The sequence below is a fragment of the Maylandia zebra genome, linkage group LG14 (assembly GCF_041146795.1).
Source record: "Maylandia zebra isolate NMK-2024a linkage group LG14, Mzebra_GT3a, whole genome shotgun sequence".
Classification (NCBI taxonomy): domain Eukaryota; kingdom Metazoa; phylum Chordata; class Actinopteri; order Cichliformes; family Cichlidae; genus Maylandia; species Maylandia zebra.
The window spans coordinates 11,630,677-11,919,034 of NC_135180.1; the positions used below are offsets into that span (position 1 = coordinate 11,630,677).

Consider the following 288,358-nt stretch of genomic DNA (forward strand, 5'->3'; position numbering starts at 1 on the left):
TTGTGTGCACATGTGTCATTTGCCCTGAGAACAAATTCCCTGCAACCACAATTATGACAGCAAGGTAACTGAGAAAGCTGAAGACAGAATCACAGAAGGCAAAAGATGAGGAAACACGGGGGAAAAAACCCTTAAAACAGACCCTTCAGAGACAGGTTACACAACAGGCAAAGGTGTTGAGAAAGTGAGTGTGCAGCAGCAAACAAAATTAGGATTAGAGGAGAGGATGATTCTACTTCAGGGACTTAGTGTAAAGATAAAGACAATGGGACTGAAGACACTCCTCCTTGTAATTAGGGTGCTGATCTCCAAGAGAGATTGGATGACAGATCAGTGTGTGTGTGTGTATGTGTGTGTATGTGTGTGTGTGTGTGTGTGTGTGTGTGTGTGTGTGTGTGTGTGTGTGTGTGTGTGTGTTTGTGCACAATAGGTTATGTGTGTGTGGTAGATTGTATGGATACTAAAGGGACAAAATGATGACACAATATAGATGATTTCTGCGTTCAATGTGAATTTTTACGTTATTACAAGTTTATGTTCTGTCTCATTCATTTAGATTTAAAAACACGTTTTTAAGTTGAGTTGATTACATGTACGTTTCCATGTCATTTTGTTACACAATTACAATGTTAAATGTTACATTTATTGGAATCTAGTCAAATGAAACTTACTTGATTAGTGTACATTCAGTTTTAACCAAGTATCTAAGTATCTAAGACCCCCAAGAATCTTTTTTCTTTCAATCTTTTGTTTCTTCTTTTTTGAGTGTGCATTGTATAGCTACACATTTTCTTCCACCATAAAGCCCCACACCCTCCTCTAGTGCAAGAGAGCCCATCTATCGCACCTCCATCCCTAATCCCAGTTCCTTTAAAAAAACAAACAACTAATGTCATGATACTTTTAAACCAACAGGGGGGGATATGACCCTATTAAAAACAGCGGACATACATAGTTGATCAAGAATTGCTCTTATAAAATAAAATTAAAACCTTTTTAATTTATTATTTATGTATTAATTTATTACAATGACAATTTTTAAATTAGAATTAAATTAGAGTGTGTATGTATATATATATACATATATACATACATGTATATGCAAGACCTATTAGCAAGAGCAGGAGTCATAATGCATTCTTAAAAGTCAGATGAAAAAAATCTTTAATCATAAGCAACAGCATTTTATTAAAAACATTTAATGAACCTGGTCTTTGGGCTTTTGACATTTTGATGGAGCTTAGAGATCTTTTAGAGTCTGCCAATGCATCATTAAAGGAGGCCCAGACTGCTCACTTTGCAAACATAAGCTCCTTTTCAGAAAGAAATCCAAAGATTTTATGTGATGGTATTAATAATAATAAAACAACTCGCCCTTTCTCTCTGCCATGTCTAATAAGTTGTTTTTTGGGTTTTTTTGTTTTTGTTTTTTTTGATAAGATAATGACTTGGCGCATGTGACATTCCAGTAGACCTCCATCTCACCTCCATCTCTTATTGTTCTGGATTACTTTCAACTGATCAGCTTTCAAGATTTGAGAGTGATGATCACTAGAACAAAGAAATCCTTCAGCACATCTGGATGTAATACCAGTCTTTATTACTACAGTTCTTGCCAGCTATTAGCCCTGCACTGTTAATTCTTCACTGTCTACGGACATGTCCATATATCAAAGTTGCTTTTTTTCGACACATCTGGATAGAGTTGTGTGCTTAGAACTTGCTGCTGCATTTAAATATATATAAATACTTTAAAACTCAGTCTGTGTTTTGAAAAAGACAATCCACAGAAACTGCTCTTATGATGGTTTCATATGGGGGATCTTTCTGATAGCCTGTACTGAAACCTAGCTGGCCCTACTGGGTGGTGTTCCACAAGACTCTGTTTTGAGGCCCCTTTTGTTGCTTTCTAATGTATACTTACACCTCTATCTGATGTATTAGATAGGGGACATCCTAGGCTTTCCATTGATATCTCAAGTGTTTTAGCTCCAGAGAAGAAGAAAATCACAAAAAAGGTTCAATGGCAAGATTCTTTTTCCTCGGTTCTCTGGAGGATATCCAACTTATATGACATTGTTCTTTCAAATAATGTGATTTAATTTATCAAGGACTGATCATTACCTCAGATGATGACAAATAAATTAGTGCCTCTCTCTTTCAGCCACAATGTATTTTTGTTGCAAAGCACGTTGCTATCTTTGTCTTGAAAGGTGCCATATAAATGAAACATTTATTTACATTATACATCTCTCCAGTTTTGTTTTGTTTTTTCTGCCTTTTAAAGCCACCTATAGACATACCTACTTACACAGGTGTTTAGTTAGCACCAGGTCTGCTTTTATTCAATGCACTTTCATGAATTTCCCCTCCTCTTTTTGGTAATTTGTCAAATTTGTATGTTTTTTTCTTCTTAACTTTTTTTAAATTACTTTTAATTCCAGTGTTCCTTTATTTCCACTTTTCTCTGCTGTGGATTTTTGTGACAAACATGGTCCCTTTGTTGGATATATAAATAAATATTATTTCTTCAGCACATATAACAGTGGATAATAATTTTGAGAGTCTAAACTTTTTGATGGGGCTCTCTTTAGGAAACGTTCTTTTGTGAGAGAAAACATGTTACTACCACTCATTCCCAAGAAATGCATCTTGGTTATTTTTGTGCAATTATCCTGACACAATGACAAACATCTCTCTGACTCCCCTCCCACACTGGTACGTAGGAAACCAGTGCCAAACAATAGCTGCTCTTACCCCAGTCACATACTGACAAGTATTCATTCACCGTTCCAAATCACTGAATTTAGGTGTTCCAGTCTCTTCCATGGTCACGGGTCCAGCATGGTACTGTGATAGGAGCTACCTGTGCAACAAGTCCAGTTATAAAAAATCCTAACTACTAAATATTCCACAGTCAGTTGTGAGAGGAAGTGATTGGGATCAACAGCAACTCATCCACAAAGTGGGAGTCCACGGAAAATCACAGAGCGAGATCAGCAGATGCTGAGGCGCATGTTAGCCTTCTTGTTCATCATTGGTGTCTGACCTCACAAATATGCTTCTGGAAGAATGGAAAAAATCCCATAAACACATTCCCTATGTTAAGAATGTCTCTTAAGTTTATATCTGTGTAAAGCCAGACAAGCAAATACCTTTGGCAATATTTATTTATTTATTGCCAAGATATAATAATGTGGATATACAACCCATCGTTCATGCCAAGAAACAAGTGGATCATGTGTCTTTAAAACAAATGCATCATTCGGGTATGTTCTGACCTCTTCTGTGCCATCAGCAATTTCACCGTGGGTATGATGGCTTACACCAACTTGCCTGTCAAAAAGTTCACACAAACTTTAGTGATTGTTAACTCTCCTGCTTATGCTGCTGCTCATGACTCTAAAGCTTCCTGTGAGTCTGCAGTGTCATTAGTTTTTTTTTCTACACTCTCTGTCAGTCAAACCTTGAAGCAGCAGGTAAGCCTTCTGGGGTGAAACTCACCAAGACCTCAATTAGCCATGGTCGCATGAAGTGGGTGTTTTGAACCACACTTCTGAGCAGTGCTCTGGAACATCTGCATTTTGTAAGCTCAAAGCGTCAGTATCAAGCCTGCAATCCCTTACCAACCTTCCAGTGATTTCCTAGTGTTTGTTGCAGTCCTCATGTGTTGATTTCCTTGTGTATGATAGGACAGTTTCAAGTTCTTTGGACTCTGATCCTATGGATTTCTTCCATATACTTCTCCATGCAGAATAGCAGTGCAGGAGGAACACCTGATGTCCGTTGTAATACATGTAATGCATGCTAAAAATGTGAGTTTTCTTGTATAAGCTGGACAACTTTTATTTATATAGAGTCAATTCCCTGCTGCAGCCACCTCAGAGGCACTCAACATTAGGTAAAATGTTTTCCCATTCTGTTTAAGGCTATTTTGCATAATGGATGCATTTCAGAGAGTCTATTAAGCATCGCTTCCCCTGCTCGGTCTCTGTCTCCCTCATCTCCTAATCTATAATGAGAAGACAGATCAAGGACCTCTCGGTGTATCTTGGCAACAATTATATGAACTAAGCACACAGGAAAAGTGAGAAATGGAGAAAAGAGAGACAGATAGAGAAAGTGTGTCAGAGAGAGAGAGAGAGAGAGAAAGTGAAAGAGGGCCCACTGTGTGGAGATAAGATGGTATTCTCCATTCGTGCAAAATGAGTTCATTAGAGGAGGGACAGACGGTCATTGCAGGGAATCAAGGTGTCTGTGTGATAAAGGGTGGGAGCGACAGATTGGAGGGAAAAAAAGAGTTTCATTTCCTGTTCTTCAGAGGCACCGACGGTATCGGAGAATCAGCGGAGAGGCTGCGTAAAAGAAGAAAAAACCGGAGAGACAGGGAGAGGACCGACCGAGTGTGTTAGAGAGGTAAATGCCAGGATTATTTGTCAGGGAAAAGAAGAGTCACCCTCTGAAAAAAAGATGACTGAGGGGAGAGTTGAAAGATATGTCAAATTCAGCTACTCTGTAAGAAGTGGAAAGCCACTGCGACTAAGCGTTAGGTTGCAAATCAAATCCTGTGAGGGAGTTCTCAAAGTGACAGCAGCCCAGACACAGAGCACTGGCCCAGGCTCGCTCGGCCCAAATTCATATAAGAAAGAGAAAAACAGGAAGATACGAGTGCTGGGAAAGAGATGAAATGAGCTGGAGGTCTTGATAGACACCTGATAGTGAGGGAGGCTGGCAGACAGGCAGCTCAGCAGATGCTGAGATGACAGGTACAGCGGGGTATGCTGGCTGTGCTGCGCTGTTTAATATAGATCTGCAGCGATAAGGTGAGACAAAGAACACAGGATGTGTCCATCAGCCGGGGCGGAGGGAGCTCAGAGGAAATTGCCACAATAAAGTGCACACCATCGCACATACAGGAGGAAAGCCTGGCGCGCAGCTTTTAGCATGTGGACCCACTACCAGGGAGGTGCAATTTTTTTTATTTTCTTTTTAAGTCAATTTTAAAGTTCATTTCAAGCTTGTCAGATGGAGCAGCTGATGTATGGAAAATGAGAAAAACTGCTTACCAAAATAATTTAAAAACATTTATTTTCCATAGTATCAATACCAACGCTGATGCTGGTATCGGATCAATACTAGCTTCATAGGATCGATCGATTGTTTCCATCCTCTAAGTTCAGTATGAAGTCCACTGAACTGTGTTGAAGAAATTATTCTTTAGGAAGGAAAAAACAGCATCAAACACGAACATTTACATCCCAGCTCTGAAAAATAACACTTTCAAAATACATGAAATGGTGTTTTGTTACATTTAGCAACAGGAATTGAAGTTCTTGTAGAGCACATATGCACATTAGCTTTAATTTGTATTCGCCAAAAGAACAAAAGAATAATGGTAAAGTGCAAACTTGACCAGGGCAGAAAAAAACACATTTGTTGCGAACACAACTTTGGCTCTTTGCAAGCACCTGGGCAGACAGGATGCTAATGCTAAGCTAACAAGCGCCCAGAGTGAATGCCGACCCCAGCCCGACAGCCAGACCGTGAACTTCAACATGTAACAAATGGAGTCAGGCTGCAGCCTCCATTTCTACTTGTTCATGTTTCTAAGGTAGGAACTGTAACCTCCGGTTCATGTTGTTAAACAGTAATTTTGAGACAATGTGTTCCAAGTCATTTTATGGAGAAATGCAAAATTAATGGAAAGAGCAGCGTCATGAATTACTTTTTTCTGGGAGTAATTCAGTAATTTAGTGCATTACCTTTAAGAAAAGTGTTCTGTGTAATAACCACCCCGGCACTGATCACAACAAAGAGGGGAAATACCTCCACAAATATTTGACCGCACATTAATATGCAAAAATGTCTTTGATATGCTGCTGTGGTGGCCAATGAGGACCCAATGAAAACTGATAATTGATAATTGGAAGTGAGAATCAGAATCACTAAATTCTTATCAGTCCATATCCGTTCAGTTTACAAATTAATGATCATTCATCTGATAAATCAGGAGACTCCGCTCCCTCCTATACAAGCTGCATTTATACTTTAAAAGCATTGGTATTGGCCTTGTATTTTACTTGAAGTTTACCAAAATTTTCAGAATCAAACAGAACTATTATACATTTATAGAACTGCTCATCTGATGCATATTCACAGCTCAGATGGGTGAGCTTCAGATCAACATCTCAGCATTGCAGGAATCATACGCACGCGTGTCTCCTCATATTCTATTGTTCATGTCAGTGTGTGTCTCTCTGTGAACACAAGACTGTTAGCTAATGCTGCTGATAGCAGATTTCAGTTACAGGATTAATCAGTGATGACAAGAAACTATTACCTTCTGTGTAATTGTACACACAGATGCACACAGTTTGATAGACAAACTCGGAATATCCTGACAGGTTGGGACAGCCCACGGCAACAGATGACTTGCAGAGGGCTTTGATGCTTATACCTTTAAGACTACATATCATTTTTCACAAAATATTACTACACTGTATCTGAGCTGTTACCCGAACAGACTGTCATCAGAGAGCGACACACAGAGGAATCTCATAAGATAATCAAATCTTTTATTTTTCTCAGCCTAGAGCACTTACATGTATTTTAGCACAGATACCCAAACTCTTCCAAGGAGTGGAGCCCCCTGCAAAGTCACCCCAATTATACACCAACAAAGACTGAAAAGTATGACTTTCTTGGAAGGCTTACCAGGAGAAGATATATCTGATATTCCCGTCTTGGTGTGGTTCCTGCATCATCTTAAAACACAAAACTCTCTTGTAGTACAAATGGTCAGAAGTTCAACTGTTTTCTTTATTAAGTTATACAATATAATAAATATATTATCAAGTTGGGCTTGCTGTTAACCCAATTTAATTTACTCATGATCGTTAATAGCATTAGCTGGCTTCTAGGCTAGTGCTAACTGAATGCTCAGACAACATCATTGGTCAGTTGCAAAGCTGATCTTGTGTTGGTGTTGTTTCTATATCAACATTGTTATAATGATATAGAAACAACATCAACACAGGGATATCAGGAGAAAGGCTTTTGTCTCTAAAAAGAAAGTGGCAGCATGGCCTAGGTTTTGAACAAACCACAAGATTTCTGGAACAATGTCCTCCTCTGTGGGTTCTCTGGGCTTATTTTTAAATTTGTGGTTGTTATTTGGTTTAATGTTAATTGGTCCAAGTGTTTCCTTTAGTTCCTGTGAGATTTCCAGCCTTGGACACAATTTCTTTGTGAAGTTACTCCCTTTGCTCTCCCTCCTGTGTCAAGTTGCTATTTTTATGTTAGATATTTCTATTTTAGTTGCCTCTGTTAAACTTAGCTGAGCATGTGCCGCTTGTGCTTTGTCTATCATTTTGTTCCCCGTCTCCTTACCTTGATTAAGTTCAGATGTGTTTTGTGGTCCTGGTGTTTCCAGTTTCTCAGATTGCCTCGTGTGGTATATCTACAGCCTTAGTCTTCCTTCAGTCTTTGTCAGAGTGTCTGTTAATATCTTCTTCTGTTGTGTTATGCTTCTGCCGATAAGTCTGATTTCTTTAGTTTGATTTATGTTCTGGAGTTTGAATTGTTTTTTTGAGCATGAGTTCTTAACTGTCACGGTCCCCGTGTCTCTCTGGTTGGCCCACGCTGGCTACAGGTTTTGTTGTTGTTAGTTTTAGTTTTTTTGTCTCTCCTCCTCCTCTCTGCCTGGGTGGAGCTCATTACGGGCTCTCACTCTTGGCCCACGCACCCCTGTGGATGGTGTCCACCTGCGGCTGATCTGGCTGATTTCCCCAGCTGCTATTTAAGGCAGTGGCACAGAGCAGCTCACCGCTGGAACGTCGAACCACCTGAGTTCGTGCTCGCGGCATATTCAAAGAAGAATCGCTTACACGTGTTTTATGTTGTGGAACTAACCTTGACCTTCTGTCTGTAGATTCTGGACCGAATCACCGGACCTGTCCAAGTGGGGCAGTGTGTGGAGTGTTGGAGCGAGTGCGGCTGAAGAGGAGTGCGTGTGTGCGGAGGAGCGGTGGCGGTGACTGAGTGGAAGAGGAAGCGTGTGTGTGGATTCCCCCCCCCCCCCCTTCTCTCCCTGGAGCCCTGGACCCCCTCCCAACTCACTGTACATATATTTTGCACTAAGGTGATCCCTATTGTAAATAAATCCCCTTTTTGTTTCCTTGAAAGAACTGTCTGCGCGTGGGTCCGTTCAGTAGCCATGACATTAACCTTATCTGTTCGCCCTTGACTGTCCCCTGGGTGACAGGACAAAAGTGGTGGTGGTATCTGGCACATACAGTGCTCAGCATAAATGAGTACACCCCAGTTATAGTCTTAGGAGAAAAGCTACACCTAAAACTACAAAATTCGAATTAACAGGCATTTAACCACAGGTGAGTCTCATGATTCATTGATGTGACTGAAGTGATGAGACAAAGATCACTGTTTTTGGAACTAATGGTTTTAAAACTGTATGGCATCATAAAGGTGAGGATTTTAAAGGGTATTTTAAAGCATGGTGCCTACAGTGAAACATGGTGGTGGCAGTGTCCTTATGTGGGGTTGCATGAGTGCTGCTGGCATTGGGAAGCTGCATTTCATCGATGGTATCATGAACTCAACAATGTGCTGCTCTATTCTGCAGAAGAAGATGCTGCCATCACTCTGTGCACTTGGTCATTGTGCACTTTTCCAACACGACAATGATCCAAAACACACATCTAAAGCTACTGTTGCATTTCTGAGGAAGAACAGGGTGAAGGTGATTGAATGGCCAAGTATGTCTCCTGATCTGACCTGTGGAGAATTCTGAAGCGAAAAATTGAGCATCACTCGCCATCCAGCATCCAGGCTCTAAAAGAGGTTATTCTGGAAGAATGGAAAAAGATAGATGTTGCAATATGTCACAACTTGTTCATTCCATGCCTAGAAGATTTGGTGCTGTCCTTAAAAAAACAAAACGGTGGTCATACAAAATACTAGATGTAGTAAAACTGAAGATTTTGTGATCTAAGTTATATTATTAACCTTAATTTCATGTTATGGAGTTAAACAAGTGTTCAATAAAACTCAGCCTTGTGAAATTTTTGGAAATTGTTTGTTTGTTTATTGAGCTACTGATTAAATTCATACTTTTTGAAGGGGGTGTACTCATTTATGCTGGGTACTGTATACAAAAATTTTAGAGACAAATGTGAAACCATCTGATCCCAAACTATCAAGGTGTTGCAAAGGCACAAAGTCCAGACATGAACCTTATTGAAATGGTGTGGCAGGATCTAAAGAGAACTGGGTACAAACAAATGCCTGCAAACCTCAATCAGCCGACGAAACACTATGAAGAAGACCGGACCAAATTTCCTCCGCAGAGATGAAGTTATACAGATAAAAATTTAAGTTATTGGGACGAAAGATCATTACACACTCTGCACTTCCTGATTGCTTGAATCCATCAAATTGTGAACAAGAATGAACAAACACAAAAACTTACAGATAACAAGATGACAGAGTTCATTGTTTAATTCCATATATCTTTATTATCTGTTATTTCCCATATATTTATTTGTATATATATATTTATATATATATATATATCTTTATTCTATACAGTTGTAGTCTCAATAGTCTTTTATTGACATACAAGGATCGCAGATAAGCTTGAGAGGTACGAGAGAGCGAGGCAAGAGGGAGTTTAATTTCTTCATAAGATGTTTGGCATTTAACAAGACAACAGGAGCACGTCACAGACACCCACCCACACGCACACACACATTTGTAGCACAGGACACATACACACCACTGCATGCACACATAAAGGGGCTGAACACCTCTAACCCGTACAACATACTACCTGAGGTGTACACACACACGTGCGCACACACATACACACGCGCACACATTCGCACGTCAACGGGAGAATGAGGAGGAGACAGGCATTCACAGGATTACATTAATACCAGACTGACTAGTAAATACACATGTACATGTACAGTACTCGCCATATTTTTAACTCCTGCTCCTACATACACACAGATACTCTCTGGAGCATGCATGCACGCACACACACACAGGCACACAGATTTTTTGGTAGAAAGTAAATGGCAGTAACGCTGACTTTCAGACTGTGATACTGGTGATGGTATTAGCTCTGATTCATATTTGGCTTCTCTTACTGACAGTTGCGCAGTATGACGGCAGAGCGCAGAGCGTGAGTGTAATTAAACAAAGACCATCGGCACTGAGTCTGGTAATGTGTGGTGAAAGATGCAACGACAGTACTGCTACATTGTAAAATAAACTTGTGTTATATTGCAGTTACAAGAATGAATACAAGTGGTTACTTTCCACTGGTTATTATAACAGTCTCTCTTTTACATGACCACACACAGTCACAAACGTACACATCCATACCACTACCAGACAGTGTTTCACAGTGTAGGAACCTCATTGCAGATCTGTCCTTCCGCCAAGATGCCACCAAATAAACACAGGCTGACAGTTAACACAACAAAACCACGACAATATTGAAACGGCTTTAGAAACAAGAACAGAACAGATATCATATATTTGGCTTCAGTAACAGATGTAAAAGATACCTGAATTTTGCTACATATTAGAATGCATAACTTAACAGCATTAAATAAAAATAAAACCATTAACAGTCAGAGCAGAGTGGACTGTAATGTATTTATCTGGCCTTCGCTGACTGAGTTCATTGTACAGTATCTCCTGTTTGGGTTCATGTTTTACTGTCTACATCAAAGAAATTGTGTCATACTTATCACTTATTATATAAAATTACTGTTAGAGCTGGGTGACCTGAAGAAAAACCTGGTCACTGAGTGACTCTGGTGACCCCTTTTAGGTGGGACAGAAATGAGAAGGTGACCACAGAGATTCTGCAAAACTGAGAAGAAAAAACAAAAAACCGCACAAGGATCCGATCTGAACCAAGCTAGACATATCAACTAACGCCTGGCTTCATCTAACTCCGTTCAAATTTCTACATCTTGGTTGGAACGAGTGTAGGAGATGCACGAAAAGAGGCAAAGACGGTGAAAGGTAGCCCCCTTGTCCTGTAGTTTTGCAGTATGTCCAGAAGAGGGCACTCCAGGTAGGTAGAGTTGCACCTTTCTTTTGGTCAGGGTTTGGTCAGACTGCATTTGTGACAATAAAATCTCTGTGGCTGTCCCCACTGGGCACTGGAGTGATGCTTTTTAACAGACGCTGTGGATAAAGAGTAAAAAAGAGACAGAGAAGAAAAAAGACATATATGACATAGTGACATATAGAGTAAACAGAGCAGTTTTAGTAGTGACAATGGTATCATTATTAGTTACCCTGCCAAAAAAAACATCAAGAAGTATCTATTGGTAAAATATACACTGCTTGAATTAAGATCTTAAAAAGAGCATATTTGTCATATTGTTTTGTTCTGAAACAATGTAGAAGAACACAAAACACCTTCGATTACTGATAAAACACAGCCACCTGTTTTGTCACGTTTCACTTACACGCTCGCCATCTCCGTTCACATGTACACAAAAACATGACTTGTGATTGTCGATCTGTGTCGGTGTCATTGTGCGCTCTGGCAGCAGAGTCAATACAGGGCGACAGGCACAGAAGGTCTGTCTAGCGGCCTCTTTGATGTCCTCCTCCCTTCTGTCAACCCCTCACACAGGGTTTAACAAGATTTTAATATCAGTGATGCCGATAACGATGCAGACTTTTGCATTCGCTCTGCATTCACAATGCATAATGTGCATTACAAGGTGTTATGCAAAACACCTGGTATGTGTCTGGTGAACACAATTTGATGACTGATTTGTTTTTTGATGCTGCAGCGCTGCTGACGGACGGCGTCCGGTCACCTTTCAGTTACAGCAACGTGACAGGCTACACATCCGCTGCAGGGTGTGTGTGTGCGCGCGTGTTTGGTCGCCTATTCTATTTGCTTTTTTTCTTGCTAATCTCTGGCCCGGGCCTCCACCTTGTTCCTTTGATCTCCAGTCATGTGTTCACAGGAGAGAGTAAAACCTGGCAGCGCATGGAAAAGAAAAGGGCCAGAAGCAATCCTTTGTTGTTCCAGAAATATCAGTTGGTCAGGAGAGGAGACGGGATAGATGGAGAAAAACAGAGTTAGGAGAGAATTCAGAAATTCTGCACCTGTTTGAATGTGCCCTTAGCATTGAGCAGGTAGTAGACCATGTAGGCGGGCACACAGATGAATGACGACACCCCGATGCAGTAGCCCAGGACAGTGGTCCATGGTGGGTATTGGTACTCAAACAACCTGACCTCTGGAGGGAAGGCCAAGAAGCTGATGATGATGAACTGAGAAAGGGAACAAATCAGAGATCAGACATAATAAAAGAATGAAATATAAAAGGTAAATCTGACCACCGGGCATGTCAGCTAAAAAGCAAATGACAGCTGCTAAAACTATTTTACCTGCAAGGGCTTACTCTTCAAACTGCTAATTCCAGCAACTAATACAACTTAGTGTAAGTGTGCAAATGCTGTGCATGACACTGACCAGCAGAAAGCAGGGGCAGATGGCCACCCAGCAGACCCTCCAGAAACAACCCGGGTAAAAACCAAGCATGACCTGCACGTCATTACAGAAACGGTTGGTGCCTGCAGAACGCACACAGACACACGAAACACCTCAGAGCCAAATATCAACAGCGAACATTTGTCTCATTTCTTCTATATGAACTGACAAGGCAGCTGTGCCACAAATGACGCTCCGAACTATACTTTACACTGTATTTTTATCACTTATTCACACTGCGATTCTCATTAAAGTCACAAATTTCCACCATCGCCACAAAAATCACCACTCACCGTAGAACCAGGACACCGCAATGACTTCCAGCAGCACCACAGTGATGACTGCAGGGCCCGTAGCGTACTCCTCAAACAGCTTCACTACGTACGCTCCTCCCTGAGACACGACACGGACGAACAGGAGGAGAGTTATTTCGGAAACATTTTCTATGAATGACTTATGCAACTTGTGAAACAGTGTTCGTCTGCCAAGCCTAAGACAATGAGTGTTTAATTGAGCAGAAATCTGTGGTGGTCACTGTCTTACTTTAATGAGGGCTGGAGATACATGGATTACTGAGGCTGCTCTAATCTGATTTTCAGCAGATTGGTAACTGCGACACAATACGCTGCATAAAAACAGAGCAGCAAAATTCAAGCTTATTTTACCAGTGTGAGCAAGTTTTTATAATCTTATGATATATACTGAGTGAATTTGGGAAATTATGGAGACTGAATAATGAAATCTTTTGTTGGTAACTTGCATTCTCTTTTGACAGTAATGTGATTATTCCCAAATATACTTACATATGTAAGTGTAGAGAGAGCTCCAAGGTAACACACACACACGAGGCCAAAGACGAACCACTCTCGTCTCTTAACCAGCAAATGAGGGAACTCATCTAGCATAGCTGTGATTACTCCTTCCAAGCCTGCAAACTGGGGTCAAAAAGAAAAACATCAAGATGAGGAAAATAAGGTCAGGTGTGTTTATTTGACCATGTTTTCAATACCTTTGTAAAGCACATTCTGACGGGTTTTATCTTAAAAAGCACTATATAAATAAACTTACTTACTAAGATGGGGCAGAAGGAAAAGAAAGTTAGGGCAGCTATATGTCATGTATGTGAAAATTTCACATCTGTGTTATGTGCTGTTTGTCTCATCTTGCAAATGCTGCAAAGATACACAGCTTTGCTTCTGGACTTGGTGTTGAACTGCTCCAACTCGAGGTCATGTACACCGACATATTTTGCAGTAATATCCTCAGTCATAAAATCAAACAGCATAGCATCCCCGTTGAAGGTTCTACAGTGATTATCAGCTCGTGATAAGAGCTTACGGATCTCTCCACCTGGCTGCCTCCGAGCAGATAAACAAAGGTTTATGGAGACGAGACCATCACACAATAGTGATATGAAACTCCTATCACTTTGTTTTCACTGAATGTTATTCAAAATTGAACACAGAGGACAAATAATGCCCAGTGCGTTGAAGGAGAAATGAGCACAACTGTGAAATCACAGTCAAAGAAAAAGAGGCATTCCCTTTTATAAGAAGACAAATATGAAACATCCCCAAGAACTGGGAGTTAGGCAACAAGTGAATATTTTAGATTAAATAGTAAATGGCCTGTATTTGTATAGCGCTTTAATAGTCCCTAAAGACCTCAAAGCGCTTTACACAACCAGTCATCCACCCATCCAATCACACACTGGTGATGGTAAGCTACATTGTAGCCACAGCCACCCTGGGGCGCACTGACAGAGGCAGAGCTGCCGGACACTGGCGCCACCGGGCCCTCTGACCACCATGAGTAAGCAAACGGGTGAAGTGTCTTGCCCAAGAACACAATGACCGAGACTGTCCAAGCCGGGGCTCGAACCGGCAACTTTCCGATTATAAGGTGACCTCCCAACTCTTGAGCCACGATCGCCCCTAAATGCGAGGAGCAAACCTTAAAGAATGTTGACTGACTTTAATACTAAAATGAGTCATCGGAAAACTAACCGTGCTATCCAGACCCAACATGATGATCATGAGGAAGAAGATGATGGCAAAGAAGGTGGCAGCAGGCATGTTTGCTATGGCTTCTGCATAAATGATGAACAACAGACTGGGACCTAGAGAAAAAAAGTGAGACCTGGTATTTATATGCCATCCAAACTTCCACCAACAAACATCGGAGATTCAGTCGTTTATTCTGAATAAATTTCCAACAACTTCAGTTTGGAGAAAGAACTTCTTGCAGTGTGTTGGTGCGGGGCCCGACCTGCATCCTTTGCCACAGCGTCCACATTCTGTTGCCTCATCTCAGCCATGTAGCCCAGCACAGTAAAGATGACAAAGCCAGACAGAAAGCTCGTCAGACAGTTAACCGAGCTGGTGACCAACGCATCTCTGATAGAGGAAACAAGTGTTTAGCAGAAAGATGACAAAGTTAAAGCGCCTACGCAAAGGATTTAACCTTCTGGTAATTTCATCAATAAAGATATGTCAATATTCATGGTGACATATGTTAAATAAAGGATTTGAGAGATGAAACATTTCTGCTGAACTTCAGTAAACACAGAGTAGCATTTTGACATTAAGCAAACAGACGTCACTGATTTATGAACTCATTAACAAAAGTTTTTACTTGTAGCAGTTGTTGTGAAACGGGTTGTAGCTGGCAAAGGCAAGGAGCACGCCAAATCCTGGACCCAGAGAGAAGAAGATCTGAGCTGCTGCATCAATCCAGACCTTTGAGAGAGTGAGAGGTAAAGTGATGACAAATAATGATGGGAGTGAAGGACACGCGTTTAGAAATGATTGAGGAATAAGAGAAAGAGGGCAGGATCTGAGCTCGCTACATATGTTGATGATGGACCTTGTCACACTGAACCAAAAGGACTCACAGTAGTGGAAAGCAGCTTCTCCCAGTCAGGTTTGAGATAGAAGACGACACCCCTCCAGGCCCCGGGCAGGGTGGCCCCACGGATGAGCAAGATCAGGAGGACCAAATAGGGAAAGGTAGCAGTCACCCAAACTACCTAATACAGAAAGCAAAGAACCTTTTTTACTCTAATTTTAATAAACCTTTATATGCTTAAAAAAGTGTTTCTGTGGTCCACTCTGCGTTCACTGACTATGTTACTGTACAATAGATAGCATTAGACAGCATTAGACACACTGCTGACAGCAGCGGACGAGTGAGCTACAGCTGACAGCAGCTAGCGGGCCACCTGCTGCTGCCCAGGATCCCCGGGGTTTGACTCGCTAGATCGCTAGTGACCGCTGGTTGCCGCTAGGGCCTGCACCTTCAGGCAATATTCAGTGTCCTGTCGATCGGATCTGATGCTATGCTCTTTGGGCAGCTGTCACCCTTCCTGGCCATTGCAGGGGCTTTGCACCTGGCCCTGTTTTGCCCTAGAATGAAGTCCTGGAGGACATGCTAGCAGCAAACTAAACCGCTTAGACTCATGACTAGTGGTTATAGGCTGTGTGACATCTGCACTGGAGATGATTATTATCTGGTTTTCAACCTAACCCTGGGCTTCTGGCTGTATGTGAAACACCAGCAGATTAGACACCAGCATAGAGTGCTTCCTAAGATGGATATGTTCAGAATCTGGGCCCCTTCAACTGGTGCTGATATAATGTTGTTTCTGTGACTTGGCTATCCAAAGCTATACTGGATAAAGACGTAGCAGTTGACCGTTCCAGAAAAGGCACCTAAGCAATTAAAATCTTGACCTTAACTATTAATCTGTTCTATCACTCCATGATAGTTGTTGGCTGCTATCGGCTTCCATCTGCTTACCCCAGCACGTAACCTTCTCTGGTTCAACTTTTATCTGAATTGAATTTAAATGAAATCATTCTGGTAGGTGATTTTAATTGGGGCTGGCTTTCTTCTGTTTCTGTTTATTTTAAGGCACACTGCTTGTTTTTAAGTCTAATTCCATTTATTCAAAGCCCCATGCACCTTAATTCCAAATCCCCAGATAAATCTTCTCTTATAGACCCTTTATTTATACAATGTGCCACAGAAGTTTTCCACATTGGCAGTTTTTGCCAAGGACCTGAGTGATCACTGCATAGTTGGTGCTGGGAGAAACACCAAAAGCAAGCTTTTCTTCACGATTTATTCAGTTTTAACTGGGGTCGTATTACAATGACTGACATTGGAAATTTAGCTTGGAAATATTTCCAAGAGAGTTTTATCTATTTTGTGGACAAACATGCCCCTTTTGCCAGGTCAGGCCCTGGTTCAATTCGGAACTGGCTGGCCTCCTACATGAGAGAAAGCAGGCCTGGGCAGCTGCGAGAAAATCCGGATCCGATGATGATTGGCTATGTTTTTGTCAGCTGCGTAATCAGTTTACTGCCTCCATCAGGAAGCGTACTTTCTGACTTTAACCACTGACAGTATAAACGACCCTAGGAGGTTTTGGCAAACTATAAAGTCTCTCCCTGCCAGCTCTCATTCCTCAGAGCTACCTCTTCACTTAATTATTGACTTCATTCCTGTGTCAGACAAAACTGAAATGCTCAATTTTTTAAACAAACACTTTGTTGCTTCTTGTTCTTTGTTTAGCACAGTATCTGATGGTAAACCTCCTGCATACAACTTTGCTAGCAGATCGGTTACTAACACTCTTTTCTTTACACCTTTCATGGTAGAAAAGGTATGTAAGGCTTTGAAGAGCCGCGGCACAAAAAATTGGCCGGTCCTGACAGTCTTTGTCCCTTCTTCTTGCGCGTGGCAGCAAATATCATAGCTGAGCCAAGAACTACTGTGCAGCTCTTTTTATTGATCTATCAAAGGCTTTCGACACTGTTGACCATGGTATTTTAGGTCAGAGATTACTGGAAATAAGCCTTTCAGTCCGAGCATTTGACTGGTTCTCCAATTATCTTTTGGACCGTAAGCAGTGTGTGCAGCTCAATCTTCCAGTTTTTTTAAATGTCACTAATGGAGTGCCGCAGGGTTCTGTCCGGGAGCCTATATTATTTACTATTTATGTCAACCGTGTTGCACAGAATCTAGATGCATCTGTTCGTTTTTATGCAGATGATACAATTATTTATCGCTGTGCTCGTACCATTGACATGGTTTTCAAACAATTACATCTAGCTTTTGATAGTATTCAGTCTCAGCTGGGTCAGCTCAGACTTAGTCATGTTGTTCTCAAACAGAAAGAGGGTGCCGGCAGTACTTCATTCTCTATCTGCTCAAGCCATTTCTATTGAAACTGTGGCCTCATACAAATACCTAGCTAGTGTGATTGATGAAAATCTTTTCTTCAAGCCACACATTGACCATTTATTAAAGAAACTGAGGTTCTTTTTCAGAAACAGATCATGTTTCTCTTTCATGGCAAGGAAAAGGCTTGTTGCTGCCACTTTTTTACCCTTCCTGGATTATGGTGGCATAATTTATATGAATGCCTCTGCTCACTCTTCATCTTTTGGATTCTGTCTATCATGGAGCACTAAGATTTATGACTGATTGTAAACCTTTAAAACACCACTGTACTGGTCCTCATTGGTCTTACACAAGGATGTTCATTGGTATCATTTTATCTATGAATCTATTTCTAGTTTACTGCCCCATCAGAGTACATGTTACGTAAACAGTTTAGACTGGGGTCTCCGGACATCACATTCACCGTTCCATCAGTTCGTACAGAGCTTGCGAAGAAGGCATTCTCCTTTTCTGTCCCGTCTTCATGCAATACATTGCAGAAGGATTTGAAGTTCTCTCAATTGATTTCACTTTCAGATTTCAAACTTGTTTTTAATATGACTGTGCACATTAGACATATTTAGCTTCTTTTTTAAAATATTATTGTTGCAATTTTAACATGTTTGTCTGGAGCAGGTCTCTCTTGTAAATGAGACACTGGGTCTTAATGGGACTACCTGTATAAGTAAAGGTTAAATAAAAAATAAAAATGTAGGATTTACAGTATAAATCTATTTCTACCAGTCTGTTTTACTCCTTTATCTGAACATAAGGGCACGAACTTTATGTCTAAAAATGGTCTTATATTGCCTTAGCTAGGTTCTGATATTCATTCCTTTCTAATCAACTTTTCCACACTCGATGATGAATATAATGAGGGTAAAGAGAGGACAGGATAACTGCTGTTTTTTTTCCTCTGTCCATATGTCTCCATCTATCAATCCATCCATCTGCTCTAACTGACACCCCCCATCAGCCATGCAGGCACCCCTTCAGCTACCTTTCCAGACGTCTTGACTCCTTTCCAGATGCTGAAGTAAACAATGGTGAAGATGAAGAGCAGACATAAAGCCAGTTGCCAGCTGATAGAGCCCAACTCGTGCAGACCTGGGGAGAGATGGACCTGCAACACCTGCCGGCTGGAAGGAGAAAACAAGAAAGGGCGTTTGTGTTGAAAGTTGAGGTTGAATGAAATGCAAAGAGGAGAGACAAGGAAGACATTTTATGCAGATGAATCGACACGAGAGGACAGGAGCTAAAAAGTAACTGAGTAGAGGTGAAGAAGTGTAGGAAGTGGAAGAGGAGGAGAGCAAGCAGGAAGGGAAGGGCATATTATGCAGAAGTAATGGATAAAAGACAAAAACAATATGGGATTGGAGACAAGGGAATGTTGGAACATTAAGGAAAGCAGAGGAAAAGGAAAGAGCACGGAAAGAAGGAAATGTGATATGAGCGGACCAGCGAGAAAAGAAAGAAAACCATCAGTACGTAAGACAAGACTATTACTATTCAAAAGGGTTTAGACAAACTTTATCGCAACTTTCTTAAAAGCTAAAAAAAGAAGAAGTCAGAAACAAACTGTAAGGTCAGTGTGTGGGCACAGGTTAAGCACCAGGAGCTCAAATGAAAAAACTGAGACATGAATTGTGCTAAAAAAACAGGAAATTCTGGCGCCAGACTGAGTTGTGGAATCTGTTACTTTTAAACCTGCGTTAGGAAAAGTCAACTCTGCGTCAACCCTGAATCTGTCTCAGCAGTCGGACGCTGTGCTGATAAGACTGAGCCCGTTGACTGCACAGACCCAGAACAGTCAAGAATAACAGGGACATTGTTTTTCAAAAGACCCTGACTTAATCGCTGCAAAAACAGCACATTAAAACCTGGTTAACTCTTGGAGGACTTATATTTTATTACTGGCTAATACCAAGCATTACTTTTCTCTGATACTTTATATTTTTCCATAATCCAGTACTTAAAAAACTCTCTCACCTGCTCCTAAAGGAGCGGTTCATACTTCTGTATTACTTATGCACTCATAAAGAATCTCCAATCAGTCATTCGTACTCCGAAATACTAATGAAGTCTCCCTGCACTGTTTTCACCACCAGTAAGGGAAGTGGGTTTTTAGGGGATGATGGTGGGGAATCTGTCCCACACACCAGAACCAACCCTGGAATTGAAGTCATCCTCCCTTTCTTCACCTGACGTCTCCCTCCTGCGTAGAGCTCCCCCTATGCCACTACATCTGACTTACATGCACTTACGTATAGAACTCCTCGGCAGGGGACGTAGAGGTGTTGGACCAGGACACGTTGTGGTCTGAGGACATGTAGCGGTTACAGTTGGCTGTATTCCAGGGGTTGGTGCAGGTGGACCAAGGCAAAGTGGGCCGGAAAGATGACAGTAGGTAGTACAAGGCCCAGGCCATGATGGTGTTGTAGTAGAAGGCTACGTAGAGGGCTATGATACAGATGGCAAAGCCTATCCCTGGGTGAGTTGAAGCAAATAAATACATAAGTAACACCAGATCACTCACTGCTTACATCACTCACAGACATCAGTGGGTTATTTTTTCAAGCTAATTCAGGTTCCCTTTGGGTGAGTGTGTGACATTTCCAAACAACGACAGTTTACATACTATCAAATTTCTGAGCATCTGGCATTTGGCATTAAAATGTGACAATTTCCATAACAGAGAGTCAGAACATCTCACTAGAGGTACAGGAAACTAGGGATGCTCTTCAAGGGTGGGGGGGCAGGGAGGTTAAATGAGCTGTCTCTTGGACTTGGATGATTTGAAACTCCTTCTTCGTCTTTTTTTTTTTGTTTTCCTACCTCTAACTTTTCTGTCCCTCTAAAGTTATCTTCTTCCACGTTTCGTCCAAGCTGTTGCTTTTGACTTTCTCCCTATAATCGGTTCTCTCTCTGTACACCCCTCGCTGTTACCTTTGAAGATGGGACAGATGTGTTTCCAGATGGAGATGCAGCCACTGCGATGAAACTGACCGAGCGCTAGCTCCATGTAAAACAGAGGCACCCCTCCGAACACTGCCATCAACAGGTAGGGCAGCAAAAAGGCACCTGGACAGAGACGTTGGAGAAATTTGGGAGGGAGAATAAATGCGTGACAATGAACACATGTTGTGGGAAAACAGTAAGAAGCCAACTACACTCAAGAGAAACTGAGCTCTTTCACACACCATTTAAGAACACTGTAAAAATCCTAACAGGTGCCAAAGCTTATTATTTATATAGCTCAATCTATTCAAAAACAACACTGCTGTATTTATTATGCTTTCTGGAGTTATTTTTGCTAAAATCCTATCATAAAGGATCTCGACGTTGATGTTGGCTTTGTTCTAAAATATGAAAGTAATAAAATTAAAGGCCTAACACAGATGAGCAGAAGAACATCAGGACGGCAACCAGATCTCCGACTCTTCGGCTTTTGCGGGGTGTTTGATAACACATCGCTCTTTCCTTCTTGCTATCTGATTGTAAACTTATTTCCATGTGCACGTGTTGCATTTGTGTGTGTGGACGGGACGGTGCTTGTGCCTCTTTGTGACATGAAAGCAAAGATAAGGGCTGATTGAGCAGCTGCCTGCGAGACAGGTTATTAAGCAAGGAGAAAGACACTGAAAAAAAACACAATTAATACTGTTGCCTCTATCAAGTGTGTCCCGAGTCTTCATCTCTGCCTCGCTCTGTGAGGCACACACACTCACACACAGAACACAGGAAATTGCAAAGGCTTTATTATTGCAAATTCAATAAAAAGAGGTTGTGTTTGCCGCCAGGATCGGCTAGAGAAAGAGCAGGGCAGACACAAGCGTGGACTTTGTGAAGACATACCTTTTTGTACCTCCGATTGCGCAAGAAATAAGCTACATCAAAGCATTTATCCATACACAACTTTGTTAATTGGGGCACTCCTTGTAAGCTATTAAAGCATTTATTGGGAAGTACCACAAATCATCCTAATCTAACTCAGTCTTTAATAACGGCAAAGCTCGAGAGCAGTCGACCGACTTCAGCTGTCACATATAAAACACATAATGTGAATTACAGAATACACAGCAGTGAGTATGAAAGAGCCTTTTCTTCTGTCTAATCCTTCAAATCCTGTTTGCTTTAGCTTGGGATCTGACGTGTCATCTCTCTCTCCATTCCACCACACTTTATGTCTCATTCTTCCCCCTTCGACACGTTTCTCCCCTCCAAACATGTTTTGCTTCCTCACCTCCTCCGTTTTGGTAGCAGATGTATGGGAAGCGCCAGACATTTCCCAGGTCCACGGCGTAGCCAATCACAGACAGAAGGAAGTCCATCTTCTTGCTCCAGGTTTCTCTGGGCCTGTCCAAGCTTGTTTGCTGGACCATCAGAGTCCTTAGGCCTCCCAGAGGTGCTGAGGATCCAGTACCGCCTCCGGGTCCTGAGGCTGTACCCGCAGCGCAAGCTGCAGTTCCTGGGCTCTCCCTGGGGCTCTGAGGGGTGGATGTTGTGAAGCCATTGGACACCTGCTGGCCAGAGCCAGATGTCATGCTCTTGGGACCTCTGTCTGCAAGCCCATCAGCAAGCATAAGTCTGCCATTTTCACGCTGTGTCCCATCATCTTCTCCCCCCATGTCCTCTCTCTCCTTGTCCCTCTCTCCCTCATTCTCCCCTTTGTCCATTGTCAGCATGCTCGTCATCATAATATCTTTTGTCTCCATTGGATTGTGTTGATATTCGTGTTGGCAAGGTAGTTAGGGGTGGAGAGAGGTTCTCAGTGACAATGAAGGGAATGTGGTGCTGCTCTCTGATATGGTGCCCATTAGTGGAAAAGAAGCATTAGGAGAGGGGTGTAGTGAGAGTTTGGGACAAGACTGGGGAAGACTGTCCTTCTCATGCAGGTAAAGGAGATAAGGAACGGGAAATGAAAGCTAAAAGAAGAGAAAGGGGCCAGATTGAGGGGGTGTGTATGTGGGGAGAGGACTGAAATGTGTAAGGGTCTGTTGAGCAAGAGGGAATAAGAGCGGGCTGCAGGACAGACAGAGGAGGGTATACGAGAGGAGAGAGATGTGTTTGAACAGGATGTGGCTAGCAGAAAAGTTACAAGAATCTTGGATCTATTCCACAAACAGCTCGTCCTCTGAGGCCCACAGTGATGGTGCAAACTGCAACACACAGAGGGGAAACACACGGGTAAATCACAGGATAAGAGCTGATCTTTTTTTAATTACTTTGCAGTAAACCTAAATAAAAACAGAGCAGTCCTCAGGGCAGTTTGCTTTTTCTGGATGAGACAATAAAAATGAAAATGGCTGTAAAAAAAAACAAACCCCAAAACAAAACAGGACAGAGTCTTTTTTTACATGATAATGAATAAGAGGATAAATCCTAGGAACAGAGGAAACTGAGGGGTTTCTGCTGCGACATGTCGATTCACTTACCGGAGCCTTCTACTTCTGTTTCTCATTTTACGCTATCAGTTGCATAACGTGTTTTGATGCTTATCTGACCAAAGTAAACTGGGAAGAAATTAGAGAATCTAAATACCAGTGCCAGCAGCACATTTGAAGGCAGGAAATGCACACAAAAAAAGGGGGAAGAAAAAAAAGAAAAACAAAAGAGCATCTGTGGACATGCGCTAGAAAAGATGCTCTCTAATTTTCATAGCAACAACAAACACTGGGCAAAGCTCAACAGGTTGTTCTTTGGTTGCTGTGGCGCTGAAATATGTTTAGCAGTTTTACAAGAAAATAAAGGTTAAGCTGAAAAACAAGACTTGCGCAGCATGAGAACCAACTTTTTATCTTTTTTCGAATGCAAATTCTATTTTTTTTAATTTACTCATGCAAAACAGAACTCGGGCAAATAAAACTAAACATGTAATTCAATCTCAAGGTGCAAACAGTTCTATGAATTCATCATAAACCACATCATAAAGCTCACATTTCCTAAAGCTGTTTTTTTTGTTCTTTTTTTTGTTTTGCAATAGAAATTAAATTCCGATTCGAATAATCCAAGATGCTTTCACATGAGCGATGGGTCAAACTATGACATCTGTTCAAAAGTGGATTCGTTTGTTTATAGTGTTAGCCCAATTAGTAATGAACTGTAAAATGTGGGAAGACACAATTTACATGGAATGCCATTACCTTAATGAACAACGAGTGTCCAGCAGTTGTACACGGCACGACATTCATTCCTCACCGACATCTGACTACCACACAACAAAGGACGCCGTCAACTACATGGACTCGAGCACAAAAAGAAACAATGGATCGCTTCCTCTCCACTCAAACTTTTTTCTTCTCCTCTTGCAAACCACACTTTTAATTTCTAGCGAAAAAGCCCCAAATTTTTTCATCACAATAACTTCCATGTGAATCCTCACCAGTGTTAAAGAAGTACTGCGTGTTGCTCAATTTAAAAAAACGTGATGGAAAATCTGTTTTTGACCTACCATGACATCAAAGACGTGAGAATAAAATGAGACAAAAAAAATAAAAAATTCTCCTCAGCTACACTTACCTCATAAAGACAACAAAATGTATCAGCTGTCACACAATCTCACAATAAGTGAAGGAAAACAATGGGAAAGGTCTCAATATAATGCTATTGTCTGGACTCTATGTGCAGACAAACTTCATCACCAGGGAATCCCCCCCCCCCCCAAAAAAAAAACAAATAATAATGAAAAATACATGAAGACCCATTGTTAAAGACAAATCAACACTACAGACTGATACAGTGGTGCAAACTTTAAATTCACTGATCTCAACAGGAAATTATTTAATCTCTTGCCGTCATTTTTAATAAAGAAAGAGACGGTAAGATGACAACATCAAGATTTCAGCAACGATAGACTGAAAGAATACGAGATGTGAGAAAAATACTAATGAGACATTATAAAACAACCCAAATTAAAACCAAAAACACTCTCTGCAGCAATCTTACTAACTTTTGAAGTAAAAGCACTACAAATCAAACCAAAAATCTAAAGTTGTAGGTTGTACTCAACCCGCATGCATACGTTACCTTTAGAGACAACAGAAGAGGTCAAGAAGAACATGTGGCGCTTGAATCGTATGTGAAGAGCAGCAGCAAGAACTTCTACCCAAAACTTAAAGAATCCCGTGGAATGGCAAAAACTTGCTAGAGAAACAGCGTGCCCTAGCACATCAGGACACCGCGTTTGCCCATTGAGCTCTCAAACCTCTCTCATTTTTCTCTCTCTCTTTCTCTCTCCCTCCCTTGTTGTCCCTCTCTCTCACTCACTCCACAACCAACCACACTTCCACACACACACACACACACACACTTCCACACATGCCTGGTTCAGAGAAGCACAGCCGTGCAGATGTATGCACAGATGGATACATGGATGCATGCAATCAGACAGAAGATAATAAAGAATCATTAGGCGAGCACAGACCTGCACATCACAGTATCAAGTTTTTGCTTTGATACACTGATAGTACAAACAGAAATGATGAACTGGAGCACAGATCCAACATGGTATGGTCATGGCAGAACTGTCATTAAAGCACAAACACAGCCACACTGTGCAGACAGGGGAAGTCCTACCCTCGAGTAGTTCTTCTGGCATTGTGGGGCTCTGTGTCAGGGTACGTCTTACTTGCAAACACACAAACACACACACACACACACACACACACACACACACACACACCACCACCACCAACATACTACACTGGTAAAGCACTGCTGTGCTGCAGTGCTTTTACTCCCCCTCTTTCCACTTTTACTTTTAGATTTTGTCAATCTAAAATGTCTTCTAGTTTTTTACTAAAGTTTCTAATGTGCACCTGCTCTGCAGAAATGCAGTCTTTGCTGCTCTGACCCCGGTTGCATACATACAGGTTTTCCAACCAATTTGACTGCACAGTTGATCTCATATACATTTTACAAGATACTGTCTTTCCGTCGAATGCTATATTTGATTCATTCACAAGCTGACTTCTGTGTGTTTAAAGTGCATTAGCAATCTTTGGAATTAAAAGCTTCACTTAAACACTGCTTGCTGCTCCGAGTCTCTGAGCAGCTGAATCATCTTGCTTACTGTACTTGGTGCAAGGCTGTGGTAGTCCAACTGTGTTCTCTGTACCTATACTCCCCCAGGTTGTTGCTGCAACTTAAGCATTTTTGTTTACTTGAGCAACAGTTCAAAAGTATTAAATACTCTCATTAAAGCTGCTTTACATATCAAGTTAGGTTGTGAGAAACAGAAACTAGCAGACCCCATAACAACCGGTGTTCAGTAACACATCTTATATATAAAATAAAAAAATATTGGCTCTGCAATACTGTTATGTCAACATGTAAGTGCATTTCCAGCCTGCCTGGGTGGTGTGTGGGTGGACGGGGGCACATAAATCTGAGGGCTTATAAGATGATTAAGTAAAGAATAAAAAAAACAAAGTTATGTTATCGTCAGAAATAATGAATATTTTAGTTTGTTGTTTCTCTGTTATTTGAATGAAACCATCTGAGAACTTATTTATCTTTAACAAATTTTTAAATATGCTTTTATTTTTGATATTAAATAAAATAAAAGTTGGGATTGTAAGAAATGCATTAAAAGTCCCATCTTGGTTAAACATTACCACCACTGTCATGTTCACACGCAGTGCAGACAGACACAAGCACAAGCATGCACAAACACTTTCTCACGCACACCCATGCTGTATAAACCATATCTGCACTCACACAGCTGAGGTTGAGCAATATGTGTTATTTAAGTGTTAAATAAATAATTATATGATAAAGCAAAGTCTCCACTCCTGGTGAACCATATGTAAGTTAATAAGTAGGTTTTGTTTTTTGATTTTTTCCCCAAGAATCCCAAAGAGGGTCTCAGAGTATCTCTTACTCTAAAACAACTCAAAGCTTTTGGGCTCTGTGCCAGCTTCTAACAGCCTATAGTCTGGACCTTAGACGACAGGAATGTTTGAGTAAAAATAATGTGCAGTATGCTTTGGCAACTCTCAGGGGGTTTCCTGAATAATTTTGGACTCTAGACTGTAGAACACAGTCAACACTATTAGCCAACCTTCCAGCTTTTAATCTGAACGGAACATACCTGACAGAAATGAACAATCAGATTGGACCCAACAGCCAGTTTTTCTGACTAACTTAATTTATTAGAAATGAATAGCTAGGTAAAGACAAAATTACCTTTGACTATATTTTTGCACTGTGGACTAGTGCCACTATCTGGCTCACATCAGGTTGGGCTGGAGCCCATCCCAGCTATCATAGGACAAAAGGCAGAAAGCAGCCCGGACAGGTCACCAGTCTATCACAGACAGACAACCATCCACATATGGCCAATTCAGAGTCACCAATCAACCTAATGTGCATGTCTTTGGACTGTGAAGAGAACCCACACAGCAACAGGCAGATAAAGCAGGCAGGAGATTTGAACTTAGGACCAATGTGCTACTCACCGATTTGTGAGAAGCCAATACCCTGCTGTATATCAACCTAGCTTAAATATTGATGTATATTATCCATCTGTCAGTTATAGTGCATATTTTAAGCATTATCTCTTCGTAGTATATTTGGCACAATAAAAGATCTTCCAAAATAATCTAAGTTGAGAGACACGGGTTAAAATAAATATTATATTTAGGACAGTTATTCGTAACATTTGTCTTGCATCAACCCAGAAACCCACTGAACACGTGGTGTCACAGTTTTGCAGATTTGACATGAAGGCAAATAAAACACAATCTGATAGCTGTACATAATGAAAATAACATAGCACAGCTCAGTATTAATATGCATAACAAAGCCTGTTACTTCCTGACAGAAGATGTTGCAGTAATAAAGGGTAAAAGTAGACGATAGCACAGAAAGAAAGGGGGGAAATTATACTTTCGATTTGGTGTTTACTTAACCAAAAAGAATAGTTTAAGTTTGTAAAAATAAAAAAGATAAGACAAAAAGATGAGAAAGAAAATGTCAGAGAAACTTATTATTTGGGCTTTGAAGAAATTTGCTTTTTCAACATTATTTTTCCATTGAATAAGAGACAAAAACACTAAAAAATAATTCATGAATCTTAATGAAGTCCTTTTGTTTGTACCGTTTTATGTTTTTTTTAAGCTCTGTGAGAGTAGCCATAGTTTCTCATAGGTTCCTGACATCACACCAACTTCAGTCCTGGCTAACTGAAAAATAAACAGTGCAGGCAGGAAAAAACCTTCAGTGCTGCACAAACAATTTAACTAGAATGTGGGACCTTTTGTAATCATACTCCCAGGAGAAAAACAGGTTTTTTATTTTCCAGATTGATGTGCGACCTGATAAGCAGATGTGCAAACACAAATTAAGTGGCTTTCCTTCCTTTAAGGTTTCAGTGTTTATAGGGGTGACTGGGCTTTGCTTTCATTTTTGTTGTACTTCTTCTTCTTATTACAAAACAAAGAAACCAGTTTAATTCACAACCCCCTGGCTTGATTTGTCTGCTTTTTGGCTGCATCAACACATTTTCTATCCTGGTCTGAACCTCTGACCTCCTCTGTGTTTGAGTTTAATTTGGAAATCGCAATCCAAGTCATCCAATAAAGTAACAAGTGGTAATCTAGGAGCCGAGAGATTACGCGTTAAGCAGAATACGTCAGACACAAGCACAAAGAACACTGGTACAGCGAGTGAGAAATTTGGATTTAGCCCTTCAGTGACACCTCTTCAAATATAAAAACGGACAGAACTGCAGCTTTTTCAACAGCAGACACATTTTCATAAGAAAATCATAACCTTATTATTGTGCTCTCTCTTGAAATCACAGAGCGATTATACATATATGTGCTTTTAACTTAATACTCCTAACCCTCCTCATAAGCTCTAATACAAGTTTCAAAACACAGAAATGTAGTCGGACTGCTCAACCTAAATTTTGGCCAATAACAGTCCATCTACATACTTGTTGCTGTGCTACGATGAAAACGAAGTGCTTGCTGACAATACGATCAGGTCAAGACATCAACTATACTTTTAGTCAGCTGTGCCAAAAGCATCAATTAATACAGCAATTTAATGACATTGATACGTCAGTGGAAACAATGTCTTACAGTGACACACAGAGGCTTTCAAATGCTATGACCCATGTCTAAACTTTAAATGTGTAAGGGTTTTTTGTGTGTTTTAAAGAACTGTGTTTAAAGAAAATAATATAAAGGTGAAAAGTACAAAAGCGGCCCTTGGAATGGTGCATCACAGCCTGTAGTCACAATGCCACAGGTTAAATTCCAGCTGGGACACAGGTTACAAACTCTGTCACTTCCTCACACTTTCCTAACTGAGTCTTCAGTGTGATTTAGTTTCACAAATGAAGTAAGATAATAAATAATAATATCATGTTTATAAGACAAAGATAAATGTTGCCACTAGGAAACAAAGGCTCTATTGACTACTAGACGACCAACACTTCCTGCCAAATAAACACTTTGCCAGCACAGCTTAGGAGCTTGACCTCTTACTTCGACCTCAAGTGGTGACATAAGCTCCCCTTGGTTAAGCGGCACAGCCATTAAAACAAAAGGCAGTCCTACAGGTGTCCAAGGACAGATTACCAGCTAGGTAATAACAGCAAATTCTGCTACAAGCATTATGAAGTTATACTATTAAAATAAACACGAAAATACAGTCTGAAACAGTCTGGGGCATAAATGCTAGCAATGGAACTAAAAGAGACAAAAAATATATTCTCATTATTTTCTGGTTTATGATGGTGAAATATATATATTTGTACAATGGGTTAAATAAATGAAGTTCAGTTCATAATAAGACTCTCCTTAGAAATGTCCTGGTGACATTGAACACAGCATCTTTGAGATGTTGCAGATATTTTCCAGGAAGGCTGAAAAAAAACGACCGCCTCATTATTTATTTGATTAGCGATTATTAGGCTAAAGGCTATCCACCCTAGATATTCTTTACTGCTATGAAAGGATGTTGAAACCCAGCAATCTGCAAGCAGCACTTATTCCTATTTCCCTTGAAACCACAACAGTGAGATTCAACTAAAACTTGGCAGAGTTATAATCTGTGGGCAGTTGATGTTTGTGTTAATTATTTGGGGATTTTCTCAAAACTGAGCAGCTTAATGTCCTCGAGGGAGCAGCGAGAGCTGACCTGTTGAACAACGCCACGCATTACCATCGGAGAGGTTACAGCCACATCATTCTTTATTCTGTATTACAAAACACCTGCCACGAAGATTGAGAGCATAAAATAGAGAAGAATGCAAGAGGTGCTAAAAATCATCGAGAAGCTTTGATTTGGCGTGCATCGCACTTTTCGTTGAAATATGAACCCATTACTGATAATTACTTCCATATTCATTACTCCAAAAACTGAAAGTTTGTCACAAATCTGGCAGCTTCGAAAAGTACAAATCCACATAAAAGAGATTAATAACAGAGATGAGGATGAACCCTTGATATCAGAGGCCCCAAAAGGAAATTAAACTACTCCCATCCAACGCTTACATAAAAATACAAAAAACACCTCATCTCCTAAATCCCTCCTGGTGTTGCTGAACAGTTACACACATGCACCAGGCCTATGTAAAGATCTCACACACTCGCTGGATATGAATTTACAGCTGAGGACTGATTGCAGTAAATCGCATATGATGAACCTGCTGGTGAGGAGTCCAGGCAGAGTAGTCTTACCTTGATATTGTTAGCAGGACAGCGCGCGTTGCCCGTGGAGCATCCGGTCATCTGGACCCCCAAGACGTCGCCGCCGACCAACGCCGTCTAAACCCAATCACACAAATCACACATGCCTGGGCTTACAGCGGGCCGCGTTCTGCTCCGCCTGGATTTAAGACACAAACACTCGAGCATGCAAATGTCCGCTCACACCCAAACACACACGCTGAGATTTAGAAAAGGATACTTGACCCTAATCCAGCACTCCTTGGTGCATATTTATAAGGGTCAAAGAGGAATGAGAGAGGAGCACGTGTACATTAATTATGCTGCATATGTAAAAAGAAAAAAAAAGCAACATGATGAAACACCAACATTATGAAGTGAGTGTGAGAGAGAGATTTTTTTAATGTCCCAGGCTGTCTGTGCCCTGGTCTAACTAACCCATTTATGGCCACCTGCAACCTATCCTGCCAAATGGACCAGTGCCAGGTACAGTAGTACAGTCAGTCTACATGGCCTTTATTGTGTGTGACAGACATGAAATGAAAGAGATAAAAGGAGGCATCCTGAGCAGAGAGGGAAAACAGTCACAGACATGTTGATATTAAATTATAATCACTGTGTCCTCGTTCCTTCTGCCTCACCAACTCTCACACACACAAACTCTCCTTCTTGTTAAAGGCCGGTGTTGAACGTCATTCCAATCAGCATCAGCTGAAGTTCTAGGTTAATCCTCACGGCATGCAAACCACACACAGGCGTGCAAACACACACACTGTTGAAGAAATGCGAGGCAGTAATGAGACCGGTTGTGCGATGACCATTCCTGTATGGTTCAGCGATGGGCTAATTCTTCCTGTCAGACACAAACGGCTGTATGTGGAAACTATCATAAGACTAATTTTGATGTCAGGACTTTTAAGCCTGGCTGCACAGGTTCATAAGTTCACAGGCTTGCTTTGTAACACACCGTACGAGAAGAAAACTTTCGAGAGAGGCAAAAGGTTGCAAAAGAGGAAAGCACTGACATCAAATGGCCATTAACCTCAACAGCGCAAAAACAGAAAGTTAAAAAAAATCCTTAGATTACTTGTTTAGAGGTAGGCTCTTAGCTCATGTCTTTACAAAGAAACCTAGAAGACACTGTAGAAAATGTAGAGCAAACAAAAAGAGAAATGTCCTGACATGAACTACAGCTTTTAGGATAAAAGCAGCTCCTCACTTCACACAAACTCGCTGGTTTATTTAATTCATTCCATTTATCATATACTGTTTATGGTAAATTGACTGGTACTAATATAGTTAAAGCTTTTCTGCTTAACCATTTAAGTACATGTCTTATAGTACTTACTGGTACGTCTGAAGGACTGGTTTTATGTACATACCAGTCCATTTAACACTAATAGTAAGTGGAATACACCACTCTGTATTGAAAGTACTCGGGCAGGTCCATTTACCATTAATAGTAAATATTCTGATGCTTATATAAAAAGAGTTTTTCTACAAAAACTATACAAATACCAGTCTTATAGTACTTGTATGCACTCTGACTGCCATTACACACTGGGGTGTTTTCCTGGAGTCATTGTCAGACCCTACACTGGTGCAAAGGACTAGCCTGCCATTTTTTCACTTTGATTTTCAGGGTGTCTTTGAATTCAGCTCTCTGTAGGGCGATAATTTTCATTTCCAATAAATGATGAGACATGCTCTCATGCCTAAAACATTACCCAGTTGATATCAGTATAGATAACCAGCATGATTTCTTTCCCACATTCAGACTCTATGTGTTCCTTTCACTTTTTTGAGCAGTGTGTCTAAGTAATCGTGCATTTACTGTTAAAGGTAAATGGACTGGTACTTAGAGTTGGAGCGTTTCTTCTCTGAGCATTCAAAGGATGTTGTAGCCTATCACGCACTCTCATACCAGCATTTTTTCTCTATATCTAAGCGCTTGAGCAAACATATCCGATGCTGCTTCTGGGCTTCACTATTTTGCCCAAGGATACTTCAACACGCTGGAGTAGGGAATAGATCCACCACTGAGACACACAGGTGTGTTACTTATCAACAAGCTATGACGTCAGAGATATCTACAGTGCGTTTCCTGCTAATAAAATCCACCCAACTCGACAACAGTAACACTTTCGCTGTAATACATGAAAGGAGGAAATAACTAACACTGAGTTCAAAAGTTGAAAGCAATGGCCAAGTTTGCAAACGAACCCTCTTGTGACCCCTCTGAAATACTCAGCTGGTTTATGTGTCGCAACAATAAACAACAGTTTTAGCGCTTAATTTACTGCGGTCATTTGACTAGTTCACACAAGAACAATAACAGCTAGCTCGTTAGCATAGGTGTGACAATATAAGCTATAAGATAATAAAAAAAAATCCGCCTTTGGATGATAACCCACTATTATAAACGCAAAGTCTACATTGAAAATTACACAAACCTTAATTTGTCTTCATAAAACTGTTGTGCTGAGTGTTGAAATCTTTTACTATCAATATCTCCCATCAAAAGCTACAGTACTCTTCTCCAGGAGATAAAACAAGTTACCTGTTGAACCTTGAAGCCTGCTGATTCGTGATAGGCTGTTTGATGTCCCGACGCCCAGATTAACCAATGAAAAATGCTTCACTTTAAAACAAAATAAAAAAAAAAAAAAACACTTTGATACAAGGGGGTCTATTTACTGTCACACTTAACCACTTCTTCTTTCTCACGAAAAATCAGTTCTGCATTCAAATACCTCTGCATAGGGTACTGCAATAATGTAATGTAGGCCCGCTGCATGTATAAATGTGTCGTAGGCCAGAAAATGTCATTGGAAATGTAATCCAGACACTGACTGATAGAAAATAATGATTTCTAATGCCAGTTCTGTCTTCCCAGCTTCAGTTCTGTGAAACACAGAGACGAATCGCTATAATAATAATTACTCTGCCCTCCCCTCGTGAACATATTTTGAAACCAGGAGATTTACCAGCTAAGATTTACACACCTCTCTAAATTAAACCCAGATAAAATGCCATTCCTCTGAGGGGTGATTTCTAGGGAAAAATGTGCTGGGCCATTCGCTGACTGTTATAAACAGGCAGCGGTTAAATCCTACATGATATATCTAGCTCCTGTAGTGTACAGATTTCAAAAACTACTCAGATGTTGCCATAATTCACATCTGACTTAATGGTGGTGTGTGTGTGTGTGTGTGTGTGTGTGTGTGTGTGTGTGTGTGTGTGTGTGTGTGTGTGTGTGTGTGTGTGTGTGTGTGTGTGTGTTGGGTGGGGGTCAAGTCAACCTGCAGGCATCTGGCAGAAATGACTGAGACAGATGGAAGAAAACTGAGGGGGGTAAGTAGAAGTGAAATAGTTATAAAGAAATATAATCTGCAGGTGAAGGCCAGAAAAATGGAGTGCCAGACACAGGACAGGGCGGGGGGCAAGGGGTGGGTGGAATAAAACTATTAGAAGTGAAAATAAATTAAAGAAATGTAAACTGATCGGTGGGAGGATGTAGGAGTAACAGTTCACGCTTAACCTTTGTGTGAATATTTCAAGGATTGTTATTCTTCTGCTCATTTGTCTCCAGTGAGCAGTGCAGTGTGACAGGGAAAAATGCAGAAGTGGCAACAGCTAGAGTTATTGACCCTGCAGCAAAAATAAAAGGCTTCATCCGAACCAGACATGCATCACAGTAAATACACTCATGTACCAGTTACGCACCTTCAGTCAGTCTGTGTTCTCCATCCCAGCAGTTTTTCCTTGGACCCGTTGTTCAAACAGTTTGGTTTATCAGTGATCTAGATTAGGAAATCCTACATTGTGCAATCTAAGACTAGCTAATGCGTCTTACTTATCTGCAGTTTGGGGGTTTTTTCATCCTGGATGAAATCACCCTGATCCAGATGCAAACTTTTCACAATTACCACATCCCAATTACCAGTTTTCTAAATAAGACATTATCGCCCAGTGTCTGAGAACTGCAGATATAGAGTAATATCCAGCATGCCTCTGCATTGGAACTTCAAGAACTAAATACAAGTAAATATACATTCTGGATCATAGAAAGTGTTTGGTATCTTATAAAAAACAAGAAAAACATGTTAAATGTTATTTTGAAGCTCTGATTTTAGGAGCCCGATATTCAGTAAGGTTTGGATTGCTATAGATCTTCCCTTCTCCTCACAAAGTGTATAAAGGCTGCAAAAAGCAAAACAAGATAGCAGGAACAAATCCACCATTTTTTAAAGGATAAACTACACTGGTGAATTGGATATATATGTATAAACAAATAAGGAGGTTTGGCCATAAAGGGTAGATTTTATGAGAGCAGGTACAGATGGTTCAGCACAAAGTGCAAATCAACTATCAGCCTCAAGAAGAAAAAGGGCACAACAGGCATTGCAACAAAAGGAAACAAACCTGCAGAAAAGCTGTGGAACAGCACTGTTTTGACACATGGAACTAAGCTCAACCAGCACCAGCTTGGCGGAGAGGAAAAAAAAAGGAAAAGAAAGGAGGCGGCTAAAGATCAGCAAAAGTGCTTTTTGTGCAAAACAAAAAAAGGACAAAATCCCCAACAAAAAAAAAAACCCCAAACTGCAGACAGCTAGTGATGTGCGATACTGCAAATCTTCCTATCATTCAGCTGGCAAGTAAACACAGGGCCAGACACAGACGCTATTAACTTATAAAAGCAGGTTATTTGGGAGAGGACGGCGTTTCATGATTTATGAGATGACTAATCATCAATGTAGCTATTGTGCACCTTTTAATGACTCCTGGATAACTGGGATTTTTATTTTCCACTATAATTAGTTAACACAACAAAATGCAGCTTTCAAATTTAATTGCATTTTTGAACTGGGTTTTTTGGAGACCTGGAACGTAAATGCACCTCTAAAGCACTTTGTGTTGACTTTGTTTAAATGTGCTGTAGGCTATAAATAAAATAGACGTGACAGTCAATACAAAACATTTCAGACATTTTTCACAGTGCATGTTTGGAGGTACGTTTCTTCATTCCTACAATTAATTTATTTAACACAAATCAGTGGGCTACATCTTGAACTTAGAAACAAAGCATGGTTCCTATTGTCTGTCCTGCTTGTATTGTCGTCAATACCAATACTGGTGTTGACGTTGATCTACCCACCTCTACAGATGGCTGCAGCAAAGCCCTGGTGAAGCATGGCAAAGGAGGACACCTGCTCTTTTGGTATGTCCGTGGGTTTTTCTTCCGGCAAAGGATTTTCCAAGTGTTACAAATTAACATTTTTGGTTATCAGTTAATTCTCTGTCCCTTAAAAAAAAAAAAAAAAAAAAAAAAAAATAGGAATTTCACATCGAGTTGGCTGTACTTCTCAAAGGGTTAATACAACATTTTTGTTCAGTCTCTCAAACTTCAACTGCATCTGAAAACTGCGTCGCTGTCCAAAAAAAATCTGGACTGCTGTTTGCTATTCAGGGGCTGGTTTACACTGTGCTGATTGCAGGGACGGGAGGTTATGATATGATTGCGTTACTAGTGTGTTACTTCCAGCACTTAACTATGAACTGCTGTTTTGTCCTGGTGAAACACATGCACACAAAAATGGAATACATAAACTTCAATTAAAAACATTCAAACAACTTAACGGCCATGTACAATATTTGTCAGCAGCTAATCAACTAATTAAGTCCAGAGCTGAGATTGCAGATACATGCAGTGTGTAAGCAACAGAATAAACCTCCAGCAGTCTGAGAAAGAAAGAAAAAATAGACAAAAGACAAAGGCAGTCTGGTAAAAAAGAAAACAAAATCTTTATTATTTTTTCTAGAAGTACAGGCCGTTTTAGAAGGAGGTGTTGGGGAAATGTTGGAGAGGTAAAAGCAGCTGAGGAATAGGGCGGAGTCAAATTGACCAGAGGGTGGGGCTAAAACCTAGATTTCTCTAGCTATGCCAGGGATCCCATCGGGTCCCAGGCAGGAAGTACGATGGGATCCTGTTGCATCACTTCCAGGACATCATCGGTCAGGAACCTCTTGTCTACCACCACCTCGTAAACATACTCAGAGAACCAGTCATCCGTCATTATCAGGTAACCTACAGAGACAGAGGGAGACAAGAAGACATCAGGTCAGCTGCTTGGATTCTCCTTGTGATTCAAGTACTCAGCAGAAGACTGACTCTTTTCAATAAATTACCAAAACAAGGAACAAATGTCCGTCAGGTTCTGGTCAAGAATTAGATCAATATAATAGGTAAAGTTAAACCCTAGACCTAAACAATTTTCACATAGAAAAAGGCTTTAACTGTTTAAAATGGCAAAATTGTCTGTGAAACCAGACAACGAGAGTCACAGCACCCAAACTTCAGGTTTGAAATTCACTAGAAGGTTTGCATATTTTGTGGTAGAAACAGGTGTCTGAAAAGCAACAAACAAACAAACAAACAAACAAACAAACAAACAAACAAAAACCCACACACAATGTATTTTAGAAAACCAAAGTATCTCAACACAAGCATGAAAACACATCTCAGGACTGATTTTGATCACTGGCATGAATCCCGTCTAGGTTTTTAAATACAGAAGTGAGGCCTATCGATTTTGGTCATCGTTATTAAGATGCTATGCAATTCTTTAGAATCAGTTTTCTTTGAAATCTAGATTTTTATGCTTTAAAAAACAAAGATGTACAACTGCTTCCCATTATTGTCTATCGTCTCTTATACATTTGATGATGAGATCATTTCCACAGTTAAATTAACAATTTTGCCGTCCAGAATCTTCAGTCCTTCTGAGTCCAGTCCCATGTTGAAACATTTATCTTTCAGTATATCGATTTAATAGAAAATGAAGAATTCGGCCAAAACACAAACAATGAAAAATGTTTTTTTTCATAAAGGAATATCATAAAAATAATAGGCCAACTCGTGCGTGGTAGAATGTTCCTTCAGCTCTTGTGTTTAGCACCAAAGGCGCCGGCTGAACACATCAGAAAGCTTTACAATGGCACGTTCATCCAGCTCCCAACATCTGTCAATAGCAGCAGCAGCTACACCCAGACCGAGCTGGATAAGAAGCCTACTCTCTCATTGAAATGGAAAACTTGCATGATAATGGAAATTGTTTAGCAGAACTCAGGAAATGAGGCCAGTTAGCATTATTTATCAACATCTCTTGTGCCAATATCACAATCTGATATAGACTTTAAAAAGATTTTTATGAATATGGGAACACACCAAATGTTTTAGTATAAAGTAGCTGCTGTAAAATTCTTCAAATACTAGCTTTTTCGGGGGTCCACTTATTTCCAAATAATTCTCACAGGTAGACAGCACTACACAGACTCATACAAAGCTTATTTTATTAATCTAGCGATAATGCGGTTATGCTTCTTTCATTGCAAGGGGAGGAGTAGAGAGGAAGAAGAATTCAACAGAATGGTCCAGCACACTTTGTTGATGCATGCATGTTTGAAATCCTGCTAAGTGCTCTTTAGTTTTAAACTATTGTTCAACAGGCAAAAGAGCTTTTTGCAGACACGAAGGACCCCCGCCCGTTATAGTTCACACTATCCCACCCTTCAGTACGGCATGCATTCTGCACTTTAGCTATCAGCTCTGCATGCACACCCTGATAAAACCAAACAATGTCTGCTTCCCTCTCCCTGTGTCCCTGTGTGCAGCCGTACAAGGTCAACATGAATGAGTTCAGATTCCTGTGAGTTTACCTTGAGCTTACACTGAAAGGATGCTGGAATAACCTGATCACTTTCTGGATGAGAATCTAGCCCCATACTGAAACGATTAATTAAAATCAAAGATGTCTGTGTGCGTCTTCCGCATAAATAAAAGAGGCTAGAAGCTCGGTGAAACCAGAGCAGCTCAGACCTAGCGCTGAACTGGCCCATATGGGAAGCTGGATTAGAACTGGAAACACTGAACTCAAAGTTCATTTACTTTTCTTCCCCCCCCCTTCCTCATACCACCTTTTTGCTCCAGCTCTTCCTTTTTTCCTTCCCCCCCACCCTTTCTCGTGTGTTCGGAATTGAGCATCCCTCCAACTGTCAAGTTGACTTATCAAAGACGTCAGGGTAACCGCAAGAACGTGCACAGTTCAAAACAATGTATCGGGGTGGCGTGTGTGCTGTGTATCCGTGTTCTTCCAAGTACGCAAATCTCACATGGCATACTGCCTGGTTCTCACTGCAGTAACCATGTGTGTATTGATGTGAGCTTCCTGGAACCTGCGTGTTGGGTGGCATAGTGTGTGTGTGAATGTTGGGTGTTATTTGTTTTTTGGGATAGGCTGAGTGTCCTGTCTCAGACCAGATGGGTATAGTGTAAGCGAGCCACCTATTCAGCTATTCTGAAGTACGCAATCTGGCCCAGAGGATCTGTGATTTTAATCCATATTGCAAAAGAGAAAAGGTGATGTGACAATGATTTAGACATTTGAAAATAGCCATTTTTATCCCATTTTGCAAAATCTAACTACTGAAATAAACTGCAAAATGCCTAAAAGCATGACTAACACTATATAAACCGTGTATTCGCTTTCATTTCATGGTTTATTTTTTAAAAACCAAACAAAACAGCTAGCCGTTTTCCTTATCAGCATGACTAATGCTGCATTTTGTCCTGCTAGCTGCCACATTTTTGAACATTTACAACTTTTTAACCTGACACAGTGGGTAAACACTTGTTACTTATTAGATTAATAATCATGTGAACGTCTGTCAATGACATTTACAACACTTAAAATAGCTGCTGTAGAAAAACCTACTTGAGGGTCACAAATGTACAGCCTTCTACACTCGACTTTCTGACCATCACGAGTTCACCACCTGAGTAATCACACTGCAGCTGTACCCATATTACTTGTAGCCATACAAGCCACGACGGCACAGCCTGCAATGACCGACCATTCAGAACTGTCATTTCTTCCAATGCATATTTCTATGGGTCGACTCAAAAGAGAGAAACTTTGGTGGTGAAATTGCAGAGCAGTGCACGAGTATAAATGTGTGCAGTGGAGTCAGCCACTTGTGTAGACTCAACAAGGTCATTTCAGCTTCTGTAGGTTTGCAGCATAAATTAATGATCAAGTGGAAAAGAATAAATGGATCAATGGATATTAAAATTATATTTATTTGTTTATTTATTTAAACACTTGGGCTCTTTCATAGTGTAAAAAGCAGTTTTATAAATTTAAAATGTTAGTTTCCTTTACAGGACGAAAGAGCAGATAACCGTTTGGGTGAAAATAACAAATCTACAGAATCCTTAAACCCATATTAAACTCTCAGCGATTGAGACAAAATATTACTCTTAAACGGTGTAAAAAGTTCGAGTTGTAAAGTGAGCAGAGTCATAACAACGTCTGTTTGAAGGATTAAAGATGGAGGAAACGGAAAGTTAAAACTCTCCTGAGAGATCCTTTTATGGTTAGAAGAAATATTAAAAGACTAAAGGGAGACATCAAGTCTTATAAATCTTACGAGCACTTTCTTTCTTGGCTTCCTTCTTTTGTTCACTATTCTTTAATTTCTTCAGTTCTTTGTCATTTTCCCCAAATTGCCTCCACATCTACTTCCCTTCTTTTCTCCCCTCAGCTTTTGTCAAACAAACATAGCCTCCAGATTACCCAGTGAACTCCACTTCTCAGACTTTTCTTTTCACAAGAAAAACTTTATTAATTTGGCTGTGGAGGGGCTGGGGGCCCTGGCCTCCCCTCATCTGCTGGTGTTTATGGAATAAGATATGCATGAAAAACACTTCATTTGACTGAGGGGTTTTCACATGTTTTCTCAACAGTCACTAAGGTTTGTGGGTTCAAGCAAATATTGAGAGTAAGTGTGCGTCTCGTTATGTGTACATCTTGTACTGTATGTCTGTGTGTGTGTGTCATGAGACGATCCACCACTGACCTTAAATACTCTCCCATCATTTGGAGTGGAAGCCTAAGCTCAGTAACAGGGCGGTAAGGCAGAGAAGATCAGAGGAAGATTAGGAAAATAAATAAATAAAATAGTGGGCATAGCAACAGTCATCTGGGGCAGTGGTGTGGAGGACCTGGTGTGTTGGGAGGGCTGTTGCATAAAGGAAGCCAAACCTACTTAATGACAGACACCCTACAGTTTTCCATGACTGACTCAGGTTATCAAAATTAAATCTAATATGTGGTTTAAAAATAAAACAAAAAACAACTAGACCACTAAAAAATAAACCGTGGTTCAAAAGTTGAAATTCTTTGTACGCTTCTGGTGTGTTAGAGAATCAAAAGGTCTCCATGTCAACAGCTGAGGACCAAAACACACTTTGAAACATTTCAGACCTTAGAGAGACGCATAGAAGCTATTTTTAACGTTTACCTTTAGCTCTAATAACTTTATAAAGCACATTAAAATGTGCTTTATAATCACATGTGCTGGTATGGATATTTCATCCCATTTCCAATTGGATGCCTAACTGCTGGGCCTGTATTCAGCACTGTTGCCTCACAGCAAGAAAGTCCTGAGTTCAATTCCACCACTAGGCCAGCGTCTTTCTGTGTGGAGTTTGCATGTTCTCCCCATGTTTTGCATGGGCACTCTGGCTTCCTCACACAGTGCAAAGACATGCAGTTAGTGGCGTTATGTTAACTGGTAACTAAATTGGCCCACGGAGACTTTCTAACGCATTTTAGTCATGTGCTAGTGTGGATGCGGGCCGTTTTCAAATCTGTCCGGGCTACTGTGGACGTAGTCTGTGTCTATCTGGTATCCCTGCAACAGACTGGCAACCTGTCCAGGGTGTACCCTGCCTCTCACCCTACGACAGCTGGGATAGGTCACAGCCCCCCTAAGACTAATGGACATTAGTTATACATGGCACTGTATATTAAAATGCATTAAAATTATGCTGGTGTTTGGAGATTTATGTAAAAAAAAAAATTATCTGACCAACAAAGGGCCTGACATTCCTGACTCGAGTCCAAAGAGAAAGATTAAACTGTTGCCTGTGAGCTGTGTTGCTTTATCTAACATTCCTTATTTCCTCTGCTATAACCTGCCCTGCAGAAGTGCAGATATTTGCACACAATTATGAGACAGAAGCCAATAGCAGAAATTCCTTTTTTGAATAAGCATGCATAATCTGTGTCAAACTTAAGATCTGTAAATTTCATAACTCTTATTATTTTTATTTTTTTTAAATAAAGGCCCCCTGCGTTTCTGTTGTGGTGAAGAGGAACATAACCAATTACAAGTTCAAGACCCTGTTTTTAATTTAAGGAACACAAACAGGAAGATGACAGTTTAATCACCCGACCAGAGGCTGACATCTGACAATCAGCGTCACATCAAAGAAATCAGGCTTCTGCTCTGCAGCAAGAGGGTTTCGTGTTACCTTTGTTGCCACGGTCGTCACCCCAGGAGTTTTCCACCCTCCACTTTTCATAGCCTTCTTTTCCATCCTGAGAGACAGAAGGAGAACAAGAGACAATGGGAGATAACAGTGAGACAAGAGGAAAGAAAGTGTCCTGACAGCTGGGGTTACTTAAAAAGGGGGGAATTGACAGCACTACAAAAAAAACTGCAGCGGATTAAAGCAGCGTAAACACACGGCAAGACTTTCATACAATAAACCTTGGGAAATTCTGAGTGTGTGTGTTCTCGCTGGACAGTTTGTATAAGTACTGCATGTACACACGAGTGTACCAAACAGTCACATACCTGTACTGCATGATTGTGTGAGTGTACCTTGTCTGTGACAGCGGTGAGAATCATTGCATGGGTCATGAGAGAGTCGCCATATATCAGTCTCTCTGCCTTTGAAAGGTTCTTCACTGAAACCCCAAACACAAGCTCATGGTTGAACCTGTATGAAATGCACAAAATCATGTGATAACTCCAGCTCCTCTACACACTTATGACAAGAAATGGTTTACTGCATTTGTGATTTGTCATGTTTTAACAATAATAAAATCTGTTTCTGACAGGAACAGTGGGAAGAGATGTAATGACCATAAAAAGCCACAAAACACGCTGCCTTCATAAGCTGGGATTTTGCAGCTAAAAAGGCAGCCCGCTGTTTCATTTCCACTTTGAGCATGTCTGTCTAGAAATGAGGCCACATTAAGCCTCAGCCTCATTCCAGTTATAATTTACTGTTACAAGAAGAGATCTGTGTGAAAGATGAGCTTCAGTGGAGATGAAACCAGACATTCGGCACCATGCTGGTTTGGTTCAGCGGGCAAATTTAAGCCTGGCGCCAGGAACTCAGACACAGATGCTGCTGCTGCTGCACCTGAAGGGCAAAGATGGGCACTTTTCCTGCGTGGGGAGACGGACACCTCAAAAAGGCAGATGTTGTCTGGTCCAGTCAAATGAAGATGTGGCACAGATAAAAATAGTTCCCTTTGTTGTTAAGGCTTTTTAAAGATACCTTTACCACAGTCAAGTGAGCAAAACAGATTTTCCCGCTGTTCCTCTAATCCTTAAGTGTAAGAGAAGGGAGAAAAATCCAGTTTCTTTGTTTGGTATGCCAAACGTTTATCTTAAGATAAATCCCTACTTCAACACTTGTTGGAGATTTGTTCATATACTGTACACTGGACATCCTTCAGTTATACTCACACATTCATGTCATTAATGCCCAGCTTGCTGTGGAAATGTTTCCCAACGTCACAACCGAACCACACAGCCTAAGATGGGTGGAAAGAAAAAAAAAACCAAAACAATAATCACAGTTGTGCACACATCTGTGCCTGGAGTTGTGCCCACTTGTGCCAACGTACCTCTCCATCCTTTATGGACTCAGCTGCAGCTTTTTTCAGTAGCTGGATGGGCTGGTTGTTGTACAGAGTGCTGCGACCACCAACCATGTTACCCAAGAACTCGACACTGTACAGCTTTCCATAAGGATTCTGGGGTCGAGGGTCATTTACAAGGCAGACCTGGGGATAGAGGAAATAACCACACAAGATCAGAGTTTCTACAGCTACACAAAGACCACAGAAATCTACAGGCTCTCCATCTGTGGTGTCCAAGGGGGTCACTTACTTTGTCCTGAATGTTGTATAGGGGTTTCACATGCTTCCTGTAGAACTCCTGAGGAGTGAGCGGTCCCATGCGATTGAAGTTCTTATCCTTGTCCCTGTACTCCCAACAGATGGTCTCAGGAGGGCTGCCTAGACAAACACTGGCCACTCGGAAAACCTGCACAGCACAAAGACAGTTTAGATAAAGGTTTGGCTTTAAAGTCTATTTAGCATTTGTAGACAGTTTAAAGCAAACATGGCACATTTCAGCAAACTCTACATTTTAATAAGGCAAGCAGAGATTCCTACCAATTCACCTCAACTACAGAGACGGAGGGAGCCACCGCTTTCACTTGAGCCTGTATATTCAATATTCCTAATTTGCAAACATCTGTTGTCCATCCCTGCATACCCTTGATGAGTACCAAGACCTCTTCCAATTATCCCTGCATTTTCCCACTGCTGCGCTTCCATTCTTTTCCATTTGCAGCACACACACCCCTTTGCCCTTCCGCCATGTGCGTCTTCCTTCAGTGCAGAAGTTCAGAGTGAGTTCTTGTGGGCTAAATCAGGTTGTTTGGACTGGGCCGTCTGTCAATCTGGCCCTCCTAACCCCTGATATAGCTATCGCTGGAATTTCCCCCTTAAGCTTTTCAATACTCCCATCCTCTGTTCTTTTCCCAAGACTGAGCACATACTTTTCCTATGAAATATGATTAATACGGGACTGAGAAATTAATCATTGTATCGAGACCATTATTCGCCGCAGATAAAAAGAGGGCCACTAGACAGTGACACATTGCCTTGGCAATGTATCGCTTCAGTGTGTGTGTGTTAAAGGACTAAAGGAAACCTAGCTCCTGTGGCAGCGATTTCCTGACCTTTACACACATTTTAAATATCCCATTATATAAAGTAGAATGTAGGAGCCCCACTCCAGAAATGGTCACATAGTGGAAAAAAGGCATAAATTCAGGCCAGTCTTAAACAAACAAACCAATCCCCTCTTTGTTACAGAAATGTGTAAAGTCACAAAAATACAGACGCACACAAAAATACACACTTGCGCTGAGTCAACAAAAGCATCTGCTTAAGCTCCCCACACCTCCGAACTACCCAATTCAGCCACTTTATTTAGACTGCTCTGTGGGCAGGAGGACACACCAGGGTGTCCATCCACTCGCTAGGTCTTAAAAAACACCCGTCGGGCTCTACTCCCTTTTCCTCCGGTTCCTGCATTTAATCTCTCCTGACAAATTGAAACATTTCCACTTGCTTTACAGTTTTCTTCTTTCTGATGCCCTGACACATACAGCAAGTGTCGCCCTTAACACCAGCCTTGTACATTCTCATCGGACCTGGCAATGTAAGTAAAGCGACTGTGAGGAGAGGAGACCTTAGTCAAGAGAATAAACAGCGACAATGACATGAGAACAGGATCAATATAGAAACACCTGCTGCCTCAGTGACTGACATGCATGAGTGATGGGGAAAGAGGGACAGGTGGGGGGGATACAGAATAGCAAGTTTGCAAAATATTGGGCTCTCTCTTTCACATCTCAATGTAATGTGTCTGATTTGATAATGTCAGAGTAGGTTTGAAATTAATTTCCACAACTCCAAGTTGCAAGCTTTTTCTAATTTGACTCTCAGAAACCACTTCAGTGAGTTAAACTGTCTAAAGATTTGTAAATTCCTATTTTGAGACAGTTTACAATGATCCGAGCCAAAGCCCCTCGATTCTTTCCTAAACCCAACATGCGTTGTTCATAAAAATCTGCAGGGCTCCATCCGTGTTTAGATTCTAACTTCAACAGCCATATCATTCATATCTTAATATTCTAAACATCTGAACTGTTAACAGGTTTCAGGAACCAGCTGTTGTAAGTGATTATGATGGAGTTTGTCAACATGCGGCTTTCTTTTCAGCTCAGTCTGTAGCGGAAGACCCACCTCAGGTCTGTCTCCATTCTGTGACATAGTGAGTTTGCATGTCTTGGTACAAACAATGAGCCGAATGCACGCTATTGGGGCTAACCCTGGCTAATGCTTGATAGCATCTGCGCTCCAGTGTTGAAGACACTGGCCCGAGTTGGCTCGAATTAGTAAAACGTACACAAAAGCTGAAAGAAGTGATTAAAAAGCAATTTACACATTTAATATCATTGCAGTTTAAGAATAATTCACAAAAGTTGGTACAAAAACCACAAAAAATTAATTTAGCCGTCAATACTTCCACATTTGTAACATGCTATAGCAACAGATTTAACTTGCAATCCTTGTTTCTGCTTTAAAAACAAACTGAGCGGTTTCTGTCATATCAGGCCTGCTTTCAGAACAAAATGAATGAGTGTGCATCAGAAATTAGTGAGAGTGATCAGCTTTACTGGTGCTAATCCGTATCCCTATTCTAATGGTCATTGAATAGAAACCATGTCTTTATGGATATACATTTACATCCAAGTGTCAAATCTCTTCGTTAACAATACAGAGGAGGGCGTCAAAAGTCATCTTTATGGAGTAAAGGGTTAAAACATACATTTGATGGTTGAAAATGTTCTTGGATTGGCACAATTTGCCGAATTGAGGAAAACCATGCACCTCGTTGTTACTCTGACATAAATTTATAACCATTGTCTAGAAGCTGGACTTGTGAGTGTAAGCAAATGACACCATGCAAACAGTTTGGATAAAAATGAGTGAGGTTTTGATTAAACTTCCATGTTTTGTAAACATGCAACACATGTGGGCATTGTTAAATTCCTGCAATTGTGCATGAAAAAAAAAATTCAAGAAATGTGGGTGGACAACTCTAAAGTGGCTATTCTGAGGCTGCAACGACTGCAGCCGGTAACAAAGACATATGTAGGAACCCACCCACATCGAACAACAAATCAACTGAGCCAACAGCCTGCAGCGCAGGGTGTGTGAGCTGTGGTAAGAGGGTTCCTCTGCGAGTTGATGGCGGTCTCGTAAATTAGACTTGTCTTAAGAATCTCTCTCTGTATTCAGAGCCAAGAGCAGAGCCGCACATGGTGTTTCTGATTCCATGACGCAATGGAGCATGGAAAGGGTACGGTGGTGGCGTGAGGAATACCATCTGTGTATGTTTCATGTGTGTGAAGTGCTGCATGTGCATGTATAGTTTCCAGTGATTGTGCCTTTGTACTGTCTACTTGTCCACACAAGTGACAGAAGAGAAACCCCGATGCACATCTGAGAGAGCATGAAAGAAGAAGGCTGCCTCAACAACGCATGTATGGACACAGGAATCCTAGCAGCAATAATGACAAACTGTCAGCGCACAGTGGTGATTTGAACGCCGTTTCTGCAGGTGCATTATGAAGTGGGTTAAGGCTCTTTTGCCAAGGTTCTTAAATAAATGTTATGTGGTTTGAGTCAATGTGCCTGAGCAGTGTTAACACGCACACACAAGACTTGATTCTTCACACGCAAAGAGATTCATTCAAATCAAGCACACCCCAGGTACAGTAAGTGGAAGCAGAAGCAGCGACCCAGGGTTTCTGTCACGGGACTGTGTGTGGGGCTTGGTGATGAAGACCAGGGCACAAGCGCAGCTGCCACGTTTGGCGGGTGGACAGCATCACTTCCACATGCACCCAAGTAGGACTGGCACTTTAATCCTGAGAAACATGTGTGCACACATGGATGTAAATCCACATGAACATGCAGCAGTAACACTGTGTTTTCAGACAGAAGTCTGGAGGTACACAGGGTTCTTGTGTCCACAAACACTGTTTTGGTTCTAAACGAGATGAAATAAACAGTGAATTTTTAATCTTAAACACAGGTTTCTTAAAGCCTGCCTGTCCTGCATGAACTTGGGCTCACTATTGGCTTGGATGGTGGTATTGTGAACTGGCTGCAAAGCCTCTGGTAAAATGTCTGTCATTGAAGGTTTGACATCTTGATCCTAATTTACAGAGTTACTATTTAGGAATGTTGTTAAAGCTACAGCAACATGGGGATGAGGCCAATCCCAGCTGTCACGAGGCAGAGGCAGGGTAGACCCTTGACAGGGTGCCAATCTGTCCCAGGGCTAATGGTGAATGGACTGTAGGACAAGCCAGAGTACTCTGAGAGAACCCATGGACAACATGCCCTCATACCTACATACAGAAAGGCCTCAGCCAGGTGGCGGATACGAACCCAGGACCTTCTTTCTGCGAGTGCTAACCCATGTGCTGACCCAATGACGTTAAAAGTTATTAGTTGACTAATCGTTTAAACATAATCAATGAACTGGACACGTGGATGGATGGATAGATATAAGAATCATTATACAATTTCGTCTGATAAGCAATAAATAAAAAGACACCTCAACACTTCAAGTAAACCATCCAAACAAATGTCTGTTATGATGGTGAAAGCAAAACTCATTACTAATCTCAGCAAACCATGGAGAAGACTTATGATCAAATACAGAAACTATGGTATAACCCCATTCACAGAATAAAAGTTTAAAGAAATTTAACATTTATTCCCTTATTGCATTTGCTGGGAGCATCCCATTATGAACTGCGATCAGAATAATTTGGTTCCATTTTGTAAAAAATAAATAAAAAGAAATGAGTGCGGTGCCTCACAAAACAAAACACTTCCAGGTGTACATACAAACATGCTGACAAACCTCTGTCCTCCCACCCGGTCCTCCATCTTTACTCTTGCACAGCATGTGTTGGTGGATGTACATGTCTTTGTGTTGATGGCTGGGCATCCACCGAGCGACTGTTTAAACAAGCAAACAGCCAGCAGCACAAAACGACCTAACAGCTGACAACAAAAGCTGCTTAACCGGACCCAATTGTCTCAACGGAAGCTTGACTGATTGATCGATTGACCCACCCACATACACAAGAGCCGTGAATAAAGCTTCACACCTACATAGTGCAACTTGCCCAGTGTTCAGAAAGCACACACGCAAGCACACTGTGTACCACATGTAGTCCCCCTTAAACACGTGTTATGCTCATGACGTGTTGCATGTGTTTGTTTACATGTGCCTGCACACCTTTTATTGTATTGTCTCTTTGAGGTAAACCAGCATCACTGTCCAGCATTAGACGTCGGACTGTTCCATAAACAAGATCACTATCAGCAACTTTGTCACATGAGAGGTAGTGTGCAGGTGAATGGACACAAACACAAAATGTAGGTCAAAACACTGTCTGCACATTAGAGAGAAAAAAAAAAGAAAAAAAAAGGCCCAAGATGCATTTACTGCCTTTACAAAAAGTCAAACGTGAATGAGCACTGTAAGAAAAACAAAAGTCATCATGCATCGGCAGACAAATGCCAACATTTGTCTGGTTCTATTTAAAGGAAACCTTTCCTTAATCATTTATAAACAAGATGTTGTCAGTGTTATGAGCCTGGAGCCAACAGAAATGCATTTGTTTTTGTTTACTTTTTTTAAACATACAGCAGCGGTCCCCAACCTTTTTGGCGCCACGGACCGGTTTATGCCCGACAATATTTTCACGAACCGGCCTTTAAAGTGTCGCGGATAAATACAACAAAATAAAATTAGTAAAATTAGAAGATTTATTCATAACACACGTGAAAAGACCCAGGAAAACCGAGTTAACGATAAAAACGATAACAAAATAACGCTGAAAACCGATTAAAAACCATACATTTCACACCTGAGCCTCAACTCTCGCGGCCCGGTACCAAACGACTCACGGACCGGTACCGGTCCGAGGCCCGGGGGTTGGGGACCGCTGACAGAGTATTGTGTTCTCCCTTTACCTTGTCTGCAAATGCATGTCTCTGCAACGTGCACTGATGTTTAACTATAGCGCTGGGATATTATAAATGCATTTCTATAAAACCAATTATTTATCATTGGAATTTAAAAATCTCAAATTCTCTTATTGGACTTGGGAAATTTTGATACCTACATACTAGATGTCACAAACTGGAACTATTGCTTTGTAATAAATTAAAAGTTGCTGACAACTTCATATAGAAATTGAACACATCACCAGGTAATGTTTAATCTAACAATAATTGTTCATAGACACACTGAATACATATAGCCTGCTCTGAGCATCTCAGTTATGTATTATTTGACAGCTCCCTCTTCTGGTAAAAGTGGAACAATGTTACAAGAGCTGCACATTTTCCATTCGCTTTCGACACTTCTGTGTCTCTGCAGGTCTTACTTCCCGTTTCTAAAACTACAACAGAACTACCAACTTCTGCTCTCTTTTACACCCTTCTGCTTTTATTTCCACTGCTGCAGCCATCAAATCTGTCCACCTGTCACAACTCTGATCAACTAAAGATGAGAACCCCCTCAAACCCATGTCTTTAAATCTGCTGATGAATGAAGCTTGATCAATTAATAAGAAGAAATAACACTGAGTGAAAAGAAAAAATTAGAGCTGTAGACTGGAACCGGAGCTTACACACAACTCGTCAGTAAAATGTACCTGAGAACTCACAATGGCTTTTCACACACTCTTCTATTGGTTAACCATTTGTATTTTTTATTTTTACCTGAAAAATTATTTTTGGAGGTATTGGGGTAGCTGAGAGGGTATATGACGCTGCCACCTAGCAAAGAGCCTGGGCATTCAGCCAGGTGAACTCAGCCCTTAGAGTTCCTGAATTTTTGGGAAGTAGCACACTTTGAGGAACGAAGGAACTTCTGAATAAACGTGGGACCTCTAGAGCAGTTGCCTGGCTCTAGAGGTCCCACGTTTATTCAGAAGTTCCTTCGTTCAAGCACAAACTGTGATCCTATAAAAGTTTGCAGTGCTCTGAGAAAAACACAAGCAAACAAAGAAACTGCACATGCGATTTCAGTCTCACCTCCTCTATCATGCTGTCCATAGCTTCAGACAGTTCGCCTTTACTGGCATCGCTGGCCACCATGTTCCTCAGTCTTAGGCAGTATTCTCTCAGCTGCAACACATCATGAGGTAAACAGTCAGGATGGGCTCATTGGCATTATGAGACTTCTAGCTGGACACATATGTGAGCTCCGTTTGCTTTGAACTGAAGGAAGTGTGCAAAAGTACCTTATGATTGAGGATGTCATTCATTCTGCGTGAGGCCTCTGAGCTGTGTGACTCTGGGAAGCATTTCTTTGGAATGACGCCATACTTCTCTGTAGACAGCACAACATTAAAAAACTTAATTAAATAATAAAAATAATATTATTTTTAAGACAATAACAGGCCAGAGATTTTAAATCCAATGAAGCTCACTTTCCAGTATGAAATTAACTGGGGATCACTATTCTAGTTAATTTTATATATTAAAATTAATATATTATTTTTAACCTATTCAATGTTAAGTTCATTGAACAGGTTATTCAATGAACTTAACATGAACCACTGTGCAATGATAAGAACTAACCAATGAGATTGACCAGCATGTCCCACTGCCCTCCATCATTTGTTGGATTGGAGAGAAGAAACTGGACCAGGCGTCCATCCACTGGCTCCTTCCTCTGTGCCGTCTCCACACAGGCTTGAAGGAAGTAATAACAACGCTCGATCTGAGAGATAACAACAAAAACAGAGACTGTCAAAGTAGACAGTCGACCACATGAGACTTGAAACAAAACCAAAGAAGAAGAAAAAAAAAAGGTACCAGAGAGGCATCGTTCAGCTATCATTAGACTTATTACATATTTAAAGAGCTACTGTCATCAACTGTAATTTGTTAAAATTAGTTTTCATTTAAGACTTTATTGAAATTAGTTAAAAATCTAATGCAATAGCTGATAACTTAAGGAGAGTTTTACTGTTTCTTTGTTTACTACTAATACCACAGTAGCTGAAGCTCCCATATCTGGCACCTGCCACAAAGAAGGGGTGTGTTTATGATGGGCCTGCTAAAAATACACACAGTTTAAAAGAGAGCGATGACGGCATTTAAAAAAAAAAAAAAATCAACAAGGAGTCACCGTGACGTTGGTCCGGGTGGAGCACTGACAACAACGCACAAAAGGGGGTTTTAGGTGGGACAATGACTGTATAGTAGAAAAGGTGCAGCATAATAACACCACACCAGTGGCACATGCATGCACACGCAGTGTCCCAACTCCAAAACAACAAAAACCATCCATTTACCAGAATGTTACATCACCGAAATGTACCAAAATAATAATAATAGTAAAGGAGTGAAAAAGCCCACAACCATAACCAATATGTGGTGTTACTGTGTGTCTTACCTTGTCCCAGAAAAATAGATAGGACTGACTAAACTCAAACTCTTCTATGTTAAACTTTTTCATGAAGGGCAGTCGCATGACGTTGAGGCACGAGAAGATCCAACATCTCCCTAGTGATTAAGAGAAAACAGATTTAGAAATATGCAGGTTAGTAAAGGCTTAATGCGCAAACAGCAATATAAAGCCATCCTTGTGCGCTTGTGATGATAACAAGTATCACAAAAACCCTGAAAGACTAGGATCGCTTGTTTAATTAGATCCCTTCCCTTCAATGAATAACAGGGCTGTAGTGGACCAGGATTTCTGCAGCTGAGACCGATTGGGTGGTTCATTAATTAATAATTGGGTGGAAATTTAAGGTTTTCAATTTGCTGAATGCTGAAATTAAAGGGCAGCAATGGCTGTCAACAGGGGCTGATACACGGCTTCATCCGTTTCTAAACAGCAGCCTTCTCTTTTAATGTGGCTTTAATTTCTTTCTTATTTAATCTATTTTTGAGGCAAGACTAACTTTGGTAGCCCACACCATCCCCACCAACACATGAGTCATTCCAGCTGGATCTCTCATGAAGGCTGTGAGGTGCTGAAATCCACATAGTAGAACAAGCCAACCCAAAGATGTGTCAGCTGACCCACCAGAGGTTAATGCCAAACTGTGCAAGTGAAACATGCTAAAAAGGGGAAAATAAACTTGTTATTTCAGTGAGAAAAATATGTAAACACAATGCAAATTTTACATTTCATGCAAAAACTATAAATTATGACAGAAGCTCTGAAAGAGGGAGTGTGGCGTACTTTACATACATGCAGAGAAACCACAGCAATGATTAATATACAGTATATATTCCACATTACACACTCCCTCTGACAATATAAGGAAATAAAAAGTAATGCTGCTTCCAGTCCAGCTAAACGACAGGTCAAACCCTCTTCTTTCATCTGCCCCCTTTAGAGGTTGCCATAGAAAATCTGTTTTTTATCTGAGTAAATATCACAGATAATTGTGTCACAATACACCGATACCGTAAAGAATCAGCTGTAATGTTTTGACTATTACAGAATCACTGTGTAATCATAGCATTATTATTATCATCGGCTACGTATTACTGTCATATCTTGAGTTAAGACTGTGATTCCCACTCCTGGCAATAATTAATCAAATATCCAGCCATGTCTATTCATCGTTTGTCATGTACAACTGCAATCAAATTATATGTTAGGAAAAATAAAGTGTTATTTGCTTCAGAAATGACATCACTAACCGGTGTGCGCCAACTGTCAACGGTTTGAACTGTAAAATGTTGCTGTGAGGACAAATATACATTACTAAATTCAGTGTGTTAAGCAGTAGGGCTGGGCCATATTATACCGTTCACGGTAATACCGGTATAATGTTAGACAATAATAGGAAAATGAAATATCGCGATAGAATATAAGTAAAACGCGCATGCGCAGTGCCTTTGTTTTCATACGCACATGGCCGATTGTTGAGTGAAACAGATGAACCAGAATTGGTTTGTAAAAATGGTGCAACTTCAGTGATGTGGAACTGGTTTGGTGTTTGTCCGTCAGATACACGACAAAGCACTTTTTTTTTGCAGAACATGCAAGCGGCCGTCGTTATTGTCGTATTTGTCGGACTAAGATGCTCTTAAATCTGGGAGTAATCTGGGTCCTAAACCCCCCTCTTCAGGTCAAACGAACGCTGCACTGAGAGTTAAAAACTGTCTAAATTCTTTCATCTTTAATAAAACGATCAGCATTGCTGCTTTACCAGGTGTAACTATGAAGTTTAACTTCCAGGCATCCATGAAAACAAAATGTATTACATTTAACGGAGTTAGAAGTTAGCAGCAAGCTAGCGGAAGTTAGCTCGCTAGTTTCGCTAGTTACCTAAGCATGATATAGCATGTTCTGACTGAGAGATTTCTGAAAAAAATCAAACGTACAGCTCTGCTATCACTTCCAACATAAATGAAGACAGGAAACTAAACAGCAGTGACGTTTGTAGGGTTACTGAAGTTGGGCTAGCTGGTATATAATGATGTGCTACGTGATCGCTAGCGACACAGCTATGTTAGCATAACATAAACAGTGAAGCTGGAGGACGAACACTAACACTTTTCCACTTATAAAAGTTAACGTGAAGGTTCCTCATGGTTAGAGACAAATGCAATCGCATGGCAGGATGCTGTAAACGGACCAAACTTCAGTCAGGAGAACAACTGAGATAATCCATCCACAATACGAGGTTAGTCATTAATATACTGCAACAACATGGGAACAGAGCAGCTGCCAGAGAATTCAACATTAATGAATCAATGGTACAGAAGTGGAGGAAGCAAGAAGAATGAGTTTAATAAAGTTTGATTTATCTGACTGCTTTGTTTCGCTTAATGTGCCTTATAATCAATCCCGTCCGAAAAATGCGTACTGCACACTGCAGTTTAATGTTGCAAAGCACCTCTTTTTAACTTCAGTGGATATTATACATGGTTATGCTCAGTATATGTCAGCCCATTTCTACTGGAAATGCCTTTTGGTTAAACTTTCAGCAAGGAATTTGCATTTGCACTGTTAAATTTTTATAAAGCTTTAATGTACATAAAAACCAGCTTCTTGTTTAAGTGAAAATAAATGGAAGGTTGTCTTTTTGCGCTAGTAATGTTGTGGAGTTGTATTTTGTCTCGCATCAATTATATCGTCAGTTATATCGTTATTGCAAATTTTCAAATATATATCGTGATAAATATTTTTGGCCATATCGCCCTGCTCTATTAAGCAGCTGTTTGGGTTGACTGACAGGTACAGAATAATACACCCAAATGCAAATGTAGAAATGATCCACGTCGTTCTTGATATTAAAAATAAACACATAAAACAAACTGTTTTAAGTTACTGCTAAATATTTTGCACATAGAAGTTTATTTATCACCATCAAACAAGGTGTAAACATTTTGAGCATCTATGACTGGCGGCGGATTCAAAGATGACAATGAAAACTAAAAATGGGAATGATTTCTAAATGAAACAGACAATAAGTGGCACCCCGACACATAAAGAAGAGCATAAAGCATCAGGCGGCCCCTGGCTGATCATTGACTAGTTTTGGATAAATGGCACATGGGTGGCACAGGGGTGCCGTAGTTAGCACCTCATAACTCCCGCCATTTTTTGCTATGAGGACGGGGTTCTTCAGCAAACACTCTAAAGCTTTCCAGGCTAATGAGTTCCTTAATGATATAAATCAAAACTGATTTCTGAACAACCCTAATTTCAAAAATCACTTTTGGCATCGACCTGGCACTGTGAAGGGCACGTGGCTGGAAACTTGAATCCTTTTGGGCGATGGCCAGTCCCCCCTGAAACATGGCATTTCAGGAACACCTTACCCAAGCCATTCAGCCCTGCTAATACAAACACTTTAAACATGCATCTTGTGCAGAGTACATGTGTATGCAACTGTATTACATCATGTCCTACCTGAGTTTTTCTGGTTGGTGATGGGCTTGCCCTCTGTGGGGATAGAGTGCTGGAAGATGTGCACAGTATCCTGTACAGTCTGCCGGTGAAGACAAACCTCCAACGGGTCGATGCAGGTTGACACATTCTGGGCCAGCAGATAACGCGGCTCAGACCGCATCCGCTTAACAAAGGTTGCTACCTTCTCTTGACTCAAACCTTTAGGAACAAGAAGTGGGAAACAGGGAGTGTGATGGGGAAGAGGAAAAAAATAGGAAGGGATGGAGAGGGAGGACAACTAAAGTTAGCACATTATAGAAAAGCTAATATGGCTAGACATTCAGACAGATTGTCTGCATCCAAAAGTGGAATTTCCTACCGCTCCAATTCCCATGACTCAACTGTGCGGTTTAAACATGCACACTTCCCACTTAAGAGCTATCTTTTGAGTACTCATGCACTCAGATGTCAGAAAGATGCCTCTAATACCAGATCGATAGTCATAAACTAAGACCATATGCTTTATTGAACATAACCGCCTGGTGCTTCACTTCTTTTTTCCACAGTCCACACAGAGGTTACATTGAAATCTATAAAAGGTACCCTATACGATTAAGATTAGCCCTCTGATAAAGAATAAAGAATATTCTGGGTACATGGAGAGGCAGTACCAGCAAAAGAGGACTAAAATGAAGAAAGCTTTGTAGTAGCACTACTACAAGTTGCCCCAGGGAGCTGAGGGCTGGTCAGAGCTGGCTGCTGGGATCACTCATCTGGCTCCATCTGTGAGAGGAATGCACTGGAAAGCCCGTCCAGTCCCACTGGATGTGGGTAAGAAGGGGTGTGCGTGTGCACACATACAGAATCAAACTGGCACTAGTGTGTGTGTGTGTTTTATTCCGTCAAATAACAGCATAGAGCAATTAAACATTGAGAGGGACATTGCCTAGTCATGCATGCTGCCTCGAGTTCAAATCTCTTGCTCAGCTGCATTCTGTTATTTTCCATCAACACAAAGCTCAAATGCACTGACCATTGCAGATTAGGACAGTGTCAAATCTCATTAGCTGCTGCGTTATCAAAAAAAGAAAAATGGGAGAAAAAAAAAATGTAGAAGCCAGCCTAAGGCAAAGAGTATTCTGGGAGTGCGGCCTCAGTCATGTGTCAGCGCAACACGGTTTTCCTTAAGCCACAACAGCTAAAAGTTATGACACTGATCAGTATGGATAGATGAGAAGGACATGTGTCAAAGGGTCAGCATGTAATAGTAAAAGCCAGCATCTTATTTAAATAGATATCTGATAGGAGTGTGTGCACCTGTGTGTGAAGAAACGGGAAAGACTCAGCCCAAACAAAGTTAGTTGGCCAGGCTTTTAGCCAACAACTGAGTGCATGAATGGTGAGGACAGAGATCAGGGTGGCTTTCTATGGAAAGGGGCCAAGCACAGGCAGCCAGGGTGACTTGCAAATTTACACACCAGTGCTCTTACAGCTGGCTTTACATTAGCCAAGCACTTTATTATCACTGCTCCATAGAGCTGGAATACAGACTTTTAAAAAAAGGAAACAGGCTTAGGAGGTGGTCATTGTTGCTGTCAGCTTCACAATAAAAAAAAAAAGACAATATTGAAATTCTTAATGTTTTTAATTTGTTTAATTTCAACGTATTTTTTATTGTTAAATGTTGCTGTGTAAATCAGGGCAGCTGGCTAACACAGACCTTAGGTTCAAGTTCAAAAGTCAACCTTTGCCCATGAGCATAAAAAGAGTTGTAAAACAAAGTAGGGAGTATTCCTCGGCTGATTGGGGTGGTTATTGAGATCTACTGAAAAATAAATGAAACTATTCTCTTTTCTGGTAAAAAGCAGGGTTCCCCAAACAGAACTCTCACTTCCATGAATGGCCACGACTTTAAAGAGTCACTGTGGCATTTCCAAGACGAGCTAGCTACTCTCTGGCTAATAAATCCCGTTCCTGGAAAGAGTTCCTAACGCCTGAGCAGAGGAGCAAGATTAATGTATTTAAGATTGTGATGTTGGCACCGTGCTGACAACCCCATAACCCGTCGGGGGGTGAACTGTCAACCTAGCTCACAGAGGGATGGACGGCATAAAGTCGTGCTAGCAGGCTGGCATGCTAACGCAGTGAATGCTAACGGGTTAGCTCGGTCAGCTGTCATTCTCCTGCAACCAAATGCAAGCTCCACTCATCCAGGCAGCCACAAACACTGAGAGGGGACACAGTGACATTCAACCTACCAGTTTCCATGTTGCCGAGAAGCTTGAGGAGCGTCAACTGTTGTCCAGGAAAGTCGCCGGCTCTTTGTTTATCTCACCGACAGTCTGTCAGTGTGACCACGGGGTGCGCTCGTTTATGGACTCCTGGCTAAGTCTTTGACGTGGCGGCTGGGCGGGGTTTGAAAACTGCAGACAACATTAGCTCATGAAGACGATTCACATACTTTATAAGGGCACAGTCCCTTTCCCTGCTCACATTTACATCTCTACTGCACGCATTTTACTCTTTATTTATTCAAGAATATAAAATCTAACTTAGTTTAGTGTAGTTCTACTCAAAATTTAGCTTAAAATTAAAAAGCTGTTATCTGTAACAAAGTAAGGTAATAAAACAAATATTTTTACACTGTTTTCCTAATTAGTCAACATTTCCTGCTAGTAGCTTACAAAGGAGTAATTGTTCAGTGTGAACACTTTTTGCCCATGTATGCAAATCATGTTACAGAGAAAGGGACAACATTAGATATACTCAACTTTAGCCAGCATTTTCAGCCTCTGTGGGTTTCTCAGCTAAATCGCATGAATAATAACCTCAGCTATAAATGCAGGCAAAATTAAACTAAAGTAATAACGCTCACTACTGGCGTCTGTAGTTTTTTTTTTTTTTTTTTAGTTTCTTTCCAAAAGGAAGCATCCTTCTCACTTCCTCTGTATTTCCTGCACAGCACTGCGGAAGATAAACAAGCGCTCCCAAAAGTTAAAACTGAAAGATTTACCGCATACGAAACGTCCGGTTTTCAAAATAAGATCACGTGCAGCACTTTTTTAGCGACACAAGCGTCACATAGGACTTAGCAGGAAATGGGGACTGTATGTGCTTTAATCGCTTACATGCGAGTATATTCCCTTCAAAGGTAACCAAAGCGTTTACTTTGAAGATTTGTTGTACGCTGAGAATGGGCTTGCAGTTGTACTCCGAGTGGAAAATCCCTACCTGCGCGTTAATAGTACAACAGAAACGTAATCGTAAAAAACTTTCCCCAGGCTATTTTCTGAAATAAAGAGAACACAAGCACTTTCGCCATAGTAACAGCGGTAAACTATGCAGCCAATGCAAGTGGGTCGTTCCTAATATTTGGTGCCACCTGTGAAGCCCACCCGTGACAGAATATAGTGTATTTGTGGAAAAGTTATTTCTGCAAGCTTGTCTTACACTATTAACCCCTTTCTATCATATACATCAATTATACGCTACCCAAACCGTTAATTTCTGTAAAATATTCAGTGTTTTCTTTTTTAATTATTTATTTCTAGTAGGAGTAGTGCTTGTTTGGCTTCTGAAGTGGGAGATGCCAAAGTTTGAAAACCACCGAGCTAGTGAGCTATTCAGCTTCAGCTGTCAGAGATCTGTAAACTCCAAATAACCACATAATCAGCCATCTATGCCTTAATCAAGGTCTCTGGACTAAAATGTTAATCAAGACCTGCACAGAAATGAGAAGGAGAAGGATTTGCTGGTTTCTGTTCTCTTTTGTCTCTTCATGTTATAGTTCTCTGAAGCCAGCCCCTTTCCTGCAGGAAATTTTATATTCCTGTTCATGAGATCACTGCTTCCCGTATTTCAGTTTTGCGTGTGTGTGCTTGTGCCTGCATGTGTGGGTAAGTGTTCACTTCCTTCATCTCTGACCGGATTGGAACAACAGCAGGAGAAAGGAAATACAACATAATTACTGAGTAAAAGAAAGTGAAATACCGTGAGCCCACTCTGATTTCCAGAAAGTGTGGCAGCATTTAAGAATCAGCCGTAAAATGTAAGCACAAACTCTCTTAGGGGAAGTGATGAACGGCAGACAAAAACACCGTTAAACACATCTTTACAGTCAGACATGTATACCTATCTCCTCGGTGTCATCAGCTTCGTCTATGTCTTCCATTCTGGTAAGTGATCTCCTTTTGAAACTCTGACCAAAGTTCTCATTACATAAAAGAAAGTCTCTCTTCTTGCCTTAAGTTTTGTTTTTTTTGTTGTTTTTTTCTGGGGGGGGGGGGGGGGGGGGGGTTGTTTTGTTAAAGCACTCGTGTGAACTCTCCATCTTCAGTATTCTATAATAAGATGCCATTTGCCATGTGTTTGCCTTAAAAGCTGTGGTAATCACGGTCATGCCAAAGCGCACTGCGTGCGTCTAGTTCTTTGACATGTTTGTTAAGCTCCGTGCCTTTTAAATGTGGCCGCCATATGCGTATTTTATTCTGAATGACGTGTGTTTCACTGCATATGGAAATTAGCAGATGTACCAAGTTAAACAAAAACATGTGCGTGTGTGTTTATGTTCGCTGATTATTAATGTGTTTTAGTGGTTATAATCTAACCAGATTGGGACAAAGGAGCACCAAACTGCACGAGTTTCCTTGGCTACACATTCATGTTCCGCTACAGTGACTTAAATCTAAATTCCTTCTTTTAGGTCTCTGTGCTGAAGAATGCCAGCTTAGTATTTTGGCAAAACGCGAGATGTATTATGTGCCAGAAGGGGGCATCTTGTCATTGTCCTGTGTAGTTCAGCACTGTGGAAACAACTGGACCGGTGCCTGGATGTGGGAAAATTCAACATATGATGTTAGGAAGCCTGTGAAGGAAAGCGAGAGACACCATTTGACCAACAAGACAATTTCAGCCAGTCAGACAAAGCTATTCTTAAACATCCAGAGTGTCAACCAGTCGGATGAAGGTTCCTATGGATGCATGGTTGTTTGGGATATAGGTATAAATGAAAATGGACATCACACGCACGTGAACATTACTGCAGGTACAGAGAATGACATATAATGAAGTGCATCACAGTGCATCTGCATTTTGGCCAGCAGGTCTTACTGCTTGTCATGTATCCTCCTCATCATATAGCTCTCGTCACAGGTCCCTCTCCAAGGAAACTCCTGCACAGGGTTTTGATCTGTGCTTGTGCATTACTCTGCCTTCCCATCATCCTGGAATTGGCTCGCTGTCTGAGCTCAGAGGTCAAACCACAGCCACTTCCCAGGGCAGAGGTCATATATGAAGTTCCATATGCAGCCCAACAAACCATCTCGGCTCCACAACCTCCACCTCGATGCCCGGTACCACAGAAATGCAAAACACCCCCTCCCAAAGGTATATCCTGTGTGTTTCCTTTTGTTAACCTGTTATGAGGCAATACTCAGAACGGCAATTTTTACCATGCTGTCTTTTCTTCTTTTTTTTGTTTTTTGCAGTTCCACCTAAAGTCAAGAGGAAGCCAGAAGTAAGTGAACGTACTGTTTCAATACAGTCCCTGAACATTGGGAACTCACTGACAGGCTTGCATCTCCTAAACTGTGCCCCCCCCCCCTTACTTTTCACAATGCTACAGGTGATGTATGCAGTGATTTCAGAAGGTGCACTGAAGCAGCAGGGAGCCACGAGACAGCCTGCCCATTCTGCAACTGTCTACTCATCCCTGAGATTTGACAACCACTAATGGAGTTATGCATTATTTTTATGAATTAAATCATAAAGTTATATCCTTTCATATATATGTCTTTACGAAACACTGAACGTGGTAGCTGCCACTTCTCGTGTTTTTTTGTTTTTGTTTTGATGCAAACTGCATCTTTGATACAAGCTTGATACTCTGCATTTCGTGAAGTCTTTAAAGTGACAGTTTACCACAGAATCAAACACAAGTTTTTCCCTCTGGCCCATATTTGCTATTTTTCCATCTAGACTTTTTTGTGGGGGGAGGGTGTGAGGTGCTAGTTACAGATGAATCTCCCTGTACTGAGCAGTTTCATGTAGGAACTACTCTTCCTGCCAAATTACAACCGCCAGCCACATCACCTGACCGAAACAAGCCAGCAGCTAGCTAGTAACACAGGACAGGAGGAGAGAGGGAAACGCCTGTGCTTATTATCTCCTACCATACTGTCATACTGAGCAGGAGCCTCTCACCACAGATGCAGCTTCCTTCTAAAAAACCAAAACACATGTATAGTCCTGTAAGGTTTTCTCGGGACTCTGTGCAGTCCTATGAAAAACTAAGACCTTTGCTGCTTCCATAGGAATTAAAAGAGTAAGTAGCAGCCAGGTGCAGTTGATCAAATGCATCTGATAAACTGATGACCAGGTGTGAACGCCTCGATGAGAGCCGAGGTTTGGGCAGTTTGGAGATCTGGAGCATTCAGGTGTGTGTGAACACTTTGCCAAGGAGGGAAGACATCAGCAATGTTCTTAAAGAAGCAATTGCTGCTGCCGGGAAGATCTACATAACAGAATCAGCGGGTTGGGTTAGATGTGGATAAAAATGAACAAAAACAGATGAGCATGGCTTTTTTGGATGTTTTAAGACAAGAAAACGTATTCTCTCTAAAAAGAACATAGCAGCACGACTTAGGTTTATGAAATTGCATCTGAATAAATCTGAGGACTTCTGGAACAATGTTCTTTGGACAGATGAGACCAAAGTGCAGCTGTTTGGCTGTAATGTACCGCACCATGTTTAGGAAAGACCAAACACAGCATATCAGCACAAACACCTCATACTAGCTCAAGCACGGTGGTGGAGGGGTGATGTTTTTGGCTTGTTTTGCAGATACAGGACCTGGGAACCTTGGAGTCAGTAAGTCAACTCTCCTGAATACCAAAATATTGTAGAGTCAAATGTGAGGACATCAATATGACAGCTAAAGTTGTGCTGCACCTGGGTCATGCAGCAGGACAATAATTCCAAGCAAAGCAGCAAATCTACAACAGAACAGCTGAGAAAGAGAAAAATTGATGTGTTGCAACGACCTGGTCAAAGTCCAGACCTCAACCCGACTGATATGCTGCGACGGGATCTTAAGAGAGCTGTGCATAAACAAACCTCAATGAACTGAAGAAACATTGTAAAGAAGAGTGGGCCACAATTCATCCAAAAGGATGTAAGAGACTAAAAACAGCTGCTAAAGTTTATTTTGGAAGCTATTTAATAACAGTGTGGACTTACTTTTCCACAGGACTGTATGGAACTACTTTAGGTAGGAACCAGAAAAAGAGCCACTTTAAAAAAGGATCACTTTCATGTAATGTTACATATATTAAGGAGATACTGCATCGCCCAGCTGTACCACCCTGAGGCGCTACAGTAAGCAGACTCTGCTCTGTGAGACGATTTCACAGATCTTCTGGTTTGTATTGTTAAAAATGTGACCACATTAACTGCTGTCAGAATAATGTGATGGCGCTGCAGTTTCAACAAAATGTGAAACAAACTTCCCTCACATGTTCAAATATATTACACATTAAAGTATAGACAAGAAAAGCACCCGTGTGGAGAGATTGCATTAAAAAACACAAAACAACAGAAAACCTGAAACAACACAAATATGACACAAAATACAACATTTTATTTTAGAATAAATTCTCAATGGCACATTACATAACCAAATATACATATACATGTTTAGACATCTTTTAACTTAATACATTTCCTTTAATCATTTCACCATTAATTAGCGTACTCTGCAGTAACAATTTTTACATGACATCGATGCAAAAAAAGTTTAATAACTTAAGCGTATTAACAAAGGAAAGGCTGCAGGGCTTTTTTTTTTTAGGCGACACCTGCTACAAACTATATGACATCTGAACTTCCCCAGAGGATTTCTATCCCTGCTTCCCTTACTCGAGGTAATCACCGACCGAGGGCAGCGTGTGTTTGGCAACACGCCTGCCTCTAGTCTTGATAAATTAGAAAGGTACTACTCAAGTTAGAACAGCTTCCTGGCAAGTTAAAAGGTGACCTACATGTAAATCACAGAGGGCGTTTGTAATTTGGGTGAAACTAGCTATTAAACCTTTTACACTCTTAGGCCAGCCTAAACTACAGGAACTGTTCCCTACACAGTAAGATTACACCGACATTAACACACACCAGCTTGATTGTTTTTGGTCACACTGGAAGCGAATGTGTGTGTTTTTATGCTTCTTTTCCAGGCTAATGTCAGTTGAAGATTAGACCCGTGGTCCTTCTGTGCCTGCGAGCACCAACTTTGCAGTTTTTACTTATATTTTTGCAACAGCTAAGTCCTTTTTTTAAAGGCTCATAGTTTACATTCAAAGTGTTTTTTGTAACTTCATAGGTGGTTCGTTATAACCTGAACTTCATATTTTTCAAGTCATCCTCATCAGCTCACATCCTGGGAAAAACCCTGGAGATGTCCTAAAGAGCTGCCGTACGTACACGCCGATACACCGAGCTAGCGAGTTTCAATGGGAGGTATCAGAAGGTGAAATGTTTTCACTGAGTGCAACATCTATTTTGAGCAAATGTGGGTGTAGCTCGGCTACCCACAACTGTGCTGTAACCAGATCCCCGTCCTCTCACATAGTGAGACGCACAGAGACGAGACGGAGGCTGAGAAAGAACGTGTCAGCGGCGAAAAGGGCTTTTTCTATGTGTGTGATAGATTGTAAGGCGCAGCTTTGGCTAAAAGAAGCTTGTGGCAAAATGTGTTGGCAGTGCCCCTCCCCACCCCGCCCCCCACCCTGCTCTTGAGTTCAAGTCTATGAAGTTGCCCCTACGGATACAGAAATGCTGTCCTAGGAGGAGACACGTCACGTTTATAGTGCAGTAGACACAATGCAGCAGCTAGCGGGATTGCAAAAAGCCTCGGCGAAATCAAAACTTGTTCTCTGAAAAAAGCATTTACATTATGCAAAGAACAAGCTCAGAGAGCACAGTGGAGAAGACTCCAAGCCGCGGCGCCTCCGAGGTCTTGCTACTGCGAGTCTTCTGTGCGCAGTTTTCGTCTGTTCAAGGGCGAAGGCAAATACATCCTGATGGCTAATGATTTCGTTTTTTCTTCCTCCACTGGGCACTCAACAGTCAGTGAGATAAAGGTTAACAGTTCGGCCATAAACTCGTATCACAATTCTTCTAGGAGGTCATCGTGTTTCTCTCTATCAAACAAGACGCTTGAGGAAAAAAAGCCGAGCTCGGCTTGAACTCACAGTATCACAGCCACGCCAAAGACCCTCATGAAAGGTGGATGAGCAACGGTGCAGCGAGCATCGACTAATCTGTAGCTAAAGACTGGTTAGAAACAAAAGCCAAAATGTCAGCTGCTTCTCCTCCCTATATACTCACAGTAGTTTCAGTTAGATTCTAGTGTGCGGGGGACTCGGTAACCTTCTCAGGTTATCCTTGGCATTGGGAAGTAGTTCTACAGTGATTTTGTGGTTGTTGTTGTGACTTTTTTATTTTGTTGTCGTTGTTTTATTTTTTTGCAGCTCTGTCAGCAGGCGCTGTCCCTTCATTGTGCAAGGTTGGGGTTTTTCCGTTCCACTCAAAGCTACTCAGACTGAAAGAGAAAAGAGGGAACAAAAAAAAACAAAAGAGGAGAGAGCGTTCAGCACACGTCTTTCAGTCCGGGTTTATTACCCAACATCAGCTTGAGTGTTTCAGTCACATTACAGAGTTCCAGAGATAATGAGATGTCTATAAGATAGACAAAGTGTTAAAAAACAGACAGACACACACACACCAGGGGACTTTTTGGCATCGCTGCCAGCGTTCTGCCATAATTATCTTAATTTCAATGTCGAACTTTCTCTCTTTAAAAGTTTTATGGAGCTTCTGTCTCAAAAAGTTGGAAATATCCTACTGAAAAACCTTAACAAGGCAGTGTTCAAGTATCAGACTTACAGTCGTGGATGAGTGGCTCATTTTGTCAAAGCGGAACTTCAAGTTTGACCTCGGTGAAGTCTTAGTTTTTCCATCTGTGGAAGGAAAAAAAGGGAGGAGACGGAAAGGAAACAAAGGAAATGCTCATTAGAAAATGAACTCATCCACCTCTGGCGTATCATTCTGTTCAAACTGGACTAAAAGCTAGTCCACAAATGCGTCGTGAATTTAGGCTTACCTGTTGGACTGCGGCACATGATGACAGGGGTGCAGGACCCTTGGCTTTCTATGTTGAGTGCGGGGCTGAAGGCAGAGGAAGAAGCTATGGGTGGATGGCTGGCCTGAGGGAAGGAGAGAAAGCGGGAGGACGAAAGTTAAATATGGACACAGACGTACGGGGGTGGGGGGCTAAAAGAGGTTCTCTGAAACGAGGGAGCAGAATTTTGCTGAAGTTGAATTTAACTTGGCCCTCAGCAAAGTGGGAAACATTGCAAGGAGTTGGGTAGAGCTGGCTTGGAGGGAGAAATGATCATAAAATGGGTTAGATTAAAATAGGTGATGTAGTGTCTTAAGTTTATTTCTAACTCAATATTTTGATTCCCGCATTCTACTAGAGTCAATCTGCATTCTTCATAGTTAAAAATAGTTTTGCTAGCTAACACAGACAACAATTCACACCTTCAGTCAGTTTAGAATCATCAACCTAACCCCAGTAGCTACACGCTTTTGGGTGGAGTAGTTGGAGAGAACCCACACAGACGCAAGAAAAACACAAACTGAGGTGAGCACGACTCTCGCAGACATCATAAACACACCAAAGCAGAAAAAAATGCTTTAGAGAGACAGTGCATAGGTTAACATGGTAAATGGACTTGTTCTTATATAGCGCTTTTCTATTCTATCTGAGCACTCAGAGCGCTTTCAAAGTAGATTAGCATAATAGCTCTCCTAGAAGTTTTTTAGGGGTAAAGGTTTTGAAATATATATATATCTATATCTATATATATATCTATATCTATATATATCTATATCTATATATATTAGAGATGGCACGATACCACTTTTTTATGTCCGATACCGATACCGATATCATAAATTTGGATATCTGCCGATACCGATATGAATCCGATATAGTGTTTTTTAATCAACAAAACTGTTTTTTAAATATCTTGCTGCATTTTGTATAAGTTCATACTCAAGTTTAAAACAACAACTACACTAAAGCTATTCTTGTCATGGTCCGCGGCCCGGCGTCCGGGGTGCTGCTGGGATGTCCACGCCCACGAGCGTGGCTGCTAACCCCACACCTGCATCCCATCCCAGGCGATCACCAGGTGGACTATTTAATCCTGCCCTACCTGCTGCTCCACGCCAGTCCGTAGTTGCCTCTCAGCGGTAACGTACGCCTGCGGAAAAGAACTCGTATGACAAACTCTCCATCGGACCTAACACTGTTTTTTTCCCTGTGTACCCAGATCACAACTCGGCGTGTTTTTGTTTTCGAGCCACCTGCCTGTCCACCTGTCCACCTGTCCGCCTGAGATTTGGTTCACATTCAGCTTCGCCGTCTCGACCCCTTTTGGAGCTCCACCCCCCTCTGGTTCACTCGGCCCGGCTATCACCGTGAGACGCACACTCCACCTTCCCTCGTATGCTGCCTTTTTTCCGCACCCCAGTAATCTGTCTCTCTTTTTGTTTTACAGCCTCTCACAGCCCCGCTCTCGGCGTTCCCTGTGCGGTCCCTCGGTTTCTTCTGGTTTCATACGTTGTTTTTCTGGCTACCCTCACGGGACACCTTTAGTTGCAATAAAAATTACTTTCTTTATTCGCTCCTACCCTAGTGTGTGTGTTCTGCTACTGGGTCCTGCCTGCGCTCGGAACTTCGGTTCATGACAATTCTGTTATACCTGTATCCAAAAAAAATATTTCATAGTTCAGCAATACTGATCAATCTAATAAACTTAAACCTACACCATCCTCCCTATTCTGGTATTTTAAAGAGTACTTAGCATATATATTAAGCAACCTAACTAATAGGGTTCCAACTCCCAGCAACAACAAAAATAAATAAATAAATAAAAAATAGGGAACCACCCCTCACGCTCCACCTCATGATGCTTAATCGACGTAATCAACCTTAATTTGATGCAGTGTGGAAAAAAAAATGCACAGAAATCAATTATTTTTCAAGAAATATTAAATAGATTCAACATCTTTCTTCAACAAAATTGCAGACTGCACAGATGGTACCTTCACAAAGGAAAAAGTACTATAGCTTACTAGGGTATATATATATATATATATATATATTAGACTTAATAGTTACTATATACAGTAATGGACTTCTATTCATTTTGCATCAAATTAAAACTTTGGCTGTCAGATAATTATTTATTAAAAGCTAGACATTTTAAATGAGAATAAGAAAGAAAAGTATGTCTTTGTGCCCCCTTTTCCCTGTTCATGCCCTATCGGCCCCCCTGGCTAAACTTTGCTAGATCCGCCCCTGCACAGTTACCAGCCGTCAGCTACGTAGAAAAAGATCCTCGAGTAGAAAGTAATATTAAATAAATTCTAACAACAGCTTATAGAGCTTAAACGTGCTGCTGTTGTTCAGCCGCTGGTTTCCTCTTTCTGGTGCAAAGTGGGCCAAAAGCAAACAAGAGAGACGTACTCCCGACAGAAAAGCCGATCAGCTGATCGTTAAGCAGTTTCATGATTGAAGTAGCAGCAAGAAGAGGCAGTCGTTTGTTAAGCTTAACACAGGAATGCTTTACAAACATTCAGAGATGGACTTACACACTTGCTTTACTTCTCTCGGGGATAACTTTGTCGGAGATGAAATGCCGGGTTGCTAGCGAAGCTCCACATGCTATCCAGACCACTGACAGGTCCCGCATGCCACAGCCGCTCTATCACGTGATGCATACTGCTCCGACGTGCTAACGTTCTGAGGCGAGTTACGGCGTGTTGCAAGTTTTGTGAGGTGCTTTCGTGATATTTAATGGATCGGATTACATTTTTTATTTTTCTCCGATATCCGATCCAGTAATTTAGGTCAGTATCGGACCGATACCGATACGTAATATCGGATCGGTCCACCTCTAATATATATATCTATATATATATATATACACTCAACAAAAATATAAACGCAACACCTTTGTTACTGCTCCCATTCCCCATGGGATGGACGTAGAGACCTAAAATTCATTCCAGATACACAATATAACCATCCCTCCCAAACAGTGGTCACAAATCAGTCCAAATGTGTGGTAGTGGGCACATCTGCCATATTGAGATAATCCATCCCACCTCACAGGTGTGCCACATCAGGATGCTGATCTGACATCATGAGTAGTGCACAGGTGTACCTCAGACTGCCCACAACAAAAGGCCACCCTGGAATGTGCAGTTTTTTGCGCTATTGGGGGTCTGGGGACCCAGAACCGGTCAGTATCTGGTGTGACCACCATTTGCCTCATGCAGTGCAACACATCGTCGCATGGAGTCTATCAGATTGTCAATTGTGGCCTGTGGAATGTTGGTCCACTCCACTTCAATGGCTGTGCGAGGTTGTTGGATATTCGTGGGAACTGGTACACGCTGTCGTATACGCCGGTCAAGCACATCCCGAACATGCTCAATGGGTGACATGTCCGGTGAGTATGCTGGCCATGCAAGAACTGGGACATTCTCAGCTGCCATCTGCCCTGAACAATGTGAACCATGATTCATCCGTGAAGCGCACACCTCTCCAACGTGCCAGACGCCATCGAATGTGAGCATTTGCCCACACAAGTCTGTTACGGCGACGAGCTGGAGTCAGGTCAAGACCCCGATGAGGACGACGAGCATGCAGTTGAGCGTCCCTGAGACGGTTTCTGACAGTTTGTGCAGAAATTGTTTGGTTGTGCAAACCAATTGTTCCAGCAGCTGTCTGGGTGGCTGGTCTCAGACGATCTTGGAGGTGAACCTGCTGGATGTGGAGGTCCTGGGCTGGTGTGGTTACACGAGGTCTGCGGTTGTGAGGCCGGTTGGATGTGCTGCCATATTCTCTGAAACGCCTGTGGAGACGGCTTATGGTTGAGAAATGAACATTCAATGCACAGGCGACAGATCTGGTTGACATTCCTGCTGTCAGCATGCCAATTGCACGCTCCCTCAATGCATGTGGCATCTGTGGCATTTTGCTGTGAGACAAAACTGCACATTCCAGGGTGGCCTTTTGTTGTGGGCAGTCTGAGGTACACCTGTGCACTACTCATGATGTCAGATCAGCATCCTGATGTGGCACACCTGTGAGGTGGGATGGATTATCTCAATATAGCAGATGTGCCCACTACCACACATTTGGACTGATTTGTGACCACTGTTTGGGAGGGATGATTATATTGTGTATCTGGAATGAATTTTAGGTCTCTATGTCCATCCCATGGGGAATGGGAGCAGTAACAAAGGTGTTGCGTTTATATTTTTGTTGAGTGTATATGTATGTGTGCGTGTGTGTGTGTGCTAGCTAGCTAGTATGCTAGCTAACGAGCTAAATGTAGCATAAAGACTCTACAAATGCTAATTCACATAGTTCCAAAGGTTGTAAAAACTAATGGACTTAAAAAAGTAAAATAACAAAAAAACAAGAACTGAGCCCTACAAACTTTACAAATAGTTTTAATCTGCTGCTTCAAGTCTCTCTATTAGCTAATAAAGACTGCGTTTTTCTTCCCATCCAGCCTATCAGATTCTCCCTTGTGATGCCCGCTGGTGTACTTTACTGCTGCATCAGGCACTTAACGATTACTTTAACAGTTTTCTCTGGCATTTAAGCCGTGTCTCTATCTCTCTCTGAGAGTTTCTACTGCGTAGGGATCATCTGTGCAAGCTGATCTCCTGCCAAACACTGAGGAACAATCTCACAGCGTTTCTCAGGTAACATAAAATAACACCTTGAAGCGGTTTTATCTGATACAAGGCGATCAAGTAGAGCTGCAATCATCATAATTGACATGCGCTTACTACGAAGCAGTTCTTAGTAATTATAGACTATTTCATCCACGACACTGACACCACCAACAACTTCAAACCTTTGGTTCTGACTCCGTACAGATACGACAGAATATTAGGGCCACATTAAGAAAAAAAAAAAGTCAAAATTTCGAGATTAAACTTGAAATACTATTTTGAGATGATGTCGTAGGCTGCTATTCTTCCTCTGCCTTGTGTAGATGACTTAGCAAAACAACTTGATCAGCTGTCTTATTGTGTCTTGTGCTTCAACATGCATCCTCTTTGCTGCACGAGGGTGTAACCATCTGTATGTTTGTATTTGTCCATTGCCACCTAATGCATCTTGCACAAATCCGACCAACTCTTCCAAGTTTGTGCGATTTTTCCTTCAGACCAGATGCAGCTTTCTGCACCATCTCTTCAATGTTCTTATACTTTAAAAATGTAACTCTCAACAGCACAACACATTTTCTTTCGTTCGTTCGTTTCAAATGAATGAATAAAAGTTTGGGCTCACCATCTCCAGTTCTTCCAGAGCTTCTGTTTCTCCCGCGGTGCTGCTGAAGCTGCTGGTGCTGGAAGAAGAACGAGAAATGTTCTGCCTGCCGCCGCCGCACTCCTTCAGCTTGACAAATGGCCTGTTGAGGAGAACACAGAGGCGCAACCATGAGTAAAATTTGTACTGACGTGAAAAAGCAAACATTAAGCAGTAATGTTAAAGTATTAAAGTATTCTTTAGATAAAATCAGCTTGGGTCTCACCTTTCTTTGTTGGGACAGATCTCAGGTGAGCTCGGATTGGATGACGTCTCTGATTTCACGTCCTGGGACAGCAGGCAGCTCTCTGCAAACTTTTGGTCGCTGCATACAAAAAGCAAATCCGTAAGTCAAAAGGTAGCTGTTTAAAAAGACTGTAACTTCTGAATGCAGGGACCTTTAACCTACCCACGCGTGTGTTTGTCTGAAGAAGTTTCTGTGCTGGAGTGGAGACGGGGGAAGAGACCCGAGCGCCGTTTCACAGGGCTCTTCAGGGGAGACTTGGCTGACAGTACAGGAGGCTGCGGATAACAGAATAAAGAATTTGGCTTCTCTTAGTATTGCAGCACTTTAAAAATGTTCCCCAAAAATCCTCCAACATTAAATATGGATGAGTAAATGAACAAGAACCAAAGCTTTTAGCTCAAGTCACATCTTGCTGAAGTGAACTCACAGTGAAGGTGCTCTTTGTGCATTCGCTGGTGCTCTGCGGCAGACCTCCACCACTGAGGCTGGCTGGAACACCACCTCCTACACCGGGGCTTCTGTGACGGTGAGACCCTACCATAGTCTCCATGGAGTGGCTTCTGACCCGCATGGCTCTCTGGAGAAGCAGGAGAAAAGAGAGATGAGCTCATGATGAGGGAGAGGAGGAGGTTAAGGAGTAGAAGCAAGTAATGGAAATTGTGTGAAATAATGAAGTTGGGGGGAGGCAGTGTCAAGAAGGTGACCACAAGGGGGCGCAGTTGTCCAAGAAGAAGAGAAAGTGAGTTAGAGAAGAAAGAGTACTGTAACTGTGTTACACTCATTATTTATATCATTGGTTCATTGATGTAAAAGGAGTTTATGATAACTTCCGGTCGGTAACATTCAAATCAAATGTCGATACTTTTCCCACCTTTGCTATCTGCCTCAGCTATGACCAGCTCAAATTCACACACACACAAACAACATCATATGAGATCGTCTTTATTTATCATCATATAATTCCCCCACGTGCATTTACAGTGACACAGAAAGGTAATACACAGCAACCGCCACGACAGCAACAATAAGAGCGCCCCCTGGGACCGACTGCACAAACTGCAAAGCCGCCGTCCACAACGCCTGCGAAGAGCGATAGAATCAAATGATTACATTGGTTACACATTTTCGTGGCGACAAACAGAGACACACATTCAAGACGGTCCTTTTAAAGACACTCCAGCCTTCAGTGAGCACGTGCAATGGCGGTGTGATGGGCTAGAGAGATTTAGGTGGCTGGTGAGAGGAAGCAGAGGAGAAATTCATAAAGAGAAAGGCACAGTCTCATACAGATTTAGCGCCGCAGCGTTTTGCATGTTCACATGCTCACACTGAATACACACACACACACACACGCACACACACTGTGAGTATAAGGTCAAAATTCTCGAGCACTGAGAAATCCAGGAGCGTCTGTGATAACAATGGTTTAACGCCTCAAGTCATCTTGCAGACCTGTGACATTTCGCTGACCTACAGCGAGCAAACCTGGCACTCTTGTGCTGTAATGACGGTGATTAAATAAATGTCACAGAGCTGAGAAAGGATTGAACGATGTACTTTTTGTCTAGGCTCATGTTCACCTTGAAGGACTCCAGCAGGCCTCCGTGTCCCCCGTTCTCAAGCTTGTCCTCCTCTCCAACCTGGCCCAGACCAAGCGCGCTTTGACTCTGTCTGTGCAGCTCGTCGTGGAGATTGTCCAGCAGCGCGGCTCGTGTTCGCCCCTGAAATCGGTTCACACACACACACACACACACACACACACACACACACACACACACACACACACACAAGCAGGAACGCATCGGGAAAATGATTAGGGATGAATCGGCAGAGCGGAACGAAGGCATGCTGCGGTGTTTTGGTGTAGCTGTGCGCGCGTGTGTCACCTCCAGTTTGGCGAATTTGTCAGATTTGTAGCAGGCGTTTTCAGCATTGATCAGCTTTGTCAGCAGGAAGTCTCGAAACTCTGGGCCCTAGAGAGCGACAGAGGCGAGGAGGGAAGTTGATGAGCAACAAGGAATGGGGAGGGTGACAATGAGGAAAGGAAAAGGTGACCTTAACGATATACAGACAACAGTGCCTCAGCTCATTGTGCTGTGGTGATCATGAGCGTAAATGATTTAAAAATCCCATCTGCCTCAAATTCCCCCTTTTCATCCTCTTATTCTGCAGTGAGCAGCTTTATTATCGACTGAATGCTGAAACCAGTGTCTCTAATTTTTTTCTGCATTGGACTTTTGCTTTTGTGACAGAATCCTGAAATAAATCTTTCATCCTTCACTAAGCAATAACTTTGTAGAGATACTGAATACCTGTGACTGTATTTTCTTATTATATTACCTTTGGACATTTTCTCCATGAACAGGAAGTCTACAGCTTCTTACCTACTTTAAGATTGGCATCAATCTCCTAACCAACTCTCTGCTGGAAATCTAAAAAGTGTATTTTCACATGCTGCAGATACCTTTTACTGAAAGGCAATCCGTGCTGCAGGTCAGCGTATCATTTCCTGCCAAAAGCACTACTCTTCTTCTTCATATTGAGTGACTGGCTGCCAGCGAAGGATATCAGTTCATTTCAGTGAACTTTAGCTTTTCGTCAGCACAAGTCATTGGAGTCAAGGTCAAAAAGTTGACTCTGCCTGGTGTGTTTTTGGTAATGTTTGCGTGTGTGTGTGTTATTCTGTCTGTAAACAGCTCAAAAGGTTTTCAAGGAACTCTGATAAAAACTGGGGGTGTAGAGACCTTGAAGTCCACCAAGGTCTACAATGATTTATTGACCAAAAAATGACAAAAAGCCTTAAAACTATTTTTTGTGTGTCCTGCAATGATATAGAAAGTACCGTTTGACCTCTTCTTTATGGTCAAATAAGGTCAAACATTCATAAAATGACTTTTACCTTTAAAACTGTGCTTATATTTGCAAAATACATCCTTTGTTTGTATTAGCAACATTTGGTAAATGATTCTAGTATATGGGGAATTCTAAATATCATTTTTTAAATATAATGTGGCCACATTTGACCTCTGACCTCACATTTCCCTTTGTCTCAAGTGAAAACAAATGACATGCTTAGTTAGAAATATACTGTAGTATAATATTATATATAATATAATAAGCTCTAATTCATTATGACAAGTTATTTGCAAATCGTACCTATTATCCATTATCTACTGCCCTGTGACCCTTATCTGATTTTTACTGCACTCAAACCTCTTAAAAAACAAAGAAAACAAAGTCAATATATAGAAAATATAATATTATTCCCTTAAAAGTAAATACTGCCCAGACAGCGAGCTGCCTTGGTGGCGCTTCTTTTCATACTGAGATCACATCTGCCACTCACCTTCTTGAAGATGGCTGGGTTTGGAAGGGGAGGTCCAAATGAAGGTACATCTTCCCTCGCCGTAACAGACACCTGTCAGCATAAAACAAGTAACAGCCACATGTTACTGTGGCCACCGGCCCACTACAGCACACACGGAAGGAGAGGAAGTATTTTCCTGTTTGTACCTTGTATGTCGTGTGCTCTGTGCAGGGGTTCTCTGCCTGCACCAGGACGTAGGCGTGCAGGAAGTTGGAGGCGATCATGTCCGGAACAAACGGTGTGGGCTCTTCTTGGAAGACTGCGGCGACAATGTCGTTTCCTATGTGCCTTTTTCTTTGGAGCTGAGGAGGAAATAATTACCTCGGGTCACCAGTTTTTGCTATGTGTTTATTTTTGAACACTTTCAAAATAAGAGCTCGGGATATGGCTTCTAGTTCTACACTGCATGAGCCCCTGAATTCAAGAAGGGGTCATATGGTTCTCGGGAGGATTTTAGAGACTTCACATCAAACCCTCAGCGATGGCTTATATAAGAGCAATTTAGTTTTTTATTAGGATGGCAAAGCTCATTGTCACCGAGCACTTTAAGACTACAATGAAGGTTTAAAAAGAAAAGATCTTAACACAAGATTTAATAACTGCCAGTGCAAGGCCCATCAGCCTTATCTCAGTGCTGGATTAGAATGAGAGGAGCGTGCTACATTGATAGCAAGTCCATAAAGTCTTCATGAAAATTCTCCTCTGAAACAGAGGGGAGATTTTATTGTTTAGAGTTCATTAAAATAATACATTTGCATGATAGAAAGGCCAGAAAGGTCAGTGGTTTAACACTGTGTGCAGATTTTGGTTGTGCATCTGCTATTTTCACACCTCGTCCACCAAGTGCCAGACAAGATTTGACATGTGTCTTAGAATACATGCAGTTATGTGTGTACCCAAGTCATGCCCCCACTGTAATTTAGTGCGGATGCTGCTGTCAGAGTCTGAAGAACACTGAAGGTCACTCGTTGATGAAGCTGTTCATCTTTGGCTACTCATATTTTTTCCCTTCTACTTCCTGTACACTGAAAACTTTAGAATAGAACATGTTTGCAGAAAAATGAGATTCAGCACAAAACTGAGAGCTCACTGCAGACACTAAAAGCAAAAGTCTCTGTAGCATTTAAGCTATTATATGGTATATACTATACTGGGGTGACGATTTGCTAATAAGTGATTTAATGCACGCCTACAGCATTTTAGGCCACCTAGTCGCTCTTTTACTCCTTTTATGAATGGATTTTAAAAGTTTTGTAACTGATCCGCCTTTATTTTTTTCTTTGTTTTTTCATAAGAAGCCAAAGAACATTTTATTTAGTTTTTGAAACCAGCTGAAAGATATAGATGACACAAGAAAGGTCAACTTTGTTCAAGTATTAACTTCAGATCAGCACCAGATGATCCTTTAACCCTAACCACGATTGAATCCTAACCCCCAACCCAACGATGGCTCGAAACGCTCCCTTTGTTGGATTTTTTCCTGAGTGGACATCCGCAGGTTCTTTTCTGTGTCGCAGGACTAAAACATAATAACTATGTGATTGATCACTTGCAATAGTAAACCTGGATCAACATTAATCATATGATGATCCAGGAACAACACCAACACCTGAATATCAGATACACCATCAGCACCAGAGGCATAAAAGCAAGAATGTGCTCCTTTTAAAGTCCTCTTTAATAGCTGTGAGATGATCTAGTGCATTTAACTCAACCATTCTTCCAACAAGGGATCAAATCTGAATTCAGTGCCTTTGAATAAAAGCAATTTAATATTGATATTTCTGGGCTCAAGTGCCCCATTTGGCAGCTAAATCCACACATGCATTCAGTATAACAATAATAAAGGCAGAATTAAGCCGTGGTACCTGCTGAACATCACCCTCGGTGAAGGGAAGCTTAGTTGACACGTGGAACATAATCTCCCTCTGTCTGAAGACGGTGTAGACAGATTCAGACCCCGTCTGTCCATGGGACACGTCCAGCCCACCACGGAACCTGTCACAGGATCAGAGCGCTCATGTTCTCTGTGCAGCCTCCAGCCTTCACTTACAAGGTTCTGTTTCATGCATTTTACACATCCCGTCATCACATTTTAAGCCTAACTGGCTCCAGTGTCATTCAAATGTGATGTGTCAGCTACAATTTATAGTCTCCTTATGTAAAAGCAACAAGTGTAACCCTATAGGAGAAAGCTTGCGGCACCCCCCACCCCCCTACCTTACAATAAACAAAGCTCTGATTACCTGTCCATGTGGCACTTTCTTTGCACAAATCTGTTGCACTAAGCAGTTTACCCACGTTGCATGCTGAGTCCGAAACAGCAGGACAAATTGCTCCAAGGTTACAGTAATTAAAGCTCGCCATGTTCTTCACTGTAATAAGCCCAAGGTTCCTTCTTTTAGACTCACTCGTTTCTTTGCATTTAAATTTGACTGAATCCTTTCTTCCTGCCACTTTCTCTCACATTATTCTACAAGTTTTATGCCAGTGAACTGCATTTTACTACCCTCACCCTTTAAAATCTTGCAGTTCAACCGTGTCTCCTAAGATACTGAGAAACTCCTTGAAAGCTGGCGTCTCCTCATTGTTTCCAAATAGCTCCTCTTCTGATGTCTGAGGAGGAAAACACATACGTGCACATAAAGTGAAGGACAGACAAGAGAAAGATAGATGAGATAAAAGGGTACATGTAAAGTAAGCGGAAGCTAATTAAAATAGCTCACCTGTCCAAACTTCTGGTAGATGACTCCGAATTTGAACGTGTTGTTCACCTCATGTTCATCGTAAGCCACTATTAACTGGGATCCCTGTACGTAAACAAAACAGAGGAAAAGTCGTACTTTCTTCCTATGATTATAAGTTGTACACTTTTAAAAAAAGAAGTGTTTTCCTTCTCTATAACACGTCTCCAGGGCCGGTTTTATTGGGTCCATGTTATGTAAGGCTGTCATGCAACAAACTGTATAGCAGCCCCCAGCGAGGGCAGTGATCCTGTTGCTGTCTCTTGCATACGGAGACACAGATGGTTTTTTTCCTTCCCTGAGGCACAGGCTGAAAGCATGCTCCATCACACTCCTCCATCAGGCTCACAGGAGGAGGAGGAGGAGGAGGAGGAACAGATCCATCAAATTCATTTTAGAGAGTTGCGGTATCATCAATCGTTTCTTGACTAATATGCTTACTGCGCAGGGCAGATGTTAGAGAGGCAGGAAGTAGGGGGTAAAATGTGACAAGAAGGACGTGTTTTTGTGGATAAAATTTTAGGAGGTTGAAAAGTTAATGAAATCCAATGTGTAGGGACAGGCAGGTGATGCTGGCAAAAAATAATTAAAGCTCAAATGTCTACAAAAGCCACGGGCTTTAAATAAAAGCCATCAAATATTTATAGATATGAAAATTCATGAAAAGTTATTTATGAACGTTGGTGTAAAGTTGTGGCAGCTATAATTAAATGTCTTTTCAGCTATACTGCCCCCCTTTGTGTCTCAGGAGACGTAAGGGACTGGTAAAGCTACCTCGTTTCAGCTTGAATGAATATTTGCCTTGGACGGAGGAGCTCAGGTCACACTGGGTGTGATGATGGTTGCAGTGCAGGAACTGAGGATGAACTCACCCGTGGGTACAGGACGGGGTTGAACTTCAGCCCTGTGGCATCATCACAAAAGACCTAACAGATGAAAAAACATAGAGAAGAAGGATTACTGTAAAGGAGCACTAATCCAATGTACCAGAAAATGTCTTAGAGACAATAATAATCAGTCACATGTCAGAGAGCAAAAAGAAATATAACAGGAAGGGAACAATTCCACTTCAACATTTTTTCCTGTTACCTTGACTTCTTTAATGCAATTTTTGTCCAGTTATTACTTGTGAGAAGTGCTATTCTGAAATAATACATGTGATTACGAAAGTCTTTCCTTCTCCCTCACGCTCAGGTGTTCACCATACCTCCCTGAATATGTGCCATTATGTTTTGATGTTGCTATATGTGCATGGAGACTGTCTGCCTTTAAACCTGGTGTACCTGTGAGCTCTATCTTACCTTGGCAATCTGTGGTACGCTGGGCAGCTGGTTGATCCCTGCTAAAGAGATCCTATCGTGAACTGTTTTGGTCCTCGACCTGCAAGAAGAATATAAATTGGTCATCCACATAGAGAAGGGATGTCAAACATAAGGCCCGTGGACTAAAATCGGGCTGGCAAAGACTCTGATCCGGCCCATTGGATGGCTTTGGAAAATGTATTGGAGGGCATACATTTTGGACTTTTAACTGTGTTTTCATAAGTTTTCCTACTGATTAAGAACTCATCTATGGCATTTCATAGGACACTAAAGTAATTTTGTGATAGATTAAAAAAAACCAAACAATTAACATGTCAATTTTTTACAGTGGTCCCACAGTTAAAAAAAATGCAAAATGTGAATGAACAAAAACTTTATTTTATAATTACAGTACAGTCTGGGCAGGGAGCTGCGTAACTTTTTCTCTTATTTTACACAATTGTTTGTTGCACTTTAAACCCAATGGGGATTAAATGGGCAGTTAAAGTTCTTACACTGACAGAAATGGGAATTTTACTGGCCCCGCCCACTCAAAATGGGCTGAATGTAAAAGGACTTATAGGACCGTTCAAGAATTTGTTCCATCAAAGAGATTTCTAGTTAACTCCTAGTGTCCATGTAGTTCACTGTCCCGGTGAAATTTAAGGAAGAATATGAGGAAATGTGAACTAATCATTTTAACCAATTTCGAATTGAAAAAAAAAATAAAGTCACTGGGCTCATTGACTCTAAATGTAGCAGTGCTGCTCATAACACTAGCATTATCACAGTCATCTGTCATAGAGAAGATTAGCAATCACCTGGCTACAGTTCTCTGTGCAACACCCACAATGGCTACGTAACAACAAAGCATTATGCTATTTGTTTTGCTCGCCCGTTAATCAAAATGTCACCAACTGTGATAATAGCAAAAAACATTCATCACAGAGCAACAAAATCATATGAAATTTGGCAAACATGGAGTGCACAGAGCTGCAATAAAACAGAATGGAGGCCTGGGTTATTAGTGTGTTTTAGCCATGCCAACAGTGTTTGTGTTTCTTTGGGGTTTTAGGTTTGTCGAATAATTAATTGGAGCTTGACTGTGGTTCAGACAGAAATGTCACAAAAATGTAGCGCAAATGTTTGAGAATGGCATTTGGGTCGTGTGGATGGATTGATTTTTGCCACAACATTTGTTTTAGAAGAATCTGAATGAACTGGCACTAGGCCAGGACAGGTTTTCATTCATCCTCCTTTCGCTCTTATTATCACGCTATGGCAAGTATTTTTGGTTTAGCCCATCACTAACAGGAACATGAAGGAAAACCACATCAGACTTTAAATCCTGAACTTATAATATGTGAAGTGAAGCTACTGTTGCTGCCTTTGCCTGATTGTACCTGAGCATGATGCGCAGGAACTCCTGTCCCTCAGCCTCTTCGTGTTTCAGGGACATGATGAGGTTGCCTATGCTGCTGCCGGTGCAATAGTAGTTCATGTGCTCCTGGGTGTATGGATACAGAGAAGGAGGTAAGCGAGGGAGAAAGGTGCAGTTTAGACTTTAAAGACTCGCACTGCTTGGTACAAACTGACATGACTGCACTAACCTTGCCCAGGAAGTGTTTGCGGTAGGCACGGGCTGTGCTGTTGCACTCCAGACGGTAGCTGTGCCCCCCACCGGGGCTCATGCCCTCTCCTCCGTCTTCCTCCTCACAGAAACTAGATTCTGAGGAAGATGGAGTTCCTGCCGGTGCCTCCACATCTTCAATCCAATAACCCCCGAACTGGGGCAGGATTACCTGGGGGTATGGACCACCTTTCTCTAGGACCTTGCGTGTAACATAAACCAACATAAAACATAACCAACTAAAAAAGTGTGTGCTTTTCATGTTTTGCCAAAGGTTGCAAATGTTTTGCATTATGGCTGAGTGAAAGATGAGCTAGAAATGACTCACATCTTCTATCCGTGGGTAGGGGATATAGTCATCCTGTAAAAGAAAAGAGGACAGACATACATACACATATGCACACACCATCAGTAACACTTTTAACTTGTATGAACTTCACTGACTTTTGCGACGGTGAAACAGATCCAAGCACATCCACAAACACAGGTGCGAAAGGGGAGCGCAGCTCACGATACTAAATAAACGTCGGGGCGATGATGCAACGCAAAATGCAAAGTCATCAGCAAACATCAGCGAGGGAGTGTGTTTGATTCAGTGGCCCCTGAGATTTTAGAGCTGTGTGCCTTTGGCACTGCTAGCCCAGCTCCAGTGTGACCTCTAAAATACTGCTGAGGCCTGTCTGCATTGTTGGTGGTGCAGGGCTCCGGGCAGCCAGTCATTTATATTCTGTGGCAGCAGGAGCCAGCAACTCTGGCAGGCCGGAGAGGATCAATTGACAGCTGGAGTTCATTCAACTTATAATCAATCTGATCAGGGGGTTATGGATTTTTGCACTTTGAAAGCCCTGAGAAAAGTCTGAAAAACATTCACGGGGTGTTGAGAATTCCTTCGCGGCGAGGAGTCCGACCACAGAGCAAAGCAGTGCAGCAATGAAGCACAGCATGCAGAATAAATGGTGACACACACAGACACACTAATGAGACCCACAGAGAAGATATCAACAAGTGTGTATCGAGTCACACCTTCCATTTTTTGGTCTCTTCAGCTTTAGGGACCTTATTAAAGTCCAATCGCAGCATAAGAGTGGAAAAGCACAAGAGGTCAAAAAAGAATTTAAAAAAATACAAGTTCAGTTTATTTGTGCAATGTTCCAAAAGGGTGCAGAAACATTCTTGTTTTCAGACTTCAGACTGTCTCATCTGCTGACAGGTGAAAACAGAGTGAGTCATACGTGCTAATATACTCTCTTGCAAACACAAACACACACACATGCACGAGCGCACACAGGTAATGCAGTCACTTAGTCATCCCCTCTCTGAATCCAGCTTCCACACACTAAGTGTTCCTTTCTTCACTTGTTATTATCATTTGTTGGAACACAGAAACGCTGAGGCGCAGGCCGAAGCCTTTTTTTTCATAGTATGCAGCGCAGTGCAAATATATGCAGCTACGAAAAGCCAATCTAGTACACACAGTAAATTGGCCAATTATGCTACAGGCCCAGTGGAACAGCTCATCTACATGACTGAGAATAAGAGTGAGGAAATAAATGCATGTGTGCAGATTCACAGCTCTTAGCATACACACCACCACCACGCCACCGCCATCGCTTATACTGCCACCAATCATACCAAGAGTCAGGCAGAATTCATTTGAAGAGTGCAAATGCAACCCCGACACACACACACATACAAGTGTTTGCACACACTTCTAAGTCTAATCTGTAGTGGTTTATGTCTGTCTGAGTGCATACTGATGGAGCAGCTGTTGCAGTCAGCAGGGAGTCAGTGTCAACAGTACGACACTGATCAGAAAGAGTCTTCAGAGGCTTCGATTTTTGGTCATACAGAAAAGCCAAAGGCAGAGGAAGCAGAGAGAGGGGTGAAAATTGGTGAAGCTGACAAAAGAACAGGAAAGGAGGGAGTGGACTGGAGATGGGGAGCAAAAAAAAAGAAAAAAGTGACCTTCATCATCAGGAACACACTTTGAAAGCCTGATTCCAAACGTTCAGAGCCCAGACGAGAAGGTCAATGCAAGCTGTGCTTCAGCAAAGACCGACGAGCTGCCAGTTTCACTCTGCATACGTGTGTGACTCTTTGATCATCAGGCTGCTTAGGGGGTCGTCATCCTCTAGTTACACTTTCTAAATAACTCCAGTGATGTCCTCAATCAGGTTCTCCCTCACGCTGACTTACCATCTCACACCTTGTCTCCTCTTAGCTATTTCTGTTTACTTCTATTCTAAACACAGATGCTATTTTACATTGTTTTTGACTCAGTCTCTTACACGATGCTGTGTTTCTCTAACTGTAAATAGACCACACGGCAGTCTTACTTGCTGTTACTGATACTGTAAAGAATATTTTCAACAGTGGATCAATTCGTATGTGGTACAGTGAATAATACTCACTGCAATAATCAGAAAAGGCTGCGCACATGAGACTGACCTAAAATGAACTACAGAGGCCGACAAGTCAGTCAATGCTCATTGAGTTTTTGAGCGCCAGTAGAGTCCCACAGTGTGGGGGAATATCATATTTCAGGCTTTGGATGCAAAGAATTGTTTGTTTTGGTCTTTTTAAAGGATTTGTTGACAATAGAAGGAAAAAAATAAACACAAATCATCAGCAGTCTCAAAGAAAGTTTAAAAGAAACAAATGGAAATGTTATAATTTTGTTGGAGGGAGCTTTTCTGGTATTTAATATGGTGCATTCAGGGGTCACTGGATAAAACTGGCATTCCTTAACTTTCAGCTGCAGGTCAGTTCACACCTCTTGGATCCTGAGCGAAGAAAGTCTAATGACTTAAAAGTATGGGGCTTTCTATTTTTAACCTATTAACGGTTCCCAGTATGACCACCTAATAATTCACGTCTTGGACATCTAATAATAAACCCGCATGAGCAATTATCTCTGTCTGAATCTTCCTATGGTCATATGCTCCCTTTTTAGTATGTTTTCTTTCCTACCTTACTTCTCTTCCTCCTCACCCTTTTTAACCCCCCTCGCCCAACCCCATCTGTCGTCAGACAACTCAAAGCCTGCACCCTTAGGGCCCTGTGGAGGGCACAAAGTGGTCGAACACACAGAGAGAGACAGCCTTTGTTCAGAACAAAAATAAAATCAATGTATTCCACACAGAGAAGGAGAAAATAGTCATGCCAGTCCAGATCTTTGTGTGGATGTTCACTGCCGCCTGCATGCCTATTATCCAATCTAAGACACACGCAGCGCCGACTTTCAGTGATTAAATCATCAGCGTGAGCCCTATTCAAGTATATGTTAAAGCTGATTTTGGTCAAAGAAAAACAAGGTGATAGGAGGAACCTTTTTATGGCAAAAAAAACCTCTCTACTATAGCTCAGTAGTGCTGGCTGAAGATAGGGAAAGAATGGAGGAAATAGAGATACTGAAATAAGGAAATGATAGAGGGACAGCAGCAGAGAAGGAAATGGCATTCAGAGGAATGAAAATTTCGTCATACCTGCATCTTTTCCAGCATGTCGAAGAACTCTGCAGACTGGAACAGAGACAGAAATAGATTACAAAGTATCTAAAACAAGCTGAAAGAGAGTTAAACTCTGACTGTCAGAGGGCGACAAGCTACTGACACCATTTAGCCGGCAGCAGTTCAATCATCGCCCTTTGGCTGGCTTCAATTTACACCTCACACAAGTGTTTTGACACTCAATGCTCAACCTAAACGTCTGCATTTAAAGCCCTCACACTGATAACATTCATCTGCAAGAGTAGATTGTGCCGCTCCCTCCCCTCCACGGGATCAGCTCTGCAGCGTCACAGAGGGCTGGGTCAGTCTTTCACACCCACACGCGCTCACACACTGATAAAAAACCACTTCCTCAAGGAGCAACACATACTACATAACACACAAACCAGCTTCCTTAAGTGCATTCACACACACACACACACACACACACACACACACACACACACACACACACACACACACACACACCGCCCTGTTCCCACGGGGTCTCCGCCTTGCCACATTAACAAGCTGCAAGGGTGATAATGGCCTTATGCTCAGATTTTGACACATATATAGCATGCAAAGCAATGCATGGACAGTTTTAGGTAACAAGTGTGTGTGAGCGCATCAGCGCTTTGACTCACATCACAGGAGATACTGATCTCTGACCCCAAATTAACCTTGCCATTAAAAAAAACTGGTTTAAACACAGACAGAAGTTGAGCGCCTCTCATCATCAACTCTATAACTGCAGTGTTGTGCTTCCTTTTTAAACTGCTTCTGCAAAAACAAACAAAGTCGTGTAATGCCTACTTTAATTATATTTGACAGCTAGAGTCATGCTGGCACATGTGAAGGAGTTTTTGCTACATTGAGCAGTGCCCAGGGCAGCTAAAAAGACACGCTGTAGCAGATCACCTTTGCAGCGTCCCAATGGGCTCTTGGGAGTGCAGACAGCATGTTGAGCCTCCAATGGTGTCCAGACAAGTCCAAAGACAAGGAAGCCATATCTGCCTTTCTGTTCCACTGTCAGTCTAAAACATATCTCTACATGCCTACTTCCCTTTTCTCACCGTTGCTCTCTAATCTCAGTGTGTCATTCTCCTAATCTGTCCCCTATACTCTCTTATTACTCAGTCATTTCCTCTTTTCTTTTATTAGCCTTTTTCTCTCTTAGTTTTTCTTGCCTTTTCTCTCCTGCTCGCACTCGTTCACTCTTTCTGTGTTAGCCCGGTGACATCTGGATATCTTATTTCCCATGGCAACCTGTGGAGGCTTCCACGATCAGCCTGTCAGTCTGCCTGACTGACTCAATGACTGGCAGACTCACTGGTAGCTAGAATTCACACATACTCACGCTAATCATGAACACAACCACCCAGACACTGACAGAAATGATGACAAAGCACAAAAAAAGTAAACAGGAACTGAACTTGCTCACATTCTTCTTCTGCTTTCTCTCATAAATATATTTTTATTCTTTTCCAAATATCAGAACATTACATCTGCAGCATTTGCATGGCATTTCTATTTGAATAGTCATTAATTAGATGCACAGCCTTTTTGGGTGAAGGGATGGACCGAAACTAAAAGCCCTGACCTCTCAGCTATCAGGTGTACATGAAATCCAACCGTTGAGAGTTGAGAACGCGTTGTTAACCCCCTCCCCAAAAAAACCCCTCTCAGCATTGCTCGGCTTTGTCACACTTGTGGCCCAATGGCACGCAGCTGAACTGACACGCATGTGTAAATGTGATATTTTAGCTCTCTGGTTGCAAAATGTTGCACACGTGGGTGTAAAGCAGCTATTAAGAAGGCACAAAACTGTAGAAAGTTTAAGAGGGTGCAGAGGATGCCGCTACCTCACTCATAACACTAAGTGCCTCTGCGGTTGTTTCTCCTGCAGTGACTTGAGGACCTGAAGTTTGACTCGATGTGACATACGCCTATTTCTGAAGTCACAATATAAACAAATATTAGCTGCAAGACGAGGTAACTGATTAACTTAGCGGCAATAACAGTAAAGTTTGAACACATGTCTGATAGCTTCAGTTAAAGTTCACTTGCTTTGATTTTGAAATGATAAGTTGGTATGAGTAGAAACTTACTAACCTACATTCATTCATCATAAACTTGCGCGCCAAGTTGAAAAAACTCCCCATTACACATCAAACTGCTGGGACTTGCATGGTAACCAGTGCAGACTTACCTTGAGAAGGGCAACCAAAACATTTGAGTCTTTAAGTGTCCCTGCCTTCCTCTTATTCTTACCCTTCCTTCTACATTTTAGAAGAGCTCTTCCCTCTCCCACACATTTATAATGTCTGTTTTGCCTTCAAACATGGCCACTAAAGCTTAAACAGGAAAATCAAGTAAGGCAGCAAACTGAATTGTTTGTCAAAGCAAAACAGGTCATGCCCTTGTTTATGTGTCTGACACACACACACACACACACACACACACACACACACACACACACACACACACGCTTAGCCTTACCCTAAACCTAACAATAACACAATTGTAAATCTGACACTAAAACCTTATTTTGAGCCTCAAAAATGCCTTAAAACTTGTATGGACAGGCATTTTGTCCTTATAAGACTGTTGGTCCTCACAAGTATAGTGACATGCCAATTTTCTGTCCTCTCAAAGATGCCTAAACAAGTACATACACACACACACACTGTAAGTCATCCAAGGTATTGCCAAGTTTGGTGTTGCTCTCTTTGAAGACTGTTGACTATCAGCATCCATACACATTATTAATGTCAAAAAGGAAGTACCTGAATAAAGTATTGTACAAATACAAACATTAGATCACCTGTAAGGAAGAAATTCCAGGCACAAACTATACAGTCTCTGTTTTAGCATACACTCCCTAAGCCAGTCTACTGCTGTACAATGGTGTGGATAAATTAGAGTTAAACCACCAAATACATAACTACTTAGTATGCTAACTTATAAATTGATCATGGGCCACTTTGTTAGGTATACCTGTTCAACTTCTTGTTCAGAGCATTCTCATTCCCGACGCGTAACATGCCGACGATTTGTCACAGGCGTCCCAGGGGCGAAAGGTAACCTGCCGTGTCCCTATGATATGCGCCTGATTGTGGATGGAATCCAATAGAATGACGCTCCCGGCGGTAACACACGCTCCAGCAGTGTATTCCAGTCCTAACCCTAACCTTTACCACAACCTTAATCGTGTTAGATAGTGTTTTGCAAAGCAATTCATGAGGAGAAACTAAATAAATGTACATGTGTAGATTCAGTCCAAATGGTTCTCATGATTCCTCCTGTTTCCGAATGCGTAACATAGGAATGTGTTGGGTGGCCGAAAGCGTAACTTCCCGGCTATTTGTCACATAGGGTAATATGTTACGCTTTGGGAGTGAGAACGTTTTGTCTTGTTATAGCAAATATCTAATCGGCCAACGAGATGGCAGCAACCACATGCACTTAGGCATGTATTTGTGGTCAAAATGGCCTGCTTAAGTTCAAACTGAGCATCAGACGGAGAAAGAAAGGTAATGGTTGTTGGTGCCAGACAGGCTGATCTGGGTATTTCAGAAAATGCTGATCTGCTGGGATTTTCCCACACAACCATCTCTGGGGTTTACAGAGAATGGTATGAAAAAAGAGAAAATGCCAAGTGAGCTGTGGTTCTCTGGATGAAAATGCCTCGTTAACGTCAGAGTTCAGAGCAGAATGGGTCCGACTGCTTTCAGCTGATAGGAAAGCAAGAAAAACTCAGATAACCACTTGTTCCTTGGCATACTCTGGTCTCCTTAGCTCCAGCATGGTTTGAACACAACAGCCTGTCTGAGCATTGTTGCTGACCACAGTGTGCCCATGTTTTGATGGCTGCTCCAAGCAGGATAAGAGAACATGTCACAAAACTAAAACAAGGAGTTCACTGTTCTCAAACGACCTAGACAGTCACCGAATCTCAATCCACCAGAGCAGCTTTGGGATGTGGTTTAATGGGAGATTCACTTCACGGATGTGCAGCACACCGTTGAATCTGTGCCTCCACGGTTTAAGGGAGTTCAGAAGTCAAAAAAAATGGCAAGGTTTACCTAATGAAGTGGCTGGTGTGCATGTATGTCAGAATAATATTATATTTACAGATGATCAAGAAGGGGTTATTTGTTTATAACATTCAGCATTTTGGATCTGAATTTCAAAATACTCACATCACACACGTTATATAAGCTTGTGAGTGGCTTTTGACTGTAAAGCAGCAGAAATGGAAATACTCAACAAACCAGAAGTACCTCCGATTTGCACTTAAACGCATCACTTGAGCAAACACAGTTTTCCCGCCGCTGCTGCCTTAACACGTTTGCTCGTGAGCTGTCCTCTGACGCCTATAACCTTAAACGCTTTTCCTAACCATGTAAAGAGCTTCTTACGAGAGCACCTATCTAACAATTAAAAAACAAAAATGGATAAAAGCAGGATTAGCGCCGACACGGTGCTGACAAAACGGATTTTATCAACATGTGCTTTGCGATCTGAGAAAGGAGACAAATGTTTCTACACAAAAGGCACGGATTTGCCGTAAACTGCAATTATAAAAAATTATATGTTTCATACGTTCACTGCCAGTGTGACTGATGATGAGTATCTCGCCATTAGGCCACTCTAGCTCATAGCAAAATTGGAGGCTGCTGTTTGATAATTACAAGAAATCAGCCACACATCAAGAAGGTAATTGATGCCTTCTGTCTTGAGTTATATTTCTTCCATAATTTCTCTCACATATGATTCCTCTGAGAGCATAATTCAGTTCAATCATTCCTCTCTCACCGTGGACAAACTCCCATTCAGAGGACTCAGTAATGATGGCTTGCTTTGAGGTTGCTATCCTGACCAGGAGCCATCAGCTACTTCCTCACCATGCTAATCTCCCTCCATACAGAATGTATTCTTTCTTTTTGTCATGCTGAAGGAAAAAGAAAGAAAGATCTTCAGCTTTAGTGTGAGAGTAGTGCAGAGAGAGTGTCTGACAACATCATACCTCACACCACATGAGTCAGTGTAACAGCACCTGAGGAAGATGATCATCTACAAGATCTGTAGTTTAGCTACGTTCTCATATTTTTGTTTTTCACTTTGGTTCCCACTGTGGTCCCAATGGGGTCCCACTGTAGTAGACCATGATTCAATTTACATCACAATTCATTTTTAACAACAAAACGTTTTATCTGCAAAAGGAAGCTCAAAACAATGACAAGCATGGAAGAAAAGTGAGATCAGGTCCTCGAAAACCGCTTCGTGCTGTCATATACGGAAATTTCCAAGTGCCAGTCAAAGTAACAGGAGCCAAGGTAAAGTGCACACTCAAATGAATAGACATTTCCTTTTACTGGATGTCTTGTAGAACGCATCCTTCACTTTCCTGTAAAATTTCGAGACAAAATATAAAGCCAAGATTTAGCGGCACAGATGAGCATTCATTGTATCTCAGGCTCTTATTCCGCTTGCCTCCAGACGTAATCCCTTTTTTTAATGGCAAGCAGACATTGGAAAAAGAAGGATTACAGTACTCCACGCCTGGAGGAACCGTCACAGCAAAATGGGCATGCGACTGAGTTCACACAATGACATCAGCATGTTTGTGTTCTCTGAGAGCAATAATAGATATAATATATAATAATAGATATAAATAATGAACCTGATTTGAATCTTTAAAAAATTATAGGTTTTAATTTGTGGCATAGATAGCAGATGTTGTAAAAGCATAATAGCCTGTATTCGCCTGACATTTAGCCAGGACAACGGTAGGAAAACTGCTATTTTCATCTGCAATAATTTGCAAGAGAGAGCCAGAATCAGCTGAGCCATGAGCTGATGGGGACTGGCACTGAGATCAGCTGATTTGCCGGGATTGTAGCTTCGCTTGGCTTTGGCCTGCCCGAACTAACACCGTGCTTTATTTACATCCACAAATATGTTCTCTTGAACTTTTGTGACAGTGGTGTTTGTCACTGTCTCTGAATTGCATGCTTGTTAAAGGGATTTCACACTGAGGACAATCGCAGTCAGCTGATTTAACACATGTAGACAAATATCATATCCCACCATTAGCAAACATGCGTAGGTGTGTCTAGCTGCTCATACCTTCATGCTGGGCGGTGCAGTGCGGGGTGGTGATGGGGGACATTCTCCCAAAGGGACGTTGGAGATGTTCAGCAGCTCCTGTTTCCTGGAGAGAAGAAGAAAAAACGAAGAATAAATACTAAATCTTTTTTGTTTTTCTGGAACACATTTAAAGGTGTTTCTGCTGTTTAAACACCGTCCACCATGATATAATAGTAGTAATAAACAATTTTCAAGCTAAACTGTTTGAAATACGCAATATTTCAAAGTTCTCTGTCACACAGAACCTGAAAAAAAAAGTCATCTGGGGCTGGAAGACTACGTGATGATTCATGTGTTTCTGTGTATCACACGAGCACACATTAATGATCCCAGACGTTCAAGACTGAGCTGTCACTGATGGACAGCTGGAGGATTAGCAGCAGCTTCAGTCGTGACGGTTTGAGATGAACATCTCTCATGTTGAATTTAAGATCAAGATCAAGTTGGTGGTGTAGCGGTGAGCATAGCCGCTTTCCACACAGTTCGATTTCTACCTCTATTTCCTCTGGAGAGAGATTAGAGTCCAAAAAAGACAATGGAACACAATAAATGCATATGTCTAGCTTTTTTTTTTAACGTGAAATGACTATGCCCCCTCCCTTTTGTTCGTTAGATGGAGCTATCGTAGCTCCTCCATCCTTTCATGCAGCAGTGTCAAGTGGTCATGTAATGGAGAAATAGTCCTACTCCTTTCTTTTCTGTAGTTAAACCAGCAGTGCACCTTGATGTTGGCAGATGACACACATTTTTTTATGAGGCTCACATTACAAAAAAAAAGAAAAGATGCAAAATCACAGCCACATCTCCATTAGCCATATTTTGGGACACACCCAGACATAGCCCTACTTGTTCTTCAGGACACATGAAAAGCCCAATTCTTTCCACAGGCACGGTGATCACACAACGCAGCGCTGTGTTCACCCTGCGTATGTAGTATGTTAGCTTACAGTCAGCAGATGATGTGTGAATGTCAGTCGTAAGGAAATACAGACTGGAGGAGTTTATAAGGACTTAAAAAAAAAAAACCACCCATCATTTTCTTAGACATTGTTCATTGTTCTCTCTCTTTGTTCTCTTTACCCTAGAGCAGGGAAGGACACTGTTGCCTTTTTCCCCCACTGACCTGTGAAAAGGAAAAGCTTGTCCAAACTAAGGTCTCTGTGTAAACCCCTGCTGTGTGTCTCTACAGCACAGTGGCACCTATCTTTCTGTCCCTTACATTTACACCTGTGCGCAGGGATGGAGGGAATTTGTGTCCGCAAGAAAAGCAGGGAAAGATGTGAAGCTGTTGTCCTTGCAGCCTGGGCTGTGTCTTTGAGGCAATAAAACTGTGATTGCATCACATCAGATAGCTACCGCCCAGGAAGGGAGAGGACACATTGGGACAGCAGAAAGAAGGAAGCAAAGAAATAAATTAGGAAGGTCATAGAGAATATCTGTGCGTGGGACAACGTGTGAATAGAAAGTTTGGATGAAAATGTGGCGTGTCATACTCTAGGAAGGCGCTATTAAAATCAGCCTCTATGAAAACAGAATAACACACAGTTGTTCAGCAGACTCCTTAGAGGAGAGCTCCACCCTATAAGCTAGACCTAATACCAGCAATAGAGGTGTGAAGGTCAGAGTTTGTGAATGAAAGTCTGGATAATACATTAAAATTACATCTCACCACATAATAGCTTGCTTGTTATTTTTAGGAACGTTGGCTTCCTGACAAATCATCAAAGTGAGGGTCAGCCTGCGACCACAAAGTGCCCATCAAGGAGGTATCATTTAGTAATTTCCTCCAGTGGTAGATATGTATCGTGTTGTTATGACAACACCTCCTATCTGCACTCACTGCGAACGGGTGAACCTTGTCTTTGATCTCCCTTTCTGTTTAAGTTCATTAGAGCCAATTAAAGTTAATTAAATTAAGGTGGATTATGTATGTTAACACTAGTGGCTCAGAGAAGGAAATATGAGAAGGAATCGTGTGTGCATGGAGGCAGGGGGAGAGGAGGCGGCACTGGACGCGTCAGTGATGACTTTATATTGTAAAGAGGTGAGTGAAGAAGACACACTCAGTGCATCATGGGAAGTGCCAGGAGCCTATGCCTAGTGTAACTAAAGGAGGATTCATGGTCACTCGATCCAGCCCTAACAATATGCTCTATCAAAAAGGAAAGGTTTAGGCCTAATCTTAAAAGTAGAGAGGTTGTCTGTCTCCTTCAACTGGGAGCTGGTTCTTGATCAGTGCACTGCCCTCTAGTGGTCATTTTTTGCGGCTCCTATAAAACTATATTTAGATATGTTAAAGAGTTTCGGAGATATGAGTTCACTTCTTGCCTGAGAAAGTGAATGCGTTAATAAAATGATAAGGCTAGGTATGAGAATTCCCCTTCCTAGCCTAATATGCCAGATGATACGTACAATTTAAAACTGATATTTGGAGTCTTTGAACTTGACTTGATTCAACAAATATAAAAGTTTAACATTTGGTCCAAGAGACAGATATAAAGCCTGGTGAAAAGAACTGAGGTCCTCATAGTCCCCAGTCAATGTGGCTTTTTATACAGTTCTGTGGGCTGCCACAGACTCCAGTGGCACTGGAAGAAATTACAAAATGATAAAAATGGAGATATATAAGAAAAGGAAGCATTATGCATTGGCACCAGTTATCAGCTGTCAAGTCTGCTCCGGAGCCTCTGACTTTGTCATGAGGGAGACAGTAAAACTGAAACTTTTATTTAACATGTAATCTTGTAATCTTTATCAAGCAATGGATGGAAATCTGAAAGAAGAATCTTTGAGATTTCTAGTTATTCCTTCAGAAACTAGGGCACTTTTTAAAGGCCCTGGTAGGTTTTGGAAATATTGCTGTGTATTCAACTTTGTGACTCAGATGCAAAGATGAACACAAGATGAGAATTCTGGGAATAGGCACTTTTTTAATTAACAAGAACTGTGGTCAAAGAAAAACTAAATACCTGAATAATTGTCTGGTAAGAAAAAGAAAGAGTAAAAACTACAGTGTGGTTAAAAAAACAAAATGCGGGCCTGTTAGGTAGCTCACAAGGCTTTGCAAGCAGTATTGCTTAGAATGTGAATTTTCTTTGCATAGGTTTGCATGTGCAGCTGTGCTTCTTCCTCGCACCGTCTAAAATATACATGTTGGATTAACTGGCGGTTCTAAATCGGCAGCGGGACAGTGTGTGGTCTCTTTGTGTTAGCCTTGTGAAAGACCGCTGACCTGCTTTGGTGTATCTCACCTTTCACCCTGTATCAGCTAGGACAGGTTCCTGCCTATCACTTGGATAAACGTTTAAGGAAAGGGAAACAACATTATCAAGTAAGCACACAGGCTGTTATAGGTGAGATCACAGGGTCAAATTGCATTCATTCCTCTGGCTCTGAGCTAGCATGGATAATGTGCAGCATTCATTTCTGAGTGAGCAAATGGGCAGTGACTGCCACACTGTTAGATTCTTTTAATACTGCTGGGGAGGAACAGCTGTGTGGGTCTGTGAGGTCTGGGTACTCTTCCAAGAACTGGATAGTCACATGTGAAATAGCCATTCATCTATCCACAACAATAAAGTGGTTGTTTAAACTGCAAAACAAAAAAAAGGTGATTGTTGGATAAATTAGGTGCACTGTAACTTAACTCGGCCCTCTGTCACCTGGAGCTAAGATTAAGAGGTTGTAAACTCGCAAAGAAAAATAGGACATGCTGTGCTCTACATTTACATCAAAACTAGTACAAGCTGTACCATTCTTGTACAGCAGTGCGTGCCTATAATCCTTCTTGGATTTAGCTGGTGCTAATTATGGCTAATTCAACAGTAATTACATCTACACAGTCATCATGTTTATCTAATGACGATGTCAGTGACGCGTGCATGTGCGTGTGTGTGTGTGCATGTGTGTGTGTTTGTGACAGAGGCTGAATGAAAGGCCCATAAAAGAAAAAAGGCTTTAATACATCTCCGTTATTGATTAAACCCTCGAGATTAGATTTGGAAAGCGGGTCAACGGGAGAGCTATCCAGGACACAAAAGAGTGTTTGGGGAACAAAAAAAAGGGGGGACAACATCTTTACATGACTGACTGATCCTAGTAAGGAGATAAGGAAATGAAAAGAGGAAATCAGGACGATGGAGAGAGCTGAGATGATAAAAATAAAGAACAGCGGACAGACACAGAAGGACCGGGAAGAGGGTGAAGTGCAGGTCTCTGGTATGGAGCCCTCTCCCAAGGGCTCATGAATCTGTACTGTTTCCAGTTGGTCTTAATATTTGTTAGGAAACCTGATAAGGAGCCTGATCTTCGTGCTGATTGGACAATTACATGACTGATGGTTCGTGTAATGGGGTTAATACAACTGTAATTGGACACAAAAAAGGAAGAAAGATGGTTGATTATAGAGGGGGGGGGGGCAGGGTACACAAGAATCCATCTACCATGTATATTGGAGTAGGCCTGTAATAAGGAATTACACCACACAGCACAATCTGCTGCAATGTCACATATTAGACCTGGCAGCTCCAGCCCTGATCAGTACTTATGTTGGCTGATATTGACAGGTGACATACAGACAACGTGATTCCTTTTGACTCATATACTCTGTAGTTAAGTAAGGAAGTCATGAATGGATCCTAAAGAAGCCATGATGGTATTTTATGAATGGAGCCTAGAATTTAGATTTGCAAACAAGCTAAGTGTAGCCTTGAAAAAGGGTGCATGTATGGATGAAAACTCTTACGTTTTCCATTGTGTGTTTAATCTAGTTTCCCATATTAGCTGTCCCAAAAGTCTACTCCACATATAGATTTAAGAAATGGATGCACGGCTTAGTCAGCTGTTTGCCATGAAGACTTCAGGCATCCCAGATATGCACGGATATGTGTAGAGGTCAGGAGAGAAGTAATTATGAGGCAACTGCAGCCCAAGTCACCGGCTGCTTCCTGCGGGAACATCATGCCTCGCCCTCTCTGTCTTACTGCGACATGAATAGATACAAATTTGGCAGCCGGCAGGAGATTAGACCGTCCAGCCAGACAACCTGAAACACTCTCATTATCAATAAGAGGGGGAGACAGATAGCGAGAGGGGGGTGAAAGGAGGGGAGGAGGGAGCGGCATGTCTTGTATCCCAAAAAAAGAAACGCTGCTGCATTTCTAAATCAACAGATAAATTTGTTCAAAAATAATGGCTCCTTCATCTACAGAGTTGGTGCACTGGAGGGAGCAGCGGAAGTAAATAACCTTTTCATTTAGCCGTTCTGCTGATAGAGTACAAGAAAGTAAATGGATTCGGTGTTCGCGTGTGCCTCTATGTGTATGTGTGACACTCTCCAGACCCTGTTTTAAGAGCAAACACACACCTGAAGATGCACTCTGTCATTATCACCCTCACAACTTGTTTTTGTGACAGACTGGAACTCTCACCCAACGGCACTAAAATATTCAAACACACAAGCTGGAAGCTCTCTGGCTCTAAAGGAAAGACAGTTTGCTGTAAAAGTAGAGACAGTTGCCTTTGCATTTCATAGACTAAACCATAGTGACAGTTTACATACACCAGCCAATTTATTGGGTACACCTTGCTGGTATAGGGTTGGATCTGTTTGGCCTTCATAGGTGCCTTAACTCTTCATAGTGCTGGAAAGATTCTTTTGAGATCCATCCTTTATGCAAATCTCCCAGTCAACCACATCCCAAAGGTGATCTATTGAACTGAGATCTGGTGGCTCTGCGGGTTATTTTAGTAAAGAGAACTCATTGTAATGTTCAAGAAACCAGTTTGACATGATTTCAGCTTTGTGACATTGTGCATCATACTGTTGGAAGCAGCCATCAGATGATGGGTACACTGTGGTTATAAAAAGATGATCTGGTATGGTCATCAACAATACCCAGATAGGCTGTGGAATTTAAACAATGTTCAGTTAGTACTAACAGGTCCAAAGTGTGTCAGGTAAATATCCCTCACACAATCAGATCCACCACCAGCCTGAACCGGTCGTACAAAGAAGGATGGATCCATGCTTTCATGTTGTATATGCCAAATTCTGGCCCTACCATCTGAACATCCCAGCAGAAATTATGAGTCATTAGACCAAGCAATGTTTTATTATTATTCTCCAACTTTAATGTGTCTGTGCAAATTGTAGCCTTAGTTTTCTGTTCTTGGGTGACAGGAGTGGCACCGGGTGTGGCCTTCTGCAGCTGTAGGTTTGATACGTTGTACATTCAAAAAAGCTCTTCTGCGTACACTGGGTGTAACCATTATTTGAGTACAGTCAACAGTCTAGCCATTGTCCTCTGACCTCTGATATCAGCAAGGCACTTTCATTGCCCACTGGATATTTTCTCCTTTTAGATCATTTTGTGTAAACGATAGAGATGGTTTATGTGGATAGGGCATAAATTGTGATTCATCAAACCAGGTAACCCTTTTCTAATCTGCTGTTCTCCAACTTTCTTGAGCTCTTAGTGTAATTGTAGCCTCAGTTTTCTGCTCGTAGGTGACAGGAATGGCATCGCCATGGTCTTGTAAAGAGTAGCTATTTGATTTACTGTTGCCTTTGTATCAGTTTGAAGCAGACTATTTCTCTCTGAATATGTCTACAATGCACTGTGTTTCTGTCAAGTTATTTGTCAGTTGCAGGTCTTTTGCCCACAACCGAGATGACAGACCTTGCCGACCGTACATACATTAATGTGCAGTTGAACAGGTTTATCTAACAAAGTGGTTGGTAACTATAATATACAACTTTTTTAAGCAAATATTTTGTTGTAGTTTTCACACATTAAAGAACAGGGTATATATGAAGTGGATGATAGAGAAAAAATGTCAACCTTGAAGTGAAATTAATCTGTAAGAGCTTTCAGCCATCTTCCATTTATACCACCTATGCTTTCAGAGATACTCTTTCAAAGCTTTTATCAAGCTATGGTCTTCATTCTCCAAGACTCTCCTTGGCTTCTGCTCATCTTTCTCCTTTTTAACTTGACTCTTTGGTTCTCTCTCCTAATTATTTCTGCATTTAACCCAAGCATCAGATTAAACACATGCCAGTGAAGGTCTTGCCCTCTCGAAGGCTGCTGACTCTCACCCTGGGAAATTATGATCGTCCTGTCAAGGAAAATTGTGTTTAATATGCCGCCATAAGTCTGCTACCCTGGAAAAAAAAAACAACCAAAACGTCTTCTGACTGACTGTAACTGTGCCATTTAATATGCTGAAGCCAGAGGTAGTGACGAGAACTCTGACTTCTAAGATAAAAGATGTGCAATAAACCAGTGTGTCAGACACACAAGCACGCTTTGTTGCTCGACACAGAATTAACCATCTTAACACCAAAAGAAAACACTACACGCCAGTAAAAAGGTTACATATTGTAGCTTTAGCCTCTGAAATGTCAGTGTTGTTCTCTGGCTCACTGCACCAGTGCTGCCAGGAAACCGTTAGACATTTATGTGTATTTACCTCCCAGCAGCAGAGTGACACTGATAAAGGCCACGGGCTGAAACGCGTTTGCTTCTTTTTCTTCGGCCGTGCTTCGTGCAGTTAATTACACTTTGTTTGGATATCCCAGCAATGCTCATAGTCACCGGTCTGTGAGGTGATGACGTATTTTGTGAGTTCATTAGCCTGTGGCCATTCGATCCAGCAAACACCTGAATATCAGCACAATTTCAGTAAGAATATGTAATGCAAACTCCCTCGCTGAATGAAATGTCATTCCACATGGGTTCAGAGAAGGTGTCCTGTCAGTGCTCTTTGTAATTGCTTTTATTTTTGCAGCACTGGTACATCCCCTGGTGTTATCTAACGATGCATCCCTAGAAAGATTCACCTGTCTGTCTTTTATTCTTTTTAATTTTTGTCATTTTAATTACACTTCTGTCACATACATGTATCAGTGCATTCATCTGAGGCACAGGAAGTGCATTAATGAGACTTCTTTCTTTTTATTATTCAGATGATCTGCATGAGGTTTGTTATCAAAACTTTTGATTTAAGGAAGCAAGAGTTTTTTTAAAATTAATATTATGATTATTTGTTCTCTTGCACAGCACTGCATTGCAGTGAAAAACACAGGTACCTGGTATCAATCGCTATCAATGTCATATCAATCGAAATGCCTCAAATCCTGCCTTATCCTATTTATTTTGTGATGTGGGGAGGCACTTCCTCTTTATCATTGCCCAATCTCACCCAGTGTCACTGACTTGAGTAAAAAAAAACCTGAGTTAAGCATCTGTCGGATGACATTGAATATGTCTCTTCTCCGCTAACTCCACCACGTCAGAGTAGTTGATAACCACACCAGAGAAGAAAGGTCCTGGAGAAAAATGGAAAGATATGAAGACAGAGAGGCAGAGACGCAGAATGAATGAATACCAGACAGATCGCTGAAAGAGAGAAGGCCAAAGAGCGAGGTATGGAGAGCGAGAATAAATGAATCTGCAGACTAAAAATAGCTCTCTCAATCCCCTGTGCAGAGCTGGGTAAATAGGGCTGTCTTGGGTGGGTCCCTGGGTACTTGTTAGAGACAATAGCGTCTCATCCATTACACTCAAAGACAAGGTTGTCTGTCATACACACACAGTATATGTTCACACAATTTGTTCAAGCAATATGAAGCATATTGCTTTTTTCATTCACCCCAAAAAATCTCACACTAATGTATAATAATGGCAAAGTTTAGGTATACCTCCTTAGAGCTAATTAGTCTTTGTGTAGTGTCATTAGTTGAGCACAATGGTCCTAAACATTATTTTTAACAAAAATCAGCTTGTTGAATGCAACCCCTCCCAAAAAAACAGAAAGCCACTCAGCTGGTATTCACAAAGAAGAGTTAAACGCTGTTTAAAAAGGGGATTAATTTGCGGATAGCGAAGAAAAACACTGCGAGAAGGACGAATGGAAACACGAGTGAGTCAGTGAATAAAAGCGGAAATGTTAAACAGCGGGAGGAGGAGAGTTTGACAGCGAGCAGAGGGAAGGAGCTGCGGCAGAAGGAAAAACTTTGTAAGGTTGTCAAGAAAAGCAGCATGAGAGACTGTAGTTTTAAACAGTAACTGCACTTAATCTCTTAATGAGGATTTCTTTCTGTTAGCAAAAATGTTTAAAATCTCCCACTGGCTACGCTGAACACCTATAAGAAGTCTCAGATTTTCTTTTCTGCAAAGTCATAATAAAGAAAAAAGAAAACAAAGAAATCTCACTGAACATTTTAAATGCATGATATCATTCGAACAACTTTAGCTAGGAAAATAAGGTTTCTCATTATAGGAGCAAAACTGAACATTTAAACAAACTGCATGGCCATTTGTTTTCATTTACTTTTACAAAACCCTATGAGCAGAACTGCAAGGAATGAATTTTAATGGTTCCAGTAGGTCTCACTGGAAGGAGAACCTTACATTAGTTTACAATACAAAGGACCTTGAGGTGACTGTGGTTATTTGGGGCTATATAAATGAAATGGAATTAAATTGAAAAATGGAATTGAGCTAAACACCTGGAGCTAGAAACCTGGAGCAAATGAATATTTTAAAGCCTAACTAAATTTGCAGAACATATACTTTAAACCTGTGTAACAAGAGTCTTTTGTGTATGTGCACAGAATAAAATGAAGTAATGTTAGGTTGAAAAAGACAGAAAATATAAGGTCAGATTGTTAGCCCTAATTTCCTTGTTCTTCAGTGCACTAAAAGAGCAAATGTTTCCATTAATTCTAAGGGGCTTTTACTTTTGTTTCAAGTCTATTTTCATAGAACAATAAATTCATCAAGTTGTAGAAAAAAAGACGGTTAATACTGAGAGTTAGCTTGACTAGTTAGCTACCCTCACCATCTGTTACACGTGTTAGGACCCTACTGGACCACATTTTGGCTTTAGAACTGTGCTACGTTTTCATGACACAGATTCAACAAGCTGCTGGAAACATTCCTCACAGAGTGGGATCCATACTGATATGACAGCATCAGGCAGTTATTGCAGATTTTATGGCTGCAAATACATTATGTAAATCTCAGGTTCCTACACAACCAATGGTGCTCCACTGGATTAAGATCTGGCGACAGTGTAGGCCAGGGGTGCCCAATCCCGGTCCTCGAGAGCTACCGTCCTGCAGCTTTTAGATGCATCCTTGTTCCCACACACCCGAATCAAATGAATGGCTTGTTATCAGCCCTTTGCCAAACATGATGGCATGCTGAAGAGGTAATCAAACCATTTGATTCAGCTGTGTTGGAGTAGGGATGCATCTAAAAGCTGCAGGATAGTAGCTCTTGAGGACTGGGATTGGGCAGCCCTGGTGTAGGCAATCACAACATGCAGGCACCTGAATGTTGTGATTGCCAAATTCTGACCTTACTGTCCAAATCTTGCAGCATAAATTTGCAATTATCAGACCAGGTAATATTTTTCAAATTTGCTTTCGTCCAACTTTGTTGAGCTCCTACAGTAACTGTAACCTCAATTTCCTGTTCTTAGCTGACAGGAGTCCCATCCACTGTGGTCTTCTGCTGCTGTAGCTCGTCTGCTTCGAGGTTCAGCATGTTATTATGCAGAGATTCAGAAAAGATGCTCTTCTGCATACCTTAGTTGTAATGAGTGGTTATCTCAATTGCTGTTTCCCCCCTATGAGTATGGAGCGGGCCATTCTCCTCTGAGTTGCTGCCCCGTGATTGGCTGATCAGGTATGGGTTTATCTAGAAAAGTAGTCAGGGAGTGTAAGGGCTAATAGTAGCTGCCATGTAGAAATTTCAGTGAGCAAAATTGGTAACTGTCTAAATGGGCTACCTGCTCTTGTGTATCCTTCTCTGAAAATGTTTTTGTTTTTTCAAAAACTACATTTTTTGTTTTTTTAAGGGAGTAATCCTACTTTATTATTGTATACTTTATAAGTGTTGCACAAAAAGAGGAAGCTTGCCAGGTGGAGCAACAGGAAATACAGGAGTTTTGGAAACATTTAATGTGACCTTTAGGTGTAAAAAATCCTTCTGCGTCATCTGGTTTTTGAGATGTCTTGTGTAGGGGTATCTCTAATTTTCTTCTTCTGGCTTACTGGTTTGCAAACTGGGTTTTCACTGGGAAACCAGGAAGGTTTTTCATGATGTTTGTAATCTGTTACCAACTGATAGCATGATTTATTTTGCTCTATCATAAAAATCTTCAACCACCACATGGCCCTGCAGGACACAGCTAGACTTGATGAGACAATACAGGATGCTTGTTAAACAGCAACATAGCCATTTTAAAGTGTATCATGCTCTTCAAAGAGACACAGCTCTTAAGTTAGTTTTTGCTGTCCATATCAAGGACCCTCAAACAGAAGGATCCCGGCCACTCAGCAGTGTTTGATGAGATTTTCTCTTAAGGGACAACCAGTGTTGAGATACTTCAAATCAAATTAAACCTTCTGAGTCCAAAGGGAAATACAAGGGTTTAATACACCGAAACAAGTCGTACATCTGGGATAATCACAGAAAACTGCAAGACCATAACAAATTATTAAAAACAGTGGCGATGGCAACAGAAGCAACGGCAATAAAACCATTTTAAAACACAAATCTGGCACATGTGAAACCTCCTAGACTTAGAGGTCAGGAGGTAAATGTATATGAAAATGTTTAAAATGTTCGTGCTCATCCTGAAAATGACACCCCTACCCCCTCCCAGCTTCTCTTGAGAATGAATCTGAAGGAAAGACTTTCATGGTTAATTTATGGACCTACTTGTTCTAAGTGTCCTTGACTGACCCTACCTACTGCCTTTTATTATGCTAAAAAACAGTCTGGTCTTGGCTGTCCCTGTAAAGAAGTACACGTCAAACCGTTGAAGGATAAAAGAATGAAGGGTTGCTGTTTGAGAAACCTTGGTGATCTTAAAACAATTCCTTCCAACACCAAGGCCTAAGTATAGTGACTGTTTCAGCTGCTTCGCAGAAGACAGCTGAGTGGAATCAGTACTCGTGTCCTTACTTTCTGCAAGATTGGACAGAATGTAGAACTTGTTGCGCCACGACACAAAATCCTCCTCCACAGGCCGGCAATCTTATTCCACCCAGTCCTTGTGGGCTGACTAATAACCGACTCATCAGCACATTTTGTTGTGTGTCTGTCCTCATCATTCCTGTGACAGTTGTTATTATAAATAATATATGTAAGGTGAGAAAAACCTTGTGAGGATCTGTAAAGAGACTGGATTTTTGAGGGAGAGTGATTCCAGCCACTCTGATATGCTGGCTGAATCAACAGTTTAAACTAGAAGGAATCTGAGATGCAGATGAAGGTTTATGAGGAATGATAAGACTAGAGTAATGATTGACTAGGCTTTTATTGTTGAATTTCTCTCAGTTGTTTAAGACCCTGTGCAGATTAGATGGTTATCCATACCTGTTGTTTAAGGAGCTTACCAGCCTGACATTTTGACATGAGAACGATCCAACTGGGGCTGAATTGTCATTTTTAATAATTGTGTTGGAATCAATGTGCATGTATTACCCTTTTCGTAGACAAAGGAGTAGCCTGACATTTTGAGAAGTATGCGTATTTGCTTTCTTGTTTAGAATCAGATGAAAATATTAATAGTACAATATAACTTTGTGCAGAAGACTAAACAGGAAACTGCAGCTTTTTGGCATAACTTTCCAAGGGAGGTGGAAACAAACAGGAAACCACGAGCTTGGCATCAAAATCTACCAAAAGCAACATTAATTCTCACATATTAAAAACTGTATATTACTAATGTACATAAAATCAAAGGCAACCCTCTAACTTCTCTGGATTTTAAGGGAAAGGATCAGTTGACAAAGAGCGAGCGAGTGAATTCGACAAAGTCGAAAGCTGACGGCAGCTCGCGGCCCTTGCTGTCGAGGTAGGGCTTCATGTGTGACAGACAGTAGTCTGCCTGCTCTTTAGTCAGGTTCTGGTAGAGCTCCTCTTTAGTGACGTAGGGTTTGTTTTCACCGCTGAGGGCTCGGAAGGCGCTCTCGATCACCTCACTAGACTTGACGTTCTCAGCGAATTCACAGCAAATTCAAAAGTGTTAAATGTTTTGGTGTTAGCAGACTTCACGCAAAAGTAGAGTTAATTTTACTCAAAGTAGAGTCAGACTATTTTAATGTAACTCTGAAAATAATATTAGTTAAAATCAAGTGTTAAAAATTAGTGTTTCGATATCAACTCTGGAGGTGTTACAATGGAAATGTTAACTCTTGACCCCCTAAAGGGGTTATGACACTTATAGTGTAAATTCACAGGCTCCGCCCCCAGCATCACAGGTTCCAACCAAAGCTGAAGCAAAGCCATTTCAGAGCATGTTGCTCTCCAGAGTTGTTTGCCACACTTGGTAAGTCATTTTTTTCTGAGATTGTTTTAGTCATTATTATTAGCTTTTTACTTCTGTGGCTCCTTTGAGTTGAGACAAAAGTGTGTAAGGCATTAGCCACGTTGCTCGGAGATAGCATCTGTTTTAGCTCGCTGGAATTTATTGTTTGCGGGCAAATACTATAGCCTTAAAAAAAAGCTTGCATATGAATATTCAGTCCAATTTTTTGCTAACTCAAATACACCTAAAACAATTTTTAGTCTGTGAACTGTTGGCATAAAATTATGGCGCTACATGAAGCCTGAAAACTATCTAGCAAACGGCAGTAGCAGATGTGCTGACTGGGTTCTAGGCTAACATTTAAATCCCTTCAGAGTTTTGAGCATATGATTTAGGTAAAAATTAAAAAGACAGGTTTTAAATTTATTTCGGCATTAACTGTTGTCTGTGTTCTTCAGTTGTTTAAGAGAGCACCATTTTAACAAACGTGTTCTGGGTAGAATATTGTGTTTAAATATGGGCAATGGATTCGTATCTAGGATTGTATTTTGGGAAAATACTTTACACAAGTTAGGCTCAAAATTATTCTTTTTTTTACAGTGTTGCAATTGTTTACCAGACTATTTGTGCAATTAATTACTGCATAACTCATTTAATTTTTGAATTTCCACCTGCTTGCAGAGGTGGAATATGGGGGAGTGCAGAAGTATGTTAAAGTTAAACAAAGTGATGAATGGAGGACGTGCATATTGTATTGCCGTTATTTGCTTTGACCAGCTTACCTACGTCAGACCCTTTGATAAACAATATTCTAATGAAAGCGAGAGCATGTACATTGTTCCATATTGTTACATGTTTTAGAAAATGTTTTGAAATTGTGGTGCACAGTTCAAAAATAAATGTTTTTCAGAAAAACATTGCCTCTTTTTAATAAATGTTTGTTTCCCAAGGAATTTCTAAAAGTTCAGAAAAGTAAAAATTACAATTTTTAGAATGATTAGAAAATAACTCATATATAGTTAAAATAAAATACTCTATCAGAGTTGATATATAAACTCTTAACACTTAGTGTTAATAAGTGTTACATTGTCAGCTTTAGACAGATTTAGTATTTAACACTAAATCAGAGTTAACACTCCAAAAAGAGTTAAATTAACACGCTCTGGTGTGGACCCATGTAGACACTTTAATAGTGTTGAAATCAAATCTGACAGTGTTAATTTGCTGTTACTGTTAGTGTAGTACAGTATGTCAAAATCAATGATACCTGTACACTATATAAACAACACATTACACATTACTCCTATAGGAACTGCTTGGCCATGCAAATCCATACATGAAGCTCCTGGTACACAGTTCTTCTGCTGATGTTAATGCCAGAGAAAGTTTGGAGCTCTGCAGTTAGTCAATCAGCAGAGCGTTGCAGACTTTTAGGCACTCGGTGAACCTGCAGTGTAACTTTACATGTTCTGGCATTTCATGACAGAGTTGCTGTTGTTCCCAGACGTCACCTTTGTAATAATACTAAGAGTATTATTAGATATGTATGTAAGCATATTTAAGTATATTTCTGAAAACCACTTTTAATCACTTCCAGTTGATTGTGGAATATGTAGAGTAGGAGGAAAGACATTTCATGAAAATACTTATTTGTAAAAGCAGGCCACATAGCTAAGAGTGTGATTTTACACACCTGTGGCAGTGGGACTACAAACGCTTGAATTGAAAGATTAAGAGGTGTGGCCCAATACATTTGACCATACATGAAGATTTTTCCCACAGTAATAATGATTTTACAGGTAACAACTTTTAAGAGACTTGCTTTAATTTACTTACAGATGAAAATAAAACAGATTTGCCAGATAAAGTGCTAATAAAGAAGCACAAATGACAGGAAGATGCTAAGGTTACTGTGATGAGTCAGGCTAACCTTGTAAACTGAAATATGCAAGAGAATTTTTAACATCCTTGAAAGATTTGAATAGTAGATGCAAAATAAAGTTTTCCTTTGCACCTTTAGAAAACCCCAAGAGAAAAATATCTGCAGGAAAGACATACTTGTAGTTATAGACAGTAGTAATTATTGATTATCAGTGAATAAGTTATACACAGTGAACCTCTGCATGCATTTTTAATCATCAGAAAAAGCATTTTGAGTAAATATATCAACATATAGACAGGCACAGTGTATATATTTTCAATTGTGTTAGAGGGGGCAACACAGTTTGAACAGGAAGCCGCATACTGTGATTATGGATTAGGCCTAAATAAGCACTCTACCATCACGCATGATGCTGTTGCTCATACTAACACAGACACACAGACACATACGAACAGACTGGAGCACTGGGGAAATTTCACCAGAACTGCACATCAGTTTGTATTATAAGTGTTTTCAATAGCTTGAATGATGCATATGAGGGTTCACTGGGACGGACAGTGCGTACACAAACATGTACACACAAATACAAAGCAGGTGTGCAGCTAGAGATAAATGAGCTGTAAAGGACATTAATGTATCGCCAGTAAAATAAATATTCAAATACAAGCAGCAGAACTCGTGCTGTTCAGCTTAATGGGGACCAAGTACAGAGAATGACTCTATAAGAGCAGAAATAAAGAAATGCTTTGGAGACAGGCATAGAGCACAAGCTCTTTTCATATGTGTTGTATTAATGAAAATTAGAAAACTGGATCAAATATATATATGTACTTTTAATTCTTTGCTGAAGAGTGAAGCAGTGTAAATGTAAAAAATCCCCAATAAGTTACTCTTTTCCAGCAGCCTAAGCAATCTCACCTATTATTATGTAGTTAGAAATGTTCAGCTCTAATAACAGTAATCAGTCACCTTTTTTATATTTTCACTTTTCCTTGTATTAATAGTTAGAACATCCTTGCTTTAAGGCCACTGAAATTACAATGGCTCAAGTACAGCTGAGAGAAATAGTAGTATGAGAAGTCTGAATGGATGCAATCATGCACGTAATAACCAACACTTGGAATAAGACACCTTAAAAATTGTTGGCAATTGTGCCTAGATCATTATGTGACACAGTCACAGTAATGGAAGTACTAGCAGTGGGACTGTGTTGTGGCTTGCGGCTATTTCCACTGTCCAGATATGGTTTTACTGTTTTCATTTGGCTAAAGGGCAAAAGAAAAACCCAACACAGAATCAAAATCATAAATCATTTTGGAAGCACATGAGAAATGTGCAAAAACAAATGAAAACAAAAGTGTATTTGTGCGCTTGCCTGTGTATATCTGTGTAACAGTGCAGGCAATCATTACTCCAGGCATGGCTGGACTGATCAATGAAAGATCCCTTGGGGCAAAAATATAACTGTTGGAGTCATTGTGTATAGGAACCCCACCACTTATCATATCATTATTAGATAATAGTCTAGATAACATTACAATTTCTGTGTCCAGGATTTCTGAGGCCAGATTTGCATTTTTGCTAATCCAGTCTTGCTGCTCAGAGTTAATTTTATACTTAATGTTAAACTAAATTACAGTGAGTGAGAGAGAGCGGGAGAGAGAGGTCACATAAACTTTTGAAGCATTTGCAGAGTACAGTCTATTTTAATACAGCCTATTTTGGGCCAGACCATTACAACAAAATAGCAAAGTGCATCTTGTGCTGCATATCTGATCTTTACACACACACACACACACACACACACACACACACACACACACACACACACACACACACACACACACACACCTTGCACCAAGACAATATTGAACAGGCGAACTCCAATCTCCAGCCATCTCTTCAGATTCCAGTTAAACTGCGGGAGCACGGCTGCTGATGTTAGCTCCCCTCTGCCGGGGTGGGGGCGGTCTCGACCCAGACAACCTCAAACACTTTCTGTTAGCAGGTGGAACATTCTCAGGGGTCTTATTGACTGCACTCAACCGAGGTAGTGTTAGCAGTAAGATGATCAGTCTTCAACACAGCATGTGGGGAAACCCCCTCCACACACATGGGGATGCTTTTGGATGGGCGTTTTTTTAAGGAAGCAGGGTTTCAAAAGCCTTTCTTAAAGGAAAGCATGAAATTGTGGTGCAGCTTACCTACTGAACTCCTCAGCCTGTCAGCCTAAAAATGTGTGCCTATGCTGCCCCCATGCTAAAGCATTGAGACAGATATATAACAGACATCAACAAGTGCCCACTAATGCTTGTGTGTGTACAGCAGTAACTCCTAAGGTCTGGATATAGAGAGTCTTTCTATAGCCAGACCTCAACCTCCTTTTGTCCATGTTCCTCTCCCTTTGCAGGGAAGCTTTTATTCTCGGAGCCCCTCTTGAAAAGCACTCCAAGCACACCTCCGTTCACCTAAACTCCTCACAACCTTTCTCTCTCCTTCCCGTCATTCAAACTGACCCAGATACAAGCGTGAGCACAGTCAACAAGACGCTAAAAACACACTCACACACAAGGACACACTTGACAAAATGAACCTATAATAAAACTGCACTCAACCATACAGAGCTCAAAGTGCCCTGTGGCTCTGGAATAACAAAGACATTACAGACTTAATAAAGTTTTCCCACACAAACCCAGCTTGACACTGCACTGCGGACTGCCCGCCTGTCCACAGAATTACCTACCCAGCACGCCACCCTTGCTTAATGTACAAACTTCACCCACCCTTCGCTTTCCTCTCTCTCCCGCTCCTTCTCCTTGACTTTGCGAGACTTGTGAAGAAGTCCGATGAGGATCACGGCGGCCCGGATGCCAGCTTTTTTGTTGTGAAGCCGTCCTCCGGTCTGAGACATGCCGGACGTTTCTGGTGGTGCCAGCAGGGGTTCGGGTGATAGCTGGTCCAAGGTCAGGCTGCCTTCAGGCTTCCTGGCGTGCAGGACCTGCTTGGTGGTGGCTTTGCGGGGATCCAGTTTGATCAATGGATGCGACAGCCTCTTCTGTATGATGTCCGGCTTGCGGACAGAAGGTGAGTCTCCAAAATGAGAACCTGTTTGAATTCTGGCCTCTGTCTCTGCAGTGAGACCTTCTGCTGGGAGTCTGGACCAGTAATCCCAAAGTTAAAGAATCTGGCAGCCTGTCAAGTCTGATGAAACCTCAGCTGTTCTTCTTCAGCAAATGTTTTTTTGTAATCCCAAAGGTCCAGAGTGGCACTGCCGGACTCCAGCTCAAGGTGAACTCCTATCTGCATTCCCTGCTCCTGCAGTGAATCTGTACATCACAGCTCCATAGCAGACTGTGGTCGCTGGTGATAGGATGAAGACTTGCAGGCTCACGGACACGCTCACTGTAGCACCGCATCTCCCCGTCTGCCTACTTCTACCTTCCCACCTCTCCCTTCTTTCTCTAACGTGCTCTTCTTCTTCTCCTTCTCTGTCTGCTGCTCCTCTGCTCCCTCCTTCCTGTCATCCAGGCCCCACCTTCCACAATCTGATAGGCTGGGAAACACAAGGTACCGCCTTCTCTCCTTTTCCTCCTCCTCCTCCACTGTATTCCTCTCTCTATCGCTCCCTGTCCTTGTTTCTACCTTGTTAATAATTTTATATCAATCTTCCTGACCTTGTCCTATTTTGTGCTTGATTTTATGATTTCCTTTCTAGACACAGGCATGTACTCCCACAGCCACCCACCCACCCCTGAGTACACACTCAGTCACTAACTCTTTGTCTCAGTGTGAAATCTCAATTCAAACAGCCTTATCATCCTATTGCCTGCTGTGCTGTTGCCAAGGGCATCCAAATTGAAATGTAGTCTCAAGAAAATGAAGGGGAGATTCATTGAGACCTCATGAAAGAAAAAAAGGGCAATTTTAAGAAATTCTACATGCTTTTTCCCCCTTGCACTCATGTGGAAATACATAACACATATTTTTCACACTGCATTTCTTGTTCTTTGCCTCCAGTTAAGCTTTTCTGCTATCTATTTTCTCCAATACACCTCTTGGAGAACTAAAAAACTGCACGCTCGCCTGCCATCCTTCCAGTGAACACTTACTCCGCTGTTCTCCCCGGCTTTAGCCAGAGCCAGTTCCCTCTCAGTTGTCTCACTTCAGTAAACACCACCAAATCAGTCATCTTCCCAGAATATATCGATCCAAAATGTTCCCTTTCCATCTTTGGCCACCTGTTCTTCTTCCTCTATGAACTAACCAGCTGACTGACAGCGAGTGAGTGAATGTTTGAGTAGCTGCATCACTTTCAGTAGCTTATTAATTCCTTTTCAAAAGGACGTTTTTACCTGTTTTACTTCCTTGAACTTTGCCGGTTAATCGCTCTCCCTTTAGTTCCATCATTCATGACTGTGTTTAGACACAAATCTAAAAGCAGAGACGTGAAAGCAGGAGTATTTTAAGTTGAAGTGAAACAACAAATATAAGGAAATAATGAGGTAATTACGTTTTCTGTTTTCATTCCTCAAAACAAATACTGTGGGCTTAATGGCACAGTCACGTGTTCACACAGCAGCGTAGATAAAACTTTGTAGACAGACAAGGACGTAGGCACACAAGCCGCAGCCTGATGCAGCAGAAAAACAATTCATACTGCACATCTGCTGCAGCATGTCTGGGTCAGAGCGGCGATAATATTAAAAAGATGAATGTTGTTGTGTAGCTGAAATAGACTGTCCCAGGCTCCTCTTACACAAAGGCAATTAGAGAAATGCAAGAAACAAAGAAGAAAAAAGCAAAGAGGTTTGAGCAGATAAGATGCTTCAGTAATTGTTTGACATCAGCCAGGGAATAGCAGCAATAAACACGGCAGTTAAACTGAAGCCCTCCCCTCAGCCCCTTTTCTCTTCATACATTGCTTTTCCTGTGTGTGTGTGTGTTTGTGAGAGGGAGATCAGTGCCATAGCAACCAGACAGCTGCCAGAGGACCTGCCCGAGGACCCCTGAGGCCGCAGCCTCCCCACCCCTTCACACCCATCCGAGGAAAGACCGGGTAGATTTGATTTGATTTGAGTTAAGGTCATTTCAGAAATTTGCTGCCAAAAACCGTAGTTCAGCGCTTTTGATTGACACAATCTGCGATCATGACTCCAATGCACAAAGACACCTGAGGATTTTCCCAGCTCCCATGTGGTGCCGCACAAACAAGCCCACACCTCAACCGGACTGTCAAACATCCCCGAGAGACACACTGTTAAAAACACATGCGGTACATGCGCACATACATGTAGGCGCTCGGCCTTTTCCCTATTGTGCGTCATCAAGAAGAGGAAATGAGACACCTGTATCTATTCACTTACAAACACACACACCCGCTATCGCACCCTTTCAGCCCCATTTTCTTCCTTTTGTCGAGCACACACGCCCTCATCCACAGGTGCGACATTGTTCCCGAGCCATACGCTGAGGTATAACTGCCATTCTCTGAGCGTGAGGGTGGATAGTTTGTGTTTTAACTCTGTGTTTCCAGCAGCAACTCATTATGACGTTAATTGTTTTTGATTTTCCTTTTACTATTCCGAATGGTATGTGTTTCTTGCAAGGCAATAACCACGATCATCACAGTTTGGAAAATAATTTTGTTGAGTATCTTTTTTTGTTTGTTTGTTTTGTTTTGTTTAAAGAGGCAACCAGCCGTTGCTGAAAGCCAATAGCTACTGTACAACTTCCTGAATGGCCATTTGAGACTTGCATTAAAATCAAGTGCCTCCCCACTAGCTCCAATGCTAGAATGCTCCTTTTTACAGCAGAGATAAAGATGGTTACACCCTTTTTAAAAATGTATATATAAATATATATACGTAAACGTGACTTAAAACTTGCACTCTATCTGAATGCCACCAGGTGGCGATAGCTATGGCGGCAAAAAGAGTTGCCGTTCAAAAGAAGTCTTGATCTTGATCTCTCTCACACATACCTTATTACAGTGGTTCCCTAACTTTTTTTGCTAGGCCCCCCTTTGTTTCGCCCCCCACCACCTAAACAGCCCCCCAGTTTATTTCACACCTCAATCATTTAGTAAACAATTAAGCAGATACAAGTACATTGCAATAAATTACAGGTAGTAATAAAATACACTACTAACTCTTTTACGCTACGTGCACACCTACATGGGTATTTTTGAAAACGCAGCTGTTTCTATGCGTTTGGGCCTTTTGTCCACATGTAAACGGAGTTTTGAATCACCGGAAACTCCTTTTTTGCATTTACGTGTGGACAAAGAATACAGAGTTCATCAAAGGTTTGTGCCTTTTTTATGTCACACTGTGCGCCACGTTATTGTTTACATGAGATGAATTGCAGAATGGCAGATAGAGACAAAATACTGTTAATCTGACTATCTTCAGGTTTTACATGCTTACATACACGGACGCAGCTACTGTCCCTCCATTTACAAAGGCAGAGGCGTCACGGTGTGATTATTTTACGTGTAGTTGTTTTTTTCATGTAATAATATTCAACATTGCTGTCAATACATTTAAAAAAAAATGCTTCTCTGTACAAAATGGGTTCAAAGACATAAACAACTGTGGGATACTGTTTGTCCGTGATTTGAACCGAGTGAACAAATTGTGGCAGGATCAGCCTGATATTATTTGCATCCCACTGTGGGCGACCATGGAACAGGGGGTTGGGAAGCGCATCTGTAACGGGAAGGTCACCGGTTCGATCCCCGGCCTCTCTGTCCTGGTCGTTGTGTCCTTGGGCAAGACACTTTACCCTACCGCCTACTGGTGTTGGCCAGAGGGGCCGATGGCGCAATATGGCAACCTCGCTTCTGTCAGTCCGCCCCAGAGCAGCTGTGGCTACAACTGTAGCTTGCCTCCACCAGTGTGTGAATGAATAGTGGAATTATATTTAAAATAGTGGAAGCACTTTGGGTGCCTTGAAAAGCGCTATATAAATCTAATCCATTATTATTACTGTAACTTTACTGTATAAAGAGCTAACGTCTCCAAAATGTTCAAAATCAAGAATGTGGGATACTGTTTGTCAGTGACTTGGAGAGCCCAGCACGTGCTCTTGATGCAGGGAAAACCAATTATGCAGGGGAGACCTACCTTGGCACTTGTGCAGGTGAAGTCAAAGGGAAGATGCTTCACCATATTTTCTAGTATTTGGCTTGGAAGGAAGTTGGTTTGGAAACATATTTGGCAATGCTTCATCTCCTGCTTTGCGTTTGTGTGGCAGCCCTGTCAATAACCTGGCCATTATGCTAGCAGCGTTCTTTTTTTTCTTTTCATACCGCGCCCCCCCCCCTGCAATGGCTTTGCACCCCCCCTATGGGGCGGGCCCCACACTTTGGGAACCTCTGCCTTATGGCTTCATGGACTCAGTCACTGACTGTGAGTCACACTGAATAAAAAAAAATATTAAGTCTGTTTTGTAAATCGTTGTCATACCATGTTCAAAAACAGAGGATTATCTGTGGCACAATGTTGTCAATCATAAGTCATTAGCCAATGAGTATGCGGTTTCAGTCAGACCCGCCCCTCCATTCCACATTCAGTTCTTGGCAAACGAGATGGGAGAAATGCTCTTCTTGTCACAGTAGCCTATCTTTTATACTTACATTATCTGTATACACTGACAGTATATACAGTTTACATATCTTTCATGGGCAGTTCATTCAGTTAACCGTTTCTGTATCAAACCTAATGTGTTTTGCTCCTTCTCCCCACAATAAATGAAATTCTTATTCCCTTTTAGGGGCACAAGAAAATTGTCATAAAATCAACAAATTTTAATTTTGGATGTAAAACAGAAACCTTGTTGGGGCTCTGCAATGAAACAACATGATGGTTTTGAAACAGCACAAGAAAATCAATGTAAACATCTACATGTAAAGTTACAAACCCTTGCTCTGGGTGTTTGCTTACTACACACCCAGAAACTTGCACACATGCTTGCGTGCGTCTCTTAATGGTGCCAGGCAGCCTTTCCTGTCACTTCACAGCTCCTCAAGTGTCCCACAGACAAACAGATGCCAGTCCAGCAACGTCATCTCACTTTGCTGCTCATTCTATTGCAGGACACACACACATACAAACACACACTCAACTCTAAAATGCCTTTTGTAATAAACAAAACTATACCGTGGCAGCTCGTCTAATAGGCTGCACCCACAAGGCCAAACACACACGTACACACACTTAAAACAAAATGCTTGACCCAACTAGAAGGTTACTGCAGAAAATGACCTTCACAGCTGCTGAGTAACTAGTTTATCCACACACACCAACACACACACACACACACACACACACACACACACACACACACACACACACACACACACACACACACACACACACACACACACACACACAGATGTTGTTTTCTCCCTCTACTTTCCTTTTCAGTTAAATCCCCTGTTCCAACACGCTCTGTTCCACACCATATTGGTATATCACTTTTTGCTGTCCATATCATGCATGTCATGCATGAAATAGTATCTTGGCAGATTCATCTCCACCATGTAGTGACTCCTGCCTGTCTGGGCCAGGCAGAGGTGTCTGCTGTTTATGAAGAAACGCCGGAGCTGAAATGGAAATGCCAAACGTGCCATAAATAAGAGCTTAACTCTAGGATGTCTGTCACGTTGTCATATAAGTGAAATGAGTAAATCCAGAGAAACGCCGTGACTCACTATCTTTAAGGTCATCCACAACCTCATGTAGAGAAAATATGGAGAATTTATTTGATGGGATTTTAAAAAAAGATGCCAGCTCTGATTATGCTGCGTATTTCAGAGATAAGCGGATAGATCCAGGTTCTGCAACGACTGTCAAACCCTTTCACAAAACAAAGCAGGGTGTTGAGCATTTATATATAGTAGTTAAGGCTTTTTAAGCTGCTTTGATTGCTATTGAATGTGTCTTTGTATTGCCAAGCATCACCATAATTCCCACAAAAGCCGAGAGCTGAGGCATGTTTTCACTTCTGTCCGTTTCCCAATCAAACTTTTGTGAAACTTGGCGGAAAGGCAAAGCGCGGAGACAAAATAAAGGGTTGGCCTTGCTGAAAGGAACTCTTCTTTTAATGTGGTGGTGTCGTTTTACTGACGCTCAGATTCGCTGTAATGAAATTAAACAAAGATTTTTTTCAGTCTGAGCCCGTGCCTGCTTGGGTTTCTTCCATGTGCCCTGGTTTCTTTCCACAGCCCAAAGACAGGTTAATTGGTGACTCTCTATATATACACATACTAATGACCTGTCCAAAATGTGTTCCCTGCTTTCTGACCTGTGTCAGCTGGGACTGGCTCCAGCCCCCTATTAGGGTAAGTGGGCACAGCTAATGGATGCATCTGCTCTGCATGTATTGTCTGGTTTCATTTATCAACTGCTTGATCTAATTTTTCTGTCCTACAATTTCCTCTTTTTTTTAATTTTTAAATTTTATTTTAGTGCCCCCAAATTTTCACTGAGTCCGTTTTCATGCAGGAGGTGCTGGTGGTCTGAAGCCTGCTCCCCCCATTTTTGTCACTGTTTAGGGGACTTCTCGCCTTAGCAACAGCACCGCTTCTCTTCCTGTAGCTCTCATCTCTTCAGTATCTATCACACTATCACTCTCTCTCTCACTTTCCCTCTTGTTGGTGTTATTTTCCATTAACCCTTTTTTTTCTTCCTTTTTTTCCTTCCACACAAATCCCTCTTTCCCCTCCCCCTTCCCTCACTCCCATTTCTTTTACTGAACTATCCTGCACAGTAAACTTTAATCGATTATAATATTACAGTTACCAACTCTAATAAAGAAATATTTGGAGAATTCAAGAATTGAAATCTATTTAAACCTTTAAACTGATAACACTGCACACATACGCACACACACACGCACACACACACACTTCTTAAAAAGCACATTCAATTTTACAGTAAATAATTAAAATGTGGTCATTGAAGCAGGATAAATGATCACTGGTGATGTTCACTTTAGATAATCAGTAATCTGTAACCGATTTCCTGCATCATCTCAGAATCTAAGCCTCTCATTCATGGCTTTTAGTCACTGCCATTTAGTCTCACTTCATATCACACCTTCCTTTTATCTCCTCTCTGCGTGTGTGCGCTCCCTCATGATAATGCTTTCCACAATTCAGTATTTGGACCAAAGATTTTTTTTTTTATATCAAAGAACTAGAGTGCACTATTATTATGGTGACATATGCCGATGGAAACAGAACTGTGCACACAAGTTACGGACATGACATAACATTTGAATACAAATAGATGAACACAAATCTTAAAGCGGGCTTTTTTCTTATTAGACGACAGGACAGCATCAGCAAAATATTTTGTTTGTTCATTCCCCCCTGGAGAAATTGTACTGAGGGCAGCATAAGGGTAAACTGTTGCCTCACAGCAAGAAGAAGTGAAGATCTGAAAGCACTGGGCAGCTGGGGCCCTCTCTGTGTGCAGTTTTCATATTTTTCCTTTGCTTGAATGGGTTCCATCCAGCATGCATTTTAGCTTAATTGCTGACTTTAAACTGGCTTTAGGTGTGAATTTGAGTGTGATTGGTTGTTTCTCTGTTTTAGCCCTGCAATAGACTGGCAACAGGTTCAGGGTGTAGCCCATCTCTGACTCAGTGACATCTAGGGTATGCTCCAGAGAGGTCTAATGCACTACAACTTAAGAAAATACCAGCAACAAAAAAACTGCAAAAGCACACAAAACACAAGCAAAATGAAAAAGAAAAAACACAACAACCCCCAATTAAAATAATCAGAGGATTCTTCAATGTTGTGAGAGAGAAAAAGATGCTAGGTAATGTGTGCTTTGTTGTGTGCTCTTGGAAGCTTTTTCTAATTGCAGTGTATTTGAACGCCCATTGTACTCCAGCTGCCCGTGCACCTTATTGAATAATAAATTAATAAAAAGGATGGAGGACAAAATCATTCCACTTAGCTTCGCTGCGTGAAACATGGCTGAATCCCTGGTGTCATTTCACTGGTGACAACTGTTAACATTGTATCAAGATTATTACAAGAGAGGAATTAAATTAATTTATATTTGTTCTTTTAAATAACAAAAACTAATATTGTTAGTACACGGCTGTGAACAGACATCCACAGTGATGTCTTCTCCACAGACCAGCATTACAGAGCCTGTTTTTTTTAAGTTGTTTATGATTTAAAACATCTACTTCTGTTCCACGTGCAACTTAATGCATTGGACTGTTACAAGTTCACTTTCTGGCCACAATGTCAGCCCTTCAACAAACTCAAGAATGCCATCACTCAATGTAAAAGCAGGTACGTCAGTAGGATAAAGTATTTGACCCAGACATATGAGTTTGAAGCACAAGTTTGAAGCACCACTGATGTGTGTGAGGTTTTTTTTTTCATCTTTTCATTATTTTTAGCAAAAAACTTAAAAATATGACTTTAATGAATAATGAGAAAGTAGAAAACAATACATTATCTTGTGAGAAAGTGTAATGAGGGCATTTGAGATGTAACAGTTTTCAACTATGGCTAGACATGGAGAAAAGACCACCAGCTGGTGGTTATTTAACATCAAAATGCTTATTGGGACTCAATATTCTTTTCGTTCTTGTCTTCCAAACACCACCTGCTTTCACTCTATACCAACCAACAGTGCCCGACCCCACTGTTGGTCTGGCGAAGAGAAGCTAAAATAGTTTTAAAGGGACTGAAACAACACCCAGTATACAATAAATAGGGGTGGGTATTGATAAGATTTTCACAATTCCGATTCCATTTTCGATTCTGTTTAACGATTCGATTCTTTATTGATTCCCTTCTTGATTCTTTTAAAAAAAAGGAGAACACTAAGGTCGATTAGCTTAGAACTTTGTTTTATATCTTCTCTTTGAACAAGATAGAAATTTAGGAGTAACATGGCCTTACAAACCCAACAGTGAGATCTTAAGAGATCCAGCCTACGGCTCTTCAATGGGGTGTCACAGGGTCCCCAGGGAAAAAAAATTGTAAATGTAAAATAATAAAATAAATATTCTTCTGTAGCAATAACAAAGTATAACATAAATTATTCAGTAGCAATTACACAAGAATATCCAGTAATGTCCCTGCCTACATTTAAACACATTCACTTACCGAAAATTGGGGGCATCTGCTGTGGCAAATGGGTGCAAGCCTTTGACCACAAACTTAGTCACTGCTCGGTGACATTCGTCTATCCTGGCCTGAAAGGAGGCGCTACCGGTAGACTGCAGCGAGAACTGCCAGCATCTGAGCCAGCCAGACTCTGTCTCTCTCTCTCATCATGGTCACCTAAATGCACAGTAATGGCAGGTTTTGTAATAAGGCAGATCGCGCTAACATAATATGCACTGTTAGTTGATTATTTACCTGCCGCATTAACGGGAGAAGACGTGCAAACGTTACCGCTGCTGCTGGGTTGAGATTCACGAGTCCGGAGCGGAATTAAAAACACGACATTCATTTAAGGTTATCACGTGTTTTGTGAGCAAATGCTTTTGCATATTCGTAGTGTTTCCTCCCTTAAATGAAATATCTACTTTGCAAGTATTGCAAGTTGCCCTGTTGTCATCCGTTCTCGTAAAGTATAATCAAACTTTTGAGCGTCTGAGCCACCATGTTTCCTACCAGGTAAATGACGCTCCGCAACGGAATGTTTGCAAAAATGGCAAACAATTCCAAGAAATTGAAACACTGGGAACCGGTTCTCAACAAGAACCGGTTTTCGATACCCATCCCTAACAATAAATGAAGATTATTTTTAGCTGACCTCAATAGGTCCACTTGATTTGTGAAGGTGTTTCCAATAAACGTGCTCACAAAACAGTCAACTGATTTATAGAATTAGATTCCTCATTCTGTTCTGCTCACATATCATTTCTCACTGACACCGGGGTGCTTGCCGTCAGGTCATTGTCATCCTCTTGTATTTACTAAACAGCTAAAATTAGAAGCTCTAGTGTGGACTCTCAGTGTGAACTCACTGGAATGAAATTCTTAGTATTGCGATATCCTGACATTCAAACTGTCAACAAATCTCTTTAAATGACAAAATCTAACAATGACTAAATCTTAGTAACAAAAGTGCCCATTCAGTCAAGCCTATTTTTATCCCATTCTTCAGCTCCATTGTTGTCATAATCCGTTACACATGAATGAAGCACACCACAGCTATGTTCCATTATTATGATAAACACACACACTGTGCTGCTGCTGTAAAGATTTACTAAAGCTTAAATATGCATTAGTACTGCACTAAACATAGTCCTTAATGAAAACACTTTTTATTCTATTTGATTAAAGTTTACTGAAAAGAACACCATGCATAACTGCTCATGACCTGTGCAGTCGGTTTGCAATCGAGTGGTCATGAATGTGCAACACCCTCACCCTTGCTTGGCTAACAATATCTCAGGATGCATGAGACGAGCCTTCTTGTTTGCAATATTCCCCAATTATTTTAATGTATCTAATAAAATAGCAATATTTGGTGTCCTCCCATATGGAAAAGATATATAAATCTTATAAAGTTTGTATCTGTCTTGTGTGAAACTTGTATGAAAAGCATACAAGAGTGAAAACAGATATAAGATCCCTTGAAAAATTATATAAATGAAACTTATATGTTTTGGATACTAATTAAAACAATATATGAAAGTGACCACTTTCATGAGTAAATCATATAAGCCTTATATGATTCACTATATGAAGTAGGCCAAATCTGATGCAAGTGTTTTATACGTTTTTTCTATTTCTTTTCCATATGGGCTTGTATGGATAAAATATTGCCACACAAAATGTTGAGAAACTTAAATCTGGGGAGCCTTCAAGCCACAGAACAGGGAAAAAAAAAGGAGACAGCAAGCTGACAGAGACGTTGTGTTTCTCTCAGCACGCTTGCCTTGCTCTGTCCGGTTAATTTGCTCCTTTTGTCTTGGGTTTCTGTTAATAAAATCTAAGTGTCTCTGGGTGGCTTTCGTATTTGTCTGGCAGCTGTAGCCTCTCATGCAAACTACCCATTTCCTCTGCAGGCAACATAAAATGAATCATCAACTGCTGATAAAGGATTTTCCCAGACCAGTTTGACAGCTGTTTCTAAACGTGAAAGCTTCATGAATCACTGTTGTGTCATATCAGCTACACAGCAGCGAAATAAACCACAGAACGTGTTGGATTATTACTTTAAGATAAGTTTACTACAGCCTGCTGTCTGTACTTCGCAGACAACGGAGCAGAGATGAGTTATTACTTCACACAGGGAGGGAAAATGCTGTTATCAAACACATAAATTAACAGTGTCACGCACAGACACAGACAGACGCAACCAAACGTGCACCCGCATACAGTGCTATACATGGCGTTAAGCAATGCAGAAAGCTCGAGTGGTTAATGCGACTTAAACTGGCAAATGGAAAGACAAAGGAAAACAAGTGTCTTTTATAATGGGACACAAAACAGAAAATGTATGAAAGAGGCAATAAACTCCAACTCGGTGCTGGTGTTTACGACACTACAAGAAGAAATGAGAATTTTAACTAGACTATTATAAGTGAACTGAGCACTTATCATGTTTTCAAACTTTGTAATATGTATATATAACAGAAAATTATATATGCAGGTTAATGAAATAGGCTGTATAAGATGGGCGTGGTCCTCTGTGCCGCCACTGCCGATCACGAACACACTTTTTCCCTTTTTTATTAGGGCCCAAATAACACAGGGGTTTCAGACCGTCTTCGTTTATGTTCTGTCCAACCCTGATCAGATCAGTTGGTTGTTGTGTTCGTGGAGTTTTCATACGCCAGCAGTGACGCATCGCCCGTCACTTTGATTTATTCTTTGTTTCTCTCAGTAATGAAGAGTTATTTGTCCTAACATCTGGATAGCTCTTCAGCAGACCTTTGGTGCCCAGGTGCATACACGCACTCTGCATTTCAAGTGCTGTTCAAAGTGCACTTAACGCATGCATTAAAAGCTGTTTGGATGAAACAGTAGAACACAAGCCGACTGACGGGAGCACGCATGGCAGCATGATGACTGTATCGCTCCACAAGCACATCATCATGTCACACAACCACACTGTACAGTCGCTACTGTGATTACCCTGCCCCTAGCTGACTCAGGCATGTGCAACTCTTACACGCTGCTATCACTGTACATGCCATTATCGGCTTAACACTCACCAAGAGTTCCAGCACGCACAATCTGTTTATGTTACTAAATCTATAACTGCTAATGTCAACTGATGATTTTTTTATTTTTGCGTTTTTGTTTTTGTTTTTAATTCCCAATTTAAGTTCAGATATTTAGAATGAATTATAGGGGCTTGGAAGCTTCACCAGAAGAATTTAAAAATTAACTTATCAAAAAAGTTAAAATGCTGCAAGTTCTATTCAGAGAGGAAGTGATTTGATTATCGCTTTGTGAAGATCTCAAGGAAAAGCTTTGACTCCCACGCCTTTTAAGCAGTCTCCTTGCCTTTGAATCTCTTCAAAGACAAGAACTTCTGTTGTTCACAAAGGTGTTTTACATCCCACACAGATGTCTGCGCAGCAGTGGAAGGTGATAGACTGGAACCAAAATATGATGTTCATAAAAAGCCAGGGCCAAGTTTTATCCTTGTAGGTCTATTTCACCTTCTCTGCCCACAATTAACAGTATTTATGCCTTCTTCTCTTCCAGTCTTCTCTTCCTTTGCTCTGTTGTCTCGTTTCTTCACGTCTCAGTGGGCTATATTAATACTCTGGCACAATTTCAGGGCGCACAGTATGAACCTGCTGACAGCTTCAACTGAATGAACCACAGTCTGCTCCCTAAAATACCATTACTAAGGGTTATCATTCTGTTTTGTCTTTTTTTTTTTCCTTTGACCTCCACGCTTAGAAATGATGTGCCCCAGTGACGCATAAACCTCTTCATAGAGCCTGCCTCATTTTTGTGAGGCAGGCTCTATGCCTCTATGCCATCTCTCATGCACAACAATGCATGAGAGATGGTGGAGAGCCAGCACGTGTGTGCTTCTTTGTGTGTGTGTGTGCACGTGTATTTGCAACTAGCCCACAGAGCTGGGGGCCTTGCTGAGTTGACCAAATAAGACACCATGTGTTTGTCACGGGGCGACAGATGGAGAAGGAGGAGAAAAGAGGGAGAGAGAAGGTGGAGATAGAAAGTCTACTGTATGATGGTCAGCGCGTGCAAACACACACACACACACACACACACACACACACACACACACACACACACACACACACAAACCTCTAAAAACGGCAGAGAGAATATGAGATCATTGCTGTTAGCTGTTTTTACACTGTACAAGTTGTTGCTTTATATGTCTGTACCAGACCGAGGCCAGTCAAACACCCATAGCCGCAAAATGATGCAAATATCTAATTATATTGCTTTAAAAAATGTAAAACCTTGGAGCATTACATTTTATGCTTCAATCAAGTGCTTTGCATCCTGTCTAACTGTGGAAGAACTGCATTTTATCCCAACTGGAGTTGGTGTAGCCATCTCGCGTTTTAGGTGAGTGATCAGGGAGGCAATGTGCAAGAAATAACTATGTCTTTCTGTGTTTAAATGTTGCTTTTATTTGTAGCCTGTTATGAACCTTTTACTGTGGAAAGGCCATTATCATATAATGTCTGGCCTGTAATATTTTGACTCATCACTGCAGAAAGAAGTTCAAAGGGAAATGCATGAAGACTAGTTTACCAATGGTTTGAAATTCAGCATTGGTGATTGATACCCAAGTCACTATTTTATTAAAGCCCAACTGATCTTTAACACCAATGGGAATATTTGGTGAAGTAAAAACATGTTACGCCAATGTACTGTAAACATACAAAATCGGCCCGCTAAACATTCAGATCTGACTCACTGGACATTTTCGGAGCAAGCAAAAGAGGACATAAATTTGAGACTTTTAACTTTAGTTTGATAGGTTTTACACCTTTTCCTACTGATAAAGATCTCTCCCATGGCAAATCATACAACACTAAAGTAAAATAAGTACTAGATAAACAAATAAATAGCAGAAAGTTCCTGTTTTTTTACCATCTACTTTAAAAATGAAGTGTATGAGTTTTACAGTGGGTTCACAGTAAAAAAGAACTTTTTTTATCATGTGGAAAAGCTAGATCTACTGTTGAAATGGCAATTTTTCCTTATATTAAAATATATCAGGGATTAATGTGTAGTTAAACTTCTTTACACTCACCGGCAGAGGAGATTCACTGCTCCAGACCACTTAAGACCATAATCAGCTGTATGTGACTAATGATACGTTTGACATCGCTGGACTAAACAGAGGCAGATTCCTTAACATTTGCTGTATGAAAGCCAATTATTTACCTGGTTACATTTTTTGGTGTGTTAAATATGTGTGTCGTCAGCAGTTGGACACTATGCAACATCATGACATAGTTGAAGGGTGATTTTTTGTAATGTAATTTAATGGCAGTTATAAATTACAATAACTGTAGATTGGCAAATGGCTAATATGAGCTGATAATGGAATGCAAATAATGTTAATTACACATATATATATAACATTTCAGAGAAAGAAAGAATTTTCCGATCAGCAATCAACATGTAAATCTTTGGATTACGAGATTGCTGAGCAGAAGGTTATATACAATATTCCTACAGTATACACTGTTCCCATAATGTTCCCATGCTGATATCATTAGTGTTGTTACAATCTGTAATAGTACAGTACAGTACAGCAGTACCACAAAAGTGTACATAATAAATTGCTGTAGGCTCTATTTTAAAGTGTCTGCAAACAAAGCACAATGCAAAGGTCTTACTTGTGGCATATTCTGCTAAAACAAAACAACACTCATTAACCGTAAGGTGTTTAAAGCAATAACTGTCGAAGCTTTCATCAAGTAACTGGAAAACATTACAGTTGCCCTATTTCAGTGGGAAATAGACTGAAGCAAAGGCAATTTGCAAGAAATTGTTGTGTTATTGCTTTAATTTAGGCTTGACTGCTCTCAGTGTACTGACTTGTTAGTTTTGCTGAATTCGAATGGGATGACTCAATCGTGTTTTGGTCCCATCCTGATTGTAATTTCATCTCAAACTGAACATTAATATGTGCAGCAGACATGTCGACAAGACTGGTGACACACAGATATCCAGCACTGTTGTAAAGAGTGTTTCTACATTGCTGATAATGACAGGATTGTTTGCACTGCGCAACTTTGTCAGAGGGTGATTGTCGACACACACAAACAGCGGTATACTTCCCCTGGCACCTACCTGTGGGAAATAAGGGTAATAAACTAAAGAGGAAATAGCGATAAAGCTGTCTTTGAGTGTGCGTATGTGTGTGTGCATGAGCGCGTGCATGTGTGTCTTGTGTGAAAAAGTAGCAGCAGAACCTGTGAATAGTTCTGTGCGATTCAGAGCAGAATAAAGAAGAGAAGACATTTTCAAGGTCCCCCTACACACACACACACACAAACACACTTAGACACATATACAATCATTCATACTGCAGGACAACAGCCCAGACAGCTATTTCAAACTGCCCTCTTGTCCCCACAGCGTCCAAAGTGGCGGCTGATGGATGATCCATCATGAGGACTATTGGTCTGGTCTGCAGATAGGCTGTGACACGGATAACCTAGCCAGAGCATGGACAGCATCATGGCTGGATTCTGTCAGCACCAGGCAGGAGAGGAGAATTTATACGGGATGAAGCAGCAAACCTGGGCTCCACTCTCGATTACTGTCATCCCCAAAGTGAAGGTGATCATACAGAGACAAGAAAAATGTCACTGTTACACTCCGAGCAGAGCAGAATCCAAACCTGGCACATTATGTAATGGATAAAAGTGAAGAAGCATACTGAGGATTGAGGGTTATCCAGAAAAAAAGATCATGGCAGTAACGTCCGCTTTCAATTAAAATTTATGCTGGGATATTTATGTTAGGTTAATTGGTCATTCTAAATTGCCCATAGGTGTGAATGTGAGTGCAAATGGCTGTCTGTCTCTATGTGTTAGCCTTGCGATAGACTGGCAACATGTCCAGGGTGTAGCCCACCTCTCGCCCTATGGTAGCTGGGATAGGCTCCAGCCCCCCTCCCACATAGCGAGCAGGTCTGGCCCGGATCAAGCTGGCACTGCTGGCTGACTTCTGGCATGATAAGACATATGCCATCCAGATATGGGCCAAGCCTGGCATAGATGGCACTGTCTATGTGATGGCATGCCATATCTGGCTCGATGGTAGTTTGATATATTTGACCCAGGTCCACAGAAAACAGGTCTGGCCCAGATCCGGCATCAAGCTGGCCCTTCTGACTGACCAGTGTCATGGCAGGGTGTATGGGCCAGGTCTGGCAATGATGGCATCATTTATGTTCATATTTTCCTATTTTAGTTAGAAGACCCAAATGCCATGTTGCAATACTATACTGCTATGGTAGCCAATGTTTCAAATACAGGTTTGACAGGTTTGTGAGTGTACACTTTATCCTAAACCTAGTGATGGTTTACTCATCTTTGCCAGCGGGTGGCTGTAGCTCAGGAGGTGGAGCAGGTCACCTACTGATCGGAAGGTTAGTGGTTCGATCCCTGGCTCCTCCAGTCTGCATGTCAAGAGTGTGAATGTGTATGAATGTAGTTAGGGAGCACTCAGTTTAGAGAAAGTGTGAATGCGGCATGTTGTATAGAGCACTCTGAGTAATCTGGAAGAGTAGTAAAGTGTTATTTAAGAATCAGTCCATTCACTGTCTGAACAGAGTTTCGCCATGTTATTTTTGCACTATTATGTTTCGGCACATGTTGTTATTACATGGCTTGACTAAGGTACCCATTAGGCTGACGTCTGGGGTCAGAGCTGAAACTGTTCTGGGCCAACACAGGGCCAGCAGTGTGTCTACAACTGGCCTATGGCTGCACACAACTTACACATGGCCCACATACTGCAAAAAATGACGGCCCTTTGGTGGCCAGATCAAGTTTGCCAGAGGTAATCCACACATGGGCCAGCACAGGACCACCAGTGTGTCTGGGCCACCAAAGGGCCATCATTCTTTGCGGTATGTGGGTCATGTGTAAGCACATTGTGTGGGCCAGATCTGGGCCATACCAATTTTGCTATGTGGGCTGTGACTCTAACAAGGATAAGTGGAAGAGGATGGATGGATGGGATATTTTTAATTTTAATTTTTTGGAGTGAATGCCTCCTAACAAATAGATTTAAGAAGTACTTGCTGCCTAGTAATGGATTTTCAAAGTTACAGAGATTATTTAGGACTCAAGTCAAGTTTTTAAGGACACCAAGAAAAACTGGAAAAGCTTTTGTTTGAGGGGAAATTTTAAAAAAAGAAGAAGAAAAAACAATTTCATGCCAAATTGACCCTGGACCTCAGACTTTATCATGCAGTCACACATCTCTTCATGGAAAATCACTGATTCGACATAAGTGAATCAGTAACAGCTGTGTAGAGAAACACCACCCTGCATCTGCACAGTCTTATAAAAATTTGGAGGTTAGGGAGGATGGAGAGGATGTGATTGCATCTATCCTCCTATCTATTCATTTTCTAAACCACTTATCCATTTTAGGGTCACGGGTGCTAGAGCCAAAGAGCGTGCATCAAGAGAGACAGGCAGAGAACACCCCGCACAGGGCCGAGGGGACGACTCTCTCCAGATTATTAGAAATTGTCAGCACCTCATGCCAGTTGTGGATTACAACTTGTTTGGCCAGGACAAAGTGCATGCCTACATGTCCTCCCTACTCCAGCTGTAACATACTGGAGTATGTTATAGCCGCCAGGCTGCTTCTGCTTCTGTTTCTCGCTCCAAAAAATGACAAAAGACTCATTCAAATCATCACTGAGACACAGATGCTGCAGACAAAACCTAGAGAAACAAATACAAAATAAACTGTGGCAGGAAGAGTAAAAGAAAATCCAACACTGAGAAGAATGCGTGAAAAAAGGCCTAAAAACACATGAGGAAACAAGATTGAGGAAGGAAATCAAAGACAGACTGCAAACAAGAAGATAAATGAGCAGAGGGCAGAGAGAAAAAGCAAGTGAGAGAACAGAGTCGGAGGAGAGAAATAGGATGAGTGATGCAGGGCCGTGCTGAATAAGAGATATATCTGTCCCTTTGTGAGCGCTGATTACAGTGTCAAATCACAGACAGTCCTTTGTTAATCACCAAGCACACTGGCCTTGACTAGCTCTCTGCTCCGTGCTGTCATTTCACCGAAACAGAAATGTCATCAGACAATTATTTTCACACACTCTGGGCTATTTGAAGCTTGATTGTTTATCTCTGCTTGCGATGTGTCTGTAATTTGGCTTCGGGTGATGTTTTCTTCTCTCTTGCATATGCATAAACTACTTGCATTTTTGAAACGTAATCGCTGGGATGACAGCAAATGGATTTCTGATAGGTGTGAAAACATAGGTGGGCAAATGCAAGAATTTCGAAGATGCTGCATCATGTGACACAACAGCAAAAAACGAGCATCTTTAGTTTAATTACGCCCTCTCTTTCCTCTGTTCATCTCCTCTATAAAGCACTGCTCAGTCGAGGTTTGTGGAACTCTTTTATCCCTTTGTTTCTCTCCATGTCCCCTGGGACCATAATGTCATGCGTAACATCAGAGAGGTAAATCAATTTCCTGCTTTCTCAGTTTGCTTGGTTGAATGGGATTTCGGCTGACAGCTGGTTGCCCCACGCGAAATACACAGAAATACACATGCATGCGTTTAGATATGCACCTTGGGAAATAGACATTGAAGGGGCACGAGAGGAAGAACTCATCAAGGAAGAAAAGTGAGAGAGAAACAAATGCAGTCACAAACAATGTGTAATACAGTTTGTCACTGTATTCTGCACTTGCACTATATGTGAAACCCGCAGTGCAGATCTTGTCTGTCTTTCCCCTTCTAGCAGTAAGAGTAATTGCACCAACGCAGGAGATGATAACGCATAATGTATCCCTCTAAAAGGAAAAAGCCACACCAAAGGTAATCTGTTTGTTCCCACCTTCCATTTTATGACTGTCATCTTTCTTCTGAACACAGGCTTTCCTTTTATTATCTGAAGCTTCAGAAACTTTTGTTCGCTCTTCCTCTGTTATAATCTCACTGTCTGTAACCTATGCTCCTTCTCCCTCACTATGAGGGTGCAGATTGTGTATAAAAGATGGACAAACCCACTGTGGTGCCACCAGCACCACTCAGCATCTTACAGTACTGAAGAGTGAACTTAAACAATCAGGCAACACCCTACGGGCAGCACTTGGCAACTGTGGGAAGGAAGAACTCCCTTTTAACAGGAAGAACCGTCTAGCAAAACCAGCCTGAGAGAAATATAAACTGAAACACAAACTATGGCAAAAGGCTTATAAATGCAATGACAATAAAAAGGGGTGAAATAGAGACAAATTGCATCATGGGACATCTCCCAACTATAGCAGGATCACTAAGAGATGCCTGATCCAGGCCTAACTGTAAGTGTTATCAAAAAGGAAAGCTTTAAGCCCAATGAAAGCATGTATTTCAAACACCGGCTGCCTCACACACACATGCTAATTAGTGCTAAGTAACATACTAATAAGATACCAGAAATTCTATCATCAAAACAGCAGCACAGACTTCTTTGATAGCCTTTAATATAATTAACTGCATAGGAACCATATAATTCCAATATAATTGCTCCAAAGGCGCCAAGACCACAAACACCTTTGAGAGATCGAGGTCAGTGACTCCAATTAGCTGAGATGAAGCCCGACAAGCTGCTGCCGGCTATAGCCGTCTGTGTCGCCATCAGCCTGTCAGTTAAAGTGGTCACCATTTATCATCCATTATTGAAGCCTTTTTACAATAAACATTTAGTGAGTGCATAAGTTATTGGACAAAGACACAAATTTTGCATCTGTACAACAACACTTTGCGGATTTTAACTCAAGCAATCGAGTTGAAGACTTTCAGCATTAATTCAAAGGGTTTTACAGAATTTTCTGTTAACTGTTTGGAAATTACAGCCATTTTTATACACGATCCCCATTTTTCGAGGCTTTTTTTTTTTCATTTTCTCTACAAAAACATATTTAGGCATATTGGTGCACTGGTGCAGGGGTTAGAACGGCTGCTCACAGCCAAAAGATACTTGGTCCAAAACTACTGATATGATTGTCTGGCTCTCTGTGCTAGCCATATGAGAGACTGGCAACCTGTCCAAGGTGTATCCCACCTTTTACCTTATGATAGCTATTATAACTGGGATAAACTCCACAATGTTCCTGAAGTGGCAAGGCAGAAGAAAAATAATGATTCTGTGCGTGTTTATTGCACTGATTCTAGCTTTTCCATCCTGAAAAGAACTGCTTTATACCTCACTATTAATAGCATTTGTCAATAGAGGCATAGTCTACTGACATTTTGCTGCAGCTACAACAGCTACAAGAATCTATTATTTCAAAAATAGGATTATTATTATTACCATGTGAGAATAGAAAACGGGATCGATATAGCACAGTAACAAAAGAGGGTAAGACTTGATAAACCGTTTTAATGGTTTCACCATCTGCTTGCTTTAAATGTTTTCTCCCAGTCATGTTGCACAAATAGCTGTCACTTGGTGCACGTGATGTGATTTTGTAGTGACCTGAGGTAAATTGCAAAGATCTATCAACACAAGCCATTACCTAACAATGTGTGGGCCGAACAAGCAAGGCTAAGCTGAGGGTATCAGCAGGTTGCTCATATGGAGATGAATTATTCCTTTGAAAGACAATTGCATTTGAGCTCGGCTCTGACAGGGTCGTGTTCCCTGCCTCTGATGTATGTACAAAATGGACACGGTTGGAGGGAAGTTGGGTGTGCTCGTTTTTTATGCGTCTGCATATAAAACGTAGAGCTGAATAAAAGCCAGTGGCTTGGTGAAGGGCATTTGAAAGGAGAACATAACCTCCCCTATTTGGTGCTAAAAACCTGAGCTCCCAGAGGAAACCCGCAGAAGGAAAGAGAGAATATGCAAACCTCACGCTGAGCCACCATGATGAGTCACTGATACTCATGGAAGATTAAGAGATGGTCTTACACTGAAAAATAAAAAGTTAACAGTTTCACTAAATCCTCTAAATAAGCTTCTGAATCACATGAACATCAGCGCCCAAGCGCTGAACCATCTGTCAAGAGCTTTCATATGGACGCTCGCGGATGACCTCACAGGGGCAGAGAGAAGCAACTGACACGTGCAGCTTCTCGCACACAGACTTTTACTAACAGAGGTCGAACTTTAGGAGACAGAGAGGGGAAAAAACTGGATCTTTCACAGCCCCACTGCTCCTTCATTTTTTCCTCTTTGTTATTTCTGCGCTTTCCTTTTTCACTGTTCACAGCTCATTGTTCCCGAGAGAGAAGCTATCTTGTTTTTCAGTCCCTCCATCCTTCAGTTCTTATTACTTTTCTCTTCAGTCTTTACTCGTTCAGATGTTAAGAGCATCTCCTCTATGCAGGGTGGACAGCTGTGCCAGAAATGAAGGAAGGAAGGAAGGAAGGAAGGAAGGAAGGTCGAACTTTCTCCTCTCTTTTCTATTTGTTCGGTCTCAGAAAGGATCTGTCTCCCCTGCTCTATTATTGTCTCCTTGCTCTCTTTATCGCCCTTGATCCATCTTTCACTCCTCCAGACAACCCAAAGTCCATCTCCATCCTTTCGCTTATTCCCTTTTTCATTTTCTACGCTTTCCACAGCATCACTCTGCTTGCTTTGAAAGACTGAGGAGATGGACTGTAATTTGCCAGTATGTAGGTCTTAAGTGTTTGTGTACAAAAATCGACAACAGACAAAATCCTAAAAAAGAAAAAAAATTATTCTGAGTTTGTTTCTAATGGCAACGGTGCCAGCCAATGACTCCTGGAGAAACAAGACAGAGCGAGAGAGTACATAACACATACCAACACCTATCACTTAAAAATGTGGACATATTCTTGTAAGTTTTTATTGGTTTCCTCAAAAATGTATGTTATTAACGACTATTCAAATTATTTGATTTACAGCAGGTCACTTTTTCCTAACATACTTAAAGTAGTACTTACAGTACTTACATGGAGTATATTGTATATTTAGCTTGCACTGGGTCTTGGTGAAGCCCCTTGCTGTATCTAACTTTCTCTGTTTAAGGCACATAGGTGTGCTGTGAGAAATGATCAGGTGTGCCGTGGAAGATTAGCTGGTTCCACCTGATTAGTACTCTGAGCGAGTGAGTGAGTAACGGGCAGAACAATTACCTTCTCTTCCACTAGAGGGGAGTAGAACTACCTGCTCTAATTAAATGGGTTGCCAACTGCCAGTAAAAGAGAAGATGAAGAATAAAATACACAATACTCATGCTCTGGGACGATGCAGTGCGTAACAGCAATAGATAGATATTTGAAAACAAAATGTAATCAATCTGACCTGGGTCCTGGAGAAAATTCCGACCCAGATGAAGGCCCTAGCATGAGCAGTGGTCAGGAGAAAGGAAAAAGGGTATACTGGGGACAAACCGAGCCAATTCTGCTATAGCTGGTGTGCGGGGAAAAATTATCAATATGGTTTTTGTGACATTTTTGTTTGGTGGTGTGTCGTGTGATTGTTCTTATATGAATAATGTGCCGTGGTTCAAAAGGTTGGGAAACGCTGGTTTAAGGCAACCGCCTTTTAATCGACTTTCTTACGATGAGCAACACTTGGCAACAGTGGGAAAGAAGAACTCCCAACTAACAGGAAGAGACCTAAATAAGGGAGGGGTTGTCATTTGCAAAAAAGCAAATAACTACTATATTATAACAAAGAATAGGAAAAACTGTCTGAAACTGTTCGTTTAGAGCAGTCTGAGTTTTTTGGCTAGCAATTTTTGGTTGCGAAAAACTACCAAAGTCACATATGTGTTAGTTTTTCTCTAAACATTAATTCTTGTTGTGTAACAAATCTCTCAATATTGCTCAAAGATCTCATTTTACTCTGAATGAAGAAACATCTCTTAATGTCACTGCTAACAACATAACGCAAACTTGTTGGTAAAATCTTGTAAGATTAAGATACACAGGCCTAGAGACCGCTCTAAAGTCATCTGACAACCACTGGTTGTGAGGTAAAAATGAGGTATGAGCCTCACATTACATAATTAGTGATAATTTTAAGTCACTTTCATGTGATGAAAAAAACAAGCACGCACAAAGCTAGCAGCTGTGCATCTGTATCAGGACTGACTCAGATGTAACTGTAAGGTCAGTTTGGAAGTTTGCTGAATCAATCTCTGTTTATCCTCAAAGCAAGTCAGCGAGGCCAGTAGTTATGAAGACATTCTCAGAACAGGACCAGGTACATCCTTTGATGCTCTCACCTCCTACCTGTCTCACCTCCTACATCCCCAGTGGATGTGAATATTGAATGTGAATGTGCGTGGGCACATGTATGCAGAAGAAATGTGTGTGTGTATGTGTGCGTGTGTGTCTGTGTGTGTGCTGTGTACCTGCCCGGGGAGCCCTTATGGTTCTAAATAGGTGAGGGTCTACTTTTATGAGCCCTTAACAGCCCGCACTCAGGCCAGATGGTGCGCTATCAGCTACTTTGTGTGTGTGTGTGTGTGTGTGTGTGTGTGTGTGTGTGTGTGTGTGTGTGTGTGTGTGTGTGTGTGTGTGTGTGCGCGCGCGCGTGTACTATCAGGGAGAAGGCAAGAAGTAAATATTTGTCAAAAGCAAAGAGGCAGCTGGCTGTCTGGGGGACTTTAGAGTAACAAAACTGTCGCTTTAACAAGCAGCAGAGCACATGCGGTGACAAAACATTTAAGAGACAGCGAGAGAGGACAGAGGAAAACAAGCAGACAGCAATTTGTTTTTACTCCTTGCTTGTTAATAATCAAAAGAAAACCTGTGTCAGTAAAGCCTTCAGGCTAGAGTTTCATTTGCTGTCAGCCATTATAGAAAGTAAAACAAGAGCACACGAAGAACAAACAGAAAGAAGTTGGCTATGTTTTTTGTGTAGTTATGATTAGTGTATGTAAATATGCTATAACATGACCAGCTCATTGGGATTAAGAATAGCTCACATGGCTATATGTACTGTACATATCCCCACAATTTACAAATATTTCAGCTTTGGTTTCTTCATTTTTTGCTGATTTCTTAATAGTTCCCTCTCACTGTTCTTAGAATACTTAAAACCTGGCACTTAACAGCAGGAAGGAGAAAAAAACATCCAGCAATCAGCTGGTAAATATAGTGAAGGGTGATGTAACAGAGTCAGAGAGAGAGAGAGAGAGATTTCTGTTGCTGGTGACTTAATAAAGAACTTAAAGGGGACTAAGTGCTTGACTTAGATTGCCCCAGTAACCAGAAACGCAACATCTGATGAATGCCGCTCTGGTGATTTAATGATCGTCTCAGAGGTGCAGTCTAGTGTTGACCACTTTGAGAGTAACTCAGTACTACTACACAGGGGTGTGATTGTGTTTCAGGGAACCCACACTACTCCCCTCCCTGCTGCTGCTGTAGCTAAGAGCAGCTAACACGTCCTGTTTCCATATGTTCACTGTGTGTATCGTTTCTCACTGATACCGCCTTAAACCATGTGTAAGACAGCAGGCGAATGTGATGAAGCGCTTATTTTAGCAAATGCAGATTAAGTGTAAATATAAGGAAACTAGAGCTTGGGAAGAAAAAACTAAAATAGGACATTGGGTCAGTAAAACACAAGATGTTTCATATACAGATTACTTGTACTTTTTTACATCATTTAAAAATCAAAAAGTGTCTATTGTAACAAAAAAAAACATATGTATTGAGGTGACTCGAATACAATATGCCATGGGACTGGAAATATACATAAACCTCCAGCATTTTATTAACTTTTAATAACAATAAGCAAATTCATGAATAAAACAAAACTTCGAGTGTAGGTGATCGCTCGTATTACAAGTCACGGCATCTTTCTGCAGGTTGTATTCTTATGTGTTGCCGATGAAGTCCGGTCGCAAGGTGAGACAACCCAGGCTCGTCACCATGGTAATGAGCCATGCTGGACCATCAGCTGATCATCAGTTCTTGCTGCCATGGCAACAGCCACGGCTCCCTATAGGCTGTTGAAGACAATATGGCTGTGGTTTTGTCTTGCAGTGGTACAGATATGAGCCTGCTGGACTTCATGTTTATATCAGGAGAAATTTAACTGATGAGACCATCATGCAGAATTGTGCCTTTTTAATGTTGATAATGTGTTACATAAATTTATACGTCTAAATATTTAAGCAGAAGCAAAATAAAAACACCAATTTGTTAAGTATGACTTTAGTGGGTTAGCTTGCATTGCCTTTATTGGTTTACCTACATAATTTATTCTTATATCATTTCGAGTAGTACTTTCAACAGGTACACGTTAACAGGTGGGACGGCCATCGGCACTGATCTAATAGAGAAACTGTTCCACCCAGTGGATCTTTTACTTCACTTCAGCTGCTTTCATTGCAGTGCACAGATTTTTGCTCACTGCTGTAGGAGTCAGTTTGTGACAAACACATGGACTCGGCTCCCTCTTGTGGCCACAGGAGAGAATGAATCTTGGTCCACATTTCTGCACAAAGATATCAAGATCTCTAAATAGGTGGGTAAGTATATAAAAGAGTAGGACGCCAAGCAAAACTTTTAACAATCAAATCTAAATGATTTTTAATAGAAGTGGATGCTGTCAGTTATTTTCATTAGAAAAATTAGATGGCACACATAAAAAGCGTGTAAATGGTTTCGTATGGCGTAGCTTCACTGAAACCGGAGGTGTGATATGAGAGGAAGTGCGACATCCTTTGTTGAGTGCACGAGAACGGGTGGAGTCCGACCACTTCCCACATCATACTGCTGCTAATGCATCCGCAACTGTGTGGTTGCTTTCTCTAACCTTTTTTCACACGGTCTGAGGCAGAGGGAAACAAAACACACAGGCAAGGCCCGAAGCTGCGCTGCCAAAAGAAGCGAACTGAAACTGAACCACCTGACCTCAGTCAGCTTGCGTATATTGAACTCTGGTTCCCAGATTAACCCCAGCTGAAGGTCACAGTCACTGTGGGCAGCTGTGCATTAGATATTAACTGAGTGAACTTCTGTCCTTCATTCGTGCTCTTTGCTTTTTCCCCCCCTGCCAGTGATTGCAGGCTTATATTAAATTATGTAGCAGACTGTATCTGTGTACACTGCATCAACAAGGACTTCCAATAAGGAAAAACACAATAAAGTTGACAGCTCATTAAGGCTGTATACAGCCTCCCTGTGACTAATCACTGCTTCTTCTCTTCGTGCTGCCGAGCAAAGCCTCGAGCTTTAATAAGCCGTCACCTAAAGTAAATATAATACCAGCGGACATTCAGTCTCCTGTTTGTTCGATAGCTACAACTCGCCGTCGTTCCCCGCAATATAGAAGGTACACCGAGAGATAGATTAAATGCCAGGCTCCAGAAATAGCAGCAGCGGCAGCAGCAGCCCATTTGCTCTTTTCCATGATGCTGGCCCCCAGATAACATTTACACCTGGCCCCAAAAAACTAGGTTAGACAACGACAAGGGAAGGGGCTTTTTTCATTTTATCGTGTCCCCTCTTTTGAAAAGACCTCTTTCATATTTCCTCTTCTCTCTTGAGCCCGTCGGCCTTCATTGTGCCACTAAAACTGCCTCTCAGTCTGGACAATAATCCGGGTGGACAATAAAGTAAACTTTTTTCATATTTGCAAAATAACTACATTATATTAAAAAATGTACAAGTGCAGTTTAGTTACAGTCTTGGAGAACATCACAGCTTTATCCATATCCCATCCACTATAAGCCATCCATCTGAGCTGGGAGGCGCTTTCGGATTCAAGCAGCTGCTCCACTTAGACGGAGCAGAGAATGAATGGAAATAACATATAACAATGTATAATTAGCAGCAAGTGGCTGTGACCTCTGCGCAAACACACGCATGCATGCTAACAACAGTAGAAGCCGAGCAGACAGCCGGCTGTTAAGGAAAAAAACAAAACAAGCCAATAAAACAATCTGTGGTTAACCACGTTAAACAAGATATCCAAGTCATTTGTTTTGGTTTACTGCACTGTGGAAGCGTCTGTTGCTGAAGCGTCTTACAAGAGAAAGCCGGGAGCCATGACTGTGACACAGAGCTTCACTAATAGACACAGAAAGATCAATCCTTTAGACTGATTTCACATCCTGGGTATCCACCTCATCCAGACCAAAGCAATCATCTGATCCGTATCATGCGATGAACAGCTCTATGACTGCTGCGTCAAATATCCTGAAGTGACACTGTTTTATTACAGTCTGCTCCAATACACTCTGATCTGTGCTGCTTTTATCAACTTCCCCTTTAAACTAGATTCAGTGCAGTCCACGCTACTTTACTTCAACCCATGTGAAGTTGAGTAGACTCGCAGACACGGCAAGAGCTGCTTGTTTTCACCGTGTGTGCACTATTTCCTGTTTAGATCCCCATTAGATACTCTGACAACACAAGAGAGATGCTCTCACTAGGCCAACAGATACCTCAGAGCACCTTAAGCGGACAAAAAAAGCAATATGAACTTATTCATAGCAATCGAATCAGAAATCTGCTTTTCAGACTTTAATAACTTCTCGGAAGGAGGAGAAACTACTCCACTGGTTTCATAAGATCTCAGGTGTTACGCAACAAAGTGCGAGCTAATATAAGAAAAAAAATCTGATTTAAGAATGTAATAAGGAAAAATAGACCCACGAGAGAAAAAGACTGCTTACTCACCACAGCTTGCGCGGCATCGTCACACAGTATTAAGAAGCCGATCAGGTGCAACCTTGCCCCCTTTTCGTCCTCTCTCTCCTCTATTATCCCTGTTTGTCCACTTGTGATATTCACTCACCCTCAGCACCACTTGAAGACAAAACAGATGCATGTGTTTGCTCTCCCTCACACACACACACACACACACGCACATGCGTGCACACACACGCACACACAAACACTGGCTTGATTATACAGGTATTAATGAGGTGACGGCTGTATGGTGAAGGAGGAGAGATCCTTTGTAGCATCCGTGAGCAAAGAAGAGGCAGAGGGAGACCGGGATTAATGACAGAGGAGAGATGAGACATGGGGAGAAAGAGCTTGAGCAACAGAGGAATAAATAGCACACTCTGAACCAAGGGCAGACGGGACGGAAAGGGGAGAGGAGAACAAAATAAAGCCCTCACACCTGCTGCAAACTTTGAAGTGTGCAATCCAACTGATGTTTTTGCTCCTTTGGCCTCCATTCTCTTGTTTTCTCTCCTCCCCCCTTGTGGCTTTACTCTCCTGTACTGTATATCGCTGCATGTGGTTTGGTTTTTCATTTTCATTTTTTTAATTACAGAAGTTTTGCAAACCAACTTTCAGGAATATCCTGAAAGTCATGAATTAGGAATTCAATGTATGAATAATGTCCACGTCCTCAAAGTATAAATTAAAGGGGAATTTCAGGAAGATGCTGTTTGCATTAAAACAGCAACAGTGGATCAGACCTGGTGACCTGTCGAGGCAGCACCCCATCGTTTGCCCTATGACAGCTGGGATAATGTCCAGCCCTGCCCGGCAACCTGCATTGAATAAGTGGAAGATAATAGGTAGATGGATGCTAGTAACTCTCACATTTCTTGTGACCTGTAATGATATGATTCACCAGGATCACATGAGTAATGAACTCACTTGCATCAATTCATCTACACCTCCGTCCCCATCAACAAATCATCGAGATACTGCATAATGTCTTTTGTACAGACTGTCTTCTCCTTTATTTCCAGTCCTACAGTTCCTGCTTCTGCACTGTTTTCTTACATCTAACGCCTGGATCAAACACACACGCACACAGGTTGGTTTTATTCATCATTCGGGCAGACCAGGAGCTCCAGCAGAAGTCACGACTCACTCATTGATATTCAGACCCACTACAGAGTAGATGATCTAATGACACCTGGCCATGCAGGAGACACTGAAAGTGTGCACAGCTGTTTGTATGTGAGAGAACAGATAAAAGAGGAGCCCTACTTTACATGTTACGCGCTAACCTGCTTTCACTTTCCTGTTTAGAACAACAAAATGATTAAGGTTTTACCATAGCAGCATCTGGAGCCCTATTCCACCATTTCAAGTACTGTTCATGCAAACCTTTTACATTCTTATAATGCATCCTAATAATAATTTTTTTCACATAAGTTCATATAAACCCAGAACTCGGGTTTGTAAAACAGAGAAAAACATGAATAGAAAAAATATCTATGTGCCACTGCTATCAGGCTACTTGTTTCCAGTTCAAATCAGCGTGTTGCAGATATTTTGTTAAATCCAAACTTCTAATCCTCGATTCTGCGATTCCAACATGCTTTGTTCGTTTTTCTTTGAAGATGCAGAATCATTAGCATGACATGGAGGGGTTTTATTTTGTCATGTCTGACTATGCAGACAAGGTCTGGCCACCACCAAGAATAACAAAAGTCATGCTTAGATATCTAAAATATGCTCAGTTCTCTAAGGCTATCCATCTGGCATGATTAAACAGATGGTGCCATCACGGCACCTATGGAGAAAAGAGAGAGACGTTGGTAAGAAAAGTAGAGTGTGTGGTTCCTTTGGTAAAGAGAAATGGTGTATGTGCTTAAATATGATGGCTTTGGGGTATAGATAAAGATAGAGTTGACGCACACAAAAACCCATCATCTGTCCTCACTAAGGCAACTTCCTGTAGCAAGGCTTGCCGGTGGTTTGTTTCAACACAGAGAAGCTTCACATACCCTCAAAGATTGCCACATGAATAAAGTACACAACTGTGCAAATGGCATTCACATCATCACATTCTCTGCCCATGCCCCGAATGAAAAAAGGTAAAAGCAGAAGCAGTAATTCTACACCTCAAAAGTTCACAGCACTGTGTAATTTTCACAACATTGTTCCTCTAAATTTGCAAAGTCACTGCCCACATTTAAATCCACAGGAGACAGCTTCTGTCTTCTCCTTGCAGAGGTGTGAAACATGAACCGGAATTAATAACTGTTTGTTGAATGCTGTCAGTTCTTATTAATAAAATTAAGACATCCAATCTAAGAGTTAACAACACCATCTTAGCTCAACTCAGCCACACAAAAACAAAGCAAATGGTCAGAGAGCTGCATGATAGGTCCTTGTTAGAGAAAAATAAAGGTCTGTTACAGTACATGCAAAGAAATTTCATGCACCTGGTGAGATTTAGACCACATTTAAATGCTACAACCCACATTCAGCAATCCAAATCCACACAGAGAACATCTCAGTCCCTCAGTAGATGGACGATGGTGGCAGCCAATTAATTACCATGCCTCTTAAAGGCAGTGGTTCTTCCTAGTATCATCCTTCACCAGTGTGCTTGAAGAATCTCAAAAAACCTTAATACATCTTAAATTTATCTTAAAGGCTTTAATAAAGGTTAATATAATGCCTTTAATAATTCTAGCATGTGTCTCAAATGTCTGTATTCGTTGTGCAATGAGCTATAAGCTGGATTTAATTACTTATTTTTAGATCGTACAGCCCAAACAAACCCTTATGGAAAAACCCAGAGAACGCTGCTTATGCCAGTACGTAGTATTCAAAAACTGCAGTCACACCTGGGAGCCACAGTGCAACCACAGAATTTACCTAGAACTCACTCGAGTACTTGGCAGTACAGGTATCTGCATGAGAAACTTCCTCCTTGTACGGGTATGACCTGCCAACATGTGCAAGCTGGCAGTGAAGAGAAAGTAAATGAGAGTGAATGACAGGAATCAATTTAGAAAATCTGTCACTCGGACCGGGAGTTGGAGATTTGTGTAAAGAGGTGTATACTGAATTTTTATGTGTCTAAAAAAAAGATTCATAGCTCTGCTGAGACTTTAAAGTCCATCAGTGTGATGGACAATATGTTTATCCAATGTTTTAAAGGTCTTCAGCTCAGTCTCAGCGTGTTTGCAGAAAACATGGCTTTGTGCTTGACGGACACATTTCTGAATATTATCTGGAAGTTGTGGTGATTGGGCGATTGGGTTCAGAAGAGAGAATAAGATTTCCAAAATGACCCAGAGTGCTCATGTAGGCTGTCAAAGGAATAGACCACACCAGGGCGGCCCAGGCCCTTTGCTTTATGTCATCCTCCCTCTAAAACCTCTAAAAATAACAAGAACAACAACAAAAAAACACTTACCGTGCTTTCAGTGCAGACAGAGTGGACTTGTCAATCCTGGAAAAGAAGCAAGAGAAGGCAGACACACACATAAAGAGGAAATTATTATTGATCATGTCTCTGATACAAATTGCTCCAAGCAGCAATTCAATTCTTTAGTCTAATTGCTCCTAATTTACTAAGGACATAAGCACAGGAAGGCAGGCAGATAAAGACGGTTAGGAGTGAGATTTATGTCTCCACGGGGCCCCTGTGCTTCTGTGGCTTTAAAAAAAGAAAGGGTCATTAAAATTGTGGTTGCTTCTATTTGCCTTAATAGCTGCGGCAGTGTGAGTGTAAGCAACTGGCATAGACCAGAGCCTATGACAGACAGCCTCGTTTAACGAAGTTACCTCTCTGCAAACTGATCGACGTCTCAGTGCTTCACTGCACACTGGCCACACTACAAACAATTCACAACATTTCATTTTTGGTGCTGCTGTTCTCGTGCGAGTCATTTGAGGCTTTTCCATAAAGGAAACTATAAATATGTCAAGAGTCTTAACTTGACATATAATTAAATAATTAAATACTACAGATAGAAGGTAAACCTAATGTGACTAAGATTTTGAAACTGCTCAAAAGCAAAACACTGTAAACAGCATTTTAAGGAACTTTACAGTAGTGTGTTGTCAGTTTGCATCTGGATGCGGTTACATTTAAGCTCACACCCAAAATGAAGAGGGTTCAACTTCTCGGAAGAATCAATTTGTACAATATCTAAATACTTATATGCTGATGTTCTTTGTTTACAGCTGACAATGTACAAGAATTTCACCGGATGCTGCAAGTTCATTATCATCAGACCTGTGAGAAGTGTATTTTCCCGTCACACCTGCCTAATCTTAGCAGCATACAAAACACAATCTTGTACATTTCTAACAGCAATCCAAAAGAAAAGAAAAATAATCCCCCTTAACATATCCCTTCATCTCACACTGAGCATTCAAAAGAAGAAAATTAGAGACATTATTCCATGAGCTTTAACACGTGGAATTATTGTTTGGTTTAAGAATTTAAGAAAATGCTGATACAACTTTTCTTTTAGGGAAATATTTTTTTTCCCAAGGATTAAAAAGACTGGATCTCTAACAGAGAAGTATCACAGAGAGACATTAGAGGATATTTTAACTAGCAGAGGAATTATCATAGTGTACATGAGACTGCACTGTACTTGAATTGCACTTGGACCCGTAACCCATTATCAGTCAAAACTAAAGCAGTTGTGGTTTATCTAAACCTTCTGACCACTTAATTCTATTTTCTCGCAATCACCATTGACTTGTGACATTCTTTTTAAAAATTAGTGTACCTGAAATCTTTTTTTTTTTTTGTCCAGCTTTTTTTTTCTGCAAAACACAACATATTGCACGCAAAGCTGCTGCTGCTGCTGCTCCTCAGCTCTGTCTGTTCGAGGTTATCGCAGCCTGTCTGGCCTATGCTGCATCAGCCCAGCTGGGAAGGTTAAGTGCTCTGAAGATGTGCTTCAGTGTCAGAATGACTAGCAGCAAGGGAGCCAAACGCACAAAAACACTCCATCCGAGTGTGTCACAGCATTCAGTGCTAAATGGGCTTGCTGGCAGCTTCTTTAACGCTGCATCATGGGAACTTCCCTCTGCCAATACAGTAGGAGAGCATTACCAGAACAAGCTGCGTCCCTTTACCAGCACAGCAGCAACAACAACCACAACTGCCAGCAGGCAGAAACAAAGTCGGCTGTTGAATATAATCCCTCCCTCAACAGAGACAACACAGAGTGAAACTGTAAATGATCACACACACACACACACACACACACACACACACACACACACACACACACACGCACAAACACAGACAAACAGAGGACAAAGTGTTAGAGGTGTGACACAGAGGAGCAGGCTAAGCCCTCCACCCATCCTTCCTTTTCATAAAAAAAGTTTACATTTCTACTCCACCCATTCGCACACTGTACAGTAACAACAACTGGCACACTCTACAGCTGATTATAAAGCACAATGGGAATGATTCAAACACAGTGTAGAACTGCATGTAAATGGGCACAAATATGAGCATGGACATGCACAATGCAAACTTTCCTAAACACACGTGAGCATTGAATGAAAACGCATACATACCATCCAAATCCACCAAATGACACACTTCTCCTCCTCAGCATTTTGTCAGTCTGACCTTCTCAGCAGTCTCTTTTGCCTCTCTCCTCTGGGAACTGTGTGCTCTGCTGACAGTCTTCCTCTATGGGAGTGTGTATATATATATATACACACACACACTCTCTGTATACTTGCACTTTGTCTGTCTCTGTCTGACCCAGGCTCTCTGTCTCACTCCCTCTCTCACCCTCTCCCCCTCTGTTTGCCTTCCCTTCTCTCTCCCTGCTCTTTTTCACCTGCCTCTCCACAGCTGCTGTTGTCCAATTTGCCACTTGACCCGTCAACAACTTTCCTGAAACATCGGTTCACAGTCTGTCAAACCCGCGCTCAAATCTGACACACTGAGAGATACAGGTACACATATTTCAGCAGGGTAGGGGAGGAGCCAAATGAGGAGGGGCCACAACCACTGGTTTGTTTCCCACACAAACACACGTGTAAAGGGCTACACATGCATCGAGCTCTATCTCAGTAACCACAACCAAAACACATGTACGTTGTATTCTTGCTTACATGCTGTCCAACAGGAAATGCAATAACTGCCTGCACTGCCCCCTTTTTTTGTTTACCCTCACACATGCAAAAATGTCCCTGAATAAGCAAAGTTGATAAGTTGATCGAGCATTTTGATGTGGATTGTGGAAACTTCAGGTTAACGCTGCAAAAAGCTATATTTCTATTGCGTCATTCCTATTTCTAATTTATTAGAAGTGTATCAGAGGAATCTGTGTTGAATGGAAAATATGCCAGTTGCTCAACAGAGGAGTCAAACTGGATTATTTTTGTTGCACTACATAGCATTGACACTTCTCTGAAGGAAAGAAAAAAAGAGCCCAACAGTTGTGCAGAAAGACTGCAGCGAAACCTCTCATGTTGTGGCCAAAGGGAGTGTCCTTCCTGACGCCCTTTCTTCTCACTCCAGAGTTGACACTCTCAGAATTTACAAGCCCTCAGTTTTTCAACAGTTCAATTTCAATGTGCAGTGTGTTTGTGATCTGCAGAGGTCCAGGCTGTTAAATATACTAGCAGTGTAAAATCAAAAGCAGCTACTTAAACAACATTTTTACCAGCTATTTTTAAGGAAAGTTAACCTTGGGCCATTTTAATATTATAATATAATAGTAGTAATAGACTAGAATATGGCCATTCTAATTCTGATGAGTGAACTCTGTTATGCAGACCACGATCAGAGAAAAACACTTAAAAGAATCTAGGTCTATTTGCCTACATTGTAGGTGTGGAGACAGAGTCTCACAGCAAAATTAATATAGTCAGGGGTTAAAGTGGGATTTTAAAGGTGGGGGAACCCAAGAGTGATCTTTGTGTGTAGGCAGCTGCTCTGAGGTTTACTGCCCCTTATGGAGTAAATTTCACCACAGTACTGCAAACGCCAACCCTTTTCGCCTGCATTAAACTGCCCACTATTTTCATGCGACAGGTGACTAAAGCAAAGTTAACATACTTCAATTTGTTTTGCAGGACGTCTCAAAGTTGAAAAAACAAACTTACCACAACTTAACATTATAGCACAATATCTCATGTAAGCTTTAAATGACCAGTCTATTAAATGCCACTCCTTACCTATAAAATTAGTCTTCTATTCTGTCTTTCTTACATCTTTTTCCATCTCTGAGTGCAGTTATCGCACACTTTTCTCTCTCCTTGGAAAATAGAGTAGCTGTACCTTTAGCTAGCTAGCTGACGCACTGTGTGGGTGCTAGCTAGATGCTAAAGTACCACACCTTACTAACATCGGTCCGCTGTAACACCTGAGTATAGCGCTATAAATGATGCGTAAACCCATCATCATTATTATTATTAGATTTTTATTCTTTGTGTCTTTCCTCTTCATGTAAAATAAGCAGTAGCGACGGTCACGTTATGTAGGTTTAAAAGTTTAAATATGGTTTAGTGTTGATGTCAAATAATAACTCTCTAAAGTAAGGAGCCTGTTTTGCAAATAAAAGAAAAGGCTGAAATAACGAGTTGTAAAAAATATATAAATAAATAAATGTAAATCCCAAATGGGGCTAAGTAACAGTTAGTAAAGACAACCCCCATACCTTTGTCAACTGAAGTTACACTATGGACATTTTTTGCAGCAACAGGAACATTAATGAAAGTTCACGTATAGATAATGATATGGTGATAAGGAGCTGGGGAATAATTACCATTTGGAACAAGTAAAATAATAAAGAGGTTATTTCAGTTCCAGCTTAACAATAAACTGAATAGCAGCTTTCTAATTTCACAGGCCGTGGTTTGACAAGATGCTGTCTTCAACAGTAGCTAATCCAGCCACTCTGTGGCTGCCATACTAGTGAAGCTGTCACAAAGCATGCCATAAATACAAGTAATGACATAAAACCCTATCAAACAGACATAGTATCATTTCAAATGCAATTTTCCCCCCAAGGCTTTTCTGTTGAATTGAAAAGAATGGTTTCAGTTATTCTTTTCACATTGAAATAGGCAACACGTCCTTCTGTATTCAAAGAGAGCTACTTTCATTTCCAGTCACTTCATAACATATCCAGTGAGAACAAGAAACCAAACAAGCACTTTAGAAGTCTGTTGAATGTGATGGCTTAATGCTTTCACAATTAAATTCTCAATTATCAGCATGCTTTCAGTCTCTTTTAAGATTGTCAGTCACTCTCCCTCTAGTGGTTTAGAGATGTGAGAAACCATGAACACAACAGCAGCAAGAAGAAAATGCAAATATCAGACTGACAAAGAAAAAATACTTTGATTCTCAAACCTTAAAGGTTCTGAAAATTTTGGTCTTTTGTATCCAGTATCATGAAAGATCAAGCTCAATAAATGCTGCAAATTACTGTGTCGCACAAAAAACAGAGGCATGTCTTTATGCTACACACACACACACAAAGTTTTATGACACATCAGGAATCCATGTTCTGTATAAATGAGTGGGCACCTAACAGCACAGGGGAGCAGTTAGACAGCAGCTGGTGACGCAGCAGCCGAGGAGCCAGATGTTACTTTCAAAACATTTTTGTGGATGAAACAGGATAAATCAACCCTCCTGAACAAATGCAAACTAACAACTTTTAACACCAATTTAAAATTTCCCCCCATTTCTATTGATAGTCCTAAAATATGTAAATAAAAGAATGATGCCATAGCAGGTTAGAAAATAAGATTACTGAATGATCGGAAAACCTAAAGAACAAAAGATAAAATAGGGACAAGTAAAAAATAAAGTACAAGCCAGTGACAAGACCTTTGCTGCAGGTCTTAACTGCTTGGCCAAAACTACAACATGAACATGAAAAGCTGTCACTATAGTGATGACACAATTTTGCGGTTGTGTGAAGTACACACCCTGCAAACAGGATCACAAAAATATAAGCATGTTTCTCTTGGTAAAAATAGCTTTAATAAAGCGTCATCTGGAGCTAAAGTAACTGCATGTGTGCTGCATGTATGACTACTTGCTGGCAGATTTAAGTCAGAGGATCATCTTCTCTTTGTTTAGTGTCGCACAGCTTCATTTGTTAAATCTAATACCCGATGACTCAATATCTGTCTATTCTGTAGGTATTTCACCGTGCCCAGTTTAACGTTAGCCTGAGAAAGAGCAAACTGCAAGTTCAGTTTTATAAAAACTGTGGAATTCTGATATTTATGACACTCATATTTCCTCTGCAACACACTCATTTTATCCTTGAGATCTGAAATGTGCATTCACAACACCACAGATGTTTGTAAGTGGGCTGGGTGACATCACCCGACAGTAACCAGTTGGCTGATGTCATCAGGTCGCCACAGTGTTCGCAACTGACAAACAACACCAAGTGCATGGTAACTGTTAAACTCCATTAATTTGTTCAAACTCTTTTATTGTACGCAGTGTGTGAGCAATAAAGACTGACGATGGCACTGTGTTGTGCCAGAGACATTTTCCTATATAGAGAAGACATAGCACTCAGACAATTGTGGTCTACCTGAGACATGAGGCATGCTAAGGATGGCGATTGTCCCATCCCTGTGTGACATCGGTAGCTAAAATGGGAAACATTAGCCAATCACACTTATGCACTGATGACTGCAGAGTGAAGGTTCACGACTGTATCAGCTGTATGGCGGCATATCTCCTTGTTGCTGCAATAATCATGTAGAGAAACATGAACTAGCATGGCATTTGTTCAATGCTCCCATGACGAAAATATAAAAACATATAAAAAATATTTGAAATTAATGTTAGTGGTTGCTACATGAAATGATTATGTACAAAATTTGTATGTACAGCACTGTACTGAAGTCTTGAGCCATCCCTCGTTTTTATATTTTGCTCAGAAATATATAAATTATCAATGTATTAATTAAAACTTAGCTAAGGCCTGGAGAACTCCTTTTGCCTCCTAGGAAGCACATACACACACATCAAGTGTATATAATGTTTGGAAAATATAAATCAGATTATGATAAACTACACCACTTTAAATGGATTGTAATGTAATGTATTGTTGTAAAACTTTGGATATGCACAGTAGAAATATGGTTCAGTGGTAAAAAGTGATTTAAACCTTTGGAAAAAGGAGAGATTTATTGTTTTGTTTTTTGTGTACGTTTTTTTAAACTTAGATTTTGTTGGCAGTTTAATATAAATGCAATTTATGACCCTGACATTGAAGAGATGACTCCTACCATCTCCATTCATTTCTATAGCAAGGACTTCAGCTCTCAAATCTTCAAATGTTCGGGATTTTTTCCAAGATAGCTGCCAAGTTGCAAGACTTGTTTCTAGCAGGACTTTGTGCCATATAAAAGACTAGCTTAATATACATAGGTATAACACATCCTGCATTTTCTTTGTTGCTCATGAAACTGTAAAGCCTGATCTGACTGTGTAGCTAGACCAGTGGGCCATCTGTGTAACAGGCCATGAGTCATTTGCAATCTTATAAATATCCTTTATCAGTGTCTAATGTCACAACACTATTCCAGCACAGGTTTGCTGTTCACAGCATCTTCCTAACACTCTTCTGTTAACATGATGCTGATGAAACAACCTAAAAAGCAGAGCTTTTTGCATGACAGATAAGAGGGTGTGTGTTTTGTTTTGTTTTTTTGCATTTACAATGTTGTGTGTTAGTTGTCGATAGCAAGGTGAGAAATAATAAAGAAAGAACACTTGATGCTGAACCTAGCATCAATATGATTAATCCTTTAAAGCTACGGCAATCCTGTAAATTGACATATTTTAAAACTGAACTTTACTGCTGCAATAAAATGTATTTTGGGGAAAGGAAGACCGTCTTTACTTCATACATGTTTTTTGGTTTTCACAGTTTCAAGCACCCATTTCTTGAAAGCATCCATTAAAAAATTTTCATACAATATTTTCTTCTCATAGGACTGTTTCAATACAAGACAATATAAAACCCCTTTGCTGGCAAAACCAAAATAATCCCATCAAAACATCCCTTTTCTGTATATATAAGACTTAAGTATAAGTATTCATTACAAACACCAGTCAGTAAAAATGTGTGTGGGACATTTTGGATTTTGAAAGGAATAAGAAGAAAAAAATCTCTCCTTTCACTGTAACGAGTTTTCTCTGCCTCTCAGATGTTTGTAGCCAGTTAAAAACGTGGTACTAATGCATCAATCCCGTAGACCACAAGACTTCAAAACGTCTAACTTTATAGTACTAAAAAAACCTTTATATTTACAACCTGGTACATGAAATTATAATGATCTATAGGCATATGTTCTATGCAATGATTTGAAACACACCAACAAGTCCACCTTTGAATGACTCAAAATAAACAAAATGAAGGTTTTGGAGTGGCCTGGTCAAAGTCTGGGCTTAGATCTGATTGGGATGCTTTGGCATGACCTTAAACAGGCTGTTCATGCTTGAAAACCCTCCAGTGTGGCTGAATTAGCACCAACATTTCTCCACAAACACTTAATTTGTAGTTCATGCTGCCAAGGGTGGTACAACCAGTTATCAGGCTTAAGGGGGAAGCTACTCATTGCTTCCTTAAGAAAATGAAATCATGTATCATCATTTTGTATTTACTCAAATACAAAAAATATGCAAAAATCTAAGAAATCATGAAAGAGGTAAGTGTTTTTTCACAGCATTGTAACTTCACTCTTCATAACACCAGCAACAGGCGGTGACTTTTAAATAACTCATCAATCAGTCTGGATAGTGATGTGGTTACTTTGATTTACAGGCTTCATCTACCAATTCGAGTCATCGAACTAGACTTCTTAGTCATGTTCGGTTAGCAAATTTCTAGCCTTTTATTAAGTAGCAGATTTTTGTGTCTTTGCTTTGAAGCTGTACAGTTTATTTATATAGTTTGCTAACCAAAGTTGCTAGCGTTAGCTGACAGTACTTCCCCATCACCTAATTGTTGTCACATCCGGCTCCCAAATTAATAAATAAATGACAAATAACATGGTACTGACCAAAACACTAATGCTGAGGCTGCAAAACCGATGGGTAACATTTCAGCAGGTACAACCATCTTTTATATACAGTCTATGGTGTCACCCATGCTTATGCTGTTATTCTCAAAAAAATGTATACAAGTGTGAACAATGTTGTTTTGTTTTGTGTTAGCAGTGATTGTAATTGTGTAAATTGCCAAAAGGGCGATAAATTAATTAACGACCCAGCACTGGATTCAGAAAACGGCATTTGGATTTGTAGCAGTCAGAAAAACTGTAACATAAACAGCACAGTGGTCACTGAGTATGTTTGTGTTGTATGTGTGAAAGTAATGCATATTTATGTCTCATAATTTTTTTTATCTCAGACTTTATAAATTCAATTTCTGTTTTTTCTCTCTCTCTTCCATCAATTGAGTTTTGTTTATTTCACTTTAGTACCTCGTGTCTTTCTCAGTAGCAATTCTTCCCGGCAGCTGGTGGCAGCGGGACAGCACAAGAGACGCAACATTTCCATCTTTATTCCTTCTGTGTCGCTTCTCCTCTCTTTCATCTCTCTCACAGCCATGTAATGAGGTATTTAGTCATTAGATAGATTCCCAAGGGGGAGATACACAGACAGACACGAGAGACCTTTCGCTTTTCTTCGTCTACCTCTCTCTTCCTCCTCCCAACCGGCCTCCCATTCTGTGCCACTAATAGGTTACTTAGTCTTATGAGGTTTTACCAGAGGGTTGCTGATTTAGTAACAGAGCTGATGCTCTGCTTAATGGCTCCTGCCTCATTCACATTAATCACCATCTGTTAGAACGCACACAGAGCACAGAAGAACCAAAGCTGCCTATTGATCGACTACCAGAGAATATATGAATGTGTCATAGGATTTCTTTCATAGGATATTGGTCTTTGAATATCACATGCACACAGCTGGTACTGCACAGCTGTTTTCTAGTGATGAGTTTCTGTATTCGGCTGATGTCCTTTAAAGGTTTTAGCGAGCTTTAAAAACACATTTAAACTCACCGGCCACTTTATTACTGTAGGTATACCTGTTCAACTGCTCATTGATGCAAACATCTAATCAGCCAAACACATGGTGGAAACTCAGTGAATATATGCATGTTGCCATGATCAAGGCTTATGTTCAAACTGTCATTGAGAAAGATGATTTTAAGTCACTCTGAATGCTGAATCGCTGTTTGTGACAGACAAGCTGGTCTCAGTATTTCAGGAAGTGTTGATCTACTGGGATTTTCTTCTACAACTATAACTAGGCTTTTAATGGTGGGGGATAGTTTCTTGGCACACTTTAGTATTGCTGCTGACCATGTTTGTCCCTTTACAGTCACAGTGTAGCCCCAAAGCTCAAACCACTTCAAACTGGTTTCTGGAACATGATAATGAGCTCACTGTACTTAAATGGGCCAATACAGACACCAGGGCTCAATTCAACAGAGGATCTTTGGGATATGGTGAAACAGGTTTGGATTATGAATATTCAGCTGACGGATCTGCAGAAATGGGCAGAAACTATATGATGCTATTACGTCAATATGAACCAAAACCTCTAGAGAATTTTCCAGCAACTTCTTAAATCTATAAAGAATTAAGGGATTTCTGAAGGTGAAATGGGGTCCAACTCAGTATACATAAAAGTCTTATTAAAATTATTCTTATGCTATTTTATTTTGAACTAAGCACTGTGAAATGAATAGCACTAGTGACTGAGGTACTAAATATTGTTTGATGGGACTGAAACATTATTCCACATTTTGGATCCTCTGTGGAGATGTGTGTTTGCCTAAAACAGATGAGGTGAGTAATAGAACTCAATGCACTTTATTACCTAACAGAATTTATTTAGAACCCAAGATAACATACTTTATTGAATATATGATAAAAATCTAACAAACTTTATTTGATCATTAGGAACCCCCTCAATATGAACTGTTATTGAAGAAATATGCAGAAGGTAGATATATTTTTCATTTCCTTCTTGAGTCGGTCTCTGCGCAATAAACCTTCCTTTTTTCTTCTATTCTATTTTTATTTTCCCATTTTTGCCCCCCATGGTTCATCGCTTTGTTAGTGGATTTTAGTAAAAATGACAGCGAGCCCACCCATCCACCCACTCTTCCAATTCACCCACACTGAGAGATGAGAGCGCACATCCATAAACAGCAGGCATCGCATGTGCACACAGGCGCACATTCATGCATTCATAAATTTCGACACATGCACACATTCATGCACTCAAATTAATAAGCTGTGACATGTGCGCACGTGCTGCGCCTCCTCCACCCACGGGTGACACAGTGCTATCATTCCTTTCTTTAATCCCATTATTCGGCAACATTGACCAGAAAAAAGAAAATCCACTTATTCACATACTTCCCGTTTCTGTCCCTGACGCCAAACACACAAGGCTCTGCAAACACAACCAGACACCAACCAGGGGCAAGTGCAATTGCTCAGCCTACAAAAAAGCAATTTAATCAGGTGTGCTGTAAGAACATGGCAATTTCCTCACAGCATTTCATTTTCCACTAAATGGGAACACACAAATACAAACACAGGCTGAGGAAGTTTAACGCAAATCCCATCTGCAGCTGATGACTCATGTGTTTCTGTATTAAAGTGTGCGCTGATCTCATCAGCAAAGAAGGTAAGGGAATAAACAGGAAGAATGTAATCGTTCTTTACTGAGGGCTAAATAATTCTCAACTGTAACCAAAGCACGATGGAAAAATAGTAAAATACAACTGAGTTCGAGTGGAGCGAAGGTGCAAAATTCAGTCTCGAAACACTTTTTGGAATCACAAGTTTTTTGATCAACTTCGGTCTGATCTTCATCTAAGCCTCAATTTTATAAAACCATTTTCTATTAAAAAAAATAACATAGCTGGACTTGAATTTGAACTCATGCTAATAAAAGGGAATCTTTGTGCTAACAACTTCTCTAAAAGCTAGGGAGATGAGATCGCCCCTCGCTATAAATAAATGCACACAAAGTCTGGTTAATGTCTGAGTCTGGGTAGATGATGCATTACAACAATGCACAAAGTTGGAAAAAGCTACAAAAGGATTTCTAGAACAAAAAAAGAACAAAAAGTGAACAAAATGTGTACAAATGGAAGGAACCCTGGACTGTTGTTACTCTGCTGAGGAACACATCCTACAAATATTACAGAAGGTGAAAACTCTTATCAATGTAACTCGTTTAAAACGCTCGATAAAAATAGTGCTAATGGAAAGACAACTAAGCAAAAACTACTCTTCAGTGGAAAACAAAACAAAACAAAACATAGAGAATATCAGATGTGTGCTAAAGACCTCTCTGGAAAATGCTGATGAGCCAAAATGTGATCTTTTTGGTGAGAATGTATGTACCACGTTTGAGGGGAAAGGGCAATGTGAACAATGTGAAGCGTGGTGGAGGGATCATCATGGTTGGGGGTTAAATGTATTGTGGTCAGTAAGGAAAAATTCCCCTAAACACACAAAGAGGACACCACCAAATGGTTAAAAGAGATATAAAAAAACCAAAAAAGTAAATGAAACTTAGGAACATCTTGGAAGAAAGGGTGAAAAAATTGGCAAATCTCAAAAAACCGCCACAGGAAACTATATACTGTGCTGCTAAACAAGGGTCTATCAATTATTCAGTTCAAGAATTCAAGTTGACTTCTTACAGGTTGCAATGAGGGTTATTACTCAAGTGTTCTAATAAAAAAAAAATGGGGATGAATATGTGTTAGTTTAGTGCAGGGGTAGGCAACTCCAGGCCTCGAGTGCCGGTATCCTGCAGGTTTTAGATCTCACACTGGGTCAACACACCTGAATCAAATGATAAGGTCATTACCAGGCCTCTGGAGAACTTCAAGACATGTTGAAGAGGTAATTTAGCCATTTAAATCAGCTGTGTTGGATCAAGGACATCTAAAACCTGCAGGACACTGGCACTCGAGGCCTGGAGTTGCCCACCCCTGGTTTAGTGAGACTATCGATGGCTGTGACCCGGGTGAAGATCCGTACACATGGTGAGTAATCAGTGCAGAAATCTTGGTATTTCCAAAGCTTTTGGGAAAAAAGAGAGAAGGGAGAAAGGGAGAGAGGAATGTGAAATGTTGATAGATTGAGGGATTCATAGATGTGATGATGACGGGCAGAGGAAGGAGGAGATGAGAGACAATAGGACAGGAGTTATGTGAGGATAGAAGAAAGTCTCTGAGTGGTGTTGGTTGATTTTTAACAGCCGTCAAGTGGACTGCTCAAGATAATACGGGGACAAAAGATATGAGACAGGCAACATGATAAATAAACCCTTTTAAATCCAGTGGGATTAAAACAGATGAACAAAACGCAGTAACTATTCACACTGAACACTGTTTTAAAAGAAGGTTAAAAAAAACTCCTAAATGCAAAGGACTGACACTGACTCACTGTAAGCTCGTCTGCATGCACCGTGTGCAGGGTGTGTTTGCTCTAAGAAAATGGGACAAATCCTGGATTCACTCCACCTGAGAGGTACAGATTAGCCATCATGCATTTTGAACTGAATCATCAGCAGATTGCGTGAAATGCTGCCAGCAGGACCAGTCGTCCACTTGACACAGCAGAACTGTGATTTGTAAAGCGCTTTAGTCTGGGACTGCTGTGTCAAGAGTCTCTTTTTGGTTGATGTGACGATTCTGAAGCTCCAGAGCTATTAATATCCCAAAGTCTGCCATCACTGACCATTCATAACTGGAGTGGGCTGGGGGTGGAGGGGTTCAGCTGAAGGCACATGACAAAAATGCATTACCCAGTGGTCCTATAATTCTTCATGGCCCAAATCTTCATACAGTAACTGTAGATTTGGGCCATCCATCCATCCATCCATCCATCCATCCATCCATCCATCGTTGTTATGTTACTGCTTAGTTAATTTCATGTTTTAAATGTTAGTAAGTGCGCCGCCCTGCGGTCCCTTTAAGTCGATATTTTGTGACAGTAGAAGAAGAGTTAGACAGGAAGTTCATGTTTGCTTGCGATGCTGCTTCAAGATGGCTGCTCCACATTCGTGTCCTTCTTTGGGTGTTTGTTAAAGCATTGTCTGTAAGTACTCAATGGTAAAGCAACGAGGCATTCAAAGTGCTGTCTTTATGTGTGATGGACCACAGTTAGCAAGTTTTCTATGTGCTATTCATATGTAAATGAGATCGCCAGTTCATATGCTAATTAACGGTGCTAATCGTCATGTTAGCTCTTCGAATGCATTGTTAGATCATTGGCACATGTTGTTGTTAACAGTACAGATTATTAATGTACATTTCCACATATGTTTTATTGTTACAGTTTCACAAAATGAAAGAACCAGTAAACTTCTCAAGATCTCATCTATTGTCTGGAGTTCCTGGGTTCATGTTTAGCTGTGTGGATAGCTAGTCAGACTTCTAGCGAGGCCATTTACAGTGAAAAGACAGCACCACAGCAAACATCATAGCTACAGAAGCCACCGCGTGGAGCTACAACCATCCTATAAGCTAAGTAAAGTATACGGGCGGACACAATCAAAATACAACAAATCCAAAATGTCTGAAAGTAAATCCTCCAAAGCCGAGACAGAGTCAGTCCGTTCCCACAAACCACCATCAAGAGCAGGTTCGTCAGCTAGCATTGAACTGCTCAGAGCAAGAGCAAAGGCTGAAGCTGCCCAAACAAGAGCCTCATATACAAAGAAAGAAATAGAAATTAAAGTCGAGCAAGCACGCTTACAAGCTACTCTTGACGCGCTGAGAGCAGAACAAGAGAAGGAAGCTGCCATAGCAGAAGCTAATTCTTTAGAAGCTGGTCTACTTGAATTAGGCTTCGAAACACGCAGTGTAGCTTATGGGCCACCCCTATCTGAGAGCAAAGAAAAACGCACTGCGCAGTATGTTTTGGAACAAACAGCTATCAATGCAGCAGAATCAACAGCCCCAGTAAAAACTGAATACAAAGACCCTACACCCGCCTTTCAAGAAATTGCTATAAAAGAAGGAAACAAAGCAAACTGTGCTGCTACTCATAACGAACTGTACAAGCCCCCATCCACCAACTACAAAGAGTTTACACCTCTTGTTCAGACACCATATAAATCCAGTTATACTCAGGGCAATGAACATGCCCCGAGCCAACACACTTACGACCTCGCCAAATATCTAGCCCGCAGCCAGCTCATTACTACAGGCCTTACCAGCTTTGATGACCAACCCATGAGTTACTGGGCATGGAAATCATCTTTCAAAACCGCAATAGCAGGGTTAGACCTTTCACCAGGAGAAGAGCTGGATTTGCTGGTGCGCTACCTTGGTAAAGATTCAGCTAAACAAGCCAAACAAATGAGAGCTGTCAATATCAGATGCCCTGAAGTTGGTTTAGCTATGGCTTGGGACAGACTTGAAGAAATATATGGCTCCCCAGAAGCTGTAGAGCAAGCTCTCTTTCAAAAGGTCGACAGCTTCCCTAAAATCACACTTAAAGAGCCTTATAGACTCCGTGATCTTGCCGACCTAATGTTAGAGCTAGAGACAGCCAAGTTGGACGGTTACTTACCTGGCTTGACCTACTTAGACACATCAAGAGGGATCCAAGCGATAGTCGAAAAATTGCCGTACAATCTACAAGAAAGGTGGATGAATATTGGTTCAAGGTACAAGCACGATTATGGCGTCAGCTTTCCCCCCTTTACTGTGTTTGTCAACTTCATTCGCACTGAAGCCAGAACACGAACTGACCCTAGCTTCAGCGTCCACAGCCCTAACCAACCCATAACATCAGAACGAAGACACATGCACGAAAGGTTCTCCAAAGGACCCATATCTGTTCACAAAACTCAAGTACAGGACAAGGCAGATGCAGAAAAGTCTAAGTATGCTGTGAATCCAAATAAACAGTGCCCAATTCACAGCAAGCCTCATCCTCTGAAAAGGTGCAGAGGGTTCAGAGAGAAACCCTTGGAAGAGCGCAAACAGATCCTCAAAAAATTAAACGTCTGCTTTCGCTGCTGCTCATCTACTGACCATTTAGCCAAGAACTGTGAATCAGAAACCACGTGCACTGAGTGTGACAGCAAAAATCACATTTCTGCCCTCCACCCAGGTCCAGCACCATGGGAGTCTAAATCGCCCTCTTCCCCACAGCAAGGCGGGGAGAGAGACAAAGCAGACACCCAAGAAGTCACGTCTCGGTGTACTGAGGTGTGTGGGGAAGGAGTGAGCGCCAGAGAATGTTCAAAAATCACACTAGTGAATGTATACCCTGCTGGACACAGAGATCAAACAAAGAAAATGTATGCAATCTTGGACGATCAGAGCAATCGATCGCTGGCACGTTCCCAGTTCTTTGATGTTTTTCAGGTCCAAGGAGAGAGTCGCCCGTACATGTTAAAGACGTGTGCCGGACTCACAGGAGTATCAGGGAGAAGTGCTTCTGGCTTTATAGTAGAGTCAGTGAATGGAAAGGCAAGTCTTCCTCTGCCAACACTCCTCGAATGTAACGAAATTCCAGATAACCGCTCTGAGATACCAACTCCAGAAGCTGCCCAACACCACGCCCATCTACGACAGATTGCCAACTTGATCCCGCCATTAGACCCAAATGCTGACATACTACTACTGCTGGGACGAGACATGCTTCGAGTCCACAAAGTCCGGGAGCAGATAAACGGCCCAGACGACGCCCCATTTGCTCAGAGACTCGACATGGGTTGGGTCGTGGTAGGTGACATCTGTCTCGATGGAGTGCACAGACCCCCACACGTGAACAGCTATAAGACTTTCATACTGGAGAATGGCCGTGCAAGCCATTTTCAGCCATGCAACGGTCAAATAACTGTTAAAGAGACATTTACCAAAGCTCCTGAGCGCAGTCACAGCCTCCCAAGCCTTCCTGTGTCAGGATGTAATGTGGACAGCATTGGTCAGCAGGTCTTCACACGAACAGCGGATGATCACAAACTTGCACCATCAGTTGAGGATATGCAGTTTCTCCAAATAATGGACTCAGAGTTCTATCAGGGCAGCGACAATAGCTGGGTTGGTCCTCTGCCTTTTCGATCGCCTCGACAACGGCTCCCGAACAACAGACAACTAGCCTACGATCGCCTTATGTCACTCCGGCGCACTCTTGAAAAACGACCTGAAATGAAAACACACTTTCTGGAGTTTATGGAGAACATGCTTACCAGAGGACATGCTGAAGTGGCACCAGCTCTCAGTCAGAACCAGGAATGCTGGTACCTCCCTTTGTTTGGGGTTTACCATCCAAAGAAACCCGCCAAAATTAGGGTCGTGTTCGACTCAAGCTCCCCACATGAAGGAGTCTCTCTCAACGACGTGTTGCTAACAGGCCCCGACCTCAACAACAGTCTTGTTGGGGTGCTCATAAGATTCAAAAAGGAGCAGGTGGCCATAACGGCGGACATTGAACATATGTTCCACTGTTTTGTTGTCAAAGAGAGCCACAGAGACTTTCTCCGCTTCTTGTGGTACAAAGATATCGACATGTCATCTGAAGTTATAGAGTATCGCATGCGAGTGCACATTTTTGGGAACAGTCCCTCCCCCTCTGTCGCCATATATGGGTTGAAGAAAGCAGCAGCGACTGGTGAGCTAGATTTTGGGATTGAGGTGCGGACATTCATTGAGCGAGATTTCTATGTCGATGACGCTCTCAAGTCATTTCCTACTGAAGAAAAGGCCATACAAGTTCTCCAACAAGCTCAACGGGCTCTTGCTTCTTCAAACCTCAGACTACACAAAGTAATCTCCAACCGCCCTACAGTCCTAGAAGCTTTCCCACCAGAGGACAGGGCAAAAAACATTGGAAACTTAGACCTGTGTGCTCAAGACTCGCCAGTGCAACGCAGTTTGGGGCTGCTGTGGAATGTTGACACAGACACCTTCACATTCAAAGTTGACAATGAGCAAAAGGCCTTCACACGTAGAGGTGTCCTCTCTACTGTCAACAGTCTCTACGACCCTCTGGGGTTTCTCGCTCCAATCACAATTCAAGGCAGACTGATTCTTAGAGAACTTACCAGCTTGACGGACGACTGGGATGCAGCACTCCCAGACAACATGAAGGCAGAGTGGAGCAATTGGAAGGACTCACTTCAAGATTTAGAAGATCTCCAAATACCACGCCCCTACACTTCTCTCTCTACATCTGGCGCCCAAACCAAAACACTTTGTGTATTCGCTGATGCATCCGTGAAAGCCATTGCAGCTGTCGCTTACATCAAACTGTCTACTTCGAACAAAACAGAAATCGGCTTTGTGTTTGGAAAAACAAAGCTAGCTCCTCAAGCCGGCCTCACAATTCCAAGACTAGAGTTATGTGCTGCAGTGCTTGCAGTTGAAGTTGCGGAGCTGATAGTAGCAGAAATAGACATCATGTTTGACGACATTGAGTACTACACTGACAGTAAAGTCGTGCTAGGCTACATCCACAATCAGTCACGAAGGTTTTATGTGTACGTGCATAACAGGGTCCAACGCATCCTCCAATCAACATGCTCCAACCAGTGGAGGCACGTTCCATCCGAACTCAACCCAGCAGATCATGGGTCCCGCTCCGTTGCAGCAGCGCAACTGAGCAGCACAACATGGTTTAAAGGGCCAGCCTTTCTCCTCAAACCGTCCGCACAGTCGCAATCTCCAGTCACGTTTGACCTTGTGGATCCCACTCTTGATACAGAAATACGTCCGCTGGTGACAACAAATCTGACACAAATCGCAAGGTCAACAGTAAGTTCATCCCATCTTGAGAGGTTTTCCAACTACAGTCCTCTCCTCAGAGCAGTTGCCCGCTTGACCCACATTGCTCGTTCCTTTGGTCGATCCAACCAAGCATCCAGCTGTCGTGGTTGGCATCTCTGTCAACCCACAGTGGAAGAATTGGAAAATGTGAAGGTCTGTATCATAAAGAGCGTTCAGAGTGAGTGCTACGAAAAGGAAATAAAGTGTATTCAGGAAGGGATCCCTATTCCCCCCTCAAGCAGTCTTTGGAAACTGCATCCTATTCTAGATAGCAATGGACTCTTAAGAGTTGGAGGCCGAATCATACAATCTGAACTGGGTATCGACACCACTCACCCTCTCATCATCCCTGCCCGACACCACTTGGGAACGCTCTTAATACGGCACTATCACGAGACTGTGAAACACCAAGGAAGACATTTCACGGAAGGTGCCATTAGAGCTGCAGGATTCTGGATGGTAGGAGCCAAAAGGGCTATCAGCACAGTGCTTTTTAAGTGTGTCACATGCAAGAAATTGAGAGGAAAAGCGGAATGTCAGCAAATGGGAAACTTACCATCTGAACGAATGCAAGTTGCACCCCCCTTCACATATGTGGGTGTAGACGTGTTCGGGCCATGGGACATTGTAACCCGGCGCACGAGAGGAGGACAAGCTAGCTCTAAAAGGTGGGCCGTGATGTTCTCATGTCTGTCAACAAGAGCAGTCCATATCGAGTTGATCGAATCAATGAGCACAGACAGCTTTATAAATGCTTTAAGGCGACTTTTTGCAATCAGAGGCCCAGCAAGACAACTAAGATCGGATTGCGGTACGAACTTTATCGGCGCCTCTCGGGAACTGAAAATGGACGGATCGAACATGTCAGTCAAGGATGTCGAAGGCTACTTAAGCAAACAAAACTGTTCATGGATCTTCAACCCACCTCATGCATCCCATATGGGCGGTGCCTGGGAGCGGATGATTGGGATTGCGAGGCGTATCCTCGACTCTATGTTACAGGACTGCAAAAGAACACTACTAACACATGAACTGTTGTCAACATTCATGGCAGAAGTCTGTGCCATCATGAATGCTCGCCCCCTGATTCCTGTGTCCACCGATCCTGAGTCACCCCTCATCCTCACGCCGTCGATGCTGCTCACGATGAAACCAGACTCAGCAGCGCCACCCCCTGGTGACTTTGGAAAGGGGATATTTCTGAAAGAACAATGGAGAAGAGTACAAGGTCTCGCTGACATGTTCTGGTCCAAATGGAGACGGGAATACCTTCATACTCTTCAGTTGCGACACAAATGGCAGGACAAGAAACAAAGTCTCAAGGAAGGAGACATCGTTCTGCTCAAAGACATTCAGGTGAAGAGGGGCGATTGGCCCATGTGTATCATAACCAAGACTTTCCCAGGGAACGATGGACTTGTCCGGAAAGTCGAAGTAACTACTTCGCACTCAGGCGATAAGAAGACTTTCTGTCGTCCTGTAACAGAAGTGGTTTTGCTGCTGTCCCCCGAAAAGTTTAGTGACTGACAGTTTAATGTGGGATTGTTATAATCCCAGGCGGGGAGTGTTATGTTACTGCTTAGTTAATTTCATGTTTTAAATGTTAGTAAGTGCGCCGCCCTGCGGTCCCTTTAAGTCGATATTTTGTGACAGTAGAAGAAGAGTTAGACAGGAAGTTCATGTTTGCTTGCGATGCTGCTTCAAGATGGCTGCTCCACATTCGTGTCCTTCTTTGGGTGTTTGTTAAAGCATTGTCTGTAAGTACTCAATGGTAAAGCAACGAGGCATTCAAAGTGCTGTCTTTATGTGTGATGGACCACAGTTAGCAAGTTTTCTATGTGCTATTCATATGTAAATGAGATCGCCAGTTCATATGCTAATTAACGGTGCTAATCGTCATGTTAGCTCTTCGAATGCATTGTTAGATCATTGGCACATGTTGTTGTTAACAGTACAGATTATTAATGTACATTTCCACATATGTTTTATTGTTACAGTTTCACAAAATGAAAGAACCAGTAAACTTCTCAAGATCTCATCTATTGTCTGGAGTTCCTGGGTTCATGTTTAGCTGTGTGGATAGCTAGTCAGACTTCTAGCGAGGCCATTTACAATCGTCTTAACTGTTTATCCAGTCAGAGGAGCTGGGGGTATGAATCTTGGCCACCCAACTTGAATCAGAAGGTAGTACACTAAATGAGTACAGATTAAAGTGTACACAGAAGTAGAACTGTAATCATTAAATAAACAAAAACGTGAAGAAATAAAATATTTGCTGCTTTTCTCTTCTGTGTTTTTTTTAAAAAAATAAGGTTTGGATTACTGTTTGGCCAAAGCAACACTGTGACGGTGTCACTGCTGCCAAAGCGTCTTTCAGCTGTTCCCTTATTCACAAGGGGTCCCCACAGCAGATGGATCCACACATTAGTTTTGGCAGATTTTTTTTTTTTTTACACCAGACGCCTTTCCCGACAAAACCATGGCAGGGATTTGTGCCCTCTCGAACCAAGGAGCTTTTGTGTGTTGGGCACTGGTGTCTCTGCTTTCACTCAGGGATGTGAAATTTAAAAAAAAAAATTTTTTTTAAAGACATACCCTTCAGCAGCAAAACATCATGGAAAAAAACCCTCATCTACTGTAAGTCCACATCTGACACATTTAACTGCCATAACTTTTTTCCCAGAGTGCCATCATGGTGATAGTGAAATCTAGCAGGACAGAGCATCTCACCAGAGGACCCCCCCACCCCCTCCATCTGAGCAGCACGCAAAAGGCACATAATATCTTGAACCTCACAAAGTATCCTGCAGGAACAACAGAAATGCGTCACATTTCTTCATCAGATGACGCTTGCATATCTACTCCTTCCTTACTATTACAGCACAATGCTTGTGAGATGTCTTGAAAGGTTTTGAGAGCCTAATGTTATAAACAAGCAGTGCTTCTTAGGGACAAAGAGTAATGGTTTTAATATTATTATTGCATTTCTCCTTTAGCACTGCATTCAGCAGGTATCACATTTCCATATTACACTCGGACACATACACCGTGATGTATACACACATGAGCACAAATGAGTTCCCACCAGCACATTGTTGGAAAATTCATGAGTACATTAAGACTCGTACCTGTTGGCTGACACACAGGTCAGAAAGTAACATCTCAGAAATGATTCAGGTGCTCCTATTTTCCTCTTCTTCTACTCATAAAAGAGTGTTTGAATGACTGAGCGTCTATCGCTTGCCTTGGATTTCCTCCTGTGGCATGAATGTTAGTGAGATGAATTTATGAAAATATTAAGAAGCACTGTTCTTGTCCACCCACTCACATATGCAGAACTTCATACCCCACTCACCATCCCCCAAACACGCACACACACACACATAAACACAACATGGTGTCATAAACCGCCAGAGAGTGCACCACCATAAAAAGACATTGCAGCACTGTTGCTGCATTGGAGGGAAGAATATCTGCGTGCCATCAGATTTCCAAAGGCTCTTTCTCAGCGGACTCCCTGCATGCATGCAGACAACAACATACTCCTAAGTTTAAGAAGACATAAAAAAGACCACAAATAAATGAATATCAAAGGAAGTAAGATCACTTCCCTTTGCTGTGTGCGTGTATGCAGATCACAAGTGCCAGACCTAACCTAAAAACAAACAAAAAGCCCGTTACTCCAGCTGGTGAGTTCTCACACAAATCAGCACACACACAAACACGCACACACTAATGCTCTTCCCATCAGGCATTTGGCTCTCAGCAGTTGTCAGCAGCCAACAACAGCAGCAGTAACATCTCAGCTCCAGAAGAGACGAGGGTGAAAGCCTTACCTCGGCTCCCCTGCAGAGCCTTTACAAGCTGGACTGAACATCTCGCAGTCAGTGGACGGTGCAGCATTAGCAGGAGACCAGTGGACCAGAGGAGAGGTTGAGTGTATGTGTGTGTGCATATGTGAGAGAGAAAGGGAGACAAGGAGCGAGAGAGAGAGAGAAGGGGAGGGTAAGGGGAGAGCGCATATAGGGAGAGGGCGCAGCGATAAAGCACAGGGTAGGGCAGAATTATGTGATGAGAGACAGCGACAGTGAGTGCAAGAATGGGAAACAGCGTTACCATGGAGAGGACTACACCCAATCTCCTCCAATCTTATTAAGAAAAGGTACAAAAATATATAAATAAACAAAAAAGCGGAAGAGAAACTCGAGCTGAAAATAAAATTAAGGCAAATGTTTGTTTTGGCAAAGGCAGAAAGGATGGACCACAGGATCAAAGAAATAGTTGTTGGAAAAGGATATGAATTGTTTCCAGGATTTTCCATGTTTAGGGTTTTTTTTTTGCAATGTTCAAGGTTTTGTTCTTTACCTTTTGTGTTTAGCATTTAGTTTTCCCAGTTTAGTTCTAGTTAGGATCTTTCTTGTGTGCATCTGCCTTTTGTTTTTGTACTTTCTTATCAGCCATATTAAACGGCTTGCTTTTTGTTGATAGTCAAGTTTTGGTCCAAGTTCCTTCGTGTCTGCGTTTTGGGTCCACGCTACACAATACATACAGTCCTCCGCCAGACTGTGACAACATGATTGACTAGTGGACACATTGTGCGTGTGGTCAGTCACATCCATCCCTTACTTTGGTTTTACAAACCAATGTGGCAATAGAAAAAATGCTAAGATAAGATTTCAATTTATTTTAAAGGGACATCACAAACCAGGGAGTGTCGGGCTGATGTCAATGATTCTCACACGGTCTGTGAGTGCACTGAGCTGACATTTTTACATTAAACACTTACTTTCGATTTCGAACACATGGTTACTGTTTCCGTGAATAAAACTCTTAAACAGGCGCGCACTAAAAGGGTTTAAAGGAAAGGTCATCGATTTAGAAGTGTGACACGCATTTGAACCCCAATAGACACAGAAATCCAACAACCTACCAACACCAGGCGACCATGGGTGTCAGTTATTCAGTAAAGTTGATCCCCTGCTGAAGTACAAAGGCTGTCAAATCAATCTCAAACACACACAAACCTCCCTGCACAAACAGCATGGTTTGTGATTGATGTGCAGCTCAGAGGCCACAGTGTTCGACTGATGGCCCTAAACAAAAAAAGCAAAAAAAAATAACCACACACTGATCTCTCTAAAGTATTTCTTATTGATCTGGTTTCCTGCCTGCAGCCCTACTGACACATGAACACCCAGCAGTCCTACAGAGAAAGAAACCAAATAGGGAGAAGGAAGGATTGAAATTGGTTTAATTAAATTCACCCCCACAGCTCCCCCCAATGGAAAGACTGAAGCAGACACAAGTGAGCCTACAGGTGCTTCTGAAGTCACTGTGCTCCCCTATTACCCACCACACACATCATAAAGACATACCCCACCTATCATTTGTTGAGTTTGCCGTCTCTCCCTTTAATCTCCAGGCAGTTTAATGCTTGCGGATCCTTTGTCAGTTCTAATTGGTCCTGCTCGTTGGGGTTGCCTTGGAAACCAGTTTAGAAAGTGTTGGCTGGAGGTCTGCCAAAGGTTGTGATAAGATTAGCTGTTATGGCCCACTGTAACCAACACTGTGCGCATTATGCAAACAGAAAGTAGTTGCAGTGATGCTGTTTGTTCCTCTTTTTTTTTTTTTTTTAAAATGGTGGGAAATATAAACAAACTAATTTCAGCTCTCTTAAGTTTAACATGGAACATGGCGTTACTGCATGGTTCACTTTACTGCCATTACATACATGCATGAGGGAAAATGTTCTGTGATGGAAGATGGAAGAGCTTTGGCTGCTGTTGGTATATGACAGCGGGTATCAGTGTTGCATGCTGTCTGCCACAGTAACAAGTCCCCCCACCCCCAAAGGCCTAAATCTGTCTTTGTGAGCTTTGCTAACAAGCAAAATGTCTGAGTCTTGTCAGGGTGAGCTTATGGCACATGCCAGGAGCTTCTTGTCCAATTATATAGTCAGAGATATATATGCTGCTGACACTCTCTCTGTCTTTGTCTCTCTGAGACACGTGACCGCCAACCACGTGACTTTAACTTGCCTGTCCGTGCCAGTTTGAACATGTGACAATCATGGAACAAGTGAATAAGATTACAGTCACACAGTCAATGACCATCAGCCACTTGTTAGAAGTAAAAATTAGTATTACCTGACAGCAGGCAATAGTGCAATAATACTACAACAGTGGCCAAAGCTTTTACAGCTTACCTCACAGGTTGCAAGTGGAAGCTGAAAGCTCTTGCTCAATGTAACCACTTGATTTAAATTAATACGTCCTTTATAACAAAAACAGAAAATGATTGCTAAAGCCCCAGTCACACAGGTCCAGAGACCTGTGACTAACCACCGCCCTTTGTGATTGCTTATTTACCGCTAGCATATTGGGGCGAGTAGTTTAAATTAAAGTGGAAAACTCGTCTGCAAACACTGGCTAGCTGCTCTCCAAGCTGTAGTGCAAATGTAAAAGGAGCAACACAAACTGAAGTTGAGATCTTTGGCCTTCAAAGTAAGAGTTGCACCTTGTTAAACCTGTTGGCTGCAGGGCTGAGGTATAACTTGTTTTTGAAACCGTCACACTTTCTGAAGCTGTATGACCACTGAGCTACTATTTTGGGACAATTTGTGCAAGAAACTAGAGGAAACTGTGATGATCCTCTTGCAATCAAAACAATCACAATAGATTTTTGGTGCAGCGGGTTCTTTACCTCTGGTTTACCCCATCAGCACACATTCTTCCATAGCCCATCCAATATGGTGCATTTATATTTTATTTTAATCCATTGAAACATGTTAAGCAAATGGCTGAGAATGAATGAATACATTTACAGCAATTTGGGAAATGACAGCATAGGAACACTTTCATTTGAAAGCCTCATATTTTTAAAATGTATTTTTTTTTTTTACAAAACAAAGCTAACCCAATCATATTCGCTCTATAATTTTCTTATTCTTTTCACTTGGACAAATCTTTTTCTACTACAGCTCACAATACACTTGCTTGAGGATATGCAGAAACTATTCCATGTCAGATTTTGGGGGGTTTCTGGACAAAGCCAGATAATATCATCTTGTCACTGAAAGTGATCTCTTTAAGACCTTGTAATGTGTAATACCAGATTAATGCCTGGGTTTGAGTCCTGTAAATAGGAGACAGGAGCACCTGTCATCACAAGCAGCACAAAGGTCTAGTGCATTAAAAGAGCATGTTAATCCTAAAGGTCATACAGCCATAAATTAGGTTACATGCAAAGAGAGGAAGAGTGAAGTGGGACAGAAACAAGATGTGTAAGAAGAAGATAAGCTCCTGCTCTTTTGTCTTCATGGTATTCAAATTAAGAACCAGAATACAAGTATTATTTGTATTGTAGTATTATATCTTTGTACATTATATTCAGTATTCAGTATAATAACTAAAGAAGCAGGCACAGTTTTCAAAGACACATTTAAAATAGGGTTTAAGTCATTAAAATGTTAAGCTTTTCAGGTAAAACCAGGTTGTATAGATGATAACGTAAAACAACATGGAGTATCATCTCAGTTCAGTGACTGGAGTAATGTGGATAATACTCATTATAAATGACAGGGGGATAACATACAGTCCCTTCCCAGCCACACATATTAGGACAAAGAACAGACATCAGAAAAAACAAGCCTCTATAGTAGGAAAAATAAAAATAGAAAACAATATTTGCCAATATTTGAGTATTAAAGATGTTGTAGATGTATTTAATTGGCTATATCCGCCCATCGGTTTTCTTGTGAGGACGCTGGAGCCCATCCCAGAGAACACTGAGCAAGAGTTGTGATTTAACCCTGAGGATATACTATTGGGGAAATTTATAAATATGTTGCACCATCCAGGCTTTGTTTGTGGTAGCTGGCTTAACAAAACCTAAAATCCCACCTGTAGATAACAGGTGTCACGACAGTGCTTATCAACTAGCTCTGTTAAGCTTTTCTGCTTCAGCCTTGGTTTGCGCCTATATAAAAATCTTGTGCTACACAAAACGATCCCTGTGAGCGTCGCCTACTCCAGTCAGAGATGTGATTGATTGATCATGATGATGATAAAATGGTGATTAAAAGTGTAATAGTAGTCAGGTATGCCTTAACAACCTGCATATGCAAAATAGCTTCCACCAGCTGTGAATCCACACAGCACTTAAAACATGTTCTAGCCTCGCTAAAAATGCAGATGTGGTTCCTTGATTGGCATACAGGTTACAGGTTTATCAATGAGAGAAAAAAAGACTACATTTAGGTTGAGGATCTTTATCAAATGCACAGTAAACTCAGTTACAAATTCACATGCGCACACTGATGAACAACCACAGAATAATGAAAGATAAGATAAATACAACAGACATCAACACGTCCAGAGAAGCCATCAATTAGAGATCAGACATTTATCTTTATTACTATATCAACACAGGAAAAGCTAACATGCTCTAACAATTAGTGTTGCCCTTATATTTAAGTGCATGAACTGATAATTGGTTCAGCTAAGCATCGCAGGCGAGTGTCACAGAAAGCACAAAGCGTCTCAAAGACTGTTTTCTCTGTATTATTGTAGGGCGTTTACCCCACAATGTAAAGTGCTTTGAGATGACTGCTGTTGTGATTTGGCGCTATAGAAATAAAACTGAACTGAATAGATGAGATATAGCTGATCACTCATTCACATGCCTCTCAGGGACAATTGGAGAAAATAAAATAAAAACCAATTGTGCAGAATGTTTTGGTTTGTATGCATAAACTGTAGCAACCATTACATTAGGGATTAGTTGGTCTGTTGTGAAGCATCGAGCTGAGTGTTTCCACCACTGGCAGAAACACGGCACATCACAAGGTGATTTTCTCCTTTTTGATTCTAATCAGGAACAGAATTTAGTGAATGAACATCATGCCGCATTCAGAAAGACAAACCCCTCTATGAAAGTGTAAACTTATACCGCAAACAACAAAGATGTTTACCCGTAGGCATACAAAGACTTCTTTCTGCAACCAGAGGAGTCACCCCCTGCTGCTCATTGAAATGTTACCGTCTGTGGTTCTAGTGAACACTGATAATATGCAATACATAAAGTTGAATTCTGAAGGAGGAGCAACTTCAGAGCCCCAAAGCATCTTTCGTTACTCTGCAACCCAGCAGCGCATTACCGGCCTCCACACACTCTGTCACACACGTCGCTGAAAATAAAGTGATTAAGCACAAACAGAACACACTGTAAAACAAAAACACAAAAAAGAAAACAGCAGTTCAATATTTATTAGTCTTATTACCATTGTGAGCACGGAGCCATGAGGCAGCCTTCATAGCCAGAAGCTCCCACTCGTCCTTTGCATCCATCTTGAAACCATGAAGCCAGATCAGAGCCAGAATGGTGGCCCACACTTCACTGCTGGCCTAACTCCACAAATTAAAAGCAGTGCATATGTTGAGATTGCAGGCTATTGCCCTTACACTTAGATATGATTAGCTGGAGTAAAGGAGTAAAAATTAAATAAATTAATAAATACATTATTTTTGTCTGCCAGACTTTTGCTGCTGTGTAATACTACTAATGCACTGCTGCTTAAACATCTATGACTGAATACGTGAGGATTACCCACCGATGCAGGTTTCAGGTTTGCCACCTCCTTGCTGGTCTTCCCCAGCACAGACGCCAAAGCTGGCTTCAATAACCAGCATCCAGAGGCTTCCAGCAGGGAAACCAGCTGCAGCAAAGGGTCTTTGACTGACAGCTCAGACTCTGTGGCTGTGATAAGAAAGTTACATACATGAATATCATGGTAATTTTGGGCCTGGCCAAGAAGAGCAGCAGAAATATGCCAGAAGCTTGTTGATGGCTACAAAGAGTGTGTAGTCAAGGTGCAACATGCACATTAAATATTAGTGGCAGATGTGTATAAATATGGACCCGCATGCATAATTTTGACCCTGCGTGGATTAGATTAAAAACCTGTGGACCCATGTCTTAGTTTTTAAGGCACTAAAGATGTATTCTGTACAAAATCATGCAACTCCAGAAAAAGAACAGTTCAAGAAAACATTAAAAGCACAAAATAAGTGCACATACTGTAGGTTATTGTTACAGACAGACACATGTATGTGTCTTGTATTTCATAGAGTTTTTGACATGTGTACTAGCAAAAATAAGAGAAAAAAAAAAGTAAACGTGTCACTTGTTGACTTACCCTTCCTCTGAGGTGAGCAGTTAATGCAGCCGAAGGCTGTTGATGGGGAAAAATTTCAGGCAAACCATGAAGATGTATTTTTACTTCTATGTGAAAAATGTGTGATTCACTTTTAGTTCAGTCAAAAGAAAAAAGTCTAAAATAACCTTTTGGAAGTTTACATGTGTGAATAATTTTGGTAATAACAATAATTTTCTTTTTTGGAAGGTAGGGTAGCTTTAATGACAAGAATGTAAGTGTGATGAGTGGGCAGGATGTGAGAGACGGATCCTCAGAGGACGCACACTTGTTGGGTTGATGTTAAAATTAGACCTCTCCTATTCCCAGTATGCATATGTGTGGTTTGTTTGGGTTAGCTTTTGGTTTATTTTCCATCTTTTGGGAAATTTCATTGATTTATGCTGGTGCTTGTCAATGCAGAGCTCTAAAAAGCTCTAAAAGTCAAAACCAGAATCTTAAAGTGCAATCTGAAGTTGATGCAATAAAGTGTGAATACTTAGTAAGAAGCCTCACAGCGGCATCCTGAACGATCTGCTGATGTTCCAGAGAGGAACTTAGGAGAAGTGAACAATTATAATAACCTTAATTAAATAAAAAGGCATGAATAACAAATTCCAATTCAGACCTGGATACACAGAACTCAGCTTGGAAGTGATTAAAAACAAGAGTGAACCAAACATTTAACATTGGCAAATGTGGCATAAAGTGTCCATTACTTTGTTTCCACTTTCATTATGTTCAAATCTGCTGGGCCACAAACAAGACATCTCTTTTTTCTTCACTAAACTGTGTGTGTGTGTGTGTGTGTGTGTGTGTGTGTGTGTGTGTGTGTGTGTGTGTGTGTGTGTGTGTGTGTGTGTGTGTGTGTGTGTGTGTGCGCGTGCGCGCGTCTACACAGAGATTCAATATCTCGGAAGAGTAAATCCTTTACCTGATCTCAGTTTCTCCGTTACAGAGATCCCTGCAGAGATAAAAACCATAAAATTTCTGTTACTTTACATCCTTAACATTACATTGATGGAGCTTGGCTAAGGATCAGTTATATGTTAAGTGGGATTTATGTCCAGCAGAGGTAACGTATGCACTGTCTGCTCCACATCAGGGACTGCCCATCTGCCTGCAGTAAGCTCTGTTTCCAAATGGAGGCAACGCACAAAGTGTGCGGTACAACCAGTCTGTGTGCCACTCTTGCTTGTTCTGTTTTTGTCCATCAGCCAGCCGTAATTTTTTAACTTTAAAATGAGTTTTTTCACAGTTCTCCTGTTTCCAGCAAACTCAACTGTCTCTCCCATCTTTATTCCAGCCCACTTATCAACCAATCAGTATTCAGTACAAGATTACATCATTTTCTTCCAGCAATGTGCCGTCAAGATATTGGTGGACAGTGTGAGAAGGCGTCTGGAGAGAAACCCCTCGCCCTCTCAAACACTAATATGTACAGGAATAGACACATTTGCAGGACCATCAATCCTGCTTTAAGAAACTGAACATGTACACAGAATGTTTGCCTTTACCATTTGAGACTCTTACAATGTGGGTGTAGCTGGAAATTTGTGGCACTTCTCAGAAAAGGTAAAAAAAAATAAAATAAAAAAATCTATCGAGTGAAATTTGTGGAAAATCTCAAGGTCGTTGCAAGTGTGTGTGTGTGTGTGTGTGTGTGTGTGTGTGTGTGTCAAAAAGTAACAGTACTTACCCTTACTGATGCTTGGCTGACTCTCACAGGAATCCACCAAATTACACTGTTTTAAAGCTGTGTCACACAAAACAATCATCATCTTTATCATCATCATTTTAAAAAAGTGCTTCAAACAGAAGCGCAAACACCAGAAGAGGACAGAACGAGATAAAATAAAGTCACAATAAAGGGAGAAAGATGCAAAAGGGCAACAAAAGCAATAATACCACTAAAATATAACAAAAAAAAAATGATACCGATAATTTAATAAAAATTCTTTGTCTTCTAGCAATTTCTAGACACTAATGATAATGGCAATTTTATTTATATAGGACATTAGACTAGATGTGCTGAACATAAATGTTTAAAACATGTTACTGGCCTGTTGCTAGTTAACCTAAGTCGTTGCAAAATATTCCTGCAGCTGTTTCTTTTTAAATGTATTTTTGCAGCGTTTTGTTGCCCCCGTCTCAATTTTTTGTGATGTGTAGCTGATATCAAATTCCAAAATACTTAATTATTATTATTGTTTTATTTAGTTACCTCTTTCTTATTAACATTTGATATGTTTTCTAAATTGTATATAATTGGTCTCTGTGTTTATTTACAATTTAAAGAGCGTCCCAACTTCGGGGTTGTGAAAGAATCAGGCAAAAATTCTGTGCTTTAAGACGATGTAACTCGCTCTAGACAGGGCAGGTGTTAAGCACAAGTTGGTGATGTAATCAGATAAAAAGCGAGCCATCTTCATGACACTGAAAACTCAAATGTCAACATATTTTGCTGAGCCATTAATGACACTTCTTAGTACAGCCCTGTGCTCACAAAGTAGGACTTGAAAGAAAAAAACCTCAGCAGAACTTTGAACATTCACTATTTCAGAATAAATCAAATATCAGTGCTAACACTCACTGGGTGGTGGTATCAGGGGTCCTTGTATCGCCTCACCACTGCTTTTACTAACAGCAATAAAGGCAGTAAAGGCACTGCTCACTCCTGACTGAATACTCAACTCCTCCACCTTCTTCTTCATTTCCTCATCACGCTCTCCTTTGTTGTCTCTTGCTTCCATCTCGAGGGAGCGAATCAGAGTTCGAGCAGCCAACATGTGGACTGTTAATCTGCAAACAGGGCGAAGGAAGAAGTACAGCTGGGATTCTTCTTACACTATCATCCTAATAATGTTTAATAACATGACAACAATGACATACTCACAGCTAGCTCCATCCACAAACAATGCATACAAACAAATCTTAGTATAATCTGTGCATGCTAAAATTGAATGCACAAATCTATTGAATCATTAGTTTTGAATCTGAACTTATTTCTACTCTAATAAAAAATTTATAACTGCTCCTGACCAAATGTATAAGCTAATACTACTAATTGTACCACCAGACTAACAGCTCATTTACCCAGTGTCCTCTGCAGGTCTGAGACTGAAGTGCAGCTGGTTCTCAGAGGGATGACCTGCCAGGCTGTACTTCACCGTCACACAGCCCTCTGCTGCCTCTGAGCTCTGACACAGAATTACAGTGTTAGAAACCAACTACATCTTCACATGAACATCACTGTTAATCAGATTTCAAAACACAACAGACATCTTTCACTGTGAGAAGATGCTGCTCCTACCTGTCCAGTGAGCTGGGCATAAATCAGTGACCTCTGACCCTGGAGAATGGATGTGATTGGTGGAGTGAGGACAGTGACAGACACTTCCTTTGGTAAATCCCATGTGACTGAGATGTCAATCACAGATGGCTGCAGAGCAAATTGCAGTGATTGCATCACCTGAATAATAATTCAAAACAAAGAGTTAGGAGCTGTTTTTTTTAATGACTGGAATCACACTCTCTGATTAAATAAGTATTTGCTGTGGTTTTGTTTAATTTGACTTTGATTGTGTTTAATGTCTTACTTTTGGTTGTATCTTGTCAGTCGCAGTGATGAACTGAGCGTGACCTCCTCCTTCCTTGGATATCTTATTAATGAAAATATAGCTGGTGTTTTCTCCTGTCCCAAAAGAGAAACACCTGCAATACAACAGTTTCCATTAGATACAGAGACAACTTTTAGCACATTCTGGGAATTCTGCAGATATCTGGTACCACGCAAAAGCCTTAAGCCGTCCCTCATTTTGTTATATTTCATAAAATATTAAGTCAAGTGCCTTTTTATGCTTGAATGACTCATAAGTCAATGTCATGTGGCTTAAACAAAAACAGCCACAACCATGTTCAAATTAAAGACCTTTAGAAAGACTATTCCCCAAGACCACCTTAAATATGGCAAAAAAACAAAACAAAAAAAAAAAAAAGAAAAGAAAAGAAAATCTGCCTCCTTAAAAGCAAAATACTAAGAAAAGAGGGATGGATCAAGACTTTTGCACAATTTTGTAGTTATGTTTTGTGTTTTCACCTGTGAGAACTTGAATTCTTCTTCACCAGATCTATCACTTCTTTGTCGTTCTTCACCCATCCGCGAGTTAAGACAAACAGCTAGAAAGAAGAGTTTCACCATAAAACAGATGTAAAACAGTAAAACAGTTTGTGTTTAGAGCCATTTTTGGTTCTTTGTTTTAGAAACACAAATGGTTTAGGAGTAACAAACAATGCACAGTTAGTATGAAGACCAGTTACCTGAACAATAATGGTCCTGACAAGCTTTTAAAAACAGTATCTAGAATTACGTGGTAATACGGTATTACTGCAAATTGTGTGTCAATCCAAATTACATACTGCTTGTGTAACAATGGAGATCCATTTAGGATGGTGTGACATATATTTTTTTTTATCAGAAAGTAAATGTGCGGCTCTATGCAGATGTCCTTATACTCTCCAGTTTGTTGGGCCACTACACTAAATTTGTGTACCTTATTCAGCCAAATGTGAAAATAGTTCAAAAAGAACAAAAACACCCATCCATCTGTTTCTGTATTTGTTGGTAAGGTAAAACAGTCATGTGAAGTTGTACAGGCCCAATACAGGGAAAGGAAGTAAGTCACCATAGCTTATCTCTTTAGATTTTTAGGTAAATATATGTTCCAAGAGTACCTTTATGCAACTATTAGTTGTAATTAAGATTGGGGTGAGCTCCTAAATCTCATGTGCGTGTGTGTGTGTGTGTTACCTGTCTAGGCTGATTGAGAATGCAGGGCTGGCTGTAAATATGTTTGAGGGGCTCCAGGATCTCTGTTTCTCCAAGATCAGCCTTCATCTTCTTTACTTTCTTCAGAGCCTCCTCCATGGTCTGCCGGCTGTACTCCACACTCTTACTGTCATTACACAAACACCAATACACAAGCACGTGTATTTCTTAGCAAAAACAAGAAGACTTCTGTTGGGTGAAGGAGTTACTCACGGGAAGATGTGTTCATATCTGGACCCAAAACTGTAAATGTTGAAATAGCAGCCAATTGGTAAGCTCTTCAACAGGAGGAGCAGAATGTCCTTCAGAGAAGACGAAAAAGATGGAGAAAGCCACTGTGAGAGGGACACTAGAGATTAAAGACTTCATGAGTCACACATTATGACTACCTTTGCACTGTGGATGCAAGTCTGAAGACTCCTCCTTTTGATCCTAAATCCCATACTTCCAGATCGATCCATTAAGAACACAAACTCTCCACATGAAGCCGTTGAAGACATCACAGACTGGGGGAACTCAGGGTACAGACTCACCATCACCATTGGATCACCCATCAGAGAGCCTGAAACACATGAAAAGGGGAAAAGAATGTAAACTTTATATTTTACAATATATTTAAACACTGTTATCTCCCACCGGAAGAAAGAGGACACGTTTTTAATCATCAGTTGTTAGTTTGCAAATAAAAATGTGCAAACCAACAACTCACCCGGCTCAGCAGAGGCCTGTCCTGCCTCCACCACAGCAGTGGGCTGGTGGGCGTCTTTGTAATAAATCAGCAGTTCAACATCTCTGTCAAACTTGTGTCCTGCAGCCAGCTTGACCTGCACACCACAAACACATTCATATTTATTCATCAGTAACAAGTAACACAGACACATCAGCACTCTACCTACCGTGGCCTGGGTTTGATCGGTGTTGAGGTACTGCAGAGGGTCCAGGGAACAGTTGGACTCTACTTTAGAGATTGGACGAGGAGAGGACACTCGGGCAGAAAAAGACAGACTGTAGGGCTCCAGAGAGGCTGGAACAGAAGTTACCTGGAAACCTGCACCTGCACTACCTGCACACAGTATCAGACTGATTAGAAGTAAATCTTTTGTTACAGTATCAACTTCAAGGTTCACAGAAAAATTAATTGAACCTCATGTTCTGGTTTTCTTTCTATTGTTATTTGATTTTAATACATTTCACTTCAGTTTTATTTGTATAGTACCAAATCACAGTGAAACAAAAGTCACATGAGAGTAAAAGAATTATAAATTTGATTCTGGATTTGACAGTGAACCAATTAGGAGAAGCCAGTATGGGATAAATATGTTCTCTTTTTCTAGGCCCAGTCAGTACTCTCGCTGCAGTAATAAATGCATGAACTAGTTTTTCAGCATAATTTAGTTCAATTGTTGTTTGCCATCTGGCTTCAACAATAGATAAAGCTAAGTATCATCTGCAGGGCCATATATTTGGATGTTGACTTTTAATGTTCTCTGTAAATCTCCCTCATATACACATTTACATAAGGGGGACGTAAACCCAGGTATGAGAAGGTGCAGTAATAAAAGCTTGTGTACATATTATGTTAGGTGCCTTTTTCATGGGCACCCAACTCAAGGGAGGAACCAGTGTTGTGTCTACACATAACAGACAACTTAGCAAAGTGGACACAATTTTAAACTGTATCTTTAGGCAGCCTGTTGCAAGTACACATCAGTTGTTCCCATTTCTTTAGCTGAAACCATGAAAAAGTAAAAAAATAACACTTTGACATTTATAAAATAATATTTTGGCACCAATAAGATGATTGCCAAAGTGCTATTAGATAAAAACTTGACATATCTGGGTAAGCTGTGCAGTGTGTCCTTAAAACATTGTGGAAACTAGACAGGTGAAGAAGTGCCAGGCCTAACAAACTATCTACAGCACATAATGATTTGAAAGTCATGTCCTTAAGAAATAGGAAAAAGATCCAGCGAACAGCTAACAGGACCCGAGGGATGGATCTGGGTCTTTAGTTGATCCATTTACTGTTCATTGAAGCTTCATCAGAAACGCTCTCAAAAGGAGGGTGGCTATCAAGAAGCCATTCTTATAAAAGGGAAAAAGGGTTCGAGGCATACGAATTTACACAAGAGGTGGACTGAAAATCAGTGGCAACAAAGGTTATCTTGACAGAGAACAACACAAAAGGCAAGCAGGATCAAAAGAAAAGCTACAGTTGTCCTACCCTGAGGTTGGTATCGAGGGTTGAGCACAGCAGGCAGACAGAACCTCAGACCATCATCAGCCTGCACAGCCAGCTCAGTGACGTACTCCAACCTGATGGAGGCGCTCTCTCCTGGAGGCAGACTGCCCACACACAGAGAGAATATATCTGGACTCTCATCACTCTCTGTCAATAGGCAGACCTGCTGACCGGAGCTCAGAGCATCATCATACTCCTCACGAGCCTGAAGCACAGGTGACACATGTCAGTGACATTCACTGCGTTTATTTTGAAGCTCACTTATAATCAGGTTATATTTACTGTCCAGCTCACCTTCTGTTTCTCCTTCACCTCAGCTACAATCTGCGTCTGTCCAATCTGAGCACTGAAATGACAGACAGCAGCATCTCCAGGCAGAGGGAAGACAAAAACAGCCTCTAATGGTTTGTCCTCCTTGTTCTCATAGTTCAGAGTGGAGACCACTGTAGCCACATGGTCCCTCACCTCCAGCTCCACCTCAATGCTCTTCGGAGGAACTGACAGACAAACAGAATCAAAACATCCAAACTTACAGATGGTACATTATGAATGAATTATGAAAGAGGTAGGGTCTAAGTCAATACTTCTTCCACTTTTTTCCCTACTTTTCTAACTTCTTTAGTGTTTCAACAATTCTGGGCCTTTATAGTATTTTTTGTTTTCTGATGCAACTGAATCCACCTTCATGCCATCAGAGATGCAGGAGCGGATGTTTTTTTTTTTTTTTACCTGGGTCCTTCTGGGCAGTTATCAGACCACAGGATCCTGTATTTGTACCTATATACAGACAAATCATAGATTTTAGTTTACTGGAACTGATACATTTACACATTAATGTCATACAAAGGCAAACTGAGAGAATGAATACAGAAAGTGAATATGACACGGCTAAAGGATGCAATCTCAGGTCTTTTTACAAAACACCTGAACTAAAGTTTGTGATATAACCTACAGAAGAGCAGGAAGTTATTTTAAAAAAAAACAAAAAACTATTGTATTAGTTAGATTAAAATATCTCTCTCTCTTTTCAACCTTGCACTTTGTAGACAGTCCCTGCACAATCCCCTCTGAGTCACAGTCTATAAATAAATAAAAACTTGTATTTATCTAGTTCAAAGAGTAGCACAATTTCTTCCATTTTATGGTTGGAAAATATATCAAAATTATTATTATTTTCAATTTTACTTAGTATCAGAATTTTGGTTAAATTCAATGACTGGTCAAAATATTCTCAGTAGGTTTTAAAAGGTCAGGTTTTAGAATTAAAAAAGCAACAAAATCTCAAGGGTGGGGTTTATGAGGCTGGATAAACAGGGAATTCCATACTATACTGCCTTCTGTATGGAAGACAGAAGCTGGTATATTGGAGGAAACATTGGACTACAATCAATTAAATGAAAGGTAGTAATACTATCCCATAATTCATAAAAATGATCAAAATTACTGACAAGTGACAAGAAAGTGTTGAAACTTAAAGATGATCAATTTTTTTTTTAAAGTTAGACTAAATGCAGAGAAGACAGGGAAGTAACAAAATACTACCTGTCATTAATAAAATCTATGGAAAATAGCAAAAACTAAGACAGAAACTCAAAGAAACACACAATCCAAAAACAGTGCTAACTAAAATCTTATTCCAGCTACTACCTTTCCTTAAGGGCTTATTCTGCAAATGTCCTTCCTGGTGAAACCCAAATGTAGAATTTATGTCTGTCTGGAATTAAACAAGCAACCACTTTCTCGCCGAGAATATGTTTTAACCGCTATACCCGTGGAGGAACTTCAAAAGTGCCAATTTATTGGTTAAAAAAATGACTAATTGAAAAATTGGCTTTAAAGAAGACGGACTTTGTGGCATTAAGCAATAGTTTTCCAGAATGCTTGTAGAAATAAATCCTAGTACCCGACCATTTTCCCAGGAATGCTATTTGCTTGTTGGTTAGTCAAGCCAGGCGGAGAACTATTCCTGAATTTTAAATAAATAAAGAAATTACAAGAAAGCTTCTAAGGGAGTTCAGGCTCCGCTGAAGAATAAAGGTGGCACGAACTCTGTTTTGTCTTATACACTATTTTTCAGTTTATGTTTGCACATGCTCCAGTAAAACTACTTACCTTTACTGATCTCACAGGAATCTGAAAAACTGTATTGGCGAAGGAATAAAACTGTGTGACACAAGACAAAGTTATAATCATGATTTAAAAACAGTGTCTTTGAAGTGTATTTACAGACAAGCTGTAGCAAAAAAAAATAAATCTTAATTCAATCATAAAGCCATAACAATTTTGTAAAAGAGAGTTAAAATCGGGAAAAAGATGCAAAATACAAAATAATATGTTTCAAAATGTAAAAAAAAAAAATCCCTGAATTTCATTTTTTGCATTATCCAAATCATGAAACGTATTCATTTCAGTATATCCTTATTTGATGTCTGCAGTACCTCAGATGTTTTATCCGTTTTCCACTAAGTCACCGAAAATAACCATTTGAACTTTCTATAGTATATCGTCATATTTTCACACTTACAAATGTAACTAATGGGTCTGAAATGGAGACGCAGCAGTGTAAAGCCTTTGATTCTATTTTACTTTTCCACAAAATAATTGCTCATAATTTCCTGCAACCACCAGGTGGTGGTGAAGAGTCTTTTTCTCTCACATACACACAGTGGCTAAAATAAGTATTAAACATGTCACCAATTTTCCAAGTTAATGTATTTTTAAAGGTGCTACTGACATGAAGCTCTAACCAAAAATCATTAACAACTCATCCAATCCAAAAATACTAAGAAATCAAGCCAAACGTGTCCATAAATTCTGTGTAAAAATGAGAAATGACACAGGGGAAAAACGCATGAAGAAAGGGAAGAGCAAAAGGGCATGGAAAGAAGAATATCTATCAGTAATTAAAAAGCAGTTCTGACACTTAGTGCAAATTAATATCAGTTGCTTCAGTCCCAACTGATGGCCTCTGGAAAGGTGTCTCATTACCAATGTGTCACACAAGAAACATCTCGTGATGGGTAAAACAAATGAGCTCTCACAAGACTTTGGCAACCTTATTGTTGCTTCCAGCGAGCACTACTGGGGCCATGTGCATGCACTGCACATTTTGTGCTGCTGTGACTTCATGCATACCTTCCTTCAGCTGTGTTAGTAAGATACAGCTCTGCAGACTACATGTGTAAAACTCATCTCGTAAGTAGAGGCCTACATTTTGCATATTTTAAAGAGTGATTTTGAACTGAAACTCTCAATATAACTTGCTCAAGACCAATTAAGTGTTCGGCATAAGTTACCACTGTGAATGAACAAGGTAAAAAGAAATCTACCTTCCTGGCAATGAAAACTCCAACTCAGAGGTCAAAATATGGTGCTAATAATCATGTTTCACAGTACATCCTTCTGAGCTCATGTTGTGTTAATAAAGTAGGGCTTGAAAGGACAAGCAAAACAACATTCAGTGTTTCAGAATACAGAAAATATAAATGTGAATACTCACGGTTTGCTCGACATTCTATGCTTATCAGGGGTCCTTGTATCGCCTCACCACTGCTTTTACTAACAGCAATAAAGGCAGTAAAGGCACTGCTCACTCCTGACTGGATACTCAACTCCTCCACCTTCTTCTTCATTTCCTCATCACGCTCTCCTTTGTTGTCTCTTGCTTCCATCTCGAGGGAGCGAATCAGAGTTCGAGCAGCCAACATGTGGACTGTTAATCTGCAAACAGGGAGAAAGAAGAAGTACAGCTGGGATTCTTCTTACACTTTCATCTTGCCAAAATAAATTCAAAAATGATATATTTAATGCAACTTATTAATGAACAGAAATCTATGGAAGCCCGTTTCCGCCACAAAAAAAAAAAAAAAAAAAAAAAAGCTAGTATCCATAACTCGAAATTTCGAGTTATTTTCTCGAAATTTCGAGTTAGCTCTGCCAATCAAAAATATACGTGAATGAGGTCGCTTTCTTGTTACCCAGAAGCATATGGCGCAGGACCGCGCACTCAAAAACGGATCCCAACAAATTAAAGTATGTTTGCTGATAGTAACACCATGTGATTCAGCTAATAACACAGGGATTTCATCATTTGTGAAGCCAGGCTGAAAACACTCAGCAATCTGTGCATTCACGACTGGATGTAATACCGGTAGCTTAGCTGCAGCATTTGTAGCTGAGGGCTTCAGCTTCCGGGTAACATGGAAATGACGTCATTCACGTAGATTACTGATTGGCAGCGCTAACTCGAAATTTCGAGAAAATAACTCGAAATTTCGAGAAAATAACTCGAAATTTTGAGTTATGGATCCTTTTTTTTTTTTTTTAGTGGCGGAAACGGGCTTCCATAGAAATCTGACATGAAATTAACTTTTTTTCTTTATCCTACAAAAATACATGTAGTAGTTAGGTGCTCTTGTGTTCTGAGTTAAAAGCAAATGCAGTCACGTTGACATATGCATAATGCTTTATTCTGTTTTCATATCTAATTCTGACACTAGATATGAACTCATTTACCCAGTGTCCTCTGCAGGTCTGAGACTGAAGTGCAGCTGGTTCTCAGAGGGATGACCTGCCAGGCTGTACTTCAGCGTCACACAGCCCTCTGCTGCCTCTGAGCTCTGACACAGAATTACAGTGTTAGAAGTCACGTTAATTACTGTCATCAAATACCTAAACAACAACATGAGAGGTAGGGGTGCAACGATACACAAAATTCACGGTTCGGTTCGATACTTTGGTGTCACGGTTCGATATTTTTTTCGATACCAAAAAAAAAAAAAAAAATGTTCATGCCTTTTTAATTTGTCATTTATTAAATTTTCACAGCACATTCTGCACCACTTCTTTGTGCGTTCATCATTTGTTTGAAGCCAGCTCACCTCCTGCAACTACTTTTCCGAGAATACGTGCTTCTTTTGTAGTTCGGACTCCTGACATTTCATTGGCGGTGGAGGAACATCACAGTAATTGCTTAAAGGAGCTTCTTCGACATCTTTAAGAGTTCTAAACAAATGTCTGTCCTCCTCCAGAAAATCTTATGTACGCAAACACGCATTGCAACTTCTTATCTTGTGCACGTTTTTTATTTTGACAGCGAATGCGCACCTGCGGACCACTTATGTGCAGCCCTGGTTATTTAGCTCGTCATATTGCAGCCACAGAAATTATTTTGTCCATGAAACCATAAAGCTGCACTTTCTTTTTGCCTTATAGTCTGATTTGTCATAACTTCTCCGTTTTGTGGTAAGCTTTTCTTTGGCTGTCACTTCTTCACCCTGACCTGTCTTATTTGGCTCAGCAGAACTAAAATATATATCCTGCTGCTTTTACACACACACACATAACGGTCAGCGATTCTCTGCGCGATCAACCTCTCACATGTTTAAGCTGCGGGAGAGTTCACTTGTCATGTTTGCATAGTAAGCTAACGATTGATAAGACAATGTCAGAGGAATTGGTGCGCAAATTATCATCACTCACCAATCAGTACTGTCGCTCTCTATACACAGTTCGCGCGATTGCAAAGTGAAAGCAAAAAACAAGCGCAAATTCAAACGCGACTTCAATATGTCACATATTGACAGTGGCTCACCGATGCCAATGACATAATTACCCAGCTACATTTCCGAAAGAATGCAAAAGCATTGACATATATTTTTCCTTCCTACGATAGGCTGACGGGCAGGGCAGAGATAGATTTTGGTAGCCCGACTGGGAAAATCGCTAGCCCCGGGACGTCGGGCTAGCGATATTGCAAGCCCTGTATCTGATTGAGGAATCACTCATCTTTGGAAAAGAGAGTTTATTACAGAGAAATGGCTCTTTCCAAAATAAAAGCTATACTATATGCTTCTTCTGGGCTATATTCTCAGCAGCATATTAAAGATATCAGGTCCCATAAGGAGAATCCTGTGCTAACGGCTGTCTAAATGACTCTGGTAAAGTCTGTAGCATGCGTGCGTGCTTGTTTTTGTCTGCTTCCACTTGTCTTTGCACTAGGATGATGTCGGAAGGAAATGTGCAGTCATATTCATTGTGTTCACACTAGTGTTGTCAGTGTTAATCTGAAATGAAGTTAACGCCACAACACGGCAAATCTCCGTTAACGAGCTACCGCGGATCGCCCCGTGTGTGGGGCTGGACGGCCAACACGTTAACGAGCTAACTGCGCTAACGCAGTAGTTCCCACCCATGTAATTGAGCATTGCCTGGCACATCCAACATACTGTCTTCAGGGTCATACTTCACATGAAAACCAAAATAGTTCCAAACGCCAGATCTGAATGAGGGTGGGGGAGGTTCAATTTGCCATGTTGCAACGAGAGCTTAACCTCTGTCTGGCTAGCTTGCCCTGCGCTCAGTGAATCTGCACTCGACAGTGCAGCCTAGGCGGAGCAGTCGAGTGCAGATTCACTGAGCGCTCAACACAGACAGCATCGTCAGAAGGAAAGTTGATAAAATAAATTAAAAATTTTGTATTGTTCGATACATATGCTTACCGAACCGAAAGCACTGTATCGAACGGTTCAATATCGATACGAGTATCGTTGCACCCCTAATGAGAGGCTGCTGCTCCTACCTGTCCAGTGAGCTGGGCATAAATCAGTGACCTCTGACCCTGGAAAAGTGTTGTGATTGGTGGAGAGAGGACAGTGACAGACACTTCCTTTGGTAAATCCCATGTGACTGAGATGTCGACCACAGCTGGCTGCAGAGCAAATCGTAGCGACTGCATCACCTGACAACAACAAGAATTAGAAAAAAAAATAAAAAATACATTTATGGGGTTTTTTTTTAATCATTCTGTCCTAATAATAACATCATGTTGTCTTTTTATGATGACAATTATTATGACTTATTGTCTTACTTTTGGTTGCATCCTGTCAGTCCCTGTGATGAACTGAGCGTGACCTCCTCCTTCCTTGGCCATCCCATTGATGAGAGCAGAGCTGGCCCCTTCCCCAATCCCAAAAGAGAAACACCTGCAATACAACAGCTTTTGTTGTGTACACAGAGGACATGTTGGACATTCTGGTAATTGTGTAGATATAACAGTTTTTTTGTAGTTTCACCTGTGAGAATCTGAATTCTTCTTCACCAGATCGATCACTTCTTTGGTGTTTCCCACCTGTCCATCAGTAAAGACAAACAGCTGGAGAGGAGAGTTGGCACATAAGGACATAACATCAGACCCAGAAACACACAACTAGTTCTGAGAGCTGAGTTAAGTTTCAAAAACAAAAATACTTTCATGGTAATACACAATAAACAAGCAAACAAAAGAGCAGAACTGTTTCCTGGACACTACACTAACTTTGTATAACTGTTCAAGCTGGGCGTTTAAAAAAAAGTGCATTAATAGTCAGTGTAATGTCAGTGTATATGTCTGTGTTACCTGTCTGGGCTGATTGGGAATGCAGGCCTGGCTGTAAATATATTTGAGGGGCTTCAGGATCTTTGTTCCTCCAAGATTAGCCTTCATCTTCTTTATTTTCTTCAGAGCCTCCTCCATGGTCTTCTGGCTGTACTCCACACTCTTACTGTCATTACACAAACACCAATACACAAATACATGTACTTCGTATCAAAAACAGACTTTTGTTGGGCTGACTGATGTGAGGCAGAGACTCACGGGAAGATGTGTTCATATTTGGACCCGAAACTGTAAATGTTGAAATAGCAGCCAATTGGTAAACTCTTCAACAGCAGCAGTAGAGTGTCCTTAAGGGAAGAGGGAAAAGATGGTGAGGCCACTGTGTGAGAGGCACATCATGAAATTAAAGATTTCAGAGTAAACTTATTATGAATACCTTGGCACCGTGGATGCGAGTCTGGCGAGGAAATCCGTGGTTCCTAAATCCCATACTTCCAGATCGATCCACTAAGAACACAAACTCTCCACATGGAGCCGTTGAAGACATCACAGACTGGGGGAACTCAGGGTACAGACTCACCATCACCATTGGATCACCCATCAGAGAGCCTGAAACACATGAAAAGGGGAAAAGAATGTAAACTTTATAGTTTACAATATATTTAAACACTGTTATCTCCCACCGGAAGAAAGAGGACACGTTTTTAAATCATCAGTTGTTAGTTTGCAAATAAAAATGTGCAAACCAACAACTCACCCGGCTCAGCAGAGGCCTGTCCTGCCTCCACCACAGCAGTGGGCTGGTGGGCGTCTTTGTAATAAATCAGCAGTTCAACATCTCTGTCAAACTTGTGTCCTGCAGCCAGCTTGACCTGCACACCACAAACACATTCATATTTATTCATCAGTAACAAGTAACACAGACACATCAGCACTCTACCTACCGTGGCCTGGGTTTGATCAGTGTTGAGGTACTGCAGAGGGTCCAGGGAACAGTTGGACTCTACTTTAGAGACTGGACGAGGAGAGGACACTCGGGCAGAAAAAGACAGACTGTAGGGCTCCAGAGAGGCTGGAACAGAAGTTACCTGGAAACCTGCACCTGCACTACCTGCACACAGTATCAGACTGATTAGAAGTAAATCTTTTGTTACAGTATCAACTTCAAGGTTCACAGAAAAATTAATTGAACCTCATGTTCTGGTTTTCTTTCTATTGTTATTTGATTTTAATACATTTCACTTCAGTTTTATTTGTATAGTACCAAATCACAGTGAAACAAAAGTCACATGAGAGTAAAAGAATTATAAATTTGATTCTGGATTTGACAGTGAACCAATTAGGAGAAGCCAGTATGGGATAAATATGTTCTCTTTTTCTAGGCCCAGTCAGTACTCTCGCTGCAGTAATAAATGCATGAACTAGTTTTTCAGCATAATTTAGTTCAATTGTTGTTTGCCATCTGGCTTCAACAATAGATAAAGCTAAGTATCATCTGCAGGGCCATATATTTGGATGTTGACTTTTAATGTTCTCTGTAAATCTCCCTCATATACACATTTACATAAGGGGGACGTAAACCCAGGTATGAGAAGGTGCAGTAATAAAAGCTTGTGTACATATTATGTTAGGTGCCTTTTTCATGGGCACCCAACTCAAGGGAGGAACCAGTGTTGTGTCTACACATAACAGACAACTTAGCAAAGTGGACACAATTTTAAACTGTATCTTTAGGCAGCCTGTTGCAAGTACACATCAGTTGTTCCCATTTCTTTAGCTGAAACCATGAAAAAGTAAAAAAATAACACTTTGACATTTATAAAATAATATTTTGGCACCAATAAGATGATTGCCAAAGTGCTATTAGATAAAAACTTGACATATCTGGGTAAGCTGTGCAGTGTGTCCTTAAAACATTGTGGAAACTAGACAGGTGAAGAAGTGCCAGGCCTAACAAACTATCTACAGCACATAATGATTTGAAAGTCATGTCCTTAAGAAATAGGAAAAAGATCCAGCGAACAGCTAACAGGACCCGAGGGATGGATCTGGGTCTTTAGTTGATCCATTTACGGTTCATTGAAGCTTCATCAGAAACGCTCTCAAAAGGAGGGTGGCTATCAAGAAGCCATTCTTATAAAAGGGAAAAAGGGTTCGAGGCATACGAATTTACACAAGAGGTGGACTGAAAATCAGTGGCAACAAAGGTTATCTTGACAGAGAACAACACAAAAGGCAAGCAGGATCAAAAGAAAAGCTACAGTTGTCCTACCCTGAGGTTGGTATCGAGGGTTGAGCACAGCAGGCAGACAGAACCTCAGACCATCATCAGCCTGTACAGCCAGCTCAGTGACGTACTCCAACCTGATGGAGGCGCTCTCTCCTGGAGGCAGACTGCCCACACACAGAGAGAATATATCTGGACTCTCATCACTCTCTGCCAATAGGCAGACCTGCTGACCGGAGCTCAGAGCATCATCATACAATTCACGAGCCTGAAGCACAGGTGACACATGTCAGTGACATTCACTGTGTTTATTTTGAAGCTCACTTATAATCAGGTTATATTTACTGTCCAGCTCACCTTCTGTTTCTCCTTCACCTCAGCTACAATCTGTGTCTGTCCAATCTGAGCACTGAAATGACAGACAGCAGCATCTCCAGGCAGAGGGAAGACAAAAACAGCCTCTAATGGTTTGTCCTCCTTGTTCTCATAGTTCAGAGTGGATACCACTGTAGCCACATGGTCCCTCACCTCCAGCTCCACCTCAATGCTCTTCAGAGGAACTGACAGTCAAACAGAAACATCCAAATTTACAACACATCTTAACTTGGTCAAACCAGTTAAATGGACTGGTTCTTATACAGCACTTTTCTACTCTATCTCAAAGCACTTTACACAACTTGTCTCATTCACCCATTTGCACAAGCACTTTTTTCTATACTCTTTCTATGGAAGTGCACAGGCAATCATGCGCCAATAGATGCATCAGAAAGCAACTTGGGGTTGGTACATGGCCCAAGGATATTTGGCATGCAGACTGCAACAGACGGGGGTCGAACCTCCAAATTGGTAAGCAACCTGCTCTACCTCCTGAGCTACAGCCGTCCCCCCCCCCCCCAATCTCCTATGAAATTGTATTTATTAAGTGATGTTTTACCTGGTTCCATCTGGACACTGCGTAGACCACAGAACACCATCTTTGTACCTATTCACAGCTAAATCAGAGATTTAATTTGAACATGATCGTTATACTGACACGTAACTTTCATTAAAATATAGCCAGCCTGAATACAACATAAAGTGATTAAGATATATCTGAAAGACTTAACCTGAGGTCATTTTCAAAATATCAGAATAAAAACAAAGAAAAGCAATCATCCTTAAAGATATAAATGGAAATATTATAACTTGAAAAAAACTTTGAAAGATATTTTTGTTGTTGTGTGGGCAAATAAAATCTCTCTTTTTTTTTCAGATATTACTCTGACGGGCAATAAAATGGAAAAGACCCACCATGTGGAGACACTACGATCTATGAAGAAGGCTAATTTCGATCAAAGATTCTGATGCGTCATCTTAACCTTCATAAAACACATGGAATAAATTCCTACCTCTTAAAACACTGACGTTGGTCCAGCAAATACTTTCCTCCTGCTGTTTGTGACGTAAACGCGCTCGTTTCTAAAACAGTCGCAGTAAAAGGTCCAGCCGAAGACAGAGATGTCCACTTGTGCTCTGCAGACAGCTGTGGAAAAAACACAGTTCTGAGGGCTGGGACAGTCAGGTGGGCGAGGCTTCAGCAGCCAGCCGAAGCAATCAAGTGCATCTACCAGCTGCTGCTCACCAGCACAGTTAATATCAATTAATGTCAGTGAGCAGAGAGGAAGCAACAGCCACATAACAGCAACACAGTGCGGTGTTAGAAAAAGTCACTGTGTTTTCCACGAAGTTTTTTATGCACTGCATGAAAAACCCTAATTTGTTACAATTACCAAATACCAGTTTACAATAAACACAAAAATCAGAAACCAAAAACATGAAATTAAAAAGTAATTAAATCAGGATGGATTTTATGGCACAACACTAAATTTAAAGCAGTATGAAGTAGGGGTGGGCGATATAAACGATATAAATTTGGCCAACGGTAGAGATTTTGACTATACCGCTGTATCGCCATAGCGCATATTGATGATGTCATCAAGCTGCGCCTGTTTTGGTCAAAAGCGTCACAGCGGCTACAACCGTTATCATCTGCAAATTAAGCCGGGAGACAGTCATAGCAAAGAGATGAAGCACTTTTGAAATATTGGGAAAGCCAAAAACTCTGCTTCACCTCCGTAACATTGATTCATTAATGTTGAATTCTCTCGTAGCTGTTCTATTCCCATATTGTTGCAGTACATTAATAACTACCTTGTATTGTGGATGAATAATCTCAGTTGTTCTCCTGACTGACGTTTGCCCCGTGTATAGCATCCTGCTTTGCGATTGCATTTGTCCCTAACCACCAGAATCCCTCACGTTAACTTTTATCGAGTAGAAAAAAAGTTGGCGTTCATCATCCAGCTTCACTGTGCTAATGTTATGCTAACATAGCTGTGTCGCTGATGTTTAGTTTTCTGTCTTCATTTATGTCAGAAGTGGTAGCAGAGCTGTATGTTTTAATTAGTTTAAAAAATCTCTCAGTCAGAACATGGTGTGTCATGTTTAGGTGGAAACTAGCAAGCTAACTTCCTGTTAACTTCTAACTCCGTTAAATTTAATAACTTCTGTTTTCATGGATGCCTGGTTGTTAAACTTAATTGTTACACCTAGTAAAGCAACAACGCTGATGATTTTATTAAAGATGAAAGAATTTAGACCATTTTTAACTCTCAATGTTCGTTTGACTTTGGGACCTGAAGGGACGGAGTTTTGGACCCAGATTACTCCGCGAAGCTCCTCACTACGGCAGCCGTAATGCTCTGACAATCCATCAAAACTGTTAGGTATTTTAGTACCATGGTAGCATTTACTGGATATTGTTTTATAGTGACATTATGCAGGAAAACTCTGTCATTCAATAAGGCCCCTTTGTTTCAGTGTTTTTCTCTTTGACCCAAGAATTGATGTGTGAGAATCACAGGCTGGTATAAGGTTGAAATACCACAGAGATCACTCCCTCAGCTACATTAGTTTCTTAATCTTTTAGACACCTGTTGAAGGCCAAATGGTTTGTTTCAGATTTCACTAATGAAAGAACTCTTCGTTTTGTGCCTTGAAAATATGTCGCTGAGATAATCACAATTGTAGCTGAACTGATACACTACACAAAGGATGCTTCTTCACCCAAGGGCAGGAAGACGCTGCCTTATCTTGGTCTGTACTGGTTTAAACTGATAAATCTGCTGTCTCATGAATTTTACCCTCTATATAAACTGTTGTACTTGTGAATAAAGTTGAGTCACTTTGGGAAGACAATCTAAAGCAGTCTCTGTTTTCTTGTTCTCCCAAGCTGCTCCCGAGCTCGTACTAACACGCTGAATGGCATGCTTGAATATTACTTGAGAATATATTTGACTGTGTTACAGACTAAGGGACATTCTCTGCTGATAGGTGAAGGTACATTCTCTGCTGATAGACGTCCACGCCTCGGAGGAAGCCGATCCACGGAGTAGGCCCTGGAAACAGTTTCCTTCAATTTTGGTGTCGAGAAGTGGGATCCTGACGAAGGTAGGCACTTGTCTTTTTATTTTATAAGACTGTGTTATGCCTTTCTCAGTGATCCACATAGAAACGGGATACGCTGACGAGGCCTTCTTCAGTGGCCCACATAGTAACAAGTGGGATACACTGAGGAGCCTTATTTAGTGGCCCACATAGAAACACAGGAAGTTGCCTGTTGTTTTGTAAAATAAAAGCAGAAAGGACACAGGAAGTTGCCTGCTGTCATAAACTAAGAAGTTGCTCACCAGCAGAAAGGACACAGGAAGTTGCCTGGGGTCATAAAACGAGAAGTTGCTCGTTAAAAAGTGAGAAGTTGCTCACTAAAAACATAAAATTGCTAGCAAAAAATCAAGTAACCTCAGGTGTGCCACAGCAAAAATAAAACTAACTTAAATCCTTCAAAGCGTCTAAACCCCTCTGGAAATCACTGACCATGGGTCAGAATAATTCAAAGACCTTAGACGGGTCCGATAAAAACTCAAAATTAACTGTAAAACCGAAAAAAATAAAATATAAAATCACAAATAGCGGACCACCACTTGGGTGGGCCTGATTATAGATATATATTATGTCAACGAATCCCAGGTGTGACTGAATCTCAGCTTATTGAAGAAGTAGAGGAACTAGACCCTAAAAATGACCAAGCAGCCAACACCACCTCGTTTTTGTGGATAAACGATGACAAAATCACAGCCTTTTTTCAAAATCTAAAGAAATTTCTGCTCACAATGTCTAGAGATAAAATTGATTTAAATGCAGTAACCATGTGCAAGCAAAAGCCAGATGAATCCATTCTAGTGTTTATGAAACGTTTCACACACTGCTGGACTAATGAGGCATGCATGCCTGAAGGAGGAAATGATCAGATTTTCATAACAACATTCTTAAACAATATTCATCCAGAATATTCACAACTATTGAAGCTGACTGCCACTGATAATCTCTATGACATGAAGATAAAGAACTTTATCACACTTGTCAAAACGAAAGCCGGTGCAGATCTTTTTCCCAACAGCACGAAGGCTAAAAATGTTAGAATGATGTTGAACTTTGATGTTGAAGGCTCAGAGGAAAGTGAAAAAATGATGTATGCAGGGGCCCCGTCCCCTCAACAAGCGCAGCAGGGAGATTTCAGAAGGAGAGATAGGAGTGGAGACGTATGTTTTTATTGTGGAAAAATAGGACACTGGAGGACGGAATGCAAATCAGCAGCAGGTAGATCTCAACCACAGAACACAGGACCAGCTCCTGCCACTAGGCGTAAGCAGAGCTCTTACAGACAAGGTAACTGGCAACGCAGACAGGAATCACATCAAAATAATGGCCCCTTTGCACTTAGGCAGCAACCTTATAATCCACATTTTAATCCCCACCCATATGATAACGAAAGACTGGACCGACAATAGGGAGGCCCAGGTGATGATGAGGGACAGTGTGAAGCACTACACACGATGCTGCATTTGCAATTGTCCCGTAACACAGAAAGCTTGCCCATGTTAGATATAGAGATAGGTGAAAAGACTTATTCCTTTTTAGTTGACAGTGGAGCCACTAAAAGTTCACTGTCTGGAAAATTCTATAGTGGGCCTGTTTCCTCTGTGTGCATCAACACCATGGGAATAAACGGAACTCTAGTGCAATGCCCCAAAACTCATTCTCTAAAAACACGCTGGGGCCCAAAACCAGATGAAATTACATATCATCCATTCATAATTATTCCAAACTCGCCTGTGAATCTATTAGGCAGAGATTTAATGGCAAAAATGAACTTGTGTATTTCATTTAACACAAAGGGTGAAATGTTTGCAGATACTGATAACAGCTATGTTTTCTCTGCCCTATGCACCGACACCATGGAGAAGGAACAGCCTCTGTGTCAGCTGGACGCCTCAGCGGAGAATGAACTCAATATCCATCTGACTGGTATCCCACGTCACACTCTGTGTCAAAAACATGTGCAAACACCGTTACCAGGTAGCCCCATGCCTGGAAGCCACATATTTGTTTCTCTCACACTGTTCAACAACATGATAACTGCTCACACCAGTGAAGGCCAAACAGTGGTTTTGTCACATAACTCAGACATAGGCTATGACATCACTGCACCATGTCAACACCTAGATCTAACCTACCCCATACACTGTACTATCTCTGCTGTCACATTGCCAGCTGAATATCAAAACATGACATTATGGTCAAGAGGTGAGAATGATGTAGGATTTATTGACTGTACACCTTATCATGCTCAGCTGAAAAACAACAAGCCGGTATATGTCAAGCAATATCCCATTTCCGCTGAAAAAGCCGCAGCCTTAGACATCATCATAGGAGATTTATTGACAGCTGGAGTAATAAAGCCCACAGTATCTCCATATAACACTCCTGTCAATCCTGTGCCAAAGCCTAACAAACCTGGCGTATGGCGTTTCACACAAGACTTAAGGCAAGTTAATGCAGTCATTATGCCTCTGCCACCTCTTGTCCCAGATGTTCCCAGCATACTGACATCTATTCCAGCAACAGCTACACATTTTACTGTGGTGGATTTGTGCTCCGCCTTTTTCTCAGTACCTGTGCATGAAGACACACAGCCGATATTTGCTTTTACACATAGAGATAAGCAGTACACATGGACTCGCTTACCCCAAGGCATGGTAGACAGCCCTGCGGCTTTCTCAATGGTAGTACGTGCTACCCTGGACGGCTTCACTCCTCCAGAGGGCTGTACTCTGATCCAGTATGTGGATGACCTCCTCCTCTGTGCTGAAAGTGAAAAACTATGTCAAACTGCTACACACATGCTTCTCCAGCACCTCCAAAAGACTGGCCACAAAGCATCAGCAAAGAAAATGCAGTACTGTCAGACTTCTGTTCAATATTTGGGATTCACACTGTCTCACGGACAACGTTCTATGACTACAGACAGGGTCAAAGCTGTGACCTCTGTCCCTAAGCCCACTACACAGAAAGAAATGCTGTCTTTCCTAGGCATGGTGAACTATTGCAGACAGTGGATACCAGACTGTTCTTTTCATGACCACATTCTGCGTGAATGCTGCAAAAAAGACAAGCCTCCTCGAATACTGTGGTCCACAGAAATGACTGCCTCTTTCAATGCATTACAGGGAGCGCTGACCTCCGCCCCTTGTTTGGGTCTGCCTGACTACCACTTACCGTTCCACCTGTACGTCACAGAGAACGGCACAACCTGTGCAGGTGTATTGGCCCAAGAGCATGGCTGTGGCTACCGTCCAGTAGCCTTCCACTCAAAGGTGCTGCCTGAATTGTTCAGGGAATGCCGGCCTGCCTGAGGGCAGTAGCAGCTTGCTCTATCATGATAAGGGACTGCGAGAAGCTCACACTCTCACATGACACTATTCTACACACCAATCACCAGGTCACGACCATTCTAGCAAACATAACTACACAACACATGACCGCACAACGTCACTCAGGTTATGAAGCTACACTGACTTCAACAGCAAATCTCACTATAAAAGCAAGCAGCACACCCAATTCGCCAGCACACTTACTTATTCGTATGCTGTGTTCTTCTGACCGACAGGATGGTTCAGACGACCCTGACGTTCATGATTGTATGACACGTATACAGGAATCCACAGCACCACGCCCAGACTTAGAGCAGACACCAATCCCAGACTCAGTCATTGTTTATGTGGACGGGTCCTGTTCAAAACCAAATGACAACTTATTTCTTTGTGGCTATTCGGTGGTAACAGTGCCTGACATCATACTAGAGGCTCACTCATTACCATTTCACTCAGCACAAAAAGCAGAGCTCATGGCTTTAATACGCGCCTGTGAGTTACATATGGATAAGCGGGTAACAATTTACACTGATAGCCGTTATGCATTCGGTGTGGTGCATGACTTTGGCACATTGTGGAGACAAAGAGGATTTAGATCTGCTGATGGAAAATCGATCGCTAATTCTGACCTTGTTCAAAGACTTTTGCAGGCTATACAGCTGCCATCGGCAATTGCAGTTGTTAAAACGAAGGGGCACAGCACGGCTGACACAGACGAAGCAGTGGGAAATGCTCTTGCAGACGTAACCGCGAAAGCAGCTGCTGCCTCACAGCAACCACCCAGAAGGGAAGTATTATCTTTGCCTTTACAGCTGCCACTTGTCACGCTCCCAGACTATTTAGAAACAAATGTTGACCTAAAATTCATGCAAGAGCAAGCCTCTGCCTTAGATTACACTTACTGGGAAAGTAATGATTGTACCTTAGATAACAGAGACGGCTTATACAAAAACCTTGAGGGTTTGATTGCCCTCCCATCTTCACTACTGCCAATCCTTGTCCGCCATTTTCACGGTGTGAGTCATGTCGGACAAAGAGGGGTAATAGGAGCAATAAAATCAAGATTTGTAATCAAGAAAACATCACACGCAGTAAAACGCATATTAGCAACCTGTCTAACATGTGCACGAACTAATGTAGGAAAACCAAAAGCAAAACATCAGCATTTACCACAACCAGATTTCCCATTTCATACATTACAAATTGATTTTACACACATGCCAGCACAAGGAAGCATCAAGTACTTACTGGTAATAGTGGACCAATTTAGTAAATGGGTAGAAGCTTACCCAACATCAAAAGAAACTGCAGAAGTAGTCTGTCAAAAGTTGTGCAATGAAATAATACCCAGATTTGGAATACCTCACCAAATTAACAGTGATAGAGGACCTTCATTTACATCAGAAGTAATTCAAAAGTGTGCTAAAACTCTAGCAATAGACTGGAAATATCATGTGCCATACCATCCTCAGAGTTCAGGAGTTGTAGAAAGAATGAATAGGACCATAAAAAATCGCCTGACTAAAGCAATGATAGAAACAGGAATGACCTGGGTCAAATTACTTCCTCAAATCCTCTGCGAGATTAGAATGACTCCATCCGCAGCAACCAAATTATCTCCATTTGAAATAATCATGGGAAGACCGTTTCCAACACCATGGTCAGCCTCCAGAGGGGCACCGCTATTGGAAGGGGACATAGACACTGCATTGTCTGACTATGTTCATAACCTGGTAGAAACACTGAATAATAACTATCAGAAAGTTTGTCTCTCTCAGCCTCTCCCTTCCATAGATCCAACCCATCCGTGGAAACCAGGAGATGCGGGTATTGGTAAAGTCGCTAAAACCAAGGGCACTCGGGGAGGCCGCGTGTTCCAGCCCCCAGACTGTACTTGCAGTGACGAGAACCAGCATCCCAACAGACGGACAACCTCAGTGGATTCATGCCAGCAGGGTTAAGACCAGCCCCACCAAACCACCTAAGGCGTCGGATCAAGTAGATGACGTCTCCGGCGAGCCAGCGCCCGGATTCAATACACCTATAGATGACGACTCAGGCGAGCCAGCGCCCGGATCCAATCCACCTACACACACACAATCACTGATTAACACACAACGCCTGAAAGAGCCAAGACTCAGAAAGCCCTTTGATCCCCCGCCTGAACAACAACAAGGTACTCGAACATCCAGCAGGAACAGAAAGCCTAGAGTACCACACAATGTCTAACCTGATAAAGATAGACTCGTTTCATCCTGATAATGGAGAAAATGAAATGCCCATTGTCATCACACGACGCTTATACGGTGTCTCTCGAACCTGGGACCAGGCCAGGAGACGACTGAAGAACTGTCTTTTTTATATATTTAGGTTATTAATCATATCTACTGCATTAACCTTAGGATTTTTATTTTTTACTATTTCGTATTGTAAAGTGCAACCCTGTTCACATTTCTGCAAGCCACATTTTGCTGACAATACCTCATGCTCCACTTGGCAAGACACCCACCTAGTACACTCGTCACGTTCTCTAAAATCAGTAGAAAGCAACACAGACACCACCAATAAACCATCTTATGCACCCCCTAGAACAGGAACTAACGCCTGGTATGACAATGCCAGAATAGCCGCTCGTGACTTAGGAAACAGTAACTGTTATGTCTGTTCAAAGGGTAATCCAGAACAGGTCATAGTGGGATATCCAATTTCAGGTTTTCCCTTAACAAAGATGCTATTCAAAAATGATAAAAAGGGGCCCTTAACAGTAACCCTGATTGAAGCGGTGCGAGTAGAACTAAGTCCTTTAGATTGTTTACTCATATACACAGGACAAGTCTCTAGTAAGGATGTTAGCATGATTAATGATTCTACCCACCCCTGCAACCAAATGAAGCGCCCCGAAGACCGCACTGAACCTCTTTCGCCCCCAACACAGGTGCGCCATCACCCAAATATCTTGATGACATGCATACACCGACCAAAACTTGAAAACATAAATTATGACACACAAAACTATACGTTCTTTTCTGACTCTCCAGGAGCACGCTGTAACGAAACATGGCTAGCAGCAAGTGTTGACAGGACACAATATAAACATATGTTTTCTTATATATATGCATATATAAGTACGCATTCAGATAACTCAACAATCCTGCATTCGCCCAACACACTAAACGACTCGTACTGGGGAGGCATATTAAAAGGCTTTACAGCTTCGCGCCTGACCAGACCAATCCCACATGCTTATTGGATGTGCAATAATACTCTTAGATTAGCCTTACCTGTTAATTGGACCGGTACCTGCGGTCTAGTAACTTTAGCTCAAGAACTACTGATACAACAAACCTCGGATCTGCCTGTATCCAGCAGACGGACGGAACGCTCCGCTTATTCACATAACGTTTACATAGATGCTATAGGAGTTCCACGCGGGATACCAAATGAATTAAAGGCACAAGGAGAAATATCAGCAGGGTTTGTCTCAATACTACCGTGGATACAGGTAAACAAAAATGTAGGCTGGATCAATTATGTTTATTACAATCAGCAAAGACTTACTAATTTGACCAATACGGCCCTTAAAGCCCTAGGAGAACAGATGTCTGCTGCCTCCTTAATGACCATGCAAAATAGAATGGCCTTAGATATGCTGTTAGCTGAGAAAGGAGGTGTTTGTGCTATGTTTGAAGATGTTTGTTGTACTTTTATTCCCAATAATACCGCCCCTGACGGTTCATTTACACAAGCTATGAATAAACTTGAAGCATTGCAGATAGAACTAAGAGCCAATACAGGTCACGGTCAGTGGCTAGACAAGTGGATGCAGGACACGTTTGGAAAATGGAAGGAACTCATTATAGCCTTTGTAACAGTTGTAGCATGTATTATTTTGTTTTTGATGATTATTGCCTGTTGTGTGATACCCTGTGTACGCTCAATGATAACCCGTATAGCTACCAGTACAGCTACTTCAATGTATTTGCAATTAGCACAAATTGATCCTGAGGATGTGCCAGATGTTACCAATGATGTTCCTGATGTGTATATTGAACATTAGGTTTTGATCTATTACATTTTATGATTTGCTTTTTATATTATGTTATTACATTTGTGATTTTTCCTTTCTATTTGAGTTATTATTTTTAAAAAATAATAAAAGAGGGGAACTGTTAGGTATTTTAGTACCATGGTAGCATTTACTGGATATTGTTTTATAGTGACATTATGCAGGAAAACTCTGTCATTCAATAAGGCCCCTTTGTTTCAGTGTTTTTCTCTTTGACCCAAGAATTGATGTGTGAGAATCACAGGCTGGTATAAGGTTGAAATACCACAGAGATCACTCCCTCAGCTACATTAGTTTCTTAATCTTTTAGACACCTGTTGAAGGCCAAATGGTTTGTTTCAGATTTCACTAATGAAAGAACTCTTCGTTTTGTGCCTTGAAAATATGTCGCTGAGATAATCACAATTGTAGCTGAACTGATACACTACACAAAGGATGCTTCTTCACCCAAGGGCAGGAAGACGCTGCCTTATCTTGGTCTGTACTGGTTTAAACTGATAAATCTGCTGTCTCATGAATTTTACCCTCTATATAAACTGTTGTACTTGTGAATAAAGTTGAGTCACTTTGGGAAGACAATCTAAAGCAGTCTCTGTTTTCTTGTTCTCCCAAGCTGCTCCCGAGCTCGTACTAACACGCTGAATGGCATGCTTGAATATTACTTGAGAATATATTTGACTGTGTTACAGACTAAGGGACATTCTCTGCTGATAGGTGAAGGTACATTCTCTGCTGATAGACGTCCACGCCTCGGAGGAAGCCGATCCACGGAGTAGGCCCTGGAAACAGTTTCCTTCAAAAACATTTTTGAACAGATTTCTGCACGCCCAAATCGGTTCCAGGTCAGTAAGCACAACCAGAATTCATACATAAGGCACACTCGATTTTTGAGAAAATTAAAGGATTTTAAGTGTGCCTTATAGTGTGGAAAATACGTTATACAGAAGAAAATAATATATCGGGATATATATATCGTTACCACACGTGCTTCAAATTATATCACGATATGGATTTCATGCCATATCTCCCAGCCCTAGTATGAAGTCAGTAAACCAAACCCTCAGAGCCCCAGAGTTTCTCTTTTGATGCTGTAACCCAACAGGACTTTTCCAGCTTCAACACACTCTGTCACACACAGTGCTAAAAACACAGTTATTACAAGAAAGCATGTGGAAAAACAGCTGATCGTAGCCATGGCATATTGTTAAAATAAACACACTTTATCAGCTATTATCATGGTTTCTACCATTCTGAGCACGGACCCATGAGGCAGCCTTCACAGCCAGAAGCTCTTGAAGCCATGAAGCCGGATCAGAGCTAGAATAGTGGCCCACACATCACCGGTAGCGTAAATCAACAAATTAAAGGAAATCAAATTAAACACAAAAAACACAAAAACATCAGAAAGCTGCATACACTTATCACAGACATGAACGTCATGATAATTTGCGACCTTTTATGATTTGTTTGCACATTTCTTTTTCGAGGATCGAATGATTGTACAGCAGACATCAAGAATTTCATGGATAAGCTTTAATTTATCTTGGATTTTGTCCAATCTAATAACAATAATTGTTATGAGGGCTTCTATATCAACTCCAGAACACGGTAACTTATTTACTAAGATGCGTGTGAAAATGTCCTGATTAGACCTCAAAAGGTCCTCGTGGTCAAAGGGTTATATTAACTGTAGCAGAACTGAATTTGAATTTAAGTGTCACGGCTAATGGAAAGCATGGACTCAAGCGCAGAACTCTGGATACAAAGCAGACAGTGCGTTTATTTACAGTGCTCAAATACAGTCTTAAACAAAGAAGGGCAATTGTCCAAAGGTGATTTTCTCCCAATTCCCGAAGGTGGTGCACATGAGTTAGTGATGTGCGATACCACTGATTTCCTTTCCGATCCGATACCAAGTAATATTCAGGGTGGTATCGATGATACTGATACGGTCTTTCACTACTCGGGTTAAACATGATATATAAGTCACTTTGATAACTTCAAAATGTTATTGTTTGGCTTTTTCAGTGTTTTATTTGTTCGTGACTAAATCGGTTTGGCTGAGATTAAAGTTATTAGATTAGATTAAATTAAACTTCATTAATCCCTCGGGAGGGTTCCTTCAGGGTTTTCACACAGCTGAATAAACATCAAACAATAATTAAACAGAAGAGTTTACGTCAGTGCCCGGTTATATATTAGATAGCCAGGAGCAGACGGCAGAGTTTCACTCCACCGAGGGAGCTCGTGACGTACTACCCTACTACTTTCTTTAGACCGCCAAGGTCGGGTCCTCAGGTGGAAGCAGCCTCTGAATTTGGACACCCCCGCTGTTTCCGGGCCGGCCAATAATAATGGTGACATTTAACGTATTTTATCCGATCAATAAACCCTGTAAAATGTATTTATCACCCCCCAACAGCCCTTTTGAATGCCTCCCTAGTATGGCCACAACACCTCACTCTTGGAGCACTTTTTTTGCCACATGTATCGCAAACCACGTCTCAGCTGTTTGTGGAGGTAAAATACGTCCGCACAATTACGCTCAGCCATTGTTGTGAGTGCGCACGCCAAGGGGCTGCGAGACATTTATACAGCCATATTTTGCACATGACTATGAAAGGCGGAAGAGGAAGTAGTTCCTCTGAATGTAGACAATCCGAATGTTATAGTTTCTTTCCACTGTGTTCCTGTTAATGATAAACTACAAATTTACTCTAAATTACTAAAATATCGATATTTTAATGTGAGAATCGATTATAGAACATAAATTACTGGTATCGGAGGAATTGATATTTCAGGATCGATCCGCACATCACTACCAGTGGTGTGCGATACTGCATATTTTGGTATCAATCCGATACCAAGTAAATGCGGGCCAGTATTGCCGATATCAATGCCGATACCGATACTTTTCAATAAATAAGGTGGATACGTCATTGAATTGCTAAGTCTCAATTAATTTTTATAACCTTAAGTGTTTTTTGTGATGGTTCATTTTTTATTATTAAATAGTTAAAACCCAGGACATAATTAGGATAAAGTTTATAATTAAATAGAAAATGCTTTCTTATTGTGGCTGCTCTGCGATGCCACTGCAGGTGAGATGGACTCACCTGTACCGCGTCTATAATCACGCCTGGCTGGCTTAAAACCTGTGCTCTGCTTGTATTGTTGTTAGTGATGTGTACAGCTGGCGAGCTGCAGCCGTTGTACTAATGTACTGTTAGAGAAATCGTGTGATTATTGTAACGGTGGACAGCGCACGGGAAGGACCGGTTCGGGGTGAGCTGGAGGCTGGCGGGACCTGCCAAGCTGGAGACGGAGGTGCGGGGGGGGGGGGTCCTGCCACATCCGAGGGTGCTGTCCGGTCCAGCCTCTCTTCCAACAGAGGCCGGCACGCTGCGTGGTACTGCGCGCCGACCACCTGCTCAGCTGCCTGTGAGCCCCGGCTCACTTCCATGCCTGCTGCCCCGCTGCTGTTTGCCACATGGGTGGCTACCTGGGGCGCCGATGGTCCGGGCCGATTCCCTCGCCTGCTCGCGGAGGGGGCGAGTAGGTTAGGCTCTGTCTCAGGGGCAAAGGGGGTATATGGCGGGGTACGTTCTGAGATGGACTCACTTGCACGGCATCTACAATCATGCCTCGCCGGCTTAAAACCTGTGCTGTGTTCTGTGTTGTTGTTGATTGTGATGTGTACAGCTGGCAGCAGGAGAGCTGGAGCAGAATGTACTGTTACAGCAGCCATGTGATTATTGTAAGAATAAATCATGCTGTGAAGCATGAAAATGCCATCAGGTCTGCCGTGGCGGTTTACTCATTTTATTTTTATTTTTTTAATAAAAAATTTACAATAAATTGTGCAAACCAGTAAACAAATCAAAACAAGTACTGCTGGGAAACTATAATACAAAATTTACAATTAAAATTCTCAACAACAATAACAGCTGATAAAAATATAAATAATATGTAAACAACTTAACAACCCCCAACTTGTCTAAGTCACGTCAAGTGACAGCGCAACATGTCAACACAAGAGGGGGAAGAGGGAGCAAAGTGCGTCTGCTCTGCGCTGACACAGGAGCAGCAAGTCCAGCGACCTTTGCCAAAAGCACAGCATTACAAACAAGAGCGGAACTTAAAAGTAAAGAATCGATCTCACCAGCCTAGTATTGATTCGATACCGATGCCAACTTGGTATCGATATAATCGATATTTGGATCGATCTGCCCACCACTAATCACTACTCTTCAGTGAAAATCCGTGTGTGTTTCTCCTCCCGAGTGATAAAACCAGCGAGCCCTTTTCTCCGCTCTGTACTTCTCCACCTGATGGACGAGCAACAACAACATCTGATGAGAAGGCTAGCCTGACTATGCTAAGTCACAGAATTGCGAGCACACTAAACTACCAAGCTTCAAGTACAATCCAGCGTCGACTGCCGTCTGGTAAATACCTCAGCCCAAGCGAGGAAAGATTAGCAGCAGCTGGGTGGTGTGTTGGCAGCCGAGCGGAGACGCTTCCCGGTCAGGGGTCGGCCATTCTCTCCCGGAGGCGTGGCCAGACCTGGAGAGTAGGGGGGGGGGGAGGGGAGGAGAGGGAGACACACACACAAGCAGGACCGTCCGACCATGACATTAAGCTGATGATGCTGACGTTCATTCCTTGAATTCCAACTGTATATTGTCTAATCTAAAGACACCATAAACAGTGTACTGTCAGTGTATAGAGATGAAAAACAGTTAGGACAACTTATGAAATATCTGCTTACATCTTGTTGAATTCAGTTGTGTGCATCCACAAAGAGCAACAGATCAGCTGATTACAGCCTGTAATTTTGATGATCACTGGGTTTTTATTTGTTTGGTTGTTATGGGAGTCACGTGGGTGCTAGCGGTGACATAAATGGGCGTTGTCAGTCTGTCATTCACTGGTTTTGATTTTGACAGAGAGGAGGGCTGGGTAGCCGTACTTTTTGTTGACCGCTGCACAACATGTTTCGCCTTGTTACATTAGAGCCTGTGACGTTGTAAGAGTCTGAATCAGGAGCCGATGACATTACTCTGTAAACTCTCAAAGCACTTTAATAAACAAACAAACAATTCCACCTCTCGCATTATTGCGTAAAGTTGACAGCGCGTCAGGCAAATAGGCAGGCTTCATCCCCGGCCTCTAGCGACTGTGGAAGTCGGTACAGTGGGTGAATTCAGTAACCTGTGCCGTTTGCCTAGAGGGGGGCAGAGGGAAGAGACCAGTGGATGTCCTCCAGAGGCGGCAGAGGCTGGCCAGTGAAGTCCTGAGCAGTTTTTATCACCCTCTAGAGAGTTTCGCTGTCTGCTGCTGAGCAGGATGCTTTATATTGAGAGTAGAAATGCTCTAATAGATTTGCAGACAGGTGGGGCTTCTTCAGTATTCTGAGGAAATAAAGTCCCTGTTGTGCCTGTTTTATAATAGGAGCACCATTCGTTGTCCATTTAAGGACCTCATTGATGGCAACTCCCAGAAATATAAAGCAAGCACCCCCTCATCCTCCTCACCTCCAGATTCCAGTGGCCTGAGCGCCCCTCTCTGTCGCCTGAAAGCAATGACTACTTTTGGTTTTTTAATATTTAGGGAAAGGTTTTTATAAGAGCACCAATCAGATACTGACTTGATGTCAGATGTTCTTTTTATATTATTATTTTGTGGACATCAGATATCTGATATCAGCAGAGATGGGAAGTAAAAACCTAAAAACATTGAAGGTTAAGCAGTGATTCTTTTTTTCTGTTTAAAATCAAAACTTTGTGAGTTTTTATTTCAAATAATAGCTGATGAGCTTCATCTCCATATTCTACCAGTTGGTGATGGTAATTCATCATCATTTGAATGTACTAATAACAGAGTTGCAGCAACTGAAGATACATAATTTAAACAATTACTCACCACACATTTATTTAACTCAGCTTTTTAACTAAGCATTACTCCATTACCAATTGATTAAATTGTGTATTCTAACTGAGGAAACGTAACTTTTATACTTCTTTAATTGGCGATTCTGTTCTGAGACATTAGAAGTTAGAGACACCAGCAACCATGGTCAATTATCTTCCAGGGGCCGGAGAAGGTGACATTGAGGAAAATTTAAAACTGCTGGCTAAGGGTAAACGTAAATTGTCATGTTTCAGCTGTGTACAGGCAGGAGAAGGACCCAAACGCAAAACTCACAACAACAAAATTAAATTCAAAAAGCTGCTTTATTGCAGAATGGCATGGTAAACTAAACTAAATTAAACTAAACTGGGACATGGATAAACTGACACACAAGGAAACACAGCCGTGAGGGGGACTACGACACTGACAAAGAGAAACACAGGGCTTAAATACACTGAGGGATAACGAGGGAATGAGAGACAGAAGGAGAGCCCAGCTGGAAGTAATCAGGTTGGACGGAAAGGGAAGCAAAACTAGAAACACTGAAGGGCAAGGGAGACTTAACAGGGGTTGGAAGACACAAGGGGAATCTAATAACAAAGAACTAGAAAAACTCATGAGCTTAATTATATAAACATCCAAATAAACTAAACTCAAAACACTGGGTCATAAGACCCGGGATCGTGACATAAATTCAGTACAATTATAATTCACATCGGCAGTAATGATACCCAGTTACGTCAATTGGAGGTCACCAAAATGAATATTGAATCGGTGTGTAACTTTGGAAACAATATTGGAGTCTGTAGTTTTCACCGGTCCCCTCCCCAGTCAGACCAGGAGTGACATATTTAGCCGCATGTTCTCCTTGCTGGCTGTCTGAGTGGTGTCCAAAAAACGATGTGGGCTTCATAGATAATTGGGAAACTTTCCAGAGGAAACCCGGTCTTGTTAGGAGAGACAACATTCCTTAGATGGAGCCGCTCTCATTTCTAGAAATTTATTTCTAAATAAAATTTATTAAACACATATTAAAAACATGACTATCCAGAGTTGGGATCAAGAAGCAGACTTGCAGTCTTACATGCCTCTCTTCTCTCCTCCCAGCAAAACACTGACTTAAATGAGTCAAAACCCCGGAGTCATACTAACTATCAGAATCCTTGAAGCACAGGCCGAGTGCTATGAGATTGACTCTAAGATCACAACCTGATTAAAAACAGAATCTAACATAAACATTCTTGAGATTACGGGATGGCAAAAAATGTACTTTAAAACAAGATCTTCTTGTTTCATTGGGACAGTAAAGTCCCATAAGAAAGAATAGGCATACCTGTGTAAGAACAGGTATCACTGCTATGGAGTTTAATGTTTTACATGCAGACTCAGGGCTGCTAGTCTCCTCTCGGCATTTAAACATTGGTAATTTAGAAACTCACAGTTCAACAGCACAACACTGTGTTTCCTTTTTACATCAAACATTTCTTTCAGCCATCTGTTTTTATCAGTGGATACATGACTAACTTTTATTCAATAGCCACAAATTACACAAATCCAAGATTAAATATTTTATTTATCAAAGACATGTGATTACACATTCATCAAGGAGCTAAGCACAGTGTAAGAAAAACTTTATAAAGTAATAATAAATGTTTTATAAAAATCATATTCTCTGATGATCACATTACACGTGTCACATCTGTTTTTTGTTTTTTTCACTTTGGACTGAACATGGTAACGCCTGGACCTAAAATATCAGGGCTGATTTTTTTGTCCCAGTCCAGGCCTGCAGCCCTCCGTTAAGAAACCATGTTCTGATCTCATTTCCACATTGATACAACCGTGATGAGTTTATTTTAGTGCGCTTTCATTGAATCCGTTTGATCTTTATTTAAGGTCATTGGTTGGATACTTAAATGTAAAAAACAGAAACTCACTCGATCAAATTGTTAAGTGGTTGAGCAGGCTGATCCACAGCTGAGCCGAGCATCCCTGTACACCAGACCGTTACAGCAGTTTGCTGGTTTGATTTGTCTTGATGGCTCACACCTGTTGCATAGTGAGTTTCAGTTTCTACCTTCTGGGCAAAGGTTCCTGGTTTCAAAATGTAAAACATGGAGGTTTAAAAATAGCTTTGTTGTAGCAGCCATTACTCAGATGAACAAGTTATAGTTTGTTTGTGGTTGTATTAAGAGTATGTGATGGATGGCTCATGACTGCAGAACAAATCTAGCTATGCATTCCCTCTGCTGGCCTTGATTTCACTCGCTGTGAGACATGGCTGATGATGAGGTCCCATTTGTTAGTGGAAATTATGTCCAGCTATTTACTTACATGACATGAATTAAAAAGTGAAAGATATGCATTGGAATAAGGAAGAATTTTGCTTCACTATGACTTTGAATTTAAGCTGCATATTTTCCTCAACCATGATTAAAAAATGTGTTGAAAGACAGAACTGGCCAGGTGTGTTGGTCTTTTTAAATATTTTAAAATTTAATTATTTATTTTTTTCATGGTGACTCATTAGAAGGAATGATGGGTCCAAACTCATGTGTGTTGTTATTTGTTTAATATTTGATGCTTTCAAGCAAACAGCAACATTAAAGTTAGAATAGAAAAGCAATAATCTCTGGTACTCTTACAAAGCTGACTTTGGACACATGCAGCATAATATAAGGCACATTAGATAATAAAGTTGGACGATGCAAAGATTAATGTGGATGAAGTATGAAGTAAATCTGCTTCTGTGTATGAATCATAAAGAAGTTGTTAGTTTATAAAAAACTCAGAGGCCAAGGGCAGTTTTTTGCACACTGCAGCCCAACAATTTATTTCCGGCTTCCACACACTCTGTCACAGACGGTGCTGGAAAAAAAAGGAACACACAAAACAAAATAACCAGTTAGCATTAATCTTAACGACTGTAGCAACTCAGTATAGCCATCACAAACTGAATGCTTATTTTTGTGTTTACTACCTTTTTGCGCACTGAGCCATGACACAGCCTTTGCAGCCAGAAGCTCCCACTCGTCCTTTGCATCCATCTTGAAACCATGAAGCCAGATCAGAGCCAGAATGGTGGCCCACACTTCACTGCTGGCCTAGCGTATAGAATCAGAAGTCATGTAGTTAAATATTAAATTAAGTGAGGCAGCATGCAGATGTTCGTTAACATGAGTGTGTAATTTTGAAAATTCAATTTTGAAATCATTTTAATGAATACGTTACAAACACCCACTATTACTGTGTTATTATTTATTTAATAGCCCACCTTTTCAGGCTTTGACTTTTCCACCTCCTCGTTGGTCTTTCCCAGTGCAGCAGCCAGAGCTGGATCAAGCAGCCAGCAGCCAGACGCCTTCTGGAGGGAGACTAACTGTAGCAAAGGGTCTCTGGGTGGCTTCTTAGCAGGTGGAAATTCTTCATCCGGCAGTGCTAAAGGGGAAATTTAAATACAAGTACATTCATAAAGTTTTTTATGCTGATCACTCTCCTTCTATTTAGTTAATAAAATCATCTTAATTGGGGGGAATTAACAGAGCAATATTTTAGAAAAAGAGTTTAGTTAATTAAGAAAATAGTTCCATTGATTCGGTTAGCATCCACATGTTGCAATCTTTTTTTCCTCACATACAAGGTGTTGAATAATCGAGCTCCACCTTATATTAAAGACTTTATAGTATCGTATCAGCCGCTCTCTGACTGAGCTGTTCTTGTGTTTAACTCCTGTGGAACCAGCTCCCAGTTTGGATTTGGGTGACAGACACCCTCTGTACTTTTAAGACTATGTTAAAAACTAGGGGTGGGTTTTTATAATCGATTTATCGATTAAAATTGATTCTGGCTTGGATAACGTGAAATCGATTCATTAAAATCCTGAATCGATTTTTTAATATAAATTTATTTTGCCCGAAATGCCAGAATCTCTGGTGAAACCTCAAAATTTCAACAACCACCAAACAGCTAAGACAGTAAATGAGAGCAGGAACACGGATTCTGCACAAAGACGTAAACACACAGCGTGGACCCGCGGATCAGAATCAGTGAGATGTCGCCTTTCTCACCTGACGGCACGGACACGGTCGGGGCTGAAAGCCGACAGCTCGCTGATTCTGATGTTTCGGCGGGTCCGCGCTTTGTGTTTACGCCCTTTTTGTGCTGATTCTAAAGCTGTTAGTTTTATCTCTCTCCAAACAATATTGACCGAACCAGCAGCAAAAGAAGATCCAAACTAAGCTTCACGAAAACATCGTCATGAATTTCCTCTGACTTTTGCTGTTTTGCTTCCACCACACTTCATGCACAGCTCTCTCTCTCTCTCTCTCTCTCTTCAAGAACAGTTTCCCGTCTAAAAATCTGTTTTCTGCATCATTCGCTTGCTTGTTACGCACAAGTCTACTGTTGTTTACAGCGCACTGGGTCGCTGTTTTTTTTTCCTTTTACATACTTCCGAAGAGAAAACCTAATTTCTGCCGTTCAATACTGAACAAATTTAAACTTTCTAAAATTGTGCAAAATGCAAAACGCTTAGCCGTGTCTCTAATAAAACTGCTGTAACGTCAGAGGTAACGTTTATATGTTGATTAATGGTTTTCTTTCGTTTTTGATGTACTGCAGAATATGTTCATAAAATCCCAGGCCAGGAAAACCTTCATGTTTTTCTGTGTTTTATGTTCAGCTACTTTGACACAAAGGCATCTGCTGTGATGCTCACACCTTTGAAAAAGTCTTGCGTGTGTCAGCTTCCTTTTTATAGATACAAAAATATGTAAATCTACTGATCTGAATTATAATATTTCTGACTGTCAAAATTTCCCAGATTCAAATCGAATTGAATCGAATTGAATCAAATCAAATCGTGGATCGTATCGATTCGGGACCTTGTGAATCGGAATTGAATCGATTCTAGAAATCAGTGACGATACCCAGCCCTATTATTCTTGATAAAGCATATAGTTAGGGCTGGATCAGGTGACCCTAATTCCTTCCTTATTTATGCTGCATTATGCCTAGACTGCCGGGAGATTCCCATGATGCATTGAGTAATTCTTCTTCAGTCACCTTCTTCACTCCCTATGTGTTTATACACCTCTCTGCATTATTCTTCCTCTCTGGCTCTCTTCCACAGTGTGTCTTTGTCCTGTCTACCCTCATCCCAACCTGTCGCAGCCAGGAGGGAGTTTTTCCTTCCCACAGTCACCAAAGCGCTTGCTCATAGGGGGTCATATTGTTGTTGGATTTCTCTCTTTTTTGTATTACTGTATACAAAAGGTATTTTATGAATTTCACCAGGTTCTGTACTAGGACCAATACTTCTTATGTTACACCTGTTTAGGCAGTATTATTAGAAAACACTGAACTCTTTTGCATTGCTTTGCAGATGACTCTCAGCCCATGAAACCAGATGATACAAAACGAATTAAAACGAATTAAACTACAGGAATGTCTTAAAGATATTAAGGTCTAGATGACTTTTGATGTCCAACTAAAGATAAACGTGTTTATCTAAAACAAAGAAGTCAAAACAGATACCTCCGTAATAGCACTCGTCTTCGAATTCTGGAAGGTTTCCATAATCCACATCAGAATCTGCTTTTTCAAAGGAAATTCAACACTGAGCACACACACTTGAAGTTGTAATCAAAATTAATACATTTTTACCCTCATTGCACACTGAATGTAGTAGCATGTTCAACACTTAACAAAATGTAAACCTCTGTATTTTAAAATTTTGAAAGTTAAAATTAATAGTAGGAAAATCAAAATTATACTTGTCCATTTAAAGCAAAGAAGTCAAAACAAATACCTTCAGAGTCATCCATTGCACAGTAGTGCTCGACACCTGCTTCTTCAAAGGAAATGCAACAGTGAGCACACACACTTGAAGTTGTAATCAAAATTAAAACATTTTCCTTCATTGCAGACTAAATGCAGTAGCATGCTTAACATTTAATTAAAACTAAATGTAAATGCTTCTTTATTAAAATTTTGAAAGTTAAAATTAATAGTAGAAAAATCGAAATTACACTTGGAAAAGAATCACTTAAAGCAAAGAAGTCACAACAAATACACAAACTAATTAAACTACAGGAATGACTTAAAGATATTAAGGTCTAGATGACTTTTGATGTCCAACTAAAGATAAACGTGTCTATCTAAAGCAAAGAAGTCAAAACAGATACCTCTGTAACAGGACGTGTTTTTGAATTCTAGAGGGTTTCCATAAACCTCCTCATAATCTGCTTTTTCAAAGGAAATTCAACACTGAGCACACACACTTGAAGTTGTAATCAAAATTAATACATTTTTCCCCTCATTGCACACTGAATGTAGTAGCATGCTCAACACTTAACAAAATGTAAACCTCTGTATTTTAAAATTTTGAAAGTTAAAATTAATAGTAGAAAAATCAAAATTACACTTGGAAAAGAATCACTACATATTCAAGTGTGTCCATTTAAAGCAAAGAAGTCAAAACAAATACCTTCAGAGTCATCCATTGCACAATAGTAATCGAGATCTGCTTTTTCAAAGGAAATGCAACAGTGAGCACACACACTTATAATTCTACTCCCAATGAAAACACAAGTAAACATTTTTCTTTCATTGCATGCAAAATTTAGTAAAAGCTTAACTGATGTGGGATCTCATTTTACTTGTCTGACGAGAATTTGTCAGCATGAGCAAATCATCTGACGTTATATAACTCAGACTAACTCGGTGTGTGTCAGCAATCCCAAAACTAACTACCAGAAAACAAAAACCCACCCCAGACTGAAGAAGTCACTTGGATGAGTGATCAAACATTACTCCCACTGAAAACGCTTCATCCAGTGAACTTTACCGTATTTTCCGCAATCTAACGCGCACTTAAAATCTTTTAATTTCTCTCAAAAATCGGCAGTGTGCCTTATGTATGAATTCTGGTTGTGCTTACCGACCTTGAACTGATTGTACACGGCTCAAAAATCAGTCAAAAATGTCTTCGTGCGACATTGGTAACCTACAAAGCCGCACTGCTTGATGGATTGTCGGAGTATTACGGCTGCCTACTCAGGAGCCTCGCGGAGTAATCTGGGTCCAAAACTCTGTCCGCTTCAGGTCCCAAAGTCAAACGAAGATTGCAGCATCACTGAGAGCTAAAAACTGCCTGAACGCTTTCATTCTTAATAAAATGATCAGCGTTGCTGCTTTTCCAGGTGTAACAATTAAGTTTAACACCCAGGCATCCATGAAAACAGAATTCATGAAATTTCTGAAAAAATTAAAACGTACAGCTTTGCTATCAGTTCCAACATAAATGAAGACAGAAAACTAAACAGCAATAACTTTTGTACGGTTACTGAAGTTGGGCTAGCTGGTAGATAATGATGTGCTAAGTGATTGCTAGCGACACAGCTATGTTAGCATAACATAAACACAGTGAAGCTGGAGGAGGAACACTAACTTTTGTCTACTTGATAAAAGTTAAAGTGAGGGTTAGGGACAAATGCAGTCAAATGACAGGACGCTGAAAACGGACCAAACTTCAGTGCTTAATGCATCTTATAATCCAGTTCGCCTAATGGTCTGAAAAATACGTTACTTTCAAGCTCCCAGGCCTCTGGAAGAAGATGTGAGCTTGAAGGACAGACTGTCCGCAGGGGCAATAGGTGAATTCTTTATATATTTTGTGTGTCAGCGTGTGTGTGCGCACTTTTACTTTTAAAAGGGAGTTTTTCCTCCCAGTCACCAAAGCGCTTGCTCATAGGGGTCGTATGATTGTCGAAGTTCTCTCATTTTGTTTGTATTATTGTATACAAAAGGTATTTAAAAAAGTGCATTGAAGTGGTTTGAGTCATATGTATTTAATAGTCTCCAATTTGTTCTTATAACTAATTATTCTTTTTCACACACACACAAACACACACCTGTGTTTGTAGAAGTACTCACACTGTGTTTGCAAAGGTAACAAACCTTGTACTCACCAGGTGAAAAACTGGAAATATTAGCTCTTAGACAGCAAGGGGTAGCAGCAAATCCCATTAGACCAGCCACTAATAAGATAAGATAAGATAAGATAAGATAAGATAAGATAAGATAAGATAAGATAAGATAAGATAAGATAAGAATGCCCCAAGAACAATATGAAGTAGATAGGATTGCTAATTATTCTTGTTACTTGGAATATCTCGGTGCAGAAGAGGTCCTTGAATCTCCTTGTTGTTGTCTTTATTGACAGCAATGAAAGCAGTGAAAGAACTGCTCACTCCTGATTGGACACTCAGCTGCACCACCTTCTTCTTTACTTCTTCTTTTTCCTCATTGTTTTCTGCTTCCATCTCTAGCAAGCAAATAAGAGTCCGAGCAGCTAACCTGTGGACTATTAAGCTACAGACAAGAGAAAATATTGGTATGGTGACATGGTCACAATGACCAATATTTTTTAGATCATACAGACATAAAAAGTAAGCTTTTGTAAAGTAAATATGTAATTGTACCAGTGGATTAACAGCTCATTTACCCAGTGTCCTCTGCAGGTCTGAGACTGAAGTGCAGCTGGTTCTCAGAGGGATGACCTGCCAGGCTGTACTTCACCGTCACACAGCCCTCTGCTGCCTCTGAGCTCTGACACAGAATTACAGTGTCAAACCAATTTCATTTTATTTCAAAACATGACAAGCATAAACACAGAGATTGTTCACTGTGAGAAGATGCTGTTCCTACCTGTCCAGTAAGCTGTGCATAAATCAGTGACCTTTTACCCTGGAAAATGGTTGTGATTGGTGGAGAGAGGACGGTGACAGTTGATCCCTTTGGTAAATCCCATGTAACAGAAACATCTTCCACAGCTGGCTGCAGAGCAAATCGCAGCGACTGCATCACCTGATGAGTATAAAAACCAAAATCATATCTTCCATCCAAACTAAAAACAAATAAAACAAACTAAAAACACAATTTTTTTTTTTACTGTAATTGTTATGAGTCATTGTCTTACTTTTGGTTGCATCCTGTCAGTCCCTGTGATGAACTGAGCGTGACCTCCTCCTTCCTTGGCCATCCCATTGATGAGAGCAGAGCTGGCCCCTTCCCCAATCCCAAAAGAGAAACACCTGCAATACAACAGCTGTTTTTAAAACACACAGGCATGGTACACGGCACATGTCATCATCTTTTTCTTGTTTTACCTGTGGGAACCTGAATTCTTCTTCACCAGATCGATCACTTCTTTGGTGTTCCCCACCTCTCCATCAGTAAAGACAAACAGCTGGAGAGGAGAGTTTACACACAGTTTTTCATCTACACGGCCTGAAACACAACTCTCTGATATGTAATCAAGTATGCGGTCAGTAAACTGTTTTAACCAGTAAAAAAAAGAAAAGAAGAAGCTTTAAGCAAGAGTGAGAGGAACAGTAGGAACCACTCAACAGATCAACTCATGTATAATTAGCAGATTATATGAGATATGTTACGACTGATACAGGGCTTGGTTCATGGTCAACTTACCGTACATGTTGGAGTAATGAATGAGAAAAAAGGAAGGACAAAAGGATGACATCAAGGTGTGTGTGTGTGTGTGTGTGTGTGTGTGTGTGTGTGTGTGTGTGTGTGTGTGTGTGTGTGTGTGTGTGTGTTACCTGTCTAGGCTGAGTGGGAATGCAGGGCTGGCTGTAAATATGTTTGAGCGACTCCAGGATTTCTGTTCCTCCAAGATCAGCCTTCATCTGCTCAACTTTCTTCAGAGCCTCCTCCATGGTCTTCTCACCATACTCTACACTCTTACTGCCATGACAAACACACAAATGAGATCAAACATAACCTGGAGTTTTGCAGAATCATCCAAAGGCAACATGTTGACTAACAGCAGGGAAGATATCTTATCACACATTTTGTCATGGTCCCCATGTCTGCCCGGCCGGCTCCACAAGGCCACATGTGTTTTTGTTTACATTCTCCTCTCTCCTTCCCGTCAGGGAGGAGCTCACTGCAGGCTCCCGCCCTTGGCACACAAACCTGCTTCTCGTCAGGCTCTAATTATGGGTTGGACTCTTAAGGCCAGGACGCAGACAGCCTTATCGCTGGATGATTGTGCTAGACAAGTCAGTGAACCTCAGCCTTGTATCTTTAAGCTCTGTGAACTTGCTGTGATCTCTGCGTAACCCCACTCTCTCCTGTGCACAGTTTCCCCGGACCTGTGACCAACCCGTTGTTTGAACCTTTGTAAAGAAGAGGAGCTAGCGTGTATGTGATTCCCTTCCCGGACTTACCTTTTGGACCCAGGACCCCCACTATCACCTCACTGTATATATCTGCACCTGGTGACTTAAATAAACGTTGTTTCCACTGAACTCTGCTCTGCGCCTGAGTCCTACTACAACGCATGACACATTTACAGTAAAAAGTGACAGAAAAGTGATATCACTGAGATCATATGAATATAACTCACGGGAAGATGTGTTCATAACTGGACCCAAAACTGTAAATGTTGAAATAGCAGCCCATTGGTAAGCTCTTCAACAGGAGCAGCAGAGTGTCCTTCAGGGAAGAGAGAAAAGATGGTGAGGCCACTGTGTGAGAGGAACAATTTAAGGAAATATTTTGTAACACTAACACCACATCATAAATACCTTGGCACTGCTGATCCGAGTTTCCTGCTGCTCAGTGTTATTCGTAGCACAGTCCATACTTCCAGATCGATCCACTAAGAACACAAACTCTCCACATGAAGCCGTTGAAGACATCACAGACTGGGGGAACTCAGGGTACAGACTCACCATCACCACTGGATCACCCATCAGAGAGCCTGAAACACATGAAAAGGACAGAAAAATGTCAAGTTTACATTTCATAATAGCTCCAACACAATTAACTTTTAGGTTGAAGAAGAACAATAGTTTTTATTTGCAAACTAATGACTTCTCTCATTTGCTCTCACCCGGCTCAGCAGAGGCCTGTCCTGCCTCCACCACAGCAGTGGGCTGGTGGGCGTCTTTGTAATAAATCAGCAGTTCAACATCTCTGTCAAACTTGTGTCCTGCAGCCAGCTTGACCTGCACACCACAAACACATTCATATTTATTCATCAGTAACAAGTAACAACCACACACAGCAGACACATCAGCACTCTACCTACCGTGGCCTGGGTTTGATCAGTGTTGAGGTACTGCAGAGGGTCCAGGGAGCAGTTGGACTCTACTTTAGAGACTGGACGAGGAGAGGACACTCGGGCAGAAAAAGACAGACTGTAGGGCACCAGAGAGGCTGGAACAGAAGTCACCTGGACACCTGCACCTTCACTACCTGCACACAGCATCAGGTAAAATATGCTGTAATTAATGAGGTATAATACAATCAAATAATTTAGGCTGTAAAGACTCTGGTTCACATGGTAGTACAGATAAAATGAGGAAAGCATTTTGCTCAATATAAACAAAACTACTTTACAGCTGTTTTAATTCAAAACAATGAAAAAGTGACAGAAAAGGAATAACTTGACTTTTATGACCTACGGATGGAATAATGAACCATATCGGTAACAAAACACAAACATCATTTTTTGCCTATTCCTTCTTCAGAAAAAACAAAAAATCTGTTAGGGTGATATAAAATTTAATGTCAGCGAGAATTAAATAGTGTTAAGTATATAAACCTGTTTACTATCTAACTTTTGGAAAAAATAAGGGAAACTCCATATAAACACACTCAGTTAAAACCATTTACTGATATAAAATCATGACGAGAGGGAGAGTCTGTGTTTGCACACTGCATCAACCTACTTCCAAAAAAAATTATAATCTGACAAATGCAGTCCTGTCAAAACTAAACACACCAGTCCCAACAAGGTTTTATGAGGTGTTTGTGCTGATACGTTGGGGTTGGTTTTCTCTGATTGTGACGCTATGCATTACGGTCAAATATCTCCAGTTTTGGGTTTGTTTGTCAGAAGGGCATCTTTCAAGAAGTCTTGTGATTGGTTCAGGTGCAACTTTGAAAACATGCTGCCAATGTCTTTTTGAGAAAAGAAGTTTTCTCCTGCAACCCCTAAAAAATAAGCCACACTTGTTCAGTCTTATTCTAATACCTCGAAATCTAACATTTGATATGCTAGCTGAGGCCTGTAGAGTCTGAGATACAGCTTTTGGGCTTTTTGTAATTTCTCTGAGGATGCACTAAAGCTTTTCACTGGACTGGAACATTTCCTTTTCACAGCTTTTTATATTTGGTAATCACAATGTGATGAGAAGTGAATCCTTTTTCTTGCAGAAAATCAAGTTGAAACTTGACCTAATTATCTTCCAGATTTTTCGCACTGTATGTGTTTTCCTGTATGTGGCAACAGTTTCATATCTGGTTCTGTGTTCACATCTTACAGTAACTGGCAAAGTTGGAAGATGGTTTTTTGTGTGTTCTGTCAGTGGTGTGAAGGTTGGAAGGTGGTTCAAGACTTTGACTGATATAGTTTAAGCATTTCTGGTCCAAGTATTCTGAAGTTGTCCTACCCTGAGGTTGGTATCGAGGGTTGAGCACACCAGGCAGACAGAACCTCAGACCATCATCAGCCTGCACAGCCAGCTCAGTGACGTACTCCAACCTGATGGAGGCGCTCTCTGCTGGAGGCAGACTGCCCACACGCAGAGAGAATATATCTGGACTCTCATCACTCTCCTCCAATAGGAAGGCCTGCTGACCGGAGCTCAGAGCATCATCATACTCCTCACGAGCCTGAAGCACAGGTGACACATGTCAGTGACATTCACTGTGTTTATTTTGAAGCTCACTTATAATCAGGTTATATTTACTGTCCAGCTCACCTTCTGTTTCTCCTTCACCTCAGCTACAATCTGCGTCTGTCCAATCTGAGCGCTGAAATGACAGACAGCAGCATCTCCAGGCAGAGGGAAGACAAAAACAGCCTCTAATGGTTTGTCCTCCTTGTTCTCATAGTTCAGAGTGGAGACCACTGTAGCCACATGGTCCCTCACCTCCAGCTCCACCTCAATGCTCTTCAGAGGAACTGATAGAAAAATAATATTAGAATAAATACAAACCATACATCAGGGTATTATTATGTGCCATTACAACAACAACAAAATCTACATTTGAAGTTATTTTAATTAACTTCTTTTCCATCAGTACCTGGTTCCTTCTGAAGAGTTAGCAGACCACAGCAATCCATTATCTTACCTGTAAAACAAGAACACTTAATACTGAAACTTTTACACTTTACAAATACGGAACATTCAAAACATATAGCCGCAGTCAGAGAGAACGGGTATGTCGACCGTGGGAATAAACGTTCTCCGTTAACTACTTTCTTTTTTAGGCTCTGTGCCTAAAATAAACCTTCATCAAATAAAGGAATCACTGTAAACATGGCGCTTCTGGTCGATTTTTAACCGAAACTCGTAACACAAATTGCTCCTGACCGATTTATGTTTTGAGTACAAGTTGCTTTGGTGATGTAAGCAGCTAAAAGGAGAGTCACTATCGGGAACAGCTCGCTGACGCATTAATCAGAGTTTTTTGTAGAGGCCTCGGGTTTTGTTGCAGTCTTGTTTATTATTATAACCAGCCAAGCGTCCCTCTGACCGTGACTTTCACTTTCACATTAAACATGCCGTCTGTTGTATAACCCTGTGGACTTTCTCCACTGCATGACTGTAGACACACATAAACCGTGCATGATTCTGTGTGACAGCACCCACATGACAGCGATAAGCTTTCAGGTTTTCCTGTCAGTCCAGCTGCTGTAATAACGGACAGACTTACCTCAAAGAATGTACTGATGTTTCCGGTACAGTTTTACTGCAGCCCCCTCCTCTAAATACGTGAAGAATGGTGTTAAAACACGTAATGTTTTCGATAACAACACTGACCTAACTGAAACAAGACTGCCACCGGGTATGCTCGATTTTCTTGTACGAGAGCACCCAGTGGCGTAGTGATGTGTCGGTCGCGAACGAAACGGCTATAAGAGCCGATTCTTTGAAGTGAACGACGCGAGCCGACTCCTTATTGGGAGTCCTGTTTTTTTTCTTCCTTCTCTCACCCTCTCTATGGCACTTATTTCCACTTACCTCCGCATGCGACCCTTGTGCTTTGCGCTGGGAAGAGGGGGGAGGGGCGGCAATCCGGTTGTTCAGTGATGATGTGATGAATCCTACTTCCGGGTCTAAAGTAGTCTGCGTTTAATATGGCTTTTGTGTTGTTAACACGTTTAATGTTATGTATTTTCTTCTATTTGATCTCAAAAAGCTCCTAAAACAGTCAGTGATCACTGTTGACCTCCCTCGGCTTTTATTACTGTAAATGCCGGCAAAGCCACTTTACTTTGCACTTTTATTTTGAAGAGTACCTTAGCACTTCCTCTTTTATTGTGTCAGACTTCCTGTTCTGTTCTCGGTGAGGCGACGCAAACATGTTGCTTCAGAGTGAGTAAAAGCGTTTGTTTTTGAGGGTACTCATGCAAAACTATGTGTTTTATTTATCTGTCACATGCTATAACTTTGAAAGTTTACTCAATGTGGTTGAATTCGTTTTTATTGTGTATGCATGTCATTTGTTTGTGGTGTGGAAAGACTGGCTAAGAGATGTGCATGGAGGAGGTTGGCTAGCTGATTCAGCATGATTAGCACCCTTGGAAGCAGAAAGAGGTTGGTTAATGATTGCAAATGATTGTTTATGTATTTAAGAGACAGAATGGTTGTTGTTAATTCATTTTATTAAATGCTGTAACATAAGTAGTTTAAAAACTATTGATTTATGTCAATGTCACTATTTGAGTTAATCAAAATAATTTTCTATGGTAAAATGTGAACATTTCTGCACTTTTTACGTAAATGTTTAATGGTATTTGTTTGTGCATCTTTATAGTTTTCACGGTGCCATATTGTCGGTGATTTAAAGAGGAGAGAATAAAGTTGCATCAGTCGAAGCTCTCTGCGTCACGAGTGGTAATTCCAAGTGGGCAGCTACAGTGAAAACTCTTTGACTGCAAGAGACCTGCCATCCCTGCAGAGATCCTGACACCATTTCATCAGAGATCCAGCTACCAACCTGTTACCAGCCAGCTGATTCCACTCGCAAGGTTAGAAAGAACAGCATACTAAAGCTCAAGACTCCAGATACTAAAAGAGACATTGACTACCAAGAAGAAACATGGGACTGCTTACACACATGCACAAGCTTAACGCATAACTAGAAAGTCTTTATATAATGTTACGAGGCCAAATTAATTCATGGACTGCCAACACATAATATTCCTGAATCTGGTTAATGTTTCTTGGTGAGCGAAATGTGTTTTTTGTGGAATAATAATTCACAGGATGTCTGTTTATGAAAAGGTTTAAAAGGTGAAGCTCATTAGCTAATTTATGAACATTTGTTGTTGCTGTCTTACGCTAAACATACCTTTGAATGTCCATAATCAGTAAATGTTTGACACAGCGTTACTCTGTGGTAAAGATTAACTACAGCTTTAAAGTATAGTCAGGCAGTAAGGCAATCAAAGCTACAATCAACTTAAGGCAGCTACGGAAACAAAATGTCACTACCAGAAGAGCAAACAGACAACCCCACAAGGACACCATGCGAATCCAGCTCATCAGAAGAAGAAACAGGCAACCCTACAAACGCACCATGCAAATCTAGCTCACGTGAGAGAAAATTAACAGAGAAAGGCCTAGAGATGCAAAAGCATGATATCAGAAAGCGTGAAAAATCATTCAACAAGACTTATGACTCTTGGAAGCTCGTAGCAAGGGAAACTAGAACAAAACTAAAATCCCTCTGCTCAGCAGAAGACCTCAATAAACTGCAGCAAAATATTGAAGCAAAGCACGACGCTGTAAGTTCACAGTATGAACCTATCCTGCGTAACAGTAACACCACACCTGACATTGTCAACAAAATGGACGCCTGTGTTACACTAACAAAGGAGGTATGTAACCTCATAAGTGACCGTCTAAAGACTGTTCATGAGGAATATAATAACCATCTTGAGAAAGAAAGAGTAAGAGAAGTGTTAAGCAAGAACGAATATAGGTCTGTTTTTGGCGACAGCATAACGGAAACTGCAAGCTCTATAGAGTTGTCAGAGCAATTGAGCCGTCACTCTGGCTCATCCTGTACCCGCAACAGTAGAATAGATGCAGAAGCAGAACTTGCTGCCAAGCTGGAGCAATCAAAGGCTATGGAAGAAATTCAAGCACAGCAAGCACATCTTCACAAGTTAGAAAGTGAATGGAAACTCAAAGAGGCAAAAATGTTGTCAGAAATTAAACTAAAAGAGGTGGAAATGCAACAACAGTTGGAACAAGAAAGAGCAAAACTACAGCAGTTACAAGCAGACAAAGAAGTTGCTATAGCAATAGCTCGCGTGAAAGCGTACAACAGCCTTGAAGGGTTTGAGAACCACAATGGGGAAATTGATAGTAAAATTAGCTCTGCTTGCTACAGAAGGCAAATTGAACCTCAGCTGAATCCAAATGCCGCATCATTCCAACCCCACAAAGCAATTCCAGAAATGACAATGACCCAGGAGTCTGTCAGCTTAGCACAAGCAATCGCTAGCTCATTAAGTATGAATCGCTTGCCAGTCCCTGAGCCTGCCACATTCAGTGGGCACCCTTTGCAGTTTACCGATTGGAAAATGTCATTCATTAATCTGATTGACCGAAAACCCCTTCCAGCAAGCGAGAAGATGTTTTATCTGAAAAATTATCTCGCAGGAGAAGCACACAAAGCGGTAGAAGGTTTCTTTTACCAAGATTCAGAAAATGCATACAAGGGAGCATGGAAAGTCTTAGAGGACAGATATGGGAACCCATTCATTATACAGAAAGCATTTCGTGATAAACTCACGAGATGGCCAAAAATCAGCGCAAATGACCCACTAGCACTACGAGAGTTTGGCGATTTCCTCAAAGGATGCTCTGAAGCAATCCCACATGTCAAAGGACTAGCTATCCTAAACGATTGTGAAGAAAATCACAAATTGCTCAAAAAACTGCCAGAATGGATCGTGCGCAAGTGGAGTCGAATTGTTGTAGATGAACTTGACGAATCTGGCACCTATCCAAATCTTGCATGCTTCACAGACTTCCTGAGTAGAGAAGCACGGATAGCTTGCAAACCGATAGCTTCTCCACTGTTTATGAATTTCAGACCTGTAGATGATCGAATCCCAAAGAGAGCCAAAGTCTTCAACACAAACAGGCAACCAAAGAGTTCCACTCAAGAGAAACAAGACACAAACATTAGTAAACCAAAATCACCTTGTTCTGTTTGTAAAAGTGAAACTCATGGAATCTCAAAGTGTCTCATCTTCGCAGCTAAGAGTGTTGAAGATAAAAAGGCATTCATCCATGAAAACCAGCTCTGCTTTGGATGTTTAAGAAAAGGTCATATCACCAAAGATTGCAAAAGGCGACACACGTGCAACATTTGTGAACGTCGTCATCCAACCTGCCTGCACGAAAACAGGAAGCAAAGCCCTGCAGAAGCAGTAACAAATAGTTCCGCTCCCACAGAAGAACCTGCAAGCCAGGAAACACACAAGGTCATGTCTCATACATCAACACAACGCATTTCGGCTACCTCAAGTATTGTCCCAGTCTTTGTGTCTTCTGTACAAGAGCCACACAGAGAAATACTCACCTATGCATTGTTAGACACACAAAGTGACTCAACATTTGTCTTGGACGACATACTTGATAAGCTGAATGTGGATGTCCAACCAGTAAAACTGAAACTCAGTACAATGACGGCTATTGACACAGTCATCTCGAGTAAGAGTGTTCATAGTTTACAAGTTAGAGGACTCCACTCTGAGAGTTGTATCCAACTACAACAGGCTTATAGCCGCGACTTTATCCCAGTTGATAAGTCGTACATCCCAACGAAGGAAACAGCCTTACTGTGGCCTCATCTCAGAAGCTTGGCAAATAAGTTGCCGCCTCTCCAAGATTGTGATGTAGGGCTCCTGATTGGATATGACTGTCCATCTGCGCTGGCTCCTCTTGAAGTCATCATAGGTGACAAGCATGAACCCTTCGCACAAAGGTCAGAACTAGGATGGAGTATAATTGGCTCATCAAATCCCCACCTAGACAGACAAGGAAACCAGAGCTTTGTGCATCGGCTCACAGTAAAAGAGTTGCCTGTTCCATCAGCGACAGATGTTCTAAAAGCCCTGGAATCAGATTTTGCTGAGAGAACCTATGAGAACAAATATGTGTCCCAAGAAGATGTCCATTTCATACAGTTCCTCAGTAATCACATCACACAAAGGGAAGACGGACATTACGAAATGCCTCTCCCTTTCAAAGGGAACAGCCCACCCAACCTGCCAAACAACAAGAGGTTAGCCACAGTACGTCTACAGTGTCTCAAGAAAAAACTAAAGGCCAACAAACAATACTACAATCAGTACCGAACATTCATGGAAGAAACCATCAACAGGGGTGATGCAGAGCCTGCTCCTATAGCATCTCAGGGGCAGACCGAGTGGTACCTGCCACATCATGGAATCTATCACCCCAGGAAGCCGGACAAACTAAGAGTTGTTTTTGATTGTTCGGCCAAATCCCATGGTGTCTCTCTAAATGATACCCTATTAACTGGACCTGATCTCATCAACCCTCTGGTTGGAGTGCTTTGCAGATTTCGGAAAGAAGCCGTGGCCGTAATCTGCGACATTGAAAGAATGTTCTATCAATTCGTTGTCACCCCTGAATCCAGAAACTATCTGAAATTCCTCTGGTGGAAAGAAGGTGATTTGGAGAAAGAACCTCAGGAGTACAGAATGGCAGTTCATCTGTTTGGAGCTGCATCATCTCCAGGATGCGCCAATTTCGGTTTAAAGCATCTTGCACGACAACATCAAACCGACTATCCTCTAGCATCAGCCTTTGTGGAGAAAAACTTCTACGTTGATGATGGATTAGCCAGCGTTTCATCAGTTGAGGAAGCCAAAGAACTGATCATTCAGTCACAAGAGTTGTGCAGAAAAGGAGGCCTGCGCCTTCACAAATTCAACTCAAATGAAGAAGCTGCTCTCTCCAACTTAGACCCTTCTGAAAGAGCAGCAACCATTGAACCTCATGGGTTTGACCCATCCCCTTCAGAACGTGCTCTTGGCATTCAGTGGTCGATAAAGGAAGACACCTTCAGCTTCAACACCAGCCTGAAAGATCAGTCTTCAACCCGCCGTGGTTGTTTGTCTGTCATTGCCTCACTCTACGATCCACTTGGATTTATCGCTCCATTCAGCCTAAGTGGAAAACATATCCTACAAGAGCTTTGTCACAGAGGCATTGGATGGGACGACCCACTCCCAGAAGATGTGAAGCCACGGTGGGAGAAATGGATAAATGGTCTTTTCAAGTTGAATGAGATCTCAATTCCAAGATGTTACCACCCACACGACTTCCAAAATATTGTCAGAGTAGAGCTACACCATTTTTCGGACGCCAGCTGCGTAGGATATGGTGCATGTTCTTACCTGAGATATAAAAATGACAAGGATGAGGTTCACTGCAGCCTTGTGATGGGAAAAGCAAGGGTGGCACCCTCAAAGGTCACAAGAATCCCGAGGCTTGAACTCGCAGCGGCGGTGGTTTCTGCAAAAGTAAACCACCGCTGAGCTTAAAGGCTGAGCTTGACATGAAAATTGATGATGAATTCTTCTGGACCGATTCCCAAGTGGTCCTTGGTTACATCAACAATGACGCTCGCAGGTTCCACATATTTGTTGCAAACCGTGTTCAACTCATTAGAGACAACAGCAATCCCAATCAATGGTATTATGTGGACACCTCAGAAAACCCAGCAGATCATGCATCCAGAGGGCTTCATGTTTCAGACATCCACTCTACAAACTGGCTGCAAGGACCAAAGTTTCTCTGGGAACGTGAGTTACGTCTAACACCCAGCACTCCAGCTGAGTTACTTGTTGGTGATCCCGAAGTCAAGACAATTCAGGTGCTCGCAACTGACGTCAGTACCTTCAATGATATTCTCGATCGCCTGAATCAGTTTTCATCTTGGACAAAACTCATAAAGGTGGTTGCAAGAATCAAAAGACTGAGGTCTCAACAAAGGCATACTGAACATGCAACGATCGAGGAGCGTGAGAAGGCTGCTGAAGCAGTGATAAAGATCTTACAGCAGCACGCCTTCCCTCATGAAATAAAAACGCTTCAAGCCAAAGGTGACCTTCCAAACTCAAGCTCTCTCTTCAGTCTTGACCCCATCTGGTCTGATGGACTCTTGCGTGTTGGTGGGAGATTAAATTGGTCGTCTCTTTGCCACAAAGTGAAGCACCCACTCATCTTACCAAGCAACAGTCATATAACCAAGCTCATTGTGTCCCACTACCATGCTAAGACATGCCATCAAGGTCGAAGCCAGACACAAATGGAGCTTAGAGCAAATGGATTCTGGGTCATTGGTGGGAGCAAGCTGGTGGCCAAAATGATACACACCTGTGTGCTTTGCAGGAAACTTCGACGACCTACAGAGAGCCAACGAATGGCTGAACTCCCTAAAGAACGTCTTGAAGCCTCAGCACCCTTCACATTTAGCGGCATGGACTGCTTTGGCCCGTTCATTGTGAAGACAGCACGCAAAGAGCACAAAAGATATGGTCTGATTTTCACGTGTCTGTATTCAAGAGCTGTCCATATTGAGATGCTTGAAGATTTGTCAACAGACTCTTTCATCAATGCATTGAGATGCTTCATCAGCCTTAGAGGAGCTGTCCAACAATTACAACCAAGCCTTGCGACCAAGGTTCCAACTTTGTTGGTGCTAGGAACGAATTCAAGGAAGCACTTAAGCAATGCGACGCCAAGCAATTGGAGACCTTCTTATCTGAAAAACAGTGCGAATTTGTCTTCAACACCCCTTCTGCCAGCCATGCAGGAGGTGTCTGGGAAAGGCAAATAAGAACGGTTAGGAATGTGTTGAATGCTACCTTCGCACAGTGCCCAGGTTGGCTTGATGATGCCTCCCTCAGAACGCTGCTATATGAAGCCATGGCTATTGTCAACAGTCGCCCATTATCAGTTGATGGAATCAATGATCCTCATGCACTGGAACCTTTAACGCCGAATCATCTCATCATGATGAAAACAAAGGTTGCTCTTCCACCCCCGGAGTGTTCGTGAAGGAAGATGTGTATGCTACAAAAAGATGGAGAAGAGTCCAATATCTTATTGAACAGTTCTGGGGCCGCTGGAAAAGAGAGTATCTGCTCAACATATCAACAAGGCAAAAATGGCACTTACCTCGGCGTAACCTCAAGGTCAATGATATCGTTGTTATCAAGGACGACAACCTCCCACGAAACCATTGGCAGCTAGGTCGAGTTGTGGAGACCTTTCAAGACCATGATGGCTTGAGTCAAAGTACGAGTTGGGGAGAGAAAGCCTCAAAGAAAGCAAGATGCCCCTTCTAAACCTTCAGTAATTGAGAGACCAATCCAAAAACTAGTACTACTCCTTGAGAATTAAATAAAACAAAATATGTTAAGGCAATACTAGTTGTGTTTATACACTACCTTAATCCATTAAGTATACTTACCTGTATAACTCTGATAGTTCAATTCAGTCATTTATTAGTATAAGAAATCCTGTACAATTCACTTGCTTTGTGAATTTGTTCGTTCATTGTATCAGGATTTGGTGGGAGTGTAAATGCCGGCAAAGCCACTTTACTTTGCACTTTTATTTTGAAGAGTACCTTAGCACTTCCTCTTTTATTGTGTCAGACTTCCTGTTCTGTTCTCGGTGAGGCGACGCAAACATGTTGCTTCAGAGTGAGTAAAAGCGTTTGTTTTTGAGGGTACTCATGCAAAACTATGTGTTTTATTTATCTGTCACATGCTATAACTTTGAAAGTTTACTCAATGTGGTTGAATTCGTTTTTATTGTGTATGCATGTCATTTGTTTGTGGTGTGGAAAGACTGGCTAAGAGATGTGCATGGAGGAGGTTGGCTAGCTGATTCAGCATGATTAGCACCCTTGGAAGCAGAAAGAGGTTGGTTAATGATTGCAAATGATTGTTTATGTATTTAAGAGACAGAATGGTTGTTGTTAATTCATTTTATTAAATGCTGTAACATAAGTAGTTTAAAAACTATTGATTTATGTCAATGTCACTATTTGAGTTAATCAAAATAATTTTCTATGGTAAAATGTGAACATTTCTGCACTTTTTACGTAAATGTTTAATGGTATTTGTTTGTGCATCTTTATAGTTTTCACGGTGCCATATTGTCGGTGGTTTAAAGAGGAGAGAATAAAGTTGCATCAGTCGAAGCTCTCTGCGTCACGAGTGGTAATTCCAAGTGGGCAGCTACAATTACCACTAATCATTTATTTAAGCTCAGTTTTTAAAACCTTAGGATGTAACTACAGCCCAGCCCATGCAGCAGTATATGAATGACTAACCTCGTATTGTGGATGGATTATCTCAGTTGTTCTCCTGGCTGAAGTTTGGTCCTTTTACAGCATCCTGCCATGCAATTACATTTTTTCCTGACCACCGAGAACACTCACGGTAACTTTTATCGAGTGGAAAAAAAGTTAGCTTGTTTATATTATGCTAACATAGCTGTGTCGCTAGCGGTCACGTAGCACATCATTATATACCAGCTAGCCCAACTTCAGTAACCCTACAAACGTCACTGCTGTTTAGTTTTCTGTCTTCATTTATGCTGGAAGTGATAACAGAGCTGTACGTTTTAATTTGTTTCCAAAACCCCGCAGTCAGGACATGCTATATTGTATTTAGATAGAAGCTAGCGAGCTAACTCCCTGCTAACTTCTAACTCCGTTAAATGTCATAAATTCCGTTTTCATGGATGCCTGGATGTTAAACTCAATTGTTACACCTGGTAGAGCAGAACGCTGATCATTTTATTAAAGATGAAAGACTTTAGACAGTTTTTCAACTCTCAGTAATGCCATAGTGATCGTTTGATATATCAAATCAAATCAAATCACTTTTATTGCAGCGGAGTTTAGACCCAGACACGGCTAGTGACGTCAGACTGAACAACCGGATAGCACAGGAGAGAATATTGTCGTGTCCAAATTCATGGGCTGCATCCTCCTGAGGACGCATTTGTAGACCGATTACGTCACAGCGACGCACCGAAGGCTGTCCAAATTCGTAGACTCCTCCGAATGCAGCCTACAAATGCCTCCTCCTTTTCCCCGAATTTGAAGGATGGGTCAGGTGTGTCCTTCATGGCCTACCATATCCCAGAATTCATAGCGCGGCCCAGCCAAACTCCAGTTTCCAACAATGGCGGCCGCTACTAAGTTTTAAAATTACTCATACTAATCTTTCTGGGTCACAAAATAAACTTTTAACATATTTTCAGGTGAGAAGGTAGCTGTGTAAACATCAAATATCTGCTCGGTTTATCAAGATATCGCATATTTGCAAAAGTGCTTCGACGTTTTCGGAGACGTCTGCTACCCACCAGCTCGATAGCTAGCCGGGAGCTCGAGTGTTACTGATGCGGCCGAGAACGGCACAACTCCCGGCACATCATTTTCAGATCACCGCGGAGTTTCGCTGCTCGGGTTAAACGTAATATATAAGTCACTTAGACAACCTAAAAATGTTATTGTTGGGCTTTTTTCAGTGTTTTGTTTGTTCGTGAGTAAATCGGTTTGGCTGAGATTAAAGTTATTAGATTAGATTAGATAAAATAAAACTTTATCAATCCCCCGGGTGGGTTCCTCCTTGGTTTTTACACAGCTGACTAAACATCAAACAGGAAACTGATTAAACAGAAGTATGAGACAGTCGAGAATTTACGCCAGTGTCGTTATATTTTAGATAGCAAGGAGCAGACGGCTGAGTTTATTAAACTTCACAGAGACAGCGGTGACGCTAATCAGAAGGCTAGACCGTCCAATTCCACTGCCGTTTACTTCGGGCCTACCCGACCTTCTGAGGACCCGGCCCACGTAGACCGCGAAGGCCGGGTCCTCAGGAGGATGCAGCCCATGAATTTGGACACGACCTATGTCTGTGAAGGTTCTTAGTCATCCAGGTCATTGTAGTCAAAGGAGCTTGCAAAGAAAAGTGTCTGTACTCCTTTAAGTTGCTTGAAGACATTTCACCTCTCATCCGAGAAGCTTCTTCAGTTCTAAGGTCAAATGGCGGAGAGTCCCAGATTTAAACCCAGTGGGAGTGTCCCTCTTTGGGGGGATACAGTGGGAGTGTCCCTCTTTGAACCTTTGTAAAGGTGTTCATACACTCCTGTTTCACACATCCTGTCTACAGAAAGAGGGTGGCATGGAAATCAAATAGGGTGGCAAAATCAAAGCCATTTCTTCTATGCTGGTGTTACTGTGGGATCCCAGAGTGGGAATGGCCACATTAATATTATTCTGTGTAAAACACGTGTTATGGGACATGTTTCATTAATATATGTATTTATTTTCAGTTTCTTTAAAATAATAGAAATCCATAGTCATTTTATGTTGGAAAGCAGTGGGGGCAGAACGTTGGTGGTTCAATACTTTTGACCATAACATCCTATTAGAGCGATTAGAGCATGCTGTAGGTCAGGGGTCACCAACACGGTGCCCGCGGGCACCAGGTCGCCCGCAAGGACTACATGAGTCGCCCGCGGGCCTGTTCTAAAAATAGCTCACCATAACAACTTACCAGTTAGCTGCATCTATTTTTATTTTTTCTTGCTATTTTTTTTAAAATCACAATTGCATTGGGGTCAATTTGTTAGAGATAATATATATATATATATATATATATATATATATATATATAAAATGTTTATTATTAAATATTAGATCAACGCTAGCTGGTCTCCACGGAAACAGTTGCCGTGAACACCAGCAAAGGTGAAGAGATGAGGAAAACATGGCGGAAAAAAGAAAGAAAATATATCATTTTCACAGTGAATGGGAGGAAGAGTTCTTTTTTATCACTGTGAAAGATTCATGCGTGTGTCTCATTTGCGGGGCGACTGTGGCTACGGCAAAGCGGCATTTGCGCAATATCTCTAAAGTTAGAAATATCCTGTCTCAGAGTGACGCTGAAAAACTAGTTCATGCATTTATTACTTCCAGGCTGGACAACTGCAATTAGTTATTATCAGGATGTCCAAAAAACTCGCTGAAAAGCCTTCAGCTAATCCAAACTGCTGCAGCAAGAGTACTGACAGGGACTAGAAAGAGAGAGCAGATTTCTCCTGTTTTGGCTTCCCTTCATTGGCTTCCTGTTAAATCCAGAACTGAATTCAAAATCCTGCTCCTCACATACAAGGTCTTAAATAATCAGGCCCCATCTTATCTTAATGACCTTGTAGTACCATATCACCCTATTAGAGCACTCCACTCTTGCACTGCAGGCCTACTTGTTGTTCCTAGAGTATTTAAAAGTAGAATGGGAGGCAGAGCCTTCAGTTTTCAGGCCCCTCTTCTGTGGAACCAGCTTCCAGTTTGGATTAGGGAGACAGACACTATCTCTACTTTCAAGATTAGGCTTAAAACTTTCCTTTTTGCTAAAGCATAAAGTTAGGGCTGGACCAGGTGACTCTGAATTCTCCTTATGCTGCAATAGACGTAGGCTGCCGGGGATTCCCATGATGCATTGAGTTTTTCCTTTCCAGTCACCTTTCTCACTCACTATGTATTAATAGACCTCTCTGCATTGAATCATATCTGTTATTAATCTCTGTCTCCCACAGCATGTCTTTATCCTGTCTTCCTTCTCTCACCCCAACCGGTTGCAGCAGATAAATCCTGAATTGACTTTTAAATATAACTGTGTTTTGCCAGAAACGCCAGATTCTCAGATTAAAGCTCACAAAACTATTTCAACAACCACCAAACAGCAAATGAGAGCAAGTACACGGATTCCACACAAAGACGTAAACACAGAGCGGACCTGACGCATCAGAATCAGCTTTGTCTTTCTCGGCTTTCTCACCCGATGGCCTGTAGACGGACACGCTGTCGGAGCTCAGCGATTCTGATGCATCGGGTCTGCTCTGTATTTACGTCTTTTTGTGCTAGCTGAGCTGCAGGTTTTGTCTCTCTCCAACCAAATTCACCGAGCCAGCAGCGAAAGAAGCAGCAAACTGCGCTTCACATTGTCATCATGAATTCACTCTGAGTTTTGCTGTTTTGCTTCCACCACGATAAAAATCACACCTAATGCACAGCTTGCTCTCTCTCTATCTCTCTCTGTACTTCAAGAACAGTTTCCCGTCTCAAATCTCTGTTTTCTGCATTATTCATTTGCTTATTACCCACCAGTCTACAGTTGTTTACAGCGCTGTCGGCCGCTGTCTTTTTCTTTTCTTTTTTTCACTTAAATGACCTCAGACAAGAAAGGCAATTTTTTTCTGTTGTTCAATACTGAAGTAATTTAAACTTTTTGAAATTATGCAAAATTGCAGAATATTGCAGAATATTTTTAAGATTATCTGCTATAAAAAGCCAGGCCAGAAAAATCTCCTTCATGTTTTTCTGTGTTTTATTCTCAGTTACTTTGACACAAAGGCATCTGCTGTGATGTTCACAATTCTGATGAAGTCTGACATGTATCCGTACTGATAAATGATCAGAATTATAATATTTCTGACTGTCTGAGGCTAAATTGAATCGAATCAGGACTTTGAGAACTGGAATCGAATGGATTATAGAAATCAGTGATGATACCCAGCCCTAGTGAGCAGCCTAGGCCCGACAGAAGTGGATGTAGCCGTGGGTAATAAGAAAAGATGAAAATAACTATTGATAACTTTTTTTGTTAAGTTAAAGCCTGATCCGTCTGAAATTCATAGCCAGTGCTCTGACACGGTGCCATCAATCTTTGAATGCTGAAAAAGCACAGTGTATCCAGAAAACACATTATATGCTGCAATAAATGCACTGCCCAAGTGTCCCCTCTCCCCACTGCCTTTCAGCAGCATGCAACAGCAAATAGGTCGTCAGAGGAGGCCGAGATGATGATTAAGTTTAACATTTTCTACAATATTGACAAAGCACTTTAAGCACAAGATTGTTAGTTTATAATTTAGAAATGAATATTATCTATATGGACTGCAATTCCCCCCCAAAAAAGTGCACATGTAAAACTGCGGTGTTAAGCGATGCGGTTGAAAAATCTGAGTGCGCCTAATTTTTGTGCTGGTGCGCCTCGGTGCGCCCATGGCAAAAAGTTAGTCTAGAGCCCTGTCTGGACAATCAGCAGTGGTGAGCAACAAAGACTGTTTTTCTCATGCTCCTCCTGAACTCATGAACGTAACAAACAATAAATCCAACCCCTGTGAACTCCTGCTCTGAGGATTTAAGAACCTGTTTTCATTCTGTACAATCTGAACCCAGTGTTAAAATGACCAAGACTACTCTCCTTAAATCTGAGGGAAGAAATATTCAGACTGCTGTGAAATTTCCGGAGACTGCAAGTTCTGTTTCCAAGTCAGCTGAAAGGGAGGTGGTTAATGTTTCTAAGCCAGCCTTTCAGCCATGTACTTTTCAGCAGGGGCACAGGCAGTTGATAGGGACGGATATTGCAGGCTGTAACTTAAGCTCTCTGAAGGAAGAGGCTGTCTGTTCCCCAAGGACACTTAAGGACTCTAGTTGCCCCTTGCTACAATCTATTAAGATTGTGGCTCCTTCTAGGGACTGTTCTGTGTCCCAGTTGGATGTTTCTGAGGTTGCCCACTTTCCAAAGACTATATGCCCAGACCCAGTTGGCAATATTGTGCATTTTGAGACTGTTCCTGAGCTTCTCTCTCCTCCTGTTCCTGCTCCCAGGGCTGCTCGGGCCCAGCGTTCCCCTCCACCCGTTTCAGTTACTCGGGTGGGAGGGGCTGGTGTTCAGCTGGTGCCGGCACCCATTCCTGTGTCCGCTGGAGGCTCAGGTGAGCCCGTCCAGCAGTTTTTCTCATGTTTAGGAGGCTCAGGAGGATTAGCTCAGTCACCATCAAAACCACCATCACTACAACCTTTATTGCAGTCCTTAGCTCAGTCTTCACTTCCACCACAATCAGCCCCGCTACCTGTAGCTCAGTCATTACCACAACCACACTTACTACAACCTTTGTTAAAGTCCATAGCTCAGTCAGTAGCTCAGTTGGTAGCGCAATCATTAGCTTTGTCATCAGTTCAGGCTCCAGTGCTTTCACCCATCCAGTCAGCCACTCATCTACACCCTCAGCCAGGGGTCTCAATTACTTCTGGTCCTGAATCACGCCCTGCTGGAAGCTCGAGTGAGCCAATCCAGCACGTCGCGGCTCCCACGTCACTGTCAGTCTCCGCTGGCAGTTCTGGAGAACTGTTTCAGCCGTCCGTCTCTGCTGAAGGGTCCGAGGGACCCGTTCAGTTGCCTGTCTCCGCTGGAGGGCCCAGGAGGCCCGTCCAGGCATTTTCTGTTTTAGCTGGGGGTTCAGGAGAACCCAGCCAGCATCAAGCTTTGTCAGCTGGGGGTTCTGGAGAGCCTGGCCAGCATCAAGCTACGTTAGCTGGGGGTTCAGGAGAACCCCCGCTTTCCAGGCCTCTAGTTGGGCATCATGGGCGTCGAGGTCGGCCTCCAGACCTGCTCTGTCACTGCAGCTGGCCTCACGGCCGGCCTCCGGACCTGCTTTGTTGCCGCAACTGCCTTCCGTGTGGCCGGCCTCCTGAACTGTTTTGGCTCTTGTTCTGTCGACCTCTGGGTCGACCCCCTGAACTTTTCATGGACTTGTTAAGATCCGGTCTAGTTTTGTTTTGAATCGTTAATGTATTTTGGACGTGTGCTCCTTGTGTTTTGTTTGTGAAATTTGGGGGTGACATACACTCTTACACGCAACTCTCTCTGTGTCTCTCTCACACACACATGTCCCACAAGAAGATTGTTATTTATGTATCTGTGCATTTTCTAGTACACACATGTTGAATAATTCATAGGACTTTGTACAAAATATAAATGTCTTCCATGTGTTATATTGTGGTTTGATGTTTGCATATGTGGATGTTTTGTTCCTCATTTTTTTGCTTCCCCCAGACTTGGGCTATTCCAGATGCTCACCTGAATGATAGAGAATAAAAAGAAGCCAGTTGCTGTTACAGGGGTTGGGTTCTTTGGTGTGTTTTGGTGGGTACACTCATGCTTTCATTAATAAAGATTACTAGATGATAAATATTTTTGCAGCCTCGTGCCATTTTGTTTGAACCTATACGTGACTGCTGGCCAAACTGATATAAATAGTAAGTGAAGTAAATAAACTGCCTGTGGCTTCTCAGGAAGTCCTGCATTTGGGTCCTGTTATTCACTCAAACCTGACAATAACACATCACCCTGTTTTATCCACAACTGTAAATTTTCGGAGACATCCTGTTACATTTACTGAGATCAGCAACAGACTTTCTGAATTCAAACCTCAATACAAATGTGAAAATGACTCAGCTTTTTCTTTTTTTGTTTTTACAGCATTATGGACTATAAGTTAAAGCAATTAATGATGCAGTGAATGGTGGTCAAAGGGTTGATCTTTACACAGAGCACGTCTGTCCCTTTTTATTAGCCCATTACAATTATTCCCCCATCACTTTAAAAAGGCAACAAAACATGCATGTAACATTTCTTCAGAGATGTAATTCAGTTTTAATTATATAGCGCCAAATCAACACAACAGTCACTTCAAGGTGCTTTATATTGTAAGGTAAATACACTAAGTAATACAGAAAAAAACCCAACAATCAAATGATCCTCTTTGAGCAAGTACCTGGCAACAGTGGGAAATAAAAACTCCCTTTTAACAGGAAGAAACCTCTGGGAGATCAAGGCTCAGGAAGGGGCAGCCATTTGCCACAACTGGTTAAGGGAGAGGGGAGCAGGACAAAAGAAACACACTGTCATGGTCTGCGGTGGGTGGCTGGAATTTCCATAAGGCTCCTGAACTGACCTGGGATCCGCCCCTGGGCAGGGCCAAGTCCAGCTCCTGCACACCTGGAGCCTATTGCAGGCAATCAAGCCAGAGGGATTTAAACCACACGTTGATGTTCAGTCACTGTCAGTTCGTCATCAACACATTTGCTGTATTCACCTTGGCTCACGCGCCACCGCCGGGCTCAGGATACCAAGCAATCATTCTGAAAATCTCTCTGTGCCTCACCTGCCTGCCCTCCTGCCATCACACTCCATCTGAAGCCCCGGATCTCAGGCCAGCCTTTCCACGCCACTCAGCCTCCCCTTGGATTCTCATCACCCCCCTCTCAACACTCCATGTCCCCTACTGCAAGTAAGAATTGCTACTCTTACAACTGGCCACTTCAGAGCTGCCTCCACTACCTCCCTAACTCCTCTATCTTCTCTCTTCAGTGTGACTGTTCGCATGATAAGGTGGGGCCAGGTTTCACAATGAGCTCACCCGAAACTCTGGCTGATTGGGACCCACGCCCAGTTTCACACCTTGGCTCAGGCGATTAGAGGATCATCAGGGGGTCCTTTGTCCCTCTGTGGGGGGATACTCCCACTAGGTTTATATCTGGGACTCTCCACCATTTGACCTTAGAACTGAAGAAGCTTCTCGGATGAGAGGTGAAACGTCTTCAAGCAACTTAAAGAAGTCCAGACGCTTTTCTTTGCAAGCTCCTTTGACTCCACGTCCATCCATCCATCCATCTTCATCCGCTTATCCGAGGTCGGGTCGCGGGGGTAGCAGCCTAAGCAAAGAGGTCCAGACCTCCCTCTCCCCAGCCACCTCCTCCAGCTTGTCCGGGGGAATACCAAGGCGTTCCCAGGCCAGCCGAGAGATATAATCTCTCCAGCGTGTCCTGGGTCTGCCCCGGGGCCTCCTCCCGGTGGGACATGCCTGGAACACCTCGCCCAGGAGGCGCCCAGGGGGCATCCTTGCCAGATGCCCGAACCACCTCAGCTCCACGTCTTATTTTATTTTTTTTGTCTTTGCTACGTTTTCTTTTTTGCACTTAAGCCTAATAAATTGTTACATCATCTGCTGTCTCTGCTCTGGGTTTCTGCACCAGAGTCCTGTTCAGTACAGGCCACTCGGCCCCGTGACAGTACCAACTGGCCAGAAAATGGACTCAGCAGACCCAGTACGTGCAGCAGTCTCCAAGCAGGGAGCCATTTTAGGGGCTCATAAGCAAGCGTTGCAGGCCCTCGACACCCGGTGCCAAGCCATAGGCGAGACTCAGGCTAAGATCTTAGCTTCCATGCAGGAAATTCAGTCAGCTGTTTCCTCTACTCCATGCCCGTCCTCTGCGTCTCCTGCACCCGTGGCAGAACCTCCCCAGTCTTCCCCAGCTCCAACCCCTTCAGGCTCCGTTTTTTGCGATGTTGCATTCCCAGAACCCGAGCCGTACTCCGGGGAGCAGGGTCGCTGTACTGCCTTTCTACTAAAATGTTCTCTCGCGTTCACGCATTCTCCCCGTTCTTTTGCTAGCGATTCAGCTCGGGTAGCATATCTGGTGGCTAAGCTTCAGGGCAATGCACTGTTATGGGCTGAGGCTTACCTGTCGGCTCATCTGCTCCCAACCTGTTTGTATGATGATTTTCTGTGTGAGTTTAAAAGGACCTTTACTCATCCAGAATCTGAGGGCAGTTCTGATGAAAGGTTGCTTGGGTTACAGCAGGGGAGCCAGAGTGTCGCAGAGTTCATTATTGACTTCCGTACCGCAGCCGCTGAGGCCAATTGGCCCGATCATGCCCTTCGGGGAGTGTTCTGTCGCGGCAACACACCAACCAGGACCCAAGCCCCCGAGGCCCGGCTCTCAGTTAAATACCTTCTCCAGGAACAAAAGGCAGTACACAGCTGTTTTACACCTTAAGGTTCACACTCCCTTGCTACCTCCCAGAGTCCTCGAAGAGACAAAAGACTCTTCGTGTGGAGTGTCTGCTCCCCCCAACTTCCTTACTACACCCCCACCATTTGTCTTACTGTATGGGTGTCAGACATGTTTAAATCCAGTGGCACCAAGGCATTATACAATAAGATAATGTGATTAATACATAACTAAAATAAATTCCTATACAATCCCACCCTTTCATTCTTAAATCAAGAATCACATTAATACCAGAATTTCTTTCCTGACATTGTGTATATCACATCAACATTATTGTACACTTAAAGGAGTTTCACACTGTGTATCCTCACTTCACTGTTCTCCCACCACCCTTTGTTCATCTTTAATCTTCCCCACAATCTAAGCTCTCACATGCAAATGGCAACAAAAATGATACAGAGGAAAGGTCTTCTCCAGAGTGTCAAAGTACTTTGCATGGCAAAGTGAAACAGCATTAGGTGGTCATTCCCAGTCACGGTCATGGCTCCTGGTGTCTGTGCCATTTACAGAGTTATAATTCCAGCGCTGATCTCCCTCTGCGCTGTCACCTTTGGAGCTTAGCACGCTCTCTTCATCCCTCGATTTCTGTTCCAACGCGGCTGTAGATTTAAGGCAGAGCAAGTCGTACACTTTAGTTGTCTTCCTCAACGTCGAAATCTCTTTCATTTTATTTAAGATTTTGCTGTGCGAAATCTCCTCGTGACAATCCTTTGGAAGCCCAGTGGTGCAGCCCACTGTCGTTTGTCTGCTGTCCTGGAGATGGTTCCTGCTTCTCAATGGTCCTCTTGAAGCCTTCTCTCTAGCGATGTTCGATTCGTGAACAAATCGTTCAATACTCGAGAATCACTTTACTGACTCGTGAATCATGATTCACAAGCCCAACTGACTCACTGACTCATCCCTGTTTCTGTTAGCAAACTAATTTGCTTAGTAGAAATATATCTAGCTTATAATTAAAATTGTGTGTGGGGGGGGGGGGGAACAACGGCCAGTTTCTTAACAAAAGCATTTCTGCTCTGAACTGGAAGAAAAAACCCTGAGTAGAAGCTCACATCAAGAAACTAGCTCCTCGGTTCACAGTAGCATCGCTCTGCTAACATGCTAACAGCACATTTGAGCTACTCACCCCTCCCTCCTGTGCTGAATCATAGAGCGAACGAATCACTCACTCACTCACTCACTCACTCACCCCCTCCCTCCTGTGCTGAATCTTAAGCGTAAGCGAATCACTCAGGACTCGCTCACCCCCTCCCTCCTGTGCTGAATCATAGGGCGAGCGAACGAATCACTCACTCACTCACCCCCTCCCTCCTGGCTCACAGCTTCTTCTTCTTCTTCTTGGTTGGCAACCGCATTACCGCCCCCTGGCTCACAGCTCAGTGGACATTTAGATGAGAAAATATATATTTAACACATTTAAGGAAAATACTAATAAAATAAAAATAAACAAAATAAATGTTTATTAAGCAATTTTGATAGGAAATTGCTTAATTTTAGAAATGTTTTTGCTTTATAAAATAGTTGTTTTTTTTAGAATCATTCATCTTAGCAGTGGGATTTACATGAAAAGAGAAACAAATTAAGTTTGAGTGAAAATGTAAATTTTTTGCACTCTCTGGTCAACTGACTCAGTGAATCAAATGACTCAAAAAACCCGATTCACTTTGGTGAGTGACTCATTAAAACTCGATTCAGTAAAAATGGCCTGCCTCCCTAAAAGAATCAAATTTACCATCACTACTTCTCTCCCAGTCATGGTCTGCATCTGCACCTCAGTCAATCCTTCCATATCCCTCATGTCACAGTCTCTGCAATTTAAAAATGAAAACTTCCCCCGGACAACCCTCTTTTGCCTTCTGTCAGCTTAGCACAATTAGACATGCACAATAAAGTTGTGCATTGTCTCTTAAAAATTCCAGGGCTTCTCCCCTGGAGTAGCTTCACTCCAGGCCCTGTTGTAAGAAAAAAACATTAGCAAGTGGTATGTCCTGCTGTAAATCATGTGATTAGATCCCACGATTAACCCTATGCTGTGGAAAAAGTGATGTAGATGTTAGCGCAGCGCATCTGTATGCACACTTTCTCACAGTGACCTCTGCACTGTAAACAATACAAGGTCATGAATAACACACTGCTGGTAAATTCACAAAGACACAGAAAGTGGCAACTAAAAGGTTAAGTCAGCATGGCCCAAAAGCCCATGCAACCTGTTGCTGTCACCTTTCTACTCCTGTAAAAAGAAACATACATACATCCACCCTTTTGTCACTGTCTGGGTGGAGGTGCAATCTTGCATACTGGTGTCAAGTCAGTTAAGCTTTTGTCAGTCCAGTCAGTCCCCATTTTTTATTTGCTGACAGTAGAACCTCTTGTGATGCAATAAGTTTCTACTGCCAGCAATGACGTCATTTCAAAAAAGGAGAAAAGAAAATTTAGACTGGATTACCTCACTGAATCCTTTTTGACAGGGACTTGTTTTCTGATTGTCCCAAATAAGTGGCTTTCTCCTGAGCCCATTTTAATTTTGGAGAAGCTCACTTGCGATTGTTCAACATGTTGTGTAGTGCTTTCAATCCAGATATTGCAGGCCTGCTTGAAAAAAAGAAAATTGCCGAACAAAAAATCTCAGTGCACTGTTAAAAATCGAAAAATATGAAGGCCTAGTTTTAGGACTTGTCTACAACAACAACAACAACAATCTTTATTTATAGAGCACATTTAAAAACCTGCGGTATACCAAAGTGCTTAACATAAGAGACAGAGAAGTAACACGAGTATTATAAGGCTTTAGCAAAGTATCAAATATACTCACAGGTCAATGCCACTAATACACAGGGGTAATATAAAATGCATATCAAAATAAAAACATAAGAAAAAATAGAGTAAGTCTAAAAGTCAGGTGCGAGCATTAACAAGCAGGAAAGGCGAGATTAAACAAATAGGTTTTTAACCGTGATTTAAAAGATTAGATGGAATCAGACGGCCGCATCACAATTGGAAGGTTATTCCACAACTCTGGTGCAGCCAGGGCAAACGCCCAGTCACCTCTAGACTTCAGCCGAGATCTAGGCTGCACCAAGAGTAACCCAGTAGATGATCTTAATGCTCTGGCAGGAACATATGATTTAAGGAGTTCCTTAAGGTAGCTCGGTGCTGTGTTGTTGGTAATTTTAAATGTAAGCAGTAGTATTTTAAATTGGATGCGGTATTTTATGAGTAGCCAATGCAGGTCAGCTAGAACAGGAGTGATACAGGCAAACTTCCCAGTTCTGGTCAGAATGCGTGCTGCAGAATTTTGAATGAAGACCAAAATAAAGTGAGTTGCAGTAATCCAGCCTTGAGGTCACAAAGGCGTGCATGAGCTTTTCCAGGTCCTTATGCGGAACATACTGCCTAGCCTTAGAGATGAGACGGAGTTGGTAGAAACTAGATCTAACTACAGCAGACACTTGTTTATCGAGTTTGAACGAGCTGTCAAACAACACGCCCAGATTGCTAACAATGTCAGAAAGGGAGCTGGTAAGGGAACCAAAGGCATCACGAAGTTGGCCACGAGGAACGTTGCTGTCAAATACCACAATTTGGGTCACACTATGCACAATAAAGTGCATAGTGTGACCCAGTTCAACACAGTGATGCCAAATTAGTAACAAGAACAGGTTTGGCTGCAAAGAACAAAGTGCGGTTTCACACATTTTAAAGTGTTCATGAGAAACAAATGTCGATGCTTCTTTCCAACCACAGGAGGTACACAAGAAAGCCACCACCCAATTTCTTTCAAACACTTTGAGCTGGAAGAATAACTTTGTTCTTTCACAGTCTGTGGTTGCAAGATGAGTGCAGGAACCCTGCACACAGTGCAACCTTGAAACGCATACATACAAACATATGTAGAAATGTCACTTTCTGGGCTTTGTAATGCAACTTGCTGGTTATATTAAAACAATAACAAGAAAAGAAAACAGAGATTTATGCGGTCAGACCTTGAAAAAGACATCATTCTGTCATCTCAGTTCATTTGAGACCTATAATTCTGGGTCTCAAAAACACTGAAAGAGACAAGAATGCTTTACTCCCATCCTCTATACAAGGCACTGTACCATTTAGATATTGATCTCAAACTTTCCTACCTGCTATTTTATTTAGTTTGTTCAAACCTTTTGCCATTTCTGTTTGTTTTATTTTTTTTCTTTTTTATTTCTGATTCTGATCTATTGTTCTATATTCTGTAAAGCATTCTGTGAGTGTTTTATGAAAAATGCTCCCTCATAATTTCCTGTTTTGTACATTACTTTCTTGACAATTGTGGTGTAGGTTAAAAATTCCATCCATCCATCCATTCATTCGCTTCCGCTTATCCTTTTCAGGGTCACGGGGGGCGCTGGAGCCTATCCCAGCTGTCATAGGGCGAGAGGCGGGGTACACCCTGGACAGGTCGCCAGTCTGTCGCAGGGCCAACACACAGACAACCATTCGCACATTCACACAATGGCAATTTGGAGTTTCCAATTAACCTATCCCCTCAAGCTGCATGTCTTTGGACGGTGGGAGGAAGCCGGAGTACCCGGAGAGAACCCACGCAAACACGGGGAGAACATGCAAACTCCACACAGAAAGACCCCGGCCTGATGTTGGAATTGAACTCAGGACCTTCTTGCTGTGCGGCAACAGTGCTAACCACCGTGCCACCGTGCTGCCCAGGTTAAAAATTGATTAGAATAATTTTCAGCTTGTAAAATCATTCAGCCGATAAATGTGCTTTCCCATGATCCATGTGTTGTTGTTGTTGTTGTTGTTTTCACTTTTACTATTAAACTCTAAGTGCATCATTAATCCGAATTATATGTAAGGACATTTGGGGAAAGGCCAGATTAGATTCATCCACCTTAATCATATTTGAATTCTGGTACCAAAATCACAGAAACATTAGTTTAATGATTTATTTTTAACAGTTATTTAAATTAAATCTCTGTGGTGGTTGTCTTTTGTATAGAATACAATGAATAGATCCTGTGGTCTGCTAAATTCCCAGAAGGAAGCAGGTAAGAGCCAGATAAACATCAAAACATTTATGCTCATACACATCAAAACGTTCCTTAAAGATGCATGGAGACATGAATGAACACGAGGAAGAGCAGATTTTGACTTGAATTAGCATTTACTAGCTTGGATGATTTTGTTTCTCTGTCAGTTCCTCTGAAGAGCATTGAGGTGGAGCTGGAGGTGAGGGACCATGTGGCTACAGTGGTCTCCACTCTGAACTACGAGAACAAGGAGGACAAACCATTAGAGGCTGTTTTTGTCTTCCCTCTGCCTGGAGATGCTGCTGTCTGTCATTTCAGCGCTCAGATTGGACAGACACAGATTGTAGCTGAGGTGAAGGAGAAACAGAAGGTGAGCTGGACAGTAAATATAACCTGATTATAAGTGAGCTTCAAAATAAACACAGTAAATGGCCTGTATTTGTATAGCGCTTTACTAGTCCCTAAGGACCCCAAAGCACTTTACACATCCAGCCACCCACCCATTCACACACACATTCACACACTCCCATCACAGTGAATGTCACTGACATGTGTCACCTGTGCTTCAGGCTCGTGAGGAGTATGATGATGCTCTGAGCTCCGGTCAGCAGGCCTTCCTATTGGAGGAGAGTGATGAGAGTCCAGATATATTCTCTCTGAGTGTGGGCAGTCTGCCTCCAGGAGAGAGCGCCTCCATCAGGTTGGAGTACGTCACTGAGCTGGCTGTGCAAGCTGATGATGGTCTGAGGTTCTGTCTGCCTGCTGTGCTCAACCCTCGATACCAACCTCAGGGTAGGAAAGCAGATGGCACTTTAACAGAAAAAAGTTTCATTTCTGCATGTAAGGTGGTGGGGAAATTTCCACTCTTTTTCTGTCTGTAAAAACATAAAAATTCTAGAATAAAACAGAAATATTTTTTTTCAGAAGTTGTGATGGATATATAAAAGTTACATTGACAATGAGTTCAATATAACACAAAAATATTCGGTGGAAATTTACTGCAAAATAACTTTGTTTTCATTATCACCTTTGTTTACAAGCTCAGAAAAAATGTTGTGGGATGGGTTTCATTTTGCATTGATTCTGGCCTTTAAAAATGTTCAATTATTTGATTTCTCCTTAGTTTTTATTATAATGGCATTTTACTATCGGAATTTCTTTTGATATCATTTGAAGTTACAACTGGATCAAAGGGTTTTTATTCAATCTCATGTCAAGTACAGGTAGTGAAGGTGCAGGTGTCCAGGTGACTTCTGTTCCAGTCTCTCTGGTGCCCTACAGTCTGTCTTTTTCTTCCCGAGTGTCCTCTCCTCGTCCAATCTCTAAAGTAGAGTCCAACTGTTCCCTGGACCCTCTGCAGTACCTCAACACTGATCAAACCCAGGCCACGGTAGGTAGAGTGCTGATGTGTCTGTTGTGTGTGGTTGTTACTTGTTACTGATGAATAAATATGAATGTGTTTGTGGTGTGCAGGTCAAGCTGGCTGCAGGACACAAGTTTGACAGAGATGTTGAACTGCTGATTTATTACAAAGACGCCCACCAGCCCACTGCTGTGGTGGAGGCAGGACAGGCCTCTGCTGAGCCGGGTGAGTGAAAATGAGTTACAATTTGCAAATAAAAAGTTAATTATCTTTACTCGTCAACTCAGGAGTTATATATGTTTGAATAAACACTAAGTGGGGTTGTTTAAAAAAAAATAGAATAAAAAATTATCTCGCTTTTCAGGCTCTCTGATCCAGTGGTGATGGTGAGTCTGTACCCTGAGTTCCCCCAGTCTGTGATGTCTTCAATGGCTTCATGTGGAGAGTTTGTGTTCGTAGTGGATCGATCTGGAAGTATGGACTGTGCTACGAATAACACTGAGCAGCAGGAATCTTGGATGAGCAGTGCCAGGGTACTTATGATGTTAGAGTTATAAAACACTTTTTTAATGTTCCTCTTACACAGTGGGCTCACCATCTTTTCCCTGTTCTCTTAAGGACACTCTGCTGCTCCTGTTGAAGAGCTTACCAATTGGCTGCTATTTCAACATTTACAGTTTTGGGTCCATATATGAACACATCTTCCCGTGAGTCTCTCCCTCATATCAGCCAGCCCAAGGAAAGGCCATGCTGTCTTGGTTAAAATATCTGAATGGCTTTTTTGATGCATGTGTTTATGTGATGGCAGTAAGAGTGTGGAGTACAGCCAGCAGACCATGGAGGAGGCTCTGAAGAAAGTTGAGCAGATGGAGGCTGATCTTGGAGGAACAGAGATCCTGCAGCCCCTCAAACATATTTACAGCCAGCCCTACATTCCCAATCAGCCCAGACAGGTAACACATACAGTGGGACACTTTCCTAGGGTGGTTATGGCTCAGGTTGTGCAGCAGATAATCTGCTCATCACAACGTTTGTGGTTTGATCTCTGGCTGCATGGAAATGTGTTCTTGAGCCCCAATACACAGAGCAGAGTGTGAAAAATGACAGAAAATGCTTAGACATAGAAAAGAAATCCTGGAGCCCTTCAAACATATTTACAGCCAGCCCTATATTCCCAGTTAACCGTGACAGCTAATATACACATTGGCTTACATTAATTTACTGCCGACTTTAGAAACATTAGCTAGATAAAAACCACTTTGATATAAAAAGGTGGGTTATTTTTTTCATGTTATGTTCTTAGCTGTTTGTCTTTACTGATGGAGAGGTGGGGAACACCAAAGAAGTGATTGATCTGGTGAAGAAGAACTCAGGTTCTCACAGGTGAAACCACAAACACACGAATATCTACACAGTTCCATAGAAAACTGCAAATACAACAATTTTCTGTGGATTTAAAGAAAACTGTTGTATTTCCAGGCTAAGGAGCTTTGAAAGAAAAGCAAGCTAAAAAGCTTCTTCAGTTCTAAGAGCAATTTCTCTTAGAACTGAAGAAGCTTTGTCAGTTGTGAAACATCCTCAAGAAAACTTAAACAAACTTAAAGAAGACCAGGTGCTTTTTTTCCCAAGCTTCTTAGACTACGATAACCTGGATGACTGAGAACCTTCACAGACATGTTGTGTTGCAGGTGTTTCTCTTTTGGGATTGGGGAAGGGGCCAGCTCTGCCCTCATTAATGGGATGGCCAAGGAAGGAGGAGGTCACGCTCAGTTCATCACAGGGACTGACAGGATGCAACCAAAAGTAAGACATAAACACAATTATGAATGAGGATAATGACACCATATGAAGGACCATATTTAACAAATTCATAAAAGATACTACATCATCTTATTTTATTGGTTTAATTATTGGTAATAAACCTAATCCAAGGTTTTTGTTTGATGCTGTTAAAATCTCCAGTTCTTTTGATCTTTGGGTTGAAGGAAGGAGAACACTCGGTGTATAAATGCTCAATCAACAATCATTTTATTCCATACAATTCTCATTAATCCATAAAACACTTTTGAGCATAAACCATCCGGAGGGGAGATGAGCGCAGGAGGGTGTCCGCCAGATCTCATAGTGTCTGAGCGTAAGAAGGGACTGCTCTCCGAATGACAGCAATATAAGAAGGAACACGAGAAGCTGGAGAAATACCAAGAGCTCGAGAGGATGTGGAGGGTGAAGGTAACGGTGGTCCCCGTGGTAATCGGAGCACTAGGTGCGGTGACTCCCAAGCTAGGCGAGTGGCTCCAGCAGATCCCGGGAACAACAGCGGAGATCTCTGTCCAGAAGAGCGCAGTCCTGGGAACAGCTAAGATACTGCGCAGGACCCTCAAGCTCCCAGGCCTCTGGTAGAGGACCCGAGCTTGAAGGATAAACCGCCCGCATGGGCGTGCTGGGTGTTTTTTTAATTTCTATATATATCTGTGTATTATATGTTATATAAACCTTAGTCCCCGTCTAGAAAGGAAATCGTTATAGTTTTGTGCAAAAGCACTGAGTAGTATATTTTCATGCATTTTTCTAGCATATGGAAGAATCTATTGGGGTGCCAGTGTCAAAGGTAAAACCCAGAGTGTAACAAAAATGTAATGTAGCAAAATGACAAACGTTATGATCCCGTAATGTTTTCGTTCTTGTCTGCAGACTAACAGTCCACAGGTTGGGTGCTCTGACTCTGATTCGCTCCATGGAGATGGAAGCGAGAGATCGCAAAGGACAGCAAGATGGAGGAGTGAACGAGAAAGTGGTGCAGCTCAGTGTCCAATCAGGAGTGAGCAGTTCTTTCACTGCCTTCATTGCTGTCAACAAAGTCAACAAAGTCAACAGCAAAGTGATTCAAGGACCTCTTGTGCGCAGAAATATCGCAATTGTTAACCTCATACAGGGAGTGCAGAATTATTAGGCAAGTTGTATTTTTGAGGAATAATTTTATTATTGAACAACAACCATGTTCTCAATGAACCCAAAAAACTCATTAATATCAAAGCTGAATGTTTTTGGAAGTAGTTTTTAGTTTGTTTTTAGTTTTAGCTATTTTAGGGGGATATCTGTGTGTGCAGGTGACTATTACTGTGCATAATTATTAGGCAACTTAACAAAAAACAAATATATACCCATTTCAATTATTTATTTTTACCAGTGAAACCAATATAACATCTCCACATTCACAAATATACATTTCTGACATTCAAAAACAACACAAAAACAAATCAGCGACCAATATAGCCACCTTTCTTTGCAAGGACACTCAAAAGCCTGCCATCCATGGATTCTGTCAGTGTTTTGATCTGTTCACCATCAACATTGCGTGCAGCAGCAACCACAGCCTCCCAGACACTGTTCAGAGAGGTGTACTGTTTTCCCTCCTTGTAAATCTCACATTTGATGATGGACCACAGGTTCTCAATGGGGTTCAGATCAGGTGAACAAGGAGGCCATGTCATTAGTTGTTCTTCTTTTATACCCTTTCTTGCCAGCCACACTGTGGAGTACTTGGACGCGTGTGATGGAGCATTGTCCTGCATGAAAATCACGTTTTTCTTGAAGGATGCAGACTTCTTCCTGTACCACTGCTTGAAGAAGGTGTCTTCCAGAAACTGGCAGTAGGACTGGGAGTTGAGCTTGACTCCATCCTCAACCCGAAAAGGCCCCACAAGCTCATCTTTGATGATACCAGCCCAAACCAGTACTCCACCTCCACCTTGCTGGCGTCTGAGTCGGACTGGAGCTCTCTGCCCTTTACCGATCCAGCCACGGGCCCATCCATCTGGCCCATCAAGACTCACTCTCATTTCATCAGTCCATAAAACCTTAAAAAAAAAAAAAATCACTCTTGAGATATTTCTTGGCCCAGTCTTGACGTTTCAGCTTGTGTGTCTTGTTCAGTGGTGGTCGTCTTTCAGCCTTTCTTACCTTGGCCATGTCTCTGAGTATTGCACACCTTGTGCTTTTGGGCACTCCAGTGATGTTGCAGCTCTGAAATATGGCCAAACTGGTGGCAAGTGGCATCTTGGCAGCTGCACGCTTGACTTTTCTCAGTTCATGGGCAGTTATTTTGCGCCTTGGTTTTTCCACACGCTTCTTGCGACCCTGTTGACTATTTTGAATGAAACGCTTGATTGTTCGATGATCACGCTTCAGAAGTTTTGCAATTTTGAGACTGCTGCATCCCTCTGCAAGATATTTCACTATTTTTGAGTTTTCTGAGCCTGTCAAGTCCTTCTTTTGACCCATTTTGCCAAAGGAAAGGACGTTGCCTAATAATTATGCACACCTGATATAGGGTGTTGATGTCATTAGACCACACCCCTTCTCATTACAGAGATGCACATCACCTAATATGCTTAATTGGTAGTAGGCTTTCGAGCCTATACAGCTTGGAGTAAGACAACATGCATGAAGAGGATGATGTGGACAAAATACTCATTTGCCTAATAATTCTGCACTCCCTGTATGTTTCATCTGGACTCCATGGGAGTTTAAGTTTCTGAATATTGGTGAACATCTTTTACACTTTAAATACTACTTATAATACTACATGTGAGGCACTGCATTAATATTAGAATTATTTAGTTATTTTTACCAGTTTATTTATTTTTGTTATCTGATCCTGTGGGGAGATTTTTTTTTTTATTATGATCCGAGGCTGAGTGGTTTTGTGGCAGACAGTGCTTAATGCATAATGGCCACGTGGAAAGAAAAAACACTAGGGAACACATTAGAAATTGATAATTACATAAACTAGAGTTTTAAGCATGATGTATACATAAAGCAGGGACCAATCAGATAACAGGATGCAGGTGAGGAAATTTTACTGGCAGACATGTCAGGAAAGTTATGACCAGTTTTGGTCAAGTTACTTGAAAAAGGTAATCAGCAACTAATTACTCATTACTTCCCCCAAAAAGTAATCCTGTTACTTTACTGATTACCTATTTTCAAAAGTAATTAGTTACTTTTAAAAAAACATGATTTACAACCTGAATAGCTGATAAAGCAATAGATCTTTCAGCCCAATTCTACTTTTTCTGCATAATCCATCATATAAAATGTAATCAAATGGAAAACTCTTTTAAAAAAACAAAAACAAAAAAAAACTTGTTTTATGAGTTTTAATCTTTTAACTTTATGCATCAAGCAAAAGTTAAATTACATGCAACATTCTCTGACTGGAAGAAATTTGTTTAACATTTAAACCTATTTTCTGCACATTCCAGCACATAAAATAAGGTTTTTTGTGTTTACACTCACTCTTTCAATAGATGCAAGTAAAACACAGCAGAAAATGAGTAAAATCAAGGACTAGCGATCCTGTTGCTCTTATTTTCACCTGTATAGCAGGAGTGGGGCAGGCGGAAGTTTGCCCTGGTGCAGGTGTGTCGCAGCGGTCATGTCAATTGAAGAATCGGAGACTTTCTCTGTGAATTTCCCATTCTGTGGTAGCATACTCGTTGCTTGCTTGGAAGTTTAGGGGTTTTTTCGCTGTAAAAAGAAGATTAGGTTTCTTCCCATGCAGTGAACGGAATCACTGCATGGGAATCAAACTCAAAGTAAGATCAGTACTTTCACATTTTAAGCACTGCATGCTCATACTCTCTCCCGCACTTGATATATTATCCCTTGTTGAGCTGCACACAGCTGTTCTCACGAATGTCACACTCGCTTACGTCATTGTCATGAGACACTCACAAAAAAAAATCACGGTTTGAGTAAAGCAGCGTGCTTACGGGAAAGTATCAGTAATCGAATTACCTTTTTTGCATTAATCCCTTACTTTACTCGTTACTTGAAAAAAGTATTCAGATTACAGTAACTTGTTACTGTCCATCTCTGGTTATGACATGAAAATGGAACAATCAGACTAAACAGATAAACATTGTGTATATTTATAGGTGTTTGTACTATTTGTGTTGTATTTGCATATCCAGGGCCGTTTTGTTTTTTTTATCTTTTACATAGGAGCTCAATACTGTATATAGCTTTGATAGCCTTTGTAATGGGCTTTGTCCCAAAGCGAAGACTTTTACCTGATAACCTCAGCCTGTTTGAGGTTGATTAATACATTTTAAAGCTGGATGTGGCGTTTTCATTTTTCTCTAATATGTTCCGCCTGTTTTGTTTTTTTCTTGTTTTTTTTTTTTCTTTTTTTTGCATAGTGCCAAGTTTGGCTCCACTTGGGTGGGGTAAGTTAAAGCTGAGCAACAACAAGCATCTACACACACACACACACACACACACACACACACACACACACACACACACACACACACACACACACACACACACACACACACACACGTGCATTTCTGTAGAATAAAAATAAAGAAGCCAACACATTTGTATTTGAACTAATTTGAAATGTTAAATGCAAATAGCTGCAGTATTTGCTTTAATAGCCTTTGTAATGGGCTGTGTCCCAAAGTGGAGCTTTTTACCTGAAAACCTCAACCTGTTTAAGGTTCATTAATAAAGTTAAAAGATGGAGGTTGTGGTAATGCCAGTTGTTATTTTTCTCTAATTTGTTCAGCTTGTTGTAAACTTTAAACCGGATTTTTTTTTTTTTTTTTACATAGCATTACGTGGTGATCCAGGTAAGTAGAAGCTGAGTGACAACACACATCTACACACATGTGCATTTCTGATAATCAAAACAAAGAAACAAACATATTAGTATTTGAGCTGATTTGAAATGTTAAATGTCGAACATTTACTGCACATTTGCTGCAGTATTTGTTTGCTGTTTGATAGTTGCTGTAACTGGCTGTGTCCTTAGTCAGCCACTAAAGGCATGCAAACAATTCCTTCCTGTGAATTTTTTTGAATTATTAAATAATTAGAAATGTAATATATTAAATATGTGATTCTATTACAATTCATAGAAGGTCGTATATCTATATGTAGCTCCTTCAATAAAGAGCTGTTTTCTTCTTAACTGCACAAAAGAGTAAAAACAATGAAAAAGACCCTTTAATGAGTCAATGTGTCCAAACTTGAATGATTAAATATAGGTGGTGTTTATCAACATGTAGATTTAAATATAGTTTAAATATTGTAGTAATAGTCTAACCTGCTGTAAGACTCCAGAAACTTAGTATGATGTGAAGAAATTACATCATAAGATTAATGTTTTTTTTCATGGTTATTTGCTTTCCTTAAAGATAAAGAGATGAATGTGAAGTACAATGATACGTTTAAGAGCAGAATATCTGAGTGTGGTTCAGATGATCCAAAAGCAAAAAATGACATTGACTTTAAAGTATTTGTTACAAGAAATCAAGATTTGGATTAGAAAGGTGACAGTGATGTACATTTAAATACTTTTATACTATTTGTTTTCTATTTGTATTTTAACACATCAGTAATTAAGTGTTCTTTAACAAATTCTGATAAATGTACTGACTCTATTTTTTGTTTGTTTAATTCTTTCTTTATTTTTTACATTATAGAGTGTAAATTAAAGGGTAAGTAAAACCTAAATGACACATCTGCACAGTCTATGTTAATGTGTAGATGTGTGTATCTGTACATTTGGGGGGGGGGGGGGGAAGGGTTAGGGTTACCCTAAAATAAAAATCAACTTTCATGAATGTGAGAATCCATATTTTGTACTTGTAATTTGGCCATTTCTGTGATCTGTTAAACACAGAGGAAATGATGTGAGCTATTACATGTAGGAGCTGGTAATGTGGTCCATAGCAACATGTATGTCAGGGGAATGTTTGTGTCTCTGACAGCCAAAAGAATATTATCATGGAGTGTGTATGCTAAGGGCAGAGGGGCACAATAGTGCACATTTCTTACATTGTATTAAATCAGGAAGTGAAAAGGTTATGATTTTTTTTCTTGGAATATGACTGTTTTTGTGAAATGCATGCATTCAGATACTATTGCTGAGGCATTCTGTGTAATTACCTCAAAAATGTTGCATTGTGTTTACCAATTAAAAAGGATTCTTAATGAACGGGAGGAAACAAAAGGTAATGGAAGGTAAGTTTAAAAAAAAATGAGAGCATGTATTTTAGTTTTAACATGTGTGTTTTTTCAAAAGGTCAACTGAAAGAAATTCTTTTTTTCTTAATGGGTGTGACACCATCAGTTATAATTTGCTGGGTTAGAATAAAGTAAGAAAAAAAATTAGCATGCATTGTCTTAGTAGATATGAAGGAAATTTAATGCTTAGTGGAAGTAACTGTATAACAATGTTTAGTTCATCTTGATGCATTCTCAATCATCCAGGGAAGTAAATCTTTAAAAAGTTGATTCTGTTCATCTGGACGTAGCGTTTTGTGGGAGAAACGTTTCGTCACTCATCCAAGTGACTCAGCTGAGACTGAAGAAGTCACTTGGATGAGTGACGAAACGTTTCTCCCACAAAACGCTACGTCCAGATGAACAGAATCAACTTTTTGGAGAATGTTTAGTTCAGTTACTTTGATATTGAGACCCAGTTTTCTCCTGTTGAATAATCTTTTAGTCTTATATTCCAATAAATCATATTAAATTAATCTGATTATGTGTATTTATGTATGTATTTATTGGCCATACATTTTCCCAGTAAAACATGTGAAACACATACTTTACAGCGTATCAAGCTTTCATTTCATCAGCTTGATTGCCTTCAGATAGTATTCATTAAAACCACTTTAACTGATGCTGGGGTGTTGCCAGTTTTATTTTTCTTTAATAAGTTAGACTCCAAACCTATATTTGCTCCAATGGCCATGAGTAAGTTAATATGACTATTTTTGACAAATCTGTGCATTTAGATACTATATCTTAAGGAATTATCTGTAATTACCTCAAAAAACTTTTTTATGGTTTAACAATTTCAGATGCAGACCCAAGAACAATGATGGCAGCAAAAGCACGAAGGAAATGTAACAACTTGAGATCATGTATTTAATTTTAATTAACATGTAGTTTTTGTCTAAAGTCAGCTGATGGAAATTTTTATTTTCTTAATATGTGTCTGTCAAGAGATGTATTCTAAAGACACTTCTTCAGTAGAGAGTCAGAGAGTGGAAACACACAGTTTTACTTGCAGCAAGGGCAGTCACAGAGCGCTCACACGAGAGTGGGGGCTCAGGGACTTTCTTAATATTTGTCAAACCATCATTTACAATTTGCTGGGTTACAATAAAATACTAAGAACTTATTCATTTCTATTTTTCTTATATTGGTAGACATGAAGGGAATTTAACGCTAAGTGGAAGTGACTGTACAATGTTTAGTTCAGTTGCTTAGATAATGAGTTTTCCAGTTTTCTCCTATAGAATAATCTATTAGTCTTATATTCCAGTAGATCAAATGAAAACAAGGATTTAAACACTGTTTTAAGCCCCTGAATTTAATATATTGTTGATATATTTTCACAGTATAGTATGTGAAATGCATAGTTTACATCGTATCAAGCTTTCATCTCATCAGTTTGATTACTTTCAGATGGTATTCATTAAGACCACGGTAGCTGATGGTGTGGTGTTGACAGTTTTTATCTTTATTAGTGAGTTCAGACAGTTGTAAACATTTGATGTTTGATGTGGAGCTCTTATGTAATGATTACATTTTTAAGATGTAATTTTCAAGTGAAAAACATAATATTTATCTGTTGCATAGTTTACAGTGCGGTGTTTTATGCACTGAGTTATCATGTAGAGTTCTGTTTGTCATCTAGCACCATAATCGGGTTTTGTTTTTATTGCATCTTAGATTTTCCAGCTGCTGTGCCTGAGCAGCCACCCAGAGACCCTTTGCTGCAGTTAGTCTCCCTGCAGGAGGCGTCTGGCTGCTGGCTGCTTGATCCAGCTCTGGCTGCTGCACTGGGACAGACCAACGAGGAGGTGGAAAAGTCAAAGCCTGAAAAGGTGCACTGCTGTCAATTTAAATATTAACACAAAATGATGATGTGAGATAAAACAGATTTGATTCTATAATTTGAACAAAAACACATGATATAATTAAAAACACACCATAAAACAAATAAAATGAAGTCAAACTAAACGTAGGCCTGCCTCACAGCCTGAGAATAAACATCTGCATATCAGAAGCAAAAACACTGGTGGTAATCACACTCCTAACCTCCCACTGAGCTGCACCAGCGTCTGATATTATCCAGAAACCACACGGCAGCAGAAATTATTTTCCTCATCAGTTGTTGTAAAAACATGTCAGCACATTATTTTAGAGCATTTATGACATCACAGTTTGGGATTTCATCAGGAAGAGCATCCAGTGTAATAATCTGCCAAATCAAATATGCAGAGCTGCCCACCTTGGTGACCCCGTGTGACAAAGAAGTACACAAACATATGTAATATTACTGGTTGTAGAAAGTAAAATGTGTGTTCTGTCTGTTTTATTTGATTGATTTTGATTTGGGGAATTAGACCAGCAGTGAAGTGTGGGCCACCATTCTGGCTCTGATCTGGCTTCATGGTTTCAAGATGGATGCAAAGGACGAGTGGGAGCTTCTGGCTATGAAGGCTGCCTCGTGGCTCTGTGCTCACAATGGTACTAGCAATGATTGTAACAGATAAAATAACAGCTTTAAAAAACTGTTTCATTCTACAGCTTTCCTCCCACAATCATTATTTTAATATCTGTTTTGTGTTTTTAGCACCGTGTGTGTCAGAGTGTGTGGATGCTGGAAATGTCCTGCTGGGCTGCAGCGTGAAGAAAGAAGCTCTGGGACTCTGAGGGTTTTCTTAAAGTAGCTTCATCTTCAGAGTGAACAGAAGCAGGTCTGCTTACTCCACACTGCCTTTGATACAGAGCTGTTTTATATCATCAGCCCCTTTTACATGTTTATTTGTTATGAAATGAAAATTGCTATATATTGTTGTTCTTAATTGGTACTTGAAATTTGTACCATATTTTGGTTATGTGCACAATTATCTGAATACTCCTAACACAGTAGAAGATTGGACCACTGCTGTGGCAGCTCATTCACAAAGTGTTTTAATTCCCTTTCTCTGCCACTAGATGGCGATTATGTTCATGTTTTTACTGATTTCACACAGAAACACCAAAACCAATCTAAGAAGTCTTTTCCCTTCCTGTTATAGTTCTGAAAATGGCTTCAATTAAGGACATTTTCAAGATGGTCCTCAGTAAATTGGAGTGAATAGAGCTAAACATTTAAAATAACTATTTACAGTGTTTACACCATCTTATAAACAAAAAGTCTATCTTGTTTATTTAAAAAAACAAAACGATTTTAAGGCCAAATTGAAATGAAAACATACAGAACGTCATTCTGTTTTTCCCACAGGAGTTACAATTTTATCCATAAAACACTTTCATTCTGGTAATCGACACTGATTGATCCTTGAACGTCTTAAGGCAGCACATAGTCTTCGTTCATGTTTGCTTACTTATGACTGTAGCTGGAGTTGAACTGTAGTCAAATGTAAAAAGAATGCCAACTGAAAAGCTGTGTTAGGTCTAATAAAGACTTGTCAATAGTTTAATTGACTTTACATTTCAGGGAGGTATGAATGGCAAAGTACTGAAGAAATGACAAAAGATATGTTTTTAAATACTACCAGTTTTGTATTTGTAAATCACAATTTCAAAGTCAGTACTTTAGTTGTTCTTTTTATAAACTTATGATGCAATTTCATCCCTCTTTTATTTTCCTCGATATATAACACCAGAGGTGTGGACTCGAGTCAGACTCGAGTCATTAATTTTATGACTTTAGACTTGACTTGAAAAAATGTTCTAAGACTTGTGACTTGACTTGGACTTTTACACCAATGACTTGGGACTTGAATTGGACTTGAACCGGTTTACTTGAAAAGACTTGATATTTCACCCCAAATATAAAATTTAACATGCATATTATATAGAGATTGAAAATGTGACGTCATTCACGGGTAGAACCGCAAAGGATTCTGGGAACTCGTGGCAAGCGGTACTAGCGCACGCAGGCTTTCAATTAAAATCAGTCACACAGCGATAAAAAGAAACACAAAAATGTCAAGAAGCCGTTGTATTATTAACTGCAATAGCCGGTCGCATGACAGCCACGGGAAGCCGACGGGTAAAGAGATCGGTTGTTATCGGATTACGTCGTTGAAGAGAAATTGTTCGAGCCATGTTTCCGAAGTAACAAAGAGGCGACGGATGGCCTGGATTGCAGCCATTCAAAGATCAAATATAACGTCCCAGAACACTCCAGCTCACAGGTTAGTCTGCTCCAAGCATTTACACAAAGGTCAGTCTGCTGTTGTAGTTAATGCGTCATTTTTCTTAACATAATTGGTGATATAGGTTACAAGCAAGTCTGGCGCTGAACAGAAATTGTTGCGCTATGCTCCTTTATTTATTGTGCATAAATAGTGAATTGTCCTGACACAATTTTGCGTTTCGCTTCTGTTATTATGGTACACTGACAAAAACACATACTTTTATTCACAGGATAAAACAGGTTTTTTGTATCACTAATTGCCCAGTACGATTACAGCATACAATATTATTGTCACTGCTACATTTCTGTGATGGGTACCAGAAATTATTTCCACTACTAATTAATTACCGTTGAGCTCAAAGGTCCTATTAATAAACGGTTAAGGAATGTGTATTTATGAAGACGATTTGTGAGACTGGTAAACTTATGATACGTACGATGGTCTTTCGTTCTACACGGTGCATTTCAAGGTCCTGCACCCATCCGTCGGTAAACTGTACCTGGGCTTGTTGCAGTGACCGGAAGTTACTAAACTTCATGAGTGTGTGCACTCACTCCAAGAACCGTATGATTATAAATATGCATATAAATATGCTACGATGAGATAGCTGACTTCATCTAACTAGCAAATGTTGTCCAGGCTACGTTGGTGATACAGTTTTTTTTAATGTGTATGATATTTTTGTCATGCGATTTTAAAGCTGGTCCTACAACCGCATCCAAGAATAACATGCAGCTTATCTCAGAACTGTCGGTGAAAATTATTCTTGGAGCTAGGTTTAATTGAGCTGCATTTTAAAGAGGTGCAATTTCACAATTTGTGTATATTTTCTAAGTTCACTATTTTGTATGTGTTGAGAAAAACACAGATTTTAAAATTACATGGTCTAATATTTACATTTAGCATATAACTGCAACATTATTTTTTCGTTGTTTTTTTTAAAGACTCGAAAGGACTTGAAATTCAAAGTTTCAGACTTGTGACTTGACTCGGACTTTTACACCAGTGACTTGAGACTCGACTCTGACTTGCCTGACATTACTTGAGACTTGACTTGAGACTTGAGGATAAAGACTTGAGACTTGCAAAACAATGACTTGGTCCCACCTCTGTATAACACTCTCGTTTTCTTTTGAATGTTGCTGTTCTTGTTATCTTTGTATTAATTGTAATCATTTTTTATTTTGAAATCATAGCATATACCTGACCTTCTCCATACATGGGGAGCTACCTGCTGTGATCACTGTTTGTGAATAAAGGGGCAGCTGAAAGTAGCTTTTAGATCATTTGGTATTATTTCATTTTCATTGTTAAATCATGAAGTGACATCACATTTTTACGTGAAAAATTATATTAATTTAGACATACACACATATTTGTAACTATAAATGCAAGAAAAGTATATCCATATAATTGTCATTATAATCTCAAACAACTCCAGGATCCAAATTTTGGTTACATTTTAAAAGTTGAAGCCACATTAGGTTTACAATCATATATGAAAAGGAAAATTATTTTTTACATTTTAGAAATCAGAGTACTCATTATTTTACTTTTGTGAGTAAAATGATAAAACAATAAAATGCCTAATCATTCACTAACAGATGAATCTTTACAGCTCCAATGCATGTTTTGCACTTAGCCTAGGACAGCCACAGAGTTACACAGAATAAAACCACTAACCAGACTAAACTAGACAGATTAATGATTTAAAGTATGCTGAATATAAAAAGTAGCATAATTTAAACTCACATTAACTCATGTTAGCTATAATAACAAATTCTGATTTATATTTATATAAATATAAGTACAGTTGTAATCACTGCAAAATTATTCTCAGATCTGTCGCCCACTGAATGCTTCAGAAAAAGCCTCATTTAGATGTATACATAATGATCAGGGATCAAAATGAACTTGTCCTTCTATTTGATTTGAATCAACTCTGCAGTGACTCCATCTACCCAAAGCCAAAGTCCAACCGAGAGAGGCTGAGTGAATGTGGTCTGGACTCTGTGGAGGAGGGTCATGGTTTCAGAGATGCTGTAGAATGACATAATGCCTGCACTGTGATCCAGGTAGACCCCTACTCTGAAGGACCGAGGACCTGAGAGCTTAGTTTGTACATTGTTGTGCCAAAATACATAACTGTTTGTGTCACAACATAATGCCCATGATTTGTCATTGAAACCAAATAAACATTCATATGACTTCCCTATTCTTCTGATATTCTTATATGCAACTGCTACACCGACTCCTCCCCCTCTCCATTCCACCTCCCAGTAGCAACGCCCAGTCAGACTCTCTCTACTCAGGACCTGCTCCCATCCACTGAATCTATCTGGATGATGAAAATAAGCCTGTTTTTGTTTCACCCTTGTTGCTTTTCTATTGCCCTCAGATAATAACACATGTGGAAATGCAGTGTTTGGATCCAGTGTGATTTCACTGGAGTATTTTAAGAATCCAGCCCTGGTCTTTGGCTCTGGTGGTGAGAGCAGAGCATCCTTTTCAGTGACTTTTAGTGAGGAATTTGTCCATTTCTCTCTCAGAAATTCCTGTAGTTTATCTCTGGCCTCTGAAAGAGCTGCTGTCACATCCTCAAAGTACCTCTGAGGACAGATGCTTATACTGGATGAGGGTGTAGAGTCAGTGAGTGTTGACAGTGAGGGGTAGGTGTGTAGAAACTGGTTGTGATCCTCAGTGTGTGAGAGCTGCTCCAGTTCTGCATATTTCCTCTTTAGCTCAGCGATCTCTTTCTCCAGTTTTTCCAGAACCTCTTTGACTCGATTCACTTCAGTTTCCTGCTTGGATCTGATCTGCTGCTTCACATCAGAGCTTCTATTCTGAATGAGACTAATCAGTTCAGTGAACATCTTCTCACTGTCCACCACTGTTTTATCAGCAGAGCTAATGATGGCCTCCACCTGTTGCTGAAGCAGCTTGACATCTTTCTCTCTGTTCTGGATACTCTGCTGGATTTTTAGTCGTCTCACCTCGAGCTCTTTCTGTTTCTTTGTCCTTTCTGTTGCAGCCGGGACCGTTTCATGGCCTTTATGTTCATCCAGCAAGCAGAGATAGCAGACAGTCTGCTGATCAGTACGACAAAAAATCTTCATCACCTCATTATGGCGAAAACAGATGTTCTCTTGGAGCTTCTTGAATGGCCCAGCAAGTGTATGCTTACTTAGTTGGGCAACATCATGGTGAGGTTGTAGGTGTTTCCTGCAGTAAGAAACTAAACAGACCAGACAGGTTTTGCTGGCTTTCAGCTTCATTCCAGTACAGACATCACAGGACACGTCTTCAGGTCCAGCATAGCAGTGATCAGCCAGAATAGCCTGGGGTCTAGTTTTCTTCATGTCTTCCACCAGCTCTGCCAACAAGATGCTTTTCTCCAGGATAGGCCTTGGTGTGAAAGTCTTCCTGCACTGAGGGCAGGTGTGGATTTGCTTCCTGTCCTCATCATCAAAGTGGATTTTAATGCAGTTCAAGCAGTAGCTGTGTCCACAGGGAATAGTCACTGGAATTTGCAGTAGCTCCAAACAGATTGAACAAGAGAATTTCTCTGAATCCAACTGATTTAGTCTCTGTGCCATTTCTCCTCTCAACAGCAGTGAATCACCAGATATTGGGCAAAAGCAGCTCAACTCAACTCACAGCATTCTGTGAGCTGAGTCTGTGGAAGGGGAGGAGCCAGCACAAAAGCAACACTGAAACCTGTTTCTAAGAAAAGCTGCCAAACTATCAAAGATTCCAGGACAGGGAGCAGTCTGAGTCGACTTCCTTCTTTCTTTAGAACTCCTTTGGCATGTTAACCTGAAATAACCTTTTAATATATAAATTTTTGGTGTTCACCTGTGCATGTTTATGTTAATTTTTCTATTCCAAACAGCAAAAAAAAAATGTGATCCAGTATTAGTCTGTGAAGGTTCTCAGTCATCCAGGTCATCGTAGTCTAAGGAGCTTGGAAAGAAAAGACTTTGCTTTCCAAGGCATGGCATTTCCTTCCTTTTTTACAACAGCTGTGTTTATTAAATTCATATTGATGAATCCAGTGACTTAAAGTTTATCCCGTCTTCACATTTCAGATAGTAGAAACGGCTGTAGAATATGGGTAAAGCCTTTCTTCAATCATGACTAATAACTGAAACTCCTCCAATAATTAGTGAAATGCTACACTACTAAGCAACAAATGAACCTGAATGCTTGTGGCTCAGGAGATGCACTCAAAACAGAGTATAGAAGTGTTATATAAGTACCAGTCCATTTAAGGTATATTGAATATGAAGAAATAGTATAGTTTAGCTCAGAATAAGTAAGAAAGGGGAAGTGACTTTGAATTTGGCGTGGTTGTTATTGCCAGATGGGCTCATCTGAATATTTTAGGAACTCTTCATCTACAAAATAGTGAAGAAGGCACTAATTCTCCCATTTATGAACTAACTACTTTCAGCTGCTCCCTTGTAACATGGCACCACCACAGTGTGATGCTCCACGTGCGTGATTTTGGCAGTTTCATATCAGAAGCCCTTCCTGCTGACAGTTGCTCTGATATGAGACTGATGACTCCATGAGATAATAATAATGGATTGGATTTATATAGCGCTTTTCAAGGCACCCAAAGCGCTTTACAATGCCACTATTCATTCACTCTCACATTCACACACTGGTGGAGGCAAGCTACAGTTGTAGCCACAGCTGCCCTGGGGCAGACTGACAGAAGCAAGGCTGCCATATCGCTCCATCGGCCCCTCTGGCCAACACCAGTAGGGTAAAGTGTCTTGCCCAAGGACACAACGACCAGGACAGAGAGCCCGGGGATCGAACCGGCGACCTTCCGGTTACAGGATACACTTCCCAAACCCCTGAGCCACGGTCGGAGCATCATGCCTCGTTAGCTGGGGGTCCTGGAGGACCCAGCCAGCACATCCTCGTGACCACTGACAGCTCTGGGGAGTCCGTTTAGCCACCGCCTGCAGTGTCACCTCCTGTGACTTCCACACTGTCGCCTGCAGCGTCTTGTCCTGCAGTTGCCATGCCACCAGCTCGTCCACATCTGGCTCAGCCTGCTCGACCTTGCCCACATCTGGTTCGGTGTCAGCAGCCACCTTCCAGGCCGCTGACTGGACTTCTTCGCCGGCGTGGTCAGCCTCCTCAACTGCTCCGTCGCCACCGCTGGTTCTGCGGTCGGCCTCCTGAAATGCTGTGCCATAGACTTTTGTGCCGTCAACCTCGGGGTCAGCCCCCTGAAGTGCTCAGTGATGAACTATTGAGCCGTAGGCCTGCAGGTCGGCCCCCAGATCAATGTGTTTGAACTCATGACACCTATTCTGTTTGGGACTGTTCTGTGCTCCTGTGCCCTCTGTGGACATTTTCTTTTGGACTTTGTTTTGGACTGGGTTGGTGACCCAGTGTCTTCAGTTTTGCATCATTATTGAATTTTTTGTCATCACTTTCCTTTTCTAGTCTTTTGATTTCTGTTCTGTGTTCTATGGCTGCTGTATCCCTAAGTCATGTCGGCGTCTGTTTTGTTTCCTGTTTTACTTTGACATAAGACACAGACTTTCAATGTATTTAGTTTTGCTTCCCTCGCTCTCGTCATGTCAGATTACTCCCAGCTGTGCTCCCCTTCTGTGTCTCATGCCCTCGTTATCCCAGTGTGTATTTAAGCCCTGTGTTTTCCCTGTTCTGTGTTGGGTTGTGGATAGGGATGGGTATCGAGAACCGGTTCACACTGTTTCAATTCCTTGGAATTGTTTGCCATTTTTGCAAACGATTCCCTTATCGATTCCAGTCGCCCCGAATGACGTCACCACGTTGCGGAGCGTCATTTACCTGGCAGGAAACACGGCGCGTAAGCGGCTCAAACGCTCAAAAGTTTGATTATACTTTACGAGAACGGATGACAACAGGGCAACTTGCAATACTTGCAAAGTAGTTTCATTTAAGGGAGGAAACACTACGAATATGCAAAAGCATTTGCTCACAAAACACGTGATGACCTTAAATGAATGTCGTGTTTTTAATTCCGCTCCGGACTCGTGAATCTCAACCCAGCAGCAGCGGTAACGTTTGCACGTCCTCTCCCATTAATGCGGCAGGTAAATAATCAACTAACAGTGCATATTATGTTAGCGCGATCTGCCTTATTACAAAACCGGCCATTACTGTGCATTTAGGTGACCATGATGAGAGAGACAGACAGAGTCTGGCTCAGATGCTGGCAGTTCTCGCTGCAGTCTACCGGTAGCGCCTCCTTTCAGGCCAGGATAGACGAATGTCACCGAGCAGTGACTAAGTTTGTGGTCAAAGGCTTGCACCCATTTGCCACAGCAGATGCCCCCGATTTTCGGTAAGTGAATTTGTTTAATTGTAGGCAGGGACATTACTGGATATTCTTGTGTAATTGCTACTGAATAATTTATAATTTATATACTTTGTTATTGCTACAGAAGAATATTTATTTTATTATTTTACATTTACATTTTTTTTCCCTGGGGACCCTGTGACACCCATTGAAGAGCCGTAGGCTGGATCTCTTAAGATCTCACTGTTGGGTTTGTAAGGCCATGTTACTCCTAAATTTCTATCTTGTTCAAAGAGAAGATATAAAACAAAGTTCTAAGCTAATCGACCTTAGTGTTCTCCTTTTTTAAAAAGAATCGATAAGAGAATCGATAAAGAATCGAATCGTTAAACAGAATCGAAAATGGAATCGGAATCGTGAAAATCTTATCAATACCCACCCCTAGTTGTTGACGTTCACGGCCTCCCTGTGCTGTGTTTGGAAATTATTCTTAGTTCTTGGTTCTGTTCCCGTGGGTTCTTTAGTTTTAGGTTCCAGTGTCCAGTCTAGTTTTGTGTTTATGATTTTGGTTGTGTTTCAGTAATGTTTATTTCTCTCATGAGTCATCCCAGTGAATAGACTGCACTTTAAGTTAACCTCTTGGTTATGAGTCCTGTGTGTGGGTCCTCCATCCTGCCTGCTCCACAGCACACTGCGACTGCTCCGTGACAAAAGATCTGCATTCGTAACAGAAACTACAACATACTCCTAAACAGGAACCAGGAAATAAATACATGTACCAGCAAAACTGGATTCCGTTTCTGAGAAAAGGAAGTGATTGTCAGAGGTTTGTAATTCTAATGAAGAGAGCAGTTTAAGCTGACTTTATAACTTGTTTTGGATCCTTTTACCCTGTGGCATTAAAATTTTAAGGTTGTGGTTGTTAAATAACACACTGGTGTCATGAAAGGATATTTGTGATAAGCTCAGTTTGTTATAAATTTTACAGATGATAATGTCCTTTTCTTTTGTAAGTTACATTTAAATAAAACATTAAATAGCTGTGCTTTGCTCCTAGGAAGAAGCAAAGTAGTGGTAACTACAGAGGATAGCTACTCAAAAACTGTTCTCTTGCATATGCATGTTTTGTTATAGTTGCAAATCACCCAGCACAGTGAATGCTTGTGCATCACCCAATTCACCTACACAATACCCTACACAATAATACACATAAACATACAGTGATATTTTTCAGTGTAAACCAACTGATATTTGTGGAAGTTATAATACTGAAGTTAGGGGATGATGTTATCAGTGCATGTGTAGTGGGTTAGATTTTGTAAATGTTCTGTTTCTGCATGGTGTCTGTGAACGCAGCATGAACATTCAACTTTCCCCTAGCTCTCCAATCAGAGGTTGGTTATAAGGTGCAGCTGTGGCCTACACCCTGAGATGAGTTTGATTTTTATTTGGGATTAATAGAAGCTTTAGTGTCTTACTGATTGATTAATTACTTAGGAACCTGCAGACATATCAGTATAAAATGTGCGGGGGCAGCTGCAAAGCCCATAACCAGTGCTTGATATCCATCATGGCCACCTCTTAGCTCAGGGCCTGCAAAACAAGCAGCTTCTCCCCACCAGTTTTAACTGGTTGTAAAACTCTGCCGGGGGGTTACTCTTTTGGGAAGACTAACTGAAGAAAACTGGTTCTGAACAAAAGTTGCGCATGATAATATTTAATCACTCCTTGCCTGCTTTATTAAATAATAATTGAAGGAAGAAGTGTAAATAATGTAAATACCACCATATTTATATCATAGTTCATAATATAGCATGTGTATTTCAGTAATAGCCTATTTATTTTAGTATAATTGTGTGCAGTTCTTAACAGTCCACACGAGTCCAGATTTCCAAGGACACAGATCACATGAGAGTTATCTGTGATACTCCTAACTATAAGTTAACTTCAGTTAACCAAGTCACAAAATTCTTTTATCATTAAAAACAAAAACACTCATATCTCCTGTTAATTATCGCAGTGTCAGCTGTTTAATTCACAGCAACTTCTGCAGCAAATATGGTAACCATGGACACTGAGCGGATGGATCGATGCAGGTCAGACTTTGGGAAGTATCCCTCATGTCTCTTTGAAACTAAAAAGAGGTCATTCATCAACTGTGCAGCTAGTTTTCCAGCACGGTTCTGCTGTAAAACTGCAAAACAAATGGAATGTGTTGATGATAACAATAGTGGGTCTGCCTGGGAGTTTTACTGATGAGCATCAGTAATAAAGTCATAGACAAAACTTTATTTACCATTTTCATGTTGGCTGCAAAAATTTTTTTACATATAAGATCTCATATGTAGTGTCTGTTAGACACAGACACTCCTTGCTCAGAATGGTCGTACCCATGAGAACAACAAATAAAATATTCTTTCAAACACTGTTTGATGCTGTAGTATGTTTTTATTTGATTTGTTCTCATAATAACTTTTCTATTTTAGCAAGATGTGTGTCTGAGTGTGTGGAAGCTGGAAATGTCCTGTTGGGCTGCAGAGTGAAGAAAGAAGCTCTGGGTCTCTGAGGATTTTCTTAATGTGCCTTCACCTTCAACAGAAGCAGATCTACTTACACCATACTGCCTTCAGTTCGGTGCTGAGTGTTATAAATGCTGTTTAATCAGTATTTCTTTAAATTTCTTTTGAACTATTTCTATGATCTGTAAGCCAACTATACAACCTTATTTGTGCTGATTAATGAAAGGTATGCACAGTAAATTACAGAATAACGTGGAAGAGTAAGCTCAATTATTTTGAGTAAGATTTTTCAGCACTTCAGAGCTTTTGCAAAGTAAAAATGAAACTCACAGAAGGTATTCTCAAGTAAACAAAAAGAAAACAAACAAGCTATAGCTCCGCCCACCCAGTACATACCGTTTTTTTGAGACAACAAGGAAATGGAATTGTATAGGATGCAAAATACAGTAGAAGTTAAAAGAAATAAGGGAATGAATAGGCGGGGGGAGATTGTTATGTGTAGAATAAGAACAGGGCATTGTTTCCTGAATGGCACTCTTTTTAGGATGGGGAAACATTTAACGGGGCTGTGTAATGTAATTGGTGTGGTGTTATGGAAACAATTGAGCATGTATTTATTAACTGCAGAAGGTATGATAACCATAGGAGAATGATGAGGGTAGAATTGGGAATTAGGGGGGAACTCAGGTTTGAAAAGGTGGTTGACTGGCTAAGATGTCATGAAAGGAAAGGAGTGGTTCTTCGGTTTCTGAGAAGAACGGGATTGTTGAAGAGGATTTAAAGAACTAAGTGCAGTCTAAGTAACAGCAGAGGGTGGCAGTAATGCAACTTCGATGGATGCAAGCTGCCGTTAAACTGGAAGAAGAGGAAGAACAAGGAACTGGGACGTATCCGACAGCAGTGACTTGTTTCTGCAACGGGGTGTGTAAACACTACTACAAGGAAAAAGAGCTGTAGTCAGCCTGCCCGGATACAACTACCTGTCCACACAGGTAAGCTTCTATTGCGCATGATTCTTCATTTGGGGTCTCGAGTGCCATATTTTCATATTTGACAGGTGGATTTTAACCATCCCGTTCTTCATGAGTTTGTCCGTCAGTTCATTCCTAATGTCACATCATTGGTTTCTGTTTCAGTTTTCATTATTGCCTTTTAAAAAAAAAATGCTTTCGGGTCAAAGTCAAAAATAAAAAAGTTTCCAAACTGTTTCAAAACAATTTCAAATAGTTTTGTGTTTTGTGAAAAAGAACTACTGCCTTAAGTTAACTTTTAGAACCTAAGAACCTAAGGCAGTAGTTCTCTATTATTGCCCAGGTGCACAGTCACTCTGTCACAAGAAGAAAGATGCAAGTTTTCGTCTGCACAGTGAATCCTCTGACTGGAAGTTATCAACGCATGGAAAAAGTCCTCGGTTTTCCATCTTAACTGGTTTTCTGGTGGCGTTTTTCAACATTTCACTCCGTGTAAAAATAATCCATATTTTTCTAGTCACAGATTCCTCACATTAATGCGAATCTTTGTAGAAGCGAAGACGCAATCTTAGTAAGACGCGTGTCGAGTCATTGACGTTTAGACGATTTAACGGGTCAAGGGGAATTTGTTTTCTCTTAAGAAAACCGCTCCCATAAAGCATGCACTCTATATAACGCACTCTACTGCGTTGGTCAGGAGCAGGATTTGTTCAGAGTTGCAGAGTTGAACTAATGGCATTTACTGAAAATGTTGAAATGTACTCACTCACTTTTTATCATTATTTGTAAATATGTGTACAAATGGTTGGTTTTTTGTACTGTTTTCATCAATAAATGTCAGCAACAAAGGACATACACCCATGTGTGTTGATTTCTCCCTAAGATGGCAAACTGAAACACTCCAAGTTGGTGACTTTTGGAGATTTGTTTCCCTGGATGATTGAGAATGCATCAAGATGAAACACAAAAGGAAGCTCACCGCTTTTGTTGCTGCCATAAATGCCATTAGTTCAGGGAGGTCCATGAACCAATGAACATGCTCCATGCACCACTCAGCAGGCCATTTGTAAATATGTGTACAAATGGTTGGTTTTTTGTACTGTTTTTATCAATAAATGTCAGCAACAAAGGACATACAAAGGACATGTGTTGATTTCTCCCTAAGATGGCAAACTGAAACACTGAAACACTCCACTCCCCCACCCCCTCAATCACTCACTGAGTGATTGAGGGGGTGGGGGAGCTGCTAAAAGCGGTGAGCTTCCTTTTGTGTTTCATCTTGATGCATTCTCAATCATCCAGGGAAACAAATCTCCAAAAGTCACCAACTTGGAGTGTTTCAGTTTGCCATCTTAGGGAGAAATCAACACACATGGGTGTATGTCCTTTGTTGCTGACATTTATTGATAAAAACAGTACAAAAAACCAACCATTTGTACACATATTTACAAATGGCCTGCTGAGTGGTGCATGGAGCAAGTTTTGGGTGGCTTGCGACCTAAAATCCAAGTACACAGATGCAAAAAAAATCAGGCCACTGTGCGATGTGTTCACTGCTACAGGTACACATGTGGTACCTTGTCGTTACCTTAGGTCGTTACCTAGAATTCCTAGGTAACGACCTAATATACATATGAATGACTCCAGCATTTGACTGACTGCTCTCCGGCTTTTAAAGGTAGAAACGCAAAATGATGACTCCGCAGGGGTCTAAGGTAGAAAACCAAAATGACTGCTCTCCGGGGGTCTAAGTGTTAAGGATTTCAGTTCAATAAATAAAAATCTATTTGGTCGATGTTATTGACTCAACTGATAATTAATTTCATATTTTTCGGTGATAATTTGATATGATCTGCTGACAAACCGAAGCATCTAAGCGAAAGTAACCCTTGATGTTTTAATATTTAAAGTTTCGGAGCTCTAATGCGCAGCTGCCATATTAGAAATAAACAGCAACACTGAGAGTGCACTCAGCGTTATAATAGTAGCTAAATTAAATTAAGATTTTTATTTCATCGCTCTGTGTGCGCATATTCTGTTATAGATTTATTTCTAATCACCCTTTTATCATTGTCACCTGATAAAGTGTTTGAATGGATTGCGCTGTATTCATAAGAAGCGCCATGTTACCAGTAGAGCCCCCCCTCCCCCGTCGTTCGTGTGCCACGGTGAAGTCAGCCGCCTCTTATCCGACGGTTAAATTGCTTGCGCCTTTTCAGTAAGCTTTACGGTAGCGCATCTTTGTGTCCTTTGTTGTTGCCCCCAACACACATAGGAAATTAAGCGAAATAAAGCTCTTGGAGTTCTTGTTTTTACCAGTTAAGTTTTTATTCCTGAGAGGTTAAAGGACAGTTATGCTCAAACTCAACTAATGCTGCAGCTATAGATTATAATTCTATCGAATATACCGTTGATTAATCAGATAAGAAATACTTTTGTCTTATTAATGAGCAATAACAAAAAAAATCAAAAGAAAAGCAATACAGGGCTTTTAAAATGAACTCCAATGTTTTTGTTTCATTTGTTAAAAAACTAAAAACAACAAAAACAACCCTTTAAATGTCATATTAAGTTTTTGTTTTAAGGAAACGTTTTCTTAAATGCAGAATTTTATATGTATATAAAATATATAAAGTAGAGCATTGTTCCAGGCTGCATAGATGAGAAATATTTCTTGTGTTTAATATTAATATCGCTATGTTTTTGTTTCACAGGAACGATTATGAACCGCTGTGGTCTGCTAACTCTCCAGAGGGAACCAGGTACTGACAGGAAATAAAGTTTTCTCTGCAGACTCTTTTCATTCATGTAACATTCAAATGTAAAGACTTTAATCAGTTGTAGTAACAAATAATAATATATAATTGTTTCACCCTGACTGAGGCTGTACTCAACTATCAACATGAGAATTGCATTGAGGTTCGTGGCCATTTTCATCTTCTACTGGCCAAAGCATACATAATAAAAACGTCTGGGTCTCCCACACTTACTGGTGGAGAGTTCAGGATGGCAGCAAGCTCACTCTGTACAAGTTGGTAAAGTTGACCATATGCATCCTGGGCAGTGGGCTGCTGCTACATATGGCTACGGGTCATGCAGAGTATATCCTTGTAGTAGAAAAGTAAAGAGGAAAATTAATTGATAAAAAATAAATAAATAAATGAATCAATATGAATAAAAATAAATACACATTGCGACACTATCGAACAGTCAGGTTTAAGTATCAGCTTGTTAATAGTTGACTTTTGTGTGGCTGAAATATAACACAAGACACAATCTGTGAATCAACCATTTGCAAAACATCTGTATGGTTTATGTAGTTATTCTAATTCTGTTTGTCTGTCAGTTCCTCTGAAGAGCATTGAGGTGGAGCTGGAGGTGAGGGACCATGTGGCTACAGTGGTCTCCACTCTGAACTATGAGAACAAGGAGGACAAACCATTAGAGGCTGTTTTTGTCTTCCCTCTGCCTGGAGATGCTGCTGTCTGTCATTTCAGCGCTCAGATTGGACAGATGCAGATTGTAGCTGAGGTGAAGGAGAAACAGAAGGTGAGCTGGACAGTAAATATAACCTGATTATAAGTGAGCTTCAAAATAAACACAGTGAATGTCACTGAAATGTGTCAGCTGTGCTTCAGGCTCGTGAGGAGTATGATGATGCTCTGAGCTCCGGTCAGCAGGCCTTCCTATTGGAGGAGAGTGATCAGAGTCCAGATATATTCTCTCTGAGTGTGGGCAGTCTGCCTCCAGGAGAGAGCGCCTCCATCAGGTTGGAGTACGTCACTGAGCTGGCTGTGCAGGCTGATGATGGTCTGAGGTTCTGTCTGCCTGCTGTGCTCAACCCTCGATACCAACCTCAGGGTAGGACAACTTCAGAATACTTGGACCAGAAATGTTTAAACCATATTAGGTCTTTAACAAACATTGAAAACACTGACAGAATACAATGTATGGCAGAAAATTAAGTCAAGATCCAACTTCATTTTCTAGAAGAAAAAGTGATATAGATATTTTTCATATTATAAACTTTGTAAGAAACCAGAGGCAGATGTGTTGAGTAACCACAGACTGTAACTTTTCAGATTTTCTTGTCAGCTTGATATGTTGCAAGTCAAATTTGAATATATAAAATTGTTATGGGGATTTGTGTATGTTACAGTTTGCTATTAGAATTGATCAAGTATGTGGAACATTTGCAAAACACACAGAGTACAGCTGTTAAATTGTAAAGCTGCTCACACAGATGCATGGTTCTCTATCATTTGTACTCTGATAATCTAGTTATTCCCGAACAGCTGAAATAGAACTGTTTTTTAAAAATACCTAATTTTACTGAAATCCTTATTCGAAGCAGAGGTTTTTAGCAGCTGAAGTTTTTTCTTGTGAGCAGCCTTATTGTTTACAGCATTTCTAACCTGATACTGTGTGCAGGTAGTGAAGGTGCAGGTGTCCAGGTGACTTCTGTTCCAGCCTCTCTGGTGCCCTACAGTCTGTCTTTTTCTGCCCGAGTGTCCTCTCCTCGTCCAATCTCTAAAGTAGAGTCCAACTGTTCCCTGGACCCTCTGCAGTACCTCAACACTGATCAAACCCAGGCCACGGTAGGTAGAGTGCTGATGTGTCTGCTGTGTGTGGTTGTTGCTTATTACTGAGGAATAAATATGAATGTGTTTGTGGTGTGCAGGTCAAGCTGGTTGCAGGATACAAGTTTGACAGAGATGTTGAACTGCTGATTTATTACAAAGACGCCCACCAGCCCACTGCTGTGGTGGAGGCAGGACAGGCCTCTGCTGAGCCGGGTGAGTGAAAATGGAAGAGGTTGTTAGATACATTTTTATTAGCAAATTATCTTTACTCATCAGCTCAGGAGTTCAATATGTTTGAATAAACACTTAAAGGCGATGTTGTTTTAAGTTTTTTCTGTCTCTGATTTCTCAGGCTCTCTGATGGGTGATCCAGTGGTGATGGTGAGTCTGTACCCTGAGTTCCCCCAGTCTGTGATGTCTTCAACGGCTTCATGTGGAGAGTTTGTGTTCTTAATGGATCGATCTGGAAGTATGAGTAATACTCGCATCCGCAGTGCCAAGGTATCCATCATTTGTTCTTACACTCATATTAGATAGATATTCTTTCACAGTGTTCCTCTCACACAGTGGCCTCACCATCTTTTCCCTCTTCCCTTCAGGATACTCTGCTGCTCCTGTTGAAGAGTTTACCAATTGGCTGCTATTTCAACATTTACAGTTTTGGGTCCAGATATGAACACATCTTCCTGTGAGTATCAACAACAACAACAAAGGCCCTGCTGTCTTTGCTAAGCTATCTTAATGGATGTTTTGGTGCATGTGTTTATGTGATGGCAGTAAGAGTGTGGAGTACAGCCAGCAGACCATGGAGGAGGCTCTGAAGAAAGTTGAGCAGATGGAGGCTGATCTTGGAGGAACAGAGATCCTGGAGCCCATCAAACATATTTACAGCCAGCCCTGCATTCCCAATCAGCCCAGACAGGTAACACATAAAGTGGGACACTAGGAAAGCTGCACAACCTGACAGACAGGTTGTGCAGCAGATAATCTGCTCATAAGAACATTGGTGGTTCGATTCCTGGCTGCATGGCAATGTGTTCTTGATCCCAATGTGCATGATGTAGAGTGAGTATGTGCATGTTACTGCTTTATAGAAACCCATAGAAAAAAGGGCCTGTATTCACCCATTTTATTTGAATAGGTGAATGAGACATGTTGCATAAAGAGATTTGAGTGCTCAAGCAGAGTAGAAAAGCACTAATAAAACACAGCCCAGTTACTATTTCTGAAAACTAACTCAGCTCTCAGAACAAGCTGTGTGTTTGTGGGTCTGGTGATATGTCCTTATGTGTAAACTCTCCTCTCTAGCTGTTTGTCTTTACTGATGGAGAGGTGGGGAACACCAAAGAAGTGATTGATCAGGTGAAGAAGAATTCAGGTTCTCACAGGTGAAACCACAAAACCACAGTTATATCTACACAGTTTTTAGGATGTCCAACATGTCCTCTGTGTGCTCAAAGACAATTGTTTTATTGCAGGTGTTTCTCTTTTGGGATTGGGGAAGGGGCCAGCTCTGCTCTCATCAATGGGATGGCCAAGGAAGGAGGAGGTCACGCTCAGTTCATCACAGGGACTGACAGGATGCAACCAAAAGTAAGACATTAAACACAGTTATGAAGGAGGATAATGACACCATATGAAGGACTTACTAAACATACTTAACCAACTCATAAAAGACACAATCTTATTCTGCTGTTTTGATTAATGGTAATAAATCCAATCAAAGGTTTTTGTTTGACACCATCAGCAGATTCCTTAATCCACCTCAACCTGTTTTCCCTGCCATGTATTCTAGTGACTGCTTAAAAAGTCTGCACGTCTTCAACTGGACCAAGTCTCTTGATCAGTTCTCTTCTCTGAGTTTAAACTAATTTTCTCGACAGATCTCCTTGACATTATTTCACACATGCAGTCTTTTTACTCGGAGGTGCAGTACCCTTCCCAGTCTACCCAAGACTGGCAGCCACGACCAGGCCGGCGGACATCCAAGATCCTGCACATCAGCCACGCTGCTTTGCTAGCTAAAACACCGGTGTCGGCACATAAGAACGTTGTCATAGCCTGTCAACGATGTTGATTAGCTGCGTATATACGAATGTGAATCGCATCATTGGCTGGAGCAGCCAGTCACCGGTCACTTACTGACTCACTCTGCAAAACAGAATGAATTGTTAACGTATTTATTTTTATTTCAATTCAGGATAGATTTTTTTTGTGTGCAACGCAGATTCTCTGTGCGCGGAGCCTGTGCCAGCAGTGCGCGATTGCACAGAGGGAACATTGCCTAAGGGTACATCTTTTGCCATCTTACAATGCTGTGATTGCAGCCATTCCCCAACTCTCTGTGAATGGTGCTCATGGCCATTGATCAGTGGTTGTTGATCAATGTTCATGAGTGTTTGCATTAATGATCAAGGAACTGACCTCCCACCCCATGTTCCTTCACTGGGCTGGTGTCAGTCATAATGCAAATGTTCTGTTTATAAGATTGGGGAAACCTGCAGTCAGCCGAGACTGAAGAAGTCACTTAGTTGAGTGACAAAACATTTCTCCCACTGAAAACGCTACATCCAGATGAACAGAATCAACTTTTGGGGATTTACTTACCTGGATGATTGATTATGCATCAAGATGCTGGTAGCTTCAGTTTAACTACCTTGGGGCTAATGATGGAGCCCCACCTTGTATGGGTGAATGCAACAGTGACTTTAGGGAAATATCTTTTGCAGCAAGCCATACCTTCTGCCCAAGTAGCTACCTGGGAGTGCGTGGTCTGTGGTGGTCTGCTTAACGGCGCTAGCGCTCATCTTTCCAGACTAATGTCTCTCTGGCCCGTGTCCAGACACGTTGATATCGCTGCTGCTGCGCTGAGGGAACTGCCAGTTCTATCTCTGTTTCTGGGAACAAAGTGGCTGGTATCCTAAGGAGATTTCAAAAGAGAGAGAAACCAGTAACGGATGAAGTGTGAGAGTTGTGTGCATACTCCACTCAGAGGAGATATGATGACCAGGTTGAAGGGTTGTTGAACGTGAGACAGCAAAGTGTAGCCTCCAGCTCCTGTTTCATCTGCTCTGTTTGGCTGCTGGTCTGGCTATGATATCCAGAGCTGAGACTGACCCGGCCTCCTAATGCTGAACAAAATGACCTCCACACCTGTGAAGTAAACCAAGGGCCTTGATCAGACATGATGGGATGGGATGGGAGGATTTTAACAGGATCAAAGGGAGATGTAACTCGTTAGCTAACCTAATATCAATTAGGTTCTGCTCAGCTCCTGAGGCTTGAAGTGACCTAGTGATCTAGTTGAGACTGAGGATGACCAGAAGGAGAAGCAGAGATTCAGTGGAAGTGAGGGATTCGCCCAACCGTATGCCCGAATTTACCAGTGGGCGGAGTCTTTTGGCCAAATTGGACAGGTCGCCATAAAGTGATTTGGAAAATTTCTCTGCAACGGAAGCATCTCTCCCTTTCTTCAGCTGGAGGTGGCGACACTGGGACTGGGATCGGAAACAAAGGGAGTCAGGACAAAGACAAGCTATGAAAGAGAGAAAGCATTCATTGGTTACCTTACCCTTGATCTTTTCCCCTGTATTTTGGTCCATAGTTTGCATGTTGGAATAAATGTCTGAATGTATGGTTGATTATGTGTCTGTTTATGTGCATGTATGTATGTTCAAACATGTTATATACATTAATAATATTATAAGTCAAGTTAAACATTACAGCAGCAGCAGATACATATTGGAGATCAGACCTGCAGTGAGTAAAATGTCTGTTCCAGCTGTTTGTGTATATTTGGAGAGTTTTTCATTATTTTTCAGGTGATGCAGTCGCTGCGATTTGCTCTGCAGCCAGCTGTGGTCGACATCTCAGTCACATGGGATTTACCAAAGGAAGTGTCTGTCACTGTCCTCTCTCCACCAATCACAACACTTTTCCAGGGTCAGAGGTCACTGATTTATGCCCAGCTCACTGGACAGGTAGGAGCAGCAGCCTCTCATGTTGTTGTTTAGGTATTTGATGACAGTAATTAACGTGACTTCTAACACTGTAATTCTGTGTCAGAGCTCAGAGGCAGCAGAGGGCTGTGTGACGCTGAAGTACAGCCTGGCAGGTCATCCCTCTGAGAACCAGCTGCACTTCAGTCTCAGACCTGCAGAGGACGCTGGGTAAAGCAGTTTAACACAAACAACACTTCTGTTTTGAATTGTGAGTTTCCACGTGTTGAATTTAAAACAGTATTTTCAGAAACGTAACTGTACTTACTGGAAAACAGTTAATAATACCCAAACCTAATGCTGTGTGTCTAGTTTTAAACATGTTTCACTTTTTCCTAATCATTATTTCTTGGATTAGGGGTATCATAACATATAATAGTATATCATTACTGATCACAAACATATTAGACATGACAGAGTAATCTCAGTCTGCCGTTTGTGTGAAATCAAGGAGACATTGTTTGAATTCAAGTCCAAACACTATTGTGCAATAATCTGACACTTTTACTCTAAAATACACTAAGAACAAACAGATTGACACACACAGGAACATCACCAACAATAACTAATTTGTGTCCTCAGAGCCTGCTTTTGTAAAGAATGACAGACTTGTCTGCACATTGCACACTGTCATAGTGTTTGTTTAGAGAAGAAAACAAAGTCTGTCTGACTTTTAGAGGCAAATCCATCAGCAGCAGAAAGAAATCTGTGCAAGATACTGTCAGGACTCCTTCAGCCTGATTACTGCGGTTACGTCAGTGGTTCCCAAACTTTCTTTTGCTAGGCCCCCTCTTTATTTTACAAGAAAATCTTGTCCATGATTTGGACAGGGGGAACAAATTGTGGCAGGATCAGCCTGTCAGTATTTGTATTCCACTGTAACTTTACTGTATAAAGTGTCAAAATGTCAGGGATAGTAAGTCATTATAAGAAGTTTTTGTGAACTAAAAATCCAGAATGTGGGATTCTGTTTGTCCGTGATTTGGAGAGCCCAGGGTTGCTCCCGACGCAGGGGAAACTAATTCTGCCGGGGAGACCTACCTTGGCACTTGTGCAGGTGAGGCCAAAGGCAAGATATGCTTCACCATATTTTCTAGTCTTTGGCTTGGAAGGAAGTTAGTTTGGAGACATAGTTGTGGGAGCCCTGTCAAAAACCTGTCCATTATGATAGCAGTGTCCAAGCATTCTTTTTTTCTTTAATTCATAACACTATTTAAATTCAGGCACTATCTCTATTTTTAACATTACTCGTCAATACTTTCCCGTTGGAGCTGTATCAGATGACCCTAAACCATCCCTTAGGTATGCTGCAACTGGGTTGTTGGTGGCTTACCATGATACACTGAGCATTTTATTTTCACTCTCCATGTGTTTATACACCAAACTGCACTTCTCTTGCTTTCTCTCTTTCATAGCTTGTCTTTGTCCTGACTGCCTCTGCTTCCTTCTGTGGGATTTCTGCCTTTCTTTGAGGTCTAGGGAGCGGACCCAGCTTTGGTGTTACTTTAAGGACAGCTCGGGAATTTCTTAAGCTAATGGGTAGTTTTTCTTGTACTACACAAACTACTACCTGCTTGTTAAAAAGTAACTTCAAAAAGTTAGTAAAGTCAAACCCAGCTCATGGGTCATTCTGTTTGAAATCAACACAGGACTTCTGCTCAACCATCCATGATTTTCATAAAAATGTTATGGTACAAACTTTGGGCACGTATAACGACTACTGTGAAATTTTAACTTCAAATATTAAATACTACACAAGATATTTTCTTCAAAAAATGCTCTTTTGAACTACGCTGTACTGCTAAAACAAAAATATCAGTAGGTTGTCCTGTCAAAATAGAATATATGTATATTTTTAATTTGTGAGACCCAAGTGACTCCATTTCAAATAATAACATTTTGTCAGGGTCCTGGGTCTCCTGACCCAGCGTTTTTAGTTCTTTGTGAGTTTTCTTAGTATTTTGTCGAGTTCTCATGTGATTTATTCTATGGTTTCTAGTTTTGATCCCTTGCCCCTCATGTTTCTCTGTGCCCCCTCTGTTCTGTGTAAAGTCCGTGTTTCTTGGTCTGTGTCTTGGCATGTTTTGAGTTTCCTGTGTTTTTTGTCACTCTGTATTGTGAATTATGTTCTCATGGTTGGTATTTTGTTGCTCCCTTGAGTCAGTTTCTTGTGTTCCAGGATTTCACTCTGTGTATTATTTATCATCTCTAGTCTTTTGGTTCTTAGAGTCCTCTGCCTTATGGTTATGTCTCGGTTTCTTAGTTGTTCTGTCTCCACCATGTCAAGTTCGCGCCTCAGTGTTATACTTCCTGTTTTACTTTGAAGGTCTGTGTCTCATGTGAGTGTATCCTAAGCTGTATCCCAATTCAGGGTCTGCAGCCTTAAAGTACGCAGCCTCAACGGTCCTCAAGGGCCGCGTACTCAAAGACCGCTAAGGCCGGAAGTGCGAGGCTTGTGAAATGGGACGGTCTAGCCTCCGTCGCGCTGCCCAGGTTGCCTAGCAACTATGATAGCTGGAAACGTGTGGTTGACAGAAATGAAGGAGAACATATTTTCACTTCCTCAAACACTGCTGAGTTTGTCCTGGTGGATCATCAGGGGTGCAAAGCCTCACAGATGATGTGCAGCAGTGGATCCCTCAGTCTGTCCTCACTCTAGATACTTGCAGTTGTCACACATGGAAATCAAATGTGTGATAAGCTGCAGGATTCAAACACAAGTGTAACTTATAAACACATGTTCATACTTTTATTACACAATCAGAGAGAAAGACAAAGAGAGAGAGTGCAGGGCAGACAGACAGGTGACAGTCTCAGATGTATACACTGCTACAAAACAGCACAAGAGGAGGAGGATTTAGTGTTTGTGTTATTACGAGTGCTAAACAAGAAGAGTTCCCAGATGGTACAGTGGACACATGTGTGACTCCTGTGATTAAAGCATCTTTCTTTCAGCTTAACGAGTGAACCGTCAGCTCGTTCAAACACACGTTAAAGTCCGTTTGGCTCGACACCACCGAACAGAGGCAGCAATATAACATAGCTAACATTAACATTGCAGTGAATCCTGCTTGTGCCGTGATATTCAGGACTGCAAACCGAGCAGCATCACTGACTTTCAGCTTGTTGTGATTGTGGATATATGACTGACTTTAATTATCCATAAAATCATCACATTCTCTGTAAGATTAAGGTCGACTATTGTATTATTATATTTTAAAGGCTTTAAAAGCAAGTAAAAGCTGAACGTACAAACATCGCTAATGGCGACATGTGGCCAACAGTAATGTTTTAATGTTCCTCATTATTAAACATTCGCACATAAATAAGTGACATAATATTCCGTACTTACTTTTCACAGTTTACTCTTCGGCCGCTCCGCTTCTGCCGTCTGCGGCAAAATTATCCACACCGACTGCCACACTATGAATTGTGGGATATGTTGGGCCACGAAGTCTACACTGCCACAGCCTTAAAATTCAGGGAAATGAAGGACGCATTTCGAGCAGCCTTTGAATTGGGACAGCCTTCGGCGCGCCACTGTGACGTAATCGGCCTTAAAATGTGGCCTTTAAGGCTGCAGACCCTGAATACGGCCCTACTTTGTTTCCTTGTCTCGTCAGTTCTGATTTCCCCCAGCTCTGCTCTTCTTCTGTGTCTCATTCCCTCGTTATTCCCCAGTGTATTTAAGCCCTGTGTGTCTCTGTGTCAGTGTTACGTCGTCCCTCATTGCGGTGTGTTACTCTGTCCCTGTGTTTCCTTGAACTTAGATTTCCCAGTGTAGTTTTTTTTTTTTTTTTTTTTTTAAATGCGTCTTCCTTGCCAGCCAATAAAGCTGTGATTTTGAGTTCACCCCTTGAGTCTGAGAGCCTGCATTTTGGGTCCAACTCCTTCCTGCCACACAGCACTTACTGACACATTTAAAAAAAAAAAAAAAATTCCATTTGACCTTCTGGACACTCTAGTATTTGTTGTATTTTGAAGAGACAACGTACTGATTATTTTTGTGGCATGACTTGTCATGTTTGCTCAATGCCACATGAAATTTGAAAGGAAATACCATTTTCTTCAATTCAATTCAGTTTTGTTGATACAGCCCCAAATCACAACAACCGTTGCCCCAAGGCACTTTATATTGTAAGGTAGACTCTATAGTAATACATACAGAAAAAAACCTAACACTCATATGATCGCCTATGAGCAAGCACTTTGGCCACAGTGGGAAAGAAAAACTCCCTTTTAACACGAAGAAACCTCCAGCAGAACCAGGCTCAGGGAGGGGCGGGGCCATCTGCAGCGACCGGTTGGGGTAAGAGGAGGAAGACAGGATAAAGACATGCTGTGGAAGAGAGACAGAGAATAATAACAAGTATGATTCTGTCCAGAGAGGTCTGTTAACACATAGTGAGTGAGAAAGGTGACTGAAGAAGAAATACTCAAGGAAAATAATAACAAAATCCAAATTTTTTTTCAATTTTGTTATTAAGAAGATCATGTTAAAAAGTATTAAGCATCCTTTATTTTGTCATATTGTGAAATTAAAAAATAAATATTCAGAAATTGGCACTAATCACCTTTTGAATAGTAAAGCTCTTTAGTGCTGTTTACCTATATCTGCCTTTGAAGGAGTGCTGGACTCCATTGCCCTTATATCAATAAAGTGCCTAACACACAGTACACAGTGTAACTATAATATAAAATATGCATATGCACAACACAACTGAATGACATAATTTCTTTGTACATTAGAAACATTACAGTCTATGTGAATAAGCCAGCTAATTTGGATCATTCCACCCTGGAACAACAAGAATCCAAAGAAACCATTAAAAGCTCAGAAATACCATCAAATTCATGCCCTTGATGAGTGTATGTAAACTTCTCATAACACCTGTGCAAAGTTTTGTGTTCTTGCAGAAATTCTTTCACAATGAGTAGACTTTAACCCTGTGACTCAGTGGTCCTGAACAATTGCATACAATATTGTTAACAATCTACCAATCAATGTTTGACTCACTTCCAGCTTATTGTAGCTTTCCTCCCTTTCAGCAACTTCTACGCTGCAGTCTGAGCTTTTCTACACTTGTTATGATCAAATGAAGTGACAGTGTTGACTTTTTAGCTGCAGTTACTTGTCAGAATCAAAGGCAGAGACTCCATTCCCACAAAAAAAAAGCAAAGTTAGACTGAGACTGAGGCTCAGATACACAGATAATTTGGGTTATTTTGGTCATTCTTTTAAATGGACATTTGTGAGGTTGGTCATTGATCAGGTTGAGTTGAGGACTCTGTGCCGGCCAGACCAGTTCTTCCTCATCAAACTTGCTTATGTATCTTGCTTTGTGCACTGGTTTGCAGTCAGGGATGACCCCTTCCTGCTAGAACAGGTGGGGGCCCAGTAACCCTAGCCCAGGCAGGGTTAACTGTTCCCTGATTTTTTTTCACTCAGAGGGGTCTTTTGATACATAGACAGACAATTTATTAGTCATTTAATATACCTGATTATATTCGATCAGTATTAAGCATAGCTATTTGCAATATATGTAAAAACCACCATCACTTCATGCGGAGACCCCTTCGGCGCCAGCTGCGGCCTTAAGGCTGGAGCTGAATAAAACTCCCTGATAACGACTGTGTTTAGACTGTTCCCCCCCATTCCATACAAGGCCACCTGGGTTGGCTGGAAGACTGTTTACTTAGCCTGGCGGGCCGAAGGACACTGTCTCAGCTGAACTCTGGACACACACATACACTGATATGCACACACTGATCCCCCCTCCCTTTCCAAACGCCTTCGATGCTTGTGCCCTACCGGGGAAGATGGCAGTCGACTGGACCAGCGCAGACACGCTGCAGGACCGGATGCGCTGTCTACACCGGCTCTCTCTTACCCTTTACCCGCCCCTGTTGCTTGTCTTGTGTTTCTATGGTGTATTGATAGTCATGTGCTTTTGTGCTGAGGTGTTTTTTCTGTTATCAAACTGTTCTCAGGAGCTCAGTCTGAGTGGAGTTTTTTTTCTCCTCCTCTTACCTCATGTTATGTATTTTCGTTGTTTTTTTCCTATCAGCCTACCTTTCTGACATGTCTCCCCAATGTGATGTTTGTGTAAAGTTGGTCAGAAGGTTCCTTTGTAAGTGCGCATGCGCCATTAGCGTGCTGCCTGCTGTAACCCTAATTTCCTTCGGGATTAATAAAGTATTCTGATTGTGATTCTGATTCTGATCACATATGACATATGATTCTGTGTGTTTTCCTTCTTGCCTGCAGACTAACAGTTCACAGGTTGGGTGCTCAGACTCTCATTCGCTCCCTGGAGATGGGGGAGAGAGAGCACAGAGGACAGCAACATGGAGTGAAGGAGAAGGTGGTGCAGCTCAGTGTCGAATCAGGAGTGAGCAGTTCGTTCACTGCCTTCATTGCTGTCAACAAAGACAACAGCGAAGTGATTCAGGGACCTCTTGTGCGCAGAAATATTCCAACAGCCCGTGAGTTGTTGTTGTTTTTTTTAAACTAAAATACTCAAACACAGTTTGAAGATGAAGAAAGCTGAACTTGAATGAAAAGAGTACAATGATAAATAGAAGAGCAGACTATCAGAGTCAGTTAACAGGATCCAGACGTTGTACAAATTTTTTTTTAAAAAGGTTGGTTAAAGCAAAATATGAGATTCAGTAGCAAAAATATGGTACAGTTATTCAAGATATTGACAGGAGAAAAAAACAGTATATTTTAAACAGTGTTTTTGTATTGTGTTATATTTGCATATCAGCCTATGAATGTTAAAAAGTAAGACATTAAATCTCTGGACCTTTAAAAAAAAATCATTTTACATCTGTGCATTTCAATATATATATATATATATATATATATATATATATATATATATATATATATATATATATATATATATATATATATAAAAAATTTCTGTTTTTAACTTTTTTTGAAATGGTAAGTATACAATACTGTATGCAAATAGCTTTGATAACCTTTGTAATGGGCTGTGTCCCAAAGTGAAGACTTACCTGATAACCTCAGTCTGTTTAAGGTTGATTTATACATTTTAAAGATCGACAGTGTTTTGTTTTTCTTTTTCTCTAATAATATTCAGGCTGATATTTTTTTTTTCTTTTATTTTTTTGCGTAGTGTTTGATTTGGCTCCAATTGGTTGTGGTGAGTAAAAGCTGAGCAAAAACATGCATCTACACAAATATGCATTTCTGACGAATAAAAATAAAAAGACCAACACACATTTTTATTTGAATTCATTTGAATACTGTATGCAAATAGCTGCAGTATTTGCTGTGACAGCCTTTGTAATGCGCTGTGTCCCAAAGTGAAGTCTTCACCTGATAACCTCAACCTGTTTAAGGTTGATTTATACATTTTAAAGATCGACAGTGTTTTGTTTTTCTTTTTCTCTAATAATATTCAGGCTGATATTTTTTTTTTCTTTTATTTTTTTGCGTAGTGTTTGAATTGGCTCCAATTGGTTGTGGTGAGTAAAAGCTGAGCAAAAACATGCATCTACACAAATATGCATTTCTGACGAATAAAAATAAAAAGACCAACACACATTTTTATTTGAATTCATTTGAATACTGTATGCAAATAGCTGCAGTATTTGCTGTGACAGCCTTTGTAATGCGCTGTGTCCCAAAGTGAAGTCTTCACCTGATAACCTCAACCTGTTTAAGGTTGATTTATACATTTTAAAGATCAACGGTGTGGTAATGCCAGGTTTTATTTCTCTCTTATATGTTCACCCTCAACCTGACTTTTTTTTTTTCATAGTCATGAGGGCTGCTCCATCCACGATTAGTAAGTAGAAGCTGAGTGACAACACACATCTACACACATGTGCATTTCTAAAATAAAAACAAAGAAACCAACATATTTGTATTTGAAATGTTAAATGTCAAACATTCACTGCACAGTTGCTGCAGTATTTATTTTCCCAGTTGTTGTAATTGGCTGTATTTATACTACCATTTATGATAAGTTGCAGGTCATGATAATGACCTCAGAAGCCATAAACGTACTGATCTAAACAGCAAATGAAATGTCTAATTTTCCCAACATTTCCATATTAGCGTCATAATCAAGCTGCAATTCCTTCCTGTGAAACTAACTTTTTTGAATTATTAAATAATTAGAAATGTAATATATTAAATATGTGATCATGTAGTTCCTTCCATAAAGAGCCATTTTCTTCTCTACTGCACAAAAGAGTAAAAATAATGAAAAAGACCCTTTAAATGAGCCAATCTGTCTGAACTTGAATGATTAAATATAGGTGGTGTTTATCAACATGTAGATTTAAATACAGTTTAAATATTGTAGTAATATTCTAACCTGCTGTAAGACTCTCAGAAGCCAGAAACGTAGTATGATGTGGAGACATTACATGTTAAGATGAAATATTAATCTGTTTTTGTCAGACAGATGAATGTGAGTAAAAAAGAGTACGATGATAAATTTAAGAGCAGAATATCTGAGTCAGGTTCAGATGATCCAAAAGCAATAAATGACATTGACTTTAAAATATTTGTTACAAGAAATCAAGATTCTGATTAGAAAGGTGACAGTGATGTACATTTACATACTTTTATACTATTGTTTTGTATTTGTATATCAACAAATCAGTAAGTTAGTACATTTCTTAAGAATTTGCTAAGGAACACTAACTCTATTTTACGTTATAGTGTGTGACTCCGCAGTGATGTTTGAGGAAATTGAAGCAGGTAAGTAAAACCTAAATGACACATCTGTACATCTATGTAAATGTGTAGCTGTTTGTAGAAGGGACCGGGCCCATCCAACTACTGGACATAACCTGCATCAGTACCACATGGAAGCTTCTGTTCAGGCATCATAGCGGCAAAGATGAGTAGGCACATGGCTCAATACATAAGCGGGGCACAAAAAGGAATTGGCATCAATACCAGAGGCACAAAACACCAGCTACTGATAGAGACTGCAAGACTTGGCTGACCAAGCCCCACACTCGGATCCTGGAATGCCTAAAACTGTACAAGATCAACAGGACCCTAAGAGCTGTGGAGAGGCTGCTAGGAAAGCTGAAACCACCAAGTACCTGCAGAGGGTCAGACAGGTCCTGAGGAGTCAGCTGAACAGTAAGAACAGATCCAGGCTATCATCACTTACGCCCTGCCCATGATCAGGTACCCGGCTGGGATAATAAGAGATAGAAGCCACTGACATCAAGATAAGGAAACTCCTGACCATGCATGGAGGGTTCACCCTAAGATCAGCACCCTGAGGCTGTATGCTAAGTGGAAGAAAGGAGGACGGGGACTGGTGAGTGTCAGTGCCACAGTCCAGAATGAGACAACAAATATCCACCAATACAACCGACCACGCGCTCAGTGAATACCTCAGGCAGCAGAAAACCAAGAAAGAGGAGGAAGAGGCTGTTGTAGAAGGACAGTCCCCTGAACGGTGTGTACCGCCGGCAGATAGAGGAAGAGGCCGACATCCAGATGTCCTGATCTGAAAGACAGCACAGAGGCACTAATCATGGCAGCACAGGAACATGCTCAGAGCATATATACCTGTGTGTATGTGTGTATGTATGAGTGAGACAGTTTTTGAAAGTCAAAGTGATCTGATTTGTTCACTGAACTTAAACTCAGTATTTATTCAGGTTAGGATGTACGCATTTGGAAAAAAATAGTTTTAGGTGTGGTTCAGTGTGTGGACTGAACATGCACATGTGAGTCCTCATGTGTCATTGTGCACACTTGTGGAGCTCAGTTTATGCTTGTGGATCGACCCTTTGTTGAACACATTTTTCTCCATACATATGCATCAGTTAGAGCAGCAAACAAGCAATAAAAAGAGTAAATACAGCAAAACCAGTTTTCATCAATGTGATATTTTGTACAGTTTCTGTAAATACACAGACTGTTAAACACAGAGGAAATGATGTGAGCTATTACATGTAGGAGCTGGTAATGTGGTCCATAGCAACATGTATGTCAGGGGAATGTTTGTGTCTCTGACAGCCAAAAGAATATTATCATGGAGTGTGTATGCTAAGGGCAGAGGGGCACAATAGTGCACATTTCTTACATTGTATTAAATCGGGAAGTGAAAAGGTTATGATTTTTTTTTTCTTGGAATATGACTGTTTTTGTGAAATTCATGCATTCAGATACTATTGCTGAGGCATTCTGTGTAATTACCTCAAAAATGTTGCATTGTGTTTACCAATTAAAAAGGATTCTTCATGAACGGGAGGAAACAAAAGGTAATGGAAGGTAAGTTTTAAAAAAAATGAGAGCATGTATTTTAGTTTTAACATGTGTGTTTTTTCAAAAGGTCAACTGAAAGAAATTCTTTTTTTCTTAATGGGTGTGACACCATCAGTTATAATTTGCTGGGTTAGAATAAAGTAAGAAAAAAAATTAGCATGCATTGTCTTAGTAGATATGAAGGAAATTTAATGCTTAGTGGAAGTAACTGTATAACAATGTTTAGTTCATCTTGATGCATTCTCAATCATCCAGGGAAGTAAATCTTTAAAAAGTTGATTCTGTTCATCTGGACGTAGCGTTTTGTGGGAGAAACGTTTCGTCACTCATCCAAGTGACTCAGCTGAGACTGAAGAAGTCACTTGGATGAGTGACGAAACGTTTCTCCCACAAAACGCTACGTCCAGATGAACAGAATCAACTTTTTGGAGAATGTTTAGTTCAGTTCCTTTGATATTGAGACCCAGTTTTCTCCTGTTGAATAATCTTTTAGTCTTATATTCCAATAAATCACATTAAATTAATCTGATTATGTGTATTTATGTATGTATTTATTGGCCATACATTTTCCCAGTAAAACATGTGAAACACATACTTTACAGCGTATCAAGCTTTCATTTCATCAGCTTGATTGCCTTCAGATAGTATTCATTAAAACCACTTTAACTGATGCTGGGGTGTTGCCAGTTTTATTTTTCTTTAATAAGTTAGACTCCAAACCTATATTTGCTCCAATGGCCATGAGTATTAAATCAGAAATGAAAAGGTTATGATTTTTTTCTTGGAATATGACTGTTTTTGAGAAATCCATGCATTCAGATACTATTGCTGAGGAATTCTCTTTAATGAACTCAAAAACGTTTTTTTGTGTGTGTGTTTACCAATTCAGATGGATTCCCAATGATGGAAGAAGAAAACCAGTCAAGAAAATGTAAGTAAAAAACAAAATGAGAGCATGTATTTAGCTTTAATTAACAGGAGTGTTTTTTCAAAAGGTTAACTGATGGAAATTCTTATTTTCTTATTGTCTGTAACACCATCAGTTATAATTTGCTGGGTTAGAATAAAATAAGAAAAAATAAGCATGCATTGTCTTGGTAGATATGAAGGAAGTTTAAGGCTTAGTGGAAGAGACTGTATAACAATGTTTAGTTCAGTTGCTTTGATATTGAGATCCAGTTTTCTCCTGTTGAATAATCTTTAAGTCTTATATTCCAATAAATCAGATTAAAATAATTTAATATATAAAACCATATATTTTCTCTGTAAAACATGTGAAACACATACTTTACATCATATTAAGCTTTCATTTCATCAGCTTGATTGCCTTCAGATGGTATTCTTTAAAACCACAGTAACTGATGGTATGGTGCTGCCAGTTTTAGTTTTCTTTAATAAGTTCGAACTGTTGTAAACATTTGATTTTGTTGTGGAGCTCTTATGTAATTATTACAGTTTTAAGATGTAATTTATGGTTATCATGTAGAGTTCTGTTTGTCATCTAGCACCATAATCGGGTTTTGTTTTTATTGCATCTTAGATTTTCCAGCTGCTGTGCCTGAGCAGCCACCCAGAGACCCTTTGCTGCAGTTAGTCTCCCTGCAGGAGGCGTCTGGCTGCTGGCTGCTTGATCCAGCTCTGGCTGCTGCACTGGGACACACCAACGAGGAGGTGGAAAAGTCAAAGCCTGAAAAGGTGCACTGCTGTCAATTTAAATATTAATACAAAATGATAATGTGAGATAAAACAGATTTGATTCTATGATTTCAACAAAAACACATGATATAATTAAAAATACACCATAAAACAAAGAAGATGAAGTCAAACTAAATGTAGGCCTGCCTCACAGCCTGAGAATAAACATCTGCATATCAGAAGCTAAGGCTACGTCCACACTAATGCGTTTTCGTTTGAAAACACATTGTTTTCTTTGGTCTCCCATCCACACTGAGACAGTGTTTTCCTCAAGGAAAAATGCAGCATTTTGAAAACGCTCTCGAAAACGTATACACTTCAAAACGGAGCTGCCCCGTCGCAGTGTGGACACTCAAAAACGCAGACTTTCTAAAGCGATGACGCATTTTAGTCATGTGATGCAGTCATGTGACCAATTAAACAAAGATAGCGGAGGGCATTATACAGCAGTTGTTTTGATTGCTCTCAATTTTGACAGCCCTAAAACAGATTATTATCAGTTTGTACATGCTCCAGATAGCTTTTCTTCAAATTCTTTAATTCTCACGTGCTTTTGCGCATACGCAATACTGGAACGTAAGCGTTTTGGGCCGTTTCAATGTGGACGCGCAACTCAGACGAAAACGCAGTCTGCAAATCTATCCGGGCTAGTGTGGACGTAGCCTAAAACACTGGTGGTAATCATACTCCTAACCACCCACTGAGATGCACCAGCGTCTGATATTATCCAGAAACTGCAGAGCAGCAGAAATTTTTGACTGGCAGGCTGGCAGTCCATCAGGATCGGCAACAGCACTTCAGCCAGCATTATTACAAATACTGGCGTCCTCAGTCCCATCCTATACACCCTGTACACCCTGTACTGTGTCACATCCAACAAGGATAACATCATTTTGAAGTTCGCGGACAATTCTGCAGTGGTCGGTCGCATCACTGGAAGAGATGAGGCGACTTACAGGAGGGAGGTGGTCAGTCTGGTGTCATGGTGTGAGGACAACAACCTCACCCTCAACACTGGCAAGACAAAGGAGATGATAGTGGACACGAGGAAGAAGAGGAGGCCTCACCCACCGCTGTCTATCCGGGGCCTTGAGGTGGAGAGGGTGAGCAGCTTTAGGTACCTGGGCGTCTACATCTCTGAGGGCCTCACCTGGACACTGAACACCACACAGCTGGTCAAGAAGGCTCAGCAGCGGCTTTATTTCCTGAGAAGGCTGAGGAAATTTGGTATGTCGGCCAAGATCCTCAGCAGGTTCTACAGCTGCATTGTGGAGAGCACACTGACCAGCTGCATCACTGCATGGTATGGCAGCACTACTGCCAGAACATCCAGAACATCCAGACTCAACAACTTCCCCACTGCCATCAGACTCTTGAACAGCTGACCCATTCTGAACAGTAATAATAAAATTTTTTTGCACGTCTGGTCATCTTACATATTAAGCCAACATATTAAGCTATAGCTCTTTTACACACATCTGTTTCAAATTTTCATATTTTGTCTCCTTTTCTGTCTTCATTTTTTTATTTGTACTATTTGTATTATATGTTCTATTTCTATTGTATATATTAATCGACATTTGTGGGTGGAAGGAATTTCATTGCACAGAAAAATGCCTTTTCTCTTGTGACACATGACAATAAGCACTGTGAATCCTTGTATTATTTTCTTCATCAGTTGTTGTAAAAATATTTCAGCACATTATTTTAGAGCATTTATGATATCACAGTTTGGGATTTCATCAGGAAGAGCATCCAGTGTAATAATCTGCCAAATCAAATATGCAGAGCTGCCCACCTTGGTGACCCCGTGTGACAAAGAAGTACACAAACATATGTAATATTACTGGTTGTAGAAAGTAAAATGTGTGTTCTGTCTGGTTTATTTGATTGATTTTGATTTGGGGAATTAGACCAGCAGTGAAGTGTGGGCCACCATTCTGGCTCTGATCTGGCTTCATGGTTTCAAGATGGATGCAAAGGACGAGTGGGAGCTTCTGGCTATGAAGGCTGCCTCGTGGCTCTGTGCTCACAATGGTACTAGCAATGATTGTAACAGATAAAATAACAGCTTTAAAAAACTGTTTCATTCTACAGCTTTTCTCCCACAATCATTATTTTAATATTTGTGTTGTGTTTTTAGCACCGTGTGTGTCAGAGTGTGTGGATGCTGGAAATGTCCTGCTGGGTTGCAGCGTGAAGAAAGAAGCTTTGGGACTCTGAGAGTTTTCTTAAAGTAGCTTCATCTTCAGAGTGAACAGAAGCAGGTCTGCTTACTCCACACTGCCTTTGATACAGAGCTGTTTTATATCATCAACCCCTTTTACATGTTTATTTGTCATGAATTATGTACCTAATTTTGGTTTTACCATTGTGGAAAAAAAAGTATGTCAAAATTGTCTGAATACTCCTAACACAGTAGAAGATTGGACCACTGCTGTGGCAGCTCATTCACAAAGTGTTTTAATTCCTTTTCTCTGCCACTAGATGGCGATTATGTTCATACCTTTACTGATTTCACACAGAAACACCAAAACCAATCTAAGAAGAGTCTTTTCCCTTCCTGTTATAGTTCTGAAAATGGCTTCAGTTCAGGACATTTCCAAATGGTCCTCAGTGAATTGGAGTGAATAGAGCAAAACTTTTAAAATAACTATTTACAGTGTTTACACCATCTTCTAAACAAAAAAGTCTATCCTAGCTTTTATTTTTAAAAAAGTAATATTTTAATGGCCAAATTGAAATGAAAACATACAGAACGTCATTCTGTTTTTCTTGCAGGAGTTACAATTTTATCCATAATACACTTTCATTCTGCTAATCGACACTGATTGATCCTTGAACGTCTTAAGGCAGCACATAGTCTTCATTCATGTTTGCTTACTCATGTAGTTCGAGTTGAATCTGAATTTCCCAAAACTGCCTGTTTTGTAATGACTTTCCAAATAATACTTAGCATAAAAAATTAGAAAATTTATGTTTGGTCTCTCATTTCTTTGTTTGTGATTCCACTAATTACACAAGGATTTCATAATTTTTGAAGCCACACTGAAAATACTCAGCAATCTGTGCATTCATGAGTGGATGTAATACCGGTAGCTTAGCTGTAACATTTGTAAGGCTTCAGCTTCAGGTTACAAGGAAATGACATCATTCACGTAGATTACTGATTAGCAGTGCTAACTCGAAATTTCTAGTTACTTTTCTCAAAATTTTGAGTTAATAAGTCAAAGTTTCGATAAAATAAGTCAAAATTTTGAGTTATGGATCCTTTTTTAATTTTTTTTTTAGTGGCAGAAACTGTCTTCCATACAGAGCACATCTCCTTATCTAAGGTTTTCTGTGTTTCTTATTCTCTTTAAAAGTTCTGCTGAGGGCCTCCTATACTCGAAGTCTAAGAGCCAACTCTGTTCTTTGGCTCGACTTTCTTCCACAATCTTTTCACTTTTGTGAGAAATAAAACACAATTTAAGAACAGATTGTCATAAAAAGAAATGACATCAATAACTACACCAAGGACATTCAAAACAAATTTTAAACTTGGCTTAAAGACCATAAGTCTGATCTGAAAATGTCGACCAACTTCAACATTTAGATTGTGACACTAACTTGTCTCTCTTCCACAGTGTGTTTCTTTTGTCCTGCTCCCCTCTCCCTTAACCAATTGTGGCAAATGGCTGCCCCTTCCTGAGCCTTGATCTCCCAGAGGTTTCTTCCTGTTAAAGGGAGTTTTTATTTCCCACTGTTGCCAGGTACTTGCTCAAAGAGGATCATTCAATTGTTGGGTTTTTTTCTGTATTACTTAGTGTATTTACCTTACAATATAAAGCACCTTGAGGTGACTGTTGTGTTGATTTGGCGCTATATAATTAAAACTGAATTACATCTCTGAAGAAATGTTACATGCATGTTTTGTTGCCTTTTTAAAGTGATGGGGGAGTAATTGTAATGGGCTAATAAAAAGGGACAGACGTGCTCTGTGTAAAGATCAACCCTTTGACCACCATTCACTGCATCATTAATTGCTTTAACTTATAATCCATAATGCTGTAAAAACAAAAGAAGGAAAAGCTGAGTCATTTTCACATTTTTATTGAGGTTTGGATTCAGAAACTCTGTTGCTGATCTCAGTAAATGTAACAGGATGTCTCCGTCCCTGCCTGAAAATTTACAGATGTGGGTAAAACAGGGTGATGTGTTATTGTCAGGTTTGAGTGAATAACAGGACCCAAATGCAGGACTTCCTGAGAAGCCACAGGCAGTTTATTTACTTCACTTACTATTTATATCAGTTTGGCCAGCAGTCACGTATAGGTTCAAACAAAATGGCACGAGGCTGCAAAAATATTTATCATCTAGTAATCTTTATTAATGAAAGCATGAGTGTACCCACCAAAACACACCAAAGAACCCAACCCCTGTAACAGCAACTGGCTTCTTTTTATTCTCTATCAGTCAGGTGAGCATCTGGAATAGCCCAAGTCTGGGGGAAGCAAAAAAATGAGAAACAAAACATCCACATATGCAAACATCAAACCACAATATAACACATGGAAGACATTTATATTTTGTACAAAGTCCTATGAATAATTCAATATGTGTATGCTAGAAAATGCACAGATACATAAATAACAATCTTCTTGTGAGACGTGTGTGAGAGAGACGCAGAGAGTGTCGAGTGTATGTGTGTATGTCACCCCCAAATTTCACACCTAAAAATAACTATATTAATAGTATTAATTAATATAATTATATTAATATTAATTTTAGTATCATTTTCTCGAATGATTTTCAAATGTTATATTTTCCTAACTTTTCTATTGACAACAGTACAGGATAGAATAAAAACAGGTTTTATATCCAGTTATGAGGCATTGCTGCTTCAGCAGTCTGGTTTGTCATTAAAAAGACTTTGGTTGCTGTGGCAGAAAGGTAATTTCATGACACAAATCAGTGATGCAAATTTATAAAAACACTTTAACTGAAATATAGTAAAAGTTCAAACTGGAGCCTAACACGTGGAGACAGACAGACCATTTGCCCTCACATTCACATATGGACACTTTAGAATGACCAATTAGCCTAACCCCAAGCCAGAGTACCCAGAGAAAACCTACGCAAACACATAGGGAACATGCAAAATCCACAGCCAGCAGGTGGTGGAATCGAATTGAACTGCCCTGCTTGCTGTAAGGCAACAGTGCTAATCACCGCACCACCATGCTGCCAGCTCACTGGAGATTACTCCTCGTTCTTTTGGAAACAGGGACAAAACGAAAAAAAGACAACAGATAGTTAAACTTTCTGATTTAGCCCAATTATTTAGGCTAAAGCCAATAAGATAGTTACAGACTATGTTTATATGAAACATGCGTATACTTACTGCATTTGATGTATTTTAACCATACGTATTGACTTATACATATTACAGAATTTAATGTTGCGGGTCCCAAGGATGAAGACAACCGTGATAAATATGTTACCTGAAAAAGCAGGTGAAGAGCAGAGTAATGAAGACACAATGCGTCTCAGTTTTTCTCCAGTACGTGTCTGAGGAAGCAGTGGAAGGTGGGCTCCCTTACTGCTCCCCGAAACCCTGGAGCAACCACCAACATTCTGCCCCCACTGCTTTCCAACGTAATATGGATTTCTATTCTTTTAAAGAAACTGAAAATGAATACATATATTAATGAAACATGTCCCATAACACGTGTTTTACACAGAATATCCCACTCTGGGATCCCACAGTAACACCAGCATAGAAGAAATGGCTTTGATTTTGCCACCCTATTTGATTTCCATGCCACCCTCTTTCAGTAGACAGGATGTGTGAAACAGGAGTATATGAACACACACACACAGTGTTAAAGGTGCTATGTTGGGTGGGTGTATCGGGGAGTTTGAGTGTACAGAATGAGTATGACTGTATGAAAACTAGAGTGCTGTTAAAATGTTTTGACTATGGTGCACTTTTTTTACTGCAATAGGAGGAGGTCTTTTTTCTTTAAAAAGACCCCCTTTCACAAGTGTAACAACTGTGATTCGGCCGGGGACATTATTTTTGGGCCCTTTCCACCTGAAGCAAAAACAGCTTCTCACAGTCTTTCTCACCCTCTCTTGCTCTCTCTCTCTTTCTCACTGTATTGGTAAAATAATGCATACCAATAATCAATACTGTCAGTAGATTCTTTCCAGCTTTTGATCAGCACCATGGACAGCAACCACAGTCAGAGGTCAGGGGAATGGACACATTTACTCACACCATCGTCTTCCACTAGGATGCCACGAGCCCTAAACAGATTTAATCTTGGTAACATAACAGAAAGACAATTGTAATGTTGATAAGCATGAAAGAGAAGAGAGAAGCCCATTAGACGCAGGTCCTCACAGATAGAATGAAAGGGAGTGATAATATAAAACAAGAGAATTCCTCACTCACTCACACACACACACACACACACACACACACACACACACACACACACACACACACACACACACACACACACACTAG

At 41.1% G+C, this 288,358-nt stretch overlaps 8 protein-coding genes and 2 long non-coding RNA genes across 39 annotated transcripts; 5 read left to right on the plus strand and 5 right to left on the minus strand.

The window, feature by feature from the left end:
* Positions 1–9,501: 9,501 nt before the first annotated feature.
* On the minus strand, positions 9,502–32,930 carry slc6a4a (solute carrier family 6 member 4a). Of its 3 annotated transcripts, XM_004567004.5 has the most exons (15): positions 32,913–32,930; positions 30,472–30,558; positions 22,023–22,938; positions 20,726–20,860; positions 20,044–20,266; positions 18,780–18,918; positions 15,447–15,581; positions 15,188–15,291; positions 14,822–14,949; positions 14,560–14,672; positions 13,357–13,488; positions 12,847–12,946; positions 12,536–12,636; positions 12,166–12,333; positions 9,502–11,223 (listed from the first exon to the last, which is right to left on the minus strand). In XM_004567004.5, exons 3-15 carry the CDS (start codon positions 22,492–22,494, stop codon positions 11,149–11,151), a joined length of 2,025 nt encoding a protein of 674 aa, XP_004567061.2. In that variant the 5' UTR covers positions 22,495–22,938; positions 30,472–30,558; positions 32,913–32,930; the 3' UTR covers positions 9,502–11,148. The 3 variants fall into 3 exon arrangements, with proteins under 3 accessions (XP_004567061.2, XP_004567060.2, XP_004567059.2); XM_004567003.5 differs by lacking the exon at positions 32,913–32,930 and having other exon boundaries at positions 30,472–30,786; XM_004567002.4 differs by lacking the exons at positions 30,472–30,558; positions 32,913–32,930 and adding an exon at positions 24,806–25,391.
* A 3,310-nt stretch (positions 32,931–36,240) lies between these two features.
* blmh (bleomycin hydrolase) lies at positions 36,241–58,053 on the minus strand. Its single transcript, XM_004567001.6, has 13 exons — positions 57,912–58,053; positions 57,399–57,563; positions 55,162–55,359; positions 51,679–51,788; positions 50,859–51,000; positions 50,519–50,607; positions 50,310–50,402; positions 43,492–43,647; positions 43,227–43,385; positions 43,066–43,133; positions 42,190–42,307; positions 41,837–41,903; positions 36,241–36,547 (listed from the first exon to the last, which is right to left on the minus strand). The coding sequence occupies exons 2-13, from the start codon at positions 57,406–57,408 to the stop codon at positions 36,399–36,401; spliced, it is 1,359 nt and encodes a 452-aa protein (XP_004567058.1). The 5' UTR covers positions 57,409–57,563; positions 57,912–58,053; the 3' UTR covers positions 36,241–36,398.
* Positions 58,054–58,967: 914 nt separating this feature from the next.
* si:dkey-52l18.4 (uncharacterized) lies at positions 58,968–62,686 on the plus strand. 3 transcript variants are annotated; one of them, XM_012923508.4, is made up of 6 exons: positions 58,968–59,315; positions 59,843–60,184; positions 60,280–60,525; positions 60,627–60,655; positions 60,764–60,875; positions 61,982–62,686. In XM_012923508.4, the coding sequence occupies exons 1-5, from the start codon at positions 59,264–59,266 to the stop codon at positions 60,869–60,871; spliced, it is 777 nt and encodes a 258-aa protein (XP_012778962.2). In that variant the 5' UTR covers positions 58,968–59,263; the 3' UTR covers positions 60,872–60,875; positions 61,982–62,686. The 3 variants fall into 3 exon arrangements, with proteins under 3 accessions (XP_012778962.2, XP_012778961.2, XP_004567057.2); XM_012923507.4 differs by lacking the exon at positions 61,982–62,686 and having other exon boundaries at positions 58,969–59,315; positions 60,764–60,912; XM_004567000.4 differs by lacking the exon at positions 61,982–62,686 and having other exon boundaries at positions 58,974–59,315; positions 60,292–60,525; positions 60,764–60,912.
* Positions 62,687–62,755: 69 nt separating this feature from the next.
* Positions 62,756–161,382, minus strand: rap1gap2a (RAP1 GTPase activating protein 2a). Of its 7 annotated transcripts, XM_004566993.6 has the most exons (24): positions 161,224–161,382; positions 139,003–139,038; positions 89,511–89,595; positions 83,373–83,408; positions 80,911–80,943; positions 80,216–80,248; positions 79,868–80,089; positions 79,661–79,764; positions 78,258–78,336; positions 77,829–77,882; positions 76,939–77,022; positions 76,728–76,828; positions 76,081–76,210; positions 74,359–74,514; positions 74,192–74,263; positions 72,732–72,818; positions 72,426–72,566; positions 71,273–71,422; positions 71,008–71,120; positions 70,825–70,923; positions 70,581–70,701; positions 65,295–65,397; positions 65,078–65,151; positions 62,756–64,733 (listed from the first exon to the last, which is right to left on the minus strand). In XM_004566993.6, exons 1-24 carry the CDS (start codon positions 161,340–161,342, stop codon positions 64,725–64,727), a joined length of 2,241 nt encoding a protein of 746 aa, XP_004567050.4. In that variant the 5' UTR covers positions 161,343–161,382; the 3' UTR covers positions 62,756–64,724. The 7 variants fall into 7 exon arrangements, with proteins under 7 accessions (XP_004567050.4, XP_024660730.2, XP_076748315.1 ...); XM_024804962.2 differs by lacking the exon at positions 80,911–80,943 and having other exon boundaries at positions 161,224–161,380; XM_076892200.1 differs by lacking the exons at positions 62,756–64,733; positions 65,078–65,151; positions 65,295–65,397; positions 161,224–161,382 and adding exons at positions 68,564–69,123; positions 141,138–141,513.
* Positions 161,383–165,640: 4,258 nt separating this feature from the next.
* On the minus strand, positions 165,641–199,963 carry LOC101479958 (von Willebrand factor A domain-containing protein 5A). 5 transcript variants are annotated; one of them, XM_024804884.2, is made up of 37 exons: positions 199,901–199,962; positions 199,586–199,695; positions 199,292–199,457; positions 185,640–185,773; positions 185,186–185,243; positions 184,609–184,811; positions 184,297–184,519; positions 182,969–183,135; positions 182,782–182,896; positions 182,461–182,633; positions 182,283–182,371; positions 182,046–182,190; positions 181,723–181,802; positions 181,518–181,632; positions 181,230–181,388; positions 179,165–179,268; positions 178,149–178,369; positions 176,762–176,812; positions 175,379–175,426; positions 174,944–175,146; positions 174,632–174,854; positions 173,304–173,470; positions 173,117–173,231; positions 172,797–172,969; positions 172,621–172,709; positions 172,390–172,534; positions 171,679–171,758; positions 171,179–171,293; positions 170,893–171,051; positions 170,676–170,779; positions 170,173–170,381; positions 169,279–169,335; positions 168,514–168,543; positions 167,583–167,618; positions 166,998–167,143; positions 166,668–166,791; positions 165,641–166,574 (listed from the first exon to the last, which is right to left on the minus strand). In XM_024804884.2, exons 5-37 carry the CDS (start codon positions 185,223–185,225, stop codon positions 166,495–166,497), a joined length of 4,188 nt encoding a protein of 1,395 aa, XP_024660652.2. In that variant the 5' UTR covers positions 185,226–185,243; positions 185,640–185,773; positions 199,292–199,457; positions 199,586–199,695; positions 199,901–199,962; the 3' UTR covers positions 165,641–166,494. The 5 variants fall into 5 exon arrangements, with proteins under 5 accessions (XP_024660652.2, XP_014264914.3, XP_076748320.1 ...); XM_014409428.3 differs by having other exon boundaries at positions 199,541–199,695; XM_076892205.1 differs by having other exon boundaries at positions 185,186–185,233; positions 199,292–199,695; positions 199,901–199,963.
* On the plus strand, positions 187,016–195,708 carry LOC143422034 (uncharacterized). Its single transcript, XR_013101632.1, has 2 exons — positions 187,016–189,708; positions 191,704–195,708. It is a non-coding gene; the product is annotated as an uncharacterized LOC143422034 (long non-coding RNA).
* Positions 199,964–203,597: 3,634 nt separating the features above from the next.
* LOC112432975 (von Willebrand factor A domain-containing protein 5A) lies at positions 203,598–215,122 on the minus strand. Of its 13 annotated transcripts, none has more exons than XM_076892219.1 (22): positions 214,795–215,122; positions 214,162–214,209; positions 213,837–214,039; positions 213,525–213,747; positions 212,159–212,325; positions 211,961–212,075; positions 211,653–211,828; positions 211,472–211,560; positions 210,663–210,807; positions 210,213–210,292; positions 210,023–210,137; positions 209,752–209,910; positions 209,549–209,652; positions 209,207–209,415; positions 209,013–209,081; positions 207,530–207,565; positions 207,228–207,284; positions 206,852–206,887; positions 206,578–206,637; positions 204,317–204,480; positions 204,023–204,146; positions 203,598–203,910 (listed from the first exon to the last, which is right to left on the minus strand). In XM_076892219.1, the coding sequence occupies exons 2-22, from the start codon at positions 214,199–214,201 to the stop codon at positions 203,831–203,833; spliced, it is 2,451 nt and encodes an 816-aa protein (XP_076748334.1). In that variant the 5' UTR covers positions 214,202–214,209; positions 214,795–215,122; the 3' UTR covers positions 203,598–203,830. The 13 variants fall into 13 exon arrangements, with proteins under 13 accessions (XP_076748334.1, XP_076748328.1, XP_076748324.1 ...); XM_076892213.1 differs by having other exon boundaries at positions 206,852–206,893; XM_076892209.1 differs by having other exon boundaries at positions 206,852–206,893; positions 207,228–207,287.
* A 5,968-nt stretch (positions 215,123–221,090) lies between these two features.
* LOC143421931 (uncharacterized) lies at positions 221,091–223,347 on the plus strand. Its single transcript, XR_013101531.1, has 3 exons — positions 221,091–222,844; positions 222,992–223,066; positions 223,287–223,347. It is a non-coding gene; the product is annotated as an uncharacterized LOC143421931 (long non-coding RNA).
* Positions 223,348–232,101: 8,754 nt separating this feature from the next.
* LOC111500507 (von Willebrand factor A domain-containing protein 5A-like) lies at positions 232,102–285,818 on the plus strand. The gene is made up of 17 exons (XM_076873578.1): positions 232,102–232,405; positions 238,058–238,260; positions 238,460–238,682; positions 239,114–239,280; positions 239,364–239,478; positions 239,632–239,786; positions 239,872–239,960; positions 240,062–240,206; positions 240,557–240,636; positions 240,942–241,056; positions 241,854–241,861; positions 241,945–242,126; positions 248,133–248,177; positions 249,010–249,164; positions 249,687–249,810; positions 249,917–250,040; positions 285,471–285,818. Exons 1-16 carry the CDS (start codon positions 232,102–232,104, stop codon positions 249,994–249,996), a joined length of 2,190 nt encoding a protein of 729 aa, XP_076729693.1. The 3' UTR covers positions 249,997–250,040; positions 285,471–285,818.
* LOC112435897 (von Willebrand factor A domain-containing protein 5A) lies at positions 261,142–284,821 on the plus strand. 4 transcript variants are annotated; one of them, XM_076892220.1, is made up of 23 exons: positions 261,142–261,310; positions 264,004–264,051; positions 264,636–264,838; positions 264,928–265,150; positions 265,721–265,887; positions 265,971–266,085; positions 266,225–266,373; positions 266,472–266,560; positions 266,650–266,794; positions 267,181–267,260; positions 267,351–267,465; positions 269,694–269,852; positions 269,938–270,041; positions 276,139–276,356; positions 277,019–277,045; positions 277,344–277,370; positions 277,667–277,693; positions 278,578–278,616; positions 280,117–280,155; positions 281,039–281,080; positions 281,690–281,844; positions 283,758–283,881; positions 283,988–284,821. In XM_076892220.1, the coding sequence occupies exons 2-23, from the start codon at positions 264,012–264,014 to the stop codon at positions 284,065–284,067; spliced, it is 2,367 nt and encodes a 788-aa protein (XP_076748335.1). In that variant the 5' UTR covers positions 261,142–261,310; positions 264,004–264,011; the 3' UTR covers positions 284,068–284,821. The 4 variants fall into 4 exon arrangements, with proteins under 4 accessions (XP_076748335.1, XP_076748336.1, XP_024660683.2 ...); XM_076892221.1 differs by lacking the exon at positions 280,117–280,155 and having other exon boundaries at positions 261,144–261,310; XM_024804915.2 differs by lacking the exon at positions 277,344–277,370 and having other exon boundaries at positions 261,144–261,310.
* Positions 285,819–288,358: the final 2,540 nt, after the last annotated feature.

What these genes read in the sequence shown, in the direction of transcription:
- LOC101479958 (XM_076892205.1), bottom strand. Translation starts at nt 185,225, where the DNA reads ATGGTGTTCTGTGGTCTACGCAGTGTCCAGATGGAACCAG. An exon ending in AGATATGAACACATCTTCCC is followed by an intron (nt 172,535 to 172,620) that starts GTGAGTAACTCC and finishes GTGTAATGACAG; the next exon opens with TAAGAGTGTGGAGTACAGCC. An exon ending in CAAACCTGAAACCTGCATCG is followed by an intron (nt 166,792 to 166,997) that starts GTGGGTAATCCT and finishes TTGTGGAGTTAG; the next exon opens with GCCAGCAGTGAAGTGTGGGC.
- si:dkey-52l18.4 (XM_012923508.4), top strand. Translation starts at nt 59,264, where the DNA reads ATGTATACCTATCTCCTCGGTGTCATCAGCTTCGTCTATGTCTTCCAT. An exon ending in GCACGTGAACATTACTGCAG is followed by an intron (nt 60,185 to 60,279) that starts GTACAGAGAATG and finishes CTCATCATATAG; the next exon opens with CTCTCGTCACAGGTCCCTCT. An exon ending in AAGTCAAGAGGAAGCCAGAA is followed by an intron (nt 60,656 to 60,763) that starts GTAAGTGAACGT and finishes ACAATGCTACAG; the next exon opens with GTGATGTATGCAGTGATTTC.
- blmh (XM_004567001.6), bottom strand. An exon ending in CACCAACCAGAAAAACTCAG is followed by an intron (nt 51,789 to 55,161) that starts GTAGGACATGAT and finishes CTTAATCACTAG; the next exon opens with GGAGATGTTGGATCTTCTCG. An exon ending in TATACAACATTCAGGACAAA is followed by an intron (nt 43,386 to 43,491) that starts GTAAGTGACCCC and finishes CTCTATCCCCAG; the next exon opens with GTCTGCCTTGTAAATGACCC.
- LOC112435897 (XM_076892220.1), top strand. Translation starts at nt 264,012, where the DNA reads ATGAACCGCTGTGGTCTGCTAACTCTCCAGAGGGAACCAG. An exon ending in CTCGCATCCGCAGTGCCAAG is followed by an intron (nt 266,374 to 266,471) that starts GTATCCATCATT and finishes TCTTCCCTTCAG; the next exon opens with GATACTCTGCTGCTCCTGTT. An exon ending in CTGACAGGATGCAACCAAAA is followed by an intron (nt 267,466 to 269,693) that starts GTAAGACATTAA and finishes ATTATTTTTCAG; the next exon opens with GTGATGCAGTCGCTGCGATT.
- LOC112432975 (XM_076892207.1), bottom strand. Translation starts at nt 214,201, where the DNA reads ATGGATTGCTGTGGTCTGCTAACTCTTCAGAAGGAACCAG. An exon ending in AAGAATTCAGGTTCCCACAG is followed by an intron (nt 210,138 to 210,212) that starts GTAAAACAAGAA and finishes GTTGTATTGCAG; the next exon opens with GTGTTTCTCTTTTGGGATTG. An exon ending in TGCAATGGATGACTCTGAAG is followed by an intron (nt 206,638 to 206,851) that starts GTATTTGTTTTG and finishes CCTTTGAAAAAG; the next exon opens with CAGATTCTGATGTGGATTAT.
- rap1gap2a (XM_004566993.6), bottom strand. Translation starts at nt 161,342, where the DNA reads ATGCACACACACATACACTCAACCTCTCCTCTGGTCCACTGGTCTCCT. An exon ending in CCGAGGGTGATGTTCAGCAG is followed by an intron (nt 74,515 to 76,080) that starts GTACCACGGCTT and finishes TTTCCTCCTCAG; the next exon opens with CTCCAAAGAAAAAGGCACAT. An exon ending in CAGAGCACACGACATACAAG is followed by an intron (nt 74,264 to 74,358) that starts GTACAAACAGGA and finishes TTATGCTGACAG; the next exon opens with GTGTCTGTTACGGCGAGGGA.
- slc6a4a (XM_004567004.5), bottom strand. Translation starts at nt 22,494, where the DNA reads ATGGAGACAAAAGATATTATGATGACGAGCATGCTGACAATGGACAAA. An exon ending in TGCGGTGTCCTGGTTCTACG is followed by an intron (nt 12,637 to 12,846) that starts GTGAGTGGTGAT and finishes TGCGTTCTGCAG; the next exon opens with GCACCAACCGTTTCTGTAAT. An exon ending in TCTGCCCCTGCTTTCTGCTG is followed by an intron (nt 12,334 to 12,535) that starts GTCAGTGTCATG and finishes TCCCTTTCTCAG; the next exon opens with TTCATCATCATCAGCTTCTT.
- LOC111500507 (XM_076873578.1), top strand. Translation starts at nt 232,102, where the DNA reads ATGGACTCAGCAGACCCAGTACGTGCAGCAGTCTCCAAGCAGGGAGCC. An exon ending in CTTGGATGAGCAGTGCCAGG is followed by an intron (nt 239,787 to 239,871) that starts GTACTTATGATG and finishes TGTTCTCTTAAG; the next exon opens with GACACTCTGCTGCTCCTGTT. An exon ending in AGCAAAAGCACGAAGGAAAT is followed by an intron (nt 248,178 to 249,009) that starts GTAACAACTTGA and finishes ATTGCATCTTAG; the next exon opens with ATTTTCCAGCTGCTGTGCCT.